The following is a 285,275-nucleotide window of genomic DNA, read 5'->3' as shown; positions in this document are numbered from 1 at the left end:
TGTGATATAACAATACTGTTTACCCCACTCCCCTCCCACTTCTTTTTTCTGTACTCCCATCCCCTTTTTCCCCTGTTTTACTCCTTTTTGTATAAACCAATAAAGTATATTTTAAAAAAATGAAATAAAATTTAATGGGCTCAGAAGTAACTTTAAAGGGCAAGGGAATACTTTAATAAAAATTTGATAGGAATGCCGTTTAGAATAAAATTGTGGAAAGTTTTAAAATGACCAGTGCAAGTGTAATAACAAAAACAGAAGGGATGTATGTGTAAATAAATGTGTATAGAAATAGAAGTATTAAAGAAATTTAGACGCGACAGCGGTGGAGGATGCCTGAGAACCTCCGCCGCTGTCTCTTTTGCCTGGCTGAAGATTGCCGCAAGCGCCTGTGGCTGCCTTGCACGGAGCTTGAAGGCAGCGCTTGGGGCTCCGTTCTCCCCACCCTGAGAGAAGAATGCTGGTCCTAAACGGAGAGAAAAGTGCTTTTGGAGATCAGGATGAAACGGGGGTGTGCGGGGCGGGGGGGGGGGGAGACGGAGCTTCCAGATAGAGAATCAGTCACACAGGAGGCTTGGAAACTAGCGCAGATGCCGCTTGTGTCCAGGTGGTTCCTCCCCTCCGTCTCTCTCTCTTTTGCGCACACACACACACAAACACACAGACAAGGGAGTGGAGGGGATAGTCGGGCCAAGCCGGTTTGGGAATGGTAAGCCCTGCAGCCTTGGGAGTGTTGGCGAGGGAATCCCAGGTACAAAACCTTTGCCAGACCCATCCTCGAATACAGCTCATCTGTTTGGAACCCATACCGCATCTCGGACATTAACACCCTCGAAAAATGTCCAAAGATATTTCACCAGAAGAGCCCTTCACTCCTCCACTCGAAACAGAATACCCTTCGAAACTAGACTAACAATCCTGGGTCTAGAAAGCTTAGAACTACAACGCCTAAAACACAATCTACGTATTGCCCACAAGATCATATGCTGTAATGTCCTGCTTGTCAATGACTACTTCAGCTTCAACCGCAACAACACAAGAGCATGCAATAGATTCAAACTTAATATTAATCGCTCCAAACTTGACTGTAAAAAAATATGACTTTAGCTATCTAGTTGTCGAAGCGTGGAACTCATTACCGGACTCAGTAGTGTCAACCCCCTAACCCCCAACATTTTTCCCTTAGACTATCCACGATTGACCTCTCCATGTTCCTAAGAGATCAGTAAGGGGCGTACATAAGTGCACTAGTGTGACTTTCGTCCCCTGTCCAATTGTCTCTCCTTTATCTCATATATCTTTTCTTCCTTTCATATATCTTCTCTATTTTTATATCTTTTCTTCTATCCTTTTCTTTATACATGTTACTACATGTCTATTCTCTTCAATGTGTAGTGTATTGGACAATTTTTTTAAAAAATTCCATGTTTCGCCCACTTTTGCCAAAAAGTGGATAGACTTTCCTAGGGGTGTTTTTTCCCAATTGTTGTTGTGGGTGGACTGGGGTCTGAAGGCATTGGGGACGTGGGAGAATTGCAATGGGTTTCATCTAGTTCAAATGAAGCATTTCCAATGAATTTGGTCAAAGAAAACATGTGAAAGGGAATGACTCGCGTCTGGGAATGTCTGTGGTTAAAAGCAGACAAGGTTCAAAACGGGGCACCGGGAATCCCATCTAACCATGTTTAGCTTTTTCAAGATCATCTAAGGCTTTACACAAGGTTTCAGAATAGAGTAGAGTGTAGAGTAGAATAGAAATCTTTATTGGCCAAGTGTGATTGGACACATAAGGAATTTGTCATTAGTGCCTATGCTCTCAGTATGCATAAAAGAAAAGATACACTTGTCGAGAATCATGACAATCACTTAATGATTGTCATAGGGGTCAAATAAGTTGGTTTGAAGACTTTGGTCTTCAAACCTGGCAAGTTTAAGGCTTGTGGACTTCAATTACCATTCCTAAGGTAACATGACCAGTGGATGAATTGTGGGAGTTGAAATCCATTACGCCCCGAGTCTGCGGAGAAGGGCGGCATACAAATCCAATAAATAATAATAATAATTAGTCTTAAAGCTGTCAAGTTTCAAGATCCCTAGGTTACAGGTTAGGCATGCAAGAGTCTTCAAACCTGGCAAGTTTAAGGCTTGTGGACTTCAACTCCCATTCCTAAGGTAGCAAGACTAGTGGATGAATTCTGGGAGTTGAAGTCCACGAGTCTTGAAGCTGTCAAGTTTGAAGTTTGTAATAAGTATACATGGTTGTAAAAAGTATTCTGCCACACTGATATTTTATTAAACAATATAATACTACACCATTTGATTCAAAATACTTTTTTCCTTGTTTTCCTCCTCTAAGATCTGGGTGCGTCTTATACATAGAAAAATACGGTATATGAAATGGTAAACCAGAAGGTTGATACATATAGAAGAAATAGTATATGGAAATGCTCTGTCTGTCTGTCTGTCTGTCTGTCTGTCTATCTATCTATCTATCTATCTACCATCTATCTATCTATCTATCTATCTATCTATCTATCTATCTATCTATCTATCTATCTATCTAATATTTTAAATATGTATATAAAAATTACATGGACAGATCTTGTGCTATATCCAGAATAGGAACTATGATTCCTAACAATGTATGTTTGTGCATTATGCAATGTTTTTGTGTATATAATAGAAAAAGAAAAAGCTTGAGGCCCTGGGTTCCAGTTCTGCTTTGGCCATGGACGGCAGGTGGGAGACGTTTGGCCAGTCACTCTCTCAGCATAAAAAGGCTGTTGTGTAGGGGGATAGTTCACTGCCTTGAGTTATTTGTAAACATAACAAAGGCGGATAAATAAAAATTAAAATTAAAAAATCATTTTCCCCTTTGCAATGGCTTGGCTGCCTTGTCTCCCTCTTGTATCGGGTTGTCTCCTAGGAACAAGAACGCGATCACGGCTCCTCCCCCAAACATTTCCCTTTCCTATCTTGGGGTCTCCGGGGATAAAGAAATCCCGCTTGCAGCCTGCAGAGGGCGACATCCTTCCCATGGTAGGGGAACCCTCCACATCAACGCCTATCAGAAGGAATAGAGGCGCTTTCGAAGTACGAGGTCCGGGCTGAGGGGGGGAGATTAAAGGGGAGGGGCGGAGAGGAAGAAGAGGAGGCGGGAATGGGGCGGGGCCACAGATGAAAGCAGAAGTCCCGCCCCCGTCTCTCCCTTCCCACTCTCTGGATTTCCGCTTCCCTCCGTAAATCCCTTTTCTTCCTTGGGGGATCTGCGCTGTGTCCCTCGGGAGAAGCGCCTAGATCCCGCTCGGAGCAGGTGAGGCTGCTCTCCCTCCTGCCAGGAGATCTTCTCCCCGCCAGCTGGAAGGAAGCTGCGGATCCCGCTCTTGGGTTTGCTGGGCTTTCCTCGGGGAGATCAAGAGCTCTGGCGTTGCCTGCAGGGAGCGGATCCCTCTCTTCCCTCCAGGGGGACAAAGGGGGCTCATCGCCCGGACAAGGATCCCCGGGGTGGGGGGGGGCTTCGGGTGGATCCGGGAAGGCGGTTTGGGGAAAGTTTCTTCCAGAAGATCTCTCTGTGGTCCGTCAGAGCAGGAGATCTCCGAGCATCCAGATCCCTCACGTTCAGTTGGAAAAAGTGGAGTAAACGGAGCTTTAGAACGTTTCTGCAGATTCGTAACAGAGACTGACCTTGCAATGGGGAGGGAAGGGTTTTGGGGGGAAAGAAATGTTTTAAATTAACTGGATTTTCATTTTTTTTTAACACCCAAGAGATCCTTTTATTTTGAGTTGCATCTAAAAGGCCAGCAGTGAAATCTTTTCTTTTGATGCTAATGTTTAACTTTGCTTCTGCTTTAAAAAAGATGGGTAGAATTTCTAAGCTTTATATTTTCCTTGTTTTGTCCAGAAAAGGGCTGAGATGTGGGGGCTCCTCCTTGGGGGATTTTTTCCAAAGCACAAAGGAGGGTTTTCGGGGGGGGGGGATTATTGGGAATACAGTAAACAAAATTAACAAGCATATTTAACATTGGTTGATGTTTTTTAGCTTACTATACAGCAGTTTACCATTTTTAGTTATAACAAATAAGCCTAAACTAAATTAATACATAGTAAAAAGAAAAAGGGGGAAAAAGAAAAAGGGAAAAGAGAAAGAAAAAGAAAAAGAAAGGTAGAGGTAAAAAAGGAAAAAAGAAGAAAAGAGAAAGAAATACTGTTGAGATAGAAGAAGATGGATGGTCAACTGCTTGCATTGACTCACGTATTTAAGCGAACTGTTCCTAAGTGTATTTATACAATTACATAATACAGTTATTATGCAGTAAGATACATTTGTTTAGAATGATATATACGTTAAATATAAATACAGTAGGAGATGTATGTTGTTGTGTGATATAGCTATAGTATGGTATTTGATAATTTATAGATCATATTTGAGGTAAGATTTATTTCTGTCATTAGTGGCATGGTTGATTTGTTTCGTGTATCTTGCGCACTGGGGTGCTGTTTATTTGTCATCTTTTATACTTTGTAAATATTTTTTCTGATCCAACCGTTTGTACCTGCTTTCCCAGGCACTATAAAAATCATTCATCCTTTTCCTGCAGTTCAAGAGTCATTTTGGTCATTTCTGCATACTCCATAATTTTAATTGTTAAAGATATAATTGAAGGAATTGTTTGTTTTTTCCAAACTTGCGCGTATAACAACCTGGCGGCAGTTGTGATGTGAAGAATCAGATATATATACAGTATATATATTTAGCAGTTATTTCTCTAGCAATGCCTAATAAGAGTAATTCTGGTTTTAATTCAATTGTTTGTGAAATGACTTAATCCAACCTTTTTTTACTTTTTTCCAGAAATCCTTCACAGCAGGGCAGGTCCACCATAGATGGTAATATGTCCCTATTTCTCTCTTGCATTTCCAACAGATTGGAGATATGGCTGGGTACATTATGCAGGGGGGAGATGCCAGCGGTACAACATTTTATACATGTTTTCCTTACACGGTATAGCTATTGTTAGCTTGTAGTTTGTATTCCAAATTCTCGTCCATTCTGCTAAATTTATGGCGTAACCAAAATTCTGAGCCCAAGCTATCATTGTTTCTTTTACCTCCTCCTCGGCCATTTCGTCAGCAACGAGGAAGTTATATACTCTGGATATTATTTTCTTATCTGGGCCTAGAAGAATCTTATCCAGACTGTTAATGTTTTGAAAGCTATATTTGGTTTTCTCTGCTTTAAATTTTGATGTGATTTGTAAAAAAGACCATCAATCCAATTTAATACCTTTTACGATAAGGGTTTGTTTTGAAATTACCGTGTTTCCCCGATAGTAAGACCCCCCCGATTGTAAGACATATGGGGGGTTTCAGGGGGGTTGGCTAATATAAGCCATACCCCGAAAGTAAGACATATGTCTTACTTTCGGGGAAACACGGGGGTATTGCGGGGGGGGGGAGCCCTGGGTCTTCCCCGCTACACACGCTTTCTCGACGGGGAAGGAGGCTGAACCGCAGATATAACATTGGGAAGAAGGTGCAAGGAATCGCGCGAGGGGGGGATAGCGGCGGTGGTTTGGATTAAGCGATCGTAATCCCCCAAAAGGACGAACTCCAGCCTCGGAAGGCCAATGAACCGATGGCTATGAAATTAAGGCTTTTCTTTGAGAGAGAGAGAGAGTGGGGGATAGTCGTCGTCGGAGCGCTAAAGACCAGGGCAGAGAAAGCGCGAGCTGCATGCGGGAGAAGCGGAGGAGGAATCAGGCAAGCCGAATGGGAGCCTGTTCTGTGTGAGTCCGTTCCGGGTTTTGCTTACAGCCCCGGGCATTAGCAATAGCAGCGGCGGCAGGAGAGGCAGCCCTTTGCAATGTGGTCCGCCTGTCTCGGCACTTGCAGAGCGAGGATGTAGAGGTGGGTTTGCGGAGGAATTGCTGGCGGGGAATGGAGCGAGGGAGGGCAGGGGAGGGATTCCCATTCGGCTTGCCTGATTCCTCCTCCGCTTCTCCCGCATGCAGCTCGCGCTTTCTCTGCCCTGGTCTTTAGCGCTCCGACGACGACTATCCCCCACTCTCTCTCTCTCTCTCAAAGAAAAGCCTTAATTTCGTAGCCATCGGTTCATCGGCCTTCCGATGCTGGAGTTCATCCTTTTGGGGGATTACGATCGCTTAATCCAAACCACCGCCGCTATCCCTTCCCTGGGTCTTCCCCGCCGCCCACGCAAAGGGGAAATCCCAATCTTCGCCTCCTCGCTGCTGCGCCGCTAAAAGGACCCTTTCAATTTTTTTTCCAATGTAAGACATACCCCCATAGTAAGACATAGGGGGGCTTTTGGGGGTTAAAAAAAAGTAAGACACTGCCTTACTATCGGGGAAACACGGTAGTTCATTTTTTTCATCTAGTATTTGTTCATGATCCCTCTTCTAACCACCATGTCCTGGTTCCAACTAATGATCCCAAAGCACTCTGAAATTTTAGGTTTCCTCAAAGAACGGTTTTATTGAGTACCTCATTTTGGCACGGATGAACTTAAAACCAGCTCTAACTGTTTCCCACGCATTCAGCATAATTAAACGTTAGAGGTCCCCCCTCCCCTAGGGTCACAGGTCACGTTGCCCAATTAGGTGTTCTTGCATCTCCTGGCAACAAGTTCCATTCTCCTGCTGGCCCCTGTTGAGAATGACCTTGGTTCCCATGAGATAGCAGGTTGTTTTGGCTAGATCACATTCCATTCCTTTCCCCCCTCCCTGAGCTGTGTGGCAAGTAGAGAAATGGAAGATGGCTGCGGCAGGCGCGATCCATTTCAGAATTGACACACTGCTTCACTTAAGGAACGAGATTCCAGGCCCTAGCATGGTCATACATTGAGGACATCTCTCTTAGAAATGTAGGGAGTTACTCACTTGGCCTCAGATATACTGAGCACCCTATCCTGGGAAGAGGGTCAGACTGGAAGACCCTCAAGGTCCCTGCCAAGGCTAAGATTTCATGATTCTGTGTCTAAAAATGAAATATAATGCTTCACGTCTTTCTCCTTTTAATAGGGAATAAAATAATGTAACCAGAGATTTACCTGCAAGCCAACTATCAACAGATATTAGAAAATCAACATAAGGCAGCCACCACCATAAAGCATGGAGCCTGGGAAACTCTTGGATCCCCCGTCAGATACAAACAGCCCTCCGAAAATCCACGGAAGAACCCATGAATGCTCAGAGTGTGGGAAAAACTTTGTTAGCAGGTCCCTCCTTTTGACCCACAGGAAGGACCATGTGGGAAATAAATCCAGGAAAGCTTTGGAGGCTGAGAAATCCTTGTCTGGGAAAACCCCCAAAGCTCTCGGGAAGCCCCCAACACTAAAAGCCTATAAGTGTGAGGAATGTGGCCATTGCTCTAGTCACAAGTCAAGCCTTCTTTTACATCAGAGAATCCACACTGGAGAGAAACCCTATCAATGTCTGGAATGTGGGAAGTTTTTCCGTCATGAAAGCACTCTCAGAAACCACGAGAGAATTCACACAGGGGAGAAACCTTACAAGTGTTGGGAATGTGGGAAGAGCTTTTCTCGGAATTCAATTCTTTGGTGCCATGAGAAGTCTCATGCCGGAATCAAATCTTACAAATGCTTTGATTGTGGGAAATGTTTTGCCCAGAGTTCATCTCTTCAGGGTCATTGGAAAACACACACAGGGGAGAAAAACGAAAAGTGCCTCGAATGTGGGAAATGTTTTACCCAGAAATCAACCCTGGTCGAACATCAGAGAATTCACACTGGAGAGAGACCCTATGAATGCACAGAATGTGAGAGAAGATTTGTAACTTTTTCTGAGCTTCGGAGACACCACATGTGGCACAAAGGAGAAAAACCCTATGAATGTGGGGAGTGTGGGAAAAGTTTTATTACGCAAACAGACGTTAAAAATCACGAGAGAACCCACACAGGAGAGAAGCCATTCAAATGTGGGGAGTGTGGGAAATGCTTTTCCCGAAAAATATACCTTGGAAGGCATCAGAGGGTCCACACAGGAGAGAAGCCCTACAGCTGCCTAGACTGTGGGAAATGCTTTAGAGATGAGCAGGACCTTTGGAGACATCACATAACCCACACAGGGGAGAAGCCATATCAATGCATTGACTGTGGAAGGTGTTTTAATAGGAAATCAGTCCTTGAAATGCATAAAAAAATCCACACGGGGAAAAAAACTACAAATGTTTTGACTGTGGGAGAGCATTTACTCAATCATCTGCCCTTAGAAGTCACAACCGAACCCATACAGGAGAAAAACCTCACAAATGCTCAGACTGCGATAAATGTTTTTCAAGGAAACATGATCTTTTGAAGCATCAGCGAATCCACACTAGAGAAAAACCATAAATGGGTGGAGTGTGGAAAATCTTTGGCCCAACCTTCAGCACTTCACTGGGACACCCGAAGTCACAGGAGTTTGGCCTGACAAGTACACACAGTATGAGAAAATTTTCATAGTAATTCAAAACCAAAAAAGCACGAAAAAGTCCATTGCAGAGATAAATCTTTTCAACTGTCAACAATGTTGGGAGCATTTTAATTCCACACATCTTAATGTTTACCAGGAACTTCACACACTGATCGAAGGGAATCCTACAATTATTTTGTGTGAGTAAAACACTTTTCCTACTTAATGAACCTCAAATAACATCAGAGACTACACAATGTCACAGCCAAATAACATCAGAGACTACACAATGTCACAGCCAAATCCATACAGCAGAGAAACTCCATACAAATTTTTTTATGAAAGAAATTATTATTTTTTTCATTCTTTCAATATTTTTAGTCTCATTCTTCCTTTTTCCCCATGCGGCATACAAATCTAATAACTAATAAATGCCAGATATATTTCAAAATTATTATGTTTAGCTTATCAAAGTAATTCGCCCCTATTTTTATGGGTCCCATATGGAATAGAAAAAAGTAGCTCAGTAAAATATTCATTTTTATAGTTGCAATTCTTCCTACTATTGATATTTACAAATTTTTCCAATTTTCCAAGTCCGCTTTGAATTGTAGAAATCTTGTATAATTTTCTTCTTTGGTTGTTAAACATCTGGCAGTGAAATATATTCCCAGGTATTTTACTTTAAATATTTGTAGACCTAATTTCTTTGTCAATTCACCTTTTTGTAAGATTTTAAGCTTTTAATTTTGTCTTTGTTAATTTTCAGTCCTGCAACTTTCCTATACTATTCTATTTTTTAACTTGGGGCCAAATCCATACAGGAGAAAAACCTCACAAATGCTCAAACTGCGATAAATGTTTTTCAAAGAAACATGATGTTTTGAAGCATCAGCGAATCCACACTACAGAAAAACCTTAAATGGGTGGAGTGTGGAAAATCTTTTGCCCAACCTTCAGCACTTCACTGGGACACCCGAAGTTACAGGAGTTTGGCCTTACAAGTACACACAGTATGAAAAAAAATTCATACTAAATCAAAACTGAAAAAGCACAAAAAATCCATTGCAGAGATAAATCTTTTCAACTGTCAACAATGTTGGGATTATTTTAATTCCACACATCTTAATGTTTACCAGGAATTTCACACAGTGTTCGAAGGGAATCCTACAATTATTTGGTGTGAGTAAATCACTTTGCCTACTGAAGGAAATTCAAATAACATCAGAGACTACACAATGAAGATGTCACAGCCAAATCCATTCAGGAGAGAAACTCCATAAATGCAATAAATGTTTTTATGAAAGAAGTTATTACTTTTAGATTCTTTCAATATTTTTAGTCTCATTCTTCGTTTTTCCAAATGCCAGATATATTTCAAAATTATTATGTTTAGCTTATCAAAGTAATTCACCCCTATTTTTCTGGGTCCCATATGGAATAGAAAAAAGTAGCTCAGTAAAATATTCATTTTTATAGTTGCAATACTTCCTACTATTGATATTTACAAATTTTTCCAATTTTCCATGTCCTCTTTGAATTGTTGTAGTAATCTTGTATAATTTTCTTCTTTGGTTGTTAAACATCAGGCAGTTAAATATATTCCCAGGTATTTTACTTTAAATATTTGTAGATCTAATTTCTTTGTCAATTCACCTTTTTGTAAGATTTTAAGCTTTTATTTTTGTCTTTGTTAATTTTCAGTCCTGCAACTTTTCTATACTTTTCTATTTTTTAACTTGGGGCCCTTTTCCAATGATTCTTCGAAAACAAATACTGAATCATCTGCAAATTAAAGGAAAACGTTTTATTTTGACAGCCCAGCAGGCCTTTCTACTCCCCCCTCCTCCTTTCCCCTCTCAGGGCTTGTGGGAGCTAAGAGGCAGCCAAAAATGGCTTCAGCCAGGTTCACTTCAGAGTGGAGACAGTGCAGCACTCAATCCAGTCTCCCTTTCCCAGCATCCTTCATACGTTTCCGCAGGGGAGCAATCAGGTTTCCTGGATGCTTGAAGAAAGAAATCCTTCTCAACTCCTCGGTGTTTCTAGTAGAGTCAACATTAAATGTGTGACAATATTTTGCATTGAAAATTGACACCAGGTTATCTTTTGTGTGACGCAAAATTCAGTTAATGTGAGGTTGTCCTGTATAGAGTTTTGTTTTTAACCAGAAAAGAAATTAATTGAGTCCCAAACAACTCCACCTATCTGGGAGAACCAGTTTGTGCATCGTTTCGGAGTTTTGAGCAATACCCACAAAAGGTATTGCATGACCCGGATCCATTATGTGCAGAGTCAGGCTTAAGGTGGAAAGTCGAGGACCACCTGTAGTCAGTGTTCCCTCTAATTTTTTGGGTGGGCGGGCGGAAAAGTATAGTGTCTGAGCGGCAGTGCGGCACAGAAATAATAAATAAACAAACAAACAAACAAACAAATAAAAAACCCACCCTGTTTTGCCTCAGAGAATTTCAAAATAAAATACTGTACTGTGTGTCTATAACAGTGAGCTCATAATAGGGCAACTCTATCAATATCAAAATGCCACTTAAATAGCTGAGCAAGTTTCAAACTAGATTTTGATTTTCTTTCTCTCTTCCTTACTCCCATTCTTTTTCTTTCTCTTTTCCTTCCTCTCTTTTTTCTATCTGTTTCTCTCTCTTCCTCTCTCCTTCCCTCTCGGCTTCTGGGCAGGTTTGAAAAACTCTGAGTTAATGATGATTTTTAAGTGAGCGATTGCTCACTGCTCAGCTTAGAGGGAACTATGACCTGTAGTTATTTATATTATTTATTATCAAATATAGAAAGCACCCACCTCACAAGTTTCCTTATTTCTCCCATTGAGAAACATCTATGCCAGAAATTGAGGACTACTTGCAATTAAACACTGATTAAACTTTCACCCATTTGCAAAATGGGGTCATCCTATAAAGGCAATACATTTGAAACAGTGAGCACCTGTCTTGTAAAACACAACTCTTAAAAGGGACTCACAACCCTAAAGCTAAAATCAAGAAAACCGAATAATCAGGTACCCTAGACACACCCACAAACACAACCAAACTCTAATGCTCTCTGACTCTGTCCCAGATATTGGGGAGGGAAACAGCCCCCTAAAGCTTTCCAGAAAGGGGGGCTGCAGCAATCCTTGACCCAGGAGAGGGTCTTTCCCAGGAAGGGGCTACTCCAGAAAAATCACACTTCCTGGGTCCTGCAAATGGTAAGGGTGAAGATCTGAGTTAATTATTCATTTCATAATGGTTAGTCTCCCCTTCTTCAGCTGCTTGTTAAAAGTGATCAAGGGCCCTGACAACCACACTCGCCTCAAGCAAGTTCTGGTCTTGATTCTGCATTTGAATTGTTAGATTTATCCTTCAATGGGGGAAGATTTTCAAAAACAGACTCCTCAAACATGTTTGTGTCTCTACATGGGCACATGCATGTTTACATGTCCGTATCCTTATTTCTCAACCTTAACCATTTCAAGTTGTGTGGATTTCCACTCCTAGAATTCTCCAGCCATCATGCATTGTGGGACCTGAAGTCCCCTCCATTTTAAAAGAACCATTCCCAATCAGCATCCAGTATGGCCTAGTGGTTAAGGCTCTGCATGACAATGCCTGAGGCTCGGGTTCCAGTCCCACCTTGGTCATGAAAGGAAGGTGAGAGACGTTGGGCAAATCACAATAATGACAGTTAGAGAATCTGCAAGATAAGTTGAGAATTAATAATTAAAATAAATTAGAGTGACAGTTAAAATTAAATAGGCTCAGCAGTAACATAAAAGGGCTAGGGAATACTTTAAGTAATAGAAATTTCATATATCAGTGTCGTATGGGATAAAATTGTGCAAAATTTGAAAATAACCAGTACAAGTGTAATAACAAAAACGGAAAAAAGTATACTTAAACCTAGCCATAACATCTCCTTCAGCCTCACGTGGCCCCCTCCTGCAAGCAGAAGGCGTGGGTGGCTGCCCATTACTGGCTATAACCCAGATAGGAATTATGATAACTAACAATGCATCTTTGTGCGTTAAGTGACGTTTTGTGTATATAATAAAAAAGGAAGCCTGAGGCCCTGGGTTCCAGTCCTGCCTTGGCCATGTCACTCTTTTAGCATAAGAGGGCTGTTGTGGGGCAAACAAGTCCAGTAAGATGTGAGGGATACGTTCACTGTCTTGAGTTGTTGCAAAAATAATAAAGGCAGATAAATTTTAAAAAATCATTTTCCATTCCGCACTGGGTTGGCTGCCTTGTTTCCCTTTCGTATCGGGTTGTCTCCATGGAAACAAGAACGCGATCTGGGCTCCTCCCCCAAGCATTCCCCTTTCCTGTCTCAGGGGATGAAGTAATCCCGCTTGCAGCCTGCAGAGGGCGAAATCCTTCTTCCCATGGGCGGCGGAACCCTAAACACAGACGCCCATCCGAAGGAACAGAGGCGCTTTCGGAGCACGTGGTCCTGGCTGAGGGGGGAGATTAAAGGGGAGGGGCGGAGAGGAAGAAGAGGGGGCGGGACCAGAGAGGAGAGCAGAAGCCCCGCCCTCGCCACTCCCTTCCCACTGTCTGGACTTCCGCTTCTTTCCGTGAATCCCCTTTCTTCCTTGGGGGATCTGCGCTGGATCCCTGGGGAGAAGCTCCTGGATCCCGCTCGTAGCAGGTGAGGCTGCTCTCCCTCCTGCCAAGAGATCTTCTCCCCGCCAGCTGGAAGGGAATTGCGGATCCCGCTGTTGGGCTTGCCGGGATTTCCTCTGGGAGATCAAGAGCTCTGGCGTTGCCTGCAGGGAGCGGATCCCTCCCTTCCCTCCAGAGGGGCAAAGGGGGCTCCTCGCCCGGACAAGGATCCCCGGGGGGCTTCGGGTGGATCCGGGATAGGCGGTTTGTGGAAAGTTTCTTCCAGAAGGTCTCTCTGTGGTCCGTCAGAGCAGGAGATCTCCGAGCATCCAGATCCCTCATGGTCATTTGGAAAAAGTGGAGTAAACAGAGCTTTAAAAACGTTTTTGCAGATTCGTGACAGAGACTGACTTCCTTGCAATGGCGAGGGGAGGGTTGGGGGGGGGGAGAAAGGATTTAAATTAACCGGGGTTTCATTTTTTTTCTTAACACCCAAGAGATCCTTTTATTTTGAGCTGCATCTAAAAGGCCAGCAGTGAAATCTTTTCTTTTAATGCTAATCTTTTCTTTGCTTCTGCTTTTAGAAGATAGGTAGAATTTTGAATCTTTATATTTTCTTTGTTTTGTCCAGAAAAGGGCAGAGATGTGGGGGCTCCTCCTTGGTGGATATTTTTCCAAAGCACAAAGGAGGGGGTTTTTGGGGGGGGCAACTTGGGAGGAGCTGCTGGAAGAAGCTGATGGCAGAAGGTTCACTTGAATAATTGTAAATACATTCATGAAAAGCCTAACTGGATTTTTTGTGGCCTTGCAGGGTCCAAAAAGAGCAGGAAAGAGCCGCCCTTTTCACCCACGCTCTGACCCAGCTGGTCTCCTCCATTGAGTTTTCCCTCACACAACTATGCTTTGCTCCCTTGTGGACTTCACCCTGCTGTTTTCTCCCATTGTATTAAGATATTTTTGAATTACAATTCAATCTTCATTATTTTGTATCCCCATCGATAATTATATTTTTTCGACTTTCTTCCACTCCATTTACAGATCATGTTCAATGTCACTGTTGGCATCTTTTTCATTTTTCTTTGCAGGAGACCAGTGAGGATGTGGCCATGAACTTCACAGAGGAGAAAGAGACGTTCCTGGATTGGGATTCATCAACCTTTGACCAGGACTCCGTTCCAGAAAATTTGGAAATCGTGAGTTGGGAAATGGAGTCATTTACATTAGCCTGAACTGTTTTCCCTTCTCTTTTGCTTATGCGATGCCTTAGTTTAGTCTACTTTACTTTATTGTCGATGCAGCTTGTACAATGAAATTAAATGCCATCTTCAGTTACATCAGGGGTCTCAAACTCGCAGCCCGTGAGACAACTGCGGCCCGTAGCACAATAGTTTGCGACCCCCACCTTAACATCAAAGTGTAGTGTTAGTGCGGCCTGAATGTAAAGCGACCAGGGGGTGGGGCAACCCCAGATCGGCCAAGCAAGCATCCTCGGGAAATCCACCAGCCCCGTTCCTCTCTTCCCCGTTAGAGGGTGGCGGACTCGAGGGTGCTTGCGCAAGGCGGGCTTTTTGGGCAGAAAGCGTGCCGTGGTTCCTCCTCCTCAGTCACGAAGCCCACTTCTCTTTTCCCCCTACAGGTTGCTGCCACCACCGGCACCCCGACGTGCCTCATTGTGGTCAGCGCTGCTACAGCAGGTGAGGCCTGTAGCTCGGACTCTCCTTCCCACCCGCCTGCCCCGCTTCTTCAGCTATTCCGGGCAAAGGCGATGTGTCTGACCGGTGAACAGAAAGGCGGGGTGGGGTGTTTAAATAAGGGAAGGTGGGGTGTCTCTCAACCTTGGCCGCTTTAAGACTTATGGATTGCAACTCCCAGAATTCTCCAGTCAGCTATGCTATGTCTGTTTTTCAGCTTTGCTGGCAGAGGAATTCTGGGAGTTGAAGTCCACAGGTGGCCAAGATTGGAGACCTCTGGTTTATAGAAAAAAAGAGAGACGAAGGAAAAGAGAGAAAGAAAGGGACAGAGAGGGAGAGAGAGAGAACAAGAGAGAAAAAGTGTGTGAGAGAGAGAGAGAGAAAGAGAGCAAGAGAGAGAGAGAGACCAACAGACATAGCGAGATAGAAAGCAGAGAGGGAGAGAGAAAGTGAGAAAAAGAGACAGCAAGAGGGAGGGAGAGAGAGAGAGAAAGAGAGACAGAAGAGAGGAAGGGAGAGTGTGAGAGAGCAAGAAAGAGACAGGAGAGAGGAAGGAAGAGAGAGAAAGAAAGAGGGACAGAAAGAGAGAGAGATAGCAAGAGAGAGAACAAGAGAGAAAAAGCGTGAGAGCGAGAAAGAAAAGAAAGAAAGAGCAAGAGAGATAGAGAGAAAGAGAGAGCAACAGACATAGCGAGATAGAAAGGAGGGAGAGAGAAATGAGAAAAAGAAAGTGCAAGAGGGAGGGAGAGAGAGAGAAAGAGAGAAATAAAGCAAAGAGAGAAACAGAGAAGAGAGGAAGGGAGAGAGGGAGAGAGCAAGAAAGAGACAGGAGGGAGGAAGAGAGAGGAAGAAAGCAAGAGAGAGAAAGAGAAAGCAAGAGAGAGAAGAGTGGAAGGAAGAGAGAGAGAAATGATAGAAAAACGGGGAGAAAATAAAGAAATGAGAAAAATGATTGAGGCAGAGAATGACAGGAAAGAGAGAAACAGAGAGAAGTGACTCTTGATTTAAACCTTATGGTAAAAAGCACTTAAATAATAACAGAGAAAAAAACCCAGCCCTCACCTGTTTTTTGAAATGGTTCAAGAATTCAAACAGACACGGGGGAGAGGAGGCAGGGATGGAAAAAGAGAGGAGAACTGAGAGAGGGAAGGAATGGGAAACAAATGAGACAGTAAAGTGGGAGAGACAGGAGAGAGACCCAGAAATGAGAACAGTAGTAGAAATTTGAGGAGGGATGATGGATTAAATATGGATTGACTCTGGGGGTAGATGCCAGCAAGGAGGAAGTTATATAGTCTGGATATTATTTTCTTATCAAGACTGTTAGTTAATGTTTTGAAAGCCATATTTGGTTTTGTCTGCTTTAAATTTTGATGTAATTTGTAAAAAAGACCGCCAATCCAATTTAATACCTTTTTCGATAAGGGTTTGTTTTGAAATTAGTTCATTTTTTTCATCTAGTGTTTGTTCATGATCCCTCTTCTAACCACCATGTCCTGGTTCCAACTAATGATCCCAAAGCACTCTGAAATTTTAGGTTTCCTCAAAGAACGGCTTTATTGAGTATCTCATTTTGGCACGGATGAACTTAAAACCAGCTCTAACTGTTTCCCACGCATTCAGCATAATTAAACGTTAGAGATCTCGCCTCCTCTAGGGTCACAGGTCACGTTGCCCAATTAGGTGTTCTTGCATCTCCTGACAACAAGTTCCATTCTGCTGCTAGCCCCTGTTGAGAATGACCTTGGTTCCCATGAGATAGCAGGTTGTTTTGGCTGGATCGCATTCCATTCTTCTTCCCCCTCTCTGAGCTGTTTGTCAACTAGAGCAGTGTTTCCCAACCAGTGTGCCGCAGGACATGGTCAGGTGTGCCGCGGGACATGGTCAGGTGTGCCGCGGGACATGGTCAGGTGTGCCGCGGGACATGGTCAGGTGTGCCGCGGGACATGGTCAGGTGTGCCGCGGGACATGGTCAGGTGTGCCGCGGGACATGGTCAGGTGTGCCGCGGGACATGGTCAGGTGTGCCGCGGGACATGGTCAGGTGTGCCACGAGCCCGGCCTGGCTGGAGCTTTCCTGGCGGTGACGGGAAGTGAGCTTTTGGGGCCCGGTGGGAGGGCACCGGCCACTGTTGCTTCTAAGCTGCGTGGGTGTGCCCACACAGCCATTAGGAAACACCCCCCCGCAGAAATTTTTGAAGTGGCGCAAAGCCACGCAGTCCTGAATCGCTCCCTTCTCCGGCCAGCAAAGTCGGCTGCCCAGGAAAGCGCCGCGTTTGAAAAGTGCGCATTTTAAAAGCGCGCTGGTTTCCCAGGCAGCTGGCTTGCTGGCCGGAGAAGCGAGCGATCCGGGACTATGTAGCTTTGCGCCGTGATGACAACAACGGTGCCGTGGTGGCTTCCAAGTGCCGCCCTTCGTGGCGCCCCACCACTCATTCCTGCAGGTAGAAGTCGGGCGGGGTACCAGGAGGCGGCGCTTGGCCGGGCGCTGAGCGCCATGGACACCTGGGAGGGCAAAGGGTTGAATGTGGCTGCTGCCTCTTAGGCGGAGGCGAAGGCAACGGCGGATTTTGCGCTGGGGCCATGCGGGGCCGCTGATCCAGGGGGCCGCGGACCGGCAAGCCGCCCTCCACTCTCTCTCCGCTCTCTCTTTCTTTCTCTCTCTGTTACCGGCGTGGTGCACGAGAGACAAAGAGAGAGAGAGAGAGAGAAAGGAGAGTTAGAGAGAAAGCAAGAGAGAAAGAGAGAGAAGGAAAGCAAGGGGGGGGAGAGAGAAAGAGTGTGTGTGTGAGAGAAAGAAAGAGAGAGAGAAAAAGAGAGAGAGAGAAAGAAAGAAAGAGAGAAAGAGAGAAGGAAAGCAAGGGAGAGAGAGAGAGAAAGCAAAGGAGAGAGAAAGAAAGCAAGAAAGAGAGAGAGAGGAAGAGAGAGAGAGAGAGAGAGAAAGAGAGAAAGAAAGCAAGAGAGAAAGAGAAGGAAAGCAAGAGAGAAAGAAAGAGAGAGAAAGCAAGGGAGACAGAAAGAGAGAAAGAGTGTGTGTGAGAGAGAAAGAAAGAGAGAGAAAGAAAGCAAGAAATAGGGAAAGAGAGAGAGGAAGAGAGAGAGAGAGAGAGAAAGCAAGAGAGAGAGAAAGATAGCAAGAGAAAAAGAGAGAGAGAAAGCAAGGGAGAGAGAAAGGGAGAATAAAAGAGATAGCAAGAGAGACAGAGAAAGAGAGAGAGAGAGAAAGCAAAAGAGAGAAAGAGGGAGGGAAGGAGGGCGAGAGAAAGAGCAAGAAAGAAAGAAAGAAAGAGGGATGGAGAGAGAGGGGGAAAGGAAGACGGGGGGAGAAATAGGGCGAAAGGGAGGAAGAGAGGGATTTTTTGTCCAAATTTTTTTAGCCCGCCCCCCCGCTCCCTCCCCCCCTCAGTGTTCCCCAGTATTTTGTAAGTGAATAATGTGCCGCGGCTCAAAAAAGGTTGGGAAACACTGAACTAGAGAAACGGAAGATGGCTGCAGCAGGCTTGATCCATTTCAGAACTGACACACTGCTTCACTTAAGGAACGAGATTCCAGGCCCTACCATGGTCATACATTGAGGACATCTCCCTTACAAATTTAGGGACTTCCTCACTTGGCCTCAGTTATACTGACCACCCTACCCTGGGAAGAGGGTCAGACTGGAAGACCCTCAAGGTCCCTGCCAAGGCTAAGATTTCATGATTCTGTGTCTAAAAATGAAATATAATGCTTCACGTCTTTCTCCTTTTAATAGAGGATAAAATATTGTAACCAGAGATTTACCAGCAAGCCAACTATCAACAGATATTACAAAATCAACATAAGGCAGCCACCGCCATAAAGCATGGAGCCAGGGAAACTCTTGGATCCCCCGTCAGATACAAACAGCCCTCCGAAAATCCACGGAAGAACCCATGAATGCTCAGAGTGTGGGAAATCCTTTGCTCGCAGGTCCCTCCTTTTGACCCACAGGAAGGACCATGTGGGAAATAGATCCAGCAAAGCTTTGGAGGCTGAGAAATCCTTCTCTGGGAAAACCCCCAAAGATCTCAGGAAGCACCCAACATTAAAAGCCTATAAGTGTGAGGAATGTGGCCATTGCTCTAGTCAAAAGTTAAGCCTTCTTTTACATCAGAGAATCCACACAGGAGAGAAACCCTATCAATGTCTGGAATGTGGGAAGTTTTTCCGTCATGAAAGCACTCTCAGAAACCACGAGAGAATTCACACAGGGGAGAAACCTTACAAGTGTTGGGAATGTGGGAAGAGCTTTTCTCAGAGGGCAAATCTTGCGACCCATGAGAAGTCTCATGCAGGAATCAAATCTTACAAATGCTTTGAGTGTGGAAAATGTTTTGCCCAGAGTTCATCTCTTCAGCGTCATTGGAAAACACACACAGGGGAGAAAAATGAAAAGTGCCTTGAATGTGGGAAATGTTTTACCCAGAAAACAACTCTGGTGCGACATCAGAGAATTCACACTGGAGAGAGACCCTATGAATGCACAGAATGTGAGAGAAGATTTGTAAGTTCTTCTGAGCTTCGGAGACACCGCATGTGGCACAAAGGAGAAAAACCCTATGAATGTGAGGTGTGTGGGAAATGTTTTATTACACAAGCAGATGTTAAAAATCACGAGAGAATCCACACGGGAGAGAAGCCATTCAAATGTGGGGAGTGTGGGAAAGGCTTTTCCAAAAAAAGATCCCTTGGAAGGCATCAGAGGGTCCACACAGGAGAGAAGCCCTACAGCTGCCTAGACTGTGGGAAATGCTTTAGAGATGAGCAGGACCTTCGGAGACATCACATAACCCACACAGGGGAGAAGCCATATCAATGCATCGACTGTGGAAGGTGTTTTAATAGGAAATCAGCCCTTGAGATGCATAAAAAAATCCACACAGGGGAAAAAAACTACAAATGTTTAGACTGTGGGAGAGCATTTACTCAATCATCTGCCCTTAGAAATCACAGCCTTATCCATACAGGAGAAAAACCTCACAAATGCTCAGACTGCGATAAATGTTTTTCAATGAAACATGATCTTTTGAAGCATCAGCGAATCCACACTAGAGAAAAACCATAAATGGGTAGAATGTGGAAAATGTTTTGCCCAACCTTCAGCACTTCACAGGCACACCCAAAGTCACAGGAGTTTGGCCTTACAAGTACACACAGTATGAAAAAAAAATTCATACTAAATCAATACCAAAAAAGCACGAAAAAGTCCATTGCAGAGATAAATCTTTTCAACTGTCAACAATGTTGGGAGCATTTTAATTCCACACATCTTAATGTTTACCAGGAACTTCACACAGTGATCGAAGGGAATCCTACAATTATTTGGTGTGAGTAAAACACTTTTCCTACTTAAGGAACCTCAAATAACATGGGAGAATACACAATGAAGATGTTACAGCCAAACCCATACAGGAGAGAAATTCCATAAATGCAATAAATGTTTTTATGAAAGAAATTATTATTTTTTTATTCTTTCAATATTTTTAGTCTCATTCTTCCTTTTTTCCCATGCGGCATACAAATCTAATAAATAATAACAGCCAGATGTATTTCAAAATTGTTATGTTTAGCTTATCAAAGTAATTTTCCCCTATTTTTATGGGTCCCATACGGAATAGAAAAAAGTAGCTCAGTAAAATATTCATTTTTATAGTTGCAATTCTTCCTACTATTGATATTGACAAATTTTTCCAATTTTCCAAGTCCGCTTTGAATTGTATAATTTTCTTCTTTGGTTGTTAAACATCGGGCAGTTAAATATATTCCCAGGTATTTTACTTTAAATATTTGTAGATCTAATTTCTTTGTCAATTCACCTTTTTGTAAGATTTTAAGCTTTTATTTTTGTCTTTGTTAATTTTCAGTCCTGCAACTTTTCTATACTTTTCTATTTTTTAACTTGGGGCCCTTTTCCAATGATTCTTCGAAAACAAATACTGAATCATCTGCAAATTAAAAGAAAACATTTTATTTTGACAGCCCAGCAGGCCTTTCTACTCCCCCCTCCTCCTTTCCCCTGTCACGGCTTGTGGGAGCTAAGAGGCAGCCAAAAATGGTTTCAGCCAGATTCACTTCAGAGTGGAGACAGTGCAGGGCTCAATCCAGTCTCCCTTTCCCAGCATCCTTCATACGTTTCCGCAGGGGAGCAATCAGGTTTCCTGGATGCTTGAAGAAAGAAATCCTTCTCACCTCCTCGGTGTTTCTAGTAGAGTCAACATTAAATGTGTGACAATATTTTGTATTGAAAATTGATACCAGGTTATCTTTTGTGTGACGCAAAATTCAGTTAATGTGAGGTTGTCCTGTATACAGTTTTGTTTTTAACCAGAAAAGAAATTAATTGAGTCCCAAACAACTCCACCTATCTCGGAGAACCAGTTTGTGCATCGTTTCAGAGTTTTGAGCAATACCCACAAAAGGTATTGCATGACCCGGATCCATAATGTGTGCGAGACAGGCTTAAGGTGGAAAGTCGAGGACCACCTGTAGTTATTTATATTTCTTTTATTATCAAATATAGAAAGCACCCACCTCACAAGTTTCCTTATTTGTCCCATTGGGAAACATCTATGCAATAAATTGAGGACTACTTGTAATTAAACACTGATTAAACTTTGACTCATTTGCAAAATGGGGTCATCCTATAAAGGCAATATATTTGAAACTGTGAGCACCTGTCTTGTAAAACACAACTCTGAAAAGGGACTCACAACCCTAAAGCTAAAATCAAGAAAATCAAATAATCAGGTACCTGAGACACACCCACAAACACAACCAAACTCTAATGCTCTCTGACTCTGTCCCAGATATTGGGGAGGGAAACAGGCCCCCTAAGGCTTTCCAGAAAGGGGGGCTGCAGCAATCCTCACCCCAGGAGAGGGTCTTTCCCAGGGAAGGGGCTGCTCCTGAAAAGTCAATGGGGGAAGATTTTCAAAAACAGACTCCTCAAACATGTTTGTGTCTCTACATGGGCACATGCATGTTTACATGTCCATATCCTTATTTCTCAACCTTAAGCATTTCAAGCTGTGTGGATTTCCACTCCCAGAATTCTCCAGCCATCATGCATTGTGGGACCTGATGTCCCCTCCATTTTAAAAGAACCATTCCCATTCAGCATCCAGTATGGCCTAGTGGTTAAGGCTCTGCATGAGAATGCCTGAGGCTCTGGGTTCCAGTCCCGCCTTGGCCATGAAAGGAAGGTGAGAGACCTTGGGCAAATCACAATAATAACAGTTAGAGAATCTGCAAGATAAGTTGAGAATTAGTAATTACAATAAATTAGAGTGACAGTTAAAATTAAATTGGCTCAGCAGTAACATAAAAGCTCTAGGGAATACTTTAAGTAATAGAAATTTCATATATCACTTATGGGATAAAATTGTGCAAAATTTGAAAATGACCAGTACAAGTGTAATAACAAAAACAGAAAAAAGTATACTTAAACCTAGCCACAACATCTCCTTCAGCCTCACGTGGCCCCCTCCTCCAAGCAGAAGGCGTGGGTGGCTGCTCATTACTGGCTATAACCCAGATAGGAATTATGATAACTAACAATGCATGTTTGTGCGTTAAGGGACGTTTTGTATATATAATAAAAAAAGAAACCCTGGGGCCCTGGGTTCCAATCCTGCCTTGGCCATGAAAGGCGGTTGGAAGACCTTGGGCCAGTCACTCTCTCAGCATACAAGGGCTGATGTGGGGCAAACAAGTCCAGGGAGATGTGAAGGATACGTCTTGAGTTCTTGCAAAAATAATAAAGGCAGATAAATTTAAAAAAACCATTTTCCATTCTGCACTGGGTTGCCTGCCTTGTTTCCCTTTCGTAATCGGGTTGTCTCCATGGAAACAAGAACGCGATCTGGGCTCCTCCCCCAAACATTCCCCTTTCCTGTCTCAGGGGATGAAGTAATCCCGCTTGCAGCCTGCAGAGGGCGAAATCCTTCCCAAGGGCAGCAGAACCCTCCACACAGACGCCCATCCGAAGAGGAGCTTTCGGAGCACGTGGTCCTGGCTGAGGGGGGAGATTAAAGGGGAGGGGCGGAGAGGAAGAAGAGGGGGCGGGATTAGAGAGGAGAGCAGAAGCCCCGCCCCCGCCTCCCCTCTCTGGACTTCCGCTTCCTTCCGTGAATCCCCTTTCTTGGGGGATCTGCGCTGGATCCCTCGGGAGAAGCTCCTGGATCCTGCTCATAGCAGGTGAGGCTGCTCTCCCTGTGGATGCCGCTGTTGGGCTTGCCGGGATTTCCTCGGGTAGATCAAGAGCTCTGGCGTTGCCTGCAGGGAGCGGATCCCTCTCTTCCCTCCAGGGGGACAAAGGGGGCTCCTCGCCCGGACAAGGATCCCCGGGGGACTTCGGGTGGATCCGGGATAGGCGGTTTGTGGAAAGTTTCTTCCAGAAGGTCACTCTGTGGTCCGTCAGAGCAAGAGATCTCCGCGCATCCAGATCCCTCATGGTCATTTGGAAAAAGTGGAGTAAACAGAGCTTTAAAAACGTTTTTGCAGATTCGTGACAGAGACTGACTTCCTTGCAATGGGGAGGGGAGGGTTGGGGGGTGGGAGAAAGGATTTAAATTAACCGGGTTTTCATTTTTTTTCTTAACACCCAAGAGACCCTTTTATTTTGAGCTGCATCTAAAAGGCCAGCAGTGAAATCTTTTCTTTTAATGCTAATGCTTACTTTCCTTCTGCTTTAAAAAGATGGGTAGAATTTTGAAGCTTTAGATTTTCTTTGTTTTGTCCAGAAAAGGGCTGAGATGTGGGGGCTCCTCCTTGGTGGATATTTTTCCAAAGCACAAAGAAGGGGTTTTTTTTGGGGGGGGGGGGTCTTGGGAGGAGCTGCTGGAAGAAGCTGATGGCCAGAAGGCTCACTTGAATAATTGTAAATACTGTACAGTCATGAAAAGCCTAACTGGAATCTTTGTGGCCTTGCAGGCTCCAAAAAGAGCAGGAAAGAGCCGCCCTTTTCACCCACGCTCTGCCCCATCTGGTCTCCTCCATTGAGTTTTCCCTCACACAACTATGCTTTGGTCCCTTGTGGATTTCACCCTGCTGGTTTCTCCCATTGTATTAAGATATTTTTGAATTATAATTCAATCTTCATTATTTTGTATCCCCATCGATATTTATATTTTTTCGACTTTCTTCCACTCCATTTACAGATCATGTTCAATGTCACTGTTGGCATCTTTTTCATTTTTCTTTGCAGGAGACCAGTGAGGATGTGGCCATGAACTTCACAGAGGAGAAAGAGACGTTCCTGGATTGGGATTCATCAACCTTTGACCAGGACTCCGTTCCAGAAAATTTGGAAATCGTGAGTTGGGAAATGGAGTCATTTACATTAGCATGAACTGTTTTCCCTTCTCTTTTTCTTATGCGATGCCTTAGTTTAGTCTACTTTACTTTATTGTCGATGCACCTTGTACAATGAAATTAAATGCCATCTTCAGTTACATCAGGGGTCTCAAACTCGCAGCCCGTGAGACAACTGCGGCCCGTAGGACAATAGTTTGCGACCCCACCTTAACATCAAAGTGTAGTGTCTGTTTTTCAGCTTTGCTGGCAGAGGAATTCTGGGAGTTGAAGTCCACAAGTGGCCAAGATTGGAGACCTCTGGTTTATAGGGGGAAAAAAGAGATGAAAGAAAAGAGAGAAAGAAAGAGGGACAGAGAGAAAGAGAAAGAGAGATAGCAAGAGAGAGAGAACAAGAGAGAAAAAGCGTGAGAGAGAGAGAGAGAAAGAAAACGAGAGAAAGAGCAACAGAGAGAGCAACAGAGAGCAACAGACATAGCGAGATAGAAAGGAGAGAGGGAAAGAGAAACTGAGAAAAAGAAAGCAAGACGGAGAGAGTGAGAAATAGAGAGAGAAGAGGAAGGGAGAGAGAGAGAGTAAGAAAGAGACAGGAGAGAGGAAGGGAGAGAGGGAGAGAGCAAGAAAGAGACAGGAGGGAGGAAGAGAGAGGAAGAAAGCAAGAGAGAGAAAGAGAGAAAGCAAGAGAGAAGAGTGGAAGGAAGAGAGAGAGAAATGATAGAAAAACGGGGAGGAAAAAAAGAAATGAGAAAAATGATTGAGGCAGAGAATGACAGGAAAGAGAGAAAAACAGAGAGAAGTGACTCTTGATTTAAACCTTATGATAAAAAGCACTTAAATAATAACAGAGAAAAAAAAACCAGCCCTCACCTATTTTTGTAAAAGGTTCAAGAGTTCACACACACACACACACACACACGGGGGAGAGGAGGCAGGGATAGAAAAGGGGAGGAGAAATGAGAGGGAAGGAATGGGAAACAAATGAGACAGTAAAGGGGGAGAGACAGGAGAGAGACCCAGAAATGAGAACAGTGGTAGAAATTTGAGGAGGGATGATGGATTAAATATGGATTGACTCTGGGGGCAGATGCCAGCGGTAAAACATTTTATACATGTTTCCCTTATACGGTATAGATAATGTTAGCTTGTAGTTTGTGTTCCAAATTCTCCCCCATTCTGCTAAAATTCTGAGTCCAGGCTGTCATTTTTTCTTTTACTTCCTCCTTGGCCATTTCGTCAGCAAGGAGGAAGTTATATAGTCTGGATATTATTGTCTTATCGAGACTATTAGTTAACGTTTTGAAAGCCATATTTGGTTTTGTCTGCTTTAAATTTTGATGTGATTTGTAAAAAAGACCACCAATCCAATTTAATACCTTTTTTGATAAGGGTTTGTTTTGAAATTAGTTCATTTTTTTCATCTAGTATTTGTTCATGATCCCTCTTCTAACCACTATGTCCTGGTTCCAACTAATGATCCCAAAGGATTCAGCACTCTGAAATTTTAGGTTTCCTCAAAGAACGGCTTTATTGAGTACAGTGGAACCCCGACGTACGAGATTAATTGGTTCCGGAAGGAGGCTCGTACGTCGAAAAGCTCGTACGTCGAAACATTGTTTCCCATAGGAAACAATGGAAAAGCGATTAATGCGTGCAAGCCCGAGGGCTGAGGGGAAAAGACGTCGGCTGAGGGGTGCCCGGTGCTTCGCCTCAGCGAACTTCCGCGCTTTAGGAGTGAGCGGAGAAGCGGCGCGCCTGTTTTAAACGATCGGAGCCGGCCTGGGGGGCTTTCCAGCAACCCCCCGAACCCAGGTTGGGGGTTCGGGGGGTTGCTGGAAAGCCCCCCAGGCCGGCTCCGATCGTTTAAAACAGGCGCGCCGCTTCTCCGCTCACTCCTGGCAAACTTCCGCGCTTTAGGAGTCAGCGGAGAAGCGACGCGCCTGTTTTAAACGATCGGAGCCGGTCTGGTGGGGCTTTGCAGCAACCCCCGAACCCAGGTTGGGGGTTTGGGGGTTGCTGCAAAGCCCCACCAGACCGGCGGCGATCTTTTAAAACAGGCGCGCAGCGCGCAGCGCCCCTCTCGCAGCCCTGTCAGTTCCGAGCTGCGAGAGGGGCGCGGCGCGCTTTCCCGAAAGGGACGGAGAAAGCCCTCTCTCGCAGCCCCCTGGCTGGGAGCGCTTTCGCTGCGAGAGAGGGCTTTCTCCGTCCCTTTCGGGAAAGCGCGCCGCGCCCGTCTCGCAGCTTGGAACTGACAGGGCTGCGAGAGGGGCGCGGCGCGCTTTCCCGAAAGGGACGGATAAAGCCCTCTCTTGCAGCGAAAGTGCTCCCAGCCAGGGAGAGCGTTCAGATCCCCCCACCCCCAGCAGAGAGCGTTCAGATCCCCCCACCCCCAGCAGAAAGCGTTCAGATCCCCCCACCCCCAGCATAAGGCAAGGATCCGCAGAGTGGGGCGGCAGGGAAGGTGACCGCCTCTCCACTCACCAAGTGCCGGGATACGAGCTGAGAGGAGCCGGGCTGGTTTGCTTTCCTTTCTTCCCACGCTGATGCAGAGCAAAGCGTCACGCCCCCCTGACGCTTTTGGCGGCAAAAGAGCCAAGCGTCGCTTCGGAAGCCGCCGAAAGCGTCAGGGGGGGACGTGACGCTTTGCCCTGCATCAGCGCGGGAAGAAAGGAAAGCAAACCAGCCCGGCTCTTCTCAGCTCGTATCCCGGATGTGAGCTCGGGAGGCAAACAAAAATGTCGCTTCCCTCCAAGCTCTTATCTCGAGTAGCTCGTAAATAGAGCTGCTCGTATGTTGAGGTTCCACTGTACCTCATTTTGGCACGGATAAACTTAAAACCAGCTCTAACTGTTTCCCACGCATTCAGCATAATTAAACGTTAGAGGTCCCCCCTCCCCTAGGGTCACAGGTCACGTTGCCCAATTAGGTGTTCTTGCATCTCCTGGCAACAAGTTCCATTCTCCTGCTGGCCCCTGTTGAGAATGACCTTGGTTCCCATGAGATAGCAGGTTGTTTTGGCTAGATCGCATTCCATTCTTCTTCCTCCTCCCTGAGCTGTGTGTCAACTAGAGAAACGGAAGATGGCTGCAGTAGGCTCGATCCATTTCAGAATTGACACACTGCTTCACTTAAGGAACGAGATTCCAGGCCCTAGCATGGTCATACATTGAGGACATCTCTCTTACAAATTTAGGGACTTCCTTACTTGGCCTCAGATCTACTGACCACCCTACCCTGGGAAGAGGGTCAGACTGGAAGACCCTCAAGGTCCCTGCCAAGGCTAAGATTTCATGATTCTGTGTCTAAAAATGAAATATAATGCTTCACGTCTTTCTCCTTTTAATAGGGGATAAAATATTGTAACCAGAGATTTATCTGCAACCCAACTATCAACAGATATAAGAAAATCAACATAAGGCAGCCACCGTCATAAAGCATGGAGCCTGGGAAACTCTTGGATCCCCCGTCAGATACAAGCAGCCCTCCGAAAATCCACGGAAGACCCCATGAATGCTCAGAGTGTGGGAAATCCTTTGCTCGCGGGTCCCTCCTTTTGACCCACAGGAAGGACCATGTAGGAAATAAATCCAGGAAAGCTTTGGAGGCTGAGAAATCCTTCTCTGGGAAAAACCCCAAAGATCTCAGGAAGCCCCCAACACTAAAAGCCTATAAGTGTGAGGAATGTGGCCATTGCTCTAGTCAAAAGTCACACCTTCTTTCACATCAGAAAATCCACACAGGAGAGAAACCCTATCAATGTCTGGAATGTGGGAAGTTTTTCCGTCAAAATATCACTCTCAGAAGGCACGAGAGAATCCACACAGGGGAGAAACCTTACAAGTGTTGGGAATGTGGGAAGAGCTTTTCTCAGAAGTCAAGTCTTGCGACCCATGAGAAGTCTCATGCAGGAATCAAATCTTACAAATGCTTTGATTGTGGAAAATGTTTTGGCCATAGTTCATCTCTTCAGAATCATTGGAAAACACACACAGGGGAGAAAAACGAAAAGTGCCTCGAATGTGGGAAATGTTTTACCCAGAAAACAACTCTGGTGCGACATCAGAGAATTCACACTGGAGAGAGACCCTATGAATGCACAGAATGTGAGAGAAGATTTATGGGTCCTTCTGACCTTCGGAGACACCAGATGAGGCACAAAGGAGAAAAACCCTATGAATGTGAGGTGTGTGGGAAAAGTTTTATTACACAAACAGAGGTTAAGAATCACGAGAGAATCCACACGGGAGAAAAGCCATTCAAATGTGGGGAGTGTGGGAAATGCTTTTCTAAAAAAGGACCCCTTGGAAGGCATCAGAGGGTCCACACAGGAGAGAAGCCCTTCAGCTGCCTAGAATGTGGGAAATGCTTTAGAGACGAGACTGACCTTTGGAGACATCACATAACCCACACAGGGGAGAAGCCATATCAATGCATCGACTGTGGAAGGTGTTTTAATAGGAAATCAGCCCTTGAAATGCATAAAAAAATCCACACTGGGGAAAAAAACTACAAATGTTTTGACTGTGGGAGAGCATTTACTCAGTCATCTGCCCTTAGAAATCACAGCCGAATCCATACAGGAGAAAAACCTCACAAATGCTCAGACTGCGATAAATGTTTTTCAAAGAAACGTGAGCTTTTGAAGCATCAGCGAATCCACACTAGAGAAAAACCATCATAGGCACACCCGAAGTCCCAGGAGTTTGGCCTTAGAAATACACACAGTGTGAGAAAAGTTTTCATAGTAAATCAAAACTGAAAAAGCACCAAAAAGTCCATTGCAAAGATAAATCTTTTCAGCTGTCAACAATGTTGGGAGTATTTTAATTCAACAGATCTTAATACAGTGATACCTTGTCTTACAAACTTAATTGGTTCCGGGACGAGGTTCTTAAGGTGAAAAGTTTGTAGGATGAAACAATGTTTCCCATAGGAATCAATGGAAAAGCGATTAATGCGTGCAAGCCCAAAATTCACCCCTTTTGACAGCCGAAGCGCCCATTTTCGCACTGCTGAGATTCCCCTGAGGTTCCCCTCCATGGGAACCCCGCCTCCAGACTTCTGTGTTTTTGCGATGCTGCAGGGGAATCCCAGCAGGGGAATTGCAGCATCGCAAAAACGAGCACTTCGCTGGCAACGGAAGTCTGGAGGTGAGGTTTACCAGCGAGGAGAGCCTCAGTGAAATTGCAGCATCGCAAAAACACCGAAGTCCTTGTAACCCCACCTCTGGACCTCTGTGTTTTTGCGATGCTGCGATTTTACTGAGGCTCTCCTCGCTGGTAAACCCCATCTCCAGACTTCCATTGCCAGCAAAGCACCCATTTTTGCACTGCTCGATTCCCCTGCTGGGATTCCCCTGCAGCATCACAAAAACACGGAAGTCTGGAGCCTCACAGGAATCCCAGCAGCGCAAAACGGGCGCTTCGCTGGCAACGGAAGTCCGGAGGCGGAGCATCCCAGCGGCGACAGTGGGTTTGTAAAGTGAAAATAGTTTGTAACAAGAGGCAAAAAAATCTTAAACCCTGGGTTTGTATCTCGAAAAGTTTGTATGACGAGTCGTTTGTAAGACGAGGTATCACTGTATTTACCAGGAACTTCACACAGTGATCGAAGGGAATCCTACAATTATTTGGTGCGAGTAAAACACTTTTCCTACGGAAGGAACCTCAAATAACATCAGAGAGTACACAATGATACAATTCGGAGCCGCCCGGAGTCTTCAGAGAAGGGCGGCATAAAAATCTAATAAATTGAATTGAATTGAATAATAATGAAGATGTCACAGCCAAATCCATACAGGAGAGAAACTCCATAAATGCAATAAATGTTTTTATGAAAAAAGTTATTATTTTTAGATTCTTTCAATATTTTTAGTCTCATTCTTCCTTTTTCCCCATGCCAGATATATTTTAAAATTATTATGTTTAGCTTATAAAAGTAATTTGGCATGGGGTGAGGTATCATCAGTACGCTGATGATACCCAGCTTTACATCTCTACCCCATGTCCAATCAACAAAGCAGTGGAAGTGATGTGCCGGTGTCTGGAGGCTGTTGGGGCCTGGATGGGTGCCAACAGACTCAAACTCAACCCTGATAAGACGGAGTGGCTGTGGGTTTTGCCTCCCAAGGACAATCCCACCTGTCCATCCATCACCCTGGGGGGGGGGGGGGGAATTATTGACCCCCTTGGAGAGGGTCTGCAACTTGGGCGTCCTCCTCGATCCACAGCTCACATTAGAGAACCATCTTTCAGCTGTGGTGAGGGGGGCGTTTGCCCAGGTTCGCCTGGTGCGCCAGTTGCGGCCCTATTTGGACCGGGACTCACTGCTCACAGTCACTCATGCCCTCATCACCTCGAGGTTCGACTACTGTAATGCTCTCTACATGGGGCTACCTTTGAAAAGTGTTTGGAAACTTCAGATCGTGCAGAATGCAGCTGCGAGAGCAGTCATGGGCTTCCCTAGGTATGCCCATGTTACTCCAACACTCCGCAGTCTGCATTGGTTGCCGATCAATTTCCGATCACAATTCAAAGTGTTGGTTATGACCTTTAAAGCCCTTCATGGCATTAGACCAGAATATCTCCGAGACCGCCTTCTGCTGCACGAATCCCAGCAACTGATTAGGTCCCACAGAGTGGGCCTTCTCCGGGTCCTGCCAACTAAACAATGTCGGTTGACGGGCGCCAGGGTAAGAGCCTTCTCTGTGGCGGCACCGACTCTGGAACCAGTTCCCCCCAGAGATTAGAACTGCCCCTACTCTCCTTGCCTTTCGTAAACTCCTTAAAACCCACCTTTGTCGTCAGGCATGGGGGAACTGAAATATCTCCCCTAGGCCTAGACAATTTATGTATGGTATGCTTGTATGTATGTCTGCTTAATAATGGGTTTTTTAAAAATCTTAAATTGTAAATTATTAGATTTGTTATGAACTGTTTCTATTGTGTTGTGAGCCACCCCAAGTCTACGTAAAGGGGTGGCATACAAATCTAATAAATACATTAATACATAAATTTGCACCTATTTTTATGGGTCTCATATGGAATAGAAAAAAGTAGCTCAGTAAAATATTCATTTTTATAGTTGCAATACTTCCTACTATTGATATTTACAAATTTTTCCAATTTTCCAAGTCCACTATGAATTGTTGTAGTAATCTTGTATAATTTTCTTCTTTGGTTGTTAAACATCTGGCAGTTAAATATATTCCCAGGTATTTTACTTTAAATATTTGTAGACCTAATTTCTTTGTCAATTCAACTTTTTGTAAGATTTTAAGCTTTTAATTTTGTCTTTGTTAATTTTAAGTCCTGCAACTTTCCTATAGTCTTCTATTTTTTAACTTGGGGCCCTTTTCCAATGATTTTTCGAAAACAAATACTGAATCATCTGCAAATTAAAAGAAAACGTTTTATTTTGACAGCCCAGCAGGCCTTTCTACTCCCCCCTCCTCCTTCCCCCTTCAGGGCTTGTGGGAGCTAAGAGGCAGCCAAAAATGGTTTCAGCCAGGTTCACTTCAGAGTGAAGACAGTGCAGGGCTCAATCCAGTCTCCCTTTCCCAGCATCCTTCATACGTTTCCGCAGGGGAGCAATCAGGTTTCCTGGATGCTTGAAGAAAGAAATCCTTCTCACCTCCTCGGTGTTTCTAGTAGAGTCAACATTAAATGTGTGACAATATTTTGTATTGAAAATTGATACCAGGTTATCTTTTGTGTGACGCAAAATTCAGTTAATGTGAGGTTGTCCTGTATACAGTTTTGTTTTTAACCAGAAAAGAAATTAATTGAGTCCCAAACAACTCCACCTATCTGGGAGAACCAGTTTGTGCATCGTTTCGGAGTTTTGAGCAATACCCACAAAAGGTATTGCATGACCCGGATCCATAATGTGCGCGAGACAGGCTTAAGGTGGAAAGTCGAGGACCACCTGTAGTTATTTATATTTCTTTTATTATCAAATATAGAAAGCACCCACCTCACAAGTTTCCTTATTTGTCCCATTGGGAAACATCTATGCCATAAACTGAGGACTACTTGTAATTAGACGCTGATTAAACTTTGACCCATTTGCAAAAGGGGGTCATTGTATAAAGGCAAGAAATTTGAAACTGTGAGCACCTGTCTTGTAAAACACAACTCTGAAAAGGGACTCACAACCCTAAAGCTAAAATCAAGAAAACCAAATAATCAGGTACCTAAGATACACCCACAAACACAACCAAACTCTAATGCTCTCTGACTCTGTCCCAGATATTGGGGAGGGAAACAGCCCCCTAAAGCTTTCCAGAAAGGGGGGCTGCAGCAATCCTCGCCCCAGGAGAGGGTCTTTCCCAGGGAAGGGGCTGCTCCAGAAAAGTCACACTTCCTGGGTCCTGAAAATGGTAAGGGTGAAGATCTGAGTTAATTATTCATTTCACAATGGTTAGTCTCCACTTCTTCAGCTGCTTGTTAAAAGTGATCAAGGGCCCTGACAACCACACTCGCCTCAAACAAGTTCTGCTCTTGATTCTGGATTTGAATTGTTACATTTATCCTTCTTCAATGGGGGAAGATTTTCAAAAACAGACTCCCCAAACATGTTTGTGTCTCTACATGGGCACATGCATGTTTACATGTCCATATCCTTATTTCTCAACCTTAACCATTTCAAGCTGTGTGGATTTCCACTCCCAGAATTCTCCAGCCATCATGAATTCTGGGACCTGAAGTCCCCTCCATTTTAAAAGATAACCATTCCCAATCAGCATCCAGTATGGCCTAGTGGTTAAGGCTCTGCATGAGAATGCCTCAGGCTATGGGTTCCAGTCCCGCCTTGGCCATGAAAGGAAGGTAAGAGACCTTGGGCAAATCACAATAATGACAGAGAATCTGCAAGATAAGTTGAGAATTAGTAATTAAAATAAATTAAAGTGACAGTTAAAATTAAATTGGCTCAGCAGTAACATAAAAGGGCTAGGGAATAAAATAGAAATTTCATATATTAGTGTAAAATTGTGCAAAATTTGAAAATGACCAGTACAAGTGTAATAACAAAAACAGAAAAAAAGTATAGTAAACCTAGCCATAACATCTCCTTCCATAGAAGTGGGAGAAGAAATCAAACTGATTTCTATTAATATCCATGGAATTAATGTACCAAAACAACAGAAAAAATATCTTTTACAAAACTAAGAAAACTTGATGCAGAAGTAATATTATTATAAAACGTCCATATTTTTTAAAAATAGCAAAGGAAGCTATTGGAAAAATAATAGATTGACTGGGAACCAGGTCTTTCTTTTAGACTAGGAATTATGTTTGGAAATTATGTAAAAAAAAAAAAAAGAAACATAGAAGATTAGTAGCAGAAAAAGACCTCATGGTCCATCTAGTCTTCCCTTATACTATTTCCTGTATTTTATCTTGGGATGGATATATGTTTATCCCACGCATGTTTAAATTCAGTTACTGTGGATTTACCAACCACGTCTGCTGGAAGTTTGTTCCAAGCATCTACTACTCTTTCAGTAAAATAATATTTTCTAATGTTGCTTTTGATCTTTCCCCCAACTAACCTTAGATTGTGTCCCCTTGTTCCTGTGTTCACTTTCCTATTAAAAACACTTCCCTCCTGAACCTTATTTAACCCTTTAACATATTTAAATGTTTCGATCATGTGCCACCTTTTCCTTCTGTCCTCCAGGCTATACAGATTGAGTTCATGAAGTCTTTCCTGATACGTTTTATGCTTAAGACCTTCCACCATTCCTGGGGCTGTCTTGCATGTTATACCTCTAGCTATGCAGCCAAGCATCCTACTTGCTTTTCCTACCGCCGGACCACACTGTTCACCCAATTTGAGACTGTCAGAAATCACTACCCCTAAATCCTTCTCTTCTGAAGTTTTTGCTAACACAGAACAGAAATACATTCACAGAATTGCAAAATAAAAAAGAATCAGAATATTATCTACCTCAAAACAGGTTTTATGGATGGTCAAAAAATAGGAACTCAATATTAGGGAATGCCCAAATACAGTAAGACCTCACCTATCGCTGGTATTGCATTCCAAACCCGGCCGCGATAGGTGAAATCCGCCATGTGGAATTTATCAACTGATAGTACTTATTTAAGTATTTATATTGTAATTGTTTGGTAAGTTTTCATTTTTTTAAATGTTTATAAACCCTTCCCACACTCTTACAAAATACATATCACAGTAGTACATATATAATATAACTTAAAACTAATAAAACTAATAAAAAACAATAAAGCAACAACATTCTCTTTCTCTCTCATACGTGTACGTAATCTCTCTCTCTCTCATATATCCTAAGAAATATTTCTTGAAAACCCGCAATGAAGTGAAGCCGCGGTAGGTGAAGCGCGACATAGCGAGGGAAAACTGTAATGACTTGGTAGATGTAGATATAAAATGGTAACTAAATGGGAAAGCTTTATGTAAAATAAATGTGTCTGGAAATAGAAGAGAGAATATGTATTAAATAAACCCAAAAAAGAGAATATGAAACAGGATGAAAAGTAGACCAGAAGGTTGATACATATAGAAGAAATAGGCATGGAAATGATTTAAATATATACACATATCAAAAATATTTAAAATATAAATAGATAAAAATTATGTGGACCGATCTTGTGCTATAACCAGGGGTGGGCAGGTGGCAGGACAGGGTGGAGAGCAGTTCCACCCGCAGAAAGCAAGATTTGTGCCAGCTCCAGCTGATTGGCGGCTGTCACTTCCTGGATTACTGGTCTCTGCTTCCCTCTCCTTTTTTCCCCTGCTGCTGCGTCTATGCTCCTTGTTTTTTTCCTCTTTCCTCCTTCTTGGCCTTGGATGAGCTTCCCTCTCTCCTGCCCAGCTCCCCTCCAGCCTCACGTGGCCCCGCCCATTACTGGCTATAACCCAGATAGGAATTATGATAACTAACAATGCATGTTTGTGCGTTAAGGGACGTTTTGTGTATATAATAAAAAAAGAAAGCCTGAGGCCCTGGGTTCCAGTCCTGCCTTGGGCATGAAAGGCGGTTGGGAGACTTTGGGCCAGTCACTCTCTCAGCATAAGAGGGCTGTTGTGGGGCAAACGAGTCCAGGAAGATGTGAAGGATACGTTCACTGTCTTGAGTTCTTACAAAAACAATAAAGGCAGATAAATTTTAAAAAATCATTTTCCATTCTGCACTGGGTTGGCTGCTTTGTTTCCCTTTCGTATCGGGTTGTCTGTATGGAAACAAGAACGCGATCTGGGCTCCTCCCCCAAACATTCCCCTTTCCTGTCTCAGGGGATGAAGTAATCCCCCTTGCAGCCTGCAGAGGGCGAAATCCTTCCCATGGACTGCGGAACCACACCGACGCCCATCAGAAGGAACAGAGGCGCTTTCGGAGCACGTGGTCCTGGCTGAGGGGGGAGATTAAAGGGGAGGGGCGGAGAGGAAGAAGAGGGGGCGGGAAAGGGACGGGACCGGAGAGGAGAGCAGAAGCCCCGCCACAGCCTCTCCCCTCCCACTCTCTGGACTTCCGCTTCCCTCGTGAATCCCTTTTCTTTCTTGGGGGATCTGCGCTGGATCCCTCGGGAGAAGCTCCTGGATCCCGCTCAGAGCAGGTAACACCCAAGAGATCCTTTTATTTTGAGCTGCATCTAAAAGGCCAACAATGAAATATTTTCTTTTAATGCTAATATTTACTTTGCTTCTCCTTTAAAAAGATACGTAGAATTTTTATGCTTTACATTTTCCTTGTTTTGCCCAGGAAGAGGCTGGGATGTGGGGGCTCCTTCTTGGTGGATTTTTTTTCCAAAGCACAAAGGAGGGGGGTTTTCTGGTGGTGGTGGGAATTCTTGGGAGCAGCTGTTGGAAGAAGCTGATGGCCAGAAGGCTCACTTGAATAATTGTAAATAAATTCATGAAAAGCCTAACTGGAATCTTTGTGGCCTTGCAGGCTCCAAAAAGAGCAGGAAAGAGCCGCCCTTTTCACCCACCCTCTGCCCCATCTTGTCTCCTCCATTGAGTTTTCCTTCACACAACTATGCTTTGGTCCCTTGTGGACTTCACCCTGCTGGTTTCTCCCATTGTATTAAGATATTTTTGAATTATAATTCAATCTTCATTATTTTGTATCCCCATCAATAATTATATTTTTTCGACTTTCTTCCACTCCATTTACAGATCATGTTCAATGTCGCTGTCGGTATCATTTTCATTTTTCTTTGCAGGAGACCAGTGAGGATGTGGCCATGAACTTCACAGAGGAGAAAGAGACGTTCCTGGATTGGGATTCATCAACCTTTGACCAGGACTCCGTTCCAGAAAATTTGGAAATCGTGAGTTGGGAAATGGAGTCATTTACATTAGCATGAACTGTTTTCCCTTCTCTTTTGCTTATGCGATGCCTTAGTTTAGTCTACTTTACTTTATTGTCAATGCATCTTGTACAATGAAATTAAATGCCCTCTTAAGTTACATCAGGGGTCTCAAACTCGCAGCCCGTGAGACAACTGCGGCGTGTAGGACAATAGTTTGCAACCCCCACCTTAACATCAAAGTGTAGTGTTAGTGCGGCCGGAATGTAAAGCGACCAGGGGGTGGGGGCAACCCCACATCGGCCAAGCATCCTCGGAAAAGCCACCCGCCCCGTTCCTCTCTTCCCCGTTAGAGGGTGGCAGACTCGAGGGCGCTTGCGCAAGGCGGGCTTTTTGGGCAGAAAGCGTGCCGTGGTTCCTCCTCCTCAGTCACGAAGCCCACTTCTCTTTTCTCCCTGCAGGTTGCTGCCACCACCGGCGCCCCCACGTGCCTCATTGTAGTCAGCCCTGCTACAGCAGGTGAGGCCTGTAGCTCGGACTCTCCTCCCCACCCGCCTGCCCCGCTTCTTCGGCTATTCCGGGCAAAGGCGATGTGTCTGACCGGTGAACAGAAAGGCAGGGTGGGGTGTTTAAATAAAGGAAGGTGGGGTGTCCCTCAACCTTGGCCGCTTTAAGACTTATGGATTGCAACTCCCAGAATTCTCCAGTCACCTATGCTATGACTGTTTTTCAGCTTTGCTGGCAGAGGAATTCTGGGAGTTGAAGTCCACAAGTAGCCAAGATTGGAGACCTCTGGTTTATAGGGGAAAAAAGAGACAAAGGAAAAGAGAGAAAGAAAGAGGGACAGAGAGAAAGAGAAATAGCAAGAGAGAGAGAACAAGAGAGAAAAAGCGAGAGAGAGAGAAAGAAAGAAAACAAGAGAGAAAGAGAGAGAGAAAGAGAGACCAATAGACATAGCGAGATAGAAAGGAGAGAGGGAGAGAGAAAGTGAGAAAAAGAAAGAGCAAGAGAGAGGGAGAGAAAGAGACAGAAGAGAGGAAGGGAGAGTGGGAGAGAGCAAGAAAGAGACAGGAGAGAGGAAGGAAGAGAGAGAAAGGAAGAGGGACAGAGAGAGAGAAAGAGAGATAGCAAGAGAGAGAGAACAAGAAAGCGTGTGAGAGAGAAAGAAAACAAGAAAGAAAGAGCAAGAGAGAGAAAGAGAGCAACAGACATAGTGAGATAAAAGGAGAGAGGGAGAGAGAAGGAAGAGAGAGAGAAATGATAGAAAAAAGGGGAGAAAAAAGAGAAATGAGAAAAATTATTGAGGCAGAGAATGACCAGAAAGAGAGAGAAACAGAGAGAGAAGTGACTCTTGATTTAAAGCATATGGTAAAAAGCACTTAAATAATAACAGAGAAAAAAAACCAGCCCTCACCTATTTTTGTAAATGCTTCAAGAGTTCACACACACACACACACGGGGGAGAGGAGGCAGGGATGGAAAAAGAGGAGAACTGAGAGAGGGAAGGAATGAGAAACAAATGAGACAGTAAAGAGGGAGAGACAGGAGAGAGACCCAGAAATGAGAACAGTGGTAGAAATTTGAGGAGGGATGATGGATTAAATATGGATTGACTCTAGGGGCAGATGCCAGCGGTAAAACATTTTATACATGTTTTCTTTATACGGTATAGCTAATGTTAGCTTGTAGTTTGTGTTCCAAATTCTCCCCCATTCTGCTAAAATTCTGAGTCCAGACTGTCATTGTTTCTTTTACTTCCTCCTCGTCCATTTCGTCAGCAAGGAGGAAGTTATATAGTCTGGATATTATTTTCTTATCGAGACTGTTAGTTAATGTTTTGAAAGCCATATTTGGTTTTGTTTGCTTTAAATTTTCATGTGATTTGTAAAAAAGACCACCAATCCAATTTAATACCTTTTTCGATAAGGGTTTGTTTTGAAATTAGTTCATTTTTTTCATCTAGTGTTTGTTCATGATCCCTCTTCTAACCACCATGTCCTGGTTCCAACTAATGATCCCAAAGGATTCAGCACTCTGAAATTTTAGGTTTACTCAAAGAACGGCTTTATTGAGTACCTCATTTTGGCACGGATGAACTTAAAACTAGCTCTGTTTCCCACGCATTCAGCATAATTAAACATTAGAGATGTTGCCTCCTCTAGGGTCACAGGTCACGTTGCCCAATTAGGTGTTCTTGCATCTCCTGGCAACAAGTTCCATTCTCCTGCTGGCCCCTGTTGAGAATGACCTTGGTTCCCATGAGATAGCAGCCTGTTTTGGCTAGATCGCATTCCATTCTTCTTCCCCCTCCCTGAGCTGTGCGGCAACTAGAGAAACGGAAGACGGCTGCGGCAGGCTCGATCCATTTCAGAATTGACACACTGCTTCACTTAAGGAACGAGATTCCAGGCCCTAGCATGGTCATACATTGAGGACATCTTTAAAATTACTTAAAACCCACCTTTGTCGTCAGGCATAGGGGAGTTAAGTTATCCTTTCCCCCTAGACTATTACAAGTTATACGTAGTATGTTTGTGTGTATGTTTGGGGGTTTTTTTTTATACTAAGGGTTTTTTAGTTGTTTTTATTATTGTTCATGTTGTTTTACCACTGTTGTTAGCCGCCCCGGAGTCTGCGGAGAGCGATGGCATACAAATCCAATAAATAATAATAATAGTAATCTCTCTTAGAAATTTAGGGACTTCCTCACTTGGCTTCAGATGTACTGAGTACATTATCCTGGGAAGAGGGTCAGACTGGAAGACCCTCAAGGTCCCTGCCAAGGCTAAGATTTCATGATTCTGTGTCTAAAAATGAAATATAATGCTTCACTTCTTTCTCCTTTTAATAGGGGATTAAATATTGTAACCAGAGATTTAGCCGTAAGCCAACTATCAACAGATATTAGAAAATCAACATAAGGCAGCAACCGTCATAAAGCATGGAGCCTGGGAAACTCTTAGATCCCCCGTCAGATACAAACAGCCCTCCGAAAATCCACGGAAGAACCCATCAATGCTCAGAGTGTGGGAAAAACTTTGTTAGCAGGTCCCTCCTTTTCACACACAGGAAGGACCATGTGAGAAATAAATCCAGGAAAGCTTTGGAGGCTGAGAATTCCTTCTCTGGGAAAAACCCCAAAGATCTCAGGAAGCCCCCAACACTAAAAGCCTATAAGTGTGAGGAATGTGGCCATTGCTCTACTCGAAAGTCACACCTTCTTTTACATCAGAAAATCCACACAGGAGAGAAACCCTATCAATGTCTGGAATGTGGGAAGTTTTTCCGTCAAAAAACCACTCTGAGAAACCACGAGAGAATTCACACAGGGGAGAAACCTTACAATTGTTGGGAATGTGGGAAGAGCTTTTCTCGGAAGTCAGGTCTTTGTTACCATGAGAAGTCTCATGCAGGAATCAAACCTTACAAATGCTTTGATTGTGGAAAATGTTTTGGCCATAGTTCATCTCTTCGCCTTAATTGGAAAACACACACGGGAGAAAAACGAAAAGTGCCTCGAATGTGGGAAATGTTTTACCCAGAAAACAACTCTGGTGCGACATCAGAGGATTCACACTGGAGAGAGACCCTATGAATGCACAGTATGTGAGAGAAGATTTATGGGTCCTTCTGACCTTCGGAGACACCAGATGAGGCACAAAGGAGAAAAACCCTATGAATGTGGGGAGTGTGGGAAATGTTTTATTACACAAGCAGATGTTAAAAATCACGAGAGAATCCACACGGGAGAGAAGCCATTCAAATGTGGGGAGTGTGGGAAAGGCTTTTCCAAAAAAAGATCCCTTGGAAGGCATCAGAGTGTCCACACAGGAGAGAAGCCCTACAGCTGCCTGGACTGTGGGAAATGCTTTAGAGATGAGCAGGACCTTCGGAGACATCACATAACCCACACAGGGGAGAAGCCATATCAATGCATCGACTGTGGAAGGTGTTTTAATAGGAAATCAGCCCTTGGAGAGCATAAAAAAATCCACACGGGGGGAAAAAACTACAAATGTTTAGACTGTGGGAGAGCATTTACTCAGTCATCTAGCCTTAGAAGTCACAGCCGAATCCATACAGGGGAAAAACCTCACAAATGCTCAGACTGCGATAAATGTTTTTCAAAGAAACGTGATCTTTTGAAGCATCAGCGAATCCACACTAGAGAAAAACCATAAATGGGTGGAGTGTGGAAAATCTTTTGCCCAACCTTCAGCACTTCACAGGCACACCCAAAGCCACAGGAGTTTGGCCTTACAAGTACACACAGTATGAGAAAATTTTCATAGTAATTCAAAACCAAAAAAGCACGAAAAAGTCCATTGCAGAGATAAATCTTTTCAACTGTCAACAATGTTGGGAGCATTTTAATTCCACACATCTTAATGTTTACCAGGAACTTCACACACTGATCGAAGGGAATCCTACAATTATTTGGTGTGAGTAAAAGACTTTTCCTACTGAAGGAACCTCAAATAACATCAGAGAATACACAATGAAGATGTCACAGCCAAATCCATACAGGAGAGAAACTCCATAAATGCAATAAATGTTTTTATGAAAGAAATTATTATTTTTTGATTCTTTCAATATTTTTAGTCTCATTCTTCCTTTTTTCCCATGCGGCATACAAATCTAATAAATAATAAATGCCAGATATATTTCAAAATTATTATGTTCAGCTTATCAAAGTAATTCGCCCCTATTTTTATGGGTCCCATACGGAATAGAAAAAAGTAGCTCAGTAAAATACTCATTTTTATAGTTGCAATTCTTCCTACTATTGATATTTACAAATTTTTCCAATTTTCCAAGTCCACTTTGAATTGTTGTATAATTTTCTTCTTTGGTTTTTAAACATCTGGCAGTTAAATATATTCCCAGGTATTTTACTTTAAATATTTGTAGACCTCATTTCTTCGTCAATTCACCTTTTTGTAAGATTTTAAGCTTTTAGTTTTGTCTTTGTTAATTTTCAGTCCTGCAACTTTCCTATAGTTTTCTATTTTTTAACTTGGGGCCCTTTTCCAATTATTCTTAGAAAACAAATGCTGAATCTGCAAATTAAAAGAAAACGTTTTATTTTGACAGCCCAGCAGGCCTTTCTACTCCCCCCTCCTCCTTTCCCCTCTCAGGGCTTGTGGGAGCTAAGAGGCAGCCAAAAATGGCTTCAGCCAGGTTCACTTCAGAGTGGAGACAGTGCAGGGCTCAATCCAGTCTCCCTTTCCCAGCATCCTTCATACGTTTCCGCAGGGGAGCAATCAGGTTTCCTGGATGCTTGAAGAAAGAAATCCTTCTCAACTCCTCGGTGTTTCTAGTAGAGTCCACATTAAATGTGTGACAATATTGTGCAATACTCAATTTCATGTGAATTAAAAATTGATACCAGGTTGTGTTTTGTGTGACCCAAAATTCAGTTAATGTGAGGTTGTCCTGTGTACAGTTTTGTTTTTAACCAGAAAAGAAATTAATTGAGTCCCAAACAATTCCACCTATCTGGGAGAACCAGTTTGTGCACCGTTTCGGAGTTTTGAGCAATACCCACAAAAGGTATTGCATGATCCGGATCCATAATGTGCAGAGACAGGTTTAAGTTGGAAAGTCGAGGACCACCTGTAGTTATTTATATTTCTTTATTATCAAATATAGAAACCACCCACCTCACAAGTTTCCTTATTTGTCCCATTGGGAAACATCTATGCCATAAATTGAGGAGTACTTGCAATTAAACACTGATTAAACTTTGACCCATTTGCAAAATGGGGTCATCATATAAAGGCAATACATTTGAAACAGTGAGCACCTGTCTTGTAAAACACAACTCTGAAAAGGGACTCACAACCCTAAAGCTAAAATCAAGAAAACCAAATAATCAGGTAACTGAGACACACCCACAAACACAACCAAACTCTAATGCTCTCTGACTCTGTCCCAGATATTGGGGAGGGAAACAGCCCCCTAAAGCTTTCCAGAAAGGGGGGCTGCAGCAATCCTGGCCCAGGAGAGGGTCTTTCCCAGGGAAGGGGCTGCTCCAGAAAAGTCACACTTCCTGGGTCCTGCAAATGGTAAGGGTGAAGATCTGAGTTAATTATTCATTTCATAATGGCCCTGACAACCACACTCACCTCAAACTATTTCTGCTCTTGATTCTGGATTTAAATTGTTACATTTATCCTTCAATGGGGGAAGATTTTCAAAAACAGACTCCCCAAACATGTATGTGTCTCTACATGGGCACATGCATGTTTACATGTCCATATCCTTATTTCTCAACCTTAAGCATTTCAAGCTGTGTGGATTTCCACTCCCAGAATTCTCCAGCCATTATGCATTGTGGGACCTGAAGTCCCCTCCATTTTAAAAGATAACCATTCCCAATCAGCATCCAGTATGGCCTAGTGGTTAAGGCTCTGCATGAGAATGCCTGAGGCTCTGGGTTCCAGTCCCGCCTTGGCCATGAAAGGAAGGTGAGAGACCTTGGGCAAATCACAATAATGACAGAGAATCTGCAAGATAAGTTGAGAATTAGTAATTACAATAAATTAGAGTGAGTTAAAATTAAATTGGCTCAGCAGTAACCTAAAAGGGCTAGGGAATACTTTAAGTAATAGAAATTTCATATATCAGTGTCATATGGGATAAAATTGTGCAAAATTTGAAAATAACCAGTACAAGTGTAATAACAAAAACCGAAAAAAGTATACTTAAACCTAGCCACAACATCTCCTTCAGCCTCACGTGGCCCCCTCCTCCAACCAGAAGGCGTGGGTGGCTGCCCATTACTGGCTATAACCCAGATAGGAATTATGAGAACTAACAATGCATGTTTGTGGGTTAAGGGACGTTTTGTGAATATAATAAAAAAAGAAAGGCTGAGGCCCTGGGTTCCAGTCCTGCCTTGGCCATGAAAGGCGGTTGGGAGACCTTGGGCCAGTCACTCTCTCAGCATAAGAGGGCTGTTGTGGGGCAAACAAGTCCAGGAAGATGTGAGGGATACGTTCACTGTCTTGAATTCTTGCAAAAATAATAAAGGCAGATAAATTTCAAAAAATCATTTTCCATTTTGCACTGGGTTGGCTGCCTTGTTTCCCTTTCGTATCGGGTTGTCACCATGGAAACAAGAACGCAATCTGGGCTCCTCCCCCAAACATTCCCATCTCCTGTCTCAGGGGATGAAGTAATCCCGCTTGCAGCCTGCAGAGGGCGAAATCCTTCGCAAGGGCAGCGGAACCCTCCACACAGACGCCCGTCCTGGCTGAGGGGGGAGATTAAAGGGGAGGGGCGGAGAGGAAGAAGAGGGGGCGGGAACAGAGAGGAGAGCAGAAGCCCCGCCCCCGCCACTCCCCTCCCACTCTCTGGACTTCCGCTTCCTTCCGTGAATCCCCTTTCTTCCTTGGGGAATCTGCGCTTGATCCCTCGGAAGAAGCTCCTGGATCCCGCTCGTAGCAAGTGAGGCTGCCAGGAGATCTTCTCCCCGCCAGCTGGAAGGGAGCTGCGGATGCCGCTGTTGGGCTTGCCGGGATTTCCTCGGGTAGATCAAGAGCTCTGGCGTTGCCTGCAGGGAGCGGATCCCTCTCTTCCCTCCAGGGGGGCAAAGGGGGCTCCTCGCCCGGACAAGGATCCCCGGGGGGCTTCGGGTGGATCCGGGATAGGCGGTTTGTGGAAAGTTTCTTCCAGAAGGTCTCTCTGTGGTCCGTCAGAGCAGGAGATCTCCGAGCATCCAGATCCCTCATGGTCAAAGTGGTGCTTTCAAAACGTTTGTGCGGATTCGTAACAGAGACTGACCTTGCAATGCGGAGGGGAGGGTTGGGGTGGGGGGGGTAGGAAGAAAGTATTTAAATTAACTGGATTTTCATATTTTTTTTCTTAACATCCAAGAGTTCCTTTTATTTTGAGCTGCATCTAAAAGGCCAGCATTGAAATATTTTCTTTTAATGCTAATCTTTTCTTTGCTTCTGCTTTTAAAAGATGGGTAGAATTTTTAAGTTTTATATTTTCCTTCTTTTGCCCAGAAAGAGGCTGTGACGTGGGGGCTCCTCCTTGGTGGATTTTTTCCAAAGCACAAAGGAAGGGGGGGGTTTGGGGGGGGTGTCTTTGGAGGAGCTGCTGGAAGAAGCTGGTGGCCAGAAGGCTCACTTGAATAATTGTAAATATACTAATGAAAAGCCTAACTGGAATCTTTGTGGCTTTTGCATCCTCCAAAAAGAGCATTTTCACCCACGCTCTGCCCCATCTCTCATCTTCCACTGAGTTTTCCTTCCCACAATTATGCTTTGGACCCTGGTGGATTTCACCCTGTATTAGCATTAAGATATTTTTGAATTATGATTCAATTTTCATTATTTTCTATCCCCATCAAATAATCCTATTTTTTCAACTTTCTACATTTACAGATCATGTTCAAGATCACTGTCGGGATCTGAGCCTTTTTCCTTTTTCTTTGCAGGAGACCAGCGAGGATGTGACCGTGAACTTCACAGTGGAGAAAAAGACATTCCTGGATTGGGATCCACTGTCCTTTGGCCTGGACTCCATTCCAAAGAATGTGGAAATTGTGGCCTGGATGGAGAAGCAGCTTTCTGCACAAATAGCCGATGCATTAAGAAAAAACAAAACCGGTGAGCAGTGAGGGTCATACCTGGCCTTGTGCCAGAGATCTCTTCATTTGTAACTTTAAAGGTGACTAAATGAATCTAGGTTAAGCCTTGGTTTGGAGAACAAGCATCCATTTTTAATCTCTGTACAACCTTATTAAATGCCATCTTCAGTGTACATTATAACTATTCAAATAGAAGTGAAACACACATCCTTCGCATTTTAGGCAGTTGAATTGAAAATCCCTGATGTTGCATTAACATTGCACTATACAGTAGAATTCAATCTAGTTAACTGTTCTGGGATAGAAGCCTCTTTCTCCTTGTTTTTATTCACATCTGCCAGATGGTAATAATTAAAAAGAGTGCCCAGGATGAGCTTGACCTTTAAGAATGATTTTTTTTAACTTTGTTTGAGGCAGCTGGAGTTATAAAGCTCTTCCAAAGAGGGGAGAGGACAACCAGTCATCCTCTTGGCAATGATGTTTACCTGCTGGAGTGCTGTCTTATCTGTCACTGTTCAGTTGGCAAACCACACACAGGTGCAGTAAGTTAAAATACTCTCTCTGGTGCAGCGGTAGAAGGTCACTTAGTTTTGGGTAATTCTTGTAGTTTGCGCTGGACTTATGACCACAATTGGAGTCTTGGTCATTAAGCAAAGTGGTCATTAACTAAGATGTCACATGAGAGTTTGGCTCAATGACTGCAACGCTGTACTCCTGATTGTGGTTGTTAAGCGATTTCACGTGTCGTTAAACAAAGTCCCAGGCAAGGAATATGGGGTGGCTTGAAGTGAGCAGGTGAGGCCTTGTCATTCCCAAGCACAGGCCGCATTCGACTGAAGGATTCCTGGGGAAACCAAGAGATGCTTTGGGACGCATTGCTTGGAAACTGTACGGAACATGCAGCTTCAAAAATGGAGCTGGGTTGCAAAAGCCTCCGGTCTGGAGAATAAGGCCACATTTCTCAGTGGTAGCGGTGACACTGAGGTGAAGGCCAGGCCTGGGGACTGTGGCAGATGGCTGAGAGTGCTGAAGGCCTCCACTCAAGGCCCAGGCCCAGCATTGTTGTCAGTCTGGGCCACTGTTCCCCGTAAGCTGCGCACGTGCGTGCCCCAAAATACTCCCCACGCGCCCTTTTCCATGGCCGTGCGCTCCCCATCCCCCTGCCCCACGGGGGGGCGGGGGCGAGGAGGTGCGGCAGTAGGAGGAAAGGGAGCCGTAGCTGCCCCTGCCTCCCCACGGTGCCTCCAGCCAAACGCGCCCCTGGCTTCTTGACCCTGCCCCCCGCCCGCCCGATACGCCCCCTCTCCTCCGCCGCCTCCTGCCTTGGGGCGTGACTTCTGCCGTGGCGGCTGTGGGACAAAAGCGCTGCCAGCCAAGGGGCTGAGCGAGAGGGCTTTCACTGCGGGCTTCGGGAATGCCCACCCGGCCCCTCTCGCAGCCCCTTCACTGGGAGCGCTTTCGTCCCAGACTTCCAGCAAGGGGGCTGCAGTAGAGGCAGGGCAGGCATTCCCGAAGCGCTCGGAGAAAGCCCTCTCACAGCCCCCTTGCTGTCGGTGTCTTCGTTCCGAAGCTCCGCCTCACAGCTGATCACCCTGCCGCCGCCCCACAGCTACTGCCCAATGCCGCTGCTAAGAGAGAGAGAGAAAGGGGGGGAGAGAGAGATAACAAGAGAGAGAAGAGAAAGAAAGCAAGAGAGATAGAATGAATGAAAGAGTGAGAGAAAAAGAAAGCAATAGAGAGAGAGAGAGCAAGAGGGGGAGAGAGAAAGAGAGAGAAATGACTTGATTTAAAGCATATGGTAAAAAGCACCCAAATAATAACAGAGAAAAAAAAACCCAGCCGTTTGTGTGTGTGTGTGTGTGTGTGTGTGTGTGTGTGTGTGTGTGTGTGTGTGTGTGTGAACTCTTAAACCATTTCCAATAGCTCACCTCTAATTGGAAATGGTTCAAGAGTTCACACACACACACAAGGGGGGAGGAGACAGGGATGGAAAAAGAGAAGATAATAATAGTAATAGATTTTGGTTTTGTTTTATTATTAATTTCTTTTAATACCCAAAAAAAGGGGATTTTTTTTCTTTTTTTCTTTTTATTTATTTATTTATTTATTTTTCTATGACGCCCAGTCCAAAAGGGACTGTCGCTCAGACACTATACTTTTCCGCCCACACCGAAAATAAATTAGAGGGAACATTGGTCTGGGCTGCTTTATATGGCTAGGTTCAGGCTTCCAAGGGTTGCAGCAACTTTGCATCCCATTTTAGTGGGTAACTCCCCAATTTATGGATGGCCTCTGCCTGTCTTGTCCCCCTCCTGAGATGCCCCCACGACTATTGTCTGCAACGCCACTGTGCCCTGGTTCAAAGTAATGATCCCAAAGGAGTCTTCAGAGAGGGGCGGCATATAAAATAAATAAGTAAATAAATAAGTAAATAAATAAATTCAGCATTCTGAAATTTTACATTTCCTCAAAGAACGGCTTTATTGAGTACCTCATTTTGGCACGGATGAACTTAAAACCAGCTCTAACTGTTTCCCACGCATTCAGCATAATTAAACGTTAGAGATCAGAGTGTGGGAAAAACTTTGTTAGCAGGTCCCTCCTTTTCACACACAGGAAGGACCATGTGGGAAATAAATCCAGGAAAGCTTTGGAGGTGAAGGCCAGACCTGGGGACTGTGGCAGATGGCTGAGAGTGCTGAAGGCCTCCACTCAAGGCCCAGGCCCAGCATTGTTGTCAGTCAGGGCTGCTTTACATAGCTGGGCTCAGGCTTCCTTGGGTTGCAGTAACTTTGCATCCCATTTTAGTGGGTGACTCCCCAATTTATGGATGGCCTCTGCTTGTCTTGTCCCCCTTCTAAGATGTCCCTATGACTATTGTCTGCAACGCCACTGTGGTCTGGTTCAAAGTAATGATCCCAAAGGAGTCCTCAGAGAGGGGCGGCATATAAAATAAATAAGTAAGTAAATAAATAAATTCAGCACTCTGAAATTTTACATTTCCTCAAAGAACGGCTTTATTGAGTACCTCATTTTGGCACGGATAAACTTAAAACCAGCTCTAACTGTTTCCCACGCATTCAGGATAATTAAATGTTAGAGGTCCCCCCTCCCTTAGGGTAACAGGTCACGTTGCCCAATTAGGTGTTCTTGCATCTCCTGGCAACAAGTTCTATTCTCCTGCTGGCCCCTGTTGAGAATGACCTTGGTTCCCACGAGATATCCGGTTGTTTTGGCTAGATCGCATTCCATTCTTCTTCCCCCTCCCTGAGCTGTGTGGCAACTAGAGAAACAAGATGCCTGCAGCAGGCTCGATCCATTTCAAAATTGACACACTGCTTCACATAAGGAACGAGATTCCAGCCCCTAGCATGGTCATCCATTGAGGACATCTCTCTTAGAAATTTAGGGATTTATTCACTTGGCCTCAGATATACTGAGCACCTTATCCTGGGAAGAGGGTCAGAATGGAAGACCCTCAAGGTCCCTGCCAAGGCTAAGATTTCATGATTCTGTGTATAAAAATGAAATATAATGCTTCACGTCTTTCTCCTTCTAATAGGGGATAAAATATTGTAACCAGAGATTTACCTGCAAGCCAACTATCAACAGATATTAGAAAATCAACATAAGGCAGCCACCGCCATAAAGCATGGAGCCTGGGAAACTCTTGGATCCCCCGTCAGATACAAGCAGCCCTCCGAAAATCCACGGAAGAACCCATGAATGCTCAGAGTGTGGGAAAAACTTTGCTCGCAGGTCCCTCCTTTTGACCCACAGGAAGGACCATGTAGGAAATAAATCCAGGAAAGCTTTGGAGGCTGAGAAATCCTTCTATGGGAAAAACGACAAAGATCTCAGGAAGCCCCCAACACTAAAAGCCTATAAGTGTGAAGGATGTGGCTTATGCTTTAGTCACAAGTCAAACCTTCTTTTACACCAGAAAATCCACACAGGAGAGAAACCCTATCAATGTCTGGAATGTGGGAAGTTTTTCCGTCAAAAAACCACTCTGAGAAACCACGAGAGAATCCACACAGGGGAGAAACCTTACAAGTGTTGGGAATGTGGGAAGAGCTTTTCTCAGAAGTCAGGTCTTTGTTACCATGAGAAGTCTCATGCAGGAATCAAATCTTACAAATGCTTTGATTGTGGGAAATGTTTTGGCCATACTTCATCTCTTCAGAATCATTGGAAAACACACACAGGGGAGAAAAACGAAAAGTGCCTCGAATGTGGGAAATGTTTTACCCAGAAAACAACTCTGGTGCGACATCAGAGAATTCACACTGGAGAGAGACCCTATGAATGCACAGAATGTGAAAGAAGATTTATGGGTCCTTCTGACCTTCGGAGACACCAGATGAGGCACAAAGGAGAAAAACCCTATGAATGTGAGGTGTGTGGGGAAAGCTTTATTACACAAACAGAGGTTAAAAATCACGAGAGAATCCACACGGGAGAGAAGCCATTCAAATGTGGGGAGTGTGGGGAAGGCTTTTCTCAAAAAGGATCCCTTGGAAGCCATCAGAGGGTCCACACAGGAGAGAAGCCCTACAGCTGCCTAGACTGTGGGAAATGCTTTAGAGAGGGGAATGACCTTTGGAGACATCACATAACCCACACAGGGGAGAAGCCATATCAATGCATCGATTGTGGAAGAAGTTTTAATAGGAAATCAGCCCTTGAAATGCATAAAAAAATCCACACGGGGGAAAAAAAATACAAATGTTTAGACTGTGGGAGAGCATTTACTCAATCATCTGCCCTTAGAAATCACAGCCGAATCCATACAGGAGAAAAACCTCACAAATGCTCAGACTGCGATAAATGTTTTTAGAAACATAGAAGTCTGACGGCAGAAAAAGACCTCATGGTCCATCTAGTCTGCCCTTATACTATTTTCTGTGTTTTATCGTAGGATGGATATATGTTTATCCCAGGCATGTTTAAATTCAGTTACTGTGGATTTATCTACCACGTCTGCTGGAAGTTTGTTCCAAGGATCTACTACTCTTTCAGTAAAATAATATTTTCTCATGTTGCTTTTGATCTTTCCCCCAACTAACTTCAGATTGTGTCCCCTTGTTCTTCTGTTCACTTTCCTATTAAAAACACTTCCCTCCTGGACCTTATTTAACCCTTTAATATATTTAAATGTTTTGATCATGTCCCCCCTTTTCCTTCTGTCCTCCAGACTATACAGATTGAGTTCATTAAGTCTTTCCTGATACATTTTATGCTTAAGACCTTCCACCATTCTTGTAGCCCATCTTTGGACCCATTCAATTTTGTCAATATCTTTTTGTAGGTGAGGTCTCCAGAACTGAACACAGTATTCCAAATGTGGTCTCACCAGCATTCTATATAGTGGGGTCAAAATCTCCCTCTTCCTGCTTGTTATACCTCTAGCTACGCAGCCAAGCATCCTAATTGCTTTCCCTACTGCCTGACTGCACTGTTCACCCATTTTGAGACTGTCAGAAATCACTACCCCTAAATCCTTTTCTTCTGAAGTATTTGCTAACACAGAACTGCCAATACAATACTCAGATTGAGGATTCCTTTTCCCCAAGTGCATTATTTTACATTTGGAAACATTAAACTGCAGTTTCCATTGCTTTGACCATTTATCTAGTAAAGCTAAATCATTTACCATATTACAGACTCCTCCAGGAATATCAACCCTATTGCACTCTTTAGAGTCATCGGCAAATAGGCAAACCTTCCCTACCAAACCTTCCCTACCAAACCTTCCCCTATGTCACTCACAAACATATTAAAAAGTATAGGACCCAGAACAGACCCTTGTGGCACACCGCTTGTAACCTGACTCTGCTCAGAATACTCGCCGTTAACAATAACTCTCTGATGTCTACGCTTCAGCCAGCTGCAAATCCATTGAACTATCCAGGGATTAAGTCCAATCTTCACTAATTTATCTATCAGCTCTTTATGTGGAACCGTATCAAAGGCTTTGCTGAACTCCAGGTAGGCAATATCCATGGCACCACCTTCATCCAACACCTTTGTGACATAGTCAAAGAAATCAATGAGATTAGTCTGACATGATTTGCCTTCAGTAAAGCCATGCTTTTCACAGAAACGTGAGCCTTTGAAGCATCAGCGAATCCACACTAGAGAAAAACCATTATAGGCACACCTGAAGTCACAGGAGTTTGGCCTTAGAAATACACAAAGTGTGAGAAAAGTTTTCATAATAAATCAAAACTGAAAAAGCACCAAAAGGTCCATTGCAAAGATAACTCTTTTCAGCTGTCAACAATGTTGGGAGTATTTTAATTCAACACCTCTTAATATTTACCAGGAACTTCACACAGTGATCGAAGGGAATCCTACAATTATTTGGTGTGAGTAAAACACTTTTCCTACGGAAGGAACCTCAAATAACATCAGAGAGTACACAATGATACAACTCACAGCCGCCCTGAGTCTTCAGAGAGGGGCAGCATACAAATCTAATAAATTGAATGGCATTGAATAATAATGAAGATGTCACAGCCAAATCCATACAGGAGAGAAACCCCATAAATGCAATAAATGTTTTTATCAAAAAAGTTATTATTTTTAGATTCTTTCAATATTTTTAGTCTCATTCTTCCTTTTCCCCCATGCCAGATATATTTCAAAATTATTATGTTTAGCTTATCAAAGTAATTCACCCCTATTTTTTTTTCAAAAGGACAAGCAAGGACATACAACACTAAACATTTAAGGAGCTACCATTGCTCCTCTTGTCGTAGAAGTCTAACTAATACAAAAATGTAAAAAATCCTAACTATGATCAGATCAAAGCAGAAATGTCATACATGTAAGTTACATTCTTGTTAAATTTAACTCTATATTTTTTATATTAAACTTATTAATTAAATTTCTTTATATTTTAAAATATTCTATGCTTATACAAAAAGAAAAGAAAAAAGTTATTAGTAATATTATTTACTATTTCATTCTATATTATAATTACCGTATTTTCCGGCGTATAAGACGACTGGGTGTATAAGACGACCCCCTAACTTTTCCAGTTAAAATATAGAATTTGAGATATACTCGCCGTATAAGACTACCCCCGGCGGGGAGAGCAAAGGTGGCAGCGGGAGTAGCGGAGGCGAGGCGGAGAAGAAAGAAGCGGTGGAAAAGTATAGTGTCTGAGCGGCAGTCCCCTTGGGACTGGGCGGCATAGGAGTATAAATAAATAAATAAATAAAATCTCTACTTTTTAATTAAAATAAATTAATAATAAAACAAAACAAAACTCTATTACTATTAAAACTAAAACAACCAGCAAATCCAAAAACATAACTTAATAAAAACAGGTGAGGGCTGGGGGTTTTTTTCTCTGTTATTATTTAAGTGTTTTTACCATATGCTTTAAATCAAGAGTCACTTCTCTCTCTATTTCTCTCTCTTTCCTGTCATTCTCTGCCTCAATCATTTTCTCATTTCTCTTCCCCCCTTTTTTCTATCATTTCTCTCTCCCTCTCTCTTCCACTCCTTTCTCTCTCTTGCTTTCTTCCTCTCTCTCACTCTCTCTCTCTTCCTCTCTCCTCTCTCACTCTTTCTTTCTTACCCTCTCTCACTCTCTCTTCCTTCCTGTCTTCTCTCTTTCTCTCCCTTTCTTTCCTTCTCTCTTCCTTCCACTTTTTTCTTTCTCTTTTCCTTCCTTCCCCTCCCTCTCTCCCTTTATATTTATCTCTTCATTCCTTCCTCCCTTTCTCTCTCCCTCTCGTTCATTTTTCTCTCCCTTCCCTCCCTCCCTCCTTCTTTCCTCTCCTCTATCCCTCTCTTTCCTTTCTCTCCACGTCTCCGGCTTTGCTGACATGCACAAGGCTCAAGCCAGCTGCCCGGAAAAGCCATGAAGGTCCTCCTGCCCCCCATCCCCAGCAGAAAACACAACGGAGGTCTTCCGGTACCAGCTTGAGCCTCGCGTTGCTCCACCCTGCTTCGCCTGTCATCCTGGACCTCCGTTGTGTTTTCGGGGGGAAGCGGCAGGAAAGCCCTGTGCTGGCCAGGAAAGCCGGGTTTGCTTTCCGTGAAAGCAGCGCGCCTTTTAAACACGCTGCTTTCTTGCAACATTTTCCTGGGTGGGTGGGGGAGGAGGCCACTCCCCTCCCCCCCCAGGAAAGAGGTCCAGGAAAGCAGCGTGTTTAAAAGGCACACTGCTTTCACAGAAAGCAAACCCGGCTTTCCTGGCCAGCACAGGGCTTTCCCACCGCTCCCCCCCCCCCGAAAACACAACGGAGGATTACAGGCAGGACGAAGCAGGGTGGAGCAATGCGAGGCTTAAGCAGGCAGCTTCGGCGCGTTTCTTTCTGCGGAAGAGGAGGCGAGGGAGCGGATCGGGCGGGGGCAGCGCCTTCTACTGTCGGCGCCTACCCGCCCCCGCCCCCCCATGGGCTGGCAGGGTGATGGGGACTGCGCGCCCATGGAAAAGGGCGCGCGGGGCGGTATTTTGGTCTGCGTGGGCGCAGCCTACGGGGAACGGTGCTGTGGAATCAGTATCCGGCGTATAAGACGACCCCCCACTTTGGGAAAGATTTTCAGGGGTTAAAAAGTCGTCTTATACGCCGGAAAATACGGTAATTGTTAGTACCATTTTTAAAATTCCACCAATCATACTTTATCCCATATTTTATAATATTCTGTTTCAGTTTGATTGTTTAAACGTTTAGTCATCATATTTAGTTCTGCACATTCTATAATTTTTTTAAATACTTCAGTATCTTTTGGTATTGTTTTTTCTTTCCATTTCTGTGCGAATACTATTCGAGCCGCAACCAATATATGTATTATTAAATAATAAGTTTCTTTTTTATACTTTGTATTTGAAATACCCAATAAAAAGAGTTCGGGAGATTTTTTGATCTTCTCCTTTGTTATTTCATTTATCCAATTCTCTACTTTGTTCCAAAATATTTTTGTCTCAGAACATGTCCACCACGCATGATAATATGTACCAATTTCTTTTTTACATTTCCAACAAATAGGCGATACAGACGGAAACATTTTAGAAATTCTAGATGGTGGAAGGTGCCATCTGTAGAACATCTTTATTTGGTTTTCTTTAAAGGAAATTGATTTTGTTATTTTCCAATTATACATCCATATTTTTTTCCCATGTATCTAAATCTATCTCTTTGCCTAAATTTTTGCATCAACTGATCATATTGTCTTTCAATATCCAACCTAGCGTTGGATATTTGGTTGATTTTAAAATAATAATTTACTAATTTACTCAATACGTTATTTTCTTTTTTAAAAATATAAATCTTTACATCTGTTTGATATCTAGAACTGATCTGCATATATTGCCACCAGTCTAAGGCAATACCTAAATCATATAATTCTTGTTTTGTTCTTAATTTAAATTGATCATCTAACAAATCCCTATATTTCCAAATCTTACCTTTTTCTTTAAGATTCGGGTGTGTAATAGCTTCAATAGATGAAACCCATTCTGGCATTACTAAAAAATGGTTTTTCTTTATTTCATTCCATACTTCTATCAATGCTTTCCTAATAATATTATTTTAAAAATATGAAAGTATTTTTAATTTATCGTACCATATAAATGCATGCCAACCAACCATCAGATCATGACCTTCTAGGTTGAGCATCCTTTGGTTTTCTAGGGTCAACCATTCTTTTATCCATGTCAAGGCAGTGGCGTGATAATATAATTTCCAATTTGGAAGACCTAGGCCTCCTCTTTCCTTACGATCTTCTAATGAATTTTGTTTTATTCTTGATTTTTTACCTTGCCAAATAATTTTTTTTATTATCTTATTTAATTCAGCAAAAAATTTCGGTCCTGGGTTTATTGGAATAACTTGAAAAAGAAACAAAATTTTAGGAAGTATATTCATTTTAATTGTAGAGATTCTTCCTACCAATGATAGTTGTAGATTACTCCATATTTCTAAATCTTTTTTAACATGGCTTAATAATTTTAAATAATTATCATTTTTCAAAGATACAGCTTTGGAGGTCATCCATATCCCTAAATATTTCACTTTTTTTGTAATTTTCATGTTTGATAAATCTCCTAAATACTTTCTTTGTGTTTCAGTCATATTTTTTGTTAATATCTGCGTCTTTTCTTTGTTTATTTTCAATCCTGCAACTTTTCCATATTCTTCAATTGAATTTATTAAAATAGATTCTGTTGGCTCCTCCAAAACAAACACCACGTCATCTGCAAATGCTTGTGTTTTATAAGTTTCTTTTTTAATCTTCAATCCTTTTATTTCCTTATCTGCTCTTGTTTTTATCAACAATATCTCTAATGTTAAAATAAATAATAGTGGCGATATTGGACAACCTTGTCTTACTCCTCGTTGTATATCTACTTTTTTGGTCTTTTCACCATTTATTATACATGTAATTTTAGCTGTTTGTTCAGAATATATAGCATCTATTGTGTTAAAAAACTTTGTTCCTACCTCCATCTTATTTAGTTGTATTTTCCTAAAGTTCCAACCTACATTGTCAAATGCCTTTTTCGCGTCCAAAAATATAAGCGCCATTTGCTTTTCTGGATGTTGCTCATAGTATTCTAATATATTTACTATTATTCTTAAATTATTTTTAATTTGTCTTCCTGGTAGAAAACCATTTTGATCACTGTGTATCATATTATTTATAATACTTTTAAGTCTATTAGCAAATATTGATATAAAAATATTATAATCTACGTTTAATAGTGAAATAGGTCTGTAATTTTCAACTTTTTCTTTTTTCCGTGTCAGCTTTATGTATTAAAGTTATTAAAGTTTCTGACCATGTTTTTGGCAATTTACCTTCTACCAATATTTGGTTATATGTCTCAAGCACATTTGAAAAAAGTATTTCTATCTCCAATTTATAAAATTCCGCTGGTATTGCATCTGTGCCAGTTGCTTTATTATTTTTTTTATTCTTTATAGATTGTTTTAATTCCATATCTGTAATGGGTTTATTCAATCTTTGCTGTTGTGCTTCGGTTAATACTGGTAACTCTATTTTTTCCAAATATTTGAAAATTAAATCTTCACTTATTTCTTCTTTCTTATATAATTGTTTATAAAATTCCAATGCTATTTCCTTTTTATCTTCTATTCTATGTTTTATTATACCCTTTGAATCTATCAACTTTTTATGATTCTGTTTTCTCTCTCTTTTCTTAATTTATATGCCAACCATCTTCCAGGTTTATTCGCATGTTCAAAATATTCTTTTGCTCTTTTTATCTTTTCTACAATTGGTTCTTGTTCTATTAATCTCAATTTATGTCTTATTAATTCTCTCTGATTTTTAAACTTGTCATCCTTGTCCTCTTTTTGCATTAACATTTCTAAACTTTTAAGTTCTTCTAGTAATTTTTCATAATATTTTTTCCTCTCTTTGTTTTTTTCCGCTACAAATGATATTGTTAACCCGCGTATATAAGCCTTAGTTGTATCCCATAGGTTTTGAGGGGTAGTATCAATATTTTTATTTATTTTAAGAAAAAACTCTAATTCTTTTTCTATCCACTTTTTATACTCTGGATCTTTTATTATAATTCTGTTCATTGACCAGTTATTTATTTTCCTTTTACCTTTCCAATATATGGATAAGGGGTTATGATCTGCCCAGGTATTTGTCTCTATTTCTATTTTACTAATTTGTTCCATTATATGAAGAGGAGCCCAAGCCATATCAATTCTAAACCAAGTCTTCTGCGGGTTAGAATAAAAAGTATATTGTTTATCTTTTAAGTGTTGTTCTCGCCATACATCTTTTAATGATAATTCCGTACACATTTTCCAGAACGTCCCAGGCAAAATTACCTTTTTTTTCTTTTGTTTTCTTTTCCCAGTATAATCCATTTGATCATCTGAAATTGCATTAAAATCCCCTATTATTATCATGTTTTCAATTGATAATTTATTAATTTTTTCATGCAGGTCTTTATAAAATTGTTTTTGGTTATCATTCGGTGCATAAATTGAGACAATTACAAGAGGTTTTGTTTCTAAGTCTAATTGCACTATCAACATCCTTCCATCACTGTCATTATATATTTCTTTAGATTCAATTAATTCATCAATATACATTGCTACACCTCTTTTCTTTTGATTTGCCAAGCTAGTATATAATTTCCCCAATTTTGAGTTTTTAAGAATACAGTGATCCCCCGTTTATTGCGTCCCCAACCATTGCGAACAGGGTACTTCGCTATTTTTCAACCCGGAAGTCAAAATACCATCTACGCATGCGTGCCTGTGGGCACGCATGCGTAGATGGCAACCGGGAGATCAGCTGCTGGGCGGCTTCCCTGAGTCTTCCCCCTCTTGCTGGCGTCAGCGAGGAGTTTCCCCACCACCCACGCAAACACCTCGCTGCCGCCCGCCCTTCGCCCGCCCACGCCGTTCATTCTCGCCGCACGGGCCTGTCCACGCTGTCTCTCGGCGCTTTCCAGCTGAGTCCGGGAGCGAACTCGCTCCCCGACTCAGCTGGAAAGCGCCGAGAGACAGCGTGGACAGGCCCGTTCCTTGGCGCTGTCTCTCGGGGCTTTCGTGCTGAGTCCGGGAGCGAACTCGCTCCCCGACTCAGCACGAAAGCCCCGAGAGACAGCGTGGACAGGCCCGTTCCTTGGCGCTGTCACTCGGGGCTTTCGTGCTGAGTCCGGGAGCGAACTCGCTCCCCGACTCAGCACGAAAGCCCCGAGAGACAGCGTGGACAGGCCCGTTCCTTGGCGCTGTCTCTCGGGGCTTTCGTGCTGAGTCCGGGAGCGAACTCGCTCCCCGACTCAGCACGAAAGCCCCGAGAGACAGCGTGGACAGGCCCGTTCCTTGGCGCTGTCTCTCGGGGCTTTCGTGCTGAGTCCGGGAGCGAACTCGCTCCCCGACTCAGCACGAAAGCCCCGAGAGACAGCGTGGACAGGCCCGTTCCTTGGCGCTGTCTCTCGGGGCTTTCGTGCTGAGTCCGGGAGCGAACTCGCTCCCCGACTCAGCACGAAAGCCCCGAGAGACAGCGTGGACAGGCCCGTTCCTTGGCGCTGTCACTCGGGGCTTTCGTGCTGAGTCCGGGAGCGAACTCGCTCCCCGACTCAGCTGGAAAGCCCCGAGAGACAGCGCCAAGGAACGGGCCTGTCCACGCTGTCTCTCGGCGCTTTCCAGCTGAGTCGGGGAGCGAGTTCGCTCCCGGACTCAGCACGAAAGCGCCGAGAGACAGCGCCCCCCGGACCCCCAACCCGGGTTTGGGGGGTGCTAGGAAGCTCCCATTGTTGGCGGAGACCTTTTAAAACACTCGCGCGGCTTCCAGGACTCGGTTTGGAAGCCGCGCGAGTGTTTTAAAAGGTCTCCGCCAACAATGGGAGCTTCCTAGCACCCCCCCCGAGCCCCCAACCCGGGTTTGGGGGGTGCTAGGAAGCTCCCATTGTTGGCGGAGACCTTTTAAAACACTCGCGCGGCTTCCAAACCGAGTCCTGGAAGCCGCGCGAGTGTTTTAAAAGGTCTCCGCCAACAATGGGAGCTTCCTAGCACCCCCCCCGAGCTCCCAACCCGGGTTTGGGGGGTGCTAGGAAGCTCCCATTGTTGGCGGAGACCTTTTAAAACACTCGCGCGGCTTCCAGGACTCGGTTTGGAAGCCGCGCGAGTGTTTTAAAAGGTCTCCGCCAACAACGGGAGCTTCCTAGCACCCCCCCCCCCCCGAGCCCCCAACCCGGGTTTGGGGGGTGCTAGGAAGCTCCCATTGTTGGCGGAGACCTTTTAAAACACTTGCGCGGCTTCCAAACCGAGTCCTGAAGCCAAGGGCGCTTGGCTTCAGGACTCGGTTTGGAAGCCGCACGAGTGTTTTAAAAGGTCTCCGCCAACAATGGGAGCTTCCTAGCACCCCCCAAACCCGGGTTGGGGGCTCGGGGGTGTGCTAGCGAGCCTCCCATGTCGGCGGGGATGTTTTAAAACACCCGCGCGACTTTCCAATGAGTCCCGAAGACAACGCGTTTGTCTTCGGGACTCATTGGAAAGTCGCGCGGGTGTTTTAAAACATCCCCGCCGACATGGGAGGCTCGCTAGCACACCCCCGAACCCCCAACCCGGGTTTGGGGGTGTGCTAGCGAGCCCCTCATGTCGGCGGGGATGTTTTAAAACACCCGCCCCGCCCCCAATCTTAGGCTCCTCGCTAGCGCTGCGGAAGTAAAAACACCCTCTGCACATGCGCAGAGGGTGTTTTTACTTCCGCAGCGCTACTTCGCGAAAACCCGCTCGTTGCGGGGGGTCCTGGAACGGAACCCTCGCAAAGAGCGGGGGATCACTGTACTTTGTTTTGATTTTTTAATATGAACTTCTTGTAAAATATTTATCTGAGCTTTTTGTTTCGTGAGTTTAGTTAATACTTGATTTCTTTTCCTCGGATTATTCAATCCATTTACGTTGACTGAAAATATTTTCAGATCTTGTGTCATCTTTATTTGTAGTACCTTTTAACTTCTTTTGGTTCTCGAAGCCGGGTTTCCAAAATTAGTTCCTGTGAAACCTGAGTTTGTTTCTGCTCTACTGCCATCTGCTCCACTGCCAGTAGTTCTTCTCCTCCACCGCCTGTGGCCCCCATCATATCGTCACTGCTCTTTGATTCTATCTGAATTTGTTCGATTTTATCCAATCCGCTACGTGCTAAGAAAGATCTTGCTTGTTCCACGCTTTCTATCCTCACTCTCGTCGACTGCCAAGCCAAAGTCAAACCTTCTGGTACCAACCATCTAAAAACAATATTCTTTCTGATCAAAATGCTTGTAAGAAAGTAGTATTGTCTTCTGCTCTCTCGAACTCTCCTCGGTACTTGTTTCAGAATGGTAATTTCTTTCCCATTACGTTGAAAAGTCTCATTTTTTGTCAATCTCAGTATCTCGTCTTTGATAATTCTTCTTGAAAACTTGATATGAACTTCTCTGGGTAGGTTATGGCGTCTCACATAGCCAGTCTGGACTCGGTAAACTTCATCAATTTCTCTTACCAATTCTGCTGGGTCCGCTTGCAGAATACCGCCTATCACTTCTGCCATTTTTGCAGATAAGTCTTCGTCTCTTTCTTCATCAATATTTTGGAATCTCAGACCATGTCACACGGATTGGAGTTCTAAGTTGGTTATTGCTATATCAAAATCTCTGCGGGCTGCATAGATACGATCTTCGTATTCTTCCACTCTCTGTCCCATGATTTGAATTTTCCCTTCAGTCGCTTGTATTCTTTTTTCGCTAACTTGTAGGTTTTGTTGCATAGTTTTTATATCTCCATCCATTTCGGCAACATTTCCTTTCACTTCGGTTAATTCAGTTTTGAGCTCAGCAACTTCTTTTTTAATCTCATCTTTCATCTCCTTCATTTCTTGTCTCAGCTCTTGCTTCATTTCTTGTAGATACGTTTTCATTTCTTCTTTGTTCGCATCAAGTTGAGTTTTTGTCTGAGTTTGTGACTCTTGTATACCAGCTAGTGCTTCTTGAATAATCTGGAAATTAGGATCCATCAGTGGCTTTTCTTTTTCTTTTTCTTTCTCTTTAGCTAACATTGTAGTTATAGTCCTTTGTTGTAATGGTGATGAAGTTGGAGAAACTTTTGGTGTAGAGGTTGAAGTCGAAGCAGGAGTAGTTGTTTGTTTTCACGTTGTTATTGTAGTCACCGAAGTCACACTTTGTGCCCTTTGAGAACCTTTCATATTCCAAAATTTCTACTTTGTTTAAGGGTTATTTAAAGGGTGAAGAATTCACATCCAAAATACTAATAAACTAGAAAACAAGGAGTATCAATTCAATTCAATTGGTACAATAATTAGTTATTTGTATTAGTTTAAAAAAAAGAAAGTAGAAAGAAAAAGGGAAGAAGAGTGATTCAGTCTTCTAAAATCCTAGAATCCTGAAGAGGGGGGGATCAGGTGTGGAGGGGAAGAAACAAAGCTTCTAGCACATAATTAGCTAGTTAATAATAAAGAGAAAGAAGGAATATAATTATAATGAAAGAAGGTTAAAGGAGATAAAGAAAAAAAAGAGAAGAAGAAAAAGAAGAGAGAGAAAAAAGAAGGGAAGGAACCTATTAAAAATTATTTATAAAAATGAAAAAAAATTATTTAAAAAAATATTTCTAATATTCTAAAAATACAAAAGAATAAAAAGAGAAATATCAAAAATCTAAAAGAAAAATCCAAAAAAGAAATTTAATAAGTCCAAGTAATCCAAATATAAGTTGTGCTTTAATAAAAATATCAAAAAAATAAAATAAAATTCCAGAATCAATGTCCAATATAATGTCCAAATTAAGGTGATTATAAAAATAAAGTCTATATCTTCTTATTGTATAAAAGAGAAAAAGGAAAAAGAAAAAAGTTATCCTTACGCCTCTAACGTCGTTTTAGCAAAAAAATAGTCCCACAGAACTCCAAAAAGAGAGAAAAAGATTAAAAAAAAGAACTTATAAAAATAGAAAAGTAAAATAGACAGTCCAAAATTTATTCTGAGTGATTTTAACTTCAGTAAAATTTCATTCAAATAAAGTAGTCTCATTTCAATTCATGTAATCATATATTCAACTCATTAAAAATATTTCTATTTCATCCAATCAAATAAATATCGAAACAGTCTTTAGTTATTATTATTAATTTTTTTTTAACAGGAGAAAAATATAATTATAAAAAAATGAATAACGAAAAGGTCGCAGCTCTCCATTCCTGCAGCTGCGGGGCTGTCCCTAACCCCCGGGGCCGCGGCGATCCGTCCCGGGGGGTCCAGGAAACCCCCTGTCCTCGACCGACCCCTCCAGGTGTCGGCACAACGCGAACGGGCGTCCTGCAAGCTGGAAAGGCAGGCTGCGGAGCGAGAGCTCGGCTTCCGCACCTCTGGGGCGATCGGGCTCCACCCGGAAGTTGCAAAGATAAATCTTTTCAACTGTCAACAATGTTGGGAGTATTTTAATTCAACACATCTTAATATTTACCAGGAACTTCACACAGTGATCGAAGGGAATCCTACAATTATTTGGTGTGAGTAAAACACTTTTCCTATGGAAGGAACCTCAAATAACATCAGAGAGTACACAATGACACAACTCGCAGCCGCCCCGAGTCTTCAGAGAGGGGCGGCATATAAATCTAATAAATGGAATTGAATTGAAACATAATGAAGATGTCACAGCCAAATCCATACAGGAGAGAAACCCCATAAATGCAATTAATGTTTTTATCAAAAAAGTTATTATTTTTAGATTCTTTCAATATTTTTAGTCTCATTCTTCCTTTTTCCCCATGCCAGATATATTTCAAAATTATTATGTTTAGCTTATCAAAGTAATTCACCCCTATTTTTATGGGTCCCATATGGAAAAGAAAAAAGTAGCTCAGTAAAATATTCATTTTTATAGTTGCAATACTTCCTACTATTGATATTTACAAATTTTTCCAATTTTCCAAGTCCGCTTTGAATTGTTGTAGTAATCTTGTATAATTTTCTTCTTTGGTTGTTAAACATCTGGCAGTTAAATATATTCCCAGGTATTTTACTTTAAATATTTGTAGACCTCCTTTTTTTGTCCATTCACCTTTTTTTAGATTTTAAACTTTTAGTTTTGTCTTTGTTAATTTTCAATCCTGCAACTTTCCTATAGTATTTTTTAACTTGGGGCCCTTTTCCAATGATTCTTCGAAAACAAATACTGAATCATCTGCAAATTAAAAGCAAACGGGTTTTTTTTTTGACAGCCCAGCAGGCATTTCTACTCCCCCCTCCTCCTTCCCCCTCTCGGGACTTGTGGGAGCTAAGAGGCAGCCAAAAATGGCTTTAGCCAGGTTCCCTTCAGAGTGGAGACAATGCAGGGCTCAATCCAGTCTCCCTTTCCCAGCATCCTTCATAGGTTTCCGCAGGGGAGCAATCAGGTTTCCTGGATGCTTGAAGAAAGAAATCCTTCTCAACTCCTCTTTGTTTCTAGTAGAGTCAACATTAAATGTGTGACAATATTGTGCATTGAAAATTGATACCAGGTTGTCTTTTGTGTGACGCAAAATTCAGTTAATGTGAGGTTGTCCTGTATACAGTTTTGTTTTTAACCAGAAAAGAAATTAATCGAGTCCCAAACAACTCCACCTATCTGGGAGAACCAGTTTGTGCACCGTTTCAGAGTTTTGAGCAATACCCACAAAAGGTATTGCATGACCCGGATCCATAATGTGCAGAGACAGGCTTAAGGTGGAAAGTCGAGGACCACCTGTAGTTATTTATATCTCTTTTATTATCAAATATAGAAACCACCCACCTCACAATTTTCCTTATTTGTTCCATTGGGAAACATCTATGCCATTAATTGAGGACTACTTGTAATTAAACACTGATTAAACTTTGACCCATTTGCAAAAGGGGGTCATGGTATAAAGGCAATAAATTTGAAACTGTGAGCACTTGTCTTGTAAAACACAACTCTGAAAAGGGACTCACAACTCTAAAGCTAAAATCAAGAAAACCAAATAATCAGGTACCTGAGACACACCCACAAACACAACCAAACTCTAATGCTCTCTGACTCTGTCCCAGATATTGGGGAAGGAAACAGCCCCCTAAAGCTTTCCAGGAGGGGAGGCTGCAGCAATCCTCGCCCCAGGAGAGGGTCTTTCCCAGAGAAGGGGCTGCTCCAGAAAAGTCACACTTCCTGGGTCCTGAAAATGGTAAAGGTGAAGATCTGAGTTAATTATTCATTTCATAATGGTTAGTCTCCCCTTCTTCAGCTGCTTGTTAAAAGTGATCAAGGGCCCTGACAACCACACTCGCCTCAAGCAAGTTCTGGTCTTGATTCTGCATTTGAATTGTTAGATTTATCCTTCAATGGGGGAAGATTTTCAAAAACAGGCTCCTCAAACATGTATGTGTCTCTACATGGGCACATGCATGTTTACATGTCCATATCCTTATTTCTCAACCGTAACCATTTCAAGCTGTGTGGATTTCCACTCCCAGAATTCTCCAGCCATCATGTATTATGGGACCTGAAGTCCCCTCCATTTTAAAAGAACCATTCCCAATCAGCATCCAGTATGGCCTAGGGGTTAAGGCACTGCATGAGAATGCCTGAGGCTCTGGGTTCCAGTCCCGCCTTGGCCAAGGTGAGAGACCTTGGGCAAATCACAATAATGACAGAGAATCTGCAAAATAAGTTGAGAATTAATAATTAAAATAAATTAGAGTGACAGTTAAAATTAAATTGGCTCAGCAGTAACATAAAAGCTCTAGGGAATACTTTAAGTAATAGAAATTTCATATAGCAGTATCGTATGGGATAAGATTGTGCAAAATTTGAAAATAACCAGTACAAGTGTAATAACAAAAACAGAAAAAAGTATACTTAAATCTAGCCGCAACATCTCCTTCAGCCTCACGTGGCCCCCTCCTGCAAGCAGAAGGCGTGGGTGGCTGCCCATTACTGGCTATAACCCAGATAGGAATTATGATAACTAACAATGCATGTTTGTGCGTTAAGTGACGTTTTGTGTATATAATAAAAAAAGAAAGCCTGAAGCCCTGGGTTCCAGTCCTGCCTTGGCCATGAAAGGCGGTTGGGAGACGTTGAGCCAGTCACTCTCTCAGCATAAGAGGGCTGTTGTGGGGCAAACAAGTCCAGGAAGATGTGAGGGATACGTTCACTGTCTTGAGTTCTTGCAAAAATAATAAAGGCAGATAAATTTTAAAAAATCATTTTCCATTCTGCACTGGGTTGGCTGCCTTGTTTCCCTTCCGTATCGGGTTGTCTCCATGGAAACAAGAACGCGATCTGGGCTCCTCCCCCAAACATTCCCCTTTCCTGTCTCAGTGGATCAAGTAATCCCGCTTGCAGCCTGCAGAAGGCAAAATCCTTCCCATGGGCAGCGGAACCCTCCACACCGAGGCCCATCAAAAGGAACAGAGGTTCTTTCGGAGCACTGGGTCCGGGCTGAGGGGGAAGATTAAAGGGGAGGGGCGGAGAGGAAGAAGAGGGGGCGGGAAAGGGGCGAGACCAGAGGAGAGCAGAAGCCCCGCCCCTCCCCTCCCACTCTCTGGACTTCCGCTTCCTTCCGTGAATCCCCTTTCTTCCTTGGGGAATCTGCGCTGGATCCCTCGGGAGAAGTTCCTGGATCCCGCTCGTAGCAGGTGAGGCTGCTTTCCCTCCTGCCAGGAGATCTTCTCCCCGCCAGCTGGAAGGGAGCTGCGGATGCCGCTGTTGGGCTTGCCGGGATTTCCTCGGGGAGATCAAGTGCTCTGGCGTTGCCTGCAGGGAGCGGATCCCTCTTTTCCCTCTAGGGGGGTAAAGGGGGCTCCTCGCCCGGACAAGGATCCCCGGGGGGCTTCGGGTAGATCCGGGATAGGCGGTTTTTGGAAAGTTTCTTCCAGAAGGTCCGTCAGAGCAGGAGATCTCCGAGCATCCAGATCCCTCACGGTCGTTTGGAAAAAGTGGAGTAAACAGAGCTTTAAAAACGTTTTTGCAGATTCGTGACAGAGACTGACCTCCTTGCAATGGGGAGGGGAGGGTTGGGGGGTGGGGGAAAGGATTTAAATTAACCGGGGTTTCATTTTTTTTCTTAATACCCAAGAGACCCTTTTATTTTGAGCTGCATATAAAAGGCCAGTAGTGAAATCTTTTCTTTTAATGCTAATGCTTACTTTCCTTCTGCTTTAAAAAGATGGGTAGAATTTTGAAGCTTTATATTTTCTTTGTTTTGTCCAGAAAAGGGCTGAGATGTGGGGGCTCCTCCTTGGTGGATTTTTTTCCAACGCACAAAGGAGGGGTTTTTGGGGGGTGGGGTCTTGGGAGGAGCTGCTGGAAGAAGCTGATGGCCAGAATGCCCACTTGAATAATTGTAAATACATTCATGAAAAGCCTAACTGGAATCTTTGTGGCCTTGCAGCCTCCAAAAAGAGCAGGAAAGAGCCGCCCTTTTCACCCACGCTCTGCCCCATCTGGTCTCTCTCTTCTTCCACTGAGTTTTCCTTCACACAACTATGCTTTGGTCCCTTGTGGACTTCAGCCTGCTGTTTTCTCCCATTGTATTAAGATATTTTTAAATTACAATTCAATCTTCATTATTTTGTATCCCCATCGATAATTATATTTTTTCGACTTTCTTCCACTCATTTACAGATCATGTTCAATGTCACTCAGAAGAGAGACCCAGAAATGAGAACAGTGGTATAAATTTCAGGAGGGATGATTAATTAAATATGGCTTCACTCTGGGGGCAGATGTCAGCGGTAAAATATTTTATACATGTTTTCCTTATACGGTATAGGTAATGTTAGCTTGTAGTTTGTGTTCCAAATTCTCCCCCATTCTGCTAAAATTCTGAGTCCAGGCTATCATTGTTTGTTTTACTTCCTCCTCGGCCATTTCATCAGCAAGGAGGAAGTTATATAGTCTGGATATTATTTTCTTATCGAGACTGTTTGTTAATATTTTGAAAACCATATTTGGTTTTGTCTGCTTTAAATTTTGATATGATTTGTAAAAAAGACCACCAATCCAATTTAATACCTTTTTCAATAAGGGTTTGTTTTGAAATTAATTCATTTTTTTCATGTAGTGTTTGTTCATGATCCCTCTTCTAACCACTATGTCCTGGTTCCAACTAATGGTCCCAAAGGATTCAGCACTCTGAAATTTTAGGTTTCCTCAAAGAACGGCTTTATTGAGTACCTCATTTTTGCACGGATGAACTTAAAACCAGCTCTAACTGTTTCCCACGCAGTCAGCATAATTAAATGTTAGAGATCTTGCCTCCTCTAGGGTCACAGCTCACGTTGCCCAATTACGTGTTCTTGCATCTCCCGGCAACAAGTTCCATTCTCCTGCTGGCCCCTGTTGAGAATGACCTTGGTTCCCACGAGATAGCAGGTTGTTTTGGCTAGATCGCATTCCAATCTTCTTCCCCCTCCCTGAGCTGTGTGGCAACTAGAGAAACAGAAGATGCCTGCAGCAGGCTCGATCCATTTCATAATTGACACACTGCTTCACTTAAGGAACGAGATCCTTAAGGAAAAGGGGGGACATGATCGAAACATTTAAAGATATTAAAGGGTTAAATAAGATCCAGGAGGGAAGTGTTTTTAATAGGAAAGTGAACACAAGAACAAGGGCCCCCAATCTGAGGTTAGTTGGGGAGAAGATCAGAAGTAGATCCTTGGAACAAACTTCCAGTAACTGAATTTAAACATGCCTGGGATAAACATATATCCATCCTAAGATAAAATACAGAAAATAGTATAAGGGCAGACTAGATGGACCATGAGGTCTTTTTCTGCCATCAGACTTCTATGTTTCTATGTTCTATTCCAGGCCCTAGCATGGTCATACATTTAGGACATCTCTCTTAGAAATTTAGGGACTTCCTCACTTGGCCTCAGATATACTGAGCACCCTATCCTGGGAAGAGGGTCAGACTGGAAACCCTCAAGGTCCCTGCCAAGGCTAAGATTTCATGATTCTGTGTTTCAAAAGGAAATATAATGCTTCACTTCCTTCTCCTTTTAATAGGGGATAAAATATTGTAACCAGAGATTTACCTGCAAGCCAACTACCAACAGATATTAGAAAATCAACATAAGGCAGCCACCGCCATAAAGCATGGAGCCAGGGAAACTCTTGGATCCTCCGTCAGATACAAACAGCCCTCCGAAAATCCACGGAAGAACCCATGAATGCTCAGAGTGTGGGAAATCCTTTGCTCGCAGGTCCCTCCTTTTGACCCACAGGAAGGACCATGTGGGAAATAAATCCAGCAAAGCTTTGGAGGCTGAGAAATCTTTCTCTGGGAAAACCCCCAAAGATCTCAGAAAGCCCCCAGTATTAAAAGCCTATAAGTGTGAAGGATGTGAGTTATGCTTTAGTAAAAAGTCAAGCCTTCTTTTACATCGGAAAATCCACACTGGAGAGAAACCTTATCAATGTCTGGAATGTGGGAGGTTTTTCCATCAAAAAACCACTCTCAGAAACCACGAGAGAATTCACACAGGGGAGAAACCTTACAAGTGTTGGGAATGTGGGAAGAGCTTTTCTCAGAGGGCAAATCTTGCGACCCATGAGAAGTCTCATGCAGGAATCAAATCTTACAAATGCTTTGATTGTGGAAAATGTTTTGCCCAGAGTTCATCTCTTCACCTTCATTGGAAAACACACACAGGGGAGAAAAACGAAAAGTGCCTCGAATGTGGGAAATGTTTTACCCAGAAAACAACTCTGGTGCGACATCAGAGAATTCACACTGGAGAGAGACCCTATGAATGCACAGAATGTGAGAGAAGATTTATGTGTCCTTCTGACCTTCGGAGACACCAGATGTGGCACAAAGGAGAAAAACCCTATGAATGTGGGGAGTGTGGGAAAAGTTTTATTACACAAGCAGAGGTTAAAAATCACGAGAGAATCCACACGGGAGAGAAGCCATTCAAATGTGGGGAGTGTGGGAAAGGCTTTTCTCAAAAAAAATCCCTTGGAAGGCATCAGAGGGTCCACACAGGAGAGAAGCCCTACAGCTGCCTAGAATGTGGGAAATGCTTTAGAGACGAGACTGACCTTTGGAGACATCACATAACCCACACAGGGGAGAAGCCATATCAATGCATCGACTGTGGAAGGTGTTTTAATAGGAAATCAGCCCTTGGAGAGCATAAAAAAATCCACACAGGGGAAAAAAAATACAAATGTTTAGACTGTGGGAGAGCATTTACTCAGTCATCTGGCCTTAGAAATCACAGCCGAATCCATACAGGAGAAAAACCTCACAAATGCTCAGACTGCGATAAATGTTTTTCACAGAAACGCGATCTTTTGAAACATCAGCGAATCCACACTAGAGAAAAACCATCATAGGCACACCCGAAGTCCCAGGAGTTTGGCCTTAGAAATACACACAGTGTGAGAAAAGTAAATCAAAACTGAAAAAGCAGCAAAAAGTCCATTGCAAAGATAAATCTTTTCAACTGTCAACAATGTTGGGAGTATTTTAATTCAACACATCTTAATATTTACCAGGAACTTCACACAGTGATCGAAGGGAATCCTACAAAAAAGCAACATGAGAAAATATTATTTGACTGAAAGTGTAGTAGATCCTTGGAACAAACTTCCAGCAGACGTGGTAAATAAATGCACAGTAACTGAATTTAAACATGCCTGGGATAAACATATCCATCTTAAGATAAAATACAGAAAATAGTATAAGGGCAGACTAGATGGACCATGAGGTCTTTTTCTGCCGTCAGACTTCTATGTTTCTACAATTATTTGGTGTGAGTAAAACACTTTTCCTACTGAAGGAACCTCAAATAACACCAGAGAGTACACAATGACACAACTCGCAGCCGCCCCGAGTCTTCGGAGAGAGGCGGCATACAAATCTAATAAATTGAATGGCATTGAATAATAATGAAGATGTCACAGCCAAATCCATACAGGAGAGAAACTCCATAAATGCAATAAATGTTTTAATGAAAAAAGTTATTATTTTTAGATTCTTTCAATATTTTTAGTCTCATTCTTTCTTTTTCCCCATGCCAGATATATTTCAAAATTATTATGTTTAGCTTATCAAAGTAATTCACCCCTATTTTTATGGGTCCCATATGGAATAGAAAAAAGTAGCTCAGTAAAATACTCATTTTTATAGTTGCAATTCTTCCTACTATTGATATTTACAAATTTTTCCAATTTTCCATGTCCGCTTTGAATTGTTGTAGTAATCTTGTATAATTTTCTTCTTTGGTTGTTAAACATCTGGCAGTTAAATATATTCCCAGGTATTTTACTTTAAATATTTGTAGACCTAATTTCGTTGTCAATTCACCCTTTTGTAAGATTTTAAGCTTTTAGTTTTGTCTTTGTTAATTTTAAGTCCTGCAACTTTCCTATAGTCTTCTATTTTTTAACTTGGGGCCCTTTTCCAATGATTCTTCGAAAACAAATACTGAATCATCTGCAAATTAAAAGAAAACGTTTTATTTTGACAGCCCAGCAGGCCTTTCTACTCCCCCCTCCTCCTTTCCCATCTCGGGGCTTGTGGGAGCTAAGAGGCAGCCAAAAATGGCTTCAGCCAGGTTCACTTCAGAGTGGAGACAGTGCAGGGCTCAATTCAGTCTCCCTTTCCCAGCATCCTTCATACGTTTCCGCAGGGGAGCAATCAGGTTTCCTGGATACTTGAAGAAAGAAATCCTTCTCGACTCCTCAGTGTTTCTAGTAGAATCAACATTAAATGTGTGACAATATTGTGCAATACTCAATTTCATGTGAATTGAAAATTGATACCAGGTTGTCTTTTGTGTGACACAAAATTCAGTTAATGTGAGGTTGTCCTGTGTACAGTTTTGTTTTTAACCTGAAAAGAAATTAATCAAGTCCCAAACAATTCCACCTATCTGGGAGAACCAGTTTGTGCACCATTTTGGAGTTTTGAGCAATACCCACAAAAGGTATTGCATGGCCCAGATCCATAATGTGCAGAGACAGGCTTAAAGTGGAAAGTCGAGGACCACCTATAGTTATTTATATTTCTTTATTATCAAATATGGAAACCACCCAGCTCACAAGTTTCCTTATTTATCCCATTGGGAAACATCTATGCCATAAATTGAGGACTACTTGTAATTATACACTGATTAAACTTTGACTCATTTGCAAAAGGGGGCCATTGTATAAAGGCAATAAATTTGAAACAGTGAGCACCTGTCTTATGTAAAATAAATGTGTATGGAAATAGAAGAGAAAATATGTATTAAATAAACCCCAAAAAGAGAAAATGAAACAGGATGAATAGACCAGAAGGTTGATACATATAGAAGAAATAGGTATGGAAATGATTTAAATATATACACATATATTAAAAATATTTAAAATATAAGTAGATAAAAATTACATGGACCGATCTTGTGCTATAACCAGGGGTGGGCAGCAGGCAGGACGGGGTGGAGCGCAGTTCCACCGGCGGAAAGGAAGATGGTACGCACCTCCAGCTGATGGGTGGCTGTAACTTCCTGGATTACTGGTCTCTGCTGGGTTCTCCTTTTTCCCCTCTCTGCTGAGTCTATGCTCCTTGTTTTTTCCTCTTTCCGCTTTCTTGGCCTTGGATGAGCTTCCCTCTCTCCTGCCCAGCTCCCCTCCAGCCTCACGTGGCCCCCTCCTGCAAGCAGAAAGCGTGGGTGGCTGCCCATTACTGGCTATAACCCAGATAGGAATTATGATAACTAACAATGCATGTTTGTGCATTAAGTGACGTTTTGTGTATATAATAAAAAAAGAAAGCCTGAGGCCCTGGGTTCCAGTCCTGCCTTGGCCATGAAAGGCGGTTGGGAGACCTTGGGCCAGTCACTCTCTCAGCATAAGAGGGCTGTTGTGGGGCAAACAAGTCCAGGAAGATGTGAGAGATACGTTCACTGTCTTGAGTTCTTGCAAAAATAATAAAGGCAGATAAATTTAAAAAAACCATTTTCCATTCTGCACTGGGTTGGCTGCCTTGTTTCCCTTTCGTATCGGGTTGTCTCCATGGAAACAAGAACGCGATCTGGGCTCCTCCCCCAAACATTCCCCTTTCCTGTCTCAGGGGATGAAGTAATCCCGCTTGCAGCCTGCAGAGGGCGAAATCCTTCCCATGGGCGGCGGAACCCTCCACACCGACTCCCATCAGAAGGAACAGAGGTTCTTTCGGAGCACGTGGTCCTGGCTGAGGGGGGAGATTAAAGGGGAGGGGCGGAGAGGAAGAAGAGGGGGCGGGAAAGGGGCGGGACCGGAGAGAAGAATAGAAGCCCCGCCACTCCCCTCCCACTCTGGACTTAGGCTTCCCTCGTGAATCCCCTTTCTTCCTTGGGGGATCTGCGTTTGATCCCTCGGGAGAAGCTCCTGGATCCCGTTCGGAGCAGGTGAGGCTGCTCTCCCTCCTGCCAGGAGATCTTCTCCCCGCCAGCTGGAAGGGAGCTGCGGATCCCGCTGTTGGGCTTGCCGGGATTTCCTCGGGGAGATCAAGAGCTCTGGCGTTGCCTGCAGGGAGCGGATCCCTCCCTTCCCTCCAGGGGGGCAAAGGGGGCTCCTCGCCCGCCAAAGGGGAGGCTTCGGGTGGATCCGGGATAGGCGGTTTGGGGAAAGTTTCTTCCAGGTCTCTCTGTGGTCCGTCAGAGCAGATCTCCGAGCATCCAGATCCCTCACGGTCAAAGTGGTGCTTTCAAAACGTTTGTGCGGATTCGTAACCGAGACTGACCTCCTTGCAATACGGAGGGGAGGGTTGGGGGGTGGGGAGAAAGTATTTAAGTTAACTGGATTTTCATTTTTTTTTCTTAACACCCAAGAGATCCTTTTATTTTGAGCTGCATCTAAAAGGCCAGCAGTGAAATCTTTTCTTTTAATGCTAATGTTTTCTTCTTTCTGCTGTGCCCCCTTTTTACTTTATTTTATAAAATATACACATGGCATCATGAGGAAGCTGGGATCGAGAGCTCATGATGGGAATGGAGCTCAAACGTGGAAAAATGAGGAGAAACAAGAAAAAAGGATAAGAATCAGAAATGGCATTAATGATATTTTTATTTTTTTAGATCCATATCTATCTATTTGTTTGACCTTAATGCCGCCCAATCCCAAAGAACTCCATACATATGTCAATGCACATACCTTGAAAACATACCCATAGCATCCGTAGTGACATAATTCTAGCTATCTCTTTTACTTTCATATCAGCACCTCTGTCATATTAATAGGTTATCAATCTGTGTTCATGTTTTCCTTTCTCACTCCCCTCCCACTCTCTCCATCTCTCCTATCTGCCTTTCTTCTCTTCTCTCCTTCCTGTTATGTTGGAAGCAAGGAGACAGTGCTGATTAACTGCCTTTACTAACAGAAAGTTCTAGCAACGGTAAACAGCAACTGAACAACTGTCAGATCTTATATGGAGCAGGTTGACGAGGAGCAGCCAATAGAATTCAAAGAACCTTTAACAGGGAACAACCAATAGGATAACTAGAACCCTCAACCAATCAATAGGTAGCACAAGTCCTTCCTCTCTCCCTCTATTCACTCCATCTCTACCTTCTCCAGCTACTTCCTCTCTCTCTCTCTCTAAACCTTCCTTGAGTGATTTTGGTTCTAATAAGTTTTATATTAAACAGATTGATAAGTCTAGGGGGAAGGGGGAAAAATTCAATTCCCCCATGCCTGACGACAGAGACCGGTTTTAAGGAGCTTGCGAAAGGCAAGGAGGGTGGAGGCAACTCTGATATCTGGGGGGAGCTGGTTCCAGAGGGTCGGGGCCGCCACAGAGAAGGCTCTTCTCCTGGGTCCCGCCAAATGACATTGTTTAGTTGACGGGACTTGGAGAAGGCCAACTCTGCGAGACCTAACCAGTCGCTGGGATTCGTGCGGCAGAAGGCGGTCCCAGAGATATTCCTTCTCTTTTGCTTATGTGATGCCTCAGTTTAATTTAGTTTACTTTATTGTCATTGCACCCTGTACAACCAAATTAAATGCCATCTTCAGTGTACATTATAACTATTCAAATAGAAGTGAAACACACATCCTTCGCATTTTAGGCAATAGAATTGAAAACCCCTGATGTTGCATTAACATTGCACTATACAGTAGAATTCAATCTAGTTAACTGTTCTGGGATAGAAGCCTCTTTCTCCTTGTTTTTATTCACCTCTACCTTCTGCCAGATGGTAATAATTTAAGTGCCCAGGATGAGCTGGACCTTTAAGAATGATTTTTTTTTAACTTTCTTTGAGGCAGCTGGAGTTATAAAGTTCTTCCAAAGAGGGGAGAGGACAACCAATAATCCTCTGGGCCAGGAGTAGGCAAAGTTGGCTGTTCTATGACATGTGGACTTCAACTCCCATAACTCCTGAGTTAGCATGATTGGCTCAGGAATTCTGGGAGTTGAAGTCCACAAGATGCTCTGGGCAATGATGTTTACCTTCTGGAGTGCTGTCCTATCTGTCACTGTTCAGTTGGCAAACCACACACAGATGCAGTAAGTTAAAATACTCTCTATGGTGCAGCGGTAGAAGGTTACTTACTTTTTGGCTATTTTTGTAGTTTGTGCTGGACCTATGACCACAATTGGTCATAAGTCTTGGTCGTTGAGGAAAGTGGTCATTAACTAAGATGTCACATGAGAGTTTGGCTCAATGACTGCAATGCTGTACTCCTGATTGTGGTTGTTAAGCGATTTCACGTGTCGTTAAACAAAGTCCCAGGCAAGGAATATGGGGTGGTCTGAAGTGAGCAGGAGAGGCCTTGTCATTCCCAGGCACAGGCCGCATTCGACTGAAGGGCTCCTGGGGAAACCAAGAGATGCTTTGGGACGCATTGCTTGGAAACTGTACAGAACACGCGGCTTGGAAAATGGAGCTGGGTTGCAAAAGCCTCCGGTCTGGGGAATAAGCCACATTTCTCATTGGTAGAGGTGACACTGGGGTGAAGGCCAGGCCTGGGGACTGTGGTAGATGACTGAGAGTGCTGAAGGCCTCCCCTCAAGGCCCAGCCCCAGCCCAGCATTGCTGTCAGTCAGGGCTGCTTTACATGGCTGGGCTCAGGCTTCCAAGGGTGGCTGTAGCTTTGCATCCCACTTTAGTGGGTGGCTCCTCAATTTATGGAGGGCCTCTGCCTGTTTTCTCCCCCTCCTGAGATGCCCCCAAGGACTATTGCCTGCAACGCCACTGTGGTCTGGTTCCAAGTAATGATCCCAAAGAAGTCTTTCAGAGAGGGGTGGCATATAAATCAGATAGATAGATAGATAGATAGATAGATAGATAGATAGATAGATAGATAGATAGATAGATAGATGATAGATAGATAGATAGATAGATAGATAGATAGATGATAGATAGATAGATAGATAGATAGATAGATAGATAGATAGATAGATAGATAGATAGATAGATAGATAGATAGATTGATTGATTGATTGATTCAGTGTTCTGAGAACTTAGGCTTCCTTGGAGAACTACTTTCCAAAGTATATCATTTCTGAACTTAAAACCAGCTCTAGCAGTTTCTCACCCTTTCAGCATAATTCAACGTTAGAGGTCCCCCCTCCCCTAGGGTCGCAGGTCACATTGCCCATTTAGGTGTTGTTGCAACTCCTGGTAACAAGTTCCATTCTCCTGCTGGCCCCTGTTGAGAATGATCTTGGTTCCCATGAGATAGCAGTATGTTTTGGTTAGATCGCATTCCATTCTTCTCCCCCCCACCCTGGAAGACTGGAAGACCCTCAAGGTCCCTGCCAAGGCTAAGACTTCATGATTCTGTGTCTCAAAAGGAAATATAATTCTTCACTTCTTTCTCCTTCTAACAGGGGATAGAATATATTAACCAGAGATTTACCTGCAAGCCAACTATCAGCAGATATTAGAAAATCAACATAAGGCAGCCACCGCCATAAAGCATGGAGCCTGGGAAACTCTTGGATCCCCCGTCAGATACAAGCAGCCCTCCGAAAATCCACGGAAGAACCCACGAATGCTCAGAGTGTGGGAAAAACTTTGCTCGCAAGTCCCTCCTTTTGACCCACAGGAAGGACCATGTGGGAAATAAATCCAGCAAAGCTTTGGAGGCTGAGAAATACTTCTCTGGGAAAAACCCCAAAGATCTCAGAAAGCCCCCAACACTGAAAGCCTATAAGTGTGAGGAATGTGGCCATTGCTCTAGCCGAAAGTCACACCTTCTTTTACATCAGAAAATCCACACTGGAGAGAAACCCTATCAATGTCTGGAATGTGGGAAGTTTTTCCGTGAAAAAGCCACTCTCAGAAACCACGAGAGAATCCACACAGGGGAGAAACCTTACAAGTGTTGGGAATGTGGGAAGAGCTTTTCTCAGAACTCAACTCTTTGGCTTCATAATAAGATTCATTCAGGAATCAAATCTTACAAATGCTTTGATTGTGGAAAATGTTTTGCCCAGAGTTCATCTCTTCACCTTCATTGGAAAACACACACAGGGGAGAAGAACGAAAAGTGCCTCGACTGTGGAAAATGTTTTTCTAATAAATCAAACCTGGGGGTACATCAGAGAATTCACACTGGAGAGAGACCCTACGAATGCACAGAATGTGCGAGAAGATTTGTGGATTCTTCTGACCTTCGGAGACACCAGATGTGGCACAAAGGAGAAAAACCTTATGAATGTGGGGAGTGTGGGAAAAGTTTTATTACACGAACAGACGTTAAAAATCACGAGAGAATCCACACGGGCGAGAAGCCATTCAAATGTGGGGAGTGTGGGAAAGGCTTTTCCCGAAAAGGATACCTTGGAAAGCATCAGAGGGTCCACACAGGAGAGAAGCCCTACAGTTGCACAGAATGTGGAAAATGCTTTGGATACAAGCAAAACCTTTGGGAACATCATAAAACCCACACAGGGGAGAAGCCATATCAATGCATTGAATGTGGAAGATTTTATCGTCAGAAATCAAACCTTCAAGATCATATAAAAATTCACACGGGGGGAAAAAACTACAAATGTTTAGATTGTGGGAGAACCTTTGCTCATTCAGAGTCCCTTAGAATTCACAGCCAGATCCATACAGGAGAGAAACCTCATCAATGCTCAGAGTGCGATAAATGTTTTTCCCAGAAAAATTCTCTTGTGATTCATCAGCGAATCCACACTGGAGAAAAACCATATAAATGTCTGAAGTGTGGAAAATGTTTTGTCCAATCTTCATCACTTCGTAGGCACACCAGAAGTCACACAGGAGAGTAGCTTTACACGCGCGCAGAGTGTGAGAAACCTTTTCATATTAAATCAAGGTTGAAAAAGCATAAAAATGTCCATAGCAGAGATAAATCTCTTCAGCTGTGAATAACGTTAAGAGCCCTTTTTTCAACAAAGTGACGGCAAGTAAAGGGAAATCCTACAGTTATTTGGTGTGAGTAAAATGTAGTGTGAGAAAGCTTTTCCTAGAAAATCAAAGCTAAAACCCCCCCAGAAAGTTCATTGAAGAGATAAATCTATTCAGCAAAGTTGGGAGCCCTTTATTTCAACACATCTCAATGTTTACCAGGAACTTTACACAGTGACTGAAGGGAAATTGGACAATTATTTGGTGAGAGTGAAAATGTTTTTCCTACTGAAGCAAAAGAACCTCAGAAGATACACAATGAGTTAAAAGGATGTAAATGTTGGTAGTGTTAGAATATTTTGCTCCCAAAGTCGCGTTATAAATTTATTGGAGTGATTACACAAAAGGGTTATAAGTGTCTGGTGAGTAGATATAATGTTTTGTAGAGTACAGGAAGTTATTGACTCATGACCAAAACTTGGAATGGATTTCTGGACATAAAGACCTTCAGTCGTAAGTCAAGGAATCTGGTATTTCTTTTAATTTTTACTAGACTTTGCTGATCAATGAGATGAATCTGGTGGTTTATTTAGTGCTAAAGTTTTGTTGTTAAATTTTCTGGCTGAGGTTGAAGAGGGAAGGTTTCCTTTTTCCTATTATATTTTTGGAAGACATTTTTCTGTTTTCATTGTCTTTTTCATATATTCAAATAAAAATATTTGTGCTATCGTTTTTTCTGTACATATAATCCTTAATAAAAGTATAAAATGAGATGTATAAAATGAGACAGAAGGACGCGAAACAGATAATATATGCTGCTAAAGCTTCAAAAGAGGAAGAAATTGCCAAATCTGTAAAGAAGGGGGATAAAACCTTCTTCAGATATATTAGTGATTGGAAGAAGAAAAACTGCAGCATCACAAAGCTTAGTACCGGTAATAATACATGCATTGATGGGAATAAGGAGATCGCCGACCATTTCAATAGCTACTTCTGTTCAGTTTTCTCAAGACACCTTACAAAATAATACTATAGAGGGATATAGCATTGCTTCCAGCTGTACGGATTCAGCTCCAGTGATCTTAGAAGCCAATGTCTTAGAAGAACTTGAATGTTTAAAGATAAATAAGGCAATGGGTCCAGATGGCATCCACCCCAGAGTTCTTAAAGAACTCAGATCTGTCATTGCTCCTCCCCGACTGATTTGTTTAACCAATCCCTGTTAACAGGAGATGTTCCTGAGGATTGGAGAATGGCCAGTGTTGTGCCTATCCACAAGAAGGGCAGTAGAGAAGAAGCTGGTAACTACAGGCCAGTTAACTTGACATCAGTTATAGTTAAAATGATGGAGACTCTACTCAAAAAGAGGATAAATCAGCACCTGAAAAACAATAACTTATTGGACCCAAACCAGCATGGCTTTACTGAAGGCAAATCATGTCAGACTAATCTCATTGATTTCTTTGACTATGTCACAAAGGTGTTGGATGAAGGTGGTGCCGTGAATATTGCCTATCTGGACTTCAGCAAAGCCTTTGATATGGTTCCACATAAAGAGATGATAGATAAATTAGTGAAGATTGCAGCGCTGAAAGGCCGAGGGGGCCGGAGGCACCATAGGGAGGCAGGGATGGCCGCTGCTCCCTTCCCTTCTACTGCCGGGCCAGCGCCCCCCCGCCCCCCCACACGCGGGCTGGCAGGGGGATAGGGAGCGCGCGCCTGTGAAAAAGGGTGCACGGGGGGGATTTTGGGGCGTGCGCGTGCTCACGCGCGCAGCTTACAGGGAACGCTGCTGGAGGGGTCTATAATATGGTAAATGATTTAGCTTTACTAGATAAATGGTCAAAGCAATGGAAACTGCAGTTTAATGTTTCCAAATGTAAAATAATGCACTTGGGGAAAAGGAATCCTCAATCTAAATATTGCATTGTCAGTTCTGTGTTAGCAAAAACTTCAGAAGGATTTAGGGGTAGTGATTTCTGACAGTCTCAAAATGGGTGAGAAGTGTGGTCAGGCAGTAGGAAAAGCAAGTAGGATGCTTGGCTGCATAGCTAGAGGTATAACAAGCAGGAAGAGGGAGATTGTGATCTCCTTATATAGAGCGCTGGTGAGACCACATTTGGAATACTGTGTTCAGTTCTGGAGACCTCACCTACAAAAAGATATTGACAAAATTGAACGGGTCCAAAGACGGGCTACAAGAATGGTGGAAGGTCTTAAGCATAAAACGTGTCAAGAAAGACTTAATGAACTCAATCTGTATAGTCTGGAGGACAGAAGGAAAAGGGGGGACATGATCGAAACATTTAAATATGTTAAAGGGTTAAATAAGGTCCAGGAGGGAAGTGTTTTTAATAGGAAATTGAACACAAGAGCAAGGGGACACAATCTGAAGTTAGTTGGGGGAAAGATCAAAAGCAGCATGAGAAAATATTATTTTACTGAAAGAGTAGTAGATTCTTGGAACAAACTTCCAGCAGAGGTGGTTGGTAAATCCACAGTAACTGAATTTAAACATGCCTGGGATAAACATATATCCATCGTAAGATAAAACACAGGAAATAGTATAAGGGCAGACTAGATGGACCATGAGGTCTTTTTCTGCCATCAGTCTTCTATGTTTCTGTTTTTCGAAATAATATTTTTCAGGAGATGACTGGCTCAAAACAGACAAGATGGCAGCCGGATTGTGTCATGCTAAGCAGCCAATGTGGGTTAAGGTAATGGGGAGGAGGAAGGCCTTCAGGAAGTCCAGGGCCCATAGTTCCCAGCAGCTACTAGAGGAGTGAGTCAGACTTCTCTGAGAAGAAGCAGGAAACCTGTAACAAGAGGCTTCCAGAAGATGCCCCCTAGAGGAGGTGTTGTGGTTCAGCCTGAGCCAGATCAAAGACCAGCTGCGTCTCTGCTGGCTCCATGCCCAGGGGAGTTTGAGAGCGGAGGAGAGAGTTCTTTGCAGCCAGACAGTGGAGACAGCAGTCAAGAAAGTGACAATGAAGCAAGGCCTGGGAGCCCTGGGGAAGGGCTATCTCAAGCAAGTAGCTTGGATTCTCTGGATTCCCTGGAGTCCCTGGATGACGAAGCACAAGCTATCATTAGTATACGACAGAGACGCATAGATCAAAGGAGAACTCAACTGCGTAGATATTATCAGCGCTGAATGAGGAGCACCTGGGGGTTGGGTGTGGTCCTCATTAGCAGGGAAGGGTTTACAAGGCATGCAAACCCTTTCGGCAGCGTGGAGTGTTATCAAAGTGGAGTTGGTGTTATCTGCATTTTCTCTCAGCGTTTTTGCTCCTGGCTCGTGGCCCAGCAGCCTTGAAGACCGGTGGGAGGTTTGTGTCTGTTAGCTCAACAGCCTCGTTTGGCATTAAGGATCCTGTTTTTCTGTATGAACAATTGCTTTCGTGTTTCTTTTGGAGTTCCGGTGCTTTCCTGACCTGTAAGGACATTTTCTGTTGGCTTCTTTTCTCTTTTCCATTATAAAACTATGTTTGGATTCAACCGGTGTGTCTGGCTTGTCTTTTTGGGTTGTTCATAGCTTCCGGAGTGACCCAGACAGAACAAGGAGGGATGTGGAACGGGGGAATCGTTGGACTCCTTAAGACACACACACATAGAGAGACACACAAAAATGAAATGGAGTGAAACTGGGCTCAAAAGGAAGATCCAGGCCCTCCTTGGCCATCAAAGCCAGCTGGGCGAGTTGGAGCCCCTCATTCCCTCAGCCTGACCCACCTCACAGGGTTGTTGGGAGGAAAGCAGGGCTGGGCTCCAGCCGGAACGCGGCGGAACCCCGTTCCGGTAATGAAATTGAAGCTGCACGCGCAGCTCCAGCTAATCTGTGTTAGTTACTTCTAGGATTCCCCGGTCAGTGGCATTGTTTAATATTTTTTTTTTAAATTTCAAAAAAATCTGCGCATGTGCGGCAAATTGATTGATGAGCCAACAGCTTCCTGATTCGCTGGCTCGTCAATCAGTCACTGGCATTTTTTAAATTATTTATTTTTCCAAAAAAAATCATCTGCACATGTGCAGGAGATTGATTGATGAGCCAGCAGCTTCCTGATTTGCTGGCTCATCAATCAGTCACTGGCATTTTTTAAATTATTTATTTTTCCAAAAAAATCATCTGCACACGTACAGGAGATTGTTTGCCAAGCCAGCAGCTTCCTGATTCGCTGGCTCATCAATCAGTCACTGGCATTTTTTTAATTATTTATTTTTCCAAAAAAATCATCTGCACATGTGCAGGAGATTGATTGACAAGCCAGAAGCTTCCTGATTCGGTGGCTCGTCAATCAGTCACTGGCATTTTTTTAATTATTTATTTTTCCAAAAAAATCATCTGCACATGTGCGGGAGATTGATTGACGAGCCAGCAGCTTCCTGATTCACTGGCTTGTCAGTCATGCCCACCAACCTCGCCTTGGCGCGCAGACTCCTGTCCTGTGTGAGGGAGTGGTATGCAGCCGGGAACTTGCTTTGGCTGATTGTGTTGGCTGCCCTTAGCCACTTACAAAAAAACCTTTTTTTATTTTCATTTGTTAGAGAAGGAGAACCGGTGCTCAGGTAAGTGTGTTATTTTATTGGAGGTGGGTGGGTGGGCGGTGCTTTAGTTTTTACTTTTCTATGTAGTCGCCAGCCATATGGCTGAGAAGATGAGTGGAGAACCTGCTCTTCCTCCATTCCTCCCCCCATTGTCGCTTTTTTCCTGCGGACTGTTTCTAGGCATTTTGCCAACTGTTGTAAGCTTTTCTTGAGATATTCAGGACTAATTGCTTTCATTTAATTTATGACTTTATAGACTTATGCTAGCTGCTAATGCTGCTTAATGAACAGCTGGTTTTTCAAGAAAACACTGCTTTAACTTGTGTTTATGTGTGTCACATACTATGCAAGATTATTAGTAGTCATTAATTGAGTAAACGGGTTTGAAGAAACTGCGTGTGTGCTACGTTCTTTCTGGTCCATAGCTGGGGCAGAACAATTTCATCACTTAAGAACTTCAAGAAGAGATTGAACTGTCATTTGTCAGAAATACAGTGATACCTCGTCTTACGAACTTAATTGGTTCCGGCAGGAGGTTCGTAAGGCGAAAAGTTCGTAAGACGAAACAATGTTTCCCATAGGAAACAATGTAAAAGGGATTAATGCGTGAAAGGAAAAAAAATAGCAAAAACGGTGTTCTGCTGGGCGCCACCGCCTAGCTGTCAACTTTTGAAACAGCTGGGGGGCTTCTCTGCGTTCTCCCAAACCCAAAGGTTCGGCAAACGTTATGGGTCAGGTTCGGGTTTGGGAAGCCGCCGAGAAACCCCGCCGCCCGGCTGTCACGTTGCCAGAAGAGCCGCGGAGCTGTCGGCCGGTTGGGAGGCTCAAACAGAGGTGGGGAATCCCAATAGGGAATTCCATGGGCGAAGCTTCGACGTCATGAAGACATCCTTCCTGGAGTCTATGTTTCAGCCGGCCAGGAAGGACGTCTCCGTGATGTCAAAGTTCCGCCCATGGAATTCCCTATTGGGTTTCCCCACCTCCGTTTGAGCTTCCCGACCGGCCGACAGCTACGCGGCTCTTCTGCCAAGGCGACAGTCAGGTGGCGGGGCTTCTCCGCGGCCTCCCGAACCTGTATCCGAACCTGAATGTTGCCAAACTTCCAGGTTCGGGAGAATGCCGAGAAGGCCCCCAGCTGTTTCAAAAGGTGACAGACAGGCGGTGGCGCTTCTCCGCAACCTCCCGAACCTGAACCCGAACTTTTGCCAAAATTTCAGGTTCGGCGTTCGCGGCGGTGGGTTTGTAAGGCGAAAAAGGTTCGTAAGAAGAGGCACAAAAATCCCGAACCCCAGGTTCGTCTCTCGAAAAGTTCGTGAGACAAGGGGTTCATATCTTGATGTACTACTGTACTTAGGATCTCCTGCTTGAGCAAGGGGTTGGACTACATGACCTGTAAGGTCCCTTCCAACTCTATTAATCCATCTGTCAGACTTATATACTGCTCCACAGTGCTTTAGGGCCCTGTCTAAAGCGGTTTACAGAATCAACGGATCGTCCCCAACCTCATTTTACCAAACCTCGGAAGGATGGAAGGCTGAGTCAACCCTTGAGCCGGTCAGGATCAAATTCCTGGCATGTTCCATTGAGTGCCCAGAATGTATTCAATTCTCCACGAAGACATGGCAAATTGGCCGAGGTGTCTGCAGGTGAGTGAGAGGCTGTCAAAAAAATGTCAAAATGGAATCCAGTTCAAAGCCCCGCCCCTTTTCATGAGTGATGGTTGTCCTGCATGTCAAAAGAACAGAAAGTTGTTTCTGTTGTATCATTTTGATTTTTTTTTTTTACTCTCGCCTGACTCCCTGCTCAGAAAATAAAACTTGGGGACTGAGAGCATAAGATTTCCCCCACCCTTCCCTGCCCTGTATCCTAAAAACATGCCTGTGATAATAAAGTTGGCTTAACCTTTTATTGGAACGGAAAAAAGAGAACTGCAACGGAGGTCACTGAAGTTATTGTGCTTAAAATAATAATAATAATAATAATAATAATAATAATGTAACAATAAGAAGGAGTCTTTGCGTACATATATATACAGAAGCATGCGGTGGGGCAGGTATGTGTATATACATACCCATCCACCTGTGGAGGAGAGATTCGTCTGAACTGAATTGCTTTTATTTTATTTTATTTTATTCCTTTGTCTAATCTATATGCCCCCGCTTCTTCTGGTGGACTCAGGACGTATCAACTCGCCAAGCTTCTCTTCTCAAGCTAGAATTCCTGGGCGCTAAAGTACGATCTGTACGAAACGCACCAGGTGCAAAAAAAAAAGCGAAGCCGACCGCTTTGAGTTACGTTGCTGAAATGTCGAAAGCGAAGTCACTTGATTGCGTGCTGACCATTCCTACCGATAAGGCCTCCGCGGGTGGTGTTTCCTCAGTGGCCTCCAACTTCACCCCGTTCCTCCACTCCCCGCCACCCTCAAGACGGGCCGAGGGCGCTGTGATGGCCGTAAAACCATCTGGATTGTAGCCTACGGACACCTCTCTGAACTGGTTCACTTTCAGGCCGCCCGGTCTCCTGTGGATCAGCTGGTGCTTGTACAAGCTGGACGTGTAGCTAAATTTCCGTCCGCAGTCCAAGCAGATGTAAGGCTTCTCTCCCGTGTGGATCCGGTCATGCCTTACCAAATCCGCCTTGTCCCGAAAACCTTTGATGCAGATAAAGCACCAGTATCTCTTCAGCCCTCGGCGGCTGATGGTTTTCCTGGCCTTTTTGCCTTCCTGGTTTGTGCCGGGGGCAGCTTCGGGATACGGATCCATCAATGGCTGCTGCCCCAGGCTGCTGGCAAAGGGGCCGACACTATTCTCGGGGAATGTTGGGTTAGGCCAGGCCCAAGAAGGAGTTGCCCCATCCTGGTGGCTATTTTCCTGGTTCCTGTCCTGTTCTTGGTCTCCTGCAGTAAGAAAAGAAGTCGAGAGACCCAAATTCAGACTTGGATGGAGGAAATATTGGATTATAAACTTGAGATGAAACCAGAAATGTACTTATTAGGAGTAATTAGAGGCAAACATAGTAAAGAAAATTATTATTTAATAAATCGTATACTCACAGCTGCAAGATTAGCATTTGCACAAGTATGGAAGCAAGAAAAGACCCCAAACGAAGAAATGGTGATTAAAAAAATATTAGACTGCGCCAAATTTAGCAAATTAACATATGAGATACAAAACCAACAAAATAAGGACTATTACAGAGTGTGGGAGAAATTATACAACTGGGTGGAAATTAAAAAAAATACATAGTAAATAGAATTGTTAAAAATAAACTTTTTATGCATATCAATTGTAAATGTTTAATGTTGTTTGTATGGTGTTTAAATGTTTGTATGTTAAATAAAATCAAAATTTTTTAAAAAAAAGAAAAAAGAAGAAAAGAAGTCGAAATATACCAGCCAATGAAAGAGCAGATCCTCCACCCACTTAAGCCACCCAAACCATTCAGACAAGCTCATAAAGTAGTCAAGAACGTAGGTCAAATCAGATGTCTTGAACAACACTGTGAAGAAGTTTCAACAACTGCTACAACATGAGAACAAGGTAATAATATAGTATATAATACAATGTAATGAGCGCTGGTGGCGCAGAGGTTAGAATGCAGGCTAAATAATAATACTAATAATACTAATACTAATAATACTAATACTCTATGTTTCTAAGGTTGTTGAGAAGGTGGTGGTGCTCCAACTCCAGCAGTCCTTGGAAGAAGCCGATTATCTAAGCCCTCAACAGTCAGGATTCAGGCCCGGCTACAGCACGGAAACTGCTTTGTTCGCATTGATGGATGATCTCTGGCGGGCTCGGGACAGGGGTTTATCCTCTGTCCTGGTGCTTCTCGGCCTCTCAGCAGCTTTTGATACCATCGACCATGGTATCCTTCTGCGCCGGCTGGAGGGGTTGGGAGAGGGTCGTACTGCTTTGCAGCGGTTCTCCTACCTCTCTGGTCGGTCGCAGTCGGTGTTAGTGGGGGGTCAGAGGTCGACCTCTAGGTCTCTCCCTTGTGGGGTGCCTCAGGGGTCGGGTCCTCTCCTCCCTGCTATTTAATATCTACATGAAACCACTGGGTGAGATCATCCAAGAGCATGGGGTGAGGTATCATGAGTATGCTGATGATACTCAGCTGTACATCTCCACCCCATGCCCAGTCAACGAAGCAGTGGAAGTGATGTGCCAGTGCCTGGAGGCTGTGGTGTCAACTCAACCCTAATAAGACGGAGTGTCTGTGGGTTTTGCCTCCCAAGGACAATTCTATCTGTCCGTGCATCACCCTGGAGGGGGGGGGAATTATTGACCTCCTCAGAGAGGGTCCGCAACTTGGGCGTCCTCCTCGATCCACAACTCACATTAGAGAAATATCTCCAAGGTCCCTTCCCAACCAGTTACTCTCATCCAATGAACCAATTATGTACCATTAGTTCAGGACTAAGGAATATCTCTTTGGTTGTCTTGGCAATAGCAATCTCATCAAAGACAATGCGCTGCTTTGATAAAAGATATACCTAATTGCTGAAAAGGAACGGAACATTTTGAAGATGACATAAATATTTTAAAAAGAGTGTATGCTTTTCCCAAAAAAGAAGAAGAGAGGATTAAATATGGCCTCTGTGGTATTGTGATCACCATGACCAATAGACTGATCTTGCTGAGTACATGGAATATTGCTTTTATTGTCATATCAAGATCACAGTAAGGATAATTATAATTAATGTTCAGTTTCAGCCCAGGCTGGTTTTAGAAATAAAGAGAAAATGTTCATAGATAAGTGAATGGACTAGATCTAACATTTCTCTCTCTTTCTATGACATCTGTCTGTCTGTCTGTCTGTCTATCTATCTATCATCACCTATCTATCTATCTATCTATCTATCTATCTATCTATCTATCTATCTATCTATCTATCTATCTATCTATCTATCTATCTATCTAATCTATCATCTATCTATCTATCTAATCTATCATCTATCTATCTATCTATCTATCTAATCTATCATCTATCTATCTATCTATCTATGTATCTAATCTATCATCTATCTATCTATCTATCTATCTAATCTATCATCTATCTATCTATCTATCTATCTATCTATCTAATCTATCATCTATCTATCTATCTATCTATCTATCTATCTAATCTATCATCTATCTATCTATCTAATCTATCATCTATCTATCTATCTATCTATCTAATCTATCATCTATCTATCTATCTATCTATCTATCTATCTAATCTATCATCTATCTATCTATCTAATCTATCATCTATCTATCTATCTATCTATCTATCTATCTAATCTATCTATCTATCTAATCTATCATCTATCTATCTATCTATCTATCTATCTATCTATCTATCTAATCTATCTATCTATCTATCTAATCTATCATCTATCTATCTATCTAATCTATCATCTATCTATCTATCTAATCTATCATCTATCTATCTATCTATCTATCTAATCTATCTAATCTATCTATCTATCTAATCGATCATCTATCTATCTATCTATCTATCTATCTAATCTATCATCTATCTATCTATCTATCTATCTATCTATCTAATCTATCTATCTATCTATCTATCTATCTATCTAATCTATCATCTATCTATCTATCTATCTAATCTATCATCTATCTATCTATCTATCTATCTATCTAATCTATCATCTATCTATCTATCTAATCTATCATCTATCTATCTATCATCTATCTATCTATCTATCTAATCTATCATCTATCTATCTATCTATCTATCTAATCTATCATCTATCTATCTATCTATCTATCTATCTATCTAATCTATCATCTATCTATCTATCTATCTATCTAATCTATCATCTATCTATCTATCTATCTATCTATCTATCTATCTATCAAGGCAAATCTCTCGTAAGCATCTCTCGCTTAGTTTCATGGGAGAAGAGGTGAACCCCTGAAGGGTTTTCCCTATCTCTTACGCTTTCCTCCATACCTTCGTAGGTTTCGCCTTTGAGGTGTTTCCTCTTGTGTCGGTTGAGGGCCGGCTTTTGGGTGAAACTCTGCCCGCACTCAAGGCAGCTGTAAGGCCTCTCTCCCGTATGGACCGTCTGGTGACGAAGGACCTGAGAAACATCCCGGAAACTCTTCCCACAGGCCAAGCACTCTGGACGCTTACGGCTACCAATGTCAGTCCTGGCGGGTTTCATAATTGAGATGAAACCTGTTTGGAGAAATAATAATAATAATAATAATAATTTAATTAATAATAATTTTTTATTAGATAAGACGGAGTGGCTGTGGGTTTTGCCTCCCAAGGACAATTCCATCTGTCTGTCCATCACCCTGGGGGGGGGGAATCACTGACCCCCTCAGAGAGGGTCCGCAACTTGGGCGTCCTCCTCGATCCACAGCTTACATTAGAGAAGCATCTTTCAGTTGTGGCAAGGGGGGCGTTTGCCCAGGTTCGCCTGGTGCACCAGTTGCGGCCCTATTTGGACCGGGAGTCACTGCTCACAGTCACTCATGCCCTCATCACCTCGAGGTTCGACTACTGTAATGCTCTCTACAGGGGGCTACCTTTGAAGAGTGTTTGGAAACTCCAGATCGTGCAGAATGCAGCCGCGAAAGCAATCATGGGCTTCCCTAGGTATGCCCATGTTACACCAACACTCCGCAGTCTGCATTGGTTGCCAATCGGTTTCCGGTCACAATTCAAAGTGTTGGTTATGACCTATAAAGCCCTCCATGGCATCAGACCAGAATACCTCCGGGACCGCCTTCTGCCGCACTAATCCCAGCGACCAGTTAGGTCCCACAGAGTTGGCCTTCTCCGGCTCCCGTCGACGAAACAATGTCGTCTGGCGGGGCCCAGGGGAAGAGCCTTCTCTGTGGCGGCACCGACCCTCTGGAATCAACTCCCCCCCCAAAGATTAGGATTGCCCCCACCCTCCTTGCCTTTCTCAAACTCCTTAAAAGCTACCTCTGCCGTCAGGCATGGGGAAATTGATTCTCCCAGGTCGTCCGTTTTATGCAAGGTTTGTACGAGATGTATGATTGTTTTTTATATTAAGGGTTTTAAATTGTTTTAACCATTGGATTTGTACTGTTTTGTTGTTGTGAGCCACTCCGAGTCTCCGGAGAGGGGCAGCATGCAAATCTAATAAATAATAATAATAATAATAATAATTAGATTTGTATGCCGCCCCTCTCCAGAGACTCGAGGCAGCTCACAACAACAATAATAATATAACAATGTGACAAATCTAATATTTAAAAAAAGCATCAAAAAACCCATCATTTAAAAACCATGCAACACAAACATACCATACATAAAACTATATAAGCCTGGAGGAGATGTCTCAGTTCCCCCATGCCTGGCGATACAGGTGGGTCTTAAGTAATTTGCGAAAGACAAGGAGGGTGGGGGCAGTTCTAATCTCTGGGGGGACTTGATTCCAGAGGGCCGGGGCACCACAGAGAAGGCTCTTCCCCTGGGGCCTGCCATACGACATTTTTTAATTCGACAGGATCCGGAGAAGGCCAACTCTGTGGGAAAACAGAAAACAAAAACCCATAAGAATACAGATAGTCCTCAACTTATGACATGGGTGTCAAACACAAGGCCTATGGGCTGAAGTGGTCAGATCTGGCCTGTGGGGCCATCCTAGTGGCCTCCTCACATTGATTCTGTCAGGTTTACCCAGTGCTGTTGTGGCCCGCCAGCAAACCATGTAGTGGATCCCATTCGAGAAGAGACCGACTTGGTGATGCGCCAGCAACCTGTGCAGCTGGCACCCGAGTCGGACAGTGAGGAGGCTGGACTGGACTCGGTGCCAGAGGCAGAGGTTCAGCCAGGACCTTCGGAACCTCCAGCACCTCTTGGCAGTGATGAGAAAAAGGAGGAGGAGCCTCTTCTTAATGCACGAGCACGCAGAGCTGCCAAGAGACAGGAGTGATTACTCCAGAGGAGGTCTCCTCAGGAGTAAGAAAAAAAAGCAGAGGGGGCAGAATCTCTGCAGGAAACAACGTTTGAAACTCATGTGTTCTCATGTGCCTCATGTCTGGACAATCTGCTCTTCCACTGATCAATTGTTCTAACCCTCAGGAAATTTCTCCTTAGTTCTATGTTGCTTCTCTCCTTGATTACTTCACTTGCCACCGTTGTTTAGTGATTCATAGCATCTAACACGGTTATTAAGTTGAATCTGACTTTTTTTCAGTGTTGTAACTTTGAACAGTCACTAAAGGAACTGTTTTAAATCGAGGACTACCTGTAAGGGAATCTGGTTTCCTCATTGCCTTTGCTTGTCAAAAAGGTCACAAAAAAAGGATCACATAAACCCAGGACCTTCCAACCATCATAAATATGAGTCCGTATATAGCCTAATCAATGCAAGGTGATTTAAATTTGGAACAGCTTAAAAGGTGTATTAGTTAATAGCGCATTAGTATAATATAAGTATAATAAGTTTCCGGTCACAATTCAAAGTGTTGGTTATGACCTATAAAGCCTTTCATGGCACTGGACCACATTATCTCAGGGACCGCCTTCTTCTGCACGAATCCCAGCGACCAGTTAGGTCCCACAGAGTGGGCCTTCTCCGGGTCTCGTCAACTAAACAATGCTGCTTGGCGGGACCCAAGGGAAGAGCCTTCTCTGTGGCGGCCCTGTCCCTCTGGAATCAACTCCCCCCAGAGATTAGAATTGCCCCCACCCTCCTTGCCTTTCGTAAGCTTCTTAAAACCCACCTCTGCCGCCAGGCATGGGGGAATTGAGATTCCCTTTCCCCCTAGGCCTTTACAATTTTATGCATGGTATGTCTGTATGTATGTTTGGTTTTTTATATTAATGGGTTTTTAATCGTTTTTAGTATTGGATTATTATTGTACGCTGTTTTATGATTTCTGTTAGCCGCCCCGAGTCTTCGGAGAGGGGCGGCATATAAATCCAATAAATAAATAAATAAATAAAATATTATACTAATATAATATTAGTATAATATAAGAAACTGGAGCAGCAACTAAAAGGTGTATTAGTTAATAGCGCATGAGTATAATATAAGTATAATAAGTATAATATTATACTAATATAATATTAGTATAAGAAACTGGAGCAGCAACTAAAAGGTGTATTAGTTAATAGCGCATTAGTATAATACAAGTATAATAAGTATAATATTATACTAATATACTGTAATATTAGTATAATACAGTATATGAAACTGGAGCAGCTATTTTTTTGTCCAGATGTCAAAAGTAAAGGAGGCAGCATTGGATCTGTGTACCGTAACCTTGAAATTGATTTATTGTGAAGCAATTTGATTTTGTTGGTATTTTATATTGTGTTGTGATTGGAGAGAAAAAAAAAATTCTTTTCTGGATTTTGATCATGCGACCATGAAGGATGCTGTAAGGGCCGAGTTGCGTAGAAAAAACCGTTCATAAGACCCTTTTCAGTTCCGTTGTGACTTCAAACGGTCACAAAACGAACGGCCGTAAGTCGAGGACTACCTGTACAGCCTGTGAAAGAAACTCAAGATTGCCCCATCTTGAGCCTCTTTGGTGCAGGAGGAAGAAAAGGGGGAGAAACACGGTTTAAGGCTTTCGATACGCTGTTCGTGCAGCTTAGATCAGGGTTTCTCAACCTTGGCAACTCACTTCACAACCGACAGAAATTTCGGGCTCAATCGTGGTCTTAAGTTGAGGACTCCCTGGAGTCAATTCAGCCAACCCTCCAATATTCCCCCTACAGCAGGGGTGTCAAACTCGATTTCATTGAGGGCCACATCAGGGTTGTGTTTGATCTTGGGGCGGGGGGCAGAGGCGATGGTGGGTGTGGTCAGGGTGGGTGTGGCCAGCTCGACGTCACTCGCGCCAGGGGGGCACTTCGGGTGGCCCTAGCGCTCTGCCAGCGAAAATGGGCTCCCGGGTTCTGTTTTCAGCTGCGACAGCCTCCTGCAACCCTCCACCAGTGAAAAATGGAGCTTGTGGCCCTCCCGAGCTCAATTTTTGCTGGCAGAGGGACCGCACAGGCTGGCCCTTCGCTGTTTCCAACAGATCTGAGTTTGGACACCCCTGCCGTACAGCCTTTGAGATATAACAGCACGGAGAGCCTTCCTCGTACCTGATTCACTTTGGATTTCCAAATGTTTCCGCAGATGCCGGTTAAGCGCTGGTTTCTGGGTGAAGCTCTGTCCACATTTGAAGCAGGCGTAGGGTTTCTCTCCTGTGTGGACGGTTTGGTGCCGGAGCACGTGCGAAAGATCCCGGAAAGTTTTCCCGCATTCCGGACACTCGGGACGCTTCCTCCCCGGATGGGAATTCTGGTGGTTCTGAAGCTGCAAGGCGTCTTGGAAACTTTCGCCGCATTCGAGGCACCAGTGTCCATGTTCCTCCAGGCGGACCACCGTCTCGTAGACCCCCTCGCTGCAAAGACGCGCTCCGTCCGCTTTCTGGATCAGTTCCATTGGGTCCTCCAGCATTAGACCGTCCCTGCTCTCGAGGGATCCCGGTTGCGCCATTAAGGAACCAAACAACCCGGGAAGGTCAGGGTCCCCTGGCTGTGAAACCCTCAGGGGAGTTCTACTCAAGGCGGGGCCACCTGTTGAAACAGCACAAACATCCAGATGTTGAGCTTCCTCTAGACCAGGGATGTCAAACTGGATGTCTTGGAGGGCCGGATAAAGCATTATAGTTGTCCTCACGGGCTGGCTGATGTGTGTATGTGAAGACAGGATTGATGGCCTCCTCTAGCATCCTGTCAGCCAAAATGGGGCACAGGGGCCTGCTCCCTGTTTTGACCAACAAGGTCCCGTCGACTAAACAATGTCGTCTGGCGGGTCCCAGGGGAAGAGCCTTCTCTGTGGCAGCCCCGACACTCTGGAACCAGCTCCCCCCAGAGATTAGAAATGCCCCCACCCTCCTTGCCTTCCATAAACTCCTTAAAACTCACCTCTGCCATCAGGCATGGGGGAATTGAGGCATTCCCCCCCCTCTCCCCTGGGCCTATACAATTTATGTATGGTATGTCTGTGTGTATGTCTGGTTTAATAATGGGGTTTTTAAATGTTTTTTTTTAAAATTTATTAGATTTGTTGTGAATTGTTCTATTGTATGTTGTGAGCCGCCCCGAGTCTATGGAGAGGGGCGGCATACAAAAAATAAAATAAAATAAAATAATAAAATAAAATAAATAAAATAAAATAAAATAAAATAAAATAAATAAAATAATAAAATAAAATAATAAAATAAAATAATAAAATAATAAAATAAAATAATAAAATAAAATAATAAAATAAAATAATAAAATAAAATAAATAAGGTGTTATAGGAGGCCGTTGAGGCCTAAAACAGGATGCACAGGTACCACCCGTGGCCTCCATACACCCCGTTTTTGCTAGCAGAGGCACTGCAGCCTTTGCTATTTTCAGGCTGGCCCTGTAGGCCGGATCCAAGCAACCCATGGACTGAATGTGGATGAAGGCCTTGAATTTGACACCCCTGCTCTAGACCAAGAAGAAGGAACAATAGTGGAATTGGATGTTGGTACTTCAGATTGGGGGGGGGGGCTCTACCCTTTCCACCCCTCCGTTTTCAAGAGAGACAGCCTAGATTCAACTATTACTCGCTTATTATTACTATTAGCTTACTCCTAAAGCAGTGATGGCGAACCTTTTGTCAGGCCGAAGCCATCTTTTGAGTTGGAGACTTTGGCCTGCAAGAGCAATCATGGGTTTTCATAGATATGCCCATGTCTTGTCAACACTCCGCAGTCTGCATTGGTTGCCGATCAGTTTCCGGTCACAATTCAAATTGTTGGTCATGACTTATAAAGCCCTACAGGGCATCGGACCAGAATACCTTCGGGACCGTCTTCTGCCGCACGAATCCCAGCGGCCGATCAGGTCCCACAGAGTTGGCCTTCTCTGGGTCCCGTCGACCAATGCCGTCTGGCGGGACCCAGGGGAACAGCCTTCTCTGTGGCGGCCCCGACCCTCTGGAACCAGCTCCCCCCAGAGATTAGGACTGCCCCCACCCTCCTTGCCTTTCGCAAGCTGTTGAAAACCCACCTATGTCACCATGCATGGGGAAGTTGATCCCAGCTATTACGGTTTATGTATGGTTTGATTGAGTTGTATGATTATTTTAATTATAAGGGTATAATTAAATATATTATATTTTAATTTAAGTCTCCGGAGAGGGGCGGCATACAAATCCAATAAATATTATTATTATTATTATTATTATTATTATTATTAATAATAATAATAATAATAATAATAATAATAATAATAAAAATTGTTTTTAATATTGGATTTGTACACTGTTTATTATTGTTGTGAGCCACTCCAAGTCTTCCGAGAGGGGCGGCATACAAATTTAATAAATTATTAATTATTATTATTATAAGTAGGAAAAGTACTGTGGGAATTGGGGAGGGGTGGTTGCATGAGAGGGGAAGAGCCTTCTCTGTGGCGGCCCCGACCCTCTGGAATTAACTCCCCCCGGAGATTAGGACTGCCCCCACCCTCCTTGCCTTTTGCAAACTCCTCAAAACCCACCTGTGTCGTCAGGCATGGGGAAATTGAGTCCCCTGGGCTGTTTCCGCTTTATGTATGGTCTGTATGAGATGAATGATTGTTTTTATATTAGGGGTTTTAAAATTGTTTTTAACTATTGGATTTGTACTATGTTCTGTTGTTGTGAGCTGCTCCGAGTCTCCGGAGAGGGGCGGCATACAAATCTAATAAATAAATAAAAAAATAAAATACTAGCCACAACAAATTCTTTCCAGAGATTAAGGGCATCTTTTGTTTAGCACCAGCTGAAGGATAGTTCCTCATGTTGTGGTGACCTCCAACCATAAGTCTAGCGCCAGTTCTCCCAACAGAGCTTTAAGCTGATTGGCAGGAAGGTCAGTGGGATACCCCCCACTGTAAACACCTGATTGGTCCAATTGTAAAAATATGTTCCAAGGCACCAGAACAGAAGCTTTAGTTCCTAACACCATGGGAAATTTGTCTTTTCTAAAGGTCTTAGGCGACCCCTATGAAATGGTCGTTCGACCCCTAAAGGGGTCCCGACCCACAGGTTGAGAACCACTGCTCTAGGTCCTACCAAGTGACATTGTCTAGTTGACGGGACCTGGAGACCTGGTTTAATGGGCGTTCAAAGTGTATTTATTTTTTGTTTGTTTGTTTTGTCAAGTGTGTATTGGTGTACAGTATTTCATTTTGTTGTGAGTCACTCTGTGTCTGAGGAAAAGGGCGACATAGAAATCTAATTAATGAATAATTAATAAGATCAATAAAATAAGTAGTCCTCATTTAACGACTGATCACGAAGTGGCTGTCCCAAGTTACAATGGACTTCTCCAGACCTAAGAGATAATCCTCATTTATGACCACAACCAAGCCCAAAATTTCGGTTGCTAAGCAAGGCCGTTGTTAAGTGAGTTTTGCTCAATTCTTTCCACCGTTGTTAAGTGAATCACTAGGGTTGAGAAGTTAGCAACTGGGTTGCTATGCGGATCTGGCTTCCCCATTTAATCTGCTGGTCGGAAGGTTGCAAAAGGGACTTCGCGACCGTCATAAATAGTTGCCAAGTGTCTCGACTGTAGATCACGTAACCATGGCGATTCTGCAACGGTCGTAAGTATGAAAAACAATTACGTCACTTTTTTTCAGTGCTATTGTAAACAATCGCCAAATGAATTGGCATAAACCCAAGCACTATCTGTATTCAATATGGATAAATACAGATCGTATAGGTGATCCTCAAGTTATGACCACAATTAAGCCCAAACTTTATGTTGTTAAGTGAAAAACTGTTTTAGTATTGGATTGTCGCATGTTGTTTTTACCACTGTTGTTAGCCGCCCCGAGTCTACGGAGAGGGGCGGCATACAAATCCAATAAATAAAAAAATAAAAAAAATAAAATGTGTTAAGTGAGTTTTTTTCTGCCACCCCCCTTACAACCATCAGGACCACCTCCTACCACACAGTTCCCAGTGACCGACAGAAGCCCATAGGGTCCTGTTGGCTAAGCAATGTTGATTGGCGGGACCTTGGGGGAGGGCCTTCTCTGTGGCGGCACCGGCTCTCTGGAACCATCTATATCCTGAGATCCATACCGGCCCCACCCTACTGTCCTTCCAGAAAGCCTTAAAGGATTGGACCTGCCGGCAGGCCCGGGGCCGTTGATCGGGTGGTTTATAGAGGGAAAGATTAGAAGTAACATGAGAAAATATTATTTAACTGAAAGAGTAGTAGATGCTTGGAACAAACTTCCAGCAGACGTGGTTGGTAAGTCCACAGTAACTGAATTTAAACATGCCTGAGATAAACATAGATCCATCGTAAGATAAAATACAGGAAATAGTGTAAGGCCAGGCTAGATGGACCACGAGGTCTTTTTCTGCCGTCAATCTTCTATGTTTCTATGTCAGTGCTTCCCAACCTTGGCAACTTGAAGATATCTGGACTTCAACTCCCAGAATTCCCCAGCCAGCATTCGCTGGCTGGGGAATTCTGGGAGTTGAAGTCCAAACATCTTCATGTTGCCAAGGTTGGGAAACACTGTTCTATGTTTCTATGTTTATCCTCTGGATCCAGCCACAAAAGAGATGTATGATTTTATGAACCGGGTTTTAAATTATTGTTTTTAAACTGTTTTTGATGTTGATTTCTGCTCTAAGCCGCCCAGAGTCCCTCGGGAGTTGAGCGACATACAAATTTAATTAATAATAAATAAATAATAAATAAACCATTCTTGCCACTGTTGTTAAGTCAATCACTGCAGCGGTTAAATTAGTAACATGGTTGTTAAGTGAACCTGGCTTCCTCACTGAATGTGGCTTGTCAGAAGGTTGCAAAAAGGGATCACGTGACACCCCTCCCCCCTCCGGGACAATGCAACCGTCGTAAATGTGAGTCAGTTGCCAAGGGTCGGAATGCAGATAACGCGACTATGGCGATGCTGCGACGGTCATAAGTGTGAACAACAGTAATAAGTCCATTTTTTTCACCGCTATTGTAACTTTGATAGAAACATAGAAGATTGACGGCAGAAAAAGACCTCATGGTCCATCTAGTCTGCCCTTATACTATTTCCTGTATTTTATCTTAGGATGGATCTATGTTTATCCCAGGCTTGTTTAAATTCAGTTACAGTACTGTGGATTTACCAACCACGTCTGCTGGAAGTTTGTTCCAAGCTTCTACTACTCTTTCAGTGAAATAATATTGTCTCACGTTGCTTTTGATCTTTCCCCCAACTAACTTCAGATTGTGCCCCCTTGTTCTTGTGTTCACTTTCCTATTAAAAACACTTCCCTCCTGGACCTTATTTAACCCTTTAACATATTTAAATATTTTGATCATGTCCCCCCTTTTCCTTCTGTCCTCCAGACTATACAGATTGAGTTCATTAAGTCTTTCCTGATACGTTTTATGCTTAAGACTTTCCACCATTCTTGTAGCCTGTCTTTGGACCCGTTCACTTTTGTCAATATCTTTTTGTAGGTGAGGTCTCCAGAACTGAACACACTACAGTGTTCCCTCAATTTTCACGGGTTCGAACTTTGCGAAAAGTCTATACCACGGTTTTTCAAAAATATTAATTAAAAACTATTTCGCTGTGTTCCCCCCTATACCACGGTTTTTCCTGCCCGATGACATAATATGTCATTGCCAAACATTCGTCCACCTTTAATAAATATTTTTTAATAAATTTTAATAAATAAACATGGTGAGTAATAATCTAAATGGTTGCTAAGGGAATGGGAAATCTCAATTTACGAGTTTAAGGGAAGGCTTGTGATACTTTCCATAGCCAAAAATAGTGTATTTACTTCCGCATCTCTACTTCGCGGAAATTCGACTTTCACGGGCGGTCTCGGAACCCAACCCCCGCGAAAAGTGAGGGAACACTGTACTCCAAATGTGGTCTCACCAGGAACTCTATACACCGGGATCACAATCTCCCTCTTCCTGCTTGTTATACCTCTAGCTATGCAGCCAAGCATCCTACTTGCTTTTCCTACCGCCTGACTGCACTGTTCACCCATTTTGGTCACTAAATGAACTGTTGTGATTTGAAGGACTGCCTGCATTCAATGAGGATCAATACCAGTTGTACACTTCCAGCCCGCAATCAACATCTAACGCTCTCTCCTCTCCCTCTACTACCATGAGTTACCTACCGGCTGAGCTGGGAGCCTGACTGTCCTTCAGTTCGGCTTCTCCGCATAGGAAGCTGTTAGATCCAGAGGCTGCTAAGGACCCTTCATCATCTGAGGGGACCATCACCACTGCTGTGCACGGGTTCAACACCTAAAAGAGAACAGGACAGAATAACAGAGTTGGAAGAGAACCCTGGAGGTCTTCTGGAATATCCCTAGTGCCCTTACATGCAAAAGTAAGAATATAGCCCTTCATGGCACCGGACCAGAATATCTCCGGGACCGCCTTCTGCCGCACGAATCCCAGCGACCAGTTAGGTCCTACAGAGTTGGCCTTCTCCGGGTCCCGTCAACTAAACAATGTCGTTTGGCGGGACCCAGGGGAAGAGCCTTCTCTGCGGTGGCCCCGACCCTTTGGAACCAACTCCCCCCAGATATCAGAGTTGCCCCCACCCTCCTAGCCTAACGTAAGCTCCTTAAAACCCACCTCTGTCGTCAGGCATGGGGAAATTGACATTTTCCTTCCCCCTAGGCTTATAAAATTTATGTATGGTATGCTAGTATGTATGATTGGTTCCTAAATTGGGGTTTTTAAAATTAACTTAAATATTAGATTTCTTTACATAGTATTATTATTGCTGTGAGCCGCCCCGAGTCTGCAGAGAGGGGCGACATACAAATCTGATTAATAAATAAAATAAATAATAAATAAAATAGTAGAGGCCCTTACAGGAGCAGCTCTGGCACAGCTGGTTAAGACACCAACTAGAGGAGAGAATATTCTAGATTTAGTTTTTACGAATGGGAATCAGGTTTCAGAGGTTAGGATGGAAGAAAACGTAGGTTGCAGTGACCACCTATGTTTGTGGTTTGATGTAAAAACTGAATTTGAGCAATCCTATACTACAACCAAAGTACAGTGATACCTCATCTTACAAACGCCTCGTCATACAAACTTTTCGAGATACAAACCCGGGATTTAAGATTTTTTTGCCTCTTCTTACAAACTATTTTCACCTTACAAACCCACCACCGCCACTGGGATGCCCTGCCTCTGGACTTTCGTTGCCAGCGAAGCACCCGTTTTTGTGCTGCTGGGATTCCCCTGAGGCTCCTGTCCATGGGAAACCCCACCTCCGGACTTCCATGTTTTTGTGATGCTGCAGGGGAATCCCAGCATCGCAAAAACGGGCACTTCGCTGGCACCGGAAGTCTGGAGGTGAGGTTTCCCAGCGAGGGGAGCCTCAGTGAAATCGCAGCATCGCAAAAACACAGAGGTCCAGAGGTGGGGTTTCAAGGACTTTGGTGTTTTTGCGATGCTGCAATTTCACTGATGCTCCCTTTGCTGGGAAACCCCACCTCCAGTCTTCCATTGCCAGCAAAGCGCTTGTTTTTGAAATGCTGGGATTCCCCTGCTGGGATTCCCCTGCAGCATCGCAAAAACACAGAAGTCTGGAGGTGGGGTTTGCCATGGAGGGGAACCTCAGGGTAATCCCAGCAGTGCAAAAACGGGCACTTCGGCTGGCAAAAGGGGTGAATTTTGGGCTTGCACGCATTAATCGCTTTTCCATTGATTCCTATGGGAAACGTTGTTTCGTCTTACAAACTTTTCACCTTAAGAACCTCATCCCGGAACCAATTAAGTTTGTAAGACAAGGTATCACTGTATTGGATTTTAGAAAAACAAATTTTAATGCAATGGGGGAATATTTAAATAATGAATTAAAGGGGAGGGAGGAGCAAGCGCCCAGTGGACTGTATTAAAAAAGGCCATCTTAAAAACCACTGGACTGTATGTAAGGCAAATAACTAAAGGTAAAAGGAAGAAGAAACCGCTATGGTTTAGTAATGAAGTAAGGGCTATAGTCAATGAAAAAAAGTTTGCCTATAGGAGGTATAAAGAGTCCGGAAGTATAGCTGACAGAGAGATGTATAAAATGAGACAGAAGGAGGCGAAACAGATAATATAATATAAAGCCCCAAAAGAGAAAGAAATTGCCAAATCTGTAAAGAAGGGGGATAAAACCCTCTTCAGATACAGTATATTAGTGATAGGAAGAAGAAAAACTACAGCATCTCAAAGCTTAGTGTTGGGAATAATACATACATTGATGGGAAAAAGGAGATTGCTTACCATTTGAATAGCTACAATCTGAGGTTAGTTGCGGGAAAGATTAGAAATAACATCAGAAAATATTATTTTACTGAAAGAGTAGTAGATGCTTGGAACAAATTTCCAGCACACGTGGTTAGTAAATCCACAGTAACTGAATTTAAACATGCCTGGGATAAACATATATCCATTGTAAGATAAAATACAGGAAATAGTATAAAGGCAGACTAGATGGACCATGAGGTCTTTTTCTGCCATCAATCTTCTATGTTTTCATGTTTCTATCAAAGTTACAATAGCAGTGAAATAACTGGACTTATCACAGGTGAGATTTCAGTGATTTTTTTCAGGCATTTTTTTTGCTTCTATGAATAGAATAGAATAGAATAGAATAGAATAGAATAGAAAATACAATAGAATAGAATATAGAGTGGAGTGGAGTGGAGTGGAGTAGAGTAGAGTAGAGTAGAATAGAATAGAATAGAATAGAATTCTTTCTTGGCCAAGTGTGATTGGACACACAAGGAATTTGTCTTGGTGCAGATGCTCTCAGTGTACATAAAAGAAAAAAATACATTTGTCAAGAATCATATGGTACAACACTTAACGATTGTCATAGGGGTCAAATAAGCAATGAAGAAACAATCAATATTAATAAAAATCTCAGGATACAAGCAACAAGTTACAGTCCTAGGTGGGAGGGAAAGGATGATAGGAATGATGAGAAAAAACTAGTAGAAATAGAAGTGCAGACTTAGTAAAAAGTTTGACAGGGTTGAGGGAATTATTTGTGCATGCGAGGAAGGAAAGAAATTGGCGGAAATCACCAAAAAAATAAAAAAATAAATAATAATAATAATAATAATAATAATAATAATAAGACCTATAAAGCCCTTCATGGCACTGGGCCAGAATATCTGCGAGACCGCCTTCTGCCGCACGAATCCCAGCGGCCGATAAGGTCCCACAGAGTTGGCCTTCTCCGGGTCCCGTCGACTAAACAATGTCGGCTGGCGGGTCCCAGGGGAAGAGCCTTCTCTGTGGCGGCCCCAACCCTCTGGAGCAGCTCCCCCCAGAGATTAGGATTGCCCCCACCCTCCTTGCCTTTCGTAAACTCCTTAAAACCCACCTCTGCCGTCAGGCATGGGGGAACTGAGATATCTCCCCTTGCCTATGCAGTTTTATGTATGGTATGTTGTATGTATGATTTTTTAAACAATGGGTTTTTTTAGACTTTTAATGTTAGATTTATTATTATAGACTTTTAATATTAGATTTGTCATTGTATACTGTTTTTAGCACTGTTGTGAGCCGCCCCCAGGTCTGCGGAGAGGGGCGGCATACAAATCTAATAAAATAATAATAATAATAATAATAATAATAATTATTATTATTATTATTATTATTATTATTATTATTATTATTTATTAGATTTGTATGCCGCCCCTCTCCGAGGACTCAGAGCGGCTCGGAGAAACCTCGCGCATGTGAGCCTCCTTGTGCAAGACTTTGTTTCTGCATGTATGCACAGAAGCCGAATCTCGTGCCGAACGCATACATGCCCATGCTCGCCACCAGAACTGGACTGGTAGCACCGGCAGTGGGCAGTCCCTCGCTGGGTGGGTTCTGACTCACCTCACTGCCGGTTCGTTTCCTCACATACCACAGTGCGACAAGCGCAGAAGCAAAAAACAAGATGGCGCCCTCGTAGAGAGTTGGTTTAGGAGCATGTACAGCCGGCCATTGCTGCCAGTTTGGTGAGCGAGGGGAAATTCCCGCTCCCGGTTCTATAGAACCGGTCCAAAGCGGCAGGAACCCACCTCTGTCGGTGATCGACAATTCCTCAAAATGTGTAGGCCAATGTTACATACAAACATAGAAACATAGAAGACTGACGGCAGAAAAAGACCTCATGGTCCATCTAGTCTGCCCTTATACTATTTCCTGTATTTTATCTTACAATGGATATATGTTTTATCCCAGGCATGTTTAAATTCAGTTACTGTGGATTTACCAACCACGTCTGCTGGAAGTTTGTTCCAAGGATCTACTACTCTTTCAGTAAAATAATATTTTCTCATGTTGCTTTTGATCTTTCCCCCAACTAACTTCAGATTGTGCCCCCTTGTTCTTGTGTTCACTTTCCTATTAAAAACACTTCCCTCCTGGACCTTATTTAACCCTTTGACATATTTAAATGTTTCTATCATGTCCCCACTTTTCCTTCTGTCCTCCAGACTATACAGATTGAGTTCATTAAGTCTTTCCTGATACGTTTTATGCTTAAGACCTTCCACCATTCTTGTAGCCCGTCTTTGGACCCGTTCAATTTTGTCAATATCTTTTTGTAGGTGAGGTCTCCAGAACTGAACACACAGTATTCCAAATGGGGTCTCACCAGCGCTCTATATAGCGGGATCACAATCTCCCTCTTCCTGCTTGTTATACCTCTAGCTATGCAGCCAAGCATCCTACTTGCTTTTCCTACTGCCCGACCACACTGCTCACCCATTTTGAGACTGTCAGAAATCACTACCCCTAAATCCTTCTCTTCTGAAGTTTTTGCTAACACAGAACTGCCAATGCAATACTCAGATTGAGGATTCCTTTTCCCCAAGTGCATTATTTTACATTTGGAAACATGAAACTGCAGTTTCCATTGCTTTGACCATTTATCTAGTAAACCTAAATCATTTACCATATTACAGGAATATCAACCCTATTGCACACTTTAGGGTCATCGGCAAATAGGCAAACCTTCCCTACCAAATACCTTAATCTCTTGTTTCCGACTTCTGAGGAACACTTCCGCGAGACTGACTGCCTGGGAGCAAGTCTGTGGACAACGTTCCCTGACCCAGCCCTGCATCTCTGGAGGTAGGATGGCCAGGAACTGCTCCAGGATCACCAGTTCCAGGATCTGCTCTTTGGAACGCTTCTCTGGCATCAGCCACTGGCAGCAAAATTTCCGGAGTCTCTTGCAAATTTCTTGAGGTTCTTCGGCCTCCTGGTAACTGTACTGCCTAAAATGTTGGCGCTGAGCCTCGGTCAAGAGGGCCTCTTGGTCCACCAGTATGTCCTTCACCGGCCTGTTTTCGTCAACCTCTGGACCGTAAAGTATCCGAGGAGATAACTCTCCATTGTTGACCATCAAGAACTGAGGAACGCTTTCCCCATTCGACCACTGGCCGATGTTGGGGACGGACTCGCAGGAGTCCCAGGGAAAAGGTTTTGACTGGTGTGGAACCCCATACCCAGAAGGGAGAACCTGGACCGTCTTCACGACTTCCTGCCACTGGGTCTCCCAGCGTTGAGCCAAACCTTCTTCCGATCCTTGGATCCTGTTTTGGGGAGGCATCCAGCCTAGGAATTCTCCTATGTTCCCAACCTGAATGACCCGAGGGACCATCTGTTCCCCGTCAGCTTCTAAGGACCTCGCTTGGGCTTCCTCCTCAGATTTCCTGGCAGGGTTCATGCCATGCCCCAGAACATTCTGGAAGGAGAGAAAGGCGGGTCCTCCAGCGCCCAGTTCAGTAGCCATTTTGGCAGCTAAAGTCTCACAGAAGGCAACATCCACATATACTGGAGGAAAGGCCCCCCTTGAGGCTGACGGGAGCTTTTCAAAGCTGCAATGCGAGGATTTCCAAGCCAAAGAAGCTCATGAACAACCGTAGCCGCTTCTCTGAAAGACAGCCTTAAAAATAAAGATAAACGAAGAACCAGACAGATCTCCGGATGAGGCCCACGAACGTTGGAAGATTTCAGTCAAAAAATTCAGCAACATTTCAGATCAGCCGACAGAATTTTCTTCCTTGAAGAGGCGGACGTCCAATTCTAAAAGAGAGAACGTACTTTAAAATGTTGGAATAAAACTCTGATCTTCCCCCCATATTTTAAGTACTTATTAATCAACTTTATCTAACCGCCCATCTCATGTGAGCTGAGTGAACTGTGGCACTATTTTTTTTTTCTGAGTTGAGGAAAATTCAACAGCATGCAGACTTTTTCAATAATTTCATTAGCTTCTAATCAACATAGTATTCTACGAAGTCGTGTTAATTTCTTTTGTCTTCAACTAACAGAACTATCAACTATTTTTAAAAAAATTGGTGTGAGTACCTGGATTAAAATGGCATTATGGTTTAACAATTTACAATCTCAATTGAGCCCAACCTTTAAATTTTTTTAAATTAAGTTTACATACATTTAAAAGAAACATTACACAATCAATAATTATAGATAATAACAATAATAACATAATTAAATGAATGGATCCATCTAGACCAAAATGTTTTTTTGCCAGGTAGATACATAAAAAATAATATGAGAATAATTTTAAACATTCTAGAATATTATGAATCTCACCCAGAGAAGTCCATGGCGCTAATATTTCTAGATGCCCAGAAGGCCTTTGACAACTTGAATTGGGGAATTTTTGATTAATCAATTAAGGCAAATGAAATTTGGAGAAAAATACATTAAAATGATTAGTACAATTTATTGAAATCAATTATAGAATTATCATGGAGAGATCACCGAAAGCTTTCAAATTGCAAAAGGAGTATGTCAGAGATGTCCATTGTCCCCCCGCTTTTTATTTTTTATTTAGAGATATTATTGAAACAAATAAATTGAGCTCAACATTTATGTTGCTAACCAAGACCATTGCTGAGTGAGTTTTGCCCCATTTTACGACATTTCTTGCCACAGTTGTTAAGTGAATAATGCGGTTGTTAAGAGAATCTGGATTCACCATGGAAGGTCGCAAAACATCACCTGAATCCCAAGACACTGTAACAGTCATAAATGTGAGTTTGCCAAGCATCACAATTTTGATCATGTGGCCTTGGGATGATGCAATGGTTATAAGTGTGAAAAAAATGGTCATAATTCACTTTCCCAGCACTGTTTGTAACTTCTAACGGTCACTAAATAAATGGGTGTAATTTGAGGACTGTCTGTATTTTATTTTTTCCTTCTCTTTTTCTCTTGTTTAATTCAACTGCAAAATCTTATGGAACGAACTACCTTTCTGATGTAATTATGCATTTACGATCCCAACAATGAATTAAATGGGATTTGTCCCAACTAAATGAACTTGAAATTTTTAAAAGTTATCTTTTTAATTCTCTTGATTCTTCCAGAATTTCAAGATAACCTATAATGTGTCCCTTCTCAGCTGCTTTTCCCTAAAACTATCCTCTAGACTCTAGAGCAGTGTTTCCCAACCTTGGCAACTTGAAGATATCTGGACTTCAACTCCCAGAATTCCCCAGCCAGCATTTGCTGGCTAGGGAATTCTGGGAGTTGAAGTCCAAATATCTTCAAGTTGCCAAGGTCGGGAAACACTGCTTTAGAGTAGATTAGATCCAAAAGGAACAGCTCTTTGAAATCTGAGCTGAGCCTGTTTTGAGTCCAACAATTTGAACATTTAATTTTTAAAATTAAAAATTTTAAGGATTGTTTTTATGTATGAAAAATTGGATTGTTTACTACTGTCTCTTTTTTAAATGCTGTGAGCCGTCCCAAGGGGTGGAATACAAATCCAATTAAACTTAAAATTTGAAACATCTTGAGAAACAAATATAATCCTTCCTGTTTAGGCTCTTCGATTTAAGATGTACCAGCAAAATATTGGTCCTCTTAAAGGTTTTTTAAAAAAAACTACCGAAGATTTTAAAGATATCTTAGGAGGTAAAACAATATTTTCAAAAAAAAAATCAATTTCACTTCATATTGGGATTGTTTCCACTAGAAAAAGTGGATCACAATGTTTCTAAAATAAATAAATCGGGGCCTAGAAGGCATCCTTAAAACATAATATTTGTAGATACCTCAATTCCAACATACCTTGGCAGACTTAACAATAGACTCAATTCACTGCCACTTTAAATGTATATTAATCGGCCCACATTAAAATTTCACTGCGTCCAGCTCCCAAAGACTCACCACCTCCAGTATGCACTATTACTACAATAGAATGGCACAAACACAACAAAATAAACAAATAAATGAGATTCGACTACTGTAATGCTCTCTACATGGGGCTACCTTTGAAAAGTGTTCGGAAACTTCAGATCGTGCATAATACAGCTGCGAGAGCAGTCATGGGCTTCCCAAGGTATGCGAGTCTGCGGAGAGGGGCGGCATACAAATCCAATAAATAAATAAAATAAATAAATGCCCATGTTACACCAACACTCCGCAGTCTGCATTGGTTGCCGATCAATTACCGGTCACAATTCAAAGTGTTGGTTATGACCTATAAAGCCCTTCATGGCATCGGACCAGAATATCTCCGAGACCGCCTTCTGCTGCACGAATCCCAGCGACCGATTAGGTCCCACAGAGTGGGCCTTCTCTGGGTCCCGTCAACTAAACAATGTCATTTGGCGGGCACCATGGGAAGAGCCTTCTCTGTGGCGGCCCCGACTCTCTGGAACCAGCTCCCCCCAGAGATTAGAATTGCCCCCACCATCCTTACCTTTCGTAAACTCCTCAAAACCCACCTTTGTTGTCAGGCATGGGGGAACTGTGATATCTCCCCCGGGCCTATACAATTTATGTATGGTATGTTTGTATGTATGACTGCTTAATAATGGAATTTTTAAAATATTTTAAATTGTAAATTATTAGATTTGTTATGAACTGTTTTATTGTGTTGTGAGCCGCCCCAAGTCTACGGAGAGGGGCGGCATACAAATCTAATAAATAAATAAATAAATAAATAAATAAATAAATAAATAATACATTATACTGTAAATTCTTCTCCTTGTCGACTTATTTGGATATAACTTTCTAAGTCTCTGCTTTTCCAAATGCTAGGAACAAATTCTGAAGCACCCTTAGCTCCCATCACTGCAACTGAGCTGGAGTTATAAGGAAGGGAAGTTATAAAAAGTGTTTCAAGTTCCCCTTGCCGGGGTCTTCACATTGTGGGTTGTCCTTGTCTTGCCGTCCGAGAGCACACGGCATCCAAATTCACATCACTGCAAAGAGAAAACGCTAAAGCTTTCTAAAAGGGGAGGCAACCCTCGGGCAGCAGGAAGAAAGAAAATCCTGCTTTTTAAAAGCAAAACAAAACACTTGGAGAAAGTGGAAAATAAAAGGTTCCCCAGGAGAGGTACAAAATGTATGTAAGCAGCTGCACAAAGGAGAAGGGTGCAAGACAGCACGAGGACCACAAGTGAGGAAGACTCCACTCTGCAAAATCCCAATTTTGCACTCTTTGCGTGATTCTCACCTGCGCATTAATGCTTCACACATCCCACAACCGGGCAGTTCCCCTGGCGTAGATGGGAAGCGGGTTGGCGGGAGCCTCTTGGTTGCTCTTCTGATAGTTTCCTACAAGGCAGGCGCTGGTGGGCGCAGGAAGAGGCCTTGCTAAATCGGATGCCTGCCCACCCATCCTCCAACCCCAAGGTTACTCCAGCCTCTCTAGGAAGTAGGAGTGGCTGCGGTGTAACCCTTTAGTGTGCTGCTTTCGGAGGAGCGTGGAGGGAGCTGGCAGGATGGCCCCTTGCTGACGGGCACAGGGAGAACATTTTGACTAGGGGACTTTTCTTTAAAAAAAAAAAGGGTGTGTGTGTATCAAGACAAGTCTACACAAGGCCTGGGGACAATAGAGACCCGCACAATTAGCATTGCTAGCACAGCTGGAGAAGAGGATTCCCTTGGCCTGGACAATCAAGGGGAGATTGGACTGCCATTTGTCCGAAATGGTGTAGGGACTCCTGCTTGAGCAGGGGGGTGGACTAGATGACCCACAAGGTCCCTTCCAACTCCAATAAATAAATAAATAGGTAAGTAAGTAAGTCAGTAAGTAAGTAACTAAGTAGGTAGGTAGGTAAGTAAGTAAGTAAGTAAGTAAGTAAGTAAGTAAGTAAGTAAGTAAGTATTCAATTCAATTTATTAGATTTGTATGCCGCCCCTCTCCGAAGACTCGGGGCGGCTCACAACAATAAAAACAATATTCCAGCGAAAACAAATCTAATATTAAAAAGCACATAAAACCCTACCATATTTAAAAAAGCAAACAACATCTACATACCCAAACATAAATATAAAAAAAAAGCCTGGGGGAAAGCTGTCTCAACTCCCCCATGCCTGGTGGTATAGATGGGTCTTGAGTAATTTACGAAAGACAAGGAGAGTGGGGGCAGTTCTAATCTCTGGGGGGAGTTGATTCCAGAGGGCCCGGGCTGCCACAGAGAAGGCTCTTCCCCTGGGGCCCGCCAAACGACATTGTTTGGTCGACGGGACCCGGAGAAGGCCAACTCTGTGGGACCTTATCGGTCGCTGGGATTCGTGCGGTAGCAGGCAGTTCCGGAGGTACTGTGGTCCAATGCCATGCAGGGCTTTAAAGGTCATAACCAATACTTTGAATTGTGACCGGAAACTGATCGGCAGCCAATGCAGGCCACGGAGTAAGTAAGTAAGTAAGTAAGTAAGTAAGTAAGTAAGTAAGTAAGTAAGTAAGTAAGTAAGTAAGTAAGTAAGTAAGTAAGTAAGTAAGTAAATCAGAAGGGAAGAGCTTTTATAATTTCCCAAGCATCTCTTAGCCGGATCAACATCAGTACGAATATGGCAACGCCTTCTAATTTCAGGGTTTCCCAATCCTGGCAACTTTAAAAGGCAGGTGGGCTTAAAACTTCCAGAATTACCGGTCCGGCCTGCTCTACAAGAGTCGGCTTTTTTCTCGGGGTGGTTCGCCCTTTCAATTGAATTATTCTGTCTTTGAATTAACGCTCTCCAGAGAACAACTAGTCTAGTTTAGTTTAGAATAGATTTGGAAGATTAAAAAAAAAAGAAAAGAAAACACAGAATATTTTCAAACTTGGGATTTGATTTATCCATGGATGGATAAAAAAGGAGTAGAAATTAGGAACGTAATAATAATAATTATTATGTAAATGAATTAACTCAGACAGTATGCTGTTCATTAAGCACATACTGTGTGTAAAGAGAAAATGAATGAATGAATGAATGAATGAATAAATAGGGATAAAAAAGAATAGAGTTGGATGGGACCCTAAAGGTCTTCTAGTCCAACCCCCCCTCCCCCCTGCTCAGGCAGGCAATCCTATACCATTTCAAACAATGGTTATCTAACATCTTCTTTAAAAGATCCAGTCTTGGAGCATTCACAACTTCTGGAGGGGAATTGTTCCACTGATTAATTGTTCTGTCAGGAAATTTCTCCTTAGTTCTAAGTTGCTTCTCTCCTTGATTAATTTCCACCCATTGCTTCTTGTTCTACCTTCAGGTGCTTTGGAGAATAGTTTTCCCTCTTCTTTATGGCAACCTGAGATATGGAATACTGCTATCATATCTCCCCTAGTCCTTCTTTTCATTAAACTACACATACCCAGTTCCTGCAACCGTTCTTCATATGTTTTATCTTCTAGTCCACTAATCATCTTTGCTGCTCTTCTCTGCACTCTTTCTAGAGTCTCAACATCTTTTTTACATCGTGGTGACCATAACTGGTTGCTGTATTCCAAGTGTGGCCTTACCAAGACATTATAAAGTGGTATTAACACTTCACCTAATCTTGTTCTATCTCTGTTTCTGCAGCCTAAACTGTGTTGGGTTTTTTGGCAGCTGCAGCACACTGCTGGCTCATATTTAAATGAATTTAAAATGTATCACAAATATTATTGTAGAGTGCTGTACTGCAGGCCACTGAAGCTGACTGTAGATCTGAAGGTCAGCGGTTCAAATCTCATCACCAGCTCAAGGTTGACTCAGCCTTCCATCCTTCCGAGGTGGGTAAAATGAGGACACGGATTGTGGGGGCAATAGCCTAGCTCTGTTAAAAAGTGCTATTGCTAACATGTTGTAAGCCGCCCTGAGTCTAAGGAGAAGGGCGGCATAAAAATTGAATGAACGAATGAATGAATGAATAAACAAATAAATAAAATTATTATTAAATATTATTGTGTTGCTGCCAGCATCTTAGGTATCAATTAGTATCTTCTTAAAATGTTTCACTGGTGCTATTGCAAGGAGCTGCAATTTCTTGCTGTGCTTTATAAAATTCTTGGACATGGTACCAAGTGCCCTGATGGCAATGGCTATCACTGTTACATGTTTCATCCATAACCATTTAGTTCCCAGGGCCAGATCACGATATTTCATGATTTTCCCCAGTTCTTTTTCTTTGACCCTGGTGTCTCCTGGTACAGCAATATCGATAAACTCTATGCTTCGGACCTCGATGGCCATATCTGGCGTGTTGTGTTCCAATTGATGATCCGTCTGTATTCGAAAATCCCACAAGATCTTTATCATCTCATTTTTGGCAACTTTTTCCACTTTATGTTCCCATAGAAACACAGAAGGTTGACAGCAGAAAAAGACCTCATGGTCCATCTAGTCTGCCCTTATACTATTTCCTGCCCTTATATTATTCCCATGCCTTTTCAGATACAGCTAGGGCATATTTTTTACATAATGACCAGCAGATTATTATTATTATTATTATTATTATTATTATTATTATTAATTAGATTTATATGCCGCCCCTCTCCGGAGACTCGAAGCAGCTCACAACAACGAAACAGTACAAATCCAATGGTTAAAACAATTTAAAACCCTTAATATAAAAAACAATCATACATCTCATACAAACCATGGGTAAAGTGGAAAGGGCCCAGGGGAAACAATTTCCCCATGCCTGAGGGCAGAGGTGGGTTTTAAGGAGTTTGCGAAAGGCAAGGAGGGTGGGGGCAATCCTAATCTCTGGGGGGGAGTTGATTCCAGAGGGTTGGGGCCGCCACAGAGAAGGCTCTTCCCCTGGGTCCCGCCAGACAACATTGTTTTGTCGTGGTTATTATTTTACTTATTTACTACCCATCTCCCGTAGCACACGGCTATTGTGTAGCTTCATCCCTCAACACATTTTTTTTTATTTTGTATGATTTATTTTGGTTTTTTATTTTGTATCAAGATTGTATTATACTCCTTCATTTTTAACTGTTCTCCCCCTCCAAAGTCACAGGTGAAATAGGAGGTTAAATAAATTAAATTAACAAACACATTTACCCAGCCTAGAATTGCTTCTTCCTCCTCCAAAATATAGGGGAGAGAGAAACAGATTGGCAATCCAAGATTGCATTCCTAACATTAAGATTGCAACTCCCAACTAAACACTCCTAAGTAAGGGTCAGTTTGTGCGGGACAGAACTTACGGTTACATTTCTCACACTGACTCCATTGCAACTTTCTAGTTTCCAGATCAAGCAGCAAATGGCAGGATCTTTGAACATGTGCAGAGTATTTCCTTGACACGACAAGGCTGAAGCACAGCTGAACCTCGCTGCTTCTTTTTAGCAGCACTCCGGTCTCCAATCTGGGAGCTTTCTGCTCATTGAAAACCCCTCCAGGGAAAGAATTCTGCACTTTGACAGATGAGGAAAGGAAAAAAAAACAACAACGACGCGAGCGATCACTTTAAGCGCCAGCTCGCGAGCCGAAAATACTTACAGCGGGCAGCAAGGCTCCAAGGGTTAAACCAACCGCACCGCGATGCCTAGAGAGGGCCGGAACCACAAAGGAGCATGGTGGAATGACAATAATGAGCCATCTTCCGGTTCCGCCTCCCTTTGATTGGTGACGTTGTGACCCCAGATTTTTTTTTTTTAAATGTACACGGCTTGTTGCCATTAAAGCCTTAAAGCTACAGTATGAATTCAGCTACAGTATACAGCAGGGGTGGGCAATTAATTTTGCCATAGGGCCGCATGAGAAATTGGGATGGTTTTAGAGGGCCGGACTAATATAATTAACTCAGTTCTACCCAATATATTATTGTGCAGAACTGAGTTAATTATATTAAAATTATAAATTATATATATTATACTAATATTATATTATATATTATACAGTATATTATATGTGTGTGTGTGTGTGTGTGTGTATTTGTTTTCGTAGATTTTCACGGGTATATGTATGTAGATTGTTCTGAGTTCGGGTTTTGCCCCATGTAATGTTTTGAGTGTCTATGCGATGTTTCGGTGAAATCACATTCACCATCATCAGGCTGAAGTTTTGAGCTTCGTGCTGTTGTAAAACCCGAACTCAGAACAATCTGTATTACTGTATATATTAAATCTTGAACACCCAGTTCTTATCTAGACCTCTGCGGGCTGGTCACAGACAGCGGGCAGGCAGCATCCGGCCCTTGGGCCGCATTTTACCCAGGTCTGGTATACAGTATACATACTGTACAATACTGTATACAGTATGAATGCAGCTACAGTATGAATTCAGGCAAACTTAAACAAAGTTGAAACAGCATGGATTTTAATATGCAGCCAAGGCTCCCATCAGAGGCAACCCGAACCCCAGAAAAGTGTGCATAAGCGCACTATTGTGCCTATTGTCCCTGTCCTTCAGTCAAATTATCTTTTTTATCACTTTCATGCTTTGTTATGTTAATACAAACTATAATTCTATACTTGTTTGAGAAATATAATAAATAAATAAAAATAAATAATTAAAGCTGACCAGCAACACTAATTCAAATTTCTTGATTTTTTAAATTTTATTTATTTTGTCCAATACACAATAATACACAATGAAGGTTATAGAGGATATAGTAGAGAAGAAATACGAGATATAGCAGAGACTATAGGACAGGGGACGGAAGGCACTCTAGTGCGCTTATGTACGCCCCTTTCTGACCTCTTAGGAATCTGGAGAGGACAACCGTGGAAAGTCTAAGGGTAAAATGTTGGGGGTTAAGGGATGATACAACGGAGTCCGGTAAGGAGTTCCACCGACAACCCAATTACTAAAGTCATATTTTTTACAAGTCAAGTTTGGAGTGGTTAATATTAAGCTTGAATCTGTTGTGCGCTCTTGTGTTGTTGTGGTTGAAGTTGAAGTAGTCTTTGACAGGCAGGACATTGCAGCATATGATCTTGTGGGCAATACTTAGATCATGTTTAAGGCATTGTAGTTCTAAGCTTTCAAGACCCAGGATTGTAAGTCTAGTTTCGTAGAGTACAGTGATCCCTCGATTTTCGCGGGTTCAAACTTCGCGAAACGGCTATACCACGGTTTTTCAAAAAATATTAATTAAAAAATACTCCGCGGTTTTTTTTCTATACCACGGTTTTTCCCACCCGATGACATCATATGTCATCACCAAGAGTCACTTCTCTCTCTCTTTCTTTCTTTCCTGTCATTCTCTGCTTCAATCATTTTCTCATTTCTCTTTTTTTCTCCCTTTTTCTATAATTTTTCTCTCTCTCTCTACCTTCCACTCTCCCCCCTCTTGCTCTCTCTCTCTTTCTCCCTCTCTCTCTCCCTCTCTGTGAGAACGCCTGCCCCCACCTCTCCTGCAGCCCCCTCGCTGATAGCTGGGACGAAAGCGCTCTCAGCTAAGGGATTGTGAGAGGGGCGGGCATTTTCAAAGCGCTCAAGAGTGGCTACCGGCCGAATGAGGAGGATGAGAAGCCATAGCCGCCAGCACTGCTGCAGGAGGACCCGTGTCCCAAGAAAGCCGGTGAGAGGGGTGGATCGGGCAGGTGGGCGGTAACGGCGAGGGGGCCGGAGGCGCTGGGGGGGCGGGGCAGCCGACATTCAAAGCAATCTTTGCCGGCCTCCGCACTTTCGTCGTTCCCTGCCCTAATTTCAAGCCCGGCTCCTTGCGCTGCCTTGAAAAAGGGTGCGTGGGGGTAGTTTTGGGCTGTCCATAGCCAAAAATGGTGTTTTTACTTCCGCACCGCTACTTCGCGGAAAATCGACTTTCGCGGGAGGTCTTGGAACGTAACCCCCGCGAAAATCGAGGGAACACTGTATTCTGTTTCGAGGGAGAGGATAGGGGGACAGGAGAAGAGGAAGGAGAGAAGACATGGAAAGAAGAGATGAGGGAGGAAGAGGAGAGGGAGGGAGGAGAAAAGAACAGGAGGAGGGAGGGGAGGGAGAGAAGGGGGGAGAAGAGAAGGAGAAAGGAGGAGAGAAGCCGAGGGAAGAAGAGATGAGAGATGTCATGGGGGAAGATGGCAGGAGTCAGAAGTTGCTCCAACTCCCATTGTTTTTTCCCCCTTGCTTTTGGTTGTTCTGTTTCTCCATTTAGCACTAGCAATAGTACTTAGCAACCCTCTGTGGTTTTACAGAGTTGGCATATTGCCCCCAAACAATCTGGGTCCTCATTTTACCCACCTTGGAAGGATGGAAGGCAGTACTGCATTCTAACCACTGGGCCACCTCGACTCTATTTAGATAAAGGGAAGACCTCTGAAATGGCGTCTCCCCACCACCACCAGGAGCCAGACTTCAGCTGGTGCAGAAGTGCCTGCAATAACGGGAGTACCAAGGTACGCCCGTATTACTCCAAATTTACGCATGCTTGGTTGCCAGTCGATCTCCAAGTGCAATTCAAGGTGTTGGTAATCTCCTTTAAAGCCCTAAATGACTAAGGGCCTCCTCCCCTCATACCTCGCTGCGGCCAATTAAGGGCCCACAGTCAGACTTCTACAGGTCCTGTCCGCCAATGTCAATGGGGAAGAGCCTTCTCTGTGGTGGCTCCGATACTTTGGGACTAACTGCCTCCACAGATCTGCACTATCTCCACCCTACCGGTCTCCCGGAAAGCCACTAAGACCTGTTTTTTCCGGCAGGCCTGAAATTAGGTTGATTGCAAGTATGTATGTTTTTTATGTTATTACTGACTTTTATTATTAGAGTTGAAAGGGACCTTACAGGTCATCTAGTCCAACCCCCTGCTCACGCAGGAATCCTGCACCACCTCAGCCAGATGGCAGTCCAATCTCCCCTTGAATATGTCGAGTGTTGGGGCGTTCACAACCTCCGCTGGCAGGCCGTTCCACTGGTTGATCGCTCTGACCGTCAGGAAGTTCCTCCTTATTTCCAGGTTGAATCTCTCCTTGGTGACCTTCCGTTGCCCCTGGTCTGGCCCACTGATGCTCTGGAAAACAATGTGACTCCCTCCTCTCTGTGGCTATCATGTCCCCCCTGGCCCTCCTTTTTGCTAGACTATCCATGCCCAAGTTCCAGCAACCTCTCTTAATTTGTCTTGGTTTCTAGTCGCCTTATCATTTTGGTTGCTGTCTTCTGTACCTTTTTCCAGCGTTTCTAAATGCTGGAGTGTTGTCGTATTTATTCCTATTGTTAGCCGCTCGGAGTCCGTTTGGAGTGAGCGGCATATAAATAAAATAAAATAAAATAATAAATGTTAAAACCCGTGGACAGAACTGACCTTTTCATTTCTCTTTATTTGCAAAGTATCTTCCCATTACACTAAAAGATGATTAACCATACAATCCTTTTAAAGCCACCCATGCATATGAAAGGCAGTCAGCTACAACAACCAGCTATTTCCCAAAAGCACAGATTTGACACAATTCCTACAAAAGGGCAAAATCAAGGAACAAATTAAGGGGGGGCTGAGGGAGGGGGGAGGAATCTCTTATGTTTGGGACACTGAGCAGAGACTGCTTGCTTAGAAGCAATCATTGTTTGCATTCACATGTTAATTCAGTGTTTCAAATTGTTTGCAAGTCCCATTTTCTCTTAAACATTCTGGTAGTCCTCGACTCACCACAACCGGGTCCAGAATTTCTGTTGCCGAATAGAGTTTAGTTGACCTGTCAAAAAGGTGGCAAAAGTTGATCACATCACCCCGGGACCCTGCGACTGTCGTAAATATGAATCAGTTGCCGAGCAACTGAATTTTGATCACGGGAGAGGCTTCCATGGTCGTAACTGCGAATGGTCGCAAGTCGCTTTTTTCCCAGCCTCGTTTTTAATTTTGAATGGTCCATAAATGAATCGTCATAAGTCAAGGACTATCTGTAACATCTGGAACATTTTCAGAACAGATTCTCTCCGTCCATGAGACTTTTCCCCCTTTCTGCTGCAAATTTTTCAGAAGAATTGCAGGGATTAGTTTTCAATTGCCCTTTTTTTTTTTAAAAAAAAAGTGAAATTATCTTGCAAAACCAAGGGAATCAAGGTGCTGGGTTTTACAGTGTAACTTAAACCAGTTTGTTGTGCTGGAAAGCCCTCAGGGTTAAATTTCTTTTAAAAAAGGAGAGGCTAACATAATACAAATAGTATAAATAGCAAAAACCTAAACAAGGTATGGATAACAAATACAATCTAAATTTAAAATATACATAACATACAATAGAATCAGAAACTCAGTAAACGTCAGTGTTTGAAAACTCAAAAGAGGATGGATGGACGTGAGGACCATTTGAAAAAAATCCTGTTTATAGGTTTATATTTCAAGTACCTTTGGTAAATGACCTAAATCCATCCTTCTCTCTATCTCTTTGCAGGTTAAAAAAAAAATAGTGTTCTTCTGATCACAAATACCCAAAACCTGTACTACAGTATCAATTCTATGCTACGGATCCCAGAAAATCTCACAACCATCCAAAGAGCTCCGAGAACTCAGGCCCCTCGAGAAAATTTGGTATTTACCATTGTAGAGCTGCATCAGCCCATCTGCCTCCAACTCTACCGACCCTTTTATAAGAGCAGGTCATTTCCATCGTCGACCAATAAATGTCAGCGTGGAACAGAAGGGCCTTGCCACAAGCCAAAATTGTTTTAGAAACGTGATTTTTTTTAAAAAGGAAAAAAAAGAACCGGTCTATGCATTTTCACCCGAATGATTTCATGGGATGAAATATGGTTAAGCAATATTTTTAATGGAAGCTACAGCGTGTGTGTGTGTGTTTCTGGGGGGCACTTTGGAGTCAATCTTCACAAAATGCCTGCATTTTTCTAAGCAATATTTTCCCAAGGGGTTTGCCATTGCCTCTTTTCTAGGGCTGAGAAGGAGGGACTGGCCCGAGGCCACCCAACTGGAACTGAGGGGCTGTCAGTTTCTATCCTGATGCCTTTGACCACTCCAGCAAACTGGTTCTTTTTTTCTAATTACAGGAAGGTTGAATTTAGTAAGATCTGACCCTCGAATCTCTCAACATTCAAATGCTTACAGTAACTCCCATTGAATCTCTGTTGTGTAACATCCTCCCACAGCCCCTACTGGTGCTCAGGAGTCTTATTAGATCCCAATCCTGCACTTATTCTTCTATCATCTTCTTTTAACAACCCCACAATCCAGTACAGGTAGTCCCTGACTTACGACGTCGACCCGTTCCTATGGTGGATTGTAAGCCGAATTTCGGTGTAAGTCGGGATCTTCCTCCATTTCGTTCTAACGCTGTCTCGCCTGATTTCCCCCCAAGCCTGTAGCAAGGCCAGCTACTCTAAAGCTCGATTTGAGCTTTGAATACCCAACTTTGAAGGGTCTTGTTGCCCCCGTGTCGTCACATCAAGACGTCACCGCGGCGACAAAAAAAATTGCCTGCTTGCTAAAGCGCTTCATTCGCGCCTCCTTCCAACCCCCGCGGTTCAGGAAGCACCGGAGCCGGCGAATGCCAGCGATTCTGCAGCCCGCTGCCAAAGTTTGGGGCAGTGAGAATAAACCAAGCGAGCGCAGCGTGGCAGGAGGAGGGGGCCGGTTTCGTGTCGTAACCACGAAACACTGTAAGTCGGGGAGGGTGTAACCCGGGGACTACCTGTAACGGCGAACCTTTTTCAGTTCACACCAAAAGGGTGTGTGCGCGCATGCTAGCATACCCCCACACCCATTCCCTGCCCTTCCCACATAGCCATGCTGCCCTGGCACATGGGCACAATTTCCCTTGCCATCACCACGCATACGCAAAAGCCTCACTGAAGCCTGGGACAGTGGGGAAAAAATGGCCAAACGGGCAAACCCGCCCTGGGTTTCCGGAGGACGGCCTAGAGATCGAAATAATAATAAATCGGAATTTTGAAAAAACTGACTGTTAAAAAAATATCATAAGGGAGGACTGTTAGAAAAATAATAAATAAATAAAGCAAGCCCTCCCTGTGATGCTTTTCCTCCGACAAGCAAACAGGGGAGATTTCTTTTTCCGTTAGGAGACAATTCCCGGAGCCAGCATTGTGCCTGTGTCTCATTGGGAATCTCCTCCCCAGCATTCGAGAGGATTAATATCTGGCTGTAAAAAATAATAATAATAATGCCGCGTTATCCATCTTTTTCTCAGCTTCTTACAAGGGTCTGCTTTCCGTTTAAACCTGCCTAAGATGACAACCTTACATCGGTTTGATCGTTACAGCTTTCTGCAGCCGCAGTCAATTCGCACTGAAAAATAAACATGCTTAATTCCTGTGCTGTATTAGCGTGGAAAGATTTAAAACAAAAAAAACCCAGCATGCTGCAAATCTAACACACTCCTGGCTATTCATGCATCCACGCTTATTATCCATGACGGCTTCGTGATTTTGGCAGCATTGCGTTCAGGGCTTTTTCAAACTTGGCAACTTTAAGATGCGCGGACTTCGGCTCCCAGGGAAATTATTTGAGAGTGGCTGGGGAATTCTGGGAGTTGAAGCCCGGTCATCTTAAAGCCGACCGGATTGGGAAAAACCCTCCTCTCTCTTGTTTGAAAACCGAGCGGTTTGAAAAATGCCTCTGCAGAACAGCCGATCTTGCATCTCATCCAAAATCTTCTTTTGTTTTTTAAAATTTTCTCCGGATCGTCTGTTCCTCCCTTGCCATCTTTTTGCATACTTCTGATTCTATTCAGCTAACCAAAGAGGCCGTCTTTTTATTCACCAAGCACCAGAAAACCCTCCTGCCACATCCCTCTCAAATCTGGGCGTCAGGCCGAAGCCATCGTAGAGTTGTATGGCCTGAGGGAGTCAGAACAAGCGGAAGAGATCTCGTGGTTCTCTCCTGATTCAAGCTAAAAAGGATCCCGTTTGAAAAAATAACGGGGAGGGAAAACACCCTCTTTTTAAAAGATGCTGGCTGTCTTCCCTTTCAACCGTTTCAGTTCAATTCTTTCTCTTGGCTTCTGTGTGGACTGAGAAAACAAACCGAACCGTGCGAGCTGAGCCTGCTACCTGAGGAGCAGAATTTTTAACTGTTAACTTTTGGGGATTTTCCTCCCCTCCCCAAGCTTACTCCCTAAATTGAGTCTTTGTAGAAAGGAAAGAAGAGAAAATATCTCTCTCCAATTGTTGCCAGGAGGCAAACAAAGTGAGCGAAGGAGTCCAGGGGATTTCATGACATCCTTGTGTGGAACTGGTCTCTTCCCAAAACAAGACAAAATAAAATAATACAAAATAAAAATCCCTGCTTTGTGATCTCAGATCAACGAACCTGCCCTCTGGGGGAGAAACATACAGGTTTCGTTTTCCTCTGCAGAGCCTTCACAGGGCTAAGGTCCCCTCCTCTGTGAATTCTTTCACAACCAGGATGGCTTGGTCGCCCACCGAAGACTCCTGAATAGTCCACAGGTTGGGCATGCCTGCTTCCCCGGACTCGGCGGGAGAGGAGTAGGTCGAAAGGGGCCAGGGGAACGGCTCAGCGGGGTGCGCGTACTGGTAATAGCTCCCCTGGGAAATGTTCCCAATATCCAAAAAGATATTGGTCCCCAAGGGAGCCTTCGCGCCACGCTTCTCTTCTGAGGTCTTATGGCGCTTGGGGTCGTGCGTGCTCTGATGCCGGATGAGGTGCGAGCTCTGGTTGAAGCTCTTCCCGCACTCGGTGCACCGGTAGGGCTTCTCTCCCGTGTGGATCTTCTGGTGCCGGAGGAGCGTGGCCAGGTCGTTGAAGCTCTTCCCGCACTCGGTGCACCGGTAGGGTTTCTCCCCGGTGTGGATCCTCTGGTGCCGGAGGAGGGTCCGGCGGTCGCTGAAGCTCTTCCCGCACTCGGAGCACTCGAACGGCCGCTCGCCGGTGTGGACCCGCCAGTGGGCCTCCAGGTTGGACTTGTCGCAGAAGCTCTTGCTGCAGCTGGAGCACTTGTAGGGCTTCTCCCCCGTGTGGCTCCGCCAGTGGGTCTTCAAGCTGTACTTGTTGTAGAAGCTCTTGCTGCAGCTGGAGCAGTGGAAGGTCTTCTCCCGGCTTTCCACGTGGGTTTTCTGATGGGTGATCAGGTTGGTGGTCCGGTTGAAGCTCTTCCCGCATTCCGGGCACTTGTAAGGTTTCTCCCCGGTGTGGATTCTCTGGTGGCGGAGGAAGCTGGTTTTGTCGCAAAAGCCCTTGCTGCAGACGGTGCACTTGTAGGGCTTCTCCCCCGTGTGGATGCGTTGGTGGACTTTCAGGCTCGCCTTCCGGGTGAAACATTTCCCGCACACTTTGCACAGCTCCTTCCTCTTGCCCTTGTAGGCCTTTTGCTGCTCCGGCGTGGCACTGTAGTCGTCGCTTCCTTGGGAACTGTCTTCATTCAGCCAATCTTCCGCTTGGCCTTCTTCATTCTTTCCTGGCTCTTGGCGGTTCCCAAAGGGGCTTCCCACATCTTCTTCTTCTTCTTCTTCGTCCTCTGTATCTTCTGACAACACCCCGTACTGCTCCCATTCACTTCCACTTTCACAGGGGTCACCTAGAAGAAGAGAGACAGACAAAGAGAGGGAGAGAGGGTTCAGTTCTGGAGACCTCGCCTACAAAAAGATATTGAATGCTGGCTGGGGAATTCTGGGAGTTGAAGTCCAAATATCTTCAAGTTGCCAAGGTTGGGAAACACTGCTCTAGAGTAGCAAAACCTCAGGAGAAGTGGGATCTTTGGTGCTCCCCGAGCTTGATTGCTCCCCTGGAAGACATTTCATAACTCAAACCGGCGCTGATGATGTTACCTAGTTGGGCAACAAAATGTCTGCAGGAACAAAGCAATGGAAACTGCAGTTTAATGTTTCCAAAGGTAAAATAATGCACTTGGGGAAAAGGAATCCTCAATCTGAGTATTGTATTGGCAGTTCTGTGTTAGCAAAAAATTCGGAAGAGAAGGATTTAGGGGTAGTGATTTCTGACCGTCTCAAAATGGGTGAGCAGTGCGGTCGGGCGGTAGGAAAAGCAAGTAGGATGCTTGGCTGCATAGCTAGAGGTATAACAACCAGGAAGAGGGAGATTGTGATCCTGCTATATAGAGCACTGGTGAGACCACGTTTGGAATACTGTGTTCAGTTCTGGAGACCTCACCTACAAAAAGATATTGACAAAATTGAACGGGTCCAAAGACGGGCTACAAGAATGGTGGAAGGTCTTAAGCCTAAAACGTATCAGGAAAGACTTAATGAACTCAATCTGTATAGTCTGGAGGACAGAAGGAAAAGGGGGGACATGATCGAAACATTTAAATATGTTAAAGGGTTAAATAAGGTCCAGGAGGGAAGTGTTTTTAATAGGAAAGTGAACACAAGAACAAGGGGTCGCAATCTGAAGTTAGTTGGGGGAAAGATCAAAAGCAACATGAGAAAATATTATTTTACTGAAAGAGTAGAAGATCCTTGGAACAAACTTCCAGCAGACGTGGTTGGTAAATCCACAGTAACTGAATTTAAACATGCCTGGGATAAACATATATCCATCCTAAGATAAAATTCAGGAAATAGTATAAGGGCAGACTAGATGGACCATGAGGTCTGTTTCTGCCGTCAGTCTTCTATGTTTCTATGAGAGATAAATTTAGAGAGAAAGAAAGAGAGAGAGATAGGAAGAAATAAAGAGACAGAGGAAGACCGAAAGACAGAAGGAAAAAGAGAAAGGAGAGAAAGTGAAAAAGAAAAAGAAACAGAAACAGAGACCAAAAGAGAATGAGAGAGAAAAAGAAAAAAAGAGAGAGAGAAAAAGAGAGAAAGAAAGAAACTGATTAATTGTTCTGTCAGGAAATTTCTCCTTAGTTCTCAGTTTTCGGAGAGTCTTCGGAGAGAGGCGTCAAACAAATCTAATAAACTAGAAACATAGAAACATAGAAGACTGACGGCAGAAAAAGACCCCATGGTCCATCTAGTCTGCCCTTTTACTATTTCCTGTATTTTATCTTACAATGGATATATGTTTATCCCAGGCATGTTTAAATTCAGTTACTGTGGATTTACCAACCACGTATGCTGGAAGTTTGTTCCAAGGATCTACTACTCTTTCAGTAAAATAATACTTTCTCATGTTGCCTTTGATCTTTCCCCCAACTAACTTCAGATTGTGTCCCCTTGTTCTTGTGTTCACTTTCCTGTTAAAAACACTTCCCTCCTGAACCCTATTTAACCCTTTAACATATTTAAATGTTTCGATCATGTCCCCCCTTTTTTATAACTATAAGTTGCTTCTCTCCTTGATTAGTATCCACCTATTGCTTATTGTTCTACCCTCAAGTGCTTTGGAGAATAGCTTGACTCTCTCTTCTTTGTGGCAACACCTGAGATATTGGAACATTGCTATCATATCTTCCCTGCTCTTCTTTTCATTAAAATAAACATATCCAGTCTCTGCAACTGTTCTTCCTATGTTTTAGCCTCAAGGCCAGCAGTGGGTTGCTCCTACCGTGTTTCCCCGAAAATAAGACACTGTCTTATATTAATTTTTGCTCCAAAAGTTGTGCTACGTCTTATTTTCAGGGGGGTGCTTTATATTTCTCAAATAAGACAAATTCACAGGCAGAAAAGCTGACAACCCCAAAGAAAGTGTACGGTACAGTACATTGATTACGCTATGATACCTGTCAGTATGGCACCCACACACACAAACGACGGCACTTATATGGTACAACAGTATACTCCCGCTATTGCAGCTTCCGGCCACCCGAGGAACTACAGTCTACGCACTGTAGTGGAGATTGCAATGGCGGTGAGACAGCAGCAGACTGTGTCTGCTGTACTGGACGGTACAAAGCGATGGAAGGGGCCAGCAGGGGACGCCACATTATTACGGTACCGCTATGAACAGCTTACCGTACCGTATATAAACTTGACTACGCCTTATTTTCGGGGGGTGCCTTATAATTTAATAATAATAATTTATTAGATTTGTATGCCGCCCCTCTCCGAAGACTCGGGGCGGCTCACAACAAACGATAAAAAACAATATTATACAGTGATCCCCCGGTTATTGCGTCCCCGACCATTGCGAACAGGGTAATTTGCGATTTTTCAACCCGGAAGTCAAAACACCATCTGCGCATGTGTGCCCTTTTTTTCTATGGGCACGCATGCGTAGATGGGGCCCGGCAGATCAGCTGCTGGGCGGCTTCCCTGGGTCTTCCCCCTCTTGCTGGCGGGAGGGCGAGCAGCGGGCATCAGCAAGGAGTTTCCCGGAGTTTCCCCACCGCCCACGCAAACTCCTCGCTGCCGCCCGCCCTTCGCCCGCCCACGCCGTTCATTCTCGCCGCTTTCGAGCTGAGTCCTGAAGCGAATTCGCTCCGGGACTCAGCTCGAAAGCGCCGACAGCCAGCGCGGAGAAGCCGTTCGCTGGCGCTGGCTGTCGGCGTTTTGGAGCTGAGTCCCGGAGCGAATTCGCTCCGGGACTCAGCTCGAAAGCGCCGACAGCCAGCGCGGAGAAGCCGTTCGCTGGCGTTGGCTGTCGGCGCTTTGGAGCTGAGTCCCGAAGCGAATTCGCTCCGGGACTCAGCTCCAAAGCGGCGACAGCCAGCGCGGAGAAGCCGTTCGCTGGCGTTGGCTGTCGGCGCTTTGGAGCTGAGTCCCGGAGCGAATTCGCTCCGGGACTCAGCTCGAAAGCGGCGACAGCCAGCGCGGAGAAGCCGTTCGCTGGCGTTGGCTGTCGGCGCTTTGGAGCTGAATCCCGGAGCGAATTCGCTCCGGGACTCAGCTCCAAAGCGCCGACAGCCAGCGCGGAGAAGCCGTTCGCTGGCGTTGGCTGTCGGTGCTTTTGAGCTGAGTCCCGGAGCGAATTCGCTCCGGGACTCAGCTCGAAAGCGCCGACAGCCAGCGCGGAGAAGCCATTCGCTGGCGCTGGCTGTCGGCGCTTTTGAGCTGAGTCCCGGAGCGAATTCGCTCCGGGACTCAGCTCGAAAGCGCCGACAGCCAGCGCGGCGCGGCTGTTTTAAAATGTCGCCGCTGGTATGGGGGGCTTGCCAGCACCCCCCGGACCCCCAACCCGGGTTTGGGGGGCTGCTAGGAAGCCCCCCATGCCGGCGGCGACATTTTAAAACAGCCGCGCCGCCCCCAATCTTCGGCTCCTCGCTAGCGCTGCGGGAGTAAAAACACCATCTGCACATGCGCAGATGGTGTTTTTACTTCCGCAGCGCTACTTCGCGAAAACCCGCTCGTTGCGGGGGGTTCTGGAACGGAACCCTCGCAACGAGCGGGGGATCACTGTACAGGCACAAATCTAATATTAAGAAAAAACTAAAAACCCCATCATAATTAAAAACCAAACAACACATACATACCAAACATAAATTATAATAAGCCTGGGGGAAAGGTGTCTCAAATCCCCCATGCCTGGCGGTATAAGTGGGTCTTAAGTAGTTTACGGAAGACAAGGAGGGTGGGAGCAGTTCTAATCTTCGGGGGGAGATGATTCCAGAGGGCCAGGGCCACCACAGAGAAGGCTCTTCCCCTGGGGCCCGCCAGATGACATTGCTAAGTCGACGGGACCCGGAGAAGGCCAACTCTGTGGGACCTTATCGGCCGCTGGGATTCGTGCGGTAGCAGGCGGTTCCGGAGGTATTCTGGTCCAATGCCATGTAGGGCTTTAAAGGTCTTATATTAGCAAATTCTGCAAAACCTCTGACATGCCTTACTTTCGGGGTACGTCTTATTTTCGGGGAAACAGGGTAGCTCCAATTGGTTCTTAGAATTGGTAGCGCTGTCGGCAAAAGGCTACACCCACCGACCTGGGATGCTTCTGTAGAGAAGCATCGCACAGACAAACCAGTAGCAAAAGCATTAGCAACCCACTACTACCCTAGTTGCTGTCCTCTGCACTCTTTCTAGAGTCTCAACATCTTTTTTAATAATTAAAAAAAAACCCACCAATGAGCAGACGATCCTTAGGGAACTCTGCTTGGATAGGTAAGAATGGCCTTTTCTGGGGCCAAAACGACCTCTCTGGAGTAGGCTTTCTGATGGGGCCAGGGTGTGGGAGGGCAGTCTTCCCTTTCTTCTAGATCAGAGGTCTACAAACTTGGCAACTTTAAGACTTGTGGACTTCAAGTCCCAGAATTATTTTAAATGCTGGCTGGAGAATTCTGGGAGTTGAAGTCCACAAGTCTTAAAAGTTGCCAAGTTTTGGGACCCATGTTCTGGATACTCACTTTCAGGCGTCCCCATCATGAAAGTGATCTTTTCTGGTGATCTTCCTGGCAATGCCTGCGGGGGGTTCTTGGACACGGGGACTCCAGCGTTCTCAATAACTGTCTCTTTACGTCCAGCAATTGTCTTGTCCTCTTTTCAGCCACCGAGAAATGAAGAGAGAGGGAATGTTGAAAAAATGTTGAATGGATCATGAGGTCTTTTTCTGCTGCCAATCTTCTATGTTTCTAAAAATCTTATTGCTTTAGCTCTTTCCAGGACATAAATCAGCTGTTCTCATTTCCCAAACTAATTTTTCAAAGTTGCTTATTTTATCAAGTTTCTTCTATTTAAAAGGAAAAAAGCTGGAACCAGCTCCCCCCAGAGATTAGGATTGCCCCCACCCTCCTTGCCTTTCGTAAACTTCTTAAAACTCACCTCTGCCATCAGGCATGGGGGAACTGAGACATCTCCCCTTGCCTATATAGTTTTATGTATGGTATGTTTGTGTGCATGCTTTTTAAATAATGGGATTTTTTAGGCTTTTAATGTTAAATTGTTATTTTAGACTCTTAATGTTAGATTTGTTATTGTATATTTTTTATCACTGCTGTGAGCCGCCCTGAGTCTGCGGAGAGGGGCGGCATACAAATCTAATTAATAATAATAATAATAATAATAATAATAATAATAATATTAATAATAATAACAACAACAATAAGAACAATAACATCTGCTATTACTCGAGGACTACCTGTACTAATTTTATGACTGCCAGGATTCACTTGACAAATGTGGCAAGAAAAGTTATAAAATGAGGCAAAACTCACTTAACAAATTTCCCACTTAACAAACATGAATTTTGGGTTCAATTGTGGTCGTAAATTGAGGACTACCTGTATGTAGTCTACCATAGCTACACACAGGTAGCTATGGTAGCTCATTTTTGCTATCATTTCAAGAGACGACCTCAAGTACTCTGGCCAGGAGATCGGAACCCGATGCTACTACATGTCACAATTCCCACAACCAGCAATATAAATCATTCCGTACCTGCCGATTCCTTTGGCCATATCTCAGTCGGTTGGTCTTCTTCTTCCTTTCCCCCACTCTGATTCCAGAGATTGTATTCCACTTCTTTCCCTGGACCTTCACTGGGCACCATCCCAACTGGTCTATTCTTACCATCATTCCCACAGGTGTCACCTGTTGAAATCAAGCCCCATGGGAAACGTTAGGGAGAAGTAGGCCTTCAAGCCAAGATCCTTTGCCCTACAGACATGGCTGACAAATCTCTTGTTAAATTCAAGAAGCAAGGCCCACACAGATTTCTGCAAATAACTTTTATTCTTAGATCTTTGTTGTAACACAGTTCTGGTCACCACACTTCAAAAGAAGTGTCGTCAGGCATGGGGGAACTGAAACACCTCCCCCGGCCACGTACAATTTATGTATGGTATGTTTGTGTGTGTGCTTGTTAATATAGTGGGGTTCTTTTTAAAACTATTTTAAATACTTAAATTTATTGAATCTATTTGGATTTGTACGATTGGTTATATTTTTGTTGTGAGCCGCCCCGAGTTCGCGGAGAGGGGCGGCATACAAATCTAAATAATAAATAAATAAATAAAAGAGACATTGAAACTCTGGAGAAGGTGCAAAAAAGAGCAACCAAGATGATTAAGGACTGGAAACCAAGACTTACGAAGAGGGACTGAGGGAACTGGGCATGGATAGCCTGGAGAAAAGGAGGGCCAGAGCGGACATGATAGCAGTCTACAAGTATACGAGGGGATGTCACAGAGAGGAGGGGATCACTTTATTCTTCAGGGCACCAGAGGGCCGGACGAGGAACAACGGCTGGAAACTGACCAAGGAGAGATTCAACATGGAGATAAGGAGGAACTTCCTGACAGTCAGAGCGATCAACCAATGGAACAACCTACCAGAGGACGTTGTGAACTCCAACACTCTGGACATTTTTAGGAGAAAATTGAACTGCCACTTGACTGGTGTACTATAGGGTTCCTGCTTGAGCAGGAGGTTGAACTTGATGGCCCTCATGGTCCCTTTCAACTCTAACAATAAATAAATAAATTAACAGGGATGGGGAACCATGGCCCCTTTAGGACTTGTGGACTTCACCGCCCATGCTGGCTCAGGAATTCTGGGAGTTGAAGTCCACATGTCATAAAATGGCCATTGTTCCCTAAGCTGGCTCAGGAATTCTGGGAGTTGAAATCCACATGTCATAAAATGGCCATTGTTCCCTAAGCTGGCTCAGGAATTCTGGGAGTTGAAGTCCACATGTCATAAAATGGCCATTGTTCCCTAAGCTGGCTCAGGAATTCTGGGAGTTGAAGTCCAGAGGTCATAAAGGGGCCATTGTTCCCTAAGCTGGCTCAAGAATTCTGGGAGTTGAAGTCCAGAGGTCATAAAGGTGCCATTGTTCCCTAAGCTGGCTCAGGAATTCTGGGAGTTGAAGTCCACAGGTCATAAAAGGGCCATGGATCCACATGCTGACTAAGGAATTCTGGGAGTTGAAGTCCACGTGTCATAAAAGGGCCATTGGTCCTCATGCTGGCTCAGGAATTCTGGGAGTTGAAGTCCACAAATCATAAAGGGCCATCGATTCCCTACTGGCTCAGCAATTCTGGGACTTGAAGTCCAGCGAGGCCATCTGGATAGCCTGAAGGAGAAACCAGATACAGTAATACCTCATGATACGAACTTAATTGGTGCAAGGAGGAGGTTCGTAAGACGAAAGGTTCGTAAGACGAAACATTGTTTCCCATAGGAAACAATGTAAAGTCAATTAATCCGTGCAACCAAAAAAAACCCCGCAAAAAAATGGCTTTCGGCGACTGCTGGGAAGCCGCGCGGCTGTTTTAAAAGGTGACAGCCGGCCTGGGGGGCTTCCCAGCTCCCCCCCGAACCCGGGTTCGGGGTTCGGGGGGGTGCTGGGAAGCTCCCCAGGCCGGCTGCGACCTTTTAAAACAGCCGCGCCGCTTCCCAGCTGTCTCCTGAACCCGAACGCCAAAGCCGAACTTCTGCGTTCGGCTTCCGGAGACAGCTGGGAAGCGGCGCGGTTATTTTAAAAGGTGACAGCCGGGCTGGGGGGCTTCCCAGCAACCTCCCGAACCGAACCCGGGGTTCAGAAAAATTTTGCCTCTTTTTACGAACTTTGTTCGAGTTGCGAACCGGCGTTCGGGAGGCTTCTGGGAAGCCCCGCCGCCCGGCTGTCACCTTTTAAAACAGCCGCGCGGCTTCCCAGCAGTCTCCGAACGCCGGTTCGTAACTCGAAAAAAGTTCGTAAGAAGAGGCAAATTTTTTCTGAACCCCGGGTTCGTATCACGAGTTGTTCGTAAGACGAGGGGTTCGTATCTTGAGGTACCACTGTATTCTGCATCTCTTCAGAACATTTCTAGGTCCCCAGCAGTCGGGTTTCAGGCCCGGTTACAGCACGGAAACCGCTTTGGTCGCGTTGATGGATGATCTCTGGCGGGCCCGGGACAGGGGTTTATCCTCTGTCCTGGTGCTCCTCGATCTCTCAGCGCTTTCGATACCATCGACCATGGTATCCTTCTGCGCCGGTTGGAGGGGCTGGGGGTGGGAGGCACTGTTCTTCAGTGGTTCTCCTCCTACCTCTCTAGCCGGTCGCAGTCGGTGTTAGTGGGGGGTCAGAGGTCGGCTCCGAGGTCTCTCCCTTGTGGGGTGCCTCAGGGGTCGGTCCTCTCCCCCTTGCTATTTAACATCTACATGAAACCGCTGGGTGAGATCATCCAAGGACATGGGGTGAGGTATCATCAATATGCCAATGATACCCAGCTTTACATCTCCACCCCATGCCCAGTCAACGAAGCGGTGGAAGTGATGTGCCGGTGCCTGGAGGCTGTTGGGGCCTGGATGGGTGTCAACAGACTCAAACTCAACCCGGATAAGACGGAATGGCTGTGGGTTTTGCCTCCCAAGGACAATTCCATCTGTCCGTCCATTACCCTGGGGGGGGGAATTATTGACCCCCTCAGAGAGGGTCCGCAACTTGGGCGTCCTCCTCGATCCACAGCTCACATTAGAAAACCATCTCTCAGCTGTGGCGAGGGGGGCATTTGCCCAGGTTCGCCTGGTGCACCAGTTGCGGCCCTATCTGGACCGGGACTCATTGCTCACAGTCACTCATGCCCTCATCACCTCGAGGTTCGACTACTGTAATGCTCTCTACATGGGGCTACCTTTGAAAAGTGTTCGGAAACTTCAGATCGTGCAGAATGCAGCTGCGAGAGCAGTCATGGGCTTACCTAGGTACGCCCATGTTTCACCATCACTCCGCAGTCTGCATTGGCTGCCGATCAATTTCCGGTCACAATTCAAAGTGTTGGTTATGACCTTTAAAGCCTTTCATGGCATCGGACCAGAATATCTCCGAGACCGCCTCCTGCTGCACGAATCCCAGCGACCGATTAGGTCCCACAGAGTGGGCCTTCTCCGGGTCCCGTCAACTAAACAATGCCGGTTGGCGGGTCCCAGGGGAAGAGCCTTCTCTGTGGCGGCGCCGGCTCTCTGGAACCAACTCCCCCCGGAGATTAGAACTGCCCCTACTCTTCCTGCCTTCCGAAAACTCCTTAAGACTCACCTTTGCCGTCAGGCATGGGGAAACTAAACATCTCCCCTGGGCATGTTAATTTATACATGGTATGCTTGTGTGTGTGTTTGCTATTACATGGGGTTTTTCTTAAATCGTTAAATATTTTAATTAATTGGATTGTTGTGACTGTTTTTACTTGTTGTGAGCCGCCCCGAGTCTTCGGAGAGGGGCGGCATACAAGTCCAACTAATAAATAAATAAATAAATAAATTTCGTTCCAAAATGCTGGTTTTGCACATCCCTCGGGAGGAGACAGGAACCTACTTTATTTGGAGTCCAGCTACTAAACATTTGGGATCTCCTCTAACCTAACCAAATTGAACCCAGGTTAATTTCTAGTAAAAAAATTCACCTGAAGAACAGCTGGATTGATTAGAGGGCTGCAGAACACCTTCAGAAAGCTTTACCAGAGGACCACTTACCCAAAGAGACCACGGTCCCGTAGTTTTCCACCATGACTTCCTGATAGAGGGCCCTCTGCCTGGGATCCAGCATCCCCCATTCACCCTTGTTGAAGCGCACGGCCACTTCCTCAAACGTCACCTGAAGTGGAAGGGAAGAGAACATTTTTTAGATGAGCCAGATGGTTTGGAGCGCACATCTGTCCCTTTAGCCCTGGTCAGCCTTCCTCAAACCACTGTCCTCCAGATAAGAGATCAGATAAGACTTCAGATCGTTCAGAATGCAGCCGCAAGAGCAGTCATGGGCTTACCTAGGTATGCCCATGTTTCACCAACACTCCGCAGTCTGCACTGGTTGCCGATCAGTTTCCGGTCACAATTCAAAGTGTTGGTTATGACCTATAAAGCCCTTCATGGCATCGGACCAGAATATCTCCAGGACCGCCTTCTGCCGCACGAATCCCAGCGACCGGTTAGGTCCCACAGAGTTGGCCTTCTCCAGGTCCCGTCGACTAAACAATGTCATTTGGCGGGTCCCAGGGGAAGAGCCTTCTCTGTGGGGGCCCCGACCCTCTGGAACCAGCTCCCCCCAGAGATTAGAACTGCCCCCACCCTCCTTGCATTCCGTAAACTCCTTAAAACTCACCTCTGCCATCAGGCATGGGGGAATTGAGACATCTCCCCCGGGCATATACAATTTATGCATGGTATGTTTGTTTAGTAAATGGTTTTTTTTAATATTTTAAATTATAATTTAGATTTGTCATGAATTGTTTTGTTTTAGGTTTATTAGGTTTAGGTTTATTGGATTTATATGCCGCCCCTCTCCGCAAACTCGGGGCGGCTCACAACAATAATAAAAAACAGTACAGTACATAATACCAAATCCAATGCCCACCCATCTGGTTACAATTTAAAATTAATAATCTCATAAAAACAGTATATATAAAAAAAAAGGGAAAAAATCAATCGAGAAAACAACATGGGCAAGGGGGAGGTGTTTTAGTTCCCACATGCCTGACGGCAAAGGTGGGTCTTAAGGAGTTTACGAAAGGCAGGGAGGGTGGGGGAAATCCTAATCTCGGGGGAGAGCTGGTTCCAGAGGGTCGGGGGCCCCACAGAGAAGGCTCTTCCCCTGGGTCCCGCCAGACAACATTGTTTAGTCGACGGGACCCGGAGAAGGCCAACTCTGTGGGACCTAACCGGTCGCTGGGATTCGTGCGGCAGGAGGCGGTCCCGAAGATATTCTGGTCCGGTGCCATGAAGGGCTTTATAGGTCATAACCAACACTTTGAATTGTGACCGGAAACTGATCGGCAGCCAATGCAGACTGCGGAGTGTTGGAGCGATATGGGCATACTTGGAGAAGCCCATAATTGCTCTCGCAGCTGCATTCTGCACGATCTGAAGTTTCCGAACACTTTTCAAAGGTAGCCCCATGTAGAGAGCGTTACAGTAGTCGAACCTCGAGGTGATGAGGGCATGAGTGACTGTGAGCAATGACTCCCGGTCCAAATAGGGCCGCAACTGGCGCACCAGGCAAACCTGGGCAAACGCCCCCCTCGCCACAGCTGAAAGGTGTTTTTCTAATGTGAGCTGTGTATCGAGGAGGACGCCCAAGTTGCGGACCCTCTCTGAGGGGGTCAATAATTCTCCCCCCCCCCAGGGTAATGGACGGACAGATAGAATTGTCCTTGGGAGGCAAAACCCACAACCACTTCGTCTTGTCTGGGTTGAGTTTGAGTTTGTTGACACCCATCCAGGCCCCAACAGCCTCCAGGCACCGGCACATCACTTCCACTGCTTCGTTGACTGGACATGGGGTGGAGATGTACAACTGGGTATCATCGGCATATTGATGATACCTCACCTGTGAGCCGCCCCGAGTCTGTGGAGAGGGGCGGCATACAAATCTAAATAATAAATAAATAAATAATATAAATAAGAGGCATTACAAGGCGTCAGTTGGCTATGGACGAAGAGAGGACTCGCCGGCATATGTCAAACCACAAGGTTGGAGAAAGTGGTCGCTGGGGCGTGTGAGGGACAAGACAGTCCCGTAAATAATAATATAATTATGATTTATAATTATATTATTATATTATATTCTGGGCCTTGAGTTTGACACCCCTGTTCTAGGCTCTAGAGCAGTGTTTCCCAACCTTGGCAATTGGAAGATATCTGGACTTCAACTCCCAGAATTCCCCAGCCAGCATTCGCTGGCTGGGGAATTCTGGGAGTTGAAGTCCAAATATCTTCAAGTTGCCAAGGTTGGGAAACACTGCTCTAGAGTAGCAAAACCTCAGGAGAAGTGGGATCTTTGGTGCTCCCTGAGCTTGATTGCTCCCCTGGAAGACATTTCATTACTCAAACCAGCGCTCATGATGCTACCTAGTTGGGTAACAAAATGTCTGCAGGAACAAAGCAATAGAAACTGCAGTTTATTAATGTTTCCAAATGTAAAATAATGCACTTGGGGAAAAGGAATCCTCAATCTGAGTATTGCATTGGCAGTTCTGTGCTAGCAAATACTTCAGAAGAAAAGGATTTAGGGGTAGTGATTTCTGACAGTCTCAAAATGGGTGAGCAGTGTGGTCGGGCGGTAGGGAAAGCAAGTAGGATGCTTGGCTGCATAGCTAGAGGTATAACAAGCAGGAAGAGGGAGATTGTGATCCCGCTAAATAGAGCGCTGGTGAGACCACATTTGGAGTACTGTGTTCAGTTCTAGAAAATACCTACAAAAAGATATTGACAAAATTGAAGGGGTCCAAAGACGGGCTACAAGATTGGTGGAAGGTCTTAAGCATAAAACGTATCAGGAAAGACTTAATGAACTCAATCTGTATAGTCTGGAGGACAGAAGGGAAAGGGGGGACATGATCGAAACATTTAAATATGTTAAAGGGTTAAATAAGGTTCAGGAGGGAAGTGTTTTTAATAGGAAGGTGAACACAAGAACAAGGGGACACAATCTGAAGTTAGTTGGGGGAAAGATCAGAAGCAACGTGAGAAAATATTATTTTACTGAAAGAGTAGTAGATCTTTGGAACAAACTTTCAGCAGACGTGGTTGGTAAGTCCACAGTAACTGAATTTAAACATGCCTGGGATAAACTGTATATCCATCCTAAGATAAAAATACAGGAAATAGTATAAGGGCAAACTAGATGGACCATGAGGTCTTTTTCTGCCGCCAGTCTTCTATGTTTCTAAAACAACCAAGTTCAGAGAGCACCAAGGGCCCAAAGGTGTCACCTCTGAGCTATAAATATTCTCCTTTACTGGTACTTCAGAACCTTTCCCAACTCTTATTATATTACAGCTTTCATTATAAGTTCGCTCACAAAAATTTCTTCCTAGTGATAATATACTGGCTTTCCGAAAAGCCTTAAAGACCTGGCTTTTCTGGCAGGCCTGGGGTTGTTGATCAGATAGTATACCATCAGGATCAGGCCACAAGAGACTTGCACGGTTCTTTCTTAACTGTTTTAATTGCTTGATTGTTAGTTTTAGATCTTTCGAACTGTTATTAGGAGGCTTAGGTTATATTTTAATTGTATTTGGCTGTGAGCCGCTCAGAGTCCTTTGGGAGTTGGGCGACATATAAGTACAGCGGTAAGAACTTAATTCGTTCCGTGACCAGGTTCTTAAGTAGAAAAGTTTGTAAGTAGAAGGAATTTTTCCCATAGGAATCAATGTAAAAGCAAATAATGCGTGCAAACCCATTAGGAAAGAAATAAAAGCTCAGAAATTGGGTGGGAGGAGGAGGAGGAATAAGAGGAGGGCAGTCACTGCCGAAGGAAGAAGGTGAGGAGAGGAGAATCAAAAAAATCCAAAACTTTAAGGCTTAAAAAAAAAAAAGAGGTACTCTGAGGCAGTGAGGAGGAGCATGCGGCTCCCATACACTGCGCCAGACAGAGAAACCCAGGGGGAATGGCAGGAAACTGTCCGGGCCTTCATGCCACTCTCAAATTTCCTGGGAACCTTTTCGGGGTTAGGGTTCTTAAGTAGAAAATGGTTCTTAAGAAGAGGCAAAAAAATCTTGAACACCCGGTTCTTATCTAGAAAAGTGTTTAAGTAGAGGCATTCTTAAGTAGAGGTACCACTGTACAAACAAACACACATGCCGCCCCGAGTCTACGGAGAGGGGCGGCATACAAATCTAATAGATAGATAGATAGATAGATGGATGGATGGATGGATGGATGGATGGATGGATGGATGGATAAATAAATAAATAAATAAATAAATAAATAAATAAATAAGTAAAATGTGTTAGCCAGGAAAAAGTGCCATCGGATTAGTCCCGATTTTTTCATTGGAGCTGCAGGCATCAGATCTGAGATCCATACACTCTACGGCAGTGTTTCCCAACCATGACAACGTGAAGATATTTGGACTTCAACTCCCAGAATTCCCCAGCCAGCAAATAGGAAAGTGAACACAAGAACAAGGGGACACAATCTGAAGTTAGTTGGGGGAAAGATCAAAGGCAACATGAGAAAATATTATTTTACTGAAAGAGTAGTAGATCCTTGGAACAAACTTCCAGCAGACGTGGTTGGTAAATCCACCGTAACTGAATTTAAATATGCCTGGGATAAACATAGATCCATCCTAAGATAAAATACAGGAAATAGTATAAGGGCAGACTAGATGGACCATGAGGTCTTTTTCTGCCGTCAGTCTTCTATGTTTCTATGTTTCTACATGTTGTGTTTATTATTGTTGTTAGCTGCCCCGAGTCTGCGGAGAGGGGCGGCATAGAAATCCAATAAATAATAATAATAATAATAATAATAATAATAATAATAATAATTATTATTATTATTATTATTATTATTATTATTATTATTATTATTATTATTATTATAATACACATTCAACCGCATTTACTGCAATAGTAAAAACATACTCAGAGTCCAGAAGGGAAAAAAAGAAAAAAAAAATCAATTTTTTTCTACCGGTCCTGCGTACCTGACCATTCCCATAGGAGCCCATCATTGTTTCTATCCCACCTTCCTCCCGAAACAGCAGATCCCTCCTGGAAAATGCCAGGCGGTCCCGGGCTCACCTGATCATCATCTTCTTCTTCTTCCCCCAGTAAGGGATCTTCTAGCAGCGTCTGTCTTTGCCATTCCTGGTTTTGCATCTGATCCTGAGACGCACCCAGGTGGACGGCATTCTCCTCATCCAAGATGGCTGCTTTTTTTCTTCCCCTGCCATTTCCAGCCTGGAACGTTTGGGAGCCTCCCGCATCCACTTCTTCCTGCTTCAACCTGTCCCTGAACTCTGGGCTCGCAGGCAAAGGGTCTCCTTGCTTGGTCCTCATCTTCAGAACCAACACAGGTGGAATTGGAAGAGGCACGAAGCTCAGCGGCTCAAGTTCTTGACTCTACAAAGTCAATGGATTGTTGCTTGGTGAGACCGGCTGAAGGACACGGTCAGCACAGAGGCAAGACGGGTGGATTTCCAGCTAGCGAGAAGTTCTTTCCTTATCTGAAAAGAGATTGGGGGGAAAAAACACCATAATAGTTCGACATAAGAACATAAGAGCCATGGTCAATCAGGCCAAAGCCCATCAAGTCCAGCATTCTGTGTCACAGAGTGGCCCACCAATTGTCCATGGGGATCTTGAGCAGAAAGGGAAGGCGAGACCCTCCCTTTCCCTTGACCCCCAACAAGTGGGCCACTACCGCACGAATCCCAGCGGCCAATAAGGTCCCACAGAGTTGGCCTTCTCCGGGTCCCGTCGACTAAACAATGTCGTTTGGCGGGCCCCAGGGGAAGAGCCTTCTCTGTGGCGGCCCCGGCCCTCTGGAATCAACTTCCCCCGGAGATTAGAACGGCCCCCACTCTCCTTGTCTTTCGCAAGTTACTTAAGACCCACCTATATCACCAGGCATGGGGGAACTAAGACATCTCCCCCAGGCTTATTAAATTTCATGTTTGATGTGTATGTGCTGTATGGTTTTTAATTGTTGAGGTTTTATTTTATTATTAGATTTGTTCCATTGTTATACTGTTTTTATTACTGTTGTGAGACGCCCCGAGTCTTCGGAGAGGGGCGGCATACAAATCTAATAAATTGAATTGAATAAATTGAAGTGGTACTCAAGGGAATCCTGCCTGCCTCAACCAACATAGAGGCGGCACATGGACATCCGTTTCAATAACCACCGATACACTTGGCATCCATGAATCTGTCTAATCCTGCCTTGAAGCAATCAAGGCTGACAGCTGTCACGACCTCTTCTGGAAGTGAATTCCATAAACCAACAGAAAACAGAAAAGACACAGAACACAGAAAACACAGAATAGACACAGAAAAGCTAATCTCGTACAGATAATCCTCGACTTAGAACAGTTCAGTTAATGACAATTCAAAGTTACAATGGCACTTGTAACAAAAGAAGTGAGTTTTGACCATATTTAATTTAATCTAACTGACTTTTAAGCTGCCCAACTTATTGCAGTCTCTGGGCAGCATACCTAGTGTTGTGTCCCCTTGTTCTTGTGTTCACTTTCCTATTAAAAACACTTCCCTCCTGAACCTTATTTAACCCTTTAACATATTTAAATGTTTCAATCATGTCCCCCCTTTCCCTTCTGTCCTCCAGACCAGAGGTCCCCAACCGCTGGTCCGCGGACCGGGCCCGGGCCGTTGGGGTTTTCCAGCCGGTCCGCAGCGCCGCTGCCCTCCCGGCAGAGGACATTATGCAGGACAGGGTGGGGCGTCGGGCAGGGCGGGGAGAATCAGGAGGCTCCTTTGGCGGCTGGGGGCTGCCTGGCTTTGTGATTTTGGCTGGGGGGGAGTTAGGAAGGTCCTACTTCTCCCCCCCAGCCAAAAACTCAAAGCCTATCTGCTGGATACGGGCGATGAGCGGGACAGAGCAGCGCGGAAGCCTCTTGCAGCAGCTGCCACGGCCACCGGCTTTGGCGCCGCTCGTCCCGCTCATCGCCCGTATCCAGCAGATAGGCTTTGAATTTTTGGCTGGGGGGGGGAGAAGTAGGACCTTCCTAACTCCCACCCCAGCCAAAATCACAAAGCCAGGCAGCCCCCAGCTGCCAAAGGAGCCTCCTGATTCTCCCCGCCCTGTGGAGAAGTGTGGAGGGCTGCGTCACTAAGCTCCACCCCTCCATAACCCCACCCCCATTTGACCAAAGGCCCCCCTCCCCACCACCGGGCCGTGGAAAACTGATCTAGCTTAAAGCCGGTCCCTGGTGCAAAAAAGGTTGGGGACCTCTGCTCCAGACTATACAGGTTGAGTTCATTAAGTCTTTCCTGATACGTTTTATGCTTAAGACCTTCCACCATTCTTGTAGCCCGTCTTTGGACCCATTCAATTTTGTCAATATCTTTTTGTAGGTGAGGTCTCCAGAACTGAACACAGTATTCCAAATGGGGTCTCACCAGCGCTCTATATAGCGGGATCACAATCTCCCTCTTTCTGCTTGTTATACCTCTAGCTATGCAGCCAAGCATCCTACTTGCTTTCCCTACCGCCTGACTGCACTGTTCACCCATTTTGAGACTGTCAGAAATCACTACCCTTAAATCCTTTTATTCTGATTTTCAACCTTTTTTGAGCCACGGCACATTTTTTTACATTTACAAAATCCTGGGGCACACCACCAACCAAAATGACACAAAATGACACTCGAGCACAGTACATATTATACATATAGTTAATAATATAGTTTCTAAATGTATTTATACTCATTTAGTGTGAATAGGATAGACATAACCGGCTGAGGCTCAGGCTTCATCTAGTCGTGGCAACATTTACCTCCAGTCCTGACCAGGATTAGAAATTGGGATCAAGGGGAGGAGTAGCAGCTTCAGCTACTCGCCGCGGCCACGCAATGACAAGTCTGTGGCAGCCCGAGCAGGGACCTTCCTGGCTGTGGATGAGAGGCGGCCTGCTATTGGTTCATCGCTAGTGGTTGGGATGAATCCTAGAAGGTGATTGGTCCGTGAGCGTTCCCTGTGCCTCCACTCTTCCTGTCGCTGATAGCTGGAGGGATTCTGAGGGGAATGTTTATGTTCGGATGGAGGCAGCTGGCAGTGGGCCAGATAAATGGCCTCCGTGGGCCGTTTCTGGCACATGGGCCGTAGTTTGGGGCCTATATAATTTATGTATGGTGTGTCTGTGTGTATGTCTGGTTTAATAATGGGGTTTTTTTTAAAAAAAATAAAATTTATTAGATTTGTTATGAATTGTCTTATTGTATGCTGTGAACCGCCCCGAGTCTACGGAGAGGGGCGGCATAAAAAAAAATAAAAATAAAATAAAATAAAATAAAATAATAAAATAAATAAATAAATAAATTTCCCCACGGCACACCTGACCATGTCTCACGGCACACTAGTTGAAAAATACTGATGTACACTATACCTCGACTTACAGCCATCCATTTAGTAACTATTACAAAAGTTACAATGGTGCCGAAAAAAAGTGACCAATGACCGTTTCTCATATTTAATGTAATCAACATTCATTGATTCAGTTTATATTTATGATGGTCACGGCATCCCAGAGTCACATGATCCGCCTTTTACAATGTTCTGACAAACGCAAATTGAATGGGGAAACTAGATTTATTTATTTATTTATTTATTGGATTTGTATGCCGCCCCTCTCCGTAGACTCGGGGCGGCTAACAACAGTGATAAAAAACAGCATGTAACAATCCAATACTAAAATAACTAAAAAACCCTTATTATAAAACCAAACATACATACAAACATACCATGCATAAATTGTAAAGGCCTAGGGGAAAAGAATATCTCAGTTCCGCCATGCCTGATGGCTAATCTCTGGGGGGAGTTGGTTCCAGAGGGCCGGGGCCGCCACAGAGAAGGCTCTTCCCCTGGGTCCCGCCAAACGGCATTCTTTAGTTGACGGGGCCCAGAGAAGGCCAACTCTGTGGGACCTAACTGGTCGCTGGGATTCGTGCGGCAGAAGGCGGTCCCGGAGATATTCTGGTCCGATGCCATGAAGGGCTTTATAGGTCATAACCAACACTTTGAATTGTGACCGGAAACTGATCGGCAACCAATGCAGACTGCGGAGTGTTGGTGTAACATGGGCATATTTGGGGAAGCCCATGATTCCCTTTAACTTAAAAACCCCAGCAGTGACTCCGGCCAGAAAGATCCTAAAAATGGGCCCAAACTCATTTAACGGCTATCTCGCTTAACAACATCAATTTTGGGCTCAATTGCCATCATATGTTGAAGACTACCTGCATAACTTGAAAAGGCTCCTTGAACAGACTGCACTGAATAACTCAACTGCAATAATGAAGAAAATGTATTGGTGCAAAAAAAAAATCCTCCTTACCATAGGGGTTCTCTTTGCAATTATCTTGTATTTGTGTGTGTGTGTATACTCTCTGTGCAATCAGCAGCGGCCTTATTTCAGCCCCCCTGCTTCTTTATTCCTCAAACTAACAGAGCCATCCATACATTCAAGCCTCAATCCTGTCTCCGATTTTCATAGCCAATCTATTCTGCATTCTTGAGTCTCTCTCTTCCCCCACTCCTTAAACTTAAGAAACTCACCAGGTCCTGCCCAGCCATTGACCCCCAGAGTGGAAAAAAAATCTCCTATGGTGGAAAGGGCTGGGTGGGTGGAGAGAAATAGTGTTAAAAGCAGGAAGTGACCTAAACCCATTTTACAACTCTCCTTCCTAGAAGCCCTCCTAGGAACAGACATCTCGGTCAATTTAACCCTTAGAGAGAATTATCCCAGATAAAGCAGCATTGGAGGAACGGGGGCGGGACCACAGATTAGCCTTTCCTGAACCAGAGGCTCTCAAATGAAGCTGGATGGCCAGCCCCATCATCCCCAGCGGGTAGGCCCATAGGCGGGAAGTGTTTTTAATAGGAAAGTGAACACCAGAACAAGGGGACACAATCTGAAGTTAGTTGGGGGAAAGATCAAAAGCAACATGAGAAAATATTATTTGACTGAAAGAGTAGTAGATCCTTGGAACAAACTTCCAGCAGACGTGGTTGGTAAATCCACAGTAACTGAATTTAAACATGCCTGGGATAAACAAATATCCATCCTAAGATAAAATACAGAAAAATAGTATAAGGGCAGACTAGATGGATCATGAGGTCTTTTTCTGCCATCAGTCTTCTATTTTTCTATGTTTCTATAGGCAACCTGCGGAGCAATGGGAACTGTGGGCTAGCACTTCTGAAGATTAGATTAGATTAGATTTATTGGATTTATATGCCACCCCTCTCCGCAAACTCGGGCCAAGTTGGTAAAAAACAGACAAATTCTGCTCTCAAGTGGAAGAGACTTTGTGCATAAATGTTAGCCGCCCCGAATCTGCGGAGAGGGGCGGCATACAAATCCAATTAATAATAATAATAATAATAATAATAATAATAATAATAATAATAATAACAACAACAACAACAACAACAACAACTCCAAATTGCACTGGAGACTAGCCTCTGCAGTTTGCTCTAAAATCCTGGAATTCAGGAGAAACTTCCTAACAGTGAAGACAAATAATAACAATAATAACAATAACAACAATAACAACAACAACAATAATAATAATAATAATAAAATAATAATAATAATAATAACAACAACTCCAAATTGCACTGGAGACTAGCCTCTGCAGTTTGCTCTAAAATCCTGGAATTCAGGAGAAACTTCCTATTAGTGAGGACAAATAATAATAATAATAATAATAATAATAATAACAACAACAACAACAACAACAACAACAACTCCAAATTGCACTGGAGACTAGCCTCTGCAGTTTGCTCTAAAATCCTGGAATTCAGGAGAAACTTCCTAACAGTGAAGACAAATAATAACAATAATAACAATAATAATAATAACAATAACAACAAGAATAATAATAATAACAACAACAACTCCAAATTGCACTGGAGACTAGCCTCTGCAGTTTGCTCTAAAATCCTGGAATTCAGGAGAAACTTCCTATTAGTGAGGACAAATAATAATAATAATAATAATAATAATAATAACAACAACAACAACAACAACAACTCCAAATTGCACTGGAGACTAGCCTCTGCAGTTTGCTCTAAAATCCTGGAATTCAGGAGAAACTTCCTATTAGTGAGGACAAATAATAATAATAATAATAATAATAATAATAATAATAATAATAATTTATTAGATTTGTATTAAATTATTAAATTATTAAATCTAATAATTTATTAGATTTGTATGCCGCCCCTCTCCGAAGACTCGGGGCGGCTCACAACAATTAACCAGTGGAACAGAAATTGCCTCCAGAAATTGTGGGCGCTCCGTCATCAGTGGCGGATTTTAAGAAGAGACTGGACAGTCACCTGTCTGAAATGGTATAGGGCAGGGGTGGCAAATATATGGCATGCATGCCATAGGTGGCACGCGGAGCCATATCTGAGGGCGCTGCCCTATGTCAGCTCCAATGTGTATGCATGTGCTGGCCAGCTGATTTTCGGCCTTCTTGTCAGACATTTTCACTCTTCCCTGTGAAAATGGCCAGAAAAGCTTCCCAAAGCCTAGGGATTGTAAAAACGGGCCAATAAGCCAACCGGTAGTTCACGTGTGTGTCACCCCTGCCAGCCTCCTTTTTGCTGTCAGAGGTCTTCCGGAACTTCTTCGGCTTTGGACAGTTGTAACCAGACCTCTATGGTGGTTGAGGCAGGCAGGATGGCATCGGACCAGAATATCTCCGGGGCTGCCTTCTGCCGCATGAATCCCAGTGACCGGTTAGGTCCCACAGAGTTGGCCTTCTCCGGGTCCCGTCGACGAAACAATGTCGTCTGGCAGGACTCAGGGGAAGAGCCTTCTCTGTGGCAGCCCCGACCCTCTGGAATCAACTCCCCCCCGGAGATTAGGATTGCCGTTGCCCTCCTTGCCTTTCGTAAACTCCTTAAAACCCACCTCTGTCGTCCGGCATGGGGAAATTGATTCCCCTGGGCCGTTTCCGTTTTATGTATGGTTTGTATGAGACGTATGATTGTTTTTTACATTAAGGCAGTGGTTCTCAACCTTTCTAAGGCCGTGACCCCTTAATACAGTTCCTTATGTTGTGGTGGCCTCCAACCATAAGTCTAGCGCCAATTCTCCCAACCGAGCTTTGAGCTGATTGGCAGGAAGGTCAGAGAGATGCCTACACTGTAAACGCCTGATTGGTCGGATTGTAAAAATATGTTCCAAGATAGAAACATATAAACATAGAAGACTGACGGCAGAAAAAGACCTCATGGTCCATCTAATCTGCCCTTATACTATTTCCTGTATTTTTATCTTAGGATGGATATATGTTTATCCCATGCATGTTTAAATTCAGTTGTTGGATCAAGGTGGTGCCGTGGATATTGCCTACCTGGACTTCAGCAAAGCCTTTGATACAGTGCCACATAAAGAGCTGATAGATAAATTAGTGAAGATTGGACTTAATCCCTGGATAGTTCAATGGATTTGCAGCTGGCTGAAGCGTAGACATCAGAGAGTTATTGTTAACGGCGAGTATTCTGAGCAGGGTCAGGTTACAAGCGGTGTGCCACAAGGGTCTGTTCTGGGTCCTATTCTTTTTAATATGTTTGTGAGTGACATAGGGGAAGGTTTGGTAGGGAAGGTTTGCCTATTTGCCGATGACTCTAAAGTGTGCAATAGGGTTGATATTCCTGGAGGCGTCTGTAATATGGTAAATGATTTAGCTTTATATGCCGCCCCGAGTTTTCGGAGAGGGGCGGCATACAAATCCAATAAATTGAATTGAATTGAATTGAATTTACTAGATAAATGGTCAAAGCAATGGAAACTGCAGTTTAATGTTTCCAAATGTAAAATAATGCACTTGGGGAAAAGGAATCCTCAATCTGAGTATTGTATTGGCAGTTCTGTGTTAGCAAATACTTCAGAAGAAAAGGATTTAGGGGTAGTGATTTCAAAATGGGTGAGCAGTGCAGTCAGGCGGTAGGGAAAGCAAGTAGGATGCTTGGCTGCATAGCTAGAGGTATAACAAACAGGAAGAGGGAGATTGTGATCCCGCTTTATAGAGCACTGGTGAGACCCCATTTGGAATACTGTGTTCAGTTCTGGAGACCTCACCTACAAAAAGATATTGACAAAATTGAACGGGTCCAAAGACGGGCTACAAGAATGGTGGAAGGTCTTAAGCATAAAACGTATCAGGAAAGACTTAATGAACTCAATCTGTATAATCTGGAGGACAGAAGGAAAAGGGGGGACATGATCGAAACATTAAATATATTAAAGGGTTAAATAAGGTTCAGGAGGGAAGTGTTTTTAATAGGAAAGTGAACACAAGAACAAGGGGACACAATCTGGAGTTAGTTGGGGGAAAGATCAAAAGCAACATGAGAAAATATTATTTTACTGAAAGAGTAGTAGATCCTTGGAACAAACTTCCAGCAGACATGGTAGATAAATCCACAGTAACTGAATTTAAACATGCCTGGGATAAACATATATCCATCCTAAGATAAAATACAGAAAATAGTATAAGGGCAGACTAGATGGACCATGAGGTCTTTTTCTGCCGTCAGACTTCTATGTTTCTATGTTTCTACTGTGGATTTACCAACCACGTCTGCTGGAAGTTTTTTCCAAGGATGCCAGAATAAAAGCTTTAGTTCCTAATACCAGGGGAAATTTGTCTTTTTCCAGGGTCTCAGGCGACCCCCATGAAATAGTCCTTCGACCCCCAAAGGGATCCCGACCCCCAGATTGAGAACCACTGCATTAAGGGGTTTTAAACTGTTTTAATTATTGGATTTGTACTGTTTTTATTGTTGTGAGCCGCCCCGAGTCTTCGGAGAGGGGATGGCATACAAATCTAATAAATAAATAATAAATAAATAAATAAATAAATAATAATAATAATAATAATAATTCCCTTGGGTACCATTTGTTGGGGGTCAAGGGAAAGGGAGGGTCTTGCCTTCTCTTTCTGCTCAAAATCCCCATCTACAATTGGTGGGCCGCCGTGTGACACAAAATGCTGGACTCAACGGGCTTTGGCCTGATTCAGCATGGCTCTTCTTATGTTCTTATGACCTCCCACTCCTTGGCCCATTTTTTATTCTGCCACCGGCAAGGCTTTCCTGAAGGCCTCCGCAGCCAAGAAGAGCTATGGATCGATCTGGAGCTCTGCTATCAGCTACAGAGGCCTTCAGGAAAGCCTTGACGGCTGCAGAAGAAATTGGCCCACCAATTTCTGAACATTTGATTTCTGAACATTTCTGAAATCTGCGTGGGGGGAAAGCATTGCATTATGGGTGCAGTCATGTGTACCTGCGCACCGTTTTGGCACTCAAGCCAAAAAAGGGTTGCCATCGCTGGTATAGGGTCTCCTGCTTGAACAGGGGGTTAGACTATAAGACCTCAAAGGTCCCTTTCAGCTCTAATCTGACTCGGATTCTAATACAGTATTTGGACGCTTGGCAACCAGTCTGTATTTATGATGGTTTCAGTCTTCTGGAGTGATGTGACTGTTGTTTGCAACCATCAGCTATCGACAAGCAAAGTTGGGGAAACATAGAAACATTGAAGACTGACGGCAGAAAAAGACCTCATGGTCCATCTAGTCTGCCCTTATACTATTTCCTGTATTTTATCTTAGGATGGATATATGTTTATACCAGGCATGTTTAAATTCAGTTACTGTGGATTTACCAATCAGGTCGGCTGGAAATTTGTTCCAAGGATCTACTACTCTTTCAGTAAAATAATATTTTCTCATGTTGCTTTTGTTCTTTCCCCCAACTAACTTCAGATTGTGTCACCTTGTTCTTGTGTTCACTTTCCTATTAAAAACACTTCCCTCCTGAATCTTATTTAACCCTTTAACATATTTAAATGTTTCGAGCATGTCCCCCCTTTTCCTTGTGTCCTACAGACTATACAGATTGAGTTCATTAAGTCTTTCCTGATACGTTTTATGCTTTTTGTAGGTGAGGTCTCCAGAACTGAACACAGTCTCACCAGTGCTCTATATAGTGGGATCACAATCTCCCTCTTCCTGCTTGTTATACCTCTAGCTATGCAGCCAAGCATCCTACTTGCTTTTTCTACTGCCCAACCACACTGTTCACCCATTTTGAGACTGTTAGAAATCACTACCCCTAAATCCTTCTCTTCTGAAGTTTTTGCTAACACAGAACTGCCAATGCAATACTCAGATTGAGGATTCCTTTTCCCCAAGTGCATTATTTTACATTTGGAAATATTAAACTACAGTTTCCATTGCTTTCACCATTTATCTAGTATAGCTAAACCATTTACCATATTACAGACCCCTCCAGGAATATCAACCCTATTGCACACTTTAGAGTCATCGGCAAATAGGCAAAGCCGTAATCATAACAAAAATGGCAAAATCTGGCACTACTGCATGAGTTAGTGAAAAAAAGCCAATCTCAATCATGATTAAGTCAAGGACTAAGCTCCACAGTAATGGCTTTTATCGTCAAGTTCATGCCAAGGTTTAGACACTTTTCGCCTCCTTTTTCTCATGCACTGCTAGCATCAAAGCTGCTTTTTTGTGCAATTTACACACACACCTACGTTCTTTAAACAGTTGTTTCGGTTGGAATCACAACACAAAACCTGCATTTCCCCCATACTGTAATCAACCCAGCTGGTGGGTAAGTTGATCTTTTGACTTGAAAACACTACTGCATACGTGCAAAGGAATTTTTTTTAAAGGTTTGGGGGAAGCTATGTTTTCACATGGCTTTTCTACAATTATAAACACAATGAACCACTGGGAAAATATGTGATGATTTTTACATGCTCAATTCATTATGTTTAAATTCCTGTTGTTGACCTATTTTTCTTAACGGCTAATAATTTATTTCCAAAATAAAAGTGTTAACGTGATAGCGAGAAAAAAACACAACCCTTACATGCTATATCTAAATATTGCCTGGATAAATTTTTCTGACTGGAATCTGACTTGTTTCAAAGAACATCTAACATCCACAATTAAATACATCTTCTTTAAAGTTTAGTGGTATTCAATTCTAAAATGGATCTTTTCTTTTATGTATTGTATTTGTATTTGTATTTATTAGATTTGTATGCCGCCCCTCTCCGAAGACTCAGGGCGGCTAACAACAATAAAAAAGACAATGTAAACAAATCTAATATTAAAAATAATCTAAAAAACCCCAATTTAAAGAACCAATCATACATACAAGCATACCATGTATAAATTCTATAAGCCTAGGGGGAAATTTCAATTCCCCCATGCCTGACGACAGAGGTGGGTTTAAAAGAGCTTGCGAAAGGCAAGGAGGGTGGGGGCAACTCTGATATCTGGGGGGAGCTGGTTCCAGAGGGCCGGGGCCGCCACAGAGAAGGCTATTCTCCTGGGTCCCGCCAAACGACATTGTTTAGTCGACGGGACCCGGAGAAGGGCAACTCTGTGGGACCTAACCGGTCGCTGGGATTCGTGCGGCAGAAGGCGGTCCCGGAGATATTCTGGTCCGGTGCCATGAAGGGCTTTGTAGGTCATAACCAACATGTACACTGCGAGCATAAGCACCAAAGACAAATTCCTTGTGTGTCCAATCACACCTGGCCAATAAAGAATTCTATTCTATTCTATTCTAATTCTTTTCAAAAGGGATGTCAAAAATAACATCCAGAATTCTCCAACGTGTTAATAAATGTGACACGAAAATTCAAAGAATGGGGCAAAACTCACTTAACCAATGTTTGACTTACTCACAAAAAGTTTGGATTACCTGTGAAGGTGGATCCCAATGTTCACCCTAAGAGATGGAACTCCAAAACCTCGGGACAAACACCACCACCACCCCGCCCCACCAGGACCTTGTCTCTTAGACCTGCAAATCCAACTGAATATCTCAATAGAAACATAGAAACATAGAAGACTGACGGCAGAAAAAGACCTCATGATCCATCTAATCTGCCCTTATACTATTTCCTGTATTTTATCTTAGGATGGATATATGTTTATCCCAGGCATGTTTAAATTCAGTTACTGTGGATTTACCAACCACGTCTACTGGATATTTGTTCCAAGGATCCACCACACATGCTGGCTGGGGAATTCTGGGAGTTGAAGTCCAAATATCTTAATGTTGCCAAGGTGGGGAAACACTGCTCTAGGAGGGGTGCTCCATTTTTCCTACCCCACTGCATTCTGCCCCCACCCCACTCCCCACCCAGTCTAGGCAGTAGCCCATGCCTGGTTATAACCATTTGTTTCCTGACCCTTTGGAGTTGCAATAGCATTGACATACAACCTTTCCTCCCGCTTATTTATTTTTATTTTTATTAATTGGATTTGTGTGCCGCCCCTCTCCAGGGACTCCGGGCAACTCACAACATATCTAAGAAAACTTAACAGTACTGTACATCTAAATCCAATTAATATAATTTTTAAAAACCCTAAACTTCTAATATAATGAAAAACATTATGACCATTGCAACATGCAATTAAAACTGGGCGCTTAATCAATACGGTACCAACTAGATCCGGCCACAAAAAGATATGAATGGTTATTTTACGGAGGGAGGGAGGGAGGGAGGGAGGGAGGGAGGGAGGGAGGGAAGGAAGGAAGGAAGGAAGGAAGGAAGGAAGGAAGGAAGGAAGGAAGGAAGGAAGGAAGGAAGGAAGGATTTATAACCGCTGGCAATGTCCCAAGGTCACTTCCCACCTTCCCACCAGCTTCCAATAAGGTGAATCAACCGAGGGAGATGGATTTGCTTAACAACCTGCCCCCACCCTCCTTGCCTTCCGCAAACTCTTGAAAACCCACCTATGTCGCCAGGCATGGGGAAATTGATTCCCCCAGTTGTCCCGCGTTATGTATGGTTTGCTGAATTGTGTGGTTGTTTTTAATAAGGGTTTCTTAATATGTTCTGGTTTTAATATTGGATTTGTAAATTGTACTGTTGTTGGAAACATAGAAACATAGAAGACTGACGGCAGAAAAAGACCTCATGGTCCATCTAGTCTGCCCTTATACTATTTTCTGTATTTTATCTTAGGATGGATATATGTTTATCACAGGCATGTTTAAATTCAGTTACTGTGGATTAATCTACCACGTCTGCTGGAAGTTTGTTCCAAGGATCTACTACTCTTTCAGTAAAATAATATTTTCTCATGTTGCTTTTGATCTTTCCCCCAACTAACTTCAGATTGTGTCCCCTTGTTCTTGTGTTCACTTTCCTATTAAAAACACTTCCCTCCTGGACCTTATTTAACCCTTTAATAAATTTAAATGTTTCGATCATGTCCCCCCTTTTCCTTCTGTCCTCCAGACTATACAGATTGAGTTCGTTAAGTCTTTCCTGATACGTTTTATGCTTAAGACCTTCCACCATTCTTGTAGCCCGTCTTTGGACCCGTTCAATTTTGTCAATATCTTTTTGTAGGTGAGGTCTCCAGAACTGAACACAGTATTCCAAATGTGGTCTCACCAGCATTCTATATAGCGGGATCATAATCTCCCTCTTCCTGCCCCTCTCCTTGGAGAGGGGCGGCATACAAATCGAATTAATAATACTGTAATAACAACAACAACAACAACAACAACAACAACAATAATAATAACAATAATAATAACAATAATAACAATAATAATAATAACCACACGATTCGCTTAATAATAGGAGTGACTCTCTTAACCAACCCCGCCCAAACAAAGGGGTCAGGCGCAAGTCAATTAATAGCCCCCTCGCTTACCAATGGAGATTCTGATCCTCATAATTCTGGACATAAATCGAGGACTGTCTGCATATCTCTTACTCTAAGGACGGAGGAGGGAAGGCTGGGGCTAAGGACACGCAACCCACGCGTGGAATGAATGGAGGGCTGCAAAAGGAGCCAGTGCAAAGGCCACAGGCCAGGTTCTGAGTCCTCGTGGCACCCAGAGAAGTGAAGGGTGAAAGTGGGGGGAACTCTTTTCCTGCAATCTCCCCAAATTCGCCTCCCGGGATTTAGATATCCCCGCAATCCAATTTAGGTGGGGGTGTTTTTTTGGGGGGGGGGGGAGATCTCACTATTAGGACCACTGGCCCATTTGCAACATCTAGGCTCCTTTCACCGCCCAGCTAGAGCTTCTCCCCCTGCTTTTTTACCTCCTTTCTCCTTTGCAGTCCCGGATGGCTTCCCTCTCTTTCCCTTCGAGAGGATCCTTCCTTCCTGCCCGCCCAGAACGAAACGGGAGCAACGGAAGGCGGAGAGAAAGAAAGCGAGCCTTCGTTCCTGTCCCCAGCCCGGCGCTCGAGGAGTTAAGGAGACAGAGGTGCTACTCCTAGAGAGGCAGGAAATGTCGGCTGGTAAAGGAGAGGAATACCTATAGCGAAGGGCAACTTCTGGCTTTTTTGGGAGGGGGGAAGCGGAGAGATAGAGCGGGGTTCTAACCTTGGCAACGTTAAGACTCGTGGACTTCAACTCCCAGAATTCCTGGCTGAGGAATTCTGGCAGTTGAAGTCCACGAGTCTTAACGTTGCCAAGGTTTATTTATTTTTATTTATTTATTTATTTTGTCCAATACACAATCTACGGTTGACCTATCCAGATTCCTAAGAGGTGAGTAAGGGGCGAGTACAAGTGCACTAGAGTGCCTTCCGTCCCCTCTCCCATTGCTCTCCTATATCTCCTATACCTTTCTTCTATTCCTATATCTCTTCTATTCTTTCATTGATATATTCTATTACTATATCTTCTTTTCTATTCTTTCACAGATATATTTTAGATATACGAGTATCTCCTGTATAACCTTCATCATGTATTTTACTATGTGTAATAGTAATTAATCCCTTAATTTTCAAATTCAGCAAAAAAAAACATGTCACACACACACACTAAAACTCTCATTGTGTATTGGACAAAATAAATAAATAAATAAATGAGGGTTTTAGTGGGTATATATGTGGTGTGTGTGTGTGTGTGTGTCACATGTTTTTTTTTTGCTGAATTTGAAAATTAAGGGACACTAGGATAGATCTATTTCAGCCTTATTTTGGCCTCATCAGCTAGCCATACCCACTGGGACTTGTACCTGCAACCTTTGCCTTATAAGGCAGAGAATTATCCTCTAGGGCCTAGGCTACAGTATACAATCACTTCAGTTCTGCACCAGGGAAAGGTTACATATTTTTGTGTCCAATCACCCTGGTATATTGAAGGAACATCACAGCTCCTTATTTGCCTCTTGGCAAATATACACACACACACACACACACATACACACACACACACACACACAGACAGTAAAATACATGATGAAGGTTATAGAGGAGATACTCATAGTAAAATATATCTAAGAAAGAATAGAAGAGAAGGCCAACTCTGTAGGATCTAAGTGGTCGCTGGGATTCGTGCGGCAGAACGCAGTCCTGGAGATATTCTGGTCCGATGCCATGAAGGGCTTTATAGGTCATAATCAAAACTTTGAATTGTGACTGGAAACTGATCGGCAACCAATGCAGACTGCGGAGTGTTGGAGTAACATGGGCATACCTAGGGAAGCCCATGACTGCTCTCGCAGCTGCATTCTGCACGATCTGAAGTTTCCGAACACTCTTCAAAGGTAGCCCCATGTAGAGAGCATTACAGTAGTCGAACGTCGAGGTGATGAGGGCATGAGTGACTGTGAGCAGTGACTCCCAGTCCAGGTAGGGCCGCAACTGGTGCACCTTGTCTGGTTCTCTGTTTATGATGAACAGAACCAACAGCAGTCCTGGGTCAGCTGACTAACTGGTTTTGTCAGTACATGGATTTTTATGCAGTTTTTTTCTACAGCATTTTGTAACTGAAAGCCTTATTCTGTGTATTTTGTTACTTGATTTCAATTGGTTTGTCTCTGGAAGGCAATGAATGCAGCCTTCACTGATCTGTGTAAGCTGCATGCGCGCACATGCGCAAGCCTCAAAATAACCCCCCCCCCCCGTGCACCCTTTTCCAAGGGCGTGCAAGGAGCCAGGCATTGGAGTTGGGGGCGGGGAGCGACGAAAGTGCAGAGGCGCCGCGCGTGCTCCCCATCCCCTTGCCAGCTGCGGAGCTGCGGCTGCCCCACCTCCCCACAGTGCTCCGGCCCCCTCGCACCCCTGGCCTCTCGCCGCTGCCCCCTGCCTGCCTGATCTGCCCCCTCTCCGGCTTTCTCCGCCTCCCGCCTTGGGGTGCGACTTCTCTCGCGGCGGTGGCGGCTGCGGATTCTCCTCCTCATCCGCGCTCCCAGCCAGGGGACTGCGAGAGGGTTTTCTCCACGCGCTTCGGGAATGCCCGCCCCGCCCCTCTCACAGCCCCTTCGCTGGAAGTGCTTTTGTCTGGAGCTTTCATCAAGGGGGCTGCAGTAGAGGCAGGGCAGGCGTTCCCGAAGTGCTCGGAGAAAGCGCTCTCGCAGCCCCCTCGCTGACAGAAAGAGAGAGAGAGCAACAGACAGAGCAAGATGGAAAGAGAGGGAGAGAGATAGCAAGAGAGAGAACCAGAGAGAAAGAAAGCAAGAAAGAGTAAGAGAGAAAGTAATTGAGAGAGAAAGAAAACGAGAGAAAGTGAGAGAGAGAGAGAGCAAAAGACAGAGCGAGATAGAAAGAGAGGGAGAGAGAAAGTGAGAAAAAGAGAGAGAGAGCAAGAGGGGGAGAGAGAAAGAGAGAGAAATGACTCTTGATTTAAAGCTTATGGTAAAAAGCACCCAAATAATAACAGAGAAAAAAAAAAACAGCCTCATGTGTGTGTGTGTGTGTGTGTGTGAACTCTTGAACCATTTCCAATAGCCCTCACCTGTTATTGGAAATGGTTCAAGAGTTCACATACACACACACACACAAGGGGGGAGGAGACAGGGATGGAAAAAGAGGAGAAGATAGTAATAATAGTACAGTAATAGATTTTGGTTTTGTTTTATTATTAATTTCTTTTTAATAAAAAAGAAGGGAATTTTTTTCTTGTTTGTTTATTTATTTATTTGTTTATTTATTTATTTATTTATGTTTGTTTGTTTGTTTGTTTATTTATTTACATTTCCGCCCACACCGGAATATTTATTTATTTATTTATTTATATATTTATATATTTATTTATTTATTTATTTACATTTCCGCCCACACCGGAAAAAAATTAAAGGGAACATTGGCTGCCTTCCTTGGATTTTTAAACTTGTTTCCCACATGTAAATTAACTCCAGATGCGGGTTTACTTGGTGTTTTAATCACGTCTTGAATGGATTACCAAATCTGCATTTTTAAAAGTTGCCGCCTCCAGTTTCTGTTTGTGAGGCAGGATATAAAAAGGTCATAAAGTCATAGAGTTCTGTAGACTTTAAGTGGTGGAAACAACACAGGAAATGGCAGATGTCGGACCTCAGAATGCACAGGCGTTTAACCACAAGGAACTAAAGGAAGCTTACATAGATACGTTTTGCAAGACACCTGTGAATCTGCTTCAACAAGAAAGGGTGAACAAGAAACATTAGATCTATAGTTTAAATATTTCTATTTGTTAATTAGCTCAAATGTTGGAGGGATGAAGTTATGACAGTTTAAATGAAAACAGAAAGCTAAGATGCTCCATTAAATGTTTACTAGATAAGAAAATTCTATATAAAGCTGATTATCTAGGCCCTCAGCAGTCGGGTCTCAGGCTCGGCTACAGCACGGAAATTGCTTTGGTCGTGTTGATGGATGATCTCTGGCGGGCCTGGGACAGGGGTTTATCCTCTGTCCTGGTGCTTCTCGACCTCTCAGCGGCTTTCGATACCATCGACCATGGTATCGGTATCCTTCTGCGCCGGCTGGAGGGGATGGGAGTGGGAGGCACTGTCCTTCAGTGGTTCTCCTCCTACCTCTCCGGTCGGTCACAGTCAGTGTTAGTGGAGGGGTCAGAGGTCGACCTCTAGGTCTCTCCCTTGTGAAGTGCCTCAGGGGTCGGTCCTCTCCCCCCCTACTATTTAATATCTACATGAGAGCAATCATGGGCTTCCCTAGGTATGCCCATGTCACACCAACACTCCGCAGTCTGCATTGGTTGCCGATCAGTTTCCGGTCACAATTCAAAATGTTGGTTATGACCTATAAAGCCCTTCATGGCATTGGACCAGAATATCTCCGCAACTGCCTTCTGCTGCACGAATCCCAGCGACCAGTTAGGTCCCACAGAGTTGACCTTCTCCGGGTCCTGTCGACTAAACAATGTCGTTTGGCGGGACCCAGGGGAAGAGCCTTCTCTATGGCGGCCCCAACCCTCTGGAACCAGCTCCCCCCAGAGATTAGGATTGCCCCCACCCTCCTCACCTTTCGAAAGCTTCTGTAGACCCACCTCTGCCGTCAGGCATGGGGGAATTGAGACATCTCTCCCTGGCCTATATAATTGATGCATGGTATGTCTGTGTGTGTGTCCGGCTATTTAAGGGGTTTTTAGAGACTTTTTAATATTAGATATGTGACACATTGTTTTTATTATTGTTGTGGGCCGCCCCGAGTCTGCATAGAGGGGCAGCATACAAATCTAATAAATAAATAAATAAATAAATAAATAAATAAATAAATAAATTAAAAATAAATAAAAAAATAAATAAAAAAATACATACATACATACTGTTAGGTACTGGCTTTGTATTTTTTTTATGTATGTTTTATTTTAAGATGGAGAAAAATAAAAAAAGTTGATATCTCTTCCCCCCAAAAAAGAAATATTAGCTTTCTTTAGTACAGTGATCCCCCGAGTTTCACGATCCCGATCATTGCGAAACGCTATATCGCGATTTTTCCACCCGATGACGTCACTCCCTTCCTTTCTCATCTTTCTTTCTCTCTCTCTTTCTCTCTCTTGCTTCTTCCTCTCTCACACTCTCTTCCTCCCTCTCTCATCTCTTTCTTTCCTTCTCTCTCTTTCTCTATCTCTCCCCCTCTTGCTCTCGAGCGGCGGGCGGCACCCAGGGAAAGTTCCTTCGGCCGCCCACCAGCTGATCTGCTCGGCAGCTGCTGCCGCGCTGCAAGCGAGCGGCAAGCGAGCAGCCGGGTGGGCGGGCGAACGGGCAAGTGATCTTGGGGTTTCCCCTTTGCCTGGGCGGCGGGAAGACCCAGGGAAGGTTCTTTCGGCCGCCCAACAGCTGATCTGCTCCACAGCGCGGCAGCAGCGAAGAGCCGAAGGTGGGGTTTCCCCGTTGCCTGGGCAACGGGGAAACCCCATCTTCGGTTCCTCGCTGCTGCCGCGCTGCGGAGCAGATCAGCTGTTGGGCGGCTGAAGGAACCTTCCCTGGGTCTTCCCCGGGTCTTCCCCGCCGCCCACATGCAAACTCCACCATCTGCGCATGTGCGGCCATGGAAAAAGGGGCGCGCATGCGCAGATGGTGTTTTTACTTCCGCACCACTACATCCCGAAATATCGATTATCGCGAGGGGTCTTGGAACGGAACCCTCGCGATAATCGGGGGATCACTGTATAGCAACTAAGGGCTCAAGCAATCATGTTTATTTCCGTGTTTTGCTACTTTTGAGGACTATATAACTACATGCTTATCCAAAAGCGTGTGTGTATCAGATTTTATTTATTTATAGTGATAGTTTATTAGATTTGTATGCCGCCCCTCTCCGAAGACTCGGGGTGGCTCACAACATAACAGTGATTCAATACATTACAAATCCAATAGTAGAAAAATTAAATCAATTTAAAAAACATTAATGACATAGTAAAATCCCTAACTATATAATCATACTCATTCAACCTAATCCATCATACAGTAAGGCCGAACACATAATAAAAAAGGGGGGAGAAGGTGGTCATTATCCCCACGCCTGGCAACAAAGGTGGGTCTTCAGCATTTTACGGAAGGCGAGGAGGGTGGGGGCCATTCGAATCTCTGGAGGGAGTTGATTCCAGAGACCCGGGGCCGCCACAGAGAAGGCTCTTCCCCTAGGTCCCGCCAGCCGAGTTCTAGGATGGGCCGTGAAAGTAAACAGACTTTTCTGTTTAATTGCCCAGAAATCAGAGCTCCTTTTACTTACAGTGATTAAACCAGGTTTCCTTCACCTCTTCTTGGCCAGGCCCCATGTGTGAATGTGAGAGTACAAAGTTAGAGATTGTGCTGAAGACATTTACAGTGATCAATCTAAAATAATTACTTCCTCTGTGTGGATTTTCATTTGACTTCTAAGAGCGGAATCACGACGGAAGAACATTCCACTCAAGGCACTGATAGGGCTTGTGAATTTTCTGGGGTTTCCCCAAGTTCTGCCCTTTGAGCAAAACATTTCTCACCCTCCCCACATTTATATGGCTTCTCCCCTGTGTGGAGGCTCTGATGTACACAAAGTTCGGTACTTTCCCCACAGTCCTCACATTTATAGGATCTCTCTCCTCTGTGCCCCTTCTGGTGTCTCTGAAGTTCAGCAGACTCCACAAATCGTTTGGCACATTCTGGGTATTCATAGGGACATTCTCCAATGCAAACTTTCCTGTTGCAGTATAGCATAAAAATGTTACAATAGGATTATATCATATTATATATATCTGGACCTCTAGCATAAAAATGCTCTGCTTACCCTGATTCTATTATAAGCCAGGATAGGAGGGTACTAACTTGCCTAGTCTGTATTCCTGGTAAATTACAACAGGGAAACAAAAGGGCTCAATAAACATCTCACTGATAAACAAGTTTACATCACTCCAGACAGGACTTTATACGATCAAAGGGGGAGATTTACATTGCCTGAAGCAAACACAGGAGTTTCAAGTTTAAGTTTCAACTTTTATTGGATTTATATGCCGCCCCTCTCCGAAAACTCGGGGCGGCTAACAGCAATCATAGACAATATACAATAATAATCCAATACTAAAAGCAAATTAAAACCCCTTAATATAGAAAACCAAACACACATACAAACATACCATGCATACCATTATAACGGCCTAGGGGGAGAAGAAATCTTAATTCCCCCATGCCTGGCGGCAGAGGTGGGTTTTAAGTAGTTTACGAAAGGCAAGGAGGGTGGGGGCAATTCTAATCTCTGGGGGGAGTTGGTTCCAGAGGGCCGGGGCCGCCACAGAGAAGGCTCTTCCCCTGGGTCCCGCCAAGCGACATTGTTTAGTTGATGGGACCTGGAGAAGGCCCACTCTGTGGGACCTAACTGGTCGCTGGGATTCGTGCGGCAGAAGGCGGTCCCTGAGGTAATCTGGTCCGGTGCCATGAAGGACTTTATAGGTCATAATCAACCAACTGAGGAGAGGGTGATTAAGGAGATTGGTTGTGATAAGGCAGAAGGCTTCAGAGAAATTAGGTGTGAGAAACATTTGCTCTGAGGAAGTGTTTCTAGGAAATTGGTTTGTGGGAAAGGAAGAACTCAAAGATATGTCATGTTTGAAGTTATGTTATTGGATGTTTGTGTATCACTTGACATGTACGTGTAATTATCCCCATTTTTGCTTATGCTCCCAAATAAAAAGAGGTACATGGCTCCATACTATGTCACTTCACCCAGAGAGAATATGTGTCCAAGTCTTCTTTCTAGGATTCGCGTTCGCGAGTGATCCCACACGGCTGGGTTACTCTTAGCCCCTTTGAAGACATTGCCTTCATCAGGAACTTTGACAGCATCCACACTTTCCGGTGACGCAACAGATGTGATTTCTGGGGGAAAACATTTTCCACATTGTGGGCATTTTTCCTGATTTTTATGTGCATATTTATTTATTTATTTGTTTGTTTGTTAAATATGACCACAGACAAACCCTAAGTTCCTCTTTTGTCCCATCACAGGTACTTTAGTTTCCGCATTTTGACATCATATAACCTGGTTTACTTTCTGTATAAGGCAATATTGACAGCTGACATATGATTGGTTAACGCCACTTTTTCTGTACGCTTTTGGAAATGTATAAAAACCTTGAAGGGCAACCCTGTGGTTGTTCAGATGCTCTTCGATGTCTTCTGTACTGCATGCAATAAACCTGAGTTTATCTCCTCGTGGTCTCTGTTCCCTAACTGGTAAAAAGCAGTTTTCCCGCTACAAACTGATAGACAATAGGTTAGAAGTCAAAGAGCTTCAGTTATTATTAGTTATTATGATTATTAGTTGTTGTTATTATTATTATTATTATTAGTAGTAGTAGTAGTAGTTCAAGTGTATTATTATTATTATTATTAGTAGTAGTAGTAGTAGTAGTAGTAGTAGTAGTAACGTTCATTGTGTAATGGACAAAATCAATAAATAAAATAAAATATTAAAATATAATTGATCTACCCCCTGCCTCAGCAGTGTTCCAATACTTCAGGGGCTGCCAGAGTGGAGGGGGTCAGGCTGTTTTCCAAGGCACCAGAAAGCCAGACAAGGAATAACGGGTGGAAGATGACCAAGGAGAGATTCAATCTGGAAATAAAGAGGAACTTTCTGACAGTGAGAGCGATTAACCAATGTAATCCTGCTTGGGGGGGGGGGGGAAGGATTGGACTAGATGACTAGAGGGTCCCTTGCAACTCTGTTAATCCTCCTGCAAGAGCCAAATAGTTTTGTGAGCTTAACTAGCAATAGCACTTGGACTTATATACCGCTTGGCAGCGGAAGTTGTGAGAGCGCCAACACTTGAGACTTTCAAAGGGAGACTGGACTGCCATTTGTCTGAAATGATGTAAGGACTCCTGCTTGAGCTGTGGGTGGTGGTGGTGGGGTTGGACTAGATGACCTACAAGATCCCTTCCAACTCTAATATCTAATATCTCCGGGACCGCCTTCTGCCGCACGAATCCCAGCAACCAGTTAGGTCCCACAGAGTGGGCCTTCTTCGGGTCCCATCAACTAAACAATGTCGTTTGGCGGGACCCAGGGGAAGAGCCTTCTCTATAGCGGCCCCGGCCCTCTGGAACCAGCTCCCCCCAGAGTTCCAAATTGCCCCCACCGTCCTCGTCTTTTGTAAGCTCCTTAAAACCCACCTCTGTCGTCAGGCATGGGGGAATTGAGATATTCCTTCCCCCTAGGCCTATACAATTTATGCATGGTATGTTTGTGTGTATGTTTGGTTTTTAATAAGGGTTTTTAGTTATTTTAAATATTAGATTTGTTATATGCTGTTTTTATTATTGTTGTTAGCCGCCCTGAGACTACGGAGAGGGGCGGCATACAAATCTAATAAATAAATAATATACAAATAAAAAACCAAATCCCTTCCTGCTTGAGCTGTGAGTGGTGGTGGGGTTGGACTAGATGATCTACAAGCAGGGGTGGGCTGCTGCCTGGCGGAGTGGGGCGGGGGAACGCAGTGGGGTAGCAAATATGGAGCTCCACCCCAAAGCACCCAATTTGCACTGAAAGTTGTAGAAAGAAGATGCAGGGTGTCCTGCATAAGCCACACCCACAGTGTGGTAGTAAAACTTTTGGTAGCCCTTCACTGTTTACACAAGGTCCCTTCCAATTCTAATAAACAAATAAACTAACAAACCCCTTCCTGCTTGAGCTGCGGGGTCATGGTGGGGTAGGGCTAGCCCAGAGGTAGGCTAAGTTGGCTTTTCTATGACATGTGGACTTCAGCTCCCAGAATTCCCGAGCAAGCATGACTGGCTCAGGAATTCTGGGAGCTGAAGTCCACAAGTCATAGAAAGAGCCATCTTTGTCTATCCCTGAGCTAGATGATCTACAAGGTCCCTTCTAACTCTAATAAACAAATAAACAAACCCGGGCTCGTATCGGGATCCCAAATGATTCCTCCAAAACAAATCCCTTCCCGTTATTAGACCCACCCGATCGAAAAGAAAAAGCCAGTATTTCCTACCATTGCCCTGCCAGTGCTCTCTTAAATAGGTTCAAGCTACAGGTCAGTCCCATTCTTTTCTCTTCCTGCAAGTGCGCTTGAAGACCAGGAGGGTCGGGGCGGAGTGGGGTGGTGGTGGTAGTGGAAAGGACCCCTACTTAACAGAAGCTTTCTCCAAAGGATTCAGCGCCGATGCAGTGCAAAGATCTCGGGGGAAGGCAGCAGAGATGCAACCCTTCCAAGCAGCCCCGCCCCCTCCGAATAAAATCCAAACTGCCTCCCGCCCATTGGCCAACGGGGAGACTAGTCCCGCCCATTCCGCCTCCCTTCCTCCCGAGTTCTCTAACCCAGGGGGGTCTCCGAACCTTGGGCAACTTTTCGGACTGGTGGACTTCAACTCCCAGAATTCTTCAGCCAGCTGTTCCCCCCCCCATCTATTCTACGCCTTTTTTCACGCAAATGAGGCGACGCGGAAGGAACGTTCCAAGCTGGGCGTTTGGGGAGGGGGGGGCGGATCATTCTTTGTCGCTTCAGGCCCTGATTGAGAACGGGGCGGTGGGAAGGTTTGAGGCCGAGAACCCCTCCGTGTTTTTTTGCTGGATCGTTTGCAAAAGTCTTTTTCGGCATCCGCTCAATAAACCTCAATAATATAACAAGAGGCTGTTGTATAATATTATACGTATATCCAAATTATGGGAGGGAGCACACAGCTTCCTTTTGGCCTATCGGCCCCTCCAGGGACCATATTATTATTATTACTATTACTATTATTATTATTTATTAGGTTTGTATGCCGCCCCTCTCCGTAGACTCGGGGCGGCTATACAAGGCAGATAATTATTTTTATAGCCAACAAACTATATATGTGTAACATATTTTTGGTGATAATAGTATACTAGTCTCCCTTTTCATTATCAGCAAAAATAAATTTTACACACACACACAATTGTTATATATTAATATTTAATAAAGGAGAAAAGGAAGGGAAAGGAGGAGGAAGAGGAAGACAGAGAAAAGGTCTCACAATATGAAATAAATAAAAGGAAAAATAATGAAACAATACGTAATAAAGCGATAACCTCGGTACACCCCCAACAATCAATGTCTCTATCGCATACCAAGAACTCAATCCTGAATGCAAAAGATCCAGATACTTGATTTTCCTTTGTAGCTCCTAGTTTGATGGAGTTATTTGGGTGCCTCTAATTCAAGTGATTGTTCTAGATCAGTGTTTCCCAACCTTGGCAACTTGAAGCTATTTGGACTTGAACTCCCAGAATTCCCCAGCCAGCTTTTCTGGCTGAGGAATTCTGGGAGTTGAAGTCCACAACTCTTAAAGTTGCCAAGTTTGGAGACCTCTGCATTCGCTGGCTGGGGAATTCTGGGAGTTGAAGTCCAAATATCTTCAAGTTGCCAAGGTTGGGAAACACTGCTCTAGATCCTGTCCTCCTGCCTTAATGTGCTAATGCTGTCCCAGGATCTTTCTTTTCTATTCTGGGGGCAGGAAAAAAGGAGTTCTGGTTTTGCCTTGGTGAGGTTTTTTTTAGCCTGATTCCCCTTATCTTGATGGCTCTACTTGTGTTTCTTGTAGTCAGCTTTTGTTACTTTTCTGTTAGCAGACTGCTCTGAGTTTTCCTTTGCTGAGCTGTTGCTTCTTGGTTTTCTTAAAGGGGAAGGACTGGCTTGAATACCTTGGCACTGTTTTCACAGGTTTCTGGTAGTATGAAGTTTCTGCCACTGTCCTTTTGGAATGTACAGTAGAACCTCTAGTCAAATCATAATTTGTTCTATAATTTTGGTGGCAAACTGATTTGGTCATGACCCAAACCTTATTTTGGAAATTTGAACTTACAGAAAAAAATAGTGCGGAAGGGGAAATGAGCCACAGGCAAAAATAATAATTTCTGAATTTTTTTGGTCGTAACCTGATTTGGTTGTGGTCAGAAGCGTTCATGACCAGAAGTTCTGCTGTACTTCCCACACCCATAATCACAATATTGTTTCATGCCCCTTAATGAGTGAGTTTACTTATTTATTTATTCATTCATTCATTTGGATTTGTATGCCGCTCCTCTCCGAGGATTCGGGGCGGCTCACAATATGTACAAAAAACAAGAATTAATAATAGCAATCCAATTACTACATTAAAAAACAGTCTTTAAAATTCTAATTAAAAAAGAAAAACCATCAATATCATTCATTCAACCATCAAACTAAGGCATTCATTGGTCAAGCAGGAAGATCTAAGGAACCCCAGGCCTGGTGGCAGAGATGAGATTTTAAACTCTTCCGGAAGGCAAGGAGGGTGGGGGCAGTGCGAATCTCCGGAGGGAGCTGATTCCAGAGGGCCGGGGCCCCCACAGAGAAGGCTCTTCCCCTAGGTCCCGCCAGCTTGACATTGTTTGGTCGATTTGAACCCTTCAGAATCTCCACCCATCATCAAATGTACCTTTAGATCTTTTCAGAACATCTTTCCTGTCTGGAGGCTCCAGAGCTGCTGGATCACGCAGCTCCCATAAAAACAAACGGTGAGACATTATGAGAGTAGAAACCCTAACTCACATCTGAGCAATTCCATTTAGTGAATTCAAGCAAGCCTCCTTGGGGCAAGACACACGCCCAAAAAATACACAACGCCCGCCGCGGTATACAGAACGTTATTTTATTTACTCTGCAGTCCAAAATAATTATCTTTCTGAGATACAAAAATAATTAGAAGCATTTAGAGCAGCACCCAGGTTTAAAGAACCGGAAGGCAAAACAAGAGTTAAGCAGGTCAGTCAAATGAGAGCCAGGAGACTCCTCTCTGGCCCACCTTGCCCCAGCTGCTGTCTGCCAGATGTTTGGGACTTGAATTCCCACACCTGCAGAACACCAGAAGTGGGAAAGGCCGTTCTGGGGCATAACTAGCAACATTCAGTTGGAAAGAATTGCGTGGAGGAGGTGGAGCAGGAGGCCACTTTGTTTTGTTTTTAACCTTGGCAACTTTTAAGATGCATGGACTTCAATTCCCAGAATTCCCCAGCCAGCATGCTGGGAGTTGAAGTCCACATATCTTCAAGCTGCCAAGGGGGAAAACCTCTGATAGGTATGTTAGTTTTCTGATTGTTTGGGAATTGCTGCTCAGCCAGGAAAGCAGGTCTGCCTTCATAGCCGTTTCCATCATTGAGGGCCTTCTTGATAGTGACCTCTCACTTCCGGAATCTTCCACAAAAACAGTTGCAAACTGGCCACTGTGCTGCTGTCTTTTCGGGATGCAGATGGCACATATGTATATATTACATACATATATTACATTTAAATACCTTGGCCTTTTCTAAGGTGCACAAAAGATTGCAGCCCCTTCCCCCATAATTTATCCTCACAGTCACAAAAAAAGTAATTAAGGCTCAAGAATTGCGATGGCCAAGATCAACTAAGCTATATTCTAAGTTATAAATATCTCTTTTAGGATGAAGAACTTATCTTTCCACCCCAAATCTTGTCCACGTGTTCCTCGGGTCAGCTCCTTTCAAAGAATCTTTCTGGAAGCTTTTGAGGGCACGCAATTGAGAAAGGCGGATCGAAGGGAAAAAAAGTTTTATGCATGGTCCCTTTTAAGGGTTTGATTTATTTTCTCTTTTAATGGTATGGTTCAAAATCACTCGAGAGTCTGGCGGACAGCAGGAAGAAAGATGCAAAGGAGGAAGATGAACATTCGGAAAATCTTTCGTTTTGTGCCTGACTTATCTTGGTTGTAATTCCTAGAAAGAAATTTTAAAATCACATTTTATTTTCTGGTTTATCAGTTCTCATAGCAACATATCCAGCCTCTTCCTTCTTTGTTGCCTCCAGCAACAATCTGGCTAACAGATGGAGAGAAGGAAAAAAGTGGCTGAAACTTGTAAAAGTTAGGAAAGGATTTAAAACCCGGGTTGGCTACACCAGGTTCTGTTCATACAACATGCTTAACTGAGCCATGGAGGTAGAATATCTGTTGTGGTTAGCTCTGGCCCAGCTCCTGCCCCAAGGACTGTGGATGTGGGGGAGACATCCACATGCTGCAGGCCTGTTTTGCCCCCCCCCCCCCGGTGGAATCTGCTGATGAAGGCTCCTCTGACCAAGAAGACACGAGTGACAGGGAGGAGGAGAGTGTGGCAGACAGCTCAGAAGGAGATCAATTATCTAGCTCCTCCTTGGATTCAGAACAAGAGTTAATGATACAGCCACGCATGCGGAGAGCGATGCATAGGCAGCAACAACTGAGAGATTATTATCAAAGAAAATGAGGCCACCTGTGGTTGGGTGGGGCTGTGGTAATTAGTGAGGCTGCTATAAATAGAAGCCTGTGGGTTTGGCCATTGTGGAGGATTATCTGATCCTTGTGTTTCGTGAGTGCTTTACTGACTTTGACCTTTTGTGTGCTGATTTTTCCCCGCTTTGAAACTAAACCAGGGCAAAGTGTGTGTCACTTTGTGAAAGGACTGTGAATTACCTCACAGCTGCAAGCTAAGTATCACAGAATTGATAAGGGACTTGTACAAATTACCAGTTTGTTTGGAGACCAGTGCTCTTTGCTATACCAAAAGAGGGCTTGGTTTATTTGAATTTTCATTATAAAGAACATTGTTTTGAATTTTCAAACGTGTGTGTGTCTGAAATTTGTACCTGTGAATTTTTGGGAGGAGTCTACCAGAGAGCCGGACAGAAGAAATATCTGACGAACCAATAGCTCTGAATTTGAAGGTTAAGATGTTCGCTATTAGAATGATCTGAAATGGATTGCTTTGTTGCTTTCTTGCAGAGATTTTATTACCCAACTTGGTAACATCATCAGTGCTAGAAGAGAAGGAGGTTTACTCTCTGATTTTATACTAGTGTAAAGTGACCAGATTTTAAAATTGCTAAAGCGGGACATTGACTGGGGGGGGGGGGATTCTCTTTATTTTTTTCTCTCTCATCCTCCCTCCCTTTCTCTGCAGGGGACGCCCTCACCGCTCGGCGATGTACAGGCTGCCGGTGCCCAGGCAGTGTCCTGCGAGCATGGCCTCAGCGCGAGGCCTACCCTGAGTGAGACACAGGAAGTATTGGCAGACACAACCTGGGAGACACAGGAAGCCGCTCAGGATGACCCCAAGACGCTTAGCCATTTCCTTCCACCTTCATCATAGAGGAGAGAGGGGGGCGTTGAGGAAGGAAGAAAATCGGGACATTTCTGAAAAGGCGCGGCGTGGCTGCCATATCATGTTAGGACAGGATTTAATATCTGGACTTCTAACATAACTGTCTTATACACTTTTATTCCATTAGCCAGAATAGGACTGAACGGAAAAACCACATAAGGACAAGTCTGCATTTCTGGTGAACTCTGCTTGAGGTAGTGACTGGCCATAAAGCGGTTCATGGCAGCCCCCCTTGAATAACAAGAATGTGCCAGCAGGATGGGAACGGTGTGATAAAAGGATGCATATTTACATTTCCTGGGGCACACAGGACGAAAGCAGCAATAAAAGACCTTGCTTTGTGGTAAACAGGAGATAACCATATTCACAACAAAGGTCCCAGGAAATTGGCCATGAGAGACATTTGTTCAGTAGAAACTAGTTACGTGCCATATGTAGATAGGAACGACTCGGAAGTTGTGTCATATCTTAGAGTCATGTTATTGGATGTTTGTATACCACTTGACATATACGTATAACCTTACCCAATTTGCATATTCCCCCCAATAAAAGGAAGTGCACGGCCCAAAACTGTGTCATTTCACCCAGAGGGAAATGTGTCCAAGTTTTCTTTGTAGGATTCGAATTCGTGAGTGACCCCACGCGTCTGGGTTGCCCTAAGTCCCTCTGAAGACCCTGTTCCCCACAGAGACTTTGCGGCATCCGCAGCGCGGGACGTGGGACAGATTATGAAAAAGCGTGACTGTCCCGCAGAAAGCGGGACGTCTGGTCACCTTATACTAGCGGCTTGCCCTGACGGTGTTCGTGTGAATGTTTTTGGCGATTCCTTTAAAAATGTTTTCTGTCTGAGAGAACAATGACCAAGGCCTTGGAGAATCGAAAAAGGAACTTACCCAAACTTTGTGTCTCTCTGTGGGCGATCCTCCTCTATACAGTAGTTTGCACAAGAAATAAATTGCCATCCACACTTATCTGAAAGGGTGAAAATCACAGTAAAATTACTTCTGATATATGTAATAAAGAGATCTTAATTTCAGCATTAAAAAAAACAACATCTGGCTGGTCTTGTTAGAATATTCATGAGTGGGAGAGCCAATGGTAGCAAAGTCAGAGGGCAGGACGAGGAACAACGGCTGGAAGCTGACCAAGGAGATATTCAACCTAGAAGTAAGGAAGAACTTCCTGACGGTCAGAGCGATCAACCAGTGGAACAACCTGCCTGCGGAGGTTGTGAACTCCCCAACTCTGGACACTTTCAAGAGGAGATTGGACTGCCATTTGGCTGGGGTGCTTTAGGATTCCTGCTCAGGCAGGGGGTTGGACTTGATGACCTGCATGGTCCCTTTCAACTCTAACAATCAATCAATCAATCAATCAATCAATAAATAAAAGTCAGCCCATGAATGGGCATAGCAACTGGTTCAAGCATCACAGCAGGAACATAAAAAATCCCAACACAGTGTACAAATTGAATAGGGCCATTGAGGGGCTGAAGCAGTCAGCTTGGAATTGGAATATCTTTTTAGATAAGGCATTGAAGGGTCTTGGGTTCAATCGTTGCAAGGCTGATGGTTGCATATACACTAGAAGGTAGTTTACTCTCAGAGAGGTACTTGTTGCTTAGGTTTCTGACAGTATCATTTAATATTTAAGAATGTAGGCAGCTAACATTAGGAAATTGTAAAATTAAGAAAACCAGGCCGCATTTACAATTGTTTGTGTATCTTGCAGTCATGTGACTATGTTTTACAATGCATTTACTTTCATTTTTTCGGCAGAACCATGCCCATAGTGAGCCATTGGTTCACTTAATGACCGTGGCATACATTTAACAACCACCACAAAACAGGGTCACAACCATAGTTCCCTCTAAGCTGAGCAGTGAGCAATCGCTCACTTAAAAATCATCATCAACTCAGAGTTTTCCAAACCTGCCCAGAAGCCGAGAGGGAAAGAGTGAGAGGGAAGGAGAGAGAGAGGAAGAGAGGAAGAGAAAGAAACAGATAGAAAAAAGAGAGGAAGGAAAAGAGAAAGAAAAAGAGAAAGAAAAAGAATGGGAGTAAGGAAGAGAGAAAGAAAATCAAAATCTAGTTTGAAACTAGCTCAACTATTTAAGTGGCATTTTGATATTGATAGAGTTGCCCTATTATGAGCTCACTGTTATAGACACACAGTACAGTATTTTATTTTGAAATTCTCTGAGGCAAAACAGGGTGGGTTTTTTATTTGTTTGTTTGTTTATTTATTTACTTATTTATTTATTATTTCTGTGCCGCCCAGTCCCGAAGGGACTGCCGCTCAGACACTATACTTTTCCGCCCACCCACCCCCAAAAAATAGAGGGAACACTGGTCACAACCATTTTACAATCATCACGACTTAGGAGAATGATGGCCAGGTTCCATTACAGTCGTAAGATAACTCTACCATAATTTTGCACTGTCATTAAAGGAGGCTGTTAGTACAGGAGTACTTGTGTATTAGGGATTGCCATTGTAAATGCATATTGTAAACTGTACCAAACTTGTACTTAAAGAGTTAATGTGCACTCAAAGGGTTAACTCAGTGTTTCCCAACCTTTTTGGAGCCGCGGCACATTTTTCATATTTTCAAATTCCTGGGGAACATTGGGGGGGGGGGGGGCCGCTAAAAAAAGTTTGGACAAAAAAATCTCTCTTCCTCCCTTTCGCTCTATTTCTCTCTCCCTCCCTCTTTCTCTTCCTTCCTCTCTCCATCCCTCTTTCTTTCTCTCTTCCTTCCTTCCTCTCTTTCTCTCTCCCTCCTTCCCTCCCTCTATGTGTTTCTTTCTCCCTCCTTCCCCCCCTCTTGCTCTCTCTCTCTTGCTTTCTTTCTCTCTCTCTGTCTCTCTTGCTATCTCTCTCTCTCTCTCTCTCTCTCTCTGTCTGTCTCTCTTGCTATCTCTCTTTCTTTCTCTCTGTCTCTCTTGCCATCTCTCTCTCTCTCTCTCTCTTTCTCTCTTGCTATCTTTCTCTCTCTCTCTTGTATCTCTCTCTCTCTTGCTATCTCTCTCTCTCTCTCTCCCTTTCTCTCATTCCTTTCTCTCCCTCTTTCCTTTCTATCTCTCTTTCTTTTTCTCCTTCATATCTTCTTTCTCTCCCCCCTTCCTCCCTCTTTCCTTTCTCCCCCTCCCTTTCTCTTCCTTTTTCTCTATCCTTTCTACCTCTTACTCTTTCTCTCCCTCTTTCATTTAATTTTCTCTCCCTCCCTTTCTCTCTCTTTCCTTTTTCTCCCTCCCTTGTTCTCCCCTGGAGTTGCCTTTGCCTGCCCTGCACCACCCAACACGGATGGACAGCCCCTGGTCATCGGTTCGTCGCCCCCCCCCCCCCCCCCCCACGGAGGTAGATCAGGCTGGCGAGGGCGGTAGATCTGCGTCCCCAGCCGCACGGAGGGAAATCAGGCAGGCGGGCGGGTGGCCGCGGCTCCCAGCGCGCCCCTGGAAAAGGGTGTGTGGGGGGCATTTTGGGGTGCGCTGGCGCAGGCGTGCGCAGCCTACAGGGAACGGTGCCCGGGGCTGCTGCAGCCGGCAGCCTCCTGTTTCCGCTGCCATTGCCCTCCCGCCGGGCCCCAAAGGACAATTGTTGCCGCCCCCGCCAGGAAAGCTCCAGCTGGACGGGGTGCTGCCGGTGGCTCCGCCCTGGAGCTCATGCTCGCCGCTGCCATCCCCCAGCAACTGCCCGGGGCTGCTGCAGCCGGCAGCCTCCCGTTCCTGCTGCCATTGCCCTCCTGCTGGGCCTGAAAGGACACTTGTTGCTGCCTCCACTGGGAAGCTCCAGCTGGGCAGGGCGCTGCCGTTGCCTCCGCCCTGGAATTCTTGCTTGCCGCCGCCATTCCCCGGCGACTGCCCGGGGCCGCTGCAGCTGGCAGCCTCCCGTTCCCGCTGCCAGTGCCCTCCCTCAGGACCCCAAAGGAGATTTGTTGCCGCCCCTGCCAGGGAAGCTCCAGCTGGGCGCGAAGAATAAAGCTCAGCTTCCGGTCTCAGAAACTGAGCTTTGCGGCACACCTGATCATGTCTCGCGGCACACCGGTTGAAAAACACTGGGTTAACTTGTACTTGAAGAGTTAATATTCAAGGCTGTTTCGTCACTTCCTCATTGAAGCTATAAAAGCTCATTATTTTGCTCGGTCATTTTACTTTACTTTTGCCTGAGACAGGGGGAGTTGTATTAGCTTCATGCTTGTATTAGCTTCGTGCTTTATCTATGTTGTGTTTAAGCTTCGTGCTTGTATAAGCTTTGCGCTTTTATCTATCTTATTGTATTTTATCTTCGTGCTTTTGTCTATATTGTATTTTGCTTTGTGCTCTAATCTTGTAATTGCTCAGTGCGTATTATTCTGTATTTGCTTCGTGCTTATTCTGGATTGTTTATATTTTGTTTATATTTATATTGTTTATATTTTGTTTATTTAACTAAGTCTGTGTCTTGGCTTTATCACACATCCACGCTCTGTAAAATTCTCTGCTCGGTATTGTCGAAGGTTTCATAGCATAGCTAACCGAGACAAGCCAACAGAGGCAATCACTAACAAGGACCACTTATAATAAGGAATACTTCGGGGTTGAACTGTTGTAGATTTCCAAGCTTGGCTGCGAACTCTGAACTGTTACTAGGGTTTTACTAGAAGATTTACTCCCCACCCGAAAAAAATAACCCCATTCCCTTCTTACCACAGCAGTGCTTATCGCTTCCATAGCAAGTTCAGAAAGTTCTGTAGGTTCAGCAGCTTCAACCAGCAATTCTAAATATTCAAGGCAGCAGGGTAGGTGGGTGGGAAGAGAAGAAATAAATTGGTTAAAAGATGGAAAGCCCAAAGGAATATTAAAATACTTGGAACCAGTGTTCCCTCTAATTTTTTTTCGGTGTGGGCAGAAAAGTATAGTGTCTGAGCGACAGTCCCTTTGGGACTGGGCGGCATAGAAGTATAAATAAATAAATAAGTAAGTAAGTAAGTAAGTAAGTAAGTAAGTAAGTAAGTAAGTAAGTAAGTAAGTAAGTAAGTAAGTAAATAAATAAATAAATCTTTTCTTTTTTATTAAAAGAAATTAATAATTTAAAAAAACCAAAATCCTTTACTATTAAAACTAAAACAACCAGGAAAACTATTAATAAAAACAGGTGAGGGCTGGGGGGGGGGCAGCCGGCACGCGCTCCCCAAATCTCCCTGCCAGCCCACCCGCCCGGAACATTCAAAATAAGAAAACCCTTCGCTCTTACTTTGAATGTTCCGGGCGGGCGCGCAGGCAGGGAGATGGGAAGAGATGGGAAGAGCGCCTGTCGGTCCGCACGCCCGCCAGCCTCCGGAGAACGCCTGCCCCGCCTCTCTTGCAGTGGAGGAGAAAGAGAGGCCGGGCGGGGGGCAGGGCTGAGAGGCCAGGAGCGCGAGGGGGCCGGAGGCACCATGGAGAGGCAGGGGCAGCCGCAGCTCCCTTCTACTGCCCGCGCCTCCCCGCCCCCCCTGCGGGCTGGCAGGGGGATGGGGAGCGTGCGACCGAGGAAAAGGGTGCGCGTGGGGGTATTTTGGAGCGTGCGCGTGCTCACGCGTGCAGCTTACAGGGAACAGTGCTTGGAACAATGCTTCTCAGACATGCTTAATTTCAGACCCGTGAACTTCCAACTCCCAGAATTCAATTCTGTAAGTTTATGCTCCCTTGTCTTAAAGTGGTCAAGTCTGGGAAACATTGACTTAAGAGCCTTCATAGCTGAGGTTTGCAAGCTGTGATTCAGGGAGGACGCAAGGAACGCCTTTGGACCCAGAAATAGAGCAAGCTGCTTTCTACGGAAGGCAACATGCCCAGCAAAAAGATTTGAATGTCTATGGAGATTCTCAGTCATCCAGGTCACGGTTGTCCCAAAGGTGATTTTTCAACAGGCAGCTAGTTTTTTCTGGTTTCTTTCGCTTCTCACTCACTTCAGCTCTGACTGGATGGTTTGGAATATGTTGTGGTTCAGCCTGAGGCTGCTCAGGGACCGGCTGTGTCTCTGCTGGCTCCATGCCCGGAGGAGGATGACAGCGAAGAGGAGGGGGCTGAACAGTCGGACGGGGGAGAGGAAAGTCAGGAATGGGATGAAGGAGAACAGCATGAGAGCCCTGAGGGGGGGGCTCTCCCCGCCAGTAGCTTGGAGTCATTAGGTGATGAAGCACAAGCCGTCATTGACATGCGACAGAGACGTTCAGATCAGAGAAAGGAGCAATTAAAGAAGTATTATCAGCACTGAATTAGGAACAGCTGGGCTTGGGTGTGGTCCTCCTTAGCAGGGTTTAAAAGGCAGGCAAGCCCTTGAAGCCAGTTTGGAGTTGCATTATCCTGTCTTGTTTCTCGGCGTCTCTGTTCCTGGCTTGTGGCCCAGCAGTTTGGAAGACCCGTGGGAGGTGTAGGTCTGCTATCTACAGCCTCGTATTGGCAGCAAGAATAATAATAATAATAATAATAATAATAATAATAATAATAATAATAATAATAATTTATTAGATTTGTATGCCGCCCCTCTCCGAAGACTCCTGTATTGCTGCATGGACTTTTGCCTTCATGGATATATCTGAAGATACAGCATTTTCCTGTTTGTAAGGACATTTTCTGTTACCTGTGTTTTTTCTTGAATTTTATAAACTGCCTTTGCCTTTTATCGGTGTGTCTGTTGGTATTGGCTTCCGGAGTGACCCAGACAGAACAGAATAGAAGGATTTATATTCCTTTGCAGACAGTTGGTCATATAATCCACCATCCAGTCAGAGCTGAAAAAACTTCCACTGTGGTCATGAGGGGAGGACCGCCTGCATTGCCCCTCCGTACCTTAACGGCTATTACTTCGTAGGTGGCACAGCTTTGCAGACTAAGGCTGTCCAGCCGTTCCTGTCAGAAGGGCAGGCTTTGGGGGGGGGGGAATAAGAGGAGTTGTTTTGTTTCTTTAAAACAGGAATGAGATATTTTAACTAAAAAATCCATTACCTAAAGCGGCAGGATGTTCTTCAGTGAAGATCTTCACCTCTTCAGAAGATTCTATCTCTGTATTTTCTGTTAAGGAAGAAAAGTTTAGTCAGGATGTTCCCACCACACTTCCTCCAGTTCAGATTATTCCCCAGTTCAGGTTATCTTCCAATTCAGATTATTCCCCAGTTCAGATTAGTTCCCAGTTCAGATTATTCCCTAGTTCCAATTATCTCCTAGTTCCGATTATCTCCCAGTTCCGATTATCTCCCAGTTCAGATTATTTATTTTATTTTATTTTATTTATTTATTAGATTTGTATGCCGCCCCTCTCCGTAGACTCGGGGCGACTCACAACAATAATAAATAATATATAACAAATCTAATAATTTAAAAGAAACACTAAAAGCCCCATTATTAAAAGCAAACATACACACAAGCATACCATACATAACTGTATAGGCCCCGGGGGAGATGTTTCAATTCCCCCATGCCTGACGGCAAAGGTGGGTTTTAAGGAGTTTACGAAAGGCGAGGAGGGTGGGGGCAGTTCTAATCTCTGGGGGGAGCTGGTTCCAGAGGGTCGGGGCCACCACAGAGAAGGCTCTTCCCCTGGGTCCCGCCAAACGGCATTGTTTAGTTGACGGGACCCGGAGGAGGCCAACTCTGTGGGACCTAATCGGTCGCTGGGATTCGTGCGGCAGAAGGCGGTCCTACATCCTAGTTCAGACTATCTCCCAGTTCAGATTACTCTCCAGTTCAGATTATCTCCCACTTCAGATTATTCCCCAGTTCAGGTTAGTCCTCCAGTTCAGATTATCGATTCCATGGTCATGTGACCGGCATGATTAAACGCTGTTACCTTCCCACCAAGGTGGTCCCTATTTTTCTACTTGCATTTTTTTACAGACTTTCGAACTGCTAGGTTGGCAGAAGCCGGGGCAAGCTCACTCTGTTACAAGGGATCCGAACCACCAAACTGCTGACCTTTCTGAACGACAAGCTCAGTGTCTTAACCACTGAGCCACAGCGTGCCTTAAGTTACCTACAAAGCAGGCGAGGGCTCCTACTCCGGTCATTACCAGTGTCCTGCATGTGCAGCTCCCAATCTCCAGCGTGCGCATGCGTCCGAGTGAGATTTTGCTTCTGCGCATGGGAAGGAAGCAAATCTCATGCGCGAGAGATTTCGGTGATTTCTTTGCTTCCGCACATGCGTGTGCTCTCCTTCTGAGATTTTGCTTCCTGTGCATGTGCAGGAGCAAACTCTCACTTGGACGCATGCGTGCACCCCGGAGCTGCATGTACAGCTCAATTTTTGCTACCGATATGATGCCGTCGACTGTACCGGTAGGAATCTGCTAGTGCTACAAAGCAATGGAGGCGGGATGAAAATTGAATAAATATCTGATTATACCTAGGTGGCTATTAAAAATTACACAGATGGAGGCAGAATTTACCCCTGAAGGTTTTTTAGTTGGAATTTGGAATAAAAATACCCTAAACAAATACTACACCTAATGACGCATATAATTATGGCAACTAGAATAATTTACAGTGTTCCCTCACTTTTCGCGGGGGATGCGTTCCGAGGCCGCCCGCGAAAGTTGAATTTCCGCGAAGTAGAGATGCGGAAGTAAATACACTATTTTTGGCTATGAACAGTATCACAAGCCTTCCCTTAACACATTAAACCCCTAAATTGCAATTTCCCATTCCCTTAGCAACCATTCAGATTATTACTCACCATGTTTGTTTATTAAAGTTTATTTAAAAAAATATTTATTAAAGGCAGACGAAAGTTTGGCGATGACATATGACATCATCAGGTGGGAAAAGTATAGGGAAAAACCCCGCAAAGTATTTTTAATTAATATTTTTGAAAAACCGTGGTATAGACTTTCCGCGAAGTTTGAACCCGCGAAAATCGAGGGAACACTGTACTCCCAAATTCTGCCGCACGAATCCCAGCGACCGGTTAGGTCCCACAGAGTTGGTCTTCTCCGGATCCCGTCGACTAAACAATGCCGTCTGACAGGACCCAGGAGAAGAGCCTTCTCTGTGGCAGCTCCGACCCTCTGGAATCAGATCCCTCCAGAGATTAGGACTGTCCCCACCCTCCTTGCCTTTCGTAAACTCGTCAAAACCCACCTCTGTCATCAAGTGTGGGGCAACTGAGACATCTCCCCCTGCCTATGTAGTATTTGTGTATGATAGGATTGTATGTATGTTTTTATATATGGGGGTTCCTTGTTTTTAGACTTTTAAATGTACTATCGTTATTTTTAGATTTTAATTATTAGATTTGTCATCATGTACTGTTTTTATCACTGTTGTGAGCTGCCCCGAGTCTCCGGAGAGGGGCGGCATACAAGTCTAATAAATCCTAATCATTATAATCATAATCAAATTTGGAAAAACCAAAATATCCCATCAAAAAGCCGAATCATCGAAAAAATCTATAGATGTGCAGAGATGGATGAGATGACAAGGGGCATTAAGGGAACAAAAAACCAACGAAACCAATAAACTATGGGAAAAATGGTACAAATGGATCCAAAATAGAAATAAGATAGAATGACATCAAATTTCAGATTACAGAAGAATTAGAATGTATGACAAGAATATGAGCCGGGGTGGCACAGCAGGTAGAGTGCTGTACTGCAGGCCACTGAAGCTGACTATAGATCTGAAGGTCAGCGGTTCAAATCTTATCATCGGCTCAAGGTTGACTCAGCCTTCCATCCTTCCGAGGTGGGTAAAATGAGGACCTGGATTGTGGGGGCAATAGCCTAGCTCTGTTTAAAAATGTGCTATTGCTAACATGTTGTAAGCCGCCCTGAGTCTAAGGAAAAGGGCGACATAAAAATTGAATAAATAAATAAATAAGAAATTCAAAAAAGAAATGTTCAAATCAACTGACATCTACGCTTACACATAACTCTTTCTTAATTAGTTTACTATAAATATATGTATATATTTTTACTTTTCTGTTGTCTCCATCTCTCTCAGAGTGAAATAATTACATCTTAAAGTGAAGTAAAGATAACTTACAAAATGTATTTAAAACGGGAAGCGATCTGTAAAAGATTATTGAGATGTTTCTTTCTTTTTAATGTAATTGAAAATCATAAATAATTTTTTTTTTTAATGAATAAATACCTCTCCCTATCTACCTTCCCCATCAGACAAAAGAGCGAAGCTGCATTCACCACACAGCTCTCACCTGCGTGTGCCTTTTCGTGCTTGCACAGTTGAGAACGTCGTAGGAACCTTTTCTCGCACTGGGAACAGGCGTAGGGCTTCTCCCCCGTGTGCGTCCTCTGGTGGGTGCGGAGCGACATTTTCAGCTTGAAGGTCTTCCCGCAGTCGGGGCAGGAGAAGGGGTTCTCCTTGCTGTGGGTGGCTTTGTGCGCCTCCAAAGACGCTTTCTGGATGAAACTCTTCCCGCACTCGGGGCAGGCGAAGGGCTTTTCCCCCGTGTGGATCCGCTGGTGCCGGGCGAGGTTGCTCTTATTGTGGAAACTTTTCCCGCACTCTGTACACAGGGAGGGCTTCTCGCCCGTGTGGACCCGCTGGTGTGTGTTGAGGGACGACAGCTGACTGAAGCTTTTCCCGCACTCGGGGCACTTAAAGGGCTTCTCTCCCGTGTGGGTCCTCTGGTGCATAATGAGGTGACACCTCGAGTGGAAGCTTTTCCCACACTCCAGGCACGGGTGGCATTTCTCTTTCGCCGGGGCCTTGCTGCCCGCGGGATCTCCACCACCGACGTTTCTCTTGACGGACTCTTTCGGCAATTCCCCTTCGTGCATTCTCAAGTGCAGGAGGAAACCTCTTTTCCGCTTGAACTTCTTCCCGCAGTCCGAACAGACGAAGGGTTTTTCCTTGCTGTGGGTGGGTTCGTGTTCCAGAAGGCACACTTTCTGTATGAAGCCTTTGCCACATATGGGGCAGCTGTAGGGCTTCTCCCCCGTGTGGATTTTGGTGTGCCTCATCAGGTTGCCTTTGTTGGAGAACCTTCTTCCACAGACGTTGCACAAATATCGCCTCTCGCCTGTGTGGACCAGCTTGTGCTTACTGAGGGCCTGCTTCTTGATGAAGCTTTTCCCACATTCGTGGCACTTGAAAGGCCTCTCTCCCGTGTGGATCCTCTTGTGAACAATAAGGGACATGCGGCTCATGAAGCTTTTCCCGCAATCGGTACATTTAAAGGGTTTGTCCCCCATGTGGGCCCTCTCGTGCAAGATGAAACTCCGCCTCCAGCGGAAACTTTTGCCGCAAATCGAGCACTGATAGACCCGCTCTCCAACCACCTGTGTTCTCTCGTGCGTGTTCCTCTTGTGCTTGGTCAGATTGTTTCTGTAGCGGAAGCTTTCGCCACACTCCAGGCACTGATAGGGCATCTCTCCAGTGTGAACCCTCTCGTGAAGGGTTAGGCGGTGTTTCCAGAAGAAGCTTTTGTCACAGTGCGAACATTTATGGGGCTTCTCTCCTTTGTGGCTTTTCTCGTGACCCGTCAAAGCACACTTGGTTTTGAAACTCTTGCCGCACTCGGGACACAGGTAGGATTTCTGTCCGCCGTGTGTGTTTTGGTGGACCACCAGGGCAGCTTTGCCATTGTAGCGTTTGCCACACTCGGAACATTCATAAGGCCTCTCGTCGGTGTGCATGCGCTCGTGTTCGGTGAGAGAATATTTAAAGATGAAGGTTTTGTCACAGTGTGGGCAGGCATGTGGTCGCTCCCGGGTGTGAGCCCTCACCCTGTGCGCATTAAGGTATTTTTCAAGGGTGAAGCTCTGGTCACAGTCTGAGCATTTGTATAGTTTTTCTGCCGTGTGGATCCTCTTGTGTATCCGAAGTAAAGACTTCTGATTGAAGGTTTTCTCACACACGGGACACGAATACGTCTCGCCAGCATGAATCTTCTGATGAACCGCCAGAGATGTTTTCCAGGGGTAGCTCTTCCCACACTCTGAACATTCATAGGGTTTCTCCCCAGTGTGGGTCCTCTGGTGGGTGAGGAGAGACGATTCCTGCCCGAAGGACTTGCCACAATCAAAACACTGGTAAGGCTTGTCTCCTGTGTGGGATCTCTCATGCACAAGAAGACAAGCTTTCTTATTGAACCTCTTCTCGCATGTGGAGCATTCGTATCGCCGGTCCCCAGGATGTGATCTTCGGTGTTCAAGGAGCAATGATTTATCGGTGAAACTTTCCTCACACTTGGAGCAACTGTAGGGCTTCTCGCTCGCCGCAGGCTCCTCTTCTACTGTGCAACTCTCTTCCACCACTTCGAAGGAAATCCTCCCGGGATCTACTTCCACCGTTTCTTCCAATTGGCACTCTTGCTCTTCCTTCTCCTGTTCTTGCTTGTCATCTGTGGAATTAAACAAGACATTACCACTTGAGCTAGAAGGACTCAACTTCTGATAAAAGAAACAAATTAAAATAAATGAAATCTTTTGGCAAAGCACTCCAAACCTATATGCAAGCCAGGAATTTATGGGAGGAAGGAACGGGGGGGGGGGGGGGGGGGGAGGGGAGAGAGAACAGATGCCAATAAAATTTCCATCCAGCAAAGGAATCAATAGAGCAGTGTTTCCCAACCTTAGCCACTTGAAGATATCTGGACTTCAACTCTCAGAATTCTCTGCTGGCTGGGGAATTCTGGGAGTTGAAGTCCAGATATCTTCAAGTGGCCAAGGTTGGGAAACACTGCAATAGAGGAAGACTCTTGGAGGCCTAACTCAGGCCCAAGCCTGCCTGCTCCAAATCCTCCCCCATCTCCTGGGTACCTCAAGAATGGGAAAGTGAAGGGCACACGACATGGATTTTGTAACTTGCTAACTAACTATCTTTGTATTTTAATTTTATTTTCTATAGCTAGGTTCAGGTTTGTTAGCTTTTAACTTTCCTAAACTGATTAAAAACAAGCTGGAGATTACCTCCAGATAAGAAAAAGGGTCTGTTTTATCTCTTTTTGTGAAGTCCAAACCACTTTTTCTTTACAATTTTCGCCTCTTCTAACATCAGACCCCATTTTAATGAACGTGTGATTTCATGACATGCAAATATGTAATCCATTTGAGCCAACCTGAGTCTTTGGAGAGGGGCGGCATACAAATCTAAATAATAACAATACTACTACTACTACTACTACTACTACAACATGTAACTGATTTCCTATGCAAAGGAAAGGCTACTGTTATGCAGTCCAACCAACTTTCCTTTTTGTTTTTCTTTGTTATATTAACAATATAAGGGGATGTAAGCTAAGGATCCGAGTTTCCTCTTTGAATGAGAGACATCCCTTTTGTCTGAATATTCTGATAAATTGTAATAAAATGATCGCCCTGTCTCTGATTCATTGGAAAGTATGCATGTGAAGCACGAGCCGGAAAAAGCTGTATTTGACCTTCAATTTGCTTGGGGTAAATAAGTAAATCCAGGCCTGTGCTAGGTCTCCCCAAACTTTGGCCTGCTCCCAAGCCAAGCAAAGTCAGTCAGTGGAAGCAACTGTTACAGCCTGTAACTCGAGGCCTACTTCCCCAACAGACGCCCAAAGGCCTCACCGAGGCCTACCCCTGTTCCTTGGGATTCCTAAGGCCTTGGCCTGCTCCAAAACCAAGCAAGGGAGTCCAAAGTCAGTCAGTGAAAGCGACCATTACAGCCTGTAGCTTGAGGCCTACTTCCCCAACAGACACCCAAAGGCCTCCCCGAGGCCTACCCCTGTTCCTTGGGATTCCTAAGGCCTTGGCCTGCTCCAAAACCAAGCAAGGGAGTCCAAAGTCAGTCAGTGGAAGCGACCATTACAGCCTGTAGCTCGAGGCCTACTTCCCAGACGCCCAAAGGCTTCCCCAAGGCCTACCCCTGTTCCTTGGGATTCCTAAGGTCTCGGCCTGCTCCCAAGCCAAGCAAGGGAGTCCAAAGTCAGTCAGTGGAAGCGACCATTACAGCCTGTAACTCAAGGCCTACTTCCCAGACGCCCAAAGGCCTCCCAAAGGCCTACCCCTGTTCCTTGGGATTTCTAAGGCCTCGGCCTGCTCCCAAGCCAGACAGTCAGTCATGCAAGTGAGCCTAAAGCCAGTTAGCAGAAGCAACTGGCAGTGATGGTGGGAGGCAGTTATGGCCTGTAGGCTGAGGCCTGCTTCCCATCCAGCCAGACAGACTCTACAAACAGCCTCCTTATAAAACAGAGTCCCCTATAGCCTCCCGTCGGTTTTTAGCAGAGGAGCCCTGCGGATGCAAACAGATAATTTAGATACCGCTGGGCACCCGAAGCTCAGTGGGGAGCAGGCAGAGGCCTGCAAGTCCCTTGAGGGGCCGAATGGGAAGTAGGCCGAGGCCTATAGCGTGGAATGGCCTCCACATGCCAGCACCTTCGGCTGACCCAGCTTCAGGCTCTCTTGCAAGGCGAAGAGGCCAATTCAAGATCCGTCAGAGGCCTGCAGAGCCTGGCGGGATGGGCGGTGGCCTATGAGGCCTTCATGGCATCGGACCAGAATATCTCCGGGACCGCCTTCTGCCGCACGAATCCCAGCGACCAGTTAGGTCCCACAGAGTTGGCCTTCTCCGGGTCCCGTCGACTAAACAATGTTGTCCGGCGGGACCCGGAGAAGAGCCTTCTCTGTGGTGGCCCCGAGCCTCTGGAACCAGCTCCCCCCAGATATCAGAGTTGCCCCCACCCTCTTTGCCTTTCGCAAGCTCCTTAAAACCCACCTCTGTCGTCAGGCATGGGGGAATTGAAATTTTCCCTTCCCCCCTAGGCTTATAGAATTTATACATGGTATGTTTGTATGTATGATTGGTTCTTTAAATTGGGGTTTTTAAGATTATTTTTAATATTAGATTTGTTTACATTGTCTTTTTTATTGTTGTTAGCTGCCCTGAGTCTTCGGAGAGGGGCGGCATACAAATCTATTAAAATAATTAATTAATTAATTAATTAAGTAAGTAAGTAAATAAATAAATAAATAAATAAATAAAGGCAAACAATGGCAGGATCAGAATTTTGAAACTATTGCCTCAAATTTTAAAGTTTGTTATTGACGTCTTAAAAGAATAAGAATTAGAAGAAGCTAAATTCATTTTGTGTTTTTTGTACGTATCTTTTGTTTTGTTTGTTCATTATCAAAATAAAAAATAATTTAAAAAAAAGAATAAGAATACTTTATTGTCATTGTCAAATACAACAAAATTGTTATTGACAACAAAAGTCATGTGACGCCCAGAGACCTGCCCTAACACACATAACAATTTTTTAAAAAAATTTAAAAAAAGAGATTCTATTAATTCTTTTAACACAGCAGCCTGGGCTTCTTCTATCGATAGGAAAGCATGTGATTGCTCGCATATCAAAACAAATGACCTTGACCAACTTTGTTTAGCCAAGGTCATTTGTTTTGTTATGCAAGCAACAATTTCTTCAATACACTTGCAACTTTCAAGGAAGACGCTAGCCTAGCAGGGAAAAGATAAAGTAACCCGTAAATTTCGTCACTGGAGACATATTAACTAGAATCAATGTTTTCTACTGTTCAACTGATATGTCCAAACAAGATATTGTTATGGTTTCTTCATTTATTTATTGATGTATCGCAGATTATATAGTCTACGGAGAGGGGCGGCATACAAATCTAATAAATAATAATAATAAATAATATATATTATTTGTTTCTGTACTCTATAAGTTTTTTAATAGAAAAATAAATAAATGCTTTTTGTTGATTTGCATTTTCAGGAGGCAAAGAAGTTGCTTTGCAAACATAAATGTAACTTTTTCTTTTATGTACGCTGAGAGCATATGCACCAAGACAAATTCCTTGTGTGTCCAATCACACTTGCCCAATAAAATTCTATTCTATTCTATTCTATAATGTCTTTTCTCCTAAATTCAGGAAATAAGTCTTCAGCACCCTTGGAACGCTTCAGTTTTGGGGCAATAAAACCAAGCCATAAGTACCTTTTTTCTTGGGGGGGGGGGGGGGGGGGAGTCAGAACTTCAAATGATTGTTAAATGACAGTTTTTGAGGACTATATTCACTATCAAGTCTTATTGAAAAGGCAGGGTGAAAATAAAAGTTTTGTGGCTACGCATCTATCTCAGAAATACCCTCCCTTTGTCTCTTTCTCCCTCTGCATGTGTGCGTTATGTATAAATAAATATAAATAAAAGAAGTGATATTAATTTTAATTCAATTTGGAAACTATTTATGAACTGTAATTCTGCAGACAGCCTCCTGCCACACGGGAAGTTTGAATTTCTTCCAACAGATGGCTTTAATGACAACGAATGACAATTTGTTGTTTTTGACAATGACAATAATTTTTTATTATTATTATTATTATTATTATTATTATTATTATTATTATTATTATAACACCAGAGTGTTTCTGATTGGCCCTAAAATTGAGAAAATTTCTGCTATTGGTTCTCTGAACTACTCACAATTTTTTCTACCGGTTCTTCAGACCTGGTCAGAACCGGCTGAACCCTACCTCTGAAATGGACCTCCAAACAAGGACCTCCATTCCTCCCATGGCCACAACTCCCTTTTGTCTGTTACCTGTCAGGTCCTCCTGGGTGGCTTCATTGCCTTCAGGATTCTCAGGGTTTTCTTGCTCCTCCGCACCGTCGCCTCCATCGGCTTCGATCCTGTGAGGACTGGCCTGATCCTGGCTCTCCAACATGGCTCCATCTAGGCTCACCCAAAGACAAGAAGAGAAGCAGGGCCTTCATTCAAAAACATTTTTCAGCCTCGATTTACAGCCATCCCAACTTAGAATAGAAATTCTGCGATCCATTATATGGTAGTTGGGGGACGACCTGTGCCAAAATGGGGGCATAAGACATTCTCACCCTGCACGATGCCATCCTCCTCCTTGGAGGTCTTCCTGCACCCCAGTCTACGCTTTGCAGGGGTCCTCTTTGTTTTGGAGGCATCAGCTGCCCTCTTCAGAAACACAAAAGGGAGCAGGAGGAAAAAAAACACACCTGTTAGCTGGATTAACAGCACTCAAATAACAGAATTATCTACTTAAGAATGTTTCTACTTAAGAACCTGGTCACAGAACGAATTAAGTTCTTAAGTAGAGATACCACTGTATCAGAAAATACATCATCCAAAATTCAAATTTCACCCTCTAAATTCGGAAAGTCAGAATCCGAAATGAATGATGATTTGATGGCTTTACTGTCTGTATTTGTCAAATATTCCTAGAATGAAAGTTAGACTATCTCCTATATATCCAGCGTGCCCACCTCTTCCTCTTGCTGGCTCTTTACGAACTCCTCAGCCAGGGTTACGGCCTGTTCACAATTGGAAGGCTCCCGTTCCTTGACGTACTCCTGTACCTTCTGGGGCAAGACGGCCTGGAACTGCTCCAGGATGATCAATTCCAGCATCTGCAACTTGGTATGTTTTGCTGGCTTCAGCCACTGATGGCAGAGGTCCCACAGCCGGCAGCAAGCATGGCGAGGCCCTTCCACCTCCTCATAGCAGAAGCCTCGGAAATACTGGCGATGGACCTCGGCGTGGACCACCGGATCCTCGGAAGCATTTTGTCTCATCTCTTCTGCGAGCACCCTTCTGTTCCGAACCTGGTGGAGGCGAAGGCTCTTCCTTCCTTGGGGTTCTGCCGGCGCTTGGTCTCCGGACGAGGCCACTTGGAGCTCCGGGGCAGAAGCAACTGAAGTGGACAAAATGACATTGAAGTTTTTAGTTCAAGCTCTGCTCCGTTTCTCCTCCAGGCTAGCAGCAAACATTTTGCGCAGGTCTATTGCGTATGTGCGCCCTTTCCTTGACTGGGAAGCCCTAACTCATATCCTGGTTGCCTCAAGATGGGACCACTACAGTGCACTCTATGTGGGGCTGCCCTTGAAGACAATTTAGAAGCTGCAGCAGGTTCAAAATGCAGCAACGTAGGAAGTCATTGGCGCTTCTCATTATGCCAATGCAACATTACTGCTTCCTCAGCTGCACCACTTACTGAACAGCCTCTGGGTGCAATTCAAGGTGCAGTGGTCATCTATAAAGCACACAATGACAAAGCAGGAAGTTGGACTTTATATTAGTATTATTGTTATTTTAGATTCTATTAGATTTGTCATTGTACAGTATATTGTTTTTATCATTGCTGTAAGCCGCCCCGGATCTACGGAGAGGGGCGGCATACAAATCTAATCAATAATAATAATAATAATAATAATAATAATAACAACAACAACAACAACAACAATAATAGAAACATAGAAGTCTGACGTCAGAAAAAGACCTCATGGTCCATCTAGTCTGCCCTTATACTATTTTCCCTATTTTATCTTAGGATGGCTATATGTTTATCCCAGGCATGTTTAAATTCAGTTACTGTGGATTTATCTACCACGTCTGCTGGAAGTTTGTACCAAGGATCTACTACTCTTTCAGTAAAATAATTTTCTCACGTTGCTTCTGATCTTTCCCCCAACTAACTTCAGATTGTGTCCCCTTGTTCTTGTTTTCACTTTCCTATTAAAAACACTTCCCTCCTGGACCTTATTTAACCCTTTAACATATTTAAATGTTTCGATCATGTCCCCCCTTTTCCTTCTGTCCTCCAGACTATACAGATTGAGTTCATTAAGTCTTTCCTGATATGTTTTATGCTTAAGACCTTCCACCATTCTTGTAACCCATCTTTGGACCCGTTCAATTTTGTCAGTATCTTTTTGTAGGTGAGGTCTCCAGAACTGAACACAGTATCCCAAATGTGGTCTCACCAGCACTCTATATAGCGGGATCATAATCTCCCTTCATAATAATAATAATACAAGACCTCCCAGGTCCCTTCCAATTCTGTCACTGTATTCTATTTTCTTTCTATTTTCTATTTCTAGTCTACTTTGTTTGAGGAACTGCTCGTCTCTGATCGTTTCTGCTTGTCCAGGAAGTTTAGACAGAGCTGATTTACTACAGCTACGGCTACTCAGAAGACTGGGTGAGTTTTAGTGCTTTGGGGGAGGTCAGAATTAGGATCCTAGAAATCGGCTTAAGCAGACTGTACTACATATCAGTACTGTAAATCTATGGAATAGTTTAGCAGAATAAATTCCTCCTATGATCCGAGACACATCAAAGAGTTGGAATGCTTTTCTGCACTAAAATGTTAAATAATTCTTTTCTCTGAACAAAGAAAAGTAACACATCACAATATCTATAGAGATTCTCAGTCATCCTGATCATTATTGTCCCTCTTTTTCAACAGGCAACTGGACTTGGTGTTTTTTCTTTTGAAAAAGTTTCGCTTCTCACCCAAGAAGTTTCTTCAGCTCCGACAGCCGATCATAAATCCTTCCAGTCCCCATCATCCAGTCAGAACTGAGGAAACTTCTCAGATGACAAGCAAAACATCTTCAAAGAAAAACCAGGAAGTCCGGTTGCCTCTTGATAAAGTACAGTGATACCTTGTCTTACAAACTTAATTGGTTCCGGGATGAGGTTCTTAAGGTGAAAAGTTTGTAAGACGAAACAATGTTTCCCATAGGAATCAATGGAAAAGCGATTAATGCGTGCAAGCCCAAAATTCACCCCTTTTGCCAGCCGAAGCGCCCATTTTTGCGCTGCTGGGATTCCCCTGAGGCTCCCCTCCATGGGAAACCCCACCGCCAGACTTCTGTGTTTTTGCAATGCTGCAGGAGAATCCCAGCATCGCAAAAATGAGCGCTTCACTGGCAACGGAAGTCCGGAGGTGGGGTTTCCCAGCGAAGGGAGCATCAGTGAAATCGCAGCATCACAAAAACACCGAAGTCCTCGAAACCCCACCTCCGGACTTCTGCGTTTTTGCGCTGCTGGGATTCCCCTGCTGGGATTCCCCTGCAGCCTCACAAAAACACAGAAGTCTGGAGGTGGGGTTTCTCATGGAGGGGAGCCTCAGGGGAATCCCAGCAGCGCAAAAACAGGTGCTTCGCTGGCAACAGAAGTCTGGAGGCGGGACATCCCAGCGGCAGCGGTGGGTTTGTAAGGTGAAAATAGTTTGTAAGATGAGGCAAAAAAATCTTAAACCCCGGGTTTGTATCTCGAAAAGTTTGTATGACAAGGCGTTTGTAAGACGAGGTATCACTGTACCTTTGGGACTAGCATGTCAGAATTCAGAGGAAAGTTATATCCAAAAGGGTGTGCCATTTATATTTTCCATAACAACCAACTGTATGTTTATGCTCCTGAGCAGGATAGTGAATAGTGCAGCTGGGTGTGGAAGCAAAAAGTCTTAAAAAGAAAAAGAAGAAAGTTTTTTTTTTTTTTTAAAAAAAGCACCTTTGGGATCACCCATTAACCTGGATAAGGGAAAATCTCTAAGACACTCTGTTCGTGCTCAGGATCTTTAAGCGGTTTCACCCTTTAAATAACAAATGTCATGAAATTCACTTGCTTGCTTTACTTGGACTTGCCGGAGTAGAGTAAGAATGTTCTAGGATGACAATATCGTTCTTGGAGGACAAGACGTCGGCACTGCCTTCACTGATCTCCCGTAGAGGGTTTGGCTCAGGATCCGGAGGATTCCGTCGGAAGAGGGGCTGCCCCTCTTCTGCGCTTTCCTTTTGAGCCTTCTGCAAAGGACAGCAGGGGGAAAAGGCATTTTGTTAGGCAAAGAGGAGAAATGATGCTGGTCCTCAGCTTATGACCTCCTTAATGCTGTTAGTCCTCGACATATGACCTGCTAAATGCTTCTAAGTGCTCGACACAATGACCTGCTTAATAAGCAGAATGACTCTATTTCCAAGTTCAATTACAGATTTATCTACCTACCTGTCTATTTGATTTCTATGCCGCCCTTCTTACAAATCTTCATAAAAGTGCATTCTAAAAAACCCACGGTTAAAAATTAAGCAAACAGATTCATATGTCATACATCCTACATTCATGTTACATACTTGTTACTCCAACACTCTGCAGTCTGCATTGGTTGCTGATCAGTTTCCGGTCACAATTCAAAGTGTTGGTTATGACCTATAAAGCCCTTCAGGGCACTGGACCAGGATATCTGCGAGACCGCCTTCTGCCGCACGAATCTCAGCAGCCGGTTAGGTCCCACAGAGTTGGCCTTGTCCGGGTCCTGTCAACTAAACAATGTCGTCTGGCGGGTCCCAAGGGAAGAGCCTTCTCTGTGGCGGCCCCGACCCTCTGGAACCAGCTCCCCCCGGAGATTAGGATTGCCCCCACCCTCCTTGCCTTTCGTAAAATCCTTAAAACCCACCTCTGCCGCCAGGCTTGGGGGAACTGAGACATCCCCCCCTTGCCTATGTAGTTTTGTACATGATATGACTGTGTGTATGTATTTTATATATTGAGGGTTTTTTTCTTTTTAGACTTTTTAATGTTAAATTGTTATTTTAGATTTTAATTATTTGATTTGTTACCATGTATTGTTTTTATCACTGTTGTGAGCCGCCCCGAGTCTGCGGAGAGGGGCGGCATACAAATCTAATTAATAATAATAATAATAATAATAATAATAATAATAATAATAATAATAAAATACGAAATCCAGCATAGTGATCTCGTTTGCTGTGTTGTACTGACATAATAATAATTCATTCATTGGGCGGAGCAAGATATCAAAGTTTCAATGGCCCTAAGCCTGCCGGCAGAGGTGGGTCTTCAGAGCTTTGCGGAAGGCTGGGAGAGAGTGGGGGCAGTAGGAATCTCCTGGGGGGAGTACGTTCCAAAGGGTCGGGGCAGCCACAGAGAAGGCTCTTCCCCTAGGCCCCGCCAGGTGACATGGCCTGGCTGACGGGACCTGGAGAAGGCTGACTGTGGGATTCGACTGGTCGCTGGGATGCATGAGGCAGAAGACAGTCCCATAGGTATCCTGGTCCTAAGCCATGTAGGGCTTTATAGGTTATAGCCAACATTTTGAATTGTGTTCGGAGACTAATCGGCAGCCAGTGCAGCACGCGGAGTGCTGCAGAGACATGGGCCTATAACTGAATTCGGGATTAAGATTATGCTGGTTGTTAAGGAAATCTTCGTGTGAACAACCTGATTTTATGCCTTTTGTTTGCAGGGGTCATTAAGTGAAGGGTATGGTCATTAAAAAAAATATGGGTATTTTTTTGCCTCAGGATTACAGTGTTCCCTCAATTTTCACAGGTTCGAACTTCATGAAAAGTCTATACCAGTTTTTCAACAATATTAATTAATAAATACTTTGTGGTTTTTTTACCCTATATCACGTTTTTTCTCGCACGATGACGTCATATGTCATCGCCAAACTTTCGTCCGCCTTTAATAAATATTTTTTTTAATAAACTTTAATAAATAAACATGGTGAGTAATAATCTAAATGGTTGCTAAGGGAATGGGAAATTGCAATTTAGGGGTTTAAAGTGTTAAGAGAAGGCTTGTGATACTGTTCGTAGCCAAAAATAGTGTATTTACTTCCGCATCTCTACTTCGCGGAAATTCAACTTTCGCAGGCGGTCTCGGAACGCATCCCCCGCGAAAATTGAGGGAACACTGTACTTGCAACAGGTCGATTTACAGCTGTTTGTTTAGTGACTGTCAGAAGTTACAAAGGCCCTGAAAAAAATGACCTATGACTAGTATTGGGCGAACCCAACGAAGTTCGGGTTCGGCGAACTGACCCGAACTTTCCTTTTCTGTAAAAATAAACAAGGAGGTGGGGAATTCCCTACCTCCTTTTGATTCCTTTTATTTTTACGGAAAAGGATGCCGCAGCGGCGCTGCAAGCAAAAGGACGTGGGGAATCCCACAATGGGATTCTGGGGGTGGGGCTTTGACGTCACGGAGACTCCTTCCTCCCCGTTTCGGCCAGCCAGGAAGGAGTCTCCATGACATCAAAGCCCCGCCCCCGGAATCCCATCGTGGGATTCCCCACTCTCCTTCCGGGCGGCGGCACTTCGCGCTATTCGAGTGGATGCCGAACCCGAACTTTTAAAAAAGTTCAGATTCGGGTTCGGCATGCTGAACTTTGCAAGTTCGGTTCGCCCAACGCTACCTGTTGTGGTTAGCTCTGGCCCAGCTCCTGCCCCAAGGACTGTGGATGTGGGGGAGACATCCACATGCTGCAGGCCTGTTTTGCCCCCGGTGGAATCTGCTGATGAAGGCTCCTCTGACCAAGAAGACATGAGTGACAGGGAGGAGGAGAGTGTGGCAGGCAGCTCAGAAGGAGATCAATTATCTAGCTCCTCCTTGGATTCAGAACAAGAGTTAATGATACAGCCACGCATGCGGAGAGCGATGCATAGGCAGCAACAACTGAGAGATTATTATCAAAGAAAATGAGGCCACCTGTGGTTGGGTGGTGCTGTGGTAATTAGTGAGGCTGCTATAAATAGCAGCATGTGGGTTTGGCCATTGTGGAGGATTATCTGATCCTTGTGTTTCGTGCCTGCTTTACTGACTTTGACCTTTTGTGTGCTGATTTTTCCCCGCTTTGAAACTAAACCAGAGCAAAGTGTGTTTCAGCAAAGTGTGTTTCACTTTGTGAAAGAAGAACTGTGAATTGCCTCACAGCTGCAAGATAAGTATCACAGAACTGATAAGGGACTTGTACAAATTACCAGTTTGTTTGGAGACAAAGTGCTCTTTGCTATAACAAAAGAGGGCTTAGTTTAAGTGACTTTTAATTATAAAGAACATTGTTTTGATTTTTCAAACGTGTGTGTGTCTGAAATTTGTACCTGTGAATTTTGGGGAGAAGTCTATCAGAGAGCCCGACAGAACACTACCTATGACCGATTGTTCCACACTTACGACCATCACAGCATCCCCACGGTCACGTGGTCAAAGTTAGGACAGGTTGACAAACCGACTCATCTTTATGACGGTTGCAGTGTCCCATGGTCATAGAGTCACTTTTTGCGACTTCCTTGATGAGCAAAGTCAACAGGGTTGCCAGATTCACTTAACAACCGGGTTACTAACTTATCCCCTCTCAAGATTTTGCTTCGTGCGCATCAAGGAAGTCGCAAAAAGTGGGACGCATGTGCGCGCACGCAAGACGGTTAAAGCTACATGCACAGTACATTGTTCACTACCTCTACCGTACCGGTAGCATCCTGAACTACTTGCATTAACTTCCAGGGTCTGAAGTTATTTTACAATGTTCAACCGGCGTCTTTTCTTACAAAATCCTTATTGTCACAGGACCTGGGGATGACATCTCTATTGTTTCTCAACATAGCAAAATTCCAACAGACTTTAGTTTTTCTGACTTTCCTCCCATCCTACCACCTCTCACAATACTAGACAACACAGTATCAACAGCACAAGTCCAAAAGAGGTCTGTGAAAATATTTACTGACCCCTCGCATCCTGGACATAAACTGTTTCAACTCTTACCCTCAAAACATTGCTACAGAGCACTGCACACCAAAACAACTAGACACAAGAACAGTTTTTCCCCCCGAATGCCATCACTCTGCTAAACAAATAATTCCCTCAACACTGTCAAACTATTTACTAAGTCTGTGCTACTATTGCTACTAGTTTTTTCTCATCATTCCTATCACCCATTTCCTCCCACTTATGACTGTATGACTGTAACTTGTTGCTTGTATCCTTGAGATTTTTTTAAATATTGTTTGTTCCTTCGTTGCTTATTTGTATCCTATGACAATCATTAAGTGTTGTATCTCATGATTCTTGACAAATGTATACAGTGTTCCCTCGATTTTTGTGGGGGACGCGTTCCGAGACCCCCCCGCGAAAATCGAATTTCCGTGAAGTAGAGATGCGGAAGTAAATACACCATTTTTGGCTATGGACAGTATCACAAGCCTTCCCTTAGTACTTTAAACTCCTAAATTGCCATTTCCCATTCCCTTAACAACAATTTACTCATCATTATTACTGGTATTCACCATTGAATAAGACACTTAGTAATCCTGATATTTGCAAACATAATTATTTATTAACAATAATTATTTTTTTTGTTATTTATTTACAAAAATTATTAGTTTGGCGATGATGTATGATGTCATCAGGTGGGAAAAACCGTGATATAGAAAAAAACCAGCAAAGTTATTTTTTAATTAATATTTTTTGAAAAACCGTGGTACAGGCTATTCGCGAAGTTCAAACCCGTGAAAATCGAGGGAACACTGTCTTTTCTTTTATGTACACTGAGAGCATCTGCACCAAAGACAAATTCCTTGTGTGTCCAATCACACTTGGCCAATAAAGAATTCTATCCATCCTTTCTAAATAATTATACATTTGATTCCAAAGAAGTATCAGGACCAGAAATGAAGATGGTTAAATGTCAAAAGAAGGAACTGACCAGACCCTGATTTTTCTATCTAAGATGTTTAAAAAGAGCCAAATAAAAACTTCAGCAGAGGTGGGGGGGGGAAAGCAAAATGAAACAAAATACCTTGGCAGTGTTTAATCTTTTTGACCGTTCAGAGGTATTAAAGATAGTTGGGATGGCTCCTGGCTTTAAATTCCTTCTCCCAGAAGCCATCCTTCCCCAAAAATCCGTCTTTCTGAAATGTTCCGAGCACACGACGTCGTGGTAAGAGGGAGCGAAATTCGGACGACCCATGTTTTTGATCCATTTTTTTAACTGCCTCTCCTTCGTAAAAGGAAACCTGCAGCAACGATTGAAAAACACTGATTTTAAAAAGAACAACCCAAAACCAAACTCAACACAGGGAGGTCCACACGGTTATTTACGAATGAATTTAATTCTCCGCTTGAGTGAGGAATTGGATCAAAATTAAACGGAAGATATGTTAAAGGGTTAAATAAGGCGCAGGAGGGAAGTGTTTTTAATAGGGAAGTGAACACAAGAACAAGGGGACACAATCTGAAGTTAGTTGGGGGAAAGTCTTCTATGTTTCTAAGATCAAAAGCAACATGAGAAAATATTATTTTACTGAAAGAGTAGTAGATCCTTGGAACAAACTTCCAGCAGACATGGTTGGTAAATCCACAGTAATTGAATTTAAACATGCCTGGGATAAACATATATCCATCCTATGATAAAATACAGGAAATAGTATAAGGGCAGACTAGATGGATCATGAGGTCTTTTTCTGCCGTCAGGCTTTGCAATTTATTTCCTAGAGGGGGCAAAATGGAAGTTTCCAGATAACCTCAGAGGACCAACCATCTCTTGATCACTTTTCACTCTTCTGTGCAAAAAAACGGTAGTGAAGCCGAGCCAAACAATCTCTCATTAAAATTGAGAGAGAAGAAGGGACATTTTCCTGGTAGGACATGTAGAAAGGAACAATGAAATTAAAGTTGCTTGTTGAAATGGGCGGCTATAGAAATCAAATCAGTCAATCAACCAATCACATCCCTGTTGCAGGTAGCCCCCAACTTACAACAGTTCATTTAGTGACCGTTCCAAATTATGAAGGCACTGCAAAAAATTAGTATGAACAGGTTTTTTTCACATTTAGGACGGCTGCACCATGTTGCATGACAACTGATTCACATTTAAGAGCCAGGTGACCCAGTGGTTAGAGTGCAGCACTGGAGGCTACTTCAGCTAACTGCTAGCTGTAGTTTAGCAGTTCAAATCTCACCACCGGCTCAAGGTTGACTCAGCCTCCCATCCTTCCGAGATGGGTAAAAAAAATGAGGACCCCGATTGTTGGGGGCAATATGCTGATTCTATAAACCGCTTAGAGAGGGCTGTAAAAGCACAATGAAGCAGTACAGAAGTCTAAATTTTTTAAAAAGTTATGATGGTCGCAAGGTTATTTGATCACCTTTTGGCAAGCAAAGTCAACGGAAGAAGCCGGATTCACTTAACAACCGTATTGCTAATTTAAAAACTGCAGCTATTCATTTAACAAATTGGCAAGAGAAGTCGTAATATGGGGCAAAACTCACTTTACAGGGCTTCTCACATAAATTTTGGGCTCAATTCCCTGAAGCTTCCAAAGGGCAAAATGTCCTTCCCCAAGGCCAAAAATTGGCTGTCCAGCGCACACATGCTTGCTGGAGCTGACATACGGCAATGCCTCGTGTGCCCTCCGGAATGGCTCCACATGCCATCTTTGGCACCCATGCCATAGATTCGCCGTCACTGGTAGATTTTATCTAAATCCAGACTAGGGTTCTTCTCCATGCTGGCCTCCAGACACAGAGACAGGAGGCTAGAGTGGCCACAAACGAGGCCCGCTCCTGCTGCATCTTTACTGCTCTCCATTTACATCCATTCCCCTCCCGCTGCCAGCATATGCAGATGTGGAATAAAATGGTGACACTAATGGGGTGAAGGGAGATTCAAGCTGGCTCACTTACCTGTGAAAGGTGACATGGGACCCATGCCACCGGCGGTTTTTGCAGTTGGCCACCGAGCAGCAACTTGCCATGTTTGTCCTGAAATTCCTTGTGGGATCAAGCCAAATCCCTCAACTTTCTTTTGCTATCGGGTGTTAAATCTAGCAGCTTGGTGCTTTGAAATTACAAATGAAAAAGCTGGAAATCTCCCCAAAAAACAGCTCTTCCTGACAGCATGTTAGTTTCTCAACAAAACTCCCTCTGATGTGAGGATCAGCCCAGCACAAAAGTGTAATTAAGGCTACCAATAGCTGCCTCTCTAGGACTTTGACAGTTCATCTCTTTGTGTCTTAGACGTCTCCCACTGAATCAACAACAAGAAGAAAAAGAATATTTCCTCGCAATACCTAAAAGAGATAAACAACAATGGTGAACTGGAAAGATGCAACAAAACGGACAATACAAAATTGGTACCGGTACATGCGGGAACACATTCAGTTACAAAACGATGTAGAACAAATGGTATAAAAATCCATGCACTCATCAAACCATGTGTTGATTGGATTGTTGAGTCTTAGGTTTTAACCGGGGTTATTGTTTTAATTTATACTTGACTTCTTTTAATTGTAAATTGCATTTTTATATTGTTGTAAGCCACCCTGAGTCCTTTGGGACTGGGAGACATTGAAATTTGATTATTATTAATAATAATAATAATAATAATAATAATAATAATAATAATAGAAAACCAATAAATAAAAATAATAATAAAACCAAGTGGTCAGCTGCTCAGGAACTGAAACCCCTGTGATCCTGTCCACCATTAAACCATCTTTACAATCAAACTCCATGTTTCCAGTGTCTTTCTCCCCACTTAGAACTGAACCAGATGGATTATTTATTCCAACAGTAGACAATGACTTAACAGGGTAAGCCGAGTCACATAAGCTATAAGCTTAACAGGAACCGCCTTCTGCTGCACGAATCCCAGCGACCAGTTAGGTCCCACAGAGTGGGCCTTCTCCGGGTCCCATCAACTAAAAAATGTCGTTTGTCGGGACCCAGGGGAAGAGCCTTCTCTGTGGCGGCCCCGGCCCTTTGGAACCAACTCCCCCCAGAGATTAGAATTGCCCCCACCCTCCTCGCCTTTTGTAAACTTCTTAAAACCCACCTCTGCCGCCAGTCATGGGGGAACTGAGATATTCTTTCCCCCTTTACAATTTACGCATGGTATGTCTGTATGTATGTTTGGTTTTTATAATAAGGGTTTTTAGTTATTTTAGTATTGGATTGGATTGTTACATGCTGTTTTTATCATTGTTGTTAGCCGCCCCGAGTCTACGGAGAGGGGCGGCATACAAATCCAATAAATAAATAAATAAATAAATATTTGGAACAATGGCTGTGTTTTCCAAATAAACCAAAATGTGACTGTTTTAAGCTAAGACTGGTTTGCTGAATAAGAAAGGTTTTGCTTTGAAAAAGACGATATATTATATGTCCTTTTCTTCAACACTCCTGCCAGCCTTGTAAAATTTTATGGCTTATCTTGGTCGGTGAAATTTTATAATTAGATGCAATTGTGCTGGTGGAGCAAAAGTTGGGATAAAGAAAAAATAATAACTGGTTTACACATATGATATTTGTGAGAGAGGTCCATTTCCTTAGGCAGAAAGTTGGATTGATCTGCCATCAGCTGAGGTCACAGTGTGGAGAAATATAATCTTACTCTGGAGAAATCTCAATTTCAATCTTTGCCCAACGAGTCAACTTCACAAACAAAAATACACACTATAAAGAAGTCTCCCTAAGAAATTTTTAAAAAACCATGCAATTCAGCCATAAATATAAAAAAATCTAGAAGGATAACAACCGTAATCGCTCACGGTTCAAATTAGACTTGGAAGTGGCTGTACCACACACACAAAAACACCTCTTGTGTAACCATGTCAAAGATGTGCGTCACATTAAACCTTCCCCTGCTTCGGTGGGGAATTGGAGAGGAGATGTGCATCACATTAAACCTTCCCCTGCTTCGGTGGGGAACTGGAGAGGAGATGTGCGTCACATTAAACCTTCCCCTGCTTCGGTGGGGAATTGGAGAGGAGATGTGCGTCACATTAAACCTTCCCCTGCTTCGGTGGGGAACTGGAGAGGCAGGATGGGCAAACTATTGAAAAACCATCCTCTTCCCTCCCCCCTTTCAATAGAGGGCTTTCCTTCCCTCGCTCCCCATTGTTCACTTAATAGAAATTCACAATTATCTTATCTGTGAAAGGGACGCTAACTTTTTTTGCAGTGTCACTGGAAAAAGGGATAAGAAAACTTTGCCTAATTGTTGCAATTATGTAATTTTTTTCCTCTTCCTTCCCAATTCTCTCTCTCTCTCTCTCTCTCTCCCCCCCCCTCCACATACAATCTGGGGTTCCTTTTCTGAGCATCACGATAGCTGATTTGACAGCCAAGGCACCTTGAGTTTCCAAGCAATAAACAACAAAACCCATCCATCAACAGGCAAAAGTTCAGAGAACTGCGGAAAATAAAGAGGCTGTTGCACAGAACTACTCCTGGCACTCACGTGAAACCTGGCTTCATGGAAGCCATGGCTAGATCCCCAAGGCCCCAACAAGCAAGCCACATTCTGGCGTCTGCACATTATCTTTTTCAACAACCAACTTTCCTAACAATCTTCCTTTTTCACGATATGCCAACAAGCAGGCATATGTGTGTTTTCTTGCTCTTCTCTCTGTATTAAACCATGGGTCAAAGCACAGGGTTGCATATACCAAAAGGTCCTACCTGTTAACGACTACTTCACCTTCAACCGCAACAACACACGAGCACGAAATCGATTTAAACTAAATGTCAACCGCTCCAAACCTGACTGCAAAAAATACGACTTCAGCAACAGATTAATCAATTCCTGGAATGCACTACCTGATTCTGTGGTTTCTACTCCTAACCATAGTTCCCTCTAAGCTGAGCAGTGAGCAATCGCTCACTTAAAAATCATCATCAACTCAGAGTTTTCCAAACCTGCCCAGAAGCCGAGAGGGAAAGAGTGAGAGGGAAGGAGAGAGAGAGGAAGAGAGGAAGAGAGAGAAACAAATAGAAAAAAGAGAGGAAGGAAAAGAAAAAGAATGGGAGTAAGGAAGAGAGAAAGAAAATCAAAATCTAGTTTGAAACTAGCTCAACTATTTAAGTGGCATTTTGATATTGATAGAGTTGCCCTATTATGAGCTCACTGTTATAGACACACAGTACAGTATTTTATTCTGAAATTCTCTGAGGCAAAACAGGGGGGGGGGTGTTATTTGTTTGTTTGTTTGTTCATTTATTTATTTATTTATTATTTTTGTGCCGCCCAGTCCCAAAGGGACTGCCGCTCAGACACTATACTTTTCCACTCACCCCCCAAAAAATTAGAGGGAACACTGCTCCTAACCCCAAAACCTTTAACCTTAGATTATCTACAATTGACCTCTTCCCCTTTCTAAGAGGTCTGTAAGGGGCGTGCATAAGCACACCACTGTGCCTACCATCCCTGTCCTATTGTCTTCTTTTGTTATTTTTTATCATTACTTATCTAATGTTTTATTTGTACAAAATAAATAAATAAATAAAATAAACTAGACACAAGAACAGCTTTTTCCCGAACGCCATCACTCTGCTAAACAAATAATTCTCTCAAAATTGACAAACTATTCACTAAGTCTGCATTACTATTAGTCTTCTCATTGTTCCTATCGCCCGTCTCCTCCCACTTATGACTGTATGACTGTAACTTGTTGCTTGTATCCTTATTTTATTTATTTATTTATTATTTGGATTTGTATGCCGCCCCTCTCCGAAGACTCGGGGCGGCTCACAACAAGTGAAAAACAATCCAATACATAATCCAATTAATTAAAATATTTAAAAAAAAATTAAAAACCCTATACTAACATACACACACACACACAAGCATACCATGTATAAATTCAACGTGCCCAGGGGGAGATGTTTAGTTTCCCCATGCCTGACGGCAAAGGTGGGTTTTGAGGAGTTTACGGAAGGCAGGAAGAGTAGGGGCAGTTCTGATCTCGGGGGGGAGTTGGTTCCAGAGAGTCGGTGCCGCCACAGAGAAAGCTCTCCACCGACATTGTTTAGTTGACGGGACCCGGAGAAGGCCCACTCTGTGGGACCTAATCGGTCGCTGGGATTCGTGCAGCAGAAGGCGGTCTCGGAGATATTCTGGTCCGATGCCATGAAGGGCTTTAAAGGTCATAACCAACACTTTGAATTGTGACCGGAAACTGATCGGCAGCCAGTGCAGACTGCGGAGTGATGGTGAAACATGGGCATACCTGGGTAAGCCCATGACTGCTCTCGCAGCTGCATTCTGCACGATCTGAAGTTTCCGAACACTTTTCAAAGGTAGCCCCATGTAGAGAGCATTACAGTAGTTGAACCTCGAGGTGATGAGGGCATGAGTGACTGTGAGCAATGAGTCCCGGTCCAGATAGGGCTGCAACTGGTGCACCAGGCGAACCTGGGCAAACGCCCCCCTCGCCACAGCTGAAAGATGGTTCTCTAATGTGAGCTGTGGATCGAGGAGGACGCCCAAGTTGCGGACCCTCTCTGAGGGGGTCAATAATTCCCCCCCCCAGGGTAATGGACGGACAGATGGGATTGTCCTTGGGAGGCAAAACCCACAGCCACTCTGTCTTATCCGGGTTGAGCTTGAGTCTGTTGACACCCATCCAGGCCCCAACAGCCTCCAGGCACCGGCACATCACTTCTACCGCTTCGTTGACTGGGCATGGGGTGGAGATGTAAAGCTGGGTATCATCGGCATATTGATGATACCTCACCCCATGTCCTTGGATGATCTCACCCAGCGGTTTCATGTAGATGTTAAATAGCAAGGGGGAGAGGACCGACCCCTGAGGTACTCCACAAGGGAGAGACCTCGGAGTCGACCTCTGCCCCCCCACTAACACCGACTGCGACCGGCTAGAGAGGTAGGAGGAGAACCACTGAAGCACAGTGCCTCCCACCCCCAACCCCTCCAACCGGTGCAGAAGGATACCATGGTCGATGGTATCGAAAGCCGCTGAGAGATCGAGGAGCACCAGGACAGAGGGTAAACCCCTGTCCCGGGCCCGCCAGAGATCATCCATCAACGCGACTAAAGCAGTTTCCGTGCTGTAACCGGGCCTGAAACCCGACTGCTGGGGACCTAGATAATCGGCTTCTTCCAAGGACCGCTGGAGCTGGAGTGCCACCACCTTCTCGACAACCTTCCCCATAAAGGGAAGGTTGGAGACTGGACGATAGTTGTTCAGTACGGCTGGGTCCAGGGAAGGCTTCTTGAGGAGGGGGCGCACGAGCGCTTCTTTATAGAGTGTTGGAAAAACTCCACTCCCCAAGGAAGCGTTGGTAATCTCCTGGGCCCAGCTCCGTGTCACCTCCCTGCCGGCCGAGACCAACCAGGAGGGACACGGATCCAGTAGACAGGTGGCGGAACTCACAGCTCCAATGGCCTTGTCCACTTCATCAGGTGTCACCAGATCAAACTCTTCCCAGACAGGTGGACAAGTACGTGCCCCAGTCACCTCGACTGACTCATTGTCAGTCGACTCTGTTTTACAATTGGAGTCGAGGTCGGCCTGGATCTGAGCGACTTTATCAGCGAAAAACGTGTTAAACTCCTCGGCACTACTCTGCAAGGGCTCCCCAACTCCCCCCTGGTTAAGAAGGGAGCGGGTCACCCTAAACAGAGCGGCCGGGCGGGATTCCGCTGATGCAATCAAGGCGGCATGGTACGCGCATCTTGCCGCCTTGAGCGCCACTTTGTAAGTCTTAATAAAAGCTCTTACAAGTGTTCGATCAGATTCAGACCTACTCTTCCTCCATCGCTTCTCTAGACGTCTCTTTTGGCGTTTCAACTCCCGGAGCTCCTCGTTGAACCATGGGGCTCTACGGGGTCTAGCGCCACGGAGAGGTCGCAAAGGCGCAATCCGGTCGAGAGCCTCCGCAGCAGCCGTATTCCAGGCCTCCGCAAGAGACTCCGCCGAACTGTGGATGAGTGCCTCTGGAATAACCCCAAGCACCGTCTGAAAGCCCTCTGGGTCCATCAAGCGTCTGGGGCGGAACATCTTCATTGGTTCCGCCTCCCTGCGGGGAAGGATTGGAGCCAGGAAGTCAAGCCGTAGTAGAAAATGGTCTGACCATGACAAAGGCACTGCTTCTAAGCCCCTTAGTCTCAGACCATTACTCAATTGCTCGGAAAGGAATACCATGTCAGGTGCGTGCCCCCCCTCATGAGTCGGACCCCGTACTACTTGAGTGAGGTCCATGGCTGTCATGGTGGCCATGAACTCCTGTGCCAACCCAGAGGTTTCGCCGAGTGACAGCAGGTTGAAGTCCCCCAAGACAATAAGTCTGGGGAACTCCACCGCCAACCCGGCTACCTCCTCGAGTAGCACAGGCAGGGCTTTTGACACGCAGCTGGGAGGCAGGTACGTGAGAAATAAGCCCACCTGAACCCCTAAGTCCAACTTCATCAAGAGTGACTCGCAACCCGCAATTTCCGGAGCAATGAGTCCATGTAGGCAAAGGCTCTCCCTGGCTATAATAGCCACTCCTCCCCCCCCCTTCCCTGGGGTCGAGGTTGATGCCATATCTGAAACCCAGCTGGGCAAATTTCAGAGAGAGGAACACCTGCCTCTGGGCCCAGCCAGGTTTCAGTAATACATGCCAGGTCGGCCTCCTCATCCAGGATCAGATCCCGGATGAGGAGAGCTTTATTTACCACCGACCTGGCATTAAGCAGCAGCAACCTGAGCCCAGGGCCAGAGTTACACTCATCACCAGTACCCAAGATTGGGCTCACGGAGCCAGAACAAGGGATCGTTATTAAGCAACGGTCCCTCGTTCCCCTGGAACGGCTAACTCCGTGGCCCCCCGCCATATCCTTACGATTTATATTATCTCCTAGTAGGATTATTTGTACCCTATGGCTATCATTAAGTGTTGTACCTTTTGATTCTTGACAAATGTTATATTTCCTTTTATGTAAAACATTATTTTACTGAAAGAGTAGTAGATCCTTGGAACAAACTTCCAGCAGATGTGGTTGGTAAATCCACAGTAACTGAATTTAAACATGCCTGGGATAAACATATATCCATTGTAAGATAAAATACAGGAAATAGTATAAGGACAGACTAGATGGACCATGAAGTCTTTTTCTGCCGTCAGTCTTCTATGTTTCTATGTACACTGAGAGCATTTGCATCAAAGACAAATACCTTGTGTGTCCAATCACACCTGCCCAATAAAGAATTCTATCGTAATAGAAAATACTCCAGTCCTTTTTGCTCATCCCGGGTGGCTTGCATTAAGAACGGCAAATGCGTGCAGATCACCCAGCCAAACAAATCCAGTAAGATAACTCTTTAGACTCACTTTATTGTCAGTTTAAATGCACACTAATCATATATTAAAATGAAATTTGTTACATACAGCTATCTAAGGTCACCACCTCCAATATACACTTCACAAATATGAGAAAATAAAGGAATACAAAATTATGCATAGACCCACATATATATTATTTAACACAGAGAAACAACACAATCTAGTTTGGATGTATACATGTACATGGCGGGGGTGGGTGGGAAGAAAGCGGCTGAAATTGGTTGAAATCTTGGGCGATATTGTGTCTTTCTAAGTTTCCAGCTAGCTTATTGCAGCAGCAGCAACAAAAAAGCCCAATATGCATTATTGGCAACTTGAAGATATCTGGACTTCAACTCCCAGAATTCCTCAGCCAGCATTTGCTGGCTAGGGAATTCTGGGAGTTGAAGTCCAGATATCTTCAAGTTGTCAAGGTTGGGAAACACTGCATTAATTTAACCCCTCAGCTATTATGATTTATGTATGATCTATTTGGGTTGCATTATTGTTTTTTACTATCGGGATTTTAAATATTGTTTTTAATATTGGATTTGTACTCTGTATATTGTCTGTTGTTAGCCGCTCCGAGTCTTTGGAGAGGGGCGGCATGCAAATCTAAATAATAATAATAATAATAATACTGTAATAATAATAATAATAATGATGATGATGATGTCAGCGGTTCAAATCTCATCACCGGCTCAAGGTTGATTCAGCCTTCCATCCTTCCGAGGTGGGTCAAATGAGGACCCGGATTGTGGGGGCAATAAGCTGGCTCTGTTAAAAAGTGCTATTGCTAACATGTTGAAAGCTGCCCTGAATCTAAGGAGGAGGGCAGCATAAAAATTGAATAAATAAACAAATAAACAAACAAAGAAACAAACAAACAAACAAAAATAAATAAATAAATAATAAAATAAATTAATAATAATAATAATAATAATAATAATAATAATTATTATTATTATTATTATTATTATTATTATTTAGTCAACGAGGAAGTCCTTGGTGCTCTCTGAGCTTTTCTTACAGACTTCTCATGACCCACACTAAGTAATATCATCAATGCTATCCCAAAGGTGCTTTTTTCCCCAAGAGGCAGCTGGACTTCCTGGGTTTTCTCTGAAGACGTTTCGCTTCTCATCCAAGAAGCATCTTCAGCTGCTTCCTTAGAGCTGAACAAGCTTCTCGCAAGAGAAGTGAAATGTATCCAAAGAAAAAACATAAAGTCCAGTTGCCTCTTGGGAAAAAAAGCACCCTTGGGCAACCATGACCTGGGATGACTGAGAATCTCCATAGACCAGTGTTTCCCAACCTTGGCAACTTGAAGATATTTGGACTTCAACTCCCAGAATTCCCCAGCCAGCATTTGCTGGCTGGGGAATTCTGGGAGTTGAAGTCCAAATAACTTCAAGTTGCCAAGGTTGGGAAACACTGCCATAGACAACGTAAGTGCTAGTAAGGAGTGGGGTTTGCTGCCAGTTTATTTTGGGGATTTAGATTAGATTACTACTAGAGTTAGAAGGGACCTTGTAGGCCATCTAGTCCAACCCCACAGTGATCTCTCGGTTAGCGCGGGGGTTACGTTCCAAGACCTCCCGCGCTAACCGATTTCCGCGTTATATTGGATGCGGAAGTAAAACCACCATCTGCGCATGTGCGCCATTTTTTTCATGGCCGCACATGCGCAGATGGTGGAGTTTGCGTGTGGGCGGCGGGGAAGACCAAGGGGAGGTTCCTTCAGCCGCCCAACAGCTGATCTGCTCCGCAGCGCGGAAGCAGCGAGGAGCCGAAGATGGGGTAAAGGCAAAGGGGAAACCCCATCTTCGGCTCCTCGCTGCTGCCGCGCTGCGGAGCGGATCAGGTGTTGGGCGGCTGAAGGAACTGAATGTCCCTTGGTCTTCCCGCTTGCCGCTTGCCAGTCCACACACGCCCCCCTGGATGAGCCGGCCACAGGGGCGAGGGGTGGGGATGAAGGGGCAGGACTTCCCGGACGGAAGGCATGCTCGGCTCTGCCGCTCCAGCCCCTTTCGGCCGAGCAGCCAGGGAAGTCGAGCCAGGCGTGGCGGCGGCCTGCGCCGATGTTCCCCGCTGCGACGGAAGGCAGTCGCTTGGCTAGGGAGGCTCGGCCGAAAGCGGCTGGAGCGGCAGAGCCGAGCACGCCTTCCGCCCGGGAAGTCCTGCCCCTTCATCCCCACCCCTCGCCCCTGTGGTCGGCGGGAATGAAAGGGCAGGACTCCCTGGGTGGAAGGCGTGCTCGGCTCTGCCGCTCCAGCCGCTTTCGGCCGAGCCTCCCTAGCCAAGCGACTGCCTTCCGTCGCAGCGGGGAACATCGGCGCAGGCCGCCGCCACGCCTGGCTCGACTTCCCTGGCTGCTTGCCGGGGAGGCTCGGCCGAAAGCGGCTGGAGCCGAGCACGCCTTCCACCCAGCGATTGTTCCGCTGCCGCCAGCATGGCCTGGCTGGCAGCGGAAAATGTAACGGAGCCCACGGGGGATTCGCCTTCCTCCCACCCGCAGCCGAGACTGATTGTGGGCTCCTTCGCAACCTCGGAGAGCTTCCGGGGCAGGGAGGAAAGCGAATGCCACGGGGCTGGGCTCGGCTCCCCCCCTTACCAGCCCCGCCGCGGAAGGCTCCATTCTGTTCCCTGCCGGCCCGATTGAGCGGCCGGCGGTCTCCATTCAGGGAACAGAATAAAAAAAAAATTTTTTTTTTTAAAAAATTTTTTAAAAAAACATTTTTTTTTAAAATAATATTTTAATATTTTATTTTTTAAATAATATTTTTTGAAAAACCGCGTTGCAGCGTTTCGCGCTAATCGAGAACGCGCAAGTCGAGGGACCACTGTACACCATTTTAGACAAATGGCCGACCAATCTCTGAAAGTCTCAATTGTTGGAACTCTCACAACCTCCGCGGGCAAACTGTTCCACTGCTTGATCTCTCTCACTGTCAAAAAGTTCCTCCTTATTTCCTGGTTGAATCTCTTTTTGGTCAGCTTCCATCCATTATTCCTCGTCTGGCCTTCTGGTGCTTTGGAAAATAGCCTGTCCCCCTCCTCTCTGTGGCAGCCCCTTCTGCTGCACGAATCCCAGCGACCAGTTAGGTCCCACAGAGTGGGCCTTCTCCGGATCCCGTCAACTAAACAATGTCATTTGGCGGGACCCAGGGGAAGAGCCTTCTCTGTGGCGGCCCCAGTCCTCTGGAACCAGCTCCCCCCAAAGATTAGAATTGCCCCCACCCTCCTTGCCTTTCGTAAGCTTCTTAAAACCCACCTCTGCCGCCAGGCATGGGGGAACTCAGATATTATTTCCCCCTAGGCCTTTACAATTTTATGCATGGTATGTTTTATGTATGTTTGGTTTTATAATAGGGGTTTTTTAGTTGTTTTAGTATTGGATTGTTAAATGCTGTTTTAATTACTGTTGTTAGCCACCCAGAGTCTACAGAGAGGGGCGGCATACAAATCCAATCAATCAATCAATCAATCAGTCAATCAAGTATTGGAACGCTGCTGTCATGTCTCCCCTGGTCTTTCTCTTTGCTAGATAGCTATGTCCAGTTCCTGCAAACTCTCTTTGTGTGTTTTAGTTTCCAGTCCCCTAATCATCCTGGTTGCTCTCCTCTGCTCTTTCTCCATAATTTCAATGTCTTTTTTGTAATGTGGTGACCAAAACTGAATGCAGTACTCTAGGTGTGGTCTAACTAAGGCTGTATAGATATTAGTACTGTACCTCCTTAGTTCCAGATTGTATCCCTGTGTTAATGCAACTCAGGATTGCATTGGCTTTTTTGGCTGCCACTGCACATTGCTACCTTATGTTTAGCTGGTTGTCTACCAAGACTCCAAAATGCCTCTGGCAGTCAATGCTATTGAGTGTGGTTTCGCCCAGTTTATATGTATATGTATATAAATATCAGTTTATATTCTGGGGACTTGCCTGTCTGTGGGTGGGTGACATAAATGTAACCCAAATCAAGAAATTGCCAAAGAAGCCAACAACAAAGAGCCCCCAACAAAAGACTCTGTAAAGACTCACCCAGATTAGGCAAATCACCAGAATATAAACTGACAGACAAACCGCACACGTTCAATTATGGTCACATTACAAAAAAGACATCTAAATCCTGGAGAAAGAGCAGAGGACAGCAACCAGGATGATTAGGGGACTGGAAACTAAAACATATGAAGAGAGCTTGCAGGAACTGGACATAGCTATCTACGTAGCAAAGAGAAAGACCTTTTTCTGCCCTCAGTCTTCTATGTTTCTAAGATTGACGGCAGAAAAAGACCTCATAGTCCATCTAGTCTGCCCTTGTTCTTGTGTTCACCTTCCTATTAAAAACACTTCCCTCCTGAACCTTATTTAACCCTTTAACATTTTAAATATTTCGATCATTTCCCCCTTTCCCTTCTGTCCTCCAGACTATACAGATTGAGTTCATGAAGTCTTTCCTAATAAGTTTTATGCTTAAGACCTTCCACCGTTTTTGTAGCCTGTCTTTTGTAGCCCGTTCAATTTTATCAATATCTTTTTGTAGGTGTGGTCTCCAGAACTGAACACAGTACTGTATTCCAAATGGGGTCTCACCAGCGGGATCACAATCTCTCTCTTCCTGCTTGTTATACCTCTAGCTATGCAGCCAAGCATTCTACTTGCTTTCCCTACTGCCTGACTACACTGTTCACCCAATGCATGTGTTGTCTAGATATTATCATCATCATCATCATCATCATCATCATCATCATAACGGCCAGTTGTTTCACCAGATTTGGCATTAGTTATTAATCGAGCCCCACCCAGCGGCCTACAACGTGGTAATATATTTCGAATTATTATTTTATTCACAAAAAACCCAGTAACACACAGCAAATGAGATTTATATTCTAGATTTCATATTACAATATTACAATATCAAAAAGCAAACACTTCCCAAGCTTCTAGAACTGTGTGTATTATTATTATTATTATTATTAATTGTATCACAGCGGCCAGTTGTTTCACCGGATTTGGCATTACTGTAGTTACTAATTGTGCTTCACCCAGAGGCTTAGGACGCGATGATATATTTTCGAATTGTTATTTTATTCACAAAAAAACCAGTAACACGCAGGAAACAAGATTTATATGCTGGATTTCCCAAGCGTCTGGGGCTGCATAATAAATAATAATAATAATAATAATAATAATAATAATAATAATAATAATAATAATAATAATAATAATAATAGCACGCCGGAAGGCCTAAGCTTTTTTTCCATTCCACCCACGTGTCCAATTGTAAGGGGCTTATTATCCCTTCCCCAGTTAGGGGCAGCCGTATTGGGTCCCCCCCCCCAAATTTCTTTTCCCTCGCCCTCCGTGGCTGAGAGTTCCGTGGGAGGAAGAATGAAAAAAACCTTACATAAATAAATAAATAAAAAGCAAGGCGGGAGGGAGGAAAGGGGGGGGGGACTAAACCAAGATGGCTCCCCGCGCAATTGCAAAGCGTTTCCCCGCTTCAGACAATGGGCGCTCTCGATTCTACCCTTTTGCATAAGTCTACGGTCGAGAGAGAGAGAGAGAGAAAGAGCGAGAGAGACGCGCGTTTCCTCCCCGCCCGGAGATGCGCGTTGTCAGCCAGCTCCATATGCCTCCGCCCCGGTTTTTCTTTGCAAGCAAACTCACCGCTTCTCCCTTGTTTTTTCCGCCCTGCCGCCTCTTTCGTCCCTTTCTTTGCAAACGGGCGACACGCGAGAGGCCGCCTTCACATGAGCGCGGATTTAAAATAATAATATTTTTAAAAATACAATCCAGAAATAAGAGGCTTCCGCTGTAAAAAGGATTACGATTCCCCCCGGGCCGGATTTTTTTTTTTTTTGGTTTATCCCAAAAGGCCGATCAAAAACCGGGATGCCACTCTTCTTTCCGTCTGACACCTCCTCCTCTTCCCCCCGCGAAGGTGGTGACATGGTTTACTCCGCTTGGAAGATGGGCGGGGCGAAGATGGCGATATGGCTTGTTCCACTTCGATTAAAAAGGGGGTGCCTTTAAAAAAAATGGCTGGTTCTTCGGTAGCCTAGATACGCAGCGGGGAGATTTTTAAAAGAGCTTGATCGGCCGCGCCGGCTTTCTAAAAGGGTGAGATCGTAACGTTTGGAGGGTTTGGGATAAAAGCGGCGACCCCTCCCCGGCGGGTCTGAAATGGTATCGCCCGCTCCGAATCAAGGATCGACGAATTGAGTGCGCGCTGGAGCCAGGCGTCTCCCGACCCGAAAGGCGACACCCCCTCCTTTTTATTCCGTTTTCTTTTGGATAATTTAATCCCTGGGTTGTATAAATTCATGACGCTTCAATTTTTCCAGCTACGCGGGGACGGCGAGGCTGGAAACCCGGTCTTCGGATTAAATGGTGGAAAGGAAACGCGTTTGCTATCAATTCGTTTTAACCAAAGATAGTACCGCGATCGGCTGTGTTTTTGTGTGTGTGTTTGTTTTAAAGCGTGAATCGAGCACTAAAACGGTAGATCCGGTGCTAGGTAAATAAGCCCAGGGAGTTGAGAATGCGAAAGCAATGCAATGTAAATGAAACTCAAGAGTAAGAGGGGGGTTGTGGACTCCTATCCCATCAGCCCCTGCCAAGGTGGGTATAGCAGCCAGGACCGATGGGAGAGAACCATATTCCGAGTTCCTGCTCGAAATAACCGAGACAGTCGGTTTGCACCTTTCCTGGTGATATAAATCAAGTCAAAGGAGAATAAGAAGTGAGGGTGTACATTGCATTTTTTTTTTAATCACTGTGGTGGGAGTCATTTCCTCCCCCCACCCCAAAAATCCCTGGTCCTGCCTTTTGCCACCAACGGGGCAGCTGGGCTCTTTTCCTCAACCCCCTCCTAATTGTGGGAGGAGGAGTTGTCCAAACTTACATGGATACTTGGAAGGCCATTGTCCATTATACCAGTGTTTCCCAACCTTGGCAACTTGAAGATATTTGGACTTCAACTCCCAGAATTCCCCAGCCAGCATTCGCTGGCTGGGGAATTCTGGGAGTTGAAGTCCAAATATCTTCTAGTTGCCAAGGTTGGGAAACACTGCGTTATACCATCCTGTTGGAGGAGTAATTTATTTATTTATTTTATTTATTAATTGGACTTTTATGTCGCCCCTCGGAGGACTCGGGGTGGCTTACAACATAGAATAAAAAATATGAAACATGTTCTTGTTGCAGCGGGGCTCGTTTTTCCCCTTCTGGCATGCATATTCTTTCCTTTCTTTCTTTCTTTCTTCCTTCTCTCTCTTTTCTTCCTTCCATCTATCTTATCCATCCATCCATATTTTTTGCTGATACTGAAAAGGGAGACTAGTATAGGTCTATTTCGACCAAAAAAAACCCATACACACATACACCCTTTTAATCAGCAAGGTTTCAGATTCGGTTGCATCCTCACGTCTTTTATTTTCCAAAACAAAACACTTGTTCTTGTTGCAGCGGAGCTCGTTTTGATCGTTTTTCCACTTCTGGCATGCACATTTACTCTTTCCCTCCTTCCTCCCTTCCTCTCTCGCTCTCTCTTTTTGTGTAGCATATTTTTTGCTGATAGTGAAAAAGGAAGGGAGACTAGTATGGATCTATTTCTATGCACCATAACAAATTCCTTGTATGTCCAAGAAACTATTCTATTTCAACAGAAAAAAACCCATAGATAGATAGATAGATAGATAGATAGATAGATAGATAGATAGATAGATAGACAGACAGACAGACAGACAGACAGACAGACAGACAGACAATTTTATTTATTTATTTTGTCCAATACACAATACATATTGAAGAGGATAGACATGAAGTATTATATATAAAGAAAAGATATAAAAGTAGAGGAGAAGATATATGAAAGGAAGAAAAGATATATATGAGATAAGGAGAGGCAATTGGACAGGGGACGAAAGGCAGGCTAGTGCACTTATGTATGCCCCTTACTGACCTCTTAGGAACCTGGAGAGGTTAATCTTGGATAGTCTAAGGGAAAAATGTTGGGGGTTAGGGGTTGACACTACTGAGTCCGGTAATGAGCTCCATGCTTCGACAACTCGATTGCTAAAGTCATATTTTTTACAGTCAAGTTTGGAGTGATTAATATTAAGTTTGAATTTGTTGCGTGCCCTTTTGTTGTTGCGGTTGAAGCTGAAGTAGTCATTGACAGGCAGGACATTGCAGCATATGATTACAAGATAGATAGATAGATAGATAGATAGATAGATAGATAGATAGATAGATAGATAGGAGATTGGACTACCATTTGGCTGGGATGCATTAGGATTCCTGCTCAGGCAGGGGGTTGACTTGATGACCTGCATGGTCCCTTTCAACTCTAACAATAAATAAATAAAATAGATTGATAAATAAATAAATATAGATAGATAGATAGATAGATAGATAGATAGATAGATAGATAGATAGAGACAGATAGATACACACACACACACACACTATTTATATATCCCCTCCGCTTCTTTTCTTTTTAAATCCCAGCTTGATGGTGCATCGGATCCTGCAGCGTTCAAGAGAGCGAGGGAGGCGGCTAGAGAGGAGAAAAGCGGCGGAGGAAGAGGAGGAAGGTTTTAGCGGGTGGATGCAAAAGGGGGAAAGCATTCGCCGCGGCACTTTCCGGTCCGTGGCGTTTGGCAGCTGGTGCGCGGAGGGGAAAACGAGCGGCGGCGGCGTGAAGAAGCTGCTGTGCTCGGAGAAAGGAGCAAAGGCTGAGGATCCTGGGTTCAAATGCCGCCTCTCTGCCCTTAAGGGAGGAACGGGGCGGTTTCCCGGGTGGCTAGCTTGGAGAGACGGAGGAGGTGAGCCGAGCCGAGCCCGAAGCAGCCGGTCTCTAAAGCAGCGTTTCTTGAACCGCGACAACTTTTTAAGCAGGGTGTACTTCAACTCCCAGAATTCATCATCATGTCATGACTGGCTGGGGGATTCTGGGAGTTGAAATCCAGCCCTTTCACAAGTTGCCAAGGTTCAAAAATACTATTCTAAATAAGGGGGGGGTCTTGAAACTTGGCCACTACAACACTTGTGGACTTCAACTCCCAAGGTTCTTCAGCATGCCATGTTGAGTGAGGAATTCTGGGAATCAAAGTCCAGCCTTTTTAAAAGTTGCCAAGATTAAGAAATTCTACATCTTGAAACTTGGCCACTATAAGACCTGTGGACTTCAATTCCCAGGATTCTTCATCATGCCATGCTGACTAAGGGATTCTGGGAGTTGAAGTCCAGCCTTTTCAGAAGTTGCCAAGGTTCAAACAGGCTACTCTAAATCGGGGTCTTGAAACTTGGCCACTTTAAGACTTGCAGATTTCAACTCCTAAGGTTCTTCAGCATGCCATGTTGGGTGGGGTATTCTGGGAGTTGAAGTATTTGTGAACTTCAAGGAATTCTGGGAGTTGAAGTCCAACCTTTTAAAAAGTTGCCGTCTTGAAACTTGGCAACTATTAAGACTTGGTGGACTTCGGTTCCAGAATTCTTCATGCCATGGTGGCTGGGGAATTCTGGGAATCGCAGTCCACCAGTCTTAAAGTTGCCAAGTTTCGAGACCATATATATATATTCATATATGCACAGAAATAGCGTAGCAAAGCTTGAACAGGAAGATGCTAACAGATTTGGAGGTGAGTACAAGAATGATAAGCAGGAGGGGGCCTCCTAAACTCAGGGAGTTTATCAGATGGAGGGAGGTTGTTTTGGGGCTTGGGTCTCTGCCAGGTTTCATTAGCTTCTCTCCTTTTCTCTTCTACAGTTCGTGGAATAGAGACAGTCATGGTGAAATCATGCTGCGCAATAAACTGCAATAGCAAATTTTCACTGGGCAATAATATTTCCTTCCACAGGTAAGTCAAACCCCCTTCCAAAATGCATCACTGCTTGGTTTGGTGGCAGCTGTGCCTCAGATAGAAAGTCCATACAGAGAGTGGTAAGGACAGCCAAGAAGATGATAGATGGAATGATAGATGGAATACTGTGTTCAGTTCTGGAGACCTCACCTACAAAAAGATATTGACAAAATTGAACGGGTCCAAAGACGGGCTACAAGAATGGTGGAAGGTTTTAAGCATCAAACGTATCAGGAAAGACTTCATGAACTCAATCTGTATAGTCTGGAGGACTGAAGGAAAACGGGGGACATGATTGAAACATTTAAATATGTTAAAGGGTTAAATAAGGTTCAAGAGGGAAGTGTTTTTAATAGGAAAGTGAACACAAGAACAAGGGGACACAATCTGAAGTTAGTTGGGGAAAAGATCAAAAGCAACATGAGAAAATATTATTTTACTGAAAGAGTAGTAGATCCTTGGAACAAACTTCCAGCAGACGTGGTTGGTAAATCCACAGTAACTGAATTTAAACATGCCTGGGATAAACATATATCCATCCTAAGATATAATACAGAAAATAGTATAAGGGCAGACTAGATGGACCATGAGGTCTTTTTCTGCCGTCAGTCTTCTATGTTTCTATAGGAAGCTCACTTCCCATCATTCAAGATGGCTGCCTATAAGAGCTATGTGCTTAGAGCTCAAAACATTGTTAGAGATCCCATACACCCACCTCACATTCTGTTTTTGTTGCTCCCCTCGGAGGTTTTGAAATATTTCTAGCAGGACTACCCAATTTTGGAACAGCTTTGTTCCTTCTGTAAACTTGCAAGATTTGTTTTCTCTCGCCTCATACATGTACAGTGATCCCCCGTTTATTGCGTCCCCAACCATTGCGAACAGGGTACTTCGCTATTTTTCAACCTGGAAGTCAAAATACCATCTACGCATGCGTGCCCATGGGCACGCATGCGTAGATGGCAACCGGGAGATCAGCTGCTGGGCGGCTTCCCTGAGTCTTCCCCCTCTTGCTGGCGTCAGCGAGGAGTTTCCCCACCGCCCACGCAAACTCCTCGCTGCCGCCCGCCCTTCGCCCGCCCACGCCGTTCATTCTCGCCGCACGGGCCTGTCCACGCTGTCTCTCGGCGCTTTCCAGCTGAGTCCGGGAGCGAACTCGCTCCCCGACTCAGCTGGAAAGCCCCGAGAGACAGCGCCAAGGAACGGGCCTGTCCACGCTGTCTCTCGGCGCTTTCCAGCTGAGTCGGGGAGCGAGTTCGCTCCCGGACTCAGCACGAAAGCCCCGAGAGACAGCGCCAAGGAACGGGCCTGTCCACGCTGTCTCTCGGCGCTTTCCAGCTGAGTCGGGGAGCGAGTTCGCTCCCGGACTCAGCACGAAAGCCCCGAGAGACAGCGCCAAGGAACGGGCCTGTCCACGCTGTCTCTCGGCGCTTTCCAGCTGAGTCGAGGAGCGAGTTCGCTCCCGGACTCAGCACGAAAGCGCCGAGAGACAGCGCCCCCCGGACCCCCAACCCGGGTTTGGGGGGCTGCTAGGAAGCCCCCCATGCCGGCGGCAAACAGCCGCGCCGCCCCCAATCTTCGGCTCCTCGCTAGCGCTGTGGGAGTAAAAACACCGTCTGCACATGCGCAGACGGTGTTTTTACTTCCGCATCGCTACTTCGCGAAAACCCGCTCGTTGCGGGGGCTCCTGGAACGGAACCCTCGCAACGAGCGGGGGATCACTGTATACACATCCAAACGAGACTCCACTGTTTCTCTGTGTCATATATGTGGGTATGTGCATAATTTTGAATTTATTCATTTATTTTGTCATGTTTATGTTGTATATATTGGGGGGGGGGTGACCTTTTAAGAGCTGTATGCAGGGAAATTTCATTTGAATGTATACCACTTATAGCAGTGATTTTCAACCTTTTTTGAGCCGCGGCACATTTTTTACATTTACGAAATCCTGGGGCACAATGAGTTGGGGGGGGGGGGGCGTTAAAAAAGTTTGGACAAAAAAATTCTCTCTCTCTCTCTTCCTCCCCTTCACTCTATTTCTTTCTGCCTCCCTCTGTCTCTCCCTTCCTTCCTCTTTCTCTCTCTCTCCATCCCTCTTTCTTTCTCTTCCTTCCTTCCTCTCTTTTTTGCTCTCTTTCTCTCTCCCTCCCTACCTCCCTCTATGTCTTTCTCTCTCTCTCCTTCCCTCCCTCTCTTTCTCTCTCTCTCTTGCTTTCTTTCTCTCTCTTTCTCTCTCTCTCTCTTTCTCTCTCTCTTTCTTCTCTTGTTTTCTCTCTCTCTTGCTTTCTTTCTCTCTCTCCCTTGCTTTCTCTCTTGCTTTCTCTCTCTCTTGCTTTCTTTCTCTCTGAGCTTCGCGGCACACCTGACCATGTCTCGCGGCACACTAGTGTGCCACGGCACACTGGTTGAAAAACACTGACTTATAGTGTACACTTAAAGTGGCAATAAAGTTATTTCTCTTAGTCTAAGACTCTTAAGTCTTCCACGGTGAAATAGAGGCAACAAATCTTAGGGGAGTGAGTTGCTTCCTTTGTTAATGGCATTTGATCTCCATTAGGCTCACCTGACTGGTGAAAGCATTCCGCCCTCCCCCGGTGGGTAGCCCTCTAGGAAGGCACAGCATGCCATAATTGCCACATCAGAATGAAATGACAGAGAGAAAGTTTTCTCGGAGGACGACCCCGAATGGATCCAGGTCTCTCCTATTTATTGTGTATTCACAGTTCTGACATGTGGTACAGAATAACCAATTGCGAACGACACATACATTATGCCAGCACCATATAAAGCAAACTTCTCTTGTGGCTTCCCTATAGATAATTAATGGAAGCTACAATCTTTGCCCCTTTCCTGGAATGTGTATTTACTGGTGATTAACAAAGGAATGTCTAAGGCATATATTTCCTTATCATGATTCTGCAGGATGCTTGCTCAGCCTGGACTTTGCTTCCTGCCTTTCCATAGAGGAAAAATAAATATCTTATTCAGCACATAATTTAGTCTTAAAACATCACTCTCCAGCAATATTTTATTTCCAAATTTCAGTGCTTAAAATCTATGATTACAACAGACTGGTTTTAACCTGATCAGGAATCCTCGCAGATGGCAGAGGCAAAAAAAATAAGGAGAGCAATTATAATGGTATGCGAGAATGACCTTGGGAGACGAGACCAAGAGATGCTGCCTAGGGAGCGGTCAGCTAAGAGGGAGCGTCGCCCACAGGGGCCTATGCACAAAGCAAGGAAAGCAGGACGTTCTCAACCTGTATAGGAAGAGGGAAGAGTTGTACAGGTAGTCCTCAATTTACGACCACAACATTTATGTTGCTATGTGAGATGGGCGTAAAGTGGCTTTTGCCCCATTTTACGATTATTATTATTATTATTATTATTATTATTATTATTATTATTATTATTATTATTTATTAGATTTGTATGCCGCCCCTCTCCGTAGACTCAGGGCGGCTCACAACAGTGATAAAAACAGTGTACAATGACAAATCTAATATTAAAAGTCTATAATAATAAATCTAACATTAAAAGTTTAAAAAACCCCATTGTTTAAAAATCATACACACAAACATACCATACATAAAACTGCATAGGCAAGGGGAGATATCTCAGTTCCCCCATGCCTGATGGCAGAGGTGGGTTTTAAGGAGTTTATGAAAGGCAAGGAGGGTGGGGACAATCTTAATCTCTGGGGGGAGCTGCTCAAGAGGGTTGGGGCCGCCACAGAGAAGGCTCTTCCTCTGCGTCCCGCCAGCCGACATTGTTTAGTCGACGGAACCTGGAGGAGGCCAACTCTGTGGGCCCTAATCGGTCGCTGGGATTCGTACGGCAGAAGGCGGTCCCGCAGATATTCTGGTCCGGTGCCATGAAGGGCTTTATAGGTCATAACCAACACTTTGAATTGTGACCGGAAACTGATCAGCAACCAATGCAGACTGTGGAGTGTTGGTGTAACATGGGCATACCTAGGGAAGCCAATTATTGCTCTCGCAGCCGCATTCTGCATGATCTAGAGTTTCCGAACACTCTTCAAAGGTAGCCCCATGTAGAGAGCGTTACAGTAGTCGAACCTTGAGGTGATGAGGGCATGAGTGACTGTGAGCAGTGACGATCCCTTTGGCCACAGTTCTAAAGCGACTCACTTCAGTTCTTTAAGGTAGTAACCCGGGGAAGTGAACCTGGCTTCTCCATTTTGGGACGCTTCATGCCACTGTTGTTAAGTGAATGATCCAAGCTGATCAGTTAGTATGAATCGGGCTTCTCCGTCGACTTTGCTTGCCAGAAGGTTGCAAAAGGGGATCATACGACCCCGGGACATTTCAAGGGTCATAAATGTCAGTCAGTTGCCAGAGCGTCTGGATTTTTTTGATCATGTGACCACAAAGAGGCTTCAAGGGTGGTAAGCATGACAAACAATCATCAGTCACACCATTCAGGGCCGTAGTAACGTCGAACGGTCGCTAAAGGAACTGTTGTAAGTCAAAGACCCACCTGCACTTTCACACTTTTTTTTTTTTATAATACTTTATTAATTTTCAATAAATAGACATACAAACTCACAAACATTTAAACACATAGTAGGGGTTACAATTACCCCTCTTTTCTTGAAGTCAATTTTTAATACAGAAAAAAGGATAAAATCTTAAATCTTTAAGTCAATATAATCGCTTCTCGGCCTTTTGGCTAAGATCAAGTGTAGTAGTGCCATACTTTCAAAGATTTATTTATTTATTTATTTATTCAATTTTTTATGCCGCCCTTCTCCTTAGACTCAGGGCGGCTTACAACATGTTAGCAATAGCACTTCTTAACAGAGCCAGGCTATTGCCCCCACAATCCGGGTCCTCATTTTACCCACCTCGGAAGGATGGAAGGCTGAGTGAACCTTGAGCCGGTGATGAGATTTGAACCGCTAACCTTCAGATCTACAGTCAGCTTCAGTGGCCTGCAGTACAGCACTCTACCTGCTGCGCCACCCCGGCTCTTTTTTTCTGGGAACGCGGCTTTACGTCAAAGTAAAATTAGCTTCTCTCGCTGCGTTTCTGGTCTGGTTTTCCTGACAACGCTAATCCCAGTGGAAGAGAATTCTAGAGTTCAGAATCGAAGGGAGATGCTCTCCGTTTCTCTCTCTCAGCTGGGCTTGTTGGCTTGCAAATATTTCTTCACCCGCTTAGGAAAAATCAGCATTGAGAGAAGGTGACATTTGCTTCCTGTTTACGTACAGTTGCTTGTCCTGCCAAGACAGGTGAGGGTGTGGTTTTTAGATGAAGACAGCCATGTAGATGTCCTGAAGGGCGGGGATGGGTTTTGGCTTACCTTGCTGCTGATTTGCATCCTGAAGCTGGTTAAAAAACCATCTTCTGTGCATGCTCAATTATGGTCATAAATTGAGGATGACCTGTCCCTACAATCCCTTGAGCTTGGCCGAGTGGGGGGAGACAATAGGAATTTACATGAATATTCCGACTTATATGGCGGCGGCGGCAGCGGCTTCTTCAAGGAACCAACAGCCGGTCCTTCTCGGTGGTATGTTGCTACAGCCTCCGAGGCTGCCGCCGCCGCCGGGCGAGGGGATCTCCGTGATGGGCAGCCTTGGAGGCTACAGCAATGCAGTACCAAGAAGGACCGGCTGTTGGTCCCTTGAAGCCGCCGCCGTTCAGGCAAGGGGATCTCCATGGGGTCTCCGAAGCCGCTGCCCACCGCAGAGATCCCTTCGCTCTAATGAAGGAGGAGGCAGCAGCGGTGGCTTCGAAGCTGTCCCCAGGTCATCGTAGCGACGTCATACGTCGGGGACGATGTAACCCGGGGACTACCTGTATTGTGTTTCCTTGAAAATAAGCCCTAACCTGATATTTACATATATACCCCTCTCCCAAATAAGCTATTTCCATGATGGTGAACTTATGGCACGCGTGCCCAAAGTGGCATGTGGAATCATGTCACTGGCATGCATGGAATCACCGGTTCCTCTTCAGGGTTTCTGGTATGCATGTGCACACGACAATCAGTTGGCCTTTGTGTGTGTGGCAGCGTTGGAAACCAGGAGAGCGGTTCTTCCGTTTTCTGGTGCGAGCATGCACGCCGGCCAGCTGATTGGCAGTAACCGAAAAGAATTGCTGGCAGGTGTGCATAATATGGTTCTGTGTGCCACCTGTGGCATACATGCCATAAGTTCACCATCACTCCCCTAGACCAGTGTTTCCCAACCTTGACAACTTGAAGATATTTGGACTTCAACTCCCAGAATTCCCCAGCCAGCGAATGCTGGCTGGAGAATTCTGGGAGTTGAAGTCCAAATATCTTCAAGTTGCCAAGGTTGGGAAACACTGCCCTAAACAGTGTCTCTTCATCCCCCAAGGTTTTTCGTACACCCTTTCACAACAATAAGCAGCACCCAGCAACAACTTGTTACTTGTTGGGACTATTGAACATCATTAATGTTATCTTCAACATCATTAAGGGCCATGGTGGCCCAGTGGTTAGAATGCAGCACTGCAAGACGATCTCTGCCAATAGTTCGATACTGATTGGGCTGAAGGTTGACTCAGCCTTCCATCTTTCCGAGGTCGGTAAAAGTGAGGGCCCAGATTGTTTGGGGGCAAGTTTTAAGTTTTATTGGATTTATATGCCGCCTCTCTCCGAAAACTCGGGGTGGCTAACAGCCATTATAAACAATATACAATAATAATCCAATACTAAAAGCGAATTAAAGCCCCTTAATATACAAAACCAAACATACATACAAACATACTATGCATACAATTTTAACGGCCTAGGGGGAGAAGAAACCTAATTCCCCCATGCCTGGCGGCAGAGGTGGGTTTTAAGTAGCTTACGAAAGGCAAGGAGGGTGGGGGCAATTCTAATCTCTGGGGGGAGTTGGTTCCAGAGGGCTGGGGCCGCCACAGAGAAGGCTCTTCCTCTGGGTCCCGCCAAGCAGCATTGTTTAGTTGACAGGACCTGGAGAAGACCCACTCTGTGGGACCTAACTGGCCGCTGGGATATAGGCTGATTCTCATAAACCACTCAAGAGAGGGCTGTAAAGGACTATGAAGCGGTATATAAGTTTAAGCCAGTGGTTCTCAACCTTGGGGTCAGGACCCCTTTGGGGGGTCGAACAACCATTTTAAAGGGGTCGCCTAAGATTATAAGAAAAGACCAATTTCCCCTGGTGTTGGGAACTAAAGCTTCTATTTTGGCGCCTTGGAACATATTTTTACCATCCGACCAATCAGGTGCTTACAGTGGGAGTGTCCCTCTGACCTTCCTGCCAATCAGCTTAAAGCTCTGCTGGGAGAATTGGTGCTAGTCTTACGATTGGGGGGTCACCACAACACGAGGAACTGTATGAAGGGGCCGCAGCAGTAGAAAGATCGAGAACCACTGGTCTAAGCGCTATGGGTTGTTACGTTGTGGTGTTATTTGTTTCTAGATTTCCCCTTGGCAAAAAAGATGTCTTAAAAAAATGGGTCTGGAGTATTCGGCGGAAGAATTTCACTCCTACCCGTCACCACGTGCTCTGCTCAGAACATTTTTGCGAGGATGATTACCTAGAAAACGTGGCTTCCGGGCGGCGATACCTCAAGCCAGACGCGATTCCAACCGTTTTTAATATACCCGAACGACAGAGGAAGGTAACGGTAGACTCACTGGGATTGGTTCTCCCCACTCTCATTGAAAGTAACCATCAGTTGTTTATTATTATTATTATTTATTTATTAAATTTGTATGCCGCCCCTCTCCATAGACTCAGGGCGGCTCACAACAGTAATAGAAAACAATATACAGTGGTACCTCATGATACGAACTTAATTGGTTCCAGGAGGAGGTTCGTAAGGTGAAAAGTTCGTAAGACGAAACAATGTTTCCCATAGGAATCCATGTAAAAGCAAATAATGCCTGCAAATCTTTCAGGAAAATCCCAAACTTTAGAAGGGAAGCGAATAGAGGGCAGGGAGGAGCAGCTAAAGGGGGAGGGGTGGAAGAAGCAAGGCTAGGCTAAAGTGGGAAGGAAGTAAGGCAAGGGGGGCGCCCCTCCCTTTTCTTTCTTAAAAAGACACCCTTTCAGTGCTTGCAAACACGCTGTTCTCCTAGTTATTTAAATGGAGACTTTTCCCCCCTCCAAGCCGCCCCTCCCTTTTCTTTCTTCAAAAAAAGGGGGGGGGAGAAACCCCTTCATCCCAGCAGCAGTGGCTTGGGTTTGTAAGGTGAAAATAGTTCGGAAGAAGAGGCAAAAAAATCTTAAACAACTTTTCGTATCTTGAAAAGTTCGTTAGAAGAGGCGTTCGTAAGATGAGGTACCACTGTATAATACAAATCTAATAATTAAAACTAAAAACCCATAATTTAAAAATCATGCACACAACATACCATACATAAACAGTATAGGCCTGGGGAAGTTATCTCAGTTCCCCCATGCCTGACGGCAGAGGTGGGTTTTAAGGAGTTTAAGAAAGGCAAGGAGGGTGGGGGCAGTTCTAATCTCAGGGGGGAGCTGGTTCCAGAGGGTCGGGGCCGCCACAGAGAAGGCTCTTCCCCTGGGTCCCACCAGCCGACATTGTTTAGTCGATGGGACCCGGAGAAGGCCAACTCTGTGGGACCTAATCGGTCGCTGAGATTCGTGCGGCAGAAGGCGGTCCCGGAGATATTCTGGTCCGATGCCATGAAGGGCTTTATAGGTCATAACCAACACTTTGAATTGTGACCGGAAACTGATCAGCAACCAATGCAGACTGCGGAGTGTTGGTGTGACATGGGCATATTTAGGGAAGCCCATGATTGCTGATCGGAAGTTTCTGAACACTTTTCAAAGGTAGCCCCATGTAGAGAGCATTACAGTAGTCGAATCTCGAGGTGATGAGGGCATGAGTGACTGTGAGCAGTGAGTCCCGATCCAGGTAGGGCCGCAACTGGTGTACCAGGCCACAGCTGAAAGATGTTTCTCTAATGTGAGCTGTGGATTGAGGAGGACGCCCAAGTTGCGCACCCAATTTGAGGGGGTCAATAATTCCCTCCCCCAGGGTTGTGGATGGACAGATGGAATTGTCCTTGGGAGGCAGAACCCACAGCCACTCCATCTTATCCAGGATGAGTTTGAGTCTGTTGACACCCATCCAGACCCCAACAGCCTCCAGACACCGGCACATCACTTCCACTGCTTCGTTGACTGGACATGACTCCTTGTCTTCCAAAAGTGATTGTCTTCCAACAAAGATAATGATGGGACCGGAGGCTAAAACCATACAAAGAAGGAACTGGGTATCTTTAGTTTAATGAAAAGAAGGACTAGTGGAGACATGATGGCAGTATTCTCATAGGGGTTGCCACAAATTCATAGAGGATGTGGCTGTTAACAGGAATCAGAATTAGAATATAGCTGGAAGGGACATCTAGAGCAGGGGTCTCCAACCTTGGCCATTTAAGACTTGTGGACTTCAACTCCCAGAGTTCCTCAGCCAGCTTTGCTTTGCTGGCTGAGGAACTCTGGGAGTTGAAGTCCACAAGTCTTAAAGTGGCCAAGGTTGGAGATCCCTGATCTAGAGCAGTGTTTCCCAACCTTGGCAACTTGAAGATATTTGGACTTCAACTCCCAGAATTCCCCAGCCAGCTGGCTGGGGAATTCTGGGAGTTGAAGTCCAGGTACCTTCAAGTTGCCAAGGTTGGGAAACACTGATCTAGAGGACATCAAACTATTTACTAAGTCTGCACTACTGTTACTACTCGTTTTTTCTCATCATTCCTATCACCCATCTCCTCCCACTTATGACTGTATGACTGTAACTTGTTGCTTGTATCCTTATGATTTATATTAATATTGACTGTTTCCTCATTGCTTATTTGACCCCTATGACAATCATTAAGTGTTGTACCACATGATTCTTGACAAACGTATATTTTCTTTTATGTACACTGAGAGCATATGCACCAAAGACAAAATACCTTGTGTGTCCAATCACACTTGGCCAATAAAGAATTCTATCTATCTATCCAGAGGCCCTCAGGGGTTGGGCAGCTGACAAATCCAAATCAATCAATCACTCACTCACTCAGTCAATCAATCAATCAATCAGTCCTACCCCCTGCTCAAGCAGGAGAACTTGCACTATTTCAGACAAGTAGGAGGAAATAGGAAGTAGGATGCTTGGCTGGGCAGTAGGAAAAGCAAGTAGGATGCTTGGCTGCATAGCTAGAGGTATAACAAGCAGGAAGAGGGAGATTGTGATCCCCTTATATAGAGCGCTGGTGAGACCCCATTTGGAATACTGTGTGTTCAGTTCTGGAGACCTCACCTACAAAAAGATATTGACAAAATTGAATGGGTCCAAAGATGGGCTACAAGAATGGTGGGAGGTCTTAAGCATAAAACGTATCAGGAAAGACTTAATGAACTCAATCTGTATAGTCTGGAGGACAGAAGGAAAAGGGGGGACATGATCGAAACATTTAAATATGTTAAAGGTTCAGGAGGGAAGTGTTTTTAATAGGAAAGTGAACACAAGAACAAGGGGACACAATCTGAAGTTAGTTGGGGGAAAGATCAAAAGCAACGTGAGAAAATATTATTTCACTGAAAGAGTAGTAGATCCTTGGAACAAACTTCCAGCAGACGTGGTTGGTAAATCCACAGTAACTGAATTTAAACATGCCTGGGATAAACATATATCCATTGTAAGATGAAATACAGGAAATAGTATAAGGGCAGACTAGATGGACCATGAGGTCTTTTTCTGCCGTCAGTCTTCTATGTTTCTATGTTTCTAAGTGACTGTCCAATCTCTCCTTAAAAACCTCTAGTGATGAAGCTCCCGCAACTTCTGAAGACAAGCCTGGCTTATTGGTTTATTGTCCTCATTGTCAGGAAGTTTCTCCTTAATTCTAGGTTGCTTCTCTGATTGGTCAGCTTCCATCCATTTTTCTTTGTCTGGTCTTCTGGTGCCTTGGAAAATAGCCTGACACCTCCCCCCATGACAGCCCCTCAAGTATTGGAACACTGCTATCATGTCTCCCTTAGTCCTTCTTTTCTCTCTCGAGTAGCCATACCTAAATCCTGCAACTGTTCTTCGTATGTTTTTAGTCTCCAAGCAATTGTCTTAGTTGCTCTTCTCTGCACTTCCCCACCCCCCCAAACTCACAACTTTTTAATGTGCATCTTGAAGATTGGGAAGGGGAACCTGGCTTTGGAAGGGAACTGTTGCTGCTTCTGTTGGGTAACCATTTGTCTGAAGAGGGATGGGGTTTCCTGCCTAAGCAGGGGGTTGGACTAGAAGACCTCCAAGGTCCCTTCCAAATCTACTTATTCTATTCTATTCATTTCTATTCTATTCCTATTCATTTCTATTCTTTATTCTGTTCTTTATTGGCCAAGTGTGATTGGACACACAAGGGGGAAAGATCAAAAGCAACATGAGAAAATATTATTTTACTGAAAGAGTGGTAGATGCTTGGTACAAACTTCCAGCAGACGTGGTTGGTAAATCCACAGTAACTGAATTTAAACATGCCTGGGATAAACATAGATCAATCCTAAGATAAAATACAGGAAATAGTGTAAGGGCAGACTAGATGGATCATGAGGTCTTTTTCTGCCGTCAATCTTCTATGTTTCTATTCTATTTTATTCTATTCTTTCCGTCAGTGGATCCCAAAAGCATCTCCCTGGACCAGAATATCTCCGAGACCGCCTTCTGTTGCACGAATCCCAGCGACCAATTAGGTCCCACAGAGTGGGCCTTCTCCGGGTCCCGTCAACTAAACAATGTCGGTTGGCGGGCCCCAGGGGAAGAGCCTTCTCTGTGGCGGCCCCGACTCTCTGGAACCAACTCCCCCCAGAGATTAGAACTGTCCCCACTCTCCTTGCCTTTCGTAAACTCCTCAAAACCCACCTTTGCCGTCAGGCAAGGGGGAACTGAGATATCTCCCCCGGGCCTATACAATTTATGTACAGTGTTCCCTCGATTTCCGCGGGGGATGCGTTCCGAGACCGCCCGCGAAAGTTGAATTTCCGCGAAGTAGAGATGCGGAAGTAAATACACCATTTTTGGCTATGGACAGTATCACAAGCCTTCCCTTAACACTTTAAACCCCTAAATTACTAATTCCCATTCCCTTAACAACCATTTACTCACCATTATTACTGGTACTCACCATTGAATAAGACACTTAGTGATCCTGATATTTATTAACATAATTATTTATTAACAATAATTAATTTTTTTGTTATTTATTTGCAAAAATTATTAGTTTGGTGATGACGTATGACGTCATCGGGCGGGAAAAACCGTGGTATAGAAAAAAACCCACGATGAATTTTTTTATTAATATTTTTTGAAAAACCGTGGTATAGGCTATCCGCGAAGTTCGAACCCACGAAAATCGAGGGAACACTGTATGGTATGTTTGTACATATGTTTGCTTAATAATGGGTTTTTAAAAATATTTTAAATTGTAAATTATTAGATTTGTTATGAACTGTTTTATTCTGTTGTGTGCCGCCCCGAGTCTACGGAGAGGGGCGGCATACAAATCTAATAAATAAATTAAATTAAATTAAATTAAATTAAATTAAAATAAAATAAAATAAAATAAAATAAAATAAAATAAAATAAAATAAAATAAATAAATAAATAAATCTCATTGGCAGCTGGGTTGCAGACCCAAATACCCTTCTCCAAGTTTATTTTGTCTCTCCCACAGGGCGCTAAAAGAAGGAGGCCGCTTCTCCGCCGTAAGCCCCCTGACCCTCCACCAAGAAATGTGTTAAAAGTGGAAAGCAGTGCCAACACGCCCCTGCCTGGGAGTGGCGTTGTGGGTCTGGAGCACTCCTACTCTCTTCCCGCCAGCCCAGGTAATCCAGGGGTGCTCTTGGGTTCAGCTTGTGTAGCAGAAAAGCCGGTGGACGGAAAACGAGTTCAGGAAGAGAACGCAGCAACACAAATACAGTATTGTGTTTTGGAGAGCTCCCAGGGTTCCGATAGTCCTCGACTTATGACTTGCAATCATTGCGAGAATTTGCCTCATCTTACATTCTTAAGTGAATCACTGCAGTTGGTAAATTAGTAACACGTTTGTTAAGTGAATCCGGCTTCCCCATTGACTTTGCTTGTCGAAAGGTCGCAAAGGGAGAATCACGTGACCCCGGGATACTGCCACGGTCATCAATACCAATACCAATATTTGGTTGTCAGGCATCCAAATGTAAATCATGTAACCATGGCGAATATTGCAATGGTCATAAGTGTGAGAAAGAGTCTCTTTTTTTCAATGCTGTTGTCACTTCAAACGGTCACCAAACGAACTGTTGTAAATCAAGGACTATGTATACATTGTGTTATGGGTTATAAGTGCATAGAGGCCTACCAGGCCAAAAATAGGGCATGGGGAGGTGCAGCGCGGACTCCACATGGTCTGTTTTTGCTCCCAAGAGGCTGCAGAGAGACCTACTAGGCCCAAAACAAGGCATGGGGAGGTGCAGCACGGCCCACACACGGCCTGTTTTTGCTCCCAGGAGCCTGCAGGAAGGCCTACTAGGCCCAAAGCAGGGCATGGGGGAGGCATGGCACGGTCCCCACAGGGCTTGTTTTTGCTCCCAGGAGGCTGCAGGGAGGCCTAGTAGGCCCAAAACAGGGCATGGGGGAGGCATGGCACGGTCCCCACAGGGCTTGTTTTTGCTCCCAGGAGCCTGCAGGAAGGCCTACTAGGCCCAAAACAGGGCATGGGGGAGTATGGCACGGCCCCCACAGGGCTTGTTTTTGCTCCCAGGAGGTTGCAGGGAGGCCTACTAGGCCCAAAATGGGGCATGGGGGAGGTATGGCACGGCCCCCACAGGGCTTGTTTTTGCTCCCAGGAGGCTGCAGGGAGGCCTACTAGGCCCAAAACGGGCATGGGGGAGATGCAGCACGGCCCTCACATGGTCTGTTTTTGCTCCCAGGAGGCTGCAGGGAGGCCTACTAGGCCCAAAATGGGGCATGGAAGAGGTGCAGCACGGCCTCCACATGGCCAATTTTTTGCTCCTTGGAGGCTGCAGAAAGGCCTACTAGGCCCAAAATGGGACAGGGGTTGCATGTGCAAGTGTGAGGCGGAGGGGAGCACTTGTGAGTTTGCACACACATGTGCACATGTGTGTGGGCACATTGCATTTTGGGTTGTTATGCTTTTGGCACGTGATGGCTGTCACAGGGAATATAGGGAATACCCATTTTGTCTGATTGTCCAGATTCTGGGAGTTGAAATCCATGCATTTAAAAATGTTCACGGTTGAGGAAAACACTGCTCTAGAGAGAGCAATTAGCCATGCTAGCTTTTTCTGTTATTGTTGCGATAGTGGTGAATATAGATCAGGATGAGGGTGGAGGTTGGTTCTCCGAGCTTGTGGGTCGGTTTCTGAACATTTTGTTACCAGGCCATGTAACATCTTCAGCAGAGTTTAGGGGATGCCAACGTTGGCGTTCTTCTGCTTGTAAGGGCTTTGTGTGGTCAGTAGGTCTTGTGATGGGGAGGTCATGTAACACGAGGGTCTTGTGATGGGTCAGCTGTGAGTCATGCCAGGTGAGGGTCTTTTGATGTCTTGTGTGATGAGTCAGATGTGGGTTTCATCAGGCATCTTGTGTTGGGTCTACTGAGGAGTCGGGTGGGTTACATCAGGTGAGCATCTTCTGATGGGTCAGGTCTGGTTTGGACAGGTTCGGCCGGACCAACAGCAACCTGACAGCGATGTCACAGTGATGTTACAGAACCGGTTCTGTGGGCGCCACCATCTTTCTTTCTTTCTTTCTTTCTTTCTTTCTTTCTTTCTTTCTTTCTTTCTTTCTTTCTTTCTTTCTTACTTACTTATTTTCTTTCTTACTTACTTATTTATTTTCTTACTTACTTACTTACTTACTTACTTACTTACTTACTTACTTACTTACTTACTTACTTACTTAATAAATGTGTTCGTTAGTTCGTTAGTTCGTTAGTTCGGATTTTTCCCCTCAATTTTTTTCAGCTTTTTTTTCCTTCTGCGCATGCTCAGAAGCTAAGTTTCTGGCACTGTGCATGCATCGCTATTTTGTTTTCGGCTTGTTTTGGGGAGGGGGGTTTGAATTTTTTTGACATGTGGTGTGGGAGGAAGCGAACCAGCAGTGAGATAAGTTAGAACCCATCCCTGATGTCAGGTGAATGCTTTGTGATGGGTCTGTGATAGGTCAGGGGTTGCTTTACGTCAGATAAACGGGTCTTGTGATTTATTTTTATTTTTTTTTAGCTCTGGACCCTCAGCTGGCTTCCGCCAAGGAGCAAGACCCGGCAGGATCGGCAGCGGAGAAAAACTCTCCCGTGCTCCAGACCAGGCCTTGGCGAGACTGCCGGGACAGAACCATGCAAAACGCCCAGGAGGTGCCGCTGATCAACTCTGAGTCGGAACGCCGACGTTTCCGTGACTTCTGCTACCGGGAGATTGAAGGCCCCCGTAAGGTTTGCAAACATCTCTGGCATCTCTGCCACCAGTGGTTGAAACCTGGGAGTTACACCAAACTGCAGATCTTGGAACTGGTGATCCTGGAGCAGTTCCTGGCCATCCTCCCCCAGGGGATGCGGGAGAACATCAAGGAACAGGGGCCCTCAACCTGTAACCAGGTTGTCTCTCTGGCAGAGGATTTTCTAGAGAACCAGCAACGAGGGCAGGTGAGTGTTCACAAGGGGACACAGGGCAGGGTGTCCAGCAAACCTGGGAAACAGGGAAATCAGGGAATTATCAGGGAAATCAACAATTTGGAAATATCAAGGAATTATCAGGGAATTTGTGAAAAAACAGAATAAATCAGGGGGGGAAAACAAACATAGAAACATAGAAACTGTTCTGTCTGGGTCACTCCAGAAGCCAATACCAACTCAAAAAGAGAAGCCAGACACACTGGTAAAAGGCAAAGGCAGTTTTATAAAATTCAAGAAAAACACAGGTAACAGAAAATGTCCTTACAAACAGGAAAATGCTGTATCTTCAGATATATCCACGAAGGCAAAAGTCCATGCAGCGATACAGAATTCTTGCTGCCAAGCCAAGGCTGTAGATAGCAGACCTACACCTCCCACGGGTTTTCCAAAGCTGCTGGGCCACAAGCCAGGAACAGAGACGCCGAGAAACAACACAGGATAATGCAACTCCAAACTGATAACACTCCACATGGCTTCAAGGGCTTGGCAGCCTTTTAAACCCTGCTAAGGAGGACCACACCCAAACCCAGCTGTTCCTAATTCAATGTTGATAATACTTCTTTAATTGCTCCTTTCTTTGATCTGACCGTCTCTGTCGCATGTCAATGACGGCTTGTGCGTCATCACCTAATGACTCCAAGCTACTGGCTGGGGAGAGGGCCCCCCCCGGGGCTCTCATGCTGTTCTCCTTCATCCCATTCCTGATTTTCCTCTCCCCCGTCCGACTGTTCAGCCCCCTCCTCTTCACTGTCCTCCTCCTCCGGGCATGGAGCCAGCAGAGACACAGCTGGTCCTGAGCAGCCTCAGGCTGAATCACAACAGAAACATAGAAGACTGACGGCAGAAAATGACCTCATGGTCCATCTAGTCTGCCCTTATACTATTTCCTGTATTTTATCTTACAATGGATATATGTTTATCCCAGGCATGTTTAAATTCAGTTACTGTGGATTTACCAACCACGTCTGCTGGAAGTTTGTTCCAAGGATCTACTACTCTTTCAGTAAAATAATATTTTATTATTTATTTTATTAATCAGATTTGTATGCCGCCCCTCTCCGCAGACTCGGGGCGGCTCACAGCAATAATAGTACAATGTAAACAAATCTAATATTTAAGTTTAAGTTAATTTAAAACCCCAATTTAAAAACCAATCATACATACAAGCATACCATACATAAATTTTATAAGCCTAGGGGGAGGGAAAGTATCAGTTCCCCCATGCCTGACGACAGAGGTGGGTTTTAAGGAGCTTACGAAAGGCTAGGAGGGTTTTCTCATGTTGTTTTTGATCTTTCCCCCAACTAACTTCATATTGTGTCCCCTTGTTCTTGTGTTCACTTTCCTATTAAAAACACTTCCCTCCTGAACCTTATTTAACCCTTTAACATATTTAAATGTTTCGATCGTGTCCCCCCTTTTCCTTCTGTCCTCCAGACTATACAGATTGAGTTCTAAACTATTAAAATGTTTAGAAGTCAGGGAAAAATCATGTTTTTAGAAAAACGGATCGCGCTGCCTGGCAGAGTCAAGCAAAAATGAGCATAACTGTGGGAACAACTTGCTTCCTCAGCTACCGATATTTCTCCATGGCTTAGCCATTTGGTACGACATCATCTATGACCGCACCTTAACTAGATCGCAAGTTACAGGGAAATGTCAGGGAAATTCAAAGTGTTGGTTATGACCTATAAAGCCCTTCATGCCATCGGACCAGAATATCTCCAGGACTGCCTTCTGCCGCACGAATCCCAGTGACCAGTTAGGTCCCACAGAGTTGGCCTTCTCTGGGTCCTGTCGAAGAAACAATGTCGTCTGGTGGGACCCAGGGGAAGAGCCTTCTCTGTGGCGGCCCCGACCCTCTGGAATCAACTCCCCCCGGAGATCAGGACTGCCTCCACCCTCCTTGCCTTTTGTAAACTCCTTAAAACCCACCTCTGCCGTCAGGCATGTGGAAATAGATTATCCCGGGCCGTTTCCGCTTTATGTATGGTTTGTCTGGGATGTATGAATGTTTTTATATTAAGGGTTTTAAATGGTTTTTTAATCATTGGATTTGTACTGTGTTTTGTTGTTGTGAGCCGCTCCGAGTCTTTGGAGGGAGGCAGCATACAACTCTTAATAATAATAATAATAATAATAATAATAATAATAATAATAATAATAATAATAATAATAATAATAATAAAAATAACAATAATAATAGTCAGGGAATTTCAAAACGCTTTCCCCCTGGACACCCTGACAGATGTGCAAGGGCTGAGAGTCCCAAATGTGTGTTTTTTTTAATTTTTCAAGAGGCAACTGGACTTTTTTTTTCTTTTTGAAGATGTTTCGCTCCTTATCCAAGAAGCTTCCTCAGCTCTGACTGGATGGTGGGGAATGGAAGGATTTATACTCCTTGCAGGCAGCTGGTTATTTGCATTCTTTTAGAGAGTCATTGAGGAACCTAGAGGTTTATCTGTGTCTTCAGGGTCACCCAAATGGTGCAAATGGGTGTGGAGCCTCCTTGGAACGGCTGAAAGGACTGTGTTGTAGATTGGAGATAGGGGATGTCCTATTTCTTGATGGAATTAGAAATAAATTATGGCAGGGTGCCAAGATATCTGACTGACTTCGCAGCTTTTATTGCTTATATAGTCTGCGGAGAGGGGCGGCATACAAATCCAATAAATAAATAAATAAATAAATATATACAGCCAATGTTCCCTCTAATTTTTTTTCAGTGTGGGCGGAAAAGTATAGTGTCTGAGCAACAGTCCCTTTGGGACTGGGTGGCATAGAAGTATGTATGTATGTATGTATGTATGTATGTATGTATGTATGTATGTATGTATGAATAAATAAATAAATAAATAAATAAATAAATCCCTTCTTTTTTATTAAAAGAAATTAATAATTTAAAAAAACCAAAATCCATTACTATTAAAACTAAAACAACCAGCAAAACTATTAATAAAAACAGGTGAGGGCTGGGTTTTTTCTCTGTTATTATTTAAGTGCTTTTACCATATGCTTTAAATCAAGAGTCACTTCTCTCTCTGTTTCTCTCTCTTTACTGTCATTCTCTGCCTCAATCATTTTCTCATTTCTCTTTTTTTCTCCCCTTTTTTCTATCATTTATCTCTGTCTCTTCCTTCCACTCTTCTCTCTCTGTCTTTCTTTCTCTCTCTCACTCTCTTTCTTCCTCTCTCATCTCTCTTTCTTTCTTTCTTTCTCTCTCTTTCTCTATCTTGCTTTCTTCCTCTCTCACACTCTCTTCCTTCCTCTCTCATCTCTTTCTTTCTTTCTCTTTATCTCTCCCCCTCTTGCTCTCTCTCTTTTTCTCACTTTCCCTCTCTTGTTTTCTTTCTCTCACTCTTTCTCTCTCTCGTTCTCTCTCTCTTGCTATCTCTTTCTCTCCCTTCTCTCTCTCTCTCTTTCTCACTTTCTCTCTATCTTGCTCTGTCGCTCTCACTCTCGTTCTCCGGAGGCTGGCGAAAGTGATTTACAATGTTGGACGCGTGGGCCGGCGCGCGCTCTCCCTATCTCCCTGCCAGCCCGCCCGGAACATTCAAAATAAGAAAACCCTTCGCTCTTACTATGAATGTTCCGGGCGTGCTGGCAGGGGGATGGGGAGAGCGCACGCCGGCCCACGCATCCGACATTGTAAATCGCCTTCGCCGGCCCCCGCTGTGAGAACACCTGCCCCGCCTCTCTTGCAGCGGAGGAGAAAGAGAGGGGGATCGGGCGGGCGGGGGGCAGCGGCGAGTAGCCAGGGGCGCGAGGGGGCTAGAAGTGCGGGGGGGCTAGAGGTGTGGGGGGCGGCCGCGGCTTTATGCGCGCCCTTGGAAAAGGGTGCGCGGGGGGCGTTTTGGGGTGCGCTGGCACAGGCGTGCGCAGCCTACAGGGAACGGTGTATACAGCATAAAACTTATCAGGAAAGAACTCAATATGTATAGTCTGGAGGACAGAAGGGAATGGGGGGACATGATCGAAGCATTTAAATATGTTAAAGGGTTAAATAAAGTTCAGGGGGGAAGTGTTTTTAATAGGAAAGTGAACACAAGAACAAGGGGGCACAATCTGAGGTTAGATGGGGGAAAGATCAGAAGCAACGTGAGAAACAAACTTCCAGCAGACGTGGTTGGTAAATCCACAGTAACTGAATTTAAATTCGTTCAATTCACCCTCTCCCTTTCCCCTCTGTTCCAGGTGGATCATCTGCTCAAAGGGCAAACCTCTAATTTCCCTGCATCAAAGGAGACTCCATCAGAAAGCCAGCCCACAGCAAAGTTCAGGAAAATCACTAGGAAAGACAGAAAATCTGCTGTTTGGGGTGAGAACTTCTCAAGTCCCTGCTGCTGACTTATAGTGGCATCTTCAGAGGGCAGTTCAGAAAATTCAAAGTGGCGGCTGCGTGGTCAAATAACCTGTCCCTTTCTCACCTGCTTTGCGGATTCGTCAATTATGACCACCATGTTGAATTTTTTTTGACCTTCACTGCAGATGTCACAGGGGGACAAGACATGCAAAAAACATCTCAATGGACAAACCGGAAGTCCGTTTTTCTGAACTTCTGGTTTGTCCATTTTCCCCCCTGTTAAATCTTCCTGAAGCCACAGAGTGTGAAAAACAGCCCAATGGGCAAAACGGAATTTCCAAAAACTATTCTATTCTTTTGATGATATAAGTAGTCCTCAATTTATGACCAATCACTTTACGGCAGTGTAAAGTTACAATAGATTTTCCCCAAAGCTGCTCACAAGCTGATTTCAAAGTTGTGATGCACCCCACCTCCCATGGTCACGTGATCACAGCTTGGCAACTCAACTGACCTCCATTTATAGTCACTTGCAGGGTCTAGTGGTCACATGATCACAATTTACAATAGGGGGGGTGGGTTTGACCGGAGCTGAACTTATCTATGTCATTGCAGGGAGAAGGACAGGTCTTAGTACTGTTTTCCCCCCACTCCTAACACAATTGTTTCTATTTTATATTCCAGAAGAGAGGACGGCGAAAGAGACCGTTGAAAAGGAAGAGGCTTCCAGGAAGGCCGAGTCCTCCGAGGTTGCCCTGATTGAAAGTGGGTACCTGTTGAGAATGTTGTGGTCGGGGAGGAAGGGAGGTGGGAAAAAGGAGCACCAGGTGGGTTGGGATAGGATGCCCTTGAATCTCTCAAAAGAACGTTTTGTGGCTGCATCTGTCCCCTTGTGAAAATCACCCCTCCCAAGTTCCCATAAACATCAGGCCTTCTACAGCAGTGTTTCCCAACCTTGGCCACTTGGAGATATCTGGACTTCAACTCCCAGAATTCTCCAGCCAGCGTTTGCTGGCTGGGGAATTCTGGGAGTTGAAGTCCAAATATCTTCCAAGTTGCCAAGGTTGGGAAACACTGTTCTATAGATAGTATGGTTAATTTATCACCCACTTCTGCACCGACTTGACACCTGCCAGGGATGAATTTGGGGCTGAAGTTTCTGTGTTTTTGTTTTAGTGATTCCAGGCAGGGATGGGTTGCAGAACAATCTGGATGGGAAGCCACGCGAGACCCCCTGCGGAGAGAGCGACACGACAGATGCAGAAGAAGGGCGTTGCGAACATCTGGGTGATGCCAAGGTCCAAGAAGAGAGAAGAACAGCTGGTGGAAGAAAAGATGAAGCAGCAAGTAATCTCCTTTCGCTTCTCTGGCTTTTTGTGGTTTTAATTAGTTCCAGGTTTTCTCCCCTCCCCCCCGGAAGCTCTCTCTCTCTCCCTCTCTCTCTACTCCTCTCCCTCCCTACTCTACAGCAGAAGTGGCCCTTTTATGACTTGTGGACTTCAACTCCCAGAATTCCTGAGCCACCATGAGGACCAATAGTCCCTTTATGACTTGTAGACCTCAACTCCCAGAATTTCTGAGCCACCATGAGAACCAATGGCCCCTTTATGACTTGTAGACCTCAACTCCCAGAATTCCTGAGCCACCATGAGAACCAATGGCCCTTTTATGACTTGTAGACCTCAACTCCCAGAATTCCTGAGCCACCATGAAGACCAATAGTCCCTTTATGACTTGTAGACCTCAACTCCCAGAATTTCTGAGCCACCATGAGAACCAATGGCCCCTTTATGACTTGTAGACCTCAACTCCCAGAATTCCTGAGCCACCATGAGAACCAATGGCCCTTTTATGACTTGTAGACCTCAACTCCCAGAATTCCTGAGCCACCATGAGGACCAATAGTCCCTTTATGACTTGTAGACCTCAACTCCCAGAATTTCTGAGCCACCATGAGAACCAATGGCCCCTTTATGACTTGTGGACTTCAACTCCCAGAATTCCTGAGCCACCATGAGAACCAATGGCCCCTTTATGACTTGTGGACTTCAACTCCCAGAATTCCTGAGCCACCATGAGAACCAATGGCCCTTTTATGACTTGTAGACTTCAACTCCCAGAATTCCTGAGCCACCATGAGGACCAATAGTCCCTTTATGACTTGTAGACCTCAACTCCCAGAATTTCTGAGCCACCATGAGAACCAATGGCCCCTTTATGACTTGTGGACTTCAACTCCCAGAATTCCTGAGCCACCATGAGGACCAATGGCCCCTTTATGACTTGTGGACTTCAACTCCCAGAATTCCTGAGCCAGCCTGGCTAATTACGTTGTGAACGGCCCTGAGTCCTTGGAGAAGGGTGACATATATGTCCAATAAATAAATAAATAGAATAAAACAATCTGATTTACAACCATGGCTGGCTCAGGAATTCTGGGAGTTGAAGTCCACAAGTCATAAAAAGGCCACAGTTCCCCTGCACAGTAGTACCTCTAGATACGAGCTGCTCTACATGTGAGTATTTCCAGATACGAGCTAGGAGGGGAGAGACATTTCTGTTCTACTCCCAAGCTCAAATTCGGGATATGAGCCGAGGCCAAGTCTCGCTCCGGGCTGTGCCCCCTCCGAGCGTTCACCGCCCCCGCCCGGGAAACCGGAGCATCCTTCCCCTCCACGCACTTCGCCCTGCCTGCCTCCTTGCTCAAGCGGGCGGCTGCAGACCGCCTTTGGGTTTTCAGCTGAAAACCTTCCCCGTGGCTCAAGCGGGCGGCGGCAGACCGCCTTTGGGTTTCGGCTGAAAACCCAAAGGCGGTCTGCCGCAGACCGCTTGAACCAGGAGGCAGGCAGGGCGAAGTGCGTGGAGGGGAAGGATGCTCCGGTTTCCTGGGCGGAGGCGGTGAGCACTCGGAGGGGGCACAGCCCAGAGCGAGACTTGGCCTCCGCCGCGGCTGCTGCCCGCCTGCTTCTCTCTCCCTCCTTCCCCGCGGCGCTTGGTGAGTGGAGAGGCGGTCGCCTCGCCTGCCGCTCCGCTCTGCTTCCCTCCCTCCCTCCCTCCGCAGACCCAGAGACAAAGCAAACAGAAAGGAGGCGCGGAGCGGGGGGAGCTGCCTGGCAGAGCGCTCACAGCCAGCGGGCGGTGGTGGGGGACAAAAAGCAGGCCAGCGCCCGGCTCCTGCCTCTCCAGGGCCGCCAACCGAGCAGAGCAGCGGCGCGGACGGCCCGCAGCCAGGGTGGGGGAGGTGGGGCGCGCATCGCCGGCTCGTCCCGTTCTGCAGCACACACAAGGTAACCAGGCGAGCAGCAGGACCTTCCTAACTCCCTCTCCCCCAGCCGAAAACCCAAAGGCGGTGTGCTGCCGCCCGCTTGAGCCAGGAGGACAGGCAGGGCGCAGTGCATGGAGGAATGGGAAGCTGAAGCCGCCGGCGTTTGAGCTTCCCATTCCTCCACGCACTTCGTCCTGCCTGCCTCCTGGCTCAAGCGGGAGGCGGCAGACCGCCTTTGGGTTTTCGACTGGGGGGGAGGAAGTTAGGAAGGTCCTCCTGCTCCCCCCCCCAGCCAAAAACACAAAAGCGGTCTGCCGCCGCCCACTTGAGCCAGGATGACAGGCAGGGCAAAGTGGCATGGAGGAATGGGAAGCTCAAACGCCGGCGGCTTCAGCTTCTCATTGCCCTGCAGGCGGCGGCAGACCGCTTTTGTGTTTTTGGCTGGGGGGGGGGAAGCAGGAGAACCTTCCTAACTGCCTCCCCCCAGCACTTCGCCCAGGACAACAGGCAGGGCGAAGCAGCATACAGCAAAGGGAGGCTCAAACCGCCGGCGGCTTCAGCTTCCCATTGCTCCGCGGGCTGCGGCAGACCACCTTCGTGTTTTTGGCTGGGGGGGGAGCAGGATGACCTTCCTGACTGCATGGCATCCTGCATGCAGGATGACATGCATGGCAAAGGGGCGGGGAGGATCGGGAGGCTCAAGCCTCCTTCGGTGGTGGCGGCCGGTTTCTGATTTTTGGGCTTGCACGCATTAATCGCTTTTCCATTGATTCCTATGGGAAACAATGTTTCGTCTTACGAACTCCTCCCGGCACCAATTAAGTTCGTAAGACGAGGTATTACTGTATATAGAAATACAGTGGTACCTCTACTTAAGAACTGAATTCGTTCCGTGACCAGGTTCTTATGTAGAAAAGTTTGTAAGCAGAAGCGCAATTTTTCCCATAGGAATCAATGTAAAAGCAAATAATGCATGCAAACGCATTAGGAAAGAAATAAAAGCTCAGAATTTGGGTGGGGGGAGGAGAAGGAAGAAGAGGAGGAGGACAGTCGCTGCCCAGAGCGAAGGGAGAGTTTCTTTTCTCTGGGTGCTGGCAGAGGTTTATTCCCTCTCTAAGCGCCCAGAGAAAGGAAAATGCTTCGTTCGCTCTGGGCTGCCAAAGCCTCCTTAAGCGCCACCGAAAGGCTCCTCTGGCAGCCCAGAAAAGCCCGAGATGGCCGGGATTAAAGGGGGAATGGCAGGAAACTGGCTGGGCCTTCATGCCGCTCTCAAATTTCCTGGGAAATTTTTCTGGGCTCGGGTTCTTAAGTAGAAAATAATTCTTGAGAATAGGCAAAAAAATCTTGAACACTCAGTTCTTATCTAGAAAAGTTCTTAAATAGAGGCGTTCTTAAGTAGAGGTACCACTGTACATTATCACTTTTTGTGGATCATATCCTTGTTAAATCTGTGTGTGTCTGCCCGTCTGTCTCTGTGTGTCTGTCTCTCTCTGTCTGTGTGTGTGTGTGTGTATCTCTTTGTGTGTCTGTCTCTCTGCCTCCATGTGTCTCTGTGTGTGTCTCTCTGTCTCTTTCTCTCTGTCTCTGTGTGTGTCTCTGTCTCTCTGTGTGTATGTGTGTGTCTTTCACTCTCTCTGTTTCTCTAATTGTCTCTCTCTGTGTGTCTCTATTTGTATTTCTCTCTCTCTCTGTAGGTACCTGTCTCTCTCTCTCTCTCTCTCTGTGTCTGTATCTTTGTCTGTCTCTCTCTCTCTATGAGTGTGTGTATGTGTGTCTCTCTGTGTGTATCTTTGCCTGTTTGCCCCGCTCTCTCTCTCTCTCTCTCTGTTTCTGGGTGTCTCTGTATCTCTCTGTGTGTGTTTCTCTCTCTCTCTCTTTCTCTGTGTGAGTGTGTCTCTATGTGTTGTGTGTGTGAGACTCTTTCTCTCTCTCTCTCTCTCTCTCTCTCACACACACACACACACTCCAGAAGGCATTGGATCAGCCTATCCAGGGGAATCATCTGCAAACTCACCCTTGAATCCCACTTGCAAGGCTGGGCGGCTCTTTGATCTGCTCCGCGTCCTCATCAAGGGATGAATAGCGGTGGGAAGGATTTGGCGGAGTCGTCTTTTACCGTGTAACATTTTTATTGTAGCAACGTGGAGAAATAAGGCAGCAGCCGATTCAAGAGCTTGAATGAAGTTTATTGAGGGCAATGTGTTTCTTCAAGGAACAAAGCAACCGGGTGCTCCTTTGTGTCACGTGTTGTCATTGAAAAAACGGAGGCCCCTTGAATCCTCAGGGGGTTTTGTAGCACGTTTGGGAGCAGACAGTCCAATAAGGCAGCAGGGGTTCTGGTTTTTTGTGGCTGGAATTGAATGTGGGATTGATCTTCTGCATAAATTCAATAGTATTCACTTCTTGGATAATGGGAGAAAGCTAGAGTCTTACAAAGAAGGATCGTCCTCAGTCATGATCATCAATAAAGCTTAAAAATTAACCAGTGTTTCTCAACCTCTGGCCTTTTCATGATGGGTGGACTTCAACTCCCAGAATTGGCTGGGGAATTCTGGGAGTTGAAGTCCACGCCTCATAAAAGGTTGAGAAACAGTGGATTAGATCAGTGTTTCCCAACCTTGGCAACTTGAAGATATTTGGACTTCAACTCCCAGAATTCCCCAGCCAGCGAATGCTGGCTGGGGAATTCTGGGAGTTGAAGTCCAGATATCTTCAAGTTGCCAAGGTTGGGAAACACTGGATTAGATTATATGTACCTCAGAACCGATGTTAATGTTTCAAGGTCTCATATATCTAAGGATGACTGGGCAAATGTTGAGGCGGTTAGCCAAGTCTTGAAATCTTTTAAGATACACTGTAAGGATCCCAGAACTCCCCTTTTTCTGAGGGAACCTCGACTCTCAGAAGTCCAAACCAGTAGGCTCAAGGGTGAGAGACACTGGAAATTTCATTTGAACCTCTGAAGGCCCAAAAGGTGTAGCTTGAGTTCAACAAATCAGCTATCAGCCATGCCAAGACGTCTCTGAACAACCTGAAGAAAACCTGGAAACAAGGAATTTTGTTTTCAGTTTTTTTGCTTTTCCCCCCCCCTCTGGGGAGCGGTCCCTTTAAGTGCGGCGATCTTCCACTTGGGAGATTCAACGGCGGTCTACAGCACACACGTTTCGGCCTGTGCAAATGTAAAACGAAAGACCGATTCCCAGAACCTCGAAGGCGATCACCATGAAGGACACGAGGGAAATGGCGTCTACTATCTTCTTCAACCTCTTCTGGACACGCGTACCGCATCCCTGTTTATTCACGGGCCAGTCACTCACCCCGGAATGACGGGAAACGGTGTTCAACCTGCAGACACCCGGCGCTGGTTGGAAGCTGGTGCTGGGGATGCTACAAGAGCATGGGTAGGTTCCCATTTTATGCTGGAAAAAAGTGTTGTTTTCCCAATTTTCCGGCCCGGTCCAGCCACAACAAGACAGTTGGACCTGGAGATAATCCCAAGTTTTCTCTCCGTGCTGGTTGGCTTTGTCCGTTGGGTTATAGTGCCAGATGAGGTTGAGGGCGGTCTTCTTGAGTTTGTCTTCCATCTGCTGGTTTTGGGAGGAGACAAAGAAGCCGGAGAAAAAGTGCACGGCGACAATGAGGAGCAGGAGCACGATGTAGCCGACCATAACGAATTTGGCTCCAAAGTAGAACCCGAGGCTGCCCCATAAGCCGAGGAACATCATGGCCGCGCCAATCCCTATGAAGACTACTACCAGGGCTTTGACAGACTCAAAAAAAGACTGCAGGATAGAGATGTAGGCGCTCTTGGTGATCAAAACCCAGAGGCCTACACTGAATATTAAAAGTCCCATGAGAAACAGAAGGACATTGAAGAAGATGAACAAGCCCTTGAGGCATTTTAAGCAGCAATTCGCCATCGTTGGTTTTTCGGAATTCAGAACCTTCAGCATCAAAGGAAAGGAACACGGCGACCAAACAGAAGAGCTTGCCTGTGTTTCCAAGGGGGTCTGAACCATAAAAAAGCCGTCCTAGACAATGATATCATTGTCTCTCAAGGGCACTCTAGCCAGGTCCGGTCTACTATCTAACCTTTAGACTTGAGCAGAACCCCATATGGCTTTTGGCTTCGGGAATGGCTTTAGCAGAAGGATTAGCAGGGGTGGAGGATGATGGGCCTTTTATGACTTGTGGACTTCAACTCCCATGCTGCCTCAGGGATTCTGGGAGTTGAAGTCCTCAAGTCATAAAGTGGCCTTCCTTCCCCATGCTGCCTCAGGGATTCTGGGAGTTGAAGTCCTCAAGTCATAAAGTGGCCTTCCTTCCCCATGCTGCCTCAGGGATTCTGGGAGTTGAAGTCCTCAAGTCATAAAGTGGCCTTCCTTCCCCATGCTGCCTCAGGGATTCTGGGAGTTGAAGTCCTCAAGTCATAAAGTGGCCTTCCTTCCTCATGCTGCCTCAGGGATTCTGGGAGTTGAAGTCCGCAAGTCATAAAGTGGCCTTCCTTCCCCATGCTGCCTCAGGGATTCTGGGAGTTGCAGTCCGCAAGTCATAAAGTGGCCTTCCTTCCCCATGCTGCCTCAGGGATTCTGGGAGTTGAAGTCCTCAAGTCATAAAGTGGCCTTCCTTCCCCATGCTGCCTCAGGGATTCTGGGAGTTGAAGTCCTCAAGTCATAAAGTGGCCTTCCTTCCCCATGCTGCCTCAGGGATTCTGGGAGTTGAAGTCCTCAAGTCATAAAGTGGCCTTCCTTCCCCATGCTGCCTCAGGGATTCTGGGAGTTGAAGTCCTCAAGTCATAAAGTGGCCTTCCTTCCTCATGCTGCCTCAGGGATTCTGGGAGTTGCAGTCCGCAAGTCATAAAGTGGCCTTCCTTCCCCATGCTGCCTCAGGGATTCTGGGAGTTGCAGTCCTCAAGTCATAAAGTGGCCTTCCTTCCCCATGCTGCCTCAGGGATTCTGGGAGTTGAAGTCCTCAAGTCATAAAGTGGCCTTCCTTCCCCATGCTGCCTCAGGGATTCTGGGAGTTGAAGTCCTCAAGTCATAAAGTGGCCTTCCTTCCCCATGCTGCCTCAGGGATTCTGGGAGTTGAAGTCCTCAAGTCATAAAGTGGCCTTCCTTCCTCATGCTGCCTCAGGGATTCTGGGAGTTGAAGTCCTCAAGTCATAAAGTGGCCTTCCTTCCCCATGCTGCCTCAGGGATTCTGGGAGTTGAAGTCCTCAAGTCATAAAGTGGCCTTCCTTCCCCATGCTGCCTCAGGGATTCTGGGAGTTGAAGTCCTCAAGTCATAAAGTGGCCTTCCTTCCTCATGCTGCCTCAGGGATTCTGGGAGTTGAAGTCCTCAAGTCATAAAGTGGCCTTCCTTCCCCATGCTGCCTCAGGGATTCTGGGAGTTGAAGTCCTCAAGTCATAACGTGGCCTTCCTTCCCCATGCTGCCTCAGGGATTCTGGGAGTTGAAGTCCTCAAGTCATAAAGTGGCCTTCCTTCCCCATGCTGCCTCAGGGATTCTGGGAGTTGCAGTCCTCAAGTCATAAAGTGGCCTTCCTTCCTCATGCTGCCTCAGGGATTCTGGGAGTTGCAGTCCGCAAGTCATAAAGGGGTCTTTCTTCCCCATGCTGCCTCAGGGATTCTGAGAGTTAAAGTCCTCAAGTCATAAAGGGGCCTTCCTTCCCCATGCTGCCTCAGGGATTCTGGGAGTTGAAGTCCTCAAGTCATAAAGGGGCCTTCCTTCCCCATGCTGCCTCAGGGATTCTGGGAGTTGAAGTCCTCAAGTCATAAAGTGGCCTTCCTTCCCCATGCTGCCTCAGGGATTCTGGGAGTTGAAGTCCTCAAGTCATAAAGTGGCCTTCCTTCCCCATGCTGCCTCAGGGATTCTGGGAGTTGAAGTCCTCAAGTCATAAAGTGGCCTTCCTTCCCCATGCTGCCTCAGGGATTCTGGGAGTTGAAGTCCTCAAGTCATAAAGTGGCCTTCCTTCCCCATGCTGCCTCAGGGATTCTGGGAGTTGAAGTCCTCAAGTCATAAAGTGGCCTTCCTTCCCCATGCTGCCTCAGGGATTCTGGGAGTTGAAGTCCTCAAGTCATAAAGTGGCCTTCCTTCCCCATGCTGCCTCAGGGATTCTGGGAGTTGAAGTCCTCAAGTCATAAAGTGGCCTTCCTTCCCCATGCTGCCTCAGGGATTCTGGGAGTTGAAGTCCGCAAGTCATAAAGTGGCCTTCCTTCCCCATGCTGCCTCAGGGATTCTGGGAGTTGAAGTCCGCAAGTCATAAAGTGGCCTTCCTTCCCCATGCTGCCTCAGGGATTCTGGGAGTTGAAGTCCTCAAGTCATAAAGTGGCCTTCCTTCCCCATGCTGCCTCAGGGATTCTGGGAGTTGAAGTCCTCAAGTCATAAAGTGGCCTTCCTTCCCCATGCTGCCTCAGGGATTCTGGGAGTTGAAGTCCTCAAGTCATAAAGTGGCCTTCCTTCCCCATGCTGCCTCAGGGATTCTGGGAGTTGAAGTCCTCAAGTCATAAAGTGGCCTTCCTTCCTCATGCTGCCTCAGGGATTCTGGGAGTTGCAGTCCGCAAGTCATAAAGTGGCCTTCCTTCCCCATGCTGCCTCAGGGATTCTGGGAGTTGCAGTCCTCAAGTCATAAAGTGGCCTTCCTTCCCCATGCTGCCTCAGGGATTCTGGGAGTTGAAGTCCTCAAGTCATAAAGTGGCCTTCCTTCCCCATGCTGCCTCAGGGATTCTGGGAGTTGAAGTCCTCAAGTCATAAAGTGGCCTTCCTTCCCCATGCTGCCTCAGGGATTCTGGGAGTTGAAGTCCTCAAGTCATAAAGTGGCCTTCCTTCCCCATGCTGCCTCAGGGATTCTGGGAGTTGCAGTCCGCAAGTCATAAAGTGGCCTTCCTTCCCCATGCTGCCTCAGGGATTCTGGGAGTTGAAGTCCTCAAGTCATAAAGTGGCCTTCCTTCCCCATGCTGCCTCAGGGATTCTGGGAGTTGAAGTCCTCAAGTCATAAAGTGGCCTTCCTTCCTCATGCTGCCTCAGGGATTCTGGGAGTTGCAGTCCGCAAGTCATAAAGTGGCCTTCCTTCCCCATGCTGCCTCAGGGATTCTGGGAGTTGCAGTCCTCAAGTCATAAAGTGGCCTTCCTTCCCCATGCTGCCTCAGGGATTCTGGGAGTTGAAGTCCTCAAGTCATAAAGTGGCCTTCCTTCCCCATGCTGCCTCAGGGATTCTGGGAGTTGAAGTCCTCAAGTCATAAAGTGGCCTTCCTTCCCCATGCTGCCTCAGGGATTCTGGGAGTTGAAGTCCTCAAGTCATAAAGTGGCCTTCCTTCCTCATGCTGCCTCAGGGATTCTGGGAGTTGAAGTCCTCAAGTCATAAAGTGGCCTTCCTTCCCCATGCTGCCTCAGGGATTCTGGGAGTTGAAGTCCTCAAGTCATAAAGTGGCCTTCCTTCCTCATGCTGCCTCAGGGATTCTGGGAGTTGAAGTCCTCAAGTCATAAAGTGGCCTTCCTTCCCCATGCTGCCTCAGGGATTCTGGGAGTTGAAGTCCTCAAGTCATAAAGTGGCCTTCCTTCCCCATGCTGCCTCAGGGATTCTGGGAGTTGAAGTCCTCAAGTCATAAAGTGGCCTTCCTTCCTCATGCTGCCTCAGGGATTCTGGGAGTTGCAGTCCGCAAGTCATAAAGGGGTCTTTCTTCCCCATGCTGCCTCAGGGATTCTGGGAGTTGAAGTCCTCAAGTCATAAAGTGGCCTTCCTTCCCCATGCTGCCTCAGGGATTCTGGGAGTTGAAGTCCTCAAGTCATAAAGGGGCCTTCCTTCCTTCCTTCCCCATGCTGCCTCAGGGATTCTGGGAATTGAAGTCCTCAAGTCATAAAGGGGCCATGGTTCCCCCTTCTCTGATCTGGAGCTTCATCATGGCACCCTAGGCTTTTCAATTCCTTACTTCAAGTCAAAATATTTTTCCAGATAGTTGAGCTCCCTTTTGAGTTCCTAATCCAGCTTTAAGATTCACTAGTAAGGTTTTATGGAATGCTGTTGGTTCTTAGCATTCGGATTGAGGAAACTCCTAAGGCAGAGAGTGATGGCGAACCTTTTTTCCCTCGGGTGCTGAAAGAGCGTGGGCGTCCGCTATCACGCATATGCCAGTGCCCACAACCATAATTCAGTGCCTGGAGAGGACGAAAAACAGCTTCCCCCACCCCCTGGAGGCCCTCTGGAGGCAGGAAATGGCCTATTTTCCAACTTCTGGTAGGCCCAGTAGGCTTGTGTTTCGTCTTCCCCAGGCTCCAAAGGCTTCCCTGGAGCTGGGGGTAGGGTAAAAATGCCCCCATCTGTTCTCCCAGAGGCTCTCTGAAAGCTAAAAATGCCCTCCAAGAGCCTCTGTCGGAGCCAAAAATCAGCTGGCCAGCATACACATGCCTGTTGGAGCTGAGCTAGGGCAACAGCTCGTGTGCCAGCAGATATTGCCCTGTGTGCCACCTGTGGCATAGGGTCACCATCACTGCCCTAAGGCCTTGCTGTTGAACAGTGGAGAAAAGTAGTTAAAACCACACACTATAAAAATTGAAATCTGGACTTTTCTGATATACCGTATTTTTCGCTCTATAAGACGCACCTGCTGATAAGACGCACCTAGATTTTAGAGGAGGAAAATAGAAAAAAAATATTTTGAGCCAAAAAGGGAGAGGAAGAGAGGAAGGAGTGAAAGAAGGGAGTGAGGGAGGGAAGAAGGGAGGAAGGAAAAGGAAAGCAAGAAATGGAGGGAGGAAAGGAAGGAAAGGAAGGAAAGAAAGAAGAAAGGGGGAAGGGACAGGGAACAGAGGAAGGAAGCAAGGAAACTTATGAAAGGGGAGAGTAAGAGAGGAAGGACTGAAGGAAGGGAGGGAAGAAGGTAGGAAGGAGAAAGAAAAGAAGAAATAGAGGAAGGGAAGGTAAAAGAGAGAAAGAAAAAGAGCAAGAAAGAAAGCAAGAAAGAGAGAAAGAAAGAAAATGAAAGAGAAATAAAAATAGAGAGGGGGAATGAAAGAAATGGAATGAGGGAAGGAAGGAGAGAAAGAAAGCAAGAGAAAGAAAAAAGAATGAAAGAGCAAGAGAGCAAGAGAGAAAAAGAAAGAAGGAAAGAAAGAAAGAAAGAAAGAAAGAAAGGCAACTTCAAAGAAAGGCTCACTGAGCATCTCTCACTCTCTCTCTCTTCTATCCCTCTTTCTTTCTTTCTCTTCCTTTCTCTCTCTCCTCTTTCTTTATCTCCTCTCTCTCCCCTCCCTCTCTCTTTCTCTCCCCCCTCTCTCCCCCTTTCCCTCTCTCTTTCTCTCTCTCTCTTGCTATCTCTCCCCCCCTCTCCCACTCTCTTTCTCCCTCTCCCTCTCTTTCTCTCTCTCCCCCTCTCTCTTTCTCTCGCTCCCCCCCTCTTTCTCTCTCTTCTTCTCACTTTCTCTCTCTTGTTTCCTTTCTGTCTGGGCAGATGGCTGCCTTCTGCCTTGGGGCGCGATTCGCCCCCTCTCCTCCGCCGCCGCCGCCTTCTGCCTTGGGGCGCGATCCGCCCCCTCTCCTCCTCCGCCGCTTCCTGCCTTGGGCGAGCAATCCCGGAGTCCGGGGACTGTGTGGCTTTGCGCCATGAAGAGGAAACGGCTCCGGCAGCAGGGAAAAGTCGGCCGTTTTCTCTTCATGGCATAAAGCCACCCTGTCCCGGATTGCTCACCCAAGGCAGGGGGCGGCGGAGGAGGAGAGGGGGCGAATCGCGCCCCAAGGCAGAAGGCGGCGGCGGCGGAGGAGGAGAGGGGGCGAATCGCGCCCCAAGGCAGAAGGCAGCGACGTTGGAGAGGAGGCAGATCGCGCCCAAACGCAGGAGGTGGCAGAGGAGGCGGTTCGGGCGGGCAATAGGGCAGCGTGGAGAAGCCCGCCCCCGCCCACCTCCCCGCGGGCTGGCAGGGGGATGGGGAGCACGCGCCCGTGGAAAAGGGCGCTCGGGTGTATTTGGGGGTGCACGCCTGCTCACGGGCGTAGCTTACGGGGAACGGTGGGCCAGGCAGCAGCTAGCCAGCCAGCCGGCGGGATGGCGCTTCCGAATTCGCAGCCTCCCCCCCCCCCCTGCCTGCATCTTCGCTCCATAAGACGAGGCTGATTTTTCATCCTACTTTGGGAGGAAAAAAACTGCGTCTTATGGAGCGAAAAATACGGTATAATCGCAATTCTAGGTCATCATAAATGCAAGTGTGTCATTAGTCTCCTCTACCCTGTTTCCCCGAAAATAAGACATACCCCAAAAGTAAGGCATGTCAGAGGTTTTGCAGAATTTGCTAATATAAAGCACCCCCCCCCCCCGAAAATAAGGCGTAGTCAAGTTTACATACGGTACGGTGGAAAAACATACGGTACCATTCAAAGCTGTTTATAGCGGTACCGTAATAATGTGGCGTCTCCTGCTGGCCCCTTCCATAGCGGTACCGTAATAATGTGGGGTCCCCTGCTGGCCCCTTCCATAGCGGTACCATAATAATGTGGCGTTCCCTGCTGGCCCCTTCCATCAGTCTGCTGCTGTCTCACCGCCATTACAGTCTCCACTACAGTGCGTAGACTGTAGTTCCTCTGGTGGCCGGAAGCTGCAATAGCGGGAGTATACTGTTGTACCATATAAGTGCCGTCGTTTGTGTGTGTGTGTGTGCCATACTGGGGGGTGTCAGCTTTTCTGCCTGTGAATTTGTCTTATTTGAGAAATATAAGGCAACACCCCCCCCCCCCCCCCGAAAATAAGACATAGCACAACTTTTGGAGCAAAAATTAATATAAGACTGTCTTGTTTTCGGGGAAACACGGTAGGAGTTGAAGTCCATCAGTCTTAAAAAGAGCTGGCCAAGGTTGAGAAACAGTGTAATATGTTATGAATATTCTTGATGGCAAATTTAGAGGGAGAGAGAGAGAGAGAGAGATACAGGGTTTTATTCTGGTTTTATTTTGGTTTTTTAAATTTATTTATCCTATTTAGTATTTTATCTTACAATGGATATATGTTTATCCCAGGCATATTTAAATTCAGTTACTGTGGATTTACCAACCACGTCTGCTGGAAGTTTGTTCCAAGGATCTACTACTCTTTCAGTGAAATAATATTTTCTCACGTTGCTTTTGATCTTTCCCCCAACTAACTTCAGATTGTGTCCCCTTGTTCTTGTGTTCACTTTCCTATTAAAAACACTTCCCTCCTGGACCTTATCTAACCCTTTAACATATTTAAATGTTTCGATCATGTCCCCCCTTTTCCTTCTGTCCTCCAGACTATACATTATAGAGTGGTATTAATACCTCCTTAGTCTTGGAGTGTATCCCCCTGTTGATGCAGCTTAAGATTGTGTTGGCTTTTTTAGTCGTTGCTGCACATTGCTGGTTCATTTTAGTATCATAGAAACTTTGATAACTAAACTAAAGATTGTAAGTCAAGAACTGCAAAATAAACTGCCTTCAAATGAACAAACAAAACAAACCCAGGAAGAGGAAAACTCGACACCCCACCCCGTGATCCAAAGCGAATGCTACCTGGGGAATTCTGGGAGTTGAAGTCCAAATATCTTCAAGTTGCCAAGGTTGGGAAACACTGATCCAAAGGCCTCCTTTGAAGTTTACCTGACCTTTGACCTGATGGATATCCCAAACACTAACAGGAAGGGAAAGAAAGTCGTACAGCCGATACAATCTTTATTTTTTCCCCAAAGATTGGAGTAATGGGGCAAGTTAGACGGAAAACGCTTCCCCTCGGATTTTGAGGAAGCCCTGCCTCAACAGCGGGTCTGAATAATTTGAGAATGGATGAACCAGCTTCAGGTAGGAATATCTGCGGAAGAGGTCCACCATTCAGGTCTCCCAACTTGATCCAAACGGCGCAGAAGGAAAGAGGGTACGAACCCACCGAAAGGGGTGTCTGAAAGACGTACGGAGCATCCTAAATGATCTTACGGCGGTGAATAAAACCTAAAAGCCCGGCCGTTCAGAACATTTGCATCTGGAAGGAGCAAGGTAAGTAGGGGAAGAGCTGTTGGGCTTTTGCGTCAGCAGGGACTGCCAAGCACCGCCTGGAGCCAGGAATCCAATGGCCTCGTGGATCGCGCCTAGGCTCCAGGCAGGGTCGTCGTCTTCATTATAGGATCGCTTTGCCGCTGCAGAGGCAGAGGGCGTGCCCTATCCCCAGCACCTCGATGATGACCACTCCTATGGAGACCCCGAGGAAGATGTTGACATTTTCCTGCAGCCAGTTCTCCACGCCCATCCAACACCCGTTCTTCTTCACGGGCCAGTCGGCCACGGCGGTGGCGTTCGGTTGGGTTCCCACAGGGCAGAACCCTATCCCTATCGAGAGGTCCTTCGTCTGGTTGCTGCAAGAGCAAGGGTAGAAGCTCATGTTGCTTGCCCAAAGGATTTTGTTGAGTTGCCAGTCTTCGGGTCCGCTCCAGCCACAGCAGGAGAACTTTAACTGGACAAAGTCCCAGGCGATATCGAGGACCCGGTTCGTATCATTGGAAGGGTTATATGAGTGGAAGAGATCGACCACCACCTCGGGCATCCTGGTTTTCAGTGAGTTCTGTTGGAAGTAGATCATCAGACCAGCGGTGACCTGGGCCAAGAGGATGAGCACCAGGCAGGTGAAGTAGAGGCCAAGGGCACACTTTATGTCACAGGCGGACCCTAGGCATCCCAGGAAGCCAAGCACCATCGTGACGGCACCCACGGCGATGAAGAGGTAGATCCCAACTTGGAACGAGGGTGCCGTGGTCTGCAGGATGGGAGAGAAGGTCTTTTGGTCAATTAAAATCCAGGTTCCGATCCCAACCACCAGCGCCCCCAAGATAAAGAACAGGTGATTGAAGAAGAAGAACAAGTAGAGGGCGACTCTCTTACAGCAATATTTCACGTCCATCTTCTCCCTTTGAACAGAATCTTGGGGCTTCTGTTTAGAACTCAGAACATTCAACTGAAAAAAAAAAAAGAGTCCACAAACAGAATGGAAGAATTGTATGTCGCCTTATTTATTTATTAACTAATTAAATATATAGGCTTCTCTTCTCCTAGAGAGACTTGTACAGTGGGCCAAAACGAACAAAATGAAGTTCAATGTAGAGAAGAGTAAAATCCTGCACCTAGGCAAAAAAAACCCAAAACATGCATACAAATTAGGCGAAACCACACTCACCATGAGTGACTGTGAAAGGGATCTTGGAGTCTTAGTGGATAACCAGCTAAACATGGGCCAGCAATGTGTAGCAGCGGCTAAAAAAGCCAACACAACCCTAAGTTGCCTGAACAGGGGGATACACTCCAAGACCAGAGAGGTAATAATTTATTTATTTATTTATTACTTAGATTTGTATGCCGCCCCTCTCCGAAGACTCGGGGCGGCTCACAACAATACCACTCTATAAGGCCCTGGTCAGACCGCACCTGGAGTATTGCATCCAGTTCTGGTCCCCACACTTCAAAAAAGATATAGAGACTCTAGAGAGGGTGCAGAAAAGAGCAACTAAAATGATAAAGGGACTAGAGACCAGGTCATACGAGGAAAGGTTGCTGGAACTGGGCATGGATAGTCTAGTAAAAAGAAGGGCTAGGGGGGACATGATAGCTGTATACAGGTACTTGAGGGGTTGCCACAGAGAGGAGGGAGACACACTGTTTTCCAGGGCACCAGAGGGCAGGATGAGGAACAACGGTTGGAAACTGACCAAGGAAAGATTCAACCTGGAGATAAGAAAGAATTTCCTGACAGTGAGAGCGATCAACCAGTGGAACGGCCTGCCAATGGAGGTTGTGGACTCCCCATCTTTGGACACTTTCAAGAGGAAATTGGACTGCCATTTTGCTGGGGTGCTGTAGGATTTCCTGCTCAGGCAGGGGGTTGAACTTGATGACCTCTAAGGTCCCTTTCAACTCTAATAATAAATAAATAAATAATGGACTCAGGGCGGCATACAGAATAAAATTAATCGATTAATCTATTAATCTACAGATTAATCCATTAATGACAAAAGCCAAAACAACCACGTGGGTTAAAATTTAAAGAGTGTAATACTTTACACAGACAGAGTTGGACGTAGCGATACGTCCATTCACTCTGACAGAATGGTATTTACAAGAAAGGTTAAAAGATTCTTTGGGAATACAGTGATCCCTCGAGTATCGCGAGGGTTCCGTTCCAAGACCCCTCACGCTAATCAATTTTTTGCGATGTAGGGTTGCGGAAGTAAAAACACCATCTGCGCATGCGCCCCCTTTTTTTCATGGCCGCACATGCGCAGATGGTGGAGTTTGCGTGGGCGGCGGGCGGCACCCAGGGAAGGTTCCTTCGGCCGCCCAGCAGCTGATCTGCTCCGCAGCACGGCAGCAGCAAGGAGCCGAAGATGGGGTTTCCCCGTTGCCCAGGCAAAGGGGAAACCCCATCTTCGGCTCCTCGCTGCTGCCGCGCTGCGGAGCAGATCAGCTGCTGGGCGGCCGAAGGAACCTTCCCTGGGTCTTCCCGCCGCCCAGGCAAAGGGGAAACCCCAAGATCGCTTGCCGCTTGCCCATCACCCGCCCGCCCGGCTGCTCGCTTGCCGCTTGCCCGTTCACCCGCCCGCCCGGCTGCTCGCTTGCCGCTTGCCCGTTCACCCGCCCGCCCGGCTGCTCGAGAGCAAGAGGGGGAGAGATAGAGAAAGAGAGAGAAGGAAAGAAAGAGATGAGAGAGGGAGGAAGAGAGTGTGAGAGAGGAAGAAGCAAGATAGAGAAAGAGAGAGAGAAAGAAAGATGAGAAAGGAAAGGAGTGATGTCATCGGGTGGAAAAATCGCGATATAGCGTTTCGCAAAGATTGAGATCGCGAAAATCGAGGGATCGCTGTACTCCAAATAACCTAAAGAGCAGGTGATCCAGGAAGGAAAAATAATAGGTTCGCTTCAAAGGGTAGGACTACAGTTCCAGTATATGTTATATTTTGTATGTTTGCAGAATGTATATGAATCTTTATTTCTGGCGAAAGGAATTCTTCATAAGGACTCATGGAACTGTATAATTTCTTATGAATCCAATGACCTGGAAATCAAAAACGGTTTATTATATAATTCTGTAATTATGGTTTTGACACTTTGTCATGTTTTATTGTTGTTTGTAACATAAAATTTGGGGGGGGGGGAATTAAAGAGTGTGGTTGCAGCAGCACTTGGACTAAGGAGAAAGACTCAGAAGCATGGTGAAACTCAAAACGACATGCTTACAATTCATGCGAGATGAGCAAAACATCTCTTGATCCATGTTCTTCGCTTCTTGTTCCAAAATGTACAATCCCAGTGCTATTTGTGTAAATGGGGGAACAGAATGGATGAGCCTCTGACCCCCAGTGGTTTTAAAATGAAATATGGATAGTCCTCGACTTACAACCGGTCGCATAGCAAGTGTTCAGAATTACAGCAGAACTCCCGGGGTGTGTGTGTGTTACTGTATTATTTGTTTATTTGTTAGAATTCTAGTCTCAAAATAGGTGAACAGTGCAGTCAGGCGGTAAGGAAATCAAGTAGAATGCTTGACTGCATAGCTAGAGGTATAACAAGCAGAAAGAAGGAGATTTTGATCCCGCTGTATATGAGCGCTGGTGAGACCACACTGTGTTCAGTTCTGGAGACCTCACCTACAAAAAGATATTTGCAAAATTGAACGGGTCCAAAGACAGGCCACAAGAATGGTGGAAGGTCTTAAGCATAAAACGTATCAGGAAAGACTTCATGAACTCTTGGGTTTAAATGAATTATACAAGAAATACCCCCAACTGGTGGTGGGGTATGATTGATTGTCTGGTGGTGGGATCACTGAGCACATGTTATAAGCCATGCCCAGTTCCAGCAACTGTTGGAAACATAGAAACATAGAAGTCTGACGGCAGAAAAAGACCTCCTGGTCCATCTAGTCTACCCTTATACTATTTTCTGTATTTTATCTTAGGATGGATATATGTTTATCCCAGGCATGTTTAAATTCAGTTACTGTGGATTTATCTACCACATCTGCTGGAAGTTTGTTCCAAGGATCTACTACTCTTTCAGTAAAATAATATTTTCTCATGTTGCTTTTGATCTTTCCCCCAACTAACTTCAGATTGTGTTCCCTTGTTCTTGTGTTCACTTTCCTATTAAAAACACTTCCCTCCTGGACCTTATTTAACCCTTTAATATATTTAAATGTTTCGATCATGTCCTCCCTTTTCCTTCTGTCCTCCAGACTATACAGATTGAGTTCATTAAGTCTTTCCTGATACATTTTATGCTTAAGACCTTCCACCATTCTTGTAGCCCGTCTTTGGACCCGTTCAATTTTGTCAATATCTTTTTGTAGGTGAGGTCTCCAGAACTGAACACAGTATTCCAAATGTGGTCTCACCAGCATTCTATATAGTGGGATCATAATCTCCCTCTTCCTGCTTGTTATACCTCTAGCTATGCAGCCAAGCATCCTTGTTTTCCCTACCACCTGACTGCACTGTTCACCCATTTTGAGACTGTCAGAAATCACTACCCCTAAATCCTTTTCTTCTGAAGTATTTGCTAACACAGAACTGCCAATACAATACTCAGATTGAGGATTCCTTTTCCCCAAGTGCATTATTTTACATTTGGAAACATTAAACTGCAGTTTCCATTGCTTTGACCATTTATCTAGTAAAGCTAAATCATTTACCATATTACAGACGCCTGTTGTTCATATATTTCAGCCGCCGGTCCTCTAATCATCTTTGTTGCTCTCCTTTTGTTCCAACAGGCCATGATCAATCAGAAGAAAAAGAAGCCCACCTTCATTTGGAAGAGTCTACCCAGGAAGAAGCAACAACTTTGGGAGAAGTTGGAGGAGACATTCTTCAAGATGCGACTCTGCAAGAGACCTTGGAGGATGACAGGGGAACAGATAGTGGCCAGGGATCTGTCCCAGGGAAGAGATCCAAAGCGAATCCATACAAGTGCGTGCAGTGCGGAGAAAGCTTTTACAAGTGGTCCCAGCTGATAATCCACGAGAGGGGTCACAGCCGAGAGAAACTGTACAGCTGCCCCCAGTGCGGCCAGAGTTTTTGCTCCCGCCACGCCCTTCTCAGCCACGAGGCAAGCCACGCGAGCGAGAAGCCGTACCCGTGCTCCGACTGCGGGAAAACCTTCCGCGAGGAAGCCTACCTTCTCCAACACAAGAGAATCCACACCGGGGAGAGGCCCTACGCTTGCTCCGAGTGCGGGAAGAGCTTTTTCCGCAAGGGGTCCCTGATCCTGCACGAGAGAATCCACACGGGGGAGAAGCTGTACAGGTGCCCGGACTGTGGGAAGAGCTTCAACCGCAAGCCGCACCTCGCTGTCCATCGGAGGATCCACACGGGGGAAAAGCCGTATGAGTGCTCCGATTGCGGGAAGACCTTCGCCGTGAAATCGGCTCTCAACGTGCACGTGAGAACCCACTCGGAGGAGAAACCCTACCAGTGCCCGGACTGCGGGAAAAGTTTCCGCGAGAAAGGAACGCTCAACATCCACAAACAGAGCCACACATCGGAGAAGCCTTACCAGTGTGCCGAGTGCGGGAAGTGCTTCAGTTACACCGCCTCGTTTCGGAGACACCGGAAAACCCACGCGGTCGGCTCGGCTCTCAAATCCTACGAGTGCCCCGAGTGCGGGAAAGGCTTTGGCCGCAAGGATTACTTGATCACCCACCGGAGAATCCACACGGGCGAGAAACCCTACATGTGCTCCATCTGCGGGAAGAGCTTCAATCACGGAGCGACCCTGGTTACCCATAAGAGGACCCACACGGGGGAGAAGCCGTACGAGTGCTCCGAATGCGAGAAGAGCTTCAAGCAGATCTCTGGCCTGATCACGCACCGGAGGACGCACACGGGCGAGAAACCCTACGAATGCCCCGACTGCGGGAAGCGCTTCATCCTGAAAGCGTACCTTGACGTGCACAAGAGAATCCACACAGGGGAACGGCCGTACCAGTGCTCCCATTGCGGGAAGGCCTTCTCCTGCTCCTCTTACCTTTTACGGCACGAGAAAACCCACACGGGGGAACGCTCCCACACCTGCTCGGACTGCGGCCAGAGCTTCTACTGCAAACGCTCCCTGATCATGCACGCGCGGAAGCACACGGGGGAGCAGACTCTGCACGAGTGCAAAATCTGCGGGAAAGGCTTCAGCTGGACGTCGGCCCTGACCATCCACATGAGGATCCACACGGGGGAGAAACCTTACACGTGCTCGGAGTGCGGGAAGACGTTCAGCTGGAAGTGGATCCTCGTGCAGCACAAGAGGACCCACACGGGCGAGAGGCCCTACAAGTGTCCCGAGTGCGGGAAGAGCTTCCACGCGAAGTCCTCGCTCTTCGCCCACAAGCGGACCCACACGGGGGAGAGGCCGCACGAGTGCGCCGAGTGCGGGAAAAGCTACAGAGTGAAGGCCAACTTCGTGGCTCACCTGAGGACCCACACGGGGGAGAAGCCCTACAAGTGCCCCGAGTGCGGGAAAAGCTTCTACAAGAAAGACTGCCTGGCAATGCACAAGAGGACCCACACGGGGGAGAAGCCGTACCAGTGCTCCGAGTGCGGGAAAGGCTTCACCTGGAAGGTGGGGCTGATCAACCACACCAGAATCCACACCGGCGAGAAGCCCTACCCGTGCGCCGAGTGTGGGAAGTGCTTCCACAGGAAGGACCACCTGGCTCGCCACGAGATCATCCACACGGGGGAGAAGCCCTATTCCTGCTTCCACTGCGGGAAGAGCTTCAACCAGAAAGTGGCCCTGATCGTGCACAAGCGGACTCACACGGGAGAGAAACCCTACAAATGCTCCGAGTGCGGGATGAACTTCACCTGGAAGAGGACCCTCCTCACCCACCGGGCGGCTCACCAGAGGAAGAAGCCCTACCAGTGTTCTGAATGCACGGAAAGCTTCAGCCAGCAATCTCTTCTCGCAGAGCATGAAAGGAGCCACGCAGGTGAGATCCTGTAGGAACAGTGGTAGGGAACCAGGGCCCCTTTAGGACTTGGGGACTTCAACTCGAGTCCGTGGAGAGGGGCGGCATACAAATCTAAATAATAAATAAAATAAAATAAATAAACTCCCAGAATTCCTTAGTCCTAGGAGCTTGGGGGCCCATATCCTACTCCAAAGGTGCAATTGTTCTGCCCCCAGTTACAAACGTATCAGTGGTTGCCGATCAGTTTCCGGTCACAATTCAAAGTGTTGTTTATGACCTATAAAGCCCTTCATGGCACTGGACCAGATTATCTCAGGGACCGCCTTCTGCTGCACGAATCCCAGCGACCAGTTAGGTCCCACAGAGTGGGCCTTCTCTGGGTCCTGTCAACTAAACAATGTTGTTTGGCGGGACCCAGGGGAAGAGCCTTTTCTGTGGCGTCCCCAACCCTCTGGGACCAACTCCCCCCAGAGATTAGAATTGCTCCCACCCTCCTTGCCTTTCGTAAGCTTCTTAAAACCCACCTCTGCCGCCAGGCATGGGGGAACTGAGATACTCTTTCCCCCTAGGCCTTTACAATTTTATGCATGGTATGTCTGTATGTATGTTTGGTTTTATAATAAGGGTTTTAACTGTTTTAATATTGGATTGTTATATGCTGTTTTTATTACTGTTGTTAGCCGCCCTGATTCTACGGAGAGGGACGGCATACAAATCCAATAAATAAGTAAGTAAGTAAGTAAGTAAGTAAGTAAGTAAGTAAGTAAGTAAGTAAGTAAGTAAATGAACCACTGCTAATAACTGGCTTATCAGTGGAGACCCACACACAAATCAAAAAGCAATCCTTTCTTGCTAAATGTCAGCAGCTAATTAATCTTCATTAGCAGCTGAAATAAGTTCAGACAGTCTTAACTCAAAGCAATGCATAACGAATGTTATGTATGTGTGTCGTTTGAGTGGCCACAATCGATTTTAACGTAACTGGGGATTTAAGATGATTAGTTAGTTTTAATTAATTGGATTTAGGATACTTCTACTGTATTGTTTTTACATCTCCCAGCTCCTCCCATCATTAATTAATTAATTAATTAATTAATTAATTAATTAGATTTGTATGCCGCCCCTCTCCGTAGACTCGGGGCGGCTCACAACAATAACAAGAACAATGTAAGAACAAATCATAATTTAAAAAACGCTAAAACCCCCATTATTAAAAGCAAGCATACACACAAACATACCATGTATAAACTGTATAGGCCCAGGGGAGATGTCTCAGTTCCCCCATGCCTGACGGCAGAGATGGGTCTTAGGAACTTTACGAAAGGCAAGGAGGGTGGGGGCAGTTCTGATCTCCGTGGGGAGCTGGTTCCAGAGGGTCGGGGCCACCACAGAGAAGGCTCTTCCCCTGGGTCCCACCAAACGACATTGTTTAGTCGACGGGACCCGGAGAAGGCCGACTCTGTGGGACCTAACCGGTTGCTGGGATTCGTGCGGTAGAAGGCGGTCCCGGAGGTATTCTGGTCCTATGCCATGAAGGGCTTTATAGGTCATAACCAACACCTTGAATTGTGACCAGAAATTGATCGGCAACCAATGCAGACTGCAGAGTGTTGGTGTAACATGGGCATACCTAGGGAAGCCCATGATTGCTCTCGCAGCTGCATTCTGCACGATCTGAAGTTTCCGAACACTTTTCAAAGGTAGCCCCATGTAGAGGGCGTTACAGTAGTCGAACCTCGAGGCGATGAGGGCATGAGTGACTGTGAGCAGTGAGTCCCGGTCCAGATAGGGCCGCAACTGGTGCACCAGGGAATTCCTGAGTCCTAGGAGCTTGGGGCCCATATCCTACTCCAAAGGTGCAATTGTTCTGCCCCCAGTTACGAACGTATCAAAACACACCGTTTGAACGAACTAAATTTAATCAATGAACCACTGCTAATAACTGGCTTATGAGTGGAGACCCACACACAAGTCAAAAAGCAATCCTTTCTTGCTAAAAGTCAGCTGCCAATTAATGTTCATTAGCAGCTGATATAAGTTCAGACAGTCTTAACTCAAAGCAATGCATAACGAATGTTATGTATGTGTGTCGTTTTGAGTGGGCACGATCAATTTTAACGTAACTGGGGATTTTAGATGATTGGTTAGTTTTAATTAATTGGATTTAGGATACTTCTACTGTATTGTTTTTACATCTTCCAGCTCCTCCCATCATGGCTAGTTTAATGAGAAGAAGGACCAGGGGAGACATGATAGCAGTGTTCTGATCTCTCGGGCTGCCACAAAGAAGAAGGAGTCAACCTATTCTTCAAAGCACCTGAGGGTAGAACTAGAAGCAATGGGTGGAAACTAAACAAGGAGAGAACTAACTTAGAACTAAGGAGAAATTTCCTGACGTTTAGAACAATTGATCAGTGGAACAGCTTGCCTCCAGAAGTTGTGAATGAAGTTTTTAAGAAGATGTTGGATAACCATCTGTCTGAAGTAGTTAAAACATCCCACTTTCTGCTTTTTCAGACCTTGTTGTCGGGCCGCCCGAACTCTCCATGGAAGAAATCACCACTGCTGTGGTAAGGGGAGAAATATATATATTTCTCTGGTATTTCTCTGGTACAAGCTGATACAGGAGGCAAGCCGGTAGCCTGGAGGCTAAGGCCACTGCCTTACAAGGCAGAAGCCCAGGTTCAAATCCCAGTAAGGGTATGGATACCTGATTAGGGCAAATAAGCCTGAAATATACACATATATACGTGTGTGTGTGTGTGTGTGTGTTTGTGTGTAATTTTACTGATAATGAAAAGGAAGGGAGACTAGTATAGATCTATTTTGCTCTCATCAGCTAGCCATACCCTTACTGGGATTTGAACCTGAGGAGTCTGCCTGTAAGGCAGTAGCTTTAACCTCTAGACCACAGGCTCTCCTCTTCTCAGCTTGTACCAGGGAAAAGTTATTTCTGTTTTTTTTCTGTTGAATCACCCTGGTATACCCAAATATGGGAGGGAGCATACTGCTTCCTTTTTGCCTCTTGACCCCTCCAAGGGCCATATCCAAGGCAGTTAAATTTTTTATAGCCGATAAACTATATTCTATATGTGCAGCATATTTTTTGCTGATAATGAAAAGGAGAGGAGACTAGTATAGATCTATTTCAAGCTATTGTGCTCTCATCAGCTAGCCATACCCTTACTGGTATTTGAACCTGGGGAGTCTGCCTGTAAGGCAATAGCTTTAGCCTTTAATCAATCAATCAATCAATCTATCTATCTATCTATCTATCTATCTATCTATCTATCTATCTATCTCTATTTATATCTATCTGTATCCTATCTGTTTGTCTATCTATTTATATGCATTTATATCTATATTCTTTCTATCTATCTATCTATCTATCTATCTATCTATCTATCTATCTTATCTATCTATCTAATCTATCTATCTATCTAGTCTGTCTGTCTGTCTGTCTGTCTGTCTGTCTGTCTGTCTATCTATCTCTATTTATATCTATCTGTATCCTATCTGTTTGTCTATCTATTTCTATGCATTTATATCTATATTCTATCTATCTATCTATCTATCTTATCTATCTATCTATCTTATCTATCTATCTAGTCTGTCTGTCTGTCTGTCTGTCTGTCTATCTATCTATCTCTATTTATATCTATCTGTATCCTATCTGTTTGCCTATCTATTTCTATGCATTTATATCTATATTCTATCTATCTATCTATCTATCTATCTATCTATCTATCTATCTATCTATCTAGTCTGTCTGTCTGTCTGTCTATCTCTATTTATATCTATCTGTATCCTATCTGTTTGTCTATCTATTTCTATGCATTTATATCTATATTCTATCTATCTATCTATCTATCTATCTTATCTATCTATCTATCTTATCTATCTATCTAGTCTGTCTGTCTGTCTGTCTGTCTGTCTATCTATCTATCTCTATTTATATCTATCTGTATCCTATCTGTTTGCCTATCTATTTCTATGCATTTATATCTATATTCTATCTATCTATCTATCTAATCTATCCATCTATCTATCTATCTATCTAATCTATCTATCTTGTCTGTCTGTCTGTCTGTCTGTCTATCTATCTATCTATCTTATCTATCTAATCTATCTATCTAGTCTGTCTGTCTGTCTGTCTGTCTATCTATCTATCTCTATTTATAGCTATCTGTATCCTATCTGTTTGTCTATCTATTTCTATGCATTTATATCTATATTCTATCTATCTATCTATCTATCTATCTATCTATCTTATCTATCTATCTTATCTATCTATCTATCTATCTAATCTATCTATCTAGTCTGTCTGTCTGTCTGTCTGTCTATCTATCTATCTATCTATATTTATATCTATCTGTATCCTATCTGTTTGTCTATCTATTTCTATGCATTTATATCTATATTCTATCTATCTATCTATCTATCTATCTATCTATCTATCTATCTATCTATCTAGTCTGTCTGTCTCTATTTATATCTATCTGTATCCTATCTGTTTGTCTATCTATTTCTATGCATTTATATCTATATTCTATCTATCTATCTATCTATCTATCTATCTATCTATCTATCTATCTATCTTGTCTGTCTGTCTGTCTGTCTGTCTGTCTGTCTGTCTGTCTATCTATCTATCCTATCTAATCTATCTTAGTTTCTTTTTAGCTACCCCGGAAACAAAAATCTCAGTGAAAATTGATTGTCATTTTCTATGGGTATGCAGAGAGGTTGAGTGGGCTTCTGGGATTGTATGTGTGATTGTGACAAAGCAACGTGGGGTGGAATTGAGACCCAAACCTGAATCTGACTGAACGCTCAATGTTTTGTGTTGTGTGTCTCTCCCACCCCACTTGCATGGCGTCAGAGGGGTTCTGCAGCTGCGGGTTTTGCAATATGGGTTTTGTTTTATAACTAGAGATTTATATTTTTCACCCCCCTACCACCTGTTTTAGATGAGCCTGGACTGCAATACAATTATTTTGACCACAGCTGTATAGCTCCAAATTGTCAAAAAAGGTAAGTGGAGTTGAGAGAAAAAGAAGGGCCAGATGCTGAAATTAGTGTCCTGGGTTAAGAAGGAGAATAAAACTGTTTCATGCACTGGTAGATGGTAATGTTATTTGTATTTTAATACTTTCCTTTACCTTCCGTGATTCATTTCTTTAATTTATATGTTACAGGCAATCCTCGACATACTATATTTTCCCCAAATAAGACCAGGTCTTATATAGTAATACCTCGTCTTACGAACTTAATTGGTTCTGGAAGTAGGTTCATAAGGCGAAAAGTTCGTAAGACGAAACAATGTTTCCCATAGGAAACAATGTAAAAGCGATTAATGCATGCAAGGGGGGGGGGGATCGCAAAATGGCGCTCCGCTGGGCGCCGCTGCCCGGCTCTCACCTTTTAACACAGCCGGGGGGCTTCTCGGCGTTCTCCTGAATGCCAAACCCAGAAGTTCGGCAAAAGTTCGGGTTCGGGTTCCAGAGGCCGCCGAGAAGCGCCCGGCAGTTTCAGAAGGTTACAGCCGGGCAACACCGCCCGGCAGAGCGCCATTTTTACAATCGGCGGCGGCATTTTCGACCGATCTGGAGGCTGGAAAGGAGGTGGGGAATCCCAATAGGGAATTCCATGGGCGGAGCTTTGACGTCACGAAGACGTCCTTCCTGGTCGGCCAAAACGTGGCCTCCAGGAAGGACGTCTTCGTGACGTCAAAGCTCCGCCCATGGAATTCCCCTATTGGGATTCCCCACCTCCTTTCCAGCCTCCATATCGGCCGAAAACGCTGCCGCCGATTATAAAAATGGCGCTCCGCCGGGCAGCGCCGCCCGGCTATAACCTTCTGAAACAGCCGGGCGCCTCTCGGCAGCCTCCGGAACCCGAACCTGAACTTTTGCCGAACTTCCGGGTTCGGTGTTCAGGAGAACACCGAGAAGCCCCCCGGCTGTTTTAAAAGGTGACAGCCGGACGGCGGCAACCAGCAGAGCGCCATTTTGCGATCTGTGGTGGGTTCGTAAGCCGAAAAAAGTTCGTAAGAAGAGGCAAAAAATTTCTGTACCCCAGGTTCGTATCTCAAAGTGTTCGTATCACGAGGGGTTCGTATCACGAGGTACCACTGTATTAATGTTTGCTTCAAAAGATGCATTAAGGCCGTGATGGCGAACCTATGGCATGCTTGCCACCATAGTTCCCTCTAAGCTGAGCAGTGAGCAATCGCTCACTTAAAAATCATCATCAACTCAGAGTTTTCCAAACCTGCCCAGAAGCCGAGAGGGAAAGAGTGAGAGGGAAGGAGAGAGAGAGGAAGAGAGAGAAACAGATAGAAAAAAGAAAGGAAGGAAAAGAGAAAGAAAAAGAATGGGAATAAGGAAGAGAGAAAGAAAATCAAAATCTAGTTTGAAACTAGCTCAACTATTTAAGTGGCATTTTGATATTGATAGAGTTGCCCTATTATGAGCTCACTGTTATAGACACACAGTACAGTATTTTATTTTGAAATTCTCTGAGGCAAAACAGGGTGGGTTTTTTATTTATTTGTTTATCTATCTATCTATCTATCTATCTATCTATCTATCTATCTATCTATCTATCTATTATTTTTGTGCCGCCCAGTCCCGAAGGGACTGCCGCTCAGACACTATACTTTTCCGCCCACCCCCGAAAGAAATTAGAGGGAACACTGCTTGCCACAGGTGCCACGCGGAGCCAAATCTCTGAACACGCGAGCTGTTGCCCTAGCTCAGCTAGGACCGTTTCCAGCCTCCAAGGGGCCTCCGGAAGAGCTGGGGAGTCCGTTTTCAACGTCCTCAGGCTCCAGGAATGCCTCTAACACTTGGGGAGGGTAAAAATCGGGCCTATTGAAAGTCTGGAAATGGGCAGTTTCCGGCCTCCAGAGGCTTTAGGGAGGCCTGCTAGGCCCAAAATGGGGCAGGCGAGGGTTTTACGCACACATGCGCAGGAGGGGTGGCTTGCGGGGGGGGGGGCATTAAATTATGCATATGGACACACACAGGCACTTTTGGCACCGGGGGGGAAAAAAGGTTCACAACCACTGATTTTCCAGTTAGGTCTTATTTTAATAATAATAATAATTTATTAGACTTGTATGCCGCCCTTCTCCGAAGACTCCGCGTGGCTCACGACAACAATGAAACAATACAAATACAAATCTAATAATTAAAAACTGTAATTAAAACCCATTATATAATCATAACCACACATAACTTTTAATGGTCGGGGGGGGGATACACTAGTTATCCGATGCCTGGCGACATAGATAGGTCTTGAGGTTCTCGGAAATGCAGTTCTAAATGCGTCTGGCTGACAATCTTATTTTTGGGATAGGGCTTACATTATGAGTCATCCTGAAAAAAAGTCATGTTAGGGCTTATTTTCCGGTTGGATCTTATTTTTGGGAAAACACAGTACGACTGGTCATTCAATGACTGTTCAGAGTTACAACAGCCTCATGAAAGAGTATTTTACAGCCCCTAAAGCTCCTCCCCCCCCCCCCCGCCAAACCTTTCTGGCTTTGCGTACCAAAGGCCGGGTGCATAAAATTAACAAGTCTGATCTAACGCTCCTACGCCTTTTTTTATATTTTTATTTTTTACATGTAGTTTTGTTTTTTATCCTTTAGCTCTTCTTGGTAATAGTAATCTTAGATTCTGATGCATTTTTCCATGCTTTTTAAATGACTGCACTCCCCTACCCCCTGTTTTTCCTGGTCTAAGGCCACAATAAAAATTTGGATTGGTTTGGAGAAAGAACATTCTAGCAATCACCTCATTTGTACAAATAACACTTGCAGATACCGGTAATTCTTTTAGTAAATTGGTAGTTCCGTAGAATTCTCTAAATTTTCTCTGGATTTTTCTAATCCTTTTTTTAAAAATAATTTTTATTGAGTTATTTACATTTATTTTATTTTTTTTACGAAAAATTGAGAAGACAAAACAATACAGTACAAAATACACTACATAACCTTTAGATTTAGATTTATTCGATTTGTATACCGCTCCTCTTCAGAGATTCGGAGAGGCTCACAACACAAAACATGGTACAAATCCAACAATAAAAGGAATTTAAAACCCTGAGTATAAAAAACAATCATACATCTCAGACAAACCTTGTGTAAAACGGGAAACAGCCCGGGGGAGTCAATTTCCCCATGCCTGACAGCAGAGGTGGATTTTGAGGAGTTTGTGAAAGGCAAGGAGGGTGGGAGAAATCCTAATCTCCGGGGGGGGGGGGGGAGTTGATTCCAGAGGGTCGGGGCCACCACAGAGAAGGTTCTTGTTCTGGGTCCCGCCAGATGACCTCTAGGGTTATAGTAGACCAACTTACACCGACAATAATTTCATGCTTATATAATCCTTTTCATTTTATTTGTTTGTCTGTCTGTTTGTTTATTCAATTTCTATTTACATTGAAATTGGTTATATTTACAATACAGTGATACCTTTGTCTTACAAACTTAATTGGTTCCGGGACGAGGTTCTTAAGGTGAAAAGTTTGTAAGATGAAACAATGTTTCCCATAGGCATCAATGGAAAAGCGATTAATGCGTGCACGCCCAAAATTCACCCCTTTTGCCAGCCGAGGCGCCCATTTTTGTGCTGCTGGGATTCCCCTGAGGCTCCCCTCCATGGGAAACCCCATCTCTGGACTTCTGTTGCCAACGAAGCACCCGTTTTTGCGATGCTGGATTCCCCTGCTGGGATTCCCCTGCAGCATCACAAAAACACGGAAGGGTTTCCTATGGAGGGAAGCCTCAGGGGAATCCCAGCAGCGCAAAAACGGGTGCTTCGCTGGCAACGGAAGTCCGGAGGCAGGGCATCCCAGTGGCGGCGGTGGGTTTGTAAGGTGAAAATAGTTTGTAAGAAGAGGCAAAAAAATCTTAAACCCCGGGTTTGTATCTCGAAAAGTTTGTATGATGAGGCGGTTTTAAGACGAGGTATCACTGTACTAACTTAATTGTTTACTAATTTATTTTGGTTTCCCTTTTCAAGTCAATCATATAACTTGTTCCAAATTTCATAATTTTCCCATGTCCTCTCTTTCATTTAATTCCATTGTTATTTTGTATAATTCAGCACGGTCAAGGATTTTCTTCATTATTATATTTTCTCTTGGTGTATTCCCTTTGTTTCCAACATTGTGCAAAGCGGATTCTAGCTGTGGTGAATACTGCATTTTATTTATTTTTATTTATTTATTTTGTCCAATACACAATACATAGAAGAGAATAGACATGAGGTAATATATATAAAGAAAAATATAAAATAGAGGAGAAGATATATGAAAGGAAGAAAATATATATATATGAGATAAAGGAAAGACAATTGGACAAGGGACAAAAGGCACACTGGTGCGCTTATGTACGCCTCTTACTGACCTCTTAGGAACCTGGAGAGGTCAATTGTGGATAGTCTAAGAGAGAAATGTTGGGGGTTAGGGGTTGACACTATTGAGTCTGGTAATGAGTTCCACGCTTCGACAACTCGATTGTTAAAGTCATATTTTTTACAGTCAAGTTTATATGTTTATGTGTAATTATGTGTAATGTAATAGTATTTTATTAAATACTTTTTCTAATATTTTTCTAATCCATCAACAGTCTTATTTTGCTTTTTTTAAGGATCCTGGACTCAGCCAGTTTACCAAACCAAACAGAAGACTTTAGATAAGCTCCTCCAAAATGTTTTCCTTCAAGAAACTCAAATCTTTTCCTTCTGAGGACATCAAGATGGCTGCATTTCCCTCAAAAACCTAATTCCTCTCTTCATCTTTCAGCACAAGCCCTTAACTGGACGTGATGTCCCTCTTCCTAAACATTATCACACTGACTTCTCTTTGCTTGCATCCTCTGAATAACATAGGTCTAAATGAAATCCTATAAAATAAAATGACAATATTGTATTGAGTTGTGCATTTACAATTATTTCCTCCCCGCCCCCATTCTTTGAAGTCTGTAGTACTAAATATATGAATTTACATGACACGCAATAGTGACAGATTTCATCCATTTTTATTTTAACAGTGGCGTTAATTCAATATTTTACCAATCGTCTCGGCTCCCCAGGCCTGATGATGGTGTACAACCAGATTGTGAGGGAGTTTCGGAAAGTGAAATAAGAATGAAGCCAGCCTTATTTACAGTACAGTGGTACCTCATCTTACGAACGCCTCTTCTAACGAATTTTTCAAGATACGAACCCGGTGTTTAAGATTTTTTTGCCTCTTCTTCCAAACTATTTTCACCTTACGAACCCAAGCAGCTGCTGCTGGGATGAAGGGGTTTCTTTTCCCCCCCCTTTTTTGAAGAAAGAAACAGGAGGGGCAGCTTGGAGGAGGAAAGACTTTGCAGAGAACAGCATGCTTGCAGGCACTGAAAGAATGTCTTTTGAAGAAAGAAAAGGGAGGGGCGGCTTGGAGGAGGAAAGACTTTGCAGAGAACAGTGTGCTTGCAGAGGCACTGAAAGGGTGTCTTTTGAAGAAAGAAAAGGGAGGGGCGCCCCCCTTGCCTTTCTTCCTTCCCACTCACCCTTTAGCCTAGCCTTGCTTCTTCCACCCGCCCCCTTTAGCTGCTCTTCCCTGCCCTCTGTTCGCCTCCCTTCTAAAGTTTGGGATTTTTCCTGAAGGATTTGCACGCATTATTTGCTTTTACATTGATTCCTATGGGAAACATTGTTTCATCTTATGAACTTTTCACCTTACGAACCTCCTCCTGGAACCAATTAAGTTCGTATCATGAGGTACCACTGTATTTACTTAGGCCTAGTACTCTTCAATATTTTCATAAATTACTTGGATATTTATTTATTTATTCATTAATTCATTCATTTAATATGCTGCCCAACTCCACGTGGACTCTGGGTGGTTTACAATAGATGGGTGAATATTTGTTTGTTTGTATTTATGTGCCCACCCTACTCTCAGAGGACTCAGGAGAGAAGCAACCTGGAATGAAGGAGAAACTTTCTAACATTGAGGACAATTAACCAGTGGAACAGCTTGCCACCAGACGTTATGGATGCTCCATCCCTGGAGGTTTTTTAAGAAGAGGCAGAATAACAGAATTGGAAGGGACCTTGGAGGTGGTCTAAACAGGACAGTCACCTGTCTGAGATGGTATACGTTCTTCTGCTTGGGGAGGAGGTTGGACTAGAAGATCTCCAATGTCCCTTACAACTCCATGAATAGAATAGAATATGGAGGAAGAATAGAATAGAATAAAGAATGGAATAGAGTAGAATGAGGAATGAGGAATAGAATGAATAGAATAGAATGAATGAAATACAATGAGGAATAGAATAGAAATGAATGGAATAGAACAGAATAGAATAAGGAATAGAATGGAATAGAATGAATGAATGATGAATGACATGATCGAAACATTTAAATATGTTAAAGGGTTAAATAAGGTTCAGGAGGGAAGTGTTTTTAATAGGAAAGTGAACACAAGAACAAGGGGACACAATCGGAAGTTAGTTGGGGGAAAGATCAAAAGCAACATGAGAAAATATTATTTTACTGAGAGTAGTAGATCCTTGGAACAAACTTGCCAGAAGACGTGGTTGGTAAATCCATAGTAACTGAATTTAAACATGCCTGGGATAAACATATATCCATTGTAAGATAAAATACAGAAAATAGTATAAGGGCAGACTAGATGGACCATGAGATCTTTTTCTGCCGTCAGTCTTCTATGTTTCTATGAATGAAATAGAATGAGGAATAGAATGGAATAAGGAATGGAATAGAACAAGAAAAAAAGAAAAGAATAAAATATAAAAAGAAAATAAACTAGAATCTGGAAGGGGACCTTGGAGACTGATGGGAATCGCGGGCAGGGTGAGCTTGCGCCCCCTTCCGTGAAATTGGTCGCGCTGCAAGGGCCCCGCCTCCTCCAAACGCGGGGGATTCTAGAATCAACAAAGTTCGAATAGGGGCCAGACCGGAAAGAGCGAATTCGTCTTCTCCAGGAATCTCAACATCGCTCGTTTTAACCCTTAAAGAACCGGGAGATTGGAGGCCAGCGCCAAAGGCTTCTGGCTTGGACACATTCCGGGTCGATGTTGTTGGCAGCGTTTCCGTTCAGTAGCGTAATTCTAGAGCTGCCGATTTATGGGGGTGGAGAGTGGGTGGGGAAGAATTGCAGTTTCCTATTAAAAGTAAAGGGGCTTGCCATAAGTGCACCAGAGTGCCTTCCGTCCCCTGTCCTAATATTTCTTTTTTAGTAGTATCATGTATATAAATATTATTATATCTTTGTATACCATCAATATGTACTTGACTAAATAAATAAATAAATAAATAAATAAATAAATAAATATTTAATTTGGGGTACTGCCCAAATCTGAAATTCAGTGTAGACTATACATAGAATAGAATGTTATTGGCAAATGTGATTGGACACACAAGCAATTTGTCTTTGGTCCATATGCTCTCAGTGTGCATAAAAGAAAAAAATACCTTTGTCAAGAATCATGAGGTACAGCACTTAATGATTGTCGTAGGAGTCAAATTAGCAATGAGGAAACAATGTTAATAAAAATATTAAGGATACAAGCAACAAGTTACAGTCATTAAGTGGGAGGAAATGGATGATAAGAATTATGAGAAAAACTAGTACAGTACGTAATAATAGTAGTGCAGACTTAGTAAATAGTTTGACAGTGTTGAGGGAATTATTTGTTTAGCAGAATAATGGCGTTCTGGGGGCGAACTGTCCTTGTATCTAGTTGTCTTGGTGTGCAGTGCTCTTCAGCATCGTTTTGAAGGTAGGAGTTGAAACAATTTATGTTCAAGATACAAGGCATATCATAAATACATGCTGGTTGCCAATTATCCAAATTTCGATCCCGCAGTAGCCCCTGAGATGTTGCTACAATGGTTCTAAGTGTAAAAAAGCAGTCGCAAGTCCCTTTTTTCAGTTGTAACTTTAAACGAACCCTAAATGAATGGTTTTAAGTCGAGGATTTCCTGCATATTGGATAAAGCAGTATTTCCCAACCTTGGCAACTTGAAGATATCTGGACTTCAACTCCCAGAATTCCCCAGCCAGCATTCTGGGAGTTGAAGTTCAAATATCTTCAAGTTGCCAAGGTTGGGAAACACTGGGATAAAGGGTGTGTGTGTGTGTGTGTGTGTGTGTGTGTGTGTGTGTGTGTGTGTTATTTCTTTATTCCCTCTGCCTCCCAAGTTTGCCAATTGCAATCATTTGCTCCCCCTTTCTCACTGCCTTCCCCCATTCCCAAATGCCTTATTTGCCTGAAGAACTGAGCCAGGGTGGCACAGTGGTTAGAGTCCAGCACTGCAGGCTACTTCAGCTAACTGCTAGCTGTAGTTCAGCAGTTCAAATCTCACCACCAGCTCAAGGTTGACTCAGCCTTCCATCCTTCCGAGGTGGATAAAATGGGGGCCCAGATTTTAGGGGGCAATAGGTTGATTCTGTAAATTGCTTGGAGAGGGCTGTAAAAGCACTACAAAGCAGTATATAAGTCTAAGTGCTGTTACTAACTCCCAATGCCACCCGCCCAGCCCCCCAGCCTCTTTCCAAAGGCAATTCATACGACTTACAACGGAAAAAGGGGTGGGGCTTAAAGGAAGGCATGGACAATTGAACCCTGTCCCCCCTTCCCATTTATTTCCTTCCTTCCCCTCCCTCCCCAATCCCCTGCCTCTCTAGGCATGGAGAACTCTGTCAGTTCGAAGACCACCGGTGTCAGAAGAATGGAGCCAGCGAGATGAAGCTGCTAGAGAGGAGGGGGGGGGAATAATAAATCAAAGGGATGGAGGGGGTGTGTCTCTTCCGGTCCAGCCCACTAAGCAAAGTAATAAGGCAAAGTGAGCTTGCTTTGGTTGGAGCGGAGAAGGCGGATTTGTAAGTCCAGGGTGGGAGCGTGCATGGAACTATAATGCAGATTTAGCAATACAGAAAGTTTGTTTTGATTGACCGTTTGTGATTTGATTGATAGCCCCTCCCAGTTCTTCAGAGTGCTTTACAATGTATGTGATTGGTGCAGATTCATGGTTCGGCACCACGTGCGTGAATACAAGGGGGTGGGGCGGGAATCCATTTGAAACGGTGGCAAGCAAGTTGCTAGTCCTTATGGATGAGAATCTTGGCTCAAGCGGGGGGGGGTGTACAACGCTCTGGAACTGCACCTGGCTTCAGTGAGTTTTATTGTTATTTCTGGCCCGTTGCTGAAATATTGTACGTCCCCCCCCCCCTATGGCTCCTTCTGCAAATTACACTATGAGGATTATATTAGATTATTATTAAAGTTGGAAGGGACTTTATAGGTCATTTAGTCCAACCCCACCCTGCTCAAGCAGGAATCCCTACACCATTTCAGACAAATGGCAGTCCAGTCTCTCTATGAAAATCTCAAGTGTTTGAGCACTCACAACTTCTGCAGGCAAGCTGTTCCACTGGTTGATTGTTCTCACCGTCAGAAAGTTCCTCCTTATTTCCAGGTTGAATCTCTCCTTGGTCAGCTTCCATCAGTTATTTCTTATTTATTTTTTATTTATTTATTTTGTCCAATACACAATGAGAGTTTTAGTGGGTATGTATGTATGTATGTACGTACGTACGTATGTATGTATATATATATATATATATAGAATGTATATATATATAGAATTGTCGGCTATCAATAAAATTAACTGCCTTGGAAATGGCCCTGGGTTGGGCCGAGAGGTAAATAAGGAGCTGTGATGTTCCTTCGATACACCAGGGTGATTCGACACAAAATATGTAACCCTTCCCTGGTGCAGAGCTGAAGGGATTGGATACCGTAGCCTAGAGCATAATTCTCTGCCTTACAAGGCAAAGGTTGCAGGTTCAATTCCCAGTGGGTATGGCTAGCTGATGAGGCCAAAATAAGGCCGAAATAGATCTATCCTAGTCTCCCTTAATTTTCAAATTCAGCAAAAAAACATGTGACACATATAGATAGAATTGTCAGCTATCAATAAAATTAACTGCCTTGGAAATGGCCCTGGGTTGGGCCGAGAGGCAAATAAGGAGCTGTGATGTTCCTTCGATACACCAGGGTGATTCGACACAAAATATGTAACCCTTCCCTGGTGCAGAGCTGAAGGGATTGGATACTGTAGCCTAGAGCATAATTCTCTGCCTTACAAGGCAAAGGTTGCAGGTTCAAGTCCCAGTGGGTATGGCTAGCTGATGAGGCCAAAATAAGGCCGAAATAGATCTATCCTAGTCTCACTTAATTTTCAAATTCAGCAAAAAAACATGTGACACACACACACACACACACACACACACACATATATATATATATATATATATATATATACACATAGTAAAATAGATGATGAAGGTTATAGAGGAGATACTCATAGTAAAATATATCTATGAAAGAATAGAAAAGAAGATATAGTAATAGAACATATCAATGAAAGAATAGAAGAAAAGATATAGGAATAGAAGAAAGGAATAGGAGATATAGGAGAGCAATAGGACAGGGGACGGAAGGCACTCTAGTGCACTTGTACTCGCCCCTTACTGACCTTTTAGGAATCTGGATAGGTCAACCGTAGATAATCTAAGGGTAAAGTGTTGGGGGTTTGGGGATGACACTATGGAGTCTGGTAATGAGTTCCACGCTTCAACAACTCGGTTACTGAAGTCATATTTTTTACTGTCAAGTTTGGAGCGGTTAATATTAAGTTTAAATCTGTTTTGTGCTCTTGTGTTGTTGTGGTTGAAACTGAAGTAGTCGCCGACAGGCAGGACGTTGCAGCATATGATCTTCTGGCCAATACTTAGATCATGTTTAAGGCGTCTTAGTTCTAGGCTTTCTAGGCCCAGGACTGAAAGTCTAGTCTCATAGGGTAACAGCCGGACCTCCTCCTCTTGGTGGCAGCCCCTCAAATAAGGATGACACACAAATTTGTGAAGCGTTCCATATTTTTAAAAATATGACTTCAGCAACAGAGTGATCAATGCCTGGAACTCACTACCTGACTGTTGTTTTCTTCCCCTAACCCCAAAATCTTCAACCTTAAATAATCTACTCTTGACGTCTTTGAGACCCTGTAAAAAAATTTCCCTGCATATCTGAAACTTGAAATTTCATTAGTTTGCATCATATCAGGGGTTCTTTCTATGTGAATTTATTTTGGGGGGGTGGGGGGGGCTTAGTTTTTGCTGGGCAAAAATACTATACACTTGTACTCTTCCTGGGTCAATATGACCCGAATCGAAAATGGTTTATTTTAGGTAGTTAAATTTGGTCTTTTTGAAAACTTTTTTCACTGGGAAATTAGTTTGAACATTTCTTCACACAATGAAATGAAAATAGAAATGAAATAATTAATGTTTATATTTTTATTTTGCTCACAAAAGCCCCCCCCCCCGTTTTTGTGATTCCCCCCCCCCCATTTATAGATAGTTTAGCCTGCAAACTGCATACAATTTTACTAAATTTGGTGTGGGATTACTAGTTTGAACATCCCTGATCATTACAAAAATGTAAATGAACTGAAAAAAATGATGCTTATTGGGTTTTTTTGTTCAGAAAAGGGCCACCTCCCTGGGGCTTGCTGTGTGCCATTACTTTCACTTTTTATATAGATTTGGCTAGAAATATTGGGAATATCCTTTTGAAAAGCAAGCACATGATAGCCAGACAACTAATTTTATGAAATAAATCCATTTTACTAATAACAAGTATGTCGACAAGCATAATTTATATGTAAAGTGAAAAATGTGTGCATAGGCTGGTGGGGGGCTTTTCAGAGCAAAATAAGCAAATAAGCATCAATTTTTTCAGTTCAATTTTCATTTGGTTGTGATCAGGAATGTTCATTTTAGTATATCAATGCAAAAGTGATTGAAAATATTTGGAATTAGGAGCCTGAAAAAAATATAAAGTGAAGTACTGGAAAAGTACTTTTATGAGCAAAAGAAACAAATAAGCATCATTTTTTTTCAGTTCAATTTTCATATCATTATGTTCAGAAATGTTCAAACTAGTAATCCCACACCAAATTTAGTAAAATTGTACATTGTTTGCAGGCTAAACTATCTATAAATTGAAGAAAATGTCACAAAAGCTTTTATGAGCGAAATAAAAATATAAGCATTAATGTTTTCATTTCCTTTCATTGTGTTCAGAAAAGTTTAAATTAGTATCCCAGTGAAATTGATTTTCAAAAAGACCAAATTTAAGTACCTAAAATAAACCTTTTCTTTTCTTTAGGAAATGAATCCAAATGGCCCTTTCAGTGTTTAAGGCTGCAAACCCCTAGTATAGGGTCTCCAGCTTGAGCAGGGGCTGTTTCTCAACCTTGGCAACCTCAAAATGTGTGGACTACAACCAGTAGTAGGTTGCACCCGATACTTGATTTTTCCCATTTCTACGCTTGCGCGAAAGCAAAAATATTGGTGAAAATTGCTGAAATCTCGCTCACGAGATCCTCACATGAGATTTGGCTTCCGGCGCATGAACAGAAGCCAAAACTCATGCTGACACATGCGTGCCCACCCACTGGACACACGCACACCGGTCGCTAGGAGCGTTCCGATAGCACTGGCGAAGAAGAACCCCTGCCTGACTACAACTCCCAGAATTCCACAGCCAGCTGGAAATTGCCCAGGTTGAGAAAGTTGGAAGGTTGGAAGGAGGATGAAGAGGAAGTGTGAAACAAATCTATAGCCTCTTCCTTCCTGGACGCAGCCAAAGATATTGAAAAGACACAGAAGTGATTTTACAAGAGAAAAGACACCGATTTGGGTACCTTAATTTGCTTGCTTGCTTGCTTACTTACTTACTTACTTACTTACTTACTTACTTACTTACTTACTTACTTACTTACTTACTTACTTACTTACTTACTTACTTACTTACCGTACTTACTTACTTATTTATTAGATTTCAGAAATCTAATATTAAAAAAACCCATAAAAATCTAAAACCCCATTTTTCCTAAAAACAAAATCATCCACATTCATCCAACTGGATTCAGCCATTCACAACATTGGCCGGAGTTAGTTCTTAACACTCACGGCTCCCCAAGCCTGAGAGCAAAGCTGGATCTTCAGGGCCTTGCGAAAGGCCAGGAGGGTGGGGGCGGAACAAATTTCCAGAGGGAGTTGGTTCCAAAGGGCCGGGGCTACCACAGAGACGGCCTCCTCCCTAGGCCCAGCAGCCAGGCAGCCTGGCTGATGGGACCTGGAGAAGGCCGACCCTGTGGGACCTGACCAGTCGCTGGGATACAGGAGGCAGAAACTTATTGCTTGCTTGATTTCCCTCCTAACGGAAACATCACTTGGTGGGGGGGAAAAGTTCCCGTTCTGTGACACCCACCTCACCCATCAATGAAAAGTCACAAAAGAACCCGTTGAATTTCTTCAGTATATAGTGGTGTCTCTACTTAAGAACTTAATTCGCTCCGTGACCAGGTTCTTAAGTAGAAAAGTTTGTAAGTAGAAGCAATTTTTCCCATAGGAATCAATGTAAAAGCAAATAATGTGTGCAAACCCATTAGGAAAGAAATAAAAGCTTGGAATTTGGGTGGGAGGAGGAGGAAGAGGAGGAGGAGGAGGACCGTTGCTCCCGAAGGAAGAAGGTGAGGTGAGGGGAATCAAAAAAATCCCAAACTTTACGGCTTTTTTTTTATAAAAAAGAGGGACTCTGAGGCAGCAAAGAGGAGCATGCGCCTCCCATACACCCGGCGTGATGCTGCCTCCCATACACTCCGCCAGAGGGAGAAACCCAGGGGAAATAGCAGGAAACTAGCCGGGCCTTCGTGCCACTCTCAAATTTCCTGAGAATTTTTTCTGGGCTCGGATTCTTAAGTAGAAAATGGTTCTTAAGAAGAGGCAAAAAAATATTGAACAACCGGTTCTTATCTAGAAAAGTTCTTAAGTAGAGGCATTCTTAAGTAGAGGTACCACGGCATAGTTCCCTCTAAGCTGAGCAGTGAGCAATCGCTCACTTAAAAATCATCATCAACTCAGAGTTTTCCAAACCTGCCCAGAAGCCGAGAGGGAAAGAGTGAGAGGGAAGGAGAGAGAGAGGAAGAGAGGAAGAGAGAGAAACAGATAGAAAAAAGAGAGGAAGGAAAAGAGAAAGAAAAAGAATGGGAGCAAGGAAGAGAGAAAGAAAATCAAAATCTAGTTTGAAAGTAGCTCAACTATTTAAGTGGCATTTTGATATTGATAGAGTTGCCCTATTATGAGCTCACTGTTATAGACACACAGTACAGTGTTTTATTTTGAAATTCTCTGAGGCAAAACAGGGTGGGTTTTTTGTTTGTTTGTTTGTTTGTTTGTTTGTTTATTATTTCTGTGCTGCCCAGTCCCAAAGGGACTGCCGCTCAGACACTATACTTTTCCACCCCCCACCCCCCAAAAAAAATTAGAGGGAACACTGTACCACGGTATAATTTTTTCCCCCATCAGGCTTAAACTCTCCAGTCCAGACCCTTCGTCCTCTTGGTGAAAGGTAACTGGTTCCAGCAAAGGAAATGTCCATCGAGCCGAACAAGACGTCACCTGCACATTCAGACGCTAGTTCTCCGGAGCGCAAGGCGACCACCATCATCAAAATGGAAAATCAAGAATGACCTGGAATCCAGACTTCCGGCCGGGAGGCAGGCTTCCCACGGGTCATGCAGGTGGGGACCATCGGGGAGTATCTGAAAAAGCCCCCATCTCGGGACCCGGAGAAAGGGCTGTCCGAATGCTGGGAGGCTCAATGGCAGGCGTTCCTGTGCGCCATGCAGTCGTCGTGTTCCGAATGGGGAAACGCAGAGCTATCGGAGGCCAAGCCGCGAGACAACCTTCCCTCTGTGGAGCAAGAGACCAAAGAGCCGAGGGCGAGATGGCCATCCCAGCCTTCGGGAAAGAAACCAGGATCCCGTAGCCGGGAGAGCACTAGAGAAGGCAGGAAGCTTAAGGAAAAAAGAGAAGACGCTCCGAAAGAAGAGGCGGGAAGCTCAGAATTCCGGCGGCAACACTTCCGCCAGTTCTGCTACCAGGAAGCGGAGGGCCCCCGAGAGGCTCTTTGCCGACTGGGGTACCTTTGCCATCAGTGGCTGAAGCCGGAGGAGCACACCAAGGAACAGATCCTGGATCTGTTGATCCTGGAGCATTTTCTGACCATCCTGCCCCCCGAGATGCGGAGCTGGGTGAAGAGGAGAGACCCCGAGACGTGCTCCCAAGCAGCCGCCCTGGCGGAGGAGTTTCTGCAGAGGCAGCAGGAAAATGAGAGGCAGATGCAGACGGTAAGAGCCGATCTTCGGTCGGGAGAGGTCGGTAAAGAATGAGGAAGAATTTGTACCGGGTAGTCCTCGACTTATAACACACCATTTAGTGAGTGTTGAAGTTACAGGGCCCTGTTAAAAGTGACTTAGAAGGGCTGCCATTTTTTTTACTACTACACTGTAGGCGTGGCTTATTTTGTGGGTGTGGCTTGCTGGCTATGTGACCAGGTGGGAGTGGCTTGACAATCATGTGACCAAGGGTGGTTTAAAGGTCATATGACTGGCTTAGAGGTGGGCAACTTGACTGTCATTCACCTCAAGGGTTAGGGGTTAGGGTGCCTGGCCTCTCCTCACCTCAAAGAGATATAATTTCCTTATCTATTTACTATTACTGAACATCCAAAATATACTATTTAATTCTATGTATACAGTAGTACCTCTAGATACGAGCTACTCCACATGCAAGTATTCCAAGTTACGAGCCACGACGCGAGCGAAATTTCTGTTCGACACCCAAGCTCAAATTCGGGATACGAGCTGAGCTTCCACTAGGTGGCGCAAGAATCCTTGCTTCTGGTTATCTCGGCGCGAAAAACAAAGTCTAAGGGCATTCGTTCGAGATCCGAGTTGATCGACATACAAGCTCGGGTCTGGAACGAATTAAACTTGTATGTCGAGGTACCACTGTATATGCCATATGTGTACATACATATTACACACAGGCACATCTACTGTATAAACTGCCCTTCTTGGTCTTTGGCTTAAGGACTCAGCCAGGCCTCTTCTTTTTTCAGATCCTGTTCCAAGTGTTGACGGTGAATTTCCCAGTTGGGGAGAAGGAATCTTCTAAAAAAATCCACAGGAGCCCAGGTGGGGAGTCCGAGACCGAAAGAAAAGAGGATGTGAATGAACCTCTGGGTAAGAATTTCCCATTTGCCGTCCTTGCCTCCTCTTTGCTGGTGTCTGAATTCATAGGCGTATGGAGTCTTTCCTTCAAGATTTTTTTAAAAAAGGAATCCAAGCGGGTTTTACTCCGCTAGTCATACCTGATGAACCTATGGCACGCGAGCCTTTTCTTTATTTTGTTTTAGAAACATAGAAACAGCAGAAAAAGACCTCATGGTCCATCTAGTCTGCCCTTAGACTATTTTCTGTATTTCATCTTAGGAGGGATCTATGTTTATTCCAGGCATGTTTAATTTCAGTTACTGTGGACTTAACAACCACGTCTGCTGGAAGTTTGTTCCAAGGATCTACTACTCTTTCAGTAAAATAATATTTTCTCACGTTGCTTTTGATCTTTCCCCCAACTAACTTCAGATTGCGTCCCCTTGTTCTTGTGTTCACTTTCCTATTAAAAACACTTCCCTCCTGGATCTTATTTAACCCTTTCACATATTTAAATGTTTCGATCATGTCCCCCCTTTTCCTTCTGTCCTCCAGACTATACAGATTGAGTTCATTAAGTCTTTCCTGATACGTTTTATGCTTCAGACCTTCCACCATTCTTGTAGCCCATCTTGACCCATTCAATTTTGTCAATATCTTTTTGTAGATGAGGTCTCCAGAACTGACACAGTATTCCAAATGTGGTCTCACCAGCACTTTATATAGCAGGATCATAATCTCCCTCTTCCTGCTTGTTATACCTCTAGCTATGCAGCCAAGTTTCAACTTCAAGTTTCAGGTTTATTGGATTTATATGCCGCCCCTCTCCGAAAACTCAGGGCGGCTAGCAGCAATCATAGACAATATACAATAATAATCCAATACTAAAAGCAAATTAAAACCCCTTAATATAGAAAACCAAACACACATACAAACATACCATGCATACCATTATAACGGCCTAGGGGAGAAGAAATCTTAATTCCCCCATGCCTGGCGGCAGAGGTGGGTTTTAAGTAGCTTACGAAAGGCAAGGAGGGTGGGGGCAATTCTAATCTCTGGGGGGAGTTGGTTCTAGAGGGCCGGGCCGCCACAGAGAAGGCTCTTCCCCTGGGTCCCGCCAAGCGACATTGTTTAGTTGACGGGACCCAGAGAAGGCCCACTCTGTGGGACCTAACTGGTCGCTGGGATTCGTGCGGCAGAAGGCGGTCCTGAGGTAATCTGGTCCGGTGCCATGAAGGCTTTATAGGTCATAACCAACACTTTGAATTGTGACCGGAAACTGATCGGCAACCAATGCAGACTGCGGAGTGTTGGTGTGACATGGGCGTATTTAGAGGAGCACATGATTGCTCTCGCAGCTGCATTCTCCGTACTGAAGGAGCGGGTCCAGCAGTCACATGGGTTGCTCATGTCCAATCCGGTGGAACTGAGCCTAGTATTAAAAAAGCTTGCCGGATCCGCCCCTTCCCCAGAATTCGCTCAGTTCGCATATCCTGCGGTTATATTGTGATAGCTCGTTCAACATTCGTTCAACATTCTAACACCTTCCCTTCGATCTTTTCTTCAAAAGTAGTAAGACTGTTTTATCCTTATTTGTTTACTTGCACTATTAGCGCCAGCCGTTTGAGGCTCGGCTTTTTTCCTTGGGAGAAGTTGCGGTTTCGTTTTCCCCCGGCTGTTTTTGCCGGTTACGATCCCCGCTGCCGCTTGTGGATTCCTTTATCCTTTGGCCTGGAGGTCTTGGTGCAAGTATTGATTCATTGATAAAAAAATAAAATCATTATTGTATTATTGTAAAGGGCTTAAGAAATACCTCCTGCGGAGTGAGACGCTTGTTCTAGTCTCCTGACTTAGTCGATCGCTTTCCCTTTAAGAATTCTATTACGGAGCGATTTTTCGGCGCAAAGGCCTTCGCGCCCTTTTTAAATTTAGGCCTCTCGTGTTGGCCTCCTGCCAGCCGCGTAGGCCTCAGTCCACCGCGTGGATCCCGGAGTGGGCTTTGGGACGCTCAGGCTTAATTCTCCACCGGCTAAGCCTCCAACCAGAGTGCCTTGGTTTACTTTAATTTAAGTTTAGGGAGGCTGGCCCACGCTGGATTTGGGGACACGAACTCTGGTTTGCCCAGATTGCCCTCAAGTCTCAGCAGCTCCGAGGCTCGGAGCAGGATCCATTCCTCTTGGAAAGCTTTGAAATTCTTCTCCCTAATTATTCAGTTTTTTGGCTCAGCCTGGTCTTCTGTTAATTGTCAGACTATGGCTACTTTTCCCAAGAGAGGCACAACTAAAGGTCCCAGAGAGGCCAGGCCTACAGGCGATGAGATTACCAGTATCCCCCAGGCCTCGACCTCCTCTTCTTCTGGGGCCCGCCCCTCGACCAAGGTCACCAGGGCTGAGAAGAGAAGGGACCTAGCCCTACAAAGAATCCATGACAAATCAGCAAAGCGTTTGAAAGTACAGGCCCAAGTACTCAGTAGTCAAGACCCCCCAGAGGCTTCTAGTCTGCCTCCTTCTGGGGTCCCTGTGTTATCTCTGGATGAGCCAAACCTAGACAGACCCCAGCCTAACCTATGGGGAATAGGACCAGAGGAACCAGATATTATTGAAGATTCCCCCCAGCCAGGATCCTCCCAGGCCTTCAGGGATTCTTCTGCCATTCCTGCTGATATTTCTAGTTTACCTCCTGAATTCCAATCTATTTTTTCTGTGTTGTCCAAGGCCATTGATGCTAAACTCTCTACCATCAATGAGCTTCCCGTACCTCCTCCTCCTCCTCGTCCCTCCCGCCCCTTGGGTTCTTCCCCAGCGGTTAGAGCTCCTATTCAGGATGATTCAGATTCCTCTCAGGACGAATATGAGGATATGGAGGAGGATGAGGACCCCTTTCAAGGCCTCTCAGATAATGAGGAATCCCAAATAAAGGTTCCTTCTCCAATTACTATTTTCCCTTCTCAATTGTTCAAATCTCTCCTCCTCAAAGCTAGAATTTCTACGGGATTGGCGGCCCAGGAGAAACAGGCCTCCACATCCACTGATCCCCCGGAGGAGAATTTACCTTACTTCACAGAGGAACAGGAGGATAATGAGGTAATTCCTATGCCTAAATTGTTTAAAGATGCCTTACTTAAGCAGTGGGACTTCCCAGCCTCTGGGCTTAATCCCTCAACCAAGGACAGAAAATTGTACAAACTTTCCTCTTCCTATGAAGAGCTCCTATCCTTTCCTAAACCGGATGAACCTGTCAAGATCCTTCACTCGGCGGCTGCTGTGCCAGGCGAAGCAGAGGAAGTCCTCCGCCCAGAGGACAAGCGGATTGAACAAATGCTCAAAAGAGGATTCACCGCAGATTCCTGGGCCATTAAAAGCTCGGCAGCGGCTTCCTTTTTCTCCAGAGCCATGCTTCTGTGGCTTCGCCAACTACAACAGCATATTCCTCCCGATGACTTGAGAGGTCAACAAGACTTCAACAAGGTCTTTGCAGCTGCCCAGTACGTGGCTGATGCCACTTTGCAATCTACTAGATTTTCTGCTAAGTCTATTGCAGCCTCTACAACGGCAAGAAGACTTCTATGGATTCGCCCTTGGCAAGCGGGAGTACGCCAGAAGTGGCAGTTATCCCTGGGACCCTTAAAGCGCGACCTTCTTTTCGGTGATCTTCTGGATCCACTCCTCACGGAAACCACGGACAAGAAGAAAGTTTTGGGTCCAACCACCAAAAAGGCTGCCAAAACGCAGTCCTTTCGTCGCCCAGGGCGTCAGCAAGACCAAGCGGCTTCCTATCAGAGATCTCCAGGTCAGTATTCCCCCCGCTTTCGTTCCCAAGGTAGGAACTCCAGGGGCAGAGGTTTTCGCTTCCAAAGGGGAGCGTCCTCTAACAGGGCTTCAAAGAAACCTAGATGGTAATTCTTCCTCAATTCCCATAGGTGGTCGTCTAGCCCATTTCGCCTCTAATTGGCGTCTCACCTCCAAGGACCCCTGGGTCATTGACACTGTTCAAACAGGTCTTCTTTTAGAATTTATTTCTCCCCCCCCGAAACGTTTTATTTCCTGCCCTTCTCCCAGGTCCTCCTCAGATTGTAACCGTATGGAGGAGGCCATTTCTCACTTATTGTCCCATCAGAGCCATTCAACCGGTTCCCTCCGGTCAGAAGGGTCTAGGGTTTTATTCCATCCTATTTATGGTTCCAAAATCCTCCGGAGGTTGGAGAGCTATTTTGGATTTAAAGAAGCTGAACCTATTCATCAAATATAGGAAGTTTAAGATGCACTCCTTATCTTCTATTTTGGCCGCCATCCACACAGGAGATTTCATGGTCTCCTTAGACCTCACTGAGGCTTACCTCCACATTCCTATAGCCAAATGCCACAGAAAATATTTACGTTTCTCCTTTCAAGGCAGGCATTTCCAGTATAGGGCGATGCCATTTGGCCTTTCCTCGGCCCCTCGGGTCTTTACAAAGCTCTTGGGGTCCCTGGCGGCCTATATCCGGGCGTCCCCAATACACATTTTATGTTATCTTGATGATATTTTGATTCATGGGAACTCCCTAGAGAAAGTGAAAACAGACCTTTCTATCACCATGTCAGTCCTTCAGGACCATGGATTTTCCATCAACTTTGATAAAAGCCATCTCCAACCTTCCACATCCATCTTACACCTGGGATCCATTATTAATTCAGAATCCTCCCAGGTTTTTCTCTCTCCTGAGAGAAAATTCAGTATAGGGGAGTTAATTTCTTGCATTTTATCTAAACCTTCAGTTTCCATAGTATCCCTGTCTTCCCTCTTGGGGAAGATGGTGTCATGCATAGGCATCATTCCCTGGGCTCGCCTTCATGCTAGGGAACTTCAGTGGCTCCTATTACCCTTTCAGAGATCGGGGCACAGCAACTCAAATCGTCGCATTGTCATCCCACCAAGTGTTCGCAGATCTTTCAAGTGGTGGAAGTCTCCGGCCATGGACAAAGGATCCCTGTTCAGGTGCCCGGATCAATTTGTCATCACCACAGATGCCAGTCTATCGGGATGGGGCGCCCACGCCCAGGGGATGATAGCCCAGGGCACGTGGTCCCCGGAGGAAGCTTCCAAGCCAATCAATTGGCTAGAGTTAAGAGCCGTATCCCTGGCTCTGAAGCATTTCTCTCCTCGCATTCCCAACCGGCACGTTCTCATTCTCACCGACAACATTGCCACAAAAAGCCATATCTGCAGACAGGGGGGCACGAGATCCAAGGCCCTCATGAGGGAGGCCCTCAAGTTAGGCCTTTGGGCGGAAAAACATCTTCGGTCGCTCCTAGCCGACCACATCTCGGGGAGCCTTAACATCCAGGCGGATTGGCTATCTCGAGCAACGATAGACCCAGGAGAGTGGAATCTCCATCAAGACCTGTTTCATCAAATCAGCCTCAGATTCGGCCTACCAATTCTGGATCTCTTCGCGACCAATGTGAACGCCCAGCTCCCTCGCTTCTTTTCCAGATTTCCATCCCCGGGAGCGGAAGCAATCAATGCCCTCCGGAGCCCATGGCCTCCAGGCCTACTTTACGCATTCCCTCCAATTCCAATTCTCCCGGACGTGATTCACAAGGTCCTCACCGAGAGGGCCCGGGTAATCTTAATCGCCCCTCATTGGCCCCGCCGGCCCTGGTTCGCGGATCTCCAACAGTTGTCCGTCCAGGACCCCTGGCGACTCCCCGTTTCGAGGGATATGCTGCGACAGGGGGCCTCATTCCATCCAGACCCGGAGTGGTTCCACCTCACCGCCTGGCTGTTATCAGGAGAGACTTAGAACTCCGTGGTCACGACTCCGATACAGTGGAGGTCATCTTAAAGGCCAGAAGGGGCTCGACCAATCGAATCTACGACCACACGTGGTCCAAGTTTCACCAGTGGTGCCTACAGGAAGGCCTATCTCCCCTGTGCATTCCCATACACAGAATCATTTCCTTCCTTATGCAAGGTTTCCACAAAGGCCTTTCCACCAGCACCCTCCGGCGTCATCTGGCAGCCATTTCATCTGTCCTAGGGGGCCCCCGCAGACAGCCTCTCCGATCATTTCCAGAAGTCCAGGAATTCCTCAAGGGCATAGCCAACCTCAGACCTTCTAAGGTCCACAGGTATCCATCCTGGGATTTGCCACGGGTTCTCCATTCCCTCACGCAGGCACCATACGAACCCCTAAAATCGGCGTCCCTCAGGTACCTATCCTTTAAGGTAGCATTCCTGGTGGCTATTACCTCTGCCCGACGCATTTCGGAGCTGGCTGCCCTCTCAATCAGGCAGGACCTTTGTCAATTTCATCAGGACAAGGTAGTCTTGCGACTGGACCCCACCTTCTTACCCAAGGTCAGTTCCATGTTCCACAGAACTCAGGATATTGTTCTACCTTCCTTCTGCCTCCAACGAGACCATCCCTTGGCAATTAGATGGCACACCCTGGATCTCATTAGAGCGCTGAGAATCTATATCCAACGCACAGGACCCTTTCGGAGGTCAGAAGCACTTTTTATAGCCTATCACCCCAGAGTCATGGGTGCCAAAGTGTCTTCTACAGTAATAGGCCGTTGGATCAGAGGGACTATATCAAAAGCCTATGAGTCGGCCTCCCTCTCAGTTCCAAGGAACATCACAGCGCATTCCACCAGGAGCGCAGCCACTTCGGCCGCTTGGGCGACTCAAGCCCCGTTGGAGGAGGTCTGCAAAGCAGCCACTTGGGCCTCGCCAAATTCCTTCATCAGGCACTACAAGATTGATTCTTACGCTTCAGCGGACGCTGCCTTCGGCAGAAGGGTACTCCAATCCGTTATCTCTCACGATAGCAATTTAATCCCACCCTAGGGACCATCTATTGGGTATGTCCCATGTGACTGCTGGACCCGCTCCTTCAGTACGGAGAATAGGCGTTGATTGCTTACCTGAACGCCTCTTCTCGTACGGTGAGCGGGTACAGCAGTCACTTCCCGCCCTTGTATGTGTCTTCTTTATCTTCCTATAACCTTTCTTTCTCTAACAATAAGAGTTGAACACTACAGAGCTTCACAGCTGAGCCTAGTCTATGGATTCGCGAATTCTGGGGAAGGGGCGGATCCGGCAAGCTTTTTTAATACTAGGCTCAGTTCCACCGGATTGGACATGAGCAACCCATGTGACTGCTGTACCCGCTCACCGTACGAGAAGAGGCGTTCAGGTAAGCAATCAACGCCTATTCTGCACAATCTGAAGTTTCCGAACACTTTTCAAGGGTAGCCCCATGTAGAGAGCGTTACAGTAGTCGAGCCTCGAGGTGATGAGGGCATGAGTGACTGTGAGCAATGACTCCCGATCCAGATAGGGTCGCAACTGATGCACCAGGCGAACCTGGGCAAGCGCCCTCCTCACCACAGCTTTCCCTACTGCCCGACCGCACTGCTCACCCATTTTGAGACTGTCAGAAATCACTATCCCTAAATCCTTTTCTTCTGAAGTTTTTGCTAACACAGAACTGCCAATACAATACTCAGATTGAGGATTCCTTTTCCCCAAGTGTCTGCTCGACCTCCAAGTTCTGTTATTTCTACTAAATGTAGCTGAAGAGTTTGCTCACCCCAGTTCTTCCCTCTTGTAGCGTTCAGTAGCGATTGTCTTGTGTGAACATTTCTGGATTTTATTGCGTTTGGGTTTTTCCCCTCTCCAGAAGCTGTGAGCCCTCGGAGCAGTCAGCCCTGGGCGAGAGACGCTCCTCAGGAGTTAGTGGCTGCCTTTGCAAACCAGCCCCTACAGATTCACTCGGAAGCCGAAACTACTGACAGCCTGCAGGACCAATCAGCTGCTCAGGGATCCGGGTCCGTTCGGTCCTCAGAGCCTCTGAGAACCTGTAAGGCGAAAAGCCGGAAGATTTGCGACATCTGTGGGAAGAGTTTCAGCTATAACTCGAACCTGAAACGTCACTGGCGGACACACACGGGCGAGAAGCCGTACGGCTGCTCGTACTGCGGGGAGCGTTTCAACCAGGCCACGAACCTCATCCGGCACCAGCGGATTCACACGGGAGAGAAGCCCTACAAATGCTCCGATTGTGGGAAAAGCTTCAACCAGAGCCTGCAACTCATCCGGCACCGGAAAACTCGCTTTAATTGCAACTAAAAAAGAAAAAAAGCTTCCGTCGCGGAGAAGCAATTGCTGTGGGGGTGTTAGGAATTCCAAGCGAGCAGCAGAAGAATGCTTAGCAGAGAATTCCCAAGAATTCTCACAGGTGTTCCCGGTGGGAAGACAGAAACTATGCTTCGGCTGAAACGATGAAGTCTTCAACTTCCTAAGTTCAGTAGACTTACCTATCTTAACAGAAGACCAACAACAGAAATTAAATGCACCATTTACCATGATAGAACTACAGCAAGCACTTAAATGTCAGAAAAATAATAAGGCTACCGGCCCAGATGCCATACCTGCTGAGTTTTATAAACTAAATAGGGACATACTTATAACAAACATGTTAGAAACATTTAATAATATAATATTAGATGGTAAAATTCCCAAAACATGGTCTGAAGCATTAATAACTTTAATACATAAATTTGATACTAAGAGAGAAAAAATTCAAAATTATAGACCAATTTCATTATTAAATGTGGATTATAAAATTTTTGTTTCAGTATACGCCTATAGATTAAAAAATATTATGTCTGGATTAATACATGAAGATCAAAACGGGTTTCTTCCAAATAGACAGATTAAAAATAATATGAGAACAATCATAAATATATTAGAATATTATGAACAGCACCCGGGAAAACAAATGGCATTAGTATTTTTAGACGCATAAAAAGCATTTGATAATGTGGATTGGCTATTTATGAAATTATTACTTAATAAAATGAATTTTGGAACCAAATTCTTCAACATAATTGATGCCATATACTCTGCCCAAACAGCAAAAATTATTTTTAATAATGATCAAACAGAAAACTTTGAAATACAAAAAGGCATTAGACAAGGTTGTCCTATCTCCCCATTATTATTTATTTTATCACTAGAAGTTTTATTGATAAAGATAAGGAAAGATAAAAATATAAAAGGTTTACAAATTAAGAAAGAAATATATAAACTACAGGCTTTCGCTGACGATGTTGTTTTTATATTAGAAGATCCATCAAATTCTATTTTAAAATTAAAAGACCAGTTAGAAGAATATGGAACGTTGGCCGGTTTGAAAATAAATAAAAATAAGACACAAATATTAACTAAAAATATGAAACAAATTTGGGTAGGGGTAGGACGTGGCTTTGGAGAGGGGGGGCACAAGGATGGCTACAAGGTGAGGCAGAGAAAAATCTGCCCTGTCACCTTCCTTTTGAGTCCGCCAATAATTACGGAACAAAAGAGTTGGAAGGGACCTTAGAGGTCTTCTAGCCCAACCCCATGCTCAGGCAGGGAATCCTATACAGAATCCTTCACTTACAATAGTGTGTTTAGCGGCCATTGAAAGTTTCAACGGCGCTGAAAGAAGCGAGTAATTACCATTTTTCACACTTAACAACCATTGCTACATCCCTCTTGTTCTGGTTTCAGGCTCATACAGATAATACTTGGAATAAATGATTTCTCAATGCGTCTCATTATAAAACACATCGTCTTTATTTCTCCTTTTAACACATCAACTTTGCACGCCGCAGTTTTCTTCTCTCCTCATCTCTATCTCAGCAATTAAGTAGATTAGCTTGGCAGTAACATAATAATAATAATAATAATAATAATAATAATAATAATAATAATAATAATAATAATTTACTGGATTTGTATGCCGCTCCTCTCTGTAGACTCGGGGTGGCTAACAACAATGATAAAAACAACATGTGACAATCCAATAATATAACAACTAAAAACCCTTATTTATAAAACCAAACATACACACAAACATACCATGCATAACTTGTAATGGCCTTGGGGCAAGGAATATCTCAACTCCCCCATGCCTGGCGGTATAAATGAGTCTTGAGTGGTTTACGAAAGACAGGGAGGGTGGGGGCAATTCTAATCTCCGGGGGGAGTTGCTTCCAGAGGGTCGGGGCCGCCACAGAGAAGGCTCTTCCCCTGGGGCCCGCCAAATGACATTGTTTAGTCGACTGGACCCGGAGAAGGCCAACTCTGTGGGACCTAACCGGTCGCTGGGATTCGTGCGGCAGAAGGCGGTTCCGAAGGTAATCTGGTCCAATGCCATGTAGGGCTTTAAAGGTCATGACCAACACTTTGAATTGTGACTGGAAACCGATCGGCAGCCAATGCAGGCCACGGACTGTTGAAGAAACATGGGCGAATCTTGGAAGCCCCACGATAGAAACATAGAAGACTGACGGCAGAAAAAGACCTCATGGTCCATCTAGTCTGCCCTAATACTATTTCCTGTATTTTATCTTACAATGCATATATGTTTATCCCAGGCATGTTTAAATTCGGTTACTGTGGATTTACCAACCACGTCTGCTGGAAGTTTGTTCCAAGGATCTACTACTCTTTCAGTAAAATAATATTTTCTCATGTTGCCTTTGATCTTTCCCCCAACTAACTTCAGATTGTGTCCCCTTGTTCTTGTGTTCACTTTCCTATTAAAAACACTTCCCTCCTGAACCCTATTTAACCCTTTAACATATTTAAATGTTTCGATCATGTCCCCCCTTTTCCTTCTGTCTTCCAGACTATACAGATTGAGTTCATTTAGTCTTGCCTGATACGTTTTATACTTAAGACCTTCCACCATTCTTGTAGCCCGTCTTTGGACCCGTTCAATTTTGTCAATATCTTTTCAAAGGTAGCCCCATGTAGAGAGCGTTGCAGTAATCGAACCTCGAGGTTATGAGGGCATGAGTGACTGTGAGCAGTGACTCCCTGTCCAAATAGGCCGCAACTGGTGCACCAGGCGAACCTGGGCAAACGCCCCCCTCGCCACAGCTGAAAGATGATGTTCCAATGTCAGCTGTGGATCGAGGAGGACACCCAAGTTGCGAACCCTCTCTGAGGGGGTCAACATTTCCCCCCCCCCCAGGGTAATGGACGGACAGATGGAATTGTCCTTGGGAGGCAAGACCCACACATTCCACAAGTCATTCTAAAATTTATGGGCTAATCAGGGCTAGCCAGGAGTCATAAAAAAGCAAGTAACACATGATAGCTTACACTCCGGAGCAAGTCCTGGACGCGACCATCTTTAGATTGCAAGATTGAATGAATTTAGCTTCTCTTCCGTTTTACACCCGGATGTGAGGTAATTCATTAATTAATTAATTATTCTCTAATATCTCCTCCCTCTTTCTTCCAAGTGTCTCCGAAAGCATCTGAAACGAGCATCCCTCCATCTATTACCTGCCCCATTTGAGTCAGCCGAACTCATGTCTATATCATTAGCACCGTGATCTTCACTAACATTGCTAACTGTTAGTAGAACGGGGATTTATGACCTCTAGATAAATGGTCAAAGCAATGGAAACTGCAGTTTAATGTTTCCAAATGTAAAATAATGCACTTGGGGAAAAGGAATCCTCAATCTGAGTATTGTATTGGCAGTTCTGTGTTAGCAAAAACTTCAGAAGAGAAGGATTTAGGGGTAGTGACTTCTGACAGTCTCAAAATGGGTGAACAGTGCAGTCAGGCGGTAGGGAAAGCAAGTAGGATGCTTGGCTGCATAGCTAGAGGTATAACAAGCAGGAAGAGGGAGATGATGATCCCGCTATATAGAGAGCTGGTGAGACCAAATTTGGAATACTGTGTTCAGTTCTGGAGACCTCGCCTACAAAAAGATATTGATCAAATTGAACGGGTCCAAAGACGGGCTACAAAAATGGTGGAAGGTCTTAAGCATAAAATGTATCAGGAAAGACTTAATGAACTCAATCTGTATAGTCTGGAGGACAGAAGGAAAAGGGGGGACATGATTGAAACATTTAAATATGTTAAAGGGTTAAATAAGATTCAGGAGGGAAGTGTTTTTAATAGGAAACTGAACACAAGAACAAGGGGACACAATCTGAAGTTAGCTGGGGGAAAGATCAAAAGCAACATGAGAAAATATTATTTTACTGAAAGAGTAGTAGATCCTTGGAACAAACTTCCAGCAGATGTGGTAGATAAATCCACAGTAACTGAATTTAAACATGCCTGGGATAAACATAGCTCCATCCAAAGATAAAATACAGAAAATAGTATAAGGGCAGACTAGATGGACCATGAGATCTTTTTCTGCCGTCAGTCTTCTATGTTCCTATGTTTCTCTAAATCCCACTCATCCTCCGAATCTGAAAATTCCTCAAGCTGCAAGGGAGTATACACAACACCTCTGGCCACATGATCAAAATTCCAACGCTTTGCAAACTGACTCATATTTGGACCGGGAGTCATTGCTCACAGTCACTCATGCCCTCATGACCTCGAGGCACAACTACTGTAACGCTCTCTACTTGGGGCTACCTCTGAAAAGTGTTCGGAAACTTCAGATCGTGCAGAATGCAGCTGCGAGAGCAATTATGGGCTTCTCTAAGTATGCCCATATCACTCCAACACTCCGCAGTCTGCATTGGCTGCCGATCAGTTTCCGGTCACAATTCAAAGTGTTGGTTATGACCTATAAAGCCCTTCATGGCACCATACCAGAATATCTCCGGGACCGCCAGCAACCGGTTCGGTCCCACAGAGTTGGCCTTCTCCGGGTCCCGTCGACTAAACAATGTTGTCTGGCGGGACCCAGGGGAAGAGCCTTCTCTGTGGCGGTTCCGACCTTCTGGAACCAGCTCCCCCCTGAGATTAGGATTGCCCCCACCCTCCTTGCCTTTCGCAAACTTCTTAAAACCCACCTCTGCCGTCAGGCATGGGGGAACTGAAACATCTCCCCCTTGCCCATGTAGTTTTGGTGTTAGATTGATTGTGTGCTTGTTTTTTAATATTCTGGGGTTGTTTTATTGAATTTTTTAGCTTAAAATTGTAATTGGATTGGTGGATATTGGATTTGCTATTATGTATTGTTTTTACTTTGTTGTGAGCCGCCCCGAGTTTGCGGAGAGGGGCAGCATATAAATCCAATAAATCTAAATCTAATCTAATCATATTTACGACAGTGATAAATATGAACCAGTGGTCAAGCATCTGAATTTTGAACCCATGATCATGGGGATGTTACAAAGGTCATCAGTGTGGAAAAAACAATCATAAATCACTTTTTTCAGATCGAACCTTCTCCACCTCTTTTTAGGAAAATGCCACCATAATGACAATTGGTAGATTATAGAAAAAATATCTGGAAGTAAAGCTCATTTATACAAGACATTTCCTCTGAGTTTTTTTTATCTACTGATTCCAAGTGCTTTTCTACTGAACCACATACAGAGCAACTAGCAGTTTACCATAAGCAGAATAAATCACGACTGAAGTCTACCATCAAAATAAGTGATTTATAATATAAATCGGGCATCCCTAACCCCTGGGCCATGGCTGACTACCAGACTGTGGCCTATTCACAACGGAGCCACGCAAGTGTTTGTTCTGTCAGGCTCTCTGGTAGACGCCTCCCAAAAATTAACAGGTACAAATTTCAGACACACACACGTTTGAAAATTCAAAACAATGTTCTTTATAATGAAAATTCACTTAAACTAAGCCCTCTTTTGGTATAGCAAAGAGCACTCGTCTCCAAACAAACTGGTAATTTGTACAAGTCCCTTATCAGTTCTGTGATACTTAGATTGCAGCTGTGAGGCAATTCATAGTCCTCCTTTCACAAAGTGAAACACAGTTTGCTCTGGTTTAGTTTCAAAGTGGGGAAAAATCAGCACACAAAAGGTCAAAGTCAGTAAAGCAGTCATGAAACACAACAAT

General features: G+C 44.6%; 11 protein-coding genes and 3 pseudogenes across 25 annotated transcripts; 9 read left to right on the top strand and 5 right to left on the bottom strand.

Moving 5' to 3' along the window:
• The first annotated feature begins 2,978 nt into the window (after positions 1 to 2,978).
• On the top strand, positions 2,979 to 9,735 carry LOC139159853 (zinc finger protein 543-like). Of its 2 annotated transcripts, XR_011557855.1 has the most exons (4): positions 2,979 to 3,313; positions 4,853 to 4,887; positions 7,038 to 8,740; positions 9,697 to 9,735. XR_011557855.1 is itself a non-coding variant. In XM_070737278.1 (3 exons), exon 3 carries the CDS (start codon positions 7,128 to 7,130, stop codon positions 8,331 to 8,333), a length of 1,206 nt encoding a protein of 401 aa, XP_070593379.1. In that variant the 5' UTR covers positions 3,157 to 3,313; positions 4,853 to 4,887; positions 7,038 to 7,127; the 3' UTR covers positions 8,334 to 9,735. The 2 variants fall into 2 exon arrangements, 1 of the variants encoding a protein (XP_070593379.1); XM_070737278.1 differs by having other exon boundaries at positions 3,157 to 3,313; positions 7,038 to 9,735.
• Positions 9,736 to 12,980: 3,245 nt separating this feature from the next.
• Positions 12,981 to 20,198, top strand: LOC139159845 (zinc finger protein 665-like). Of its 3 annotated transcripts, none has more exons than XM_070737267.1 (4): positions 12,981 to 13,082; positions 14,122 to 14,229; positions 14,673 to 14,730; positions 18,477 to 20,198. In XM_070737267.1, exon 4 carries the CDS (start codon positions 18,567 to 18,569, stop codon positions 19,806 to 19,808), a length of 1,242 nt encoding a protein of 413 aa, XP_070593368.1. In that variant the 5' UTR covers positions 12,981 to 13,082; positions 14,122 to 14,229; positions 14,673 to 14,730; positions 18,477 to 18,566; the 3' UTR covers positions 19,809 to 20,198. The 3 variants fall into 3 exon arrangements, with proteins under 3 accessions (XP_070593368.1, XP_070593369.1, XP_070593370.1); XM_070737268.1 differs by having other exon boundaries at positions 14,673 to 14,814; XM_070737269.1 differs by lacking the exon at positions 14,673 to 14,730 and having other exon boundaries at positions 12,997 to 13,082.
• A 2,652-nt stretch (positions 20,199 to 22,850) lies between these two features.
• On the top strand, positions 22,851 to 31,065 carry LOC139159842 (zinc finger protein 665-like). Of its 2 annotated transcripts, none has more exons than XM_070737264.1 (3): positions 22,851 to 22,939; positions 23,949 to 24,056; positions 27,399 to 31,065. In XM_070737264.1, the coding sequence occupies exon 3, from the start codon at positions 27,489 to 27,491 to the stop codon at positions 28,731 to 28,733; it is 1,245 nt and encodes a 414-aa protein (XP_070593365.1). In that variant the 5' UTR covers positions 22,851 to 22,939; positions 23,949 to 24,056; positions 27,399 to 27,488; the 3' UTR covers positions 28,734 to 31,065. The 2 variants fall into 2 exon arrangements, with proteins under 2 accessions (XP_070593365.1, XP_070593366.1); XM_070737265.1 differs by lacking the exon at positions 22,851 to 22,939 and adding an exon at positions 23,179 to 23,196.
• A 4,488-nt stretch (positions 31,066 to 35,553) lies between these two features.
• LOC139159844 (zinc finger protein 665-like) lies at positions 35,554 to 40,916 on the top strand (annotated as a pseudogene).
• A 2,819-nt stretch (positions 40,917 to 43,735) lies between these two features.
• Positions 43,736 to 53,828, top strand: LOC139159855 (zinc finger protein 665-like). 3 transcript variants are annotated; one of them, XM_070737281.1, is made up of 4 exons: positions 43,736 to 43,880; positions 44,796 to 44,967; positions 45,366 to 45,485; positions 48,511 to 53,828. In XM_070737281.1, exon 4 carries the CDS (start codon positions 48,601 to 48,603, stop codon positions 49,786 to 49,788), a length of 1,188 nt encoding a protein of 395 aa, XP_070593382.1. In that variant the 5' UTR covers positions 43,736 to 43,880; positions 44,796 to 44,967; positions 45,366 to 45,485; positions 48,511 to 48,600; the 3' UTR covers positions 49,789 to 53,828. The 3 variants fall into 3 exon arrangements, with proteins under 3 accessions (XP_070593382.1, XP_070593381.1, XP_070593383.1); XM_070737280.1 differs by lacking the exon at positions 45,366 to 45,485; XM_070737282.1 differs by lacking the exon at positions 45,366 to 45,485 and having other exon boundaries at positions 43,752 to 43,798.
• An 11,157-nt stretch (positions 53,829 to 64,985) lies between these two features.
• On the top strand, positions 64,986 to 77,385 carry LOC139159861 (zinc finger protein 850-like). The gene is made up of 6 exons (XM_070737286.1): positions 64,986 to 65,088; positions 66,077 to 66,186; positions 67,466 to 68,793; positions 75,422 to 75,491; positions 75,645 to 75,807; positions 76,060 to 77,385. Exons 3-6 carry the CDS (start codon positions 67,556 to 67,558, stop codon positions 76,671 to 76,673), a joined length of 2,085 nt encoding a protein of 694 aa, XP_070593387.1. The 5' UTR covers positions 64,986 to 65,088; positions 66,077 to 66,186; positions 67,466 to 67,555; the 3' UTR covers positions 76,674 to 77,385.
• A 5,807-nt stretch (positions 77,386 to 83,192) lies between these two features.
• Positions 83,193 to 111,150, bottom strand: LOC139159810 (zinc finger and SCAN domain-containing protein 22-like). Of its 4 annotated transcripts, none has more exons than XM_070737207.1 (6): positions 111,058 to 111,150; positions 102,344 to 103,404; positions 97,479 to 97,608; positions 91,399 to 91,875; positions 87,268 to 87,495; positions 83,193 to 84,196 (listed from the first exon to the last, which is right to left on the bottom strand). In XM_070737207.1, exons 2-6 carry the CDS (start codon positions 103,109 to 103,111, stop codon positions 83,592 to 83,594), a joined length of 2,208 nt encoding a protein of 735 aa, XP_070593308.1. In that variant the 5' UTR covers positions 103,112 to 103,404; positions 111,058 to 111,150; the 3' UTR covers positions 83,193 to 83,591. The 4 variants fall into 4 exon arrangements, with proteins under 4 accessions (XP_070593308.1, XP_070593310.1, XP_070593309.1 ...); XM_070737209.1 differs by having other exon boundaries at positions 110,763 to 111,101; XM_070737208.1 differs by lacking the exon at positions 111,058 to 111,150 and adding an exon at positions 106,814 to 107,018.
• Positions 111,151 to 114,795: 3,645 nt separating this feature from the next.
• LOC139159819 (zinc finger protein 1 homolog) lies at positions 114,796 to 158,545 on the bottom strand. 4 transcript variants are annotated; one of them, XM_070737224.1, is made up of 6 exons: positions 158,448 to 158,545; positions 134,758 to 135,182; positions 129,706 to 129,826; positions 125,692 to 125,844; positions 124,662 to 124,793; positions 114,796 to 119,996 (listed from the first exon to the last, which is right to left on the bottom strand). In XM_070737224.1, the coding sequence occupies exons 2-6, from the start codon at positions 135,013 to 135,015 to the stop codon at positions 118,822 to 118,824; spliced, it is 1,839 nt and encodes a 612-aa protein (XP_070593325.1). In that variant the 5' UTR covers positions 135,016 to 135,182; positions 158,448 to 158,545; the 3' UTR covers positions 114,796 to 118,821. The 4 variants fall into 4 exon arrangements, with proteins under 4 accessions (XP_070593325.1, XP_070593323.1, XP_070593327.1 ...); XM_070737222.1 differs by lacking the exon at positions 158,448 to 158,545 and adding an exon at positions 148,823 to 148,979; XM_070737226.1 differs by lacking the exon at positions 158,448 to 158,545 and adding an exon at positions 148,428 to 148,463.
• Positions 158,546 to 161,071: 2,526 nt separating this feature from the next.
• On the bottom strand, positions 161,072 to 204,182 carry LOC139159803 (zinc finger protein 585A-like). Of its 3 annotated transcripts, none has more exons than XM_070737197.1 (12): positions 203,883 to 204,182; positions 190,793 to 191,178; positions 188,907 to 189,123; positions 183,939 to 184,116; positions 180,793 to 181,220; positions 180,391 to 180,484; positions 180,098 to 180,229; positions 173,758 to 175,908; positions 170,556 to 170,621; positions 168,276 to 168,346; positions 164,482 to 164,560; positions 161,072 to 162,169 (listed from the first exon to the last, which is right to left on the bottom strand). In XM_070737197.1, the coding sequence occupies exons 2-11, from the start codon at positions 190,861 to 190,863 to the stop codon at positions 164,516 to 164,518; spliced, it is 3,453 nt and encodes a 1,150-aa protein (XP_070593298.1). In that variant the 5' UTR covers positions 190,864 to 191,178; positions 203,883 to 204,182; the 3' UTR covers positions 161,072 to 162,169; positions 164,482 to 164,515. The 3 variants fall into 3 exon arrangements, with proteins under 3 accessions (XP_070593298.1, XP_070593299.1, XP_070593300.1); XM_070737198.1 differs by having other exon boundaries at positions 183,948 to 184,116; XM_070737199.1 differs by lacking the exon at positions 190,793 to 191,178.
• A 2,548-nt stretch (positions 204,183 to 206,730) lies between these two features.
• On the top strand, positions 206,731 to 260,225 carry LOC139159223 (zinc finger protein 585A-like). Its single transcript, XM_070736570.1, has 12 exons — positions 206,731 to 207,043; positions 207,988 to 208,078; positions 215,528 to 215,729; positions 220,789 to 220,939; positions 223,337 to 223,755; positions 227,980 to 228,103; positions 228,773 to 228,853; positions 229,265 to 229,435; positions 248,100 to 250,307; positions 252,807 to 252,859; positions 255,257 to 255,320; positions 259,945 to 260,225. Exons 1-11 carry the CDS (start codon positions 206,731 to 206,733, stop codon positions 255,299 to 255,301), a joined length of 3,858 nt encoding a protein of 1,285 aa, XP_070592671.1. The 3' UTR covers positions 255,302 to 255,320; positions 259,945 to 260,225.
• Positions 212,759 to 212,930, top strand: LOC139163302 (U2 spliceosomal RNA; annotated as a pseudogene).
• On the bottom strand, positions 234,491 to 235,207 carry LOC139159859 (CD82 antigen-like). Its single transcript, XM_070737285.1, has one exon. The coding sequence runs from the start codon at positions 235,205 to 235,207 to the stop codon at positions 234,491 to 234,493; it is 717 nt and encodes a 238-aa protein (XP_070593386.1).
• Positions 242,760 to 244,386, bottom strand: LOC139159858 (CD82 antigen pseudogene; annotated as a pseudogene).
• A 3,903-nt stretch (positions 260,226 to 264,128) lies between the features above and the next one.
• LOC139159854 (zinc finger protein 396-like) lies at positions 264,129 to 280,501 on the top strand. The gene is made up of 4 exons (XM_070737279.1): positions 264,129 to 264,192; positions 269,749 to 270,572; positions 271,346 to 271,469; positions 279,112 to 280,501. The coding sequence occupies exons 2-4, from the start codon at positions 269,958 to 269,960 to the stop codon at positions 279,558 to 279,560; spliced, it is 1,188 nt and encodes a 395-aa protein (XP_070593380.1). The 5' UTR covers positions 264,129 to 264,192; positions 269,749 to 269,957; the 3' UTR covers positions 279,561 to 280,501.
• The last annotated feature ends 4,774 nt before the right edge of the window (positions 280,502 to 285,275 follow it).

Source organism: Erythrolamprus reginae, chromosome 2, assembly GCF_031021105.1.
Source record: "Erythrolamprus reginae isolate rEryReg1 chromosome 2, rEryReg1.hap1, whole genome shotgun sequence".
NCBI classification, from domain to species: domain Eukaryota; kingdom Metazoa; phylum Chordata; class Lepidosauria; order Squamata; family Dipsadidae; genus Erythrolamprus; species Erythrolamprus reginae.
Note: the sequence above shows the minus strand (reverse complement) of the source record. Positions and strands in the feature narration are given on the sequence as shown.

Coding starts and splice junctions, on each gene's coding strand:
- LOC139159853 (XM_070737278.1), top strand. CDS start 7,128: ATGGAGCCTGGGAAACTCTTGGATCCCCCGTCAGATACAAACAGCCCT.
- LOC139159845 (XM_070737267.1), top strand. CDS start 18,567: ATGGAGCCAGGGAAACTCTTGGATCCCCCGTCAGATACAAACAGCCCT.
- LOC139159842 (XM_070737264.1), top strand. CDS start 27,489: ATGGAGCCTGGGAAACTCTTGGATCCCCCGTCAGATACAAGCAGCCCT.
- LOC139159855 (XM_070737280.1), top strand. CDS start 48,601: ATGGAGCCTGGGAAACTCTTGGATCCCCCGTCAGATACAAGCAGCCCT.
- LOC139159861 (XM_070737286.1), top strand. CDS start 67,556: ATGGAGCCAGGGAAACTCTTGGATCCTCCGTCAGATACAAACAGCCCT. Junction 68,794..75,421: donor ATCCACACTAGAGAAAAACC/ATCATAGGCACA, acceptor CCACGGAAGAAC/CCACGAATGCTCAGAGTGTG. Junction 75,808..76,059: donor GAACTCAACTCTTTGGCTTC/ATAATAAGATTC, acceptor ACCTTCGGAGAC/ACCAGATGTGGCACAAAGGA.
- LOC139159810 (XM_070737207.1), bottom strand. CDS start 103,111: ATGGCTACTGAACTGGGCGCTGGAGGACCCGCCTTTCTCTCCTTCCAG. Junction 91,876..97,478: donor TCAGGCTCCCAGCTCAGCCG/GTAGGTAACTCA, acceptor CTGTTTCAACAG/GTGGCCCCGCCTTGAGTAGA. Junction 84,197..87,267: donor CAAAGGCGAAACCTACGAAG/GTATGGAGGAAA, acceptor TTCTTACTGCAG/GAGACCAAGAACAGGACAGG.
- LOC139159819 (XM_070737224.1), bottom strand. CDS start 135,015: ATGAGGACCAAGCAAGGAGACCCTTTGCCTGCGAGCCCAGAGTTCAGG. Junction 125,845..129,705: donor CGGGACCGTGGTCTCTTTGG/GTAAGTGGTCCT, acceptor TGATTTCAACAG/GTGACACCTGTGGGAATGAT. Junction 119,997..124,661: donor CATGATGGGGACGCCTGAAA/GTGAGTATCCAG, acceptor CTCTTCTTCTAG/GTGACCCCTGTGAAAGTGGA.
- LOC139159803 (XM_070737197.1), bottom strand. CDS start 190,863: ATGGCAAGTTGCTGCTCGGTGGCCAACTGCAAAAACCGCCGGTGGCAT. Junction 181,221..183,938: donor GGCAAGTCCAAGTAAAGCAA/GCAAGTGAATTT, acceptor TGTCCACTTCAG/TTGCTTCTGCCCCGGAGCTC. Junction 180,485..180,792: donor AGAGCCAGCAAGAGGAAGAG/GTGGGCACGCTG, acceptor GTGTTTCTGAAG/AGGGCAGCTGATGCCTCCAA.
- LOC139159223 (XM_070736570.1), top strand. CDS start 206,731: ATGGTGCATCGGATCCTGCAGCGTTCAAGAGAGCGAGGGAGGCGGCTA. Junction 223,756..227,979: donor AGAACCAGCAACGAGGGCAG/GTGAGTGTTCAC, acceptor CCTCTGTTCCAG/GTGGATCATCTGCTCAAAGG. Junction 228,854..229,264: donor CGAGGTTGCCCTGATTGAAA/GTGGGTACCTGT, acceptor TTTTTGTTTTAG/TGATTCCAGGCAGGGATGGG.
- LOC139159859 (XM_070737285.1), bottom strand. CDS start 235,207: ATGGGACTTTTAATATTCAGTGTAGGCCTCTGGGTTTTGATCACCAAG.
- LOC139159854 (XM_070737279.1), top strand. CDS start 269,958: ATGCAGGTGGGGACCATCGGGGAGTATCTGAAAAAGCCCCCATCTCGG. Junction 270,573..271,345: donor ATGAGAGGCAGATGCAGACG/GTAAGAGCCGAT, acceptor TTCTTTTTTCAG/ATCCTGTTCCAAGTGTTGAC. Junction 271,470..279,111: donor GGATGTGAATGAACCTCTGG/GTAAGAATTTCC, acceptor TCCCCTCTCCAG/AAGCTGTGAGCCCTCGGAGC.